The 288358-nt window shown below is 38.5% G+C and overlaps 1 protein-coding gene, 2 non-coding genes and 1 pseudogene across 4 annotated transcripts; 1 reads left to right on the forward strand and 3 right to left on the reverse strand.

The window, feature by feature from the left end:
- Positions 1-257: 257 nt before the first annotated feature.
- ABCA12 (ATP binding cassette subfamily A member 12) lies at positions 258-178861 on the reverse strand. Of its 2 annotated transcripts, XM_070422064.1 has the most exons (53): positions 178410-178859; positions 161063-161156; positions 122090-122243; positions 111983-112074; positions 109518-109615; positions 106210-106395; positions 105370-105548; positions 99210-99322; positions 93889-93964; positions 90279-90397; positions 89170-89276; positions 83230-83486; positions 82766-82878; positions 81416-81540; positions 79364-79537; positions 75179-75343; positions 74644-74854; positions 73302-73441; positions 70173-70292; positions 69240-69330; positions 66910-67089; positions 65978-66293; positions 63135-63249; positions 54804-55133; positions 53684-53753; positions 53461-53595; positions 52280-52435; positions 51223-51409; positions 48445-48663; positions 47004-47200; positions 46179-46339; positions 44393-44629; positions 43901-44051; positions 40813-41065; positions 40125-40211; positions 39252-39345; positions 29660-29787; positions 27725-27812; positions 25865-25970; positions 21771-21825; positions 21021-21198; positions 19408-19523; positions 18240-18399; positions 16650-16903; positions 14385-14589; positions 13139-13248; positions 12678-12819; positions 10912-11046; positions 8147-8250; positions 6889-6981; positions 5697-5802; positions 3206-3343; positions 258-1467 (listed from the first exon to the last, which is right to left on the reverse strand). In XM_070422064.1, the coding sequence occupies exons 1-53, from the start codon at positions 178476-178478 to the stop codon at positions 1366-1368; spliced, it is 7791 nt and encodes a 2596-aa protein (XP_070278165.1). In that variant the 5' UTR covers positions 178479-178859; the 3' UTR covers positions 258-1365. The 2 variants fall into 2 exon arrangements, with proteins under 2 accessions (XP_070278165.1, XP_070278166.1); XM_070422065.1 differs by lacking the exons at positions 258-1467; positions 3206-3343; positions 5697-5802; ... (4 more) ...; positions 13139-13248; positions 16650-16903 and having other exon boundaries at positions 14470-14589; positions 178410-178861.
- On the reverse strand, positions 125378-125484 carry LOC139015843 (U6 spliceosomal RNA). Its single transcript, XR_011472500.1, has one exon. It is a non-coding gene; the product is annotated as a U6 spliceosomal RNA (small nuclear RNA).
- A 28521-nt stretch (positions 178862-207382) lies between the features above and the next one.
- Positions 207383-207484, forward strand: LOC139015864 (U6 spliceosomal RNA). The gene has a single exon (XR_011472519.1). It is a non-coding gene; the product is annotated as a U6 spliceosomal RNA (small nuclear RNA).
- Positions 207485-268020: 60536 nt separating this feature from the next.
- On the reverse strand, positions 268021-271725 carry LOC139015449 (large ribosomal subunit protein uL16-like; annotated as a pseudogene).
- Positions 271726-288358: the final 16633 nt, after the last annotated feature.

Here is a 288358-nt window from a genome sequence, read left to right on the forward strand (position 1 = left end):
GGCACAGCATTTCAAATAGGGGGAGCAACATAGGCAAAAGCCTGGAAAAGGGAGGGAGCATGGCTTGGTACACTAGAAAAACTGAAAATCCCAGAATGGCTAAATGTTAAAGAGGAAGGGAAGGATGAAAGGGATGAGAATGGAGAAAAGGATGAGGGTGGACAGTAGGAGCACATACATGGGACCTTGTAGGCCACGTGGCTCTAGTTTTTAGGTCCCTGGCTCTCCCCTAACAAATAAAATGACTTCGTGAATAATTTTTTTTGAACCTTGAGTTTATTGATTTTTGAAACAGAAACAGTTGTGCCAAAGCTGGCAAATTTGTACACACACACATACAGCGCGCGCGCGCGCACACACACACACACACACACGCAAATGTTACACAAAGCACCTTCCCTGAGGGCCATATAATTTGGCATTATTACAAAGTCAATCAATCTTATAGCCATTGAGATGATTCTGGGTCAGCTGGGTAATTAGCTGAAAATTATCTTCATATTCATTTTTTCTCCACAGGAATCTTTCCTGCAGAGAGACCCAGAATACGAGGCTTTTTGTAAGAGCTTAAAAAACAAACTTGCCTGCCAGCAGCACATGGATTCTCTATCAGTTTTCAGGATTTGTATCTGCCCAGCTGACACACCTGTTTTTCCCTGAAGAGAAAGTAGCGTCTTGCTCTGCCCTGTGCCTGCCTATTGTCAAGGCACGTCAGGAATACATCTAAGTTCTGTTTACCACCAGGGCAAACTGCCTTCCTATGACATTCTTGTAGAAAGCCATTGTGGGGGGTAGGGTTCAGTCTGTCCCCAAGTGTTTGCAGGAATGGAAAATGGCATCGTGCCCACTGCTTACTGCCAATGCTAATCTGGCCCTTAGCACATCACAGCAGATTCATTTATTCATGATGATTTTCGTTCTGCTATTTGTTGGAAATATTTTTTTTTTGTTCTCCCAATTTTACCTACCCCAGGCTACCTTATTTTTCTTTTCCACTCTTACTTTTCAACTAATAACCATGCCTTTTAAGGTTTCTTTTTATTGAAAGTAATAAATTAAGACATTCATCTTCAGGTGGTCCATCTTTGCATAAGAACCACCAGAATATACATTAGCATGCTCACAGCATTGAGTAGATAGGAATTCATTTCAGTAGCAACAACATTCAGTAACCTTAGGAAGAAAATTCTCCATGTATAGTTACTTGCTAGTCTTACACAATTGTAACTTTCTATACAGTATAACACTTTCAAATGAAGATGTCCTAAGGAAGTGGCATCTTCAAGGGAGTGGTGCCTTCCGCAGTTCTTCCTCAAAATGAAGCCATTGGCTTTGCTGCGATCGGGCTTGCTGGAGGTCTCAAGACTACAACCGGTCATCCTGTGATTCAACACTTATGGTGGAGCCTTGGATACTGGTATCAACATTTCCATAGGATTTCTGGTCTTTGGCAAAGTTGATGAAAACCTGATTTTTTCCCAAGGGAAATAAAGCCATTAGTGCTTGATAAACCAAAGGAAGACATATGGTTCATTCACACACACATACACACTTGGAGGAGCAAATAAAAAAGATTAGATTTTATAGGGGGATGCCCACACATATATATACACTCTTATTAGGAGTCCTTCCTTTAGCTATTCAAATTTAATTAGGGTTTGAAAATAATACCTATATCTACAACTATAATTATGTTTATAATCATAATAGAAATCTAAAATATGTAGCTACTTATCTGTACCTGAAAGCTCTACATCAATATCTCTATCAAGCCCAAACCGGTTTGGCTCAGTGGATAGAGCGTCAGTCTGCAGACTGAGGGGTCCCGGGTTCGATTCCGGTCAAGGGCATGTACCTGGGTTGCGGGCACATACCCAGTGGGAGATGTGCAGGAGGCAGCTAATCGATGTTTCTCTCTCATCGATGTTTCTAACTCTCTATCTCTCTCCCTTCCTCTCTGTAAAAAAATCAATAAAATATGCTTTAAAAAAATATCTCTATCAAGTATAAACAAGGAGACCAAACCAAACCCTTATCAAATGCTTGTATGGTGATGTTGAGAGAAATGCACTAATTTCAAGAGTTAGTGCACTAAAAAATAAAATTTGTATAAAAATCTCATATTAACATTATTTTCAGTAAGCCAATTATTTAATAGGCAGACATTTATTACTTTGCTTAAAATTATTAAATCTATTAGTCAATGATTCTTCCAGAAAAAATGGGAGTCTATTTCATGCCAGATATGGTGCTGGTAGTTGGTTACAAGTCAAAGGCTAAATATCCTGTGTTAGAAAAGCCATCCTTTTCTAAAACCCCATAGAAAATTGTCCATAAAGTGCAGCACCATTTATTGACTCAGAGGCCCCCACGCCTCACATTCTGACCCATTACAGGGGTAGATGAAATAAAATGTTCTATACATCAGGTTGGCTGAGCCAAACGATTGAAAGGTGATGAAGGATGCACCATGAAGCCTTGAGTTATTGAATATAAATGTAATTAAGACATGATATGAGTAAAACAAAAGAGTTCTGCCTTTGCCACTTTGATTGCCCAGAATCTAGCAGACCTAAAAATCTGCACCAGATTCTCTCCAGATACCCCATATAGTATCAAATTCAGGAAGCCAATCAAGGGAAATGGTATTTAAGAAACCTATCAAGGAGAAAGTAAGGAAAGCGGTTTGTTTTACAGTGAAACTATTGTTTTGTTGCTTTACATATGCACATAACTTGATGGCTATAGATGTCTGTAGAAAGGAAAAAAAATCTCCTTTTCTCACCCTGACCAGTTTGGCTCAGTGGGTAGAGTGTTGGCCTGCGGACCTAAAGTCCCAGGTTCGATTCTGGTCAAGGGCATGTACCTTGCTTACAGGCTCCTTCCCTGCCCAGGACATGGTCAGGGGCATGCAGGAGGCAACCAATCAATGTGTTTCCCTCTGTCTTTCCCTCTCTCTAAAAATCACTGGAAAAATATCCTCGGGTGAGGATTTTAAAAAAATCTTTTCTCTAGTAACAATAGTTAATGCTTTTAACATTTTTTTCTAACATCCCCAAATCTGGTTAGAAATCAATTAAATTTTTCAGGTGTGAGATTAAATGTTGATTTAACTAAAGCAAATAGAATGTCACTGAAAGGAAATGAACACAATGTGTAGTAATTAATGTGATAGTGTGCACAGGGGTCATGGCCTCCATCTTACCTCCTCCAGAGTAGTCTGGCTCACTAAGAAGTTTGTGATATTTAAAGCAGTCTTGTTGGTTTCCAGCAGATCAAAAATGTTTGCTACTCCTCCTGCCGTGACTGGCACGTGATACTCCAGCATACTGAGGTGCTGATCCTGTGGGAACCAAAGGAAAAAAATGTATTTTGCAATGTCAGGTAATATTGACTTGACTAGTCATATTTGAGCAAGAGCCAAGGAAAATACTGAAATTTATTCCACTGGAAATGACACTACAGTGTAAATAATGGGTGTGTTTTTGAAACTAACAGCTTGCAAAGATGAGATGGAAAGTTTTATGAATGTCAAAGAGAAAACAAATTAAAAAGCTAATGAAAATTCCAAAGCATTTTACATTAGCGTGCACTTATAAAGTCATCATGGTCTTACCTGCAAAAAAATATTATGGGATGGTAGTTCAGATGTCAGATTATGCTCTCAGCTCACATAAGCTTTTTCAGAGATAACATTTAGAAATTTCATTTTTTAAATGTTAAAATTCATCTAAAGGGCCAAGGATTAGTTGTTCAATTTATATTGGCTAAAGAGGCTAGATTGCAACAGCATTTCCTAGGAAAACCTCATTCAAATAACACTATATTTTTTCACACCTGACCCCAAAATTCTCTTCAACTTCTTTATGTTAGTCAATACATAGGATTAGCATCTACTTAGTAATCTATTCTCATTTCCTTGGAGCATCTCTAACACCTGGCTTTTCTGCATATTAAATCAGTTATCATATCCCATTTCCTTTTCATCTAAAACAGCTTTCCAATTTCAACTTTCCTCTCTATTTGCACCATCAGTATCATTAACCTGAGGTTCATCACTCCAGTTCTGAGTTACTGCGACCACCTCTTCAGAAGCCTAGAAACTATTTACACTCACATACTGGCCCAAAAGCAGCACGGTAATCTTTTCTAAACACTAGCTTAATCAGGATGTTGTCTTGCTCCAGAATCTACCCCTGGAACTATATGGGTTAAATCAGGGCTGTGCATTTCAGTCTGGCTTTCCAGACTTCCCTTGTTGGAAACCCCTCCTCTCAGCCCTTTGCTCACTGCCCAGCCCCTCTCATTGACTTATTTTCACATCACACCTGTCACTATAATCAGGATCTTACTTCATTTTACTTCCAATTTGTTGTTCCTGCTATTTCCCTTCTAGATATTTAGAAACCACCAGATGCTTGTAAAGGATGGTCTGTTTAAAAAGAAATAAGACTTTTATCATCACTGCATTTGTCTTGTGTAGCCCCGGTCCATGAGGAACAGACCAGGGCGAATGTAATCTCATCATTCAGCAAATAAGCAGGAACTTCAATCCAGAAATTCACGGAAAGAAAAGCACTATGACCAACGTGATTTGTGCAAGAAACGGGTCCTTTAGTTTTTTAAACTTGATTTTAATTTAGATGATAGAAAATGGGCTTTGATAAGAATTGTAAAAGCTATTATTTCCTGAAGAAGTTAGCTAAAGCTTGGGAGGTTGAGGAAAAGGTATTTTGTAGAGATAAAAGAATTGTTTTTAAAAACGTATTCTATTTTGTTCTCTCCAATCACTTCACATTAATATGGTGCCTTACAGGAATGTCTTTGTAGATATTTTATCATTTATTTCTCATGCCAATCTTGTAACGGAGATGCCATTATTGCTACTTTACAAATGAGAAAAATGGGGCTCAGAGACTTTAACTGTCTTGCTGGAAATCACACAGGGAGAACTTGACTTCTGCTCAAGACTTCCAATTTCTTTTCATCACTCCACACATGGTTTCCCTTTACAACAAGTATTTGCTATAATCATTTTGTTCAAGTTCCTGTACATAAAAGCTGTTATATAATTATAACCTTTTTTTCATAAAGTGCACTTAAGTTTGAACTAGGTGAGATACATAGGTGTATATCTGTAGGGGTCCATTCTGTGGATACATATACTAGTAAGATGGAATTCATTGAATAATGTGGGTTTAAGAACTTGATTCCAAGTGGTTCTGCTCAAACCTTTGTGGGCTTATCTTTTAATTGCTTCTGGCTGTGCCATTCTGGAATTCTTTTTCTAAACAGAAATAATATCTGTCATCCCTCAGTTCCCTAATGTATATATCTGGTAAACTAGTTATGTATACAACTCGGAAAGTAATACAGTATGGTCATAAAGCCTTTGTGAGGAAGAAATAAATGAAGGTGTGTGAAAAGATGACATTACTGTTAATAGCTACAAAAATATAATTTTTGTGATTATACAAAAATGGGTTTTTGAAGATTCTATATGAAGAATAGAATAATTTGAAGTTCCTATTTATTTATGCTAAGTGGGCTTCAGAGTATCTTATATAAATTTAACTAATGAATATGTTAAGATTAACCAATAAAGCTGTGGTCAACTTGAAAAGGGCAAATGTCCACTACAATATTGGACTATCATGACCAGTCAATTTAAAAAGGCAGGAAAATCTCTTACTTACTTTTAAGTATGTTTTTGGAAAGTGCAGTTGCATGAACCTTGTGAGGGCCTCCATGCTAGCTTTGGTATTCTTCACATGAACCTTGACAGTAAATCCTCGTCCAAACCTAGAAAGCGAAAGTGCAAAACACAATATAAGTTCCATTTTGCTGAAATAGCTCCCCTGGAGTTCTAGATAATGAAACAGGACCCAAACTGACCGTTAGCGCCCCTTTTCTTATATAAAGACTGTCATTTTGTCATAAATGTTCGGGGCATGCTGCAAACTGGAAACAGTGAACTGCCACCGTTTTTTAAAATTTATTTCTACCGTTATACAAAGTCAAACTCTTTGGACAAAAGCTGCATTAGAAAAAAAAATATATAAAATCTTGGCTTTTTTGGATACCCATGAATTGACAGTTGACATTAATTTCTGGGGTGAAATACTTTCTAATTTAAAGTAAACAAGGTCTTGAGAGGTAAGTCATTGGGAATTTGGTGTCAATGGTAAAGATTAAAGTCATTGGGTTTTAAACATAGATAAAAGTAGATATACTAGCTAACTGTTAGCACCAAGAGTAGAGTTTATATACAAGTCGAGAGCAGCATATAAGGTCTCTTCCATCCTTTTTTACTTATCTTGGTTAATACTATCATATAAGAAAGACAGTTGTACAGATAAAGTTATAACATCATGAAGTTTGGAAATACATATATATATATATATATATATAAATTCATATGCACTCTGGCAAATATAAAATATTTCATTTTAATTTGTTAGTATGATATTTAACCACATTACCCCAAAATATTACTGATTAAAAGGTTTTCAATGAGATAAAAAATGTTAAATAGCTCACTGGAAGCTTGTGCAAATGAACATATTAAATAAAAGTTTTTGCCTTCCTGTACTTGTCAAAGTCTAATTTGTTATTTAGTAAACTCCTGAAACTGCCTTTTGAGGTTATATTGGTTGTGGATTAATTTTTTAAAGCTCTTAGGCCTTGTAAGTTTTGGGGTTATTAACTAAAAATACATCCAACCCTCACTAAGATAATTTAACTTTAAAATGAGGCAATGATTAAATTATCCATTCCAATTCTACTACTCGTTGCAGGGTAGGCTGCTGAGATCATCCTTGGAGGTGAGCATTGTACTGTCAGATTGATTACCCTACTCCATATGCTAAACACACATTTGCTCTTCACCTGCTCTTTATATGCTGCAAAGATCCAATGCACTGGAACCTCCCATTCACCATGATGGCCAGCCTGGTACAGAGAGCTTCACATTCTTCCATGCTGAAAGGCAGACAGCACAACCATATCAGAATTCTGGGCACAGAAAATTGGATTTCCATTCATGAACAGAAATTAACTATTTCATTATGGCACTTTAGAAACATGATTTTAGTTCCTTAATTTGGCTTTTCCCTTGAAGAACTAAAAAAAAAACTTTTTAAATATCAATTAAATGTCTTCACATAGGGTTTATTACTGCTCCTTCTTAAGCCTGAGGCCAACTCTCTCACTCGGAACACCCTATCAAGCACATTACTTCTTTCAAACTCCCTCAAGCTTTGACTTGAGACCTACATTTCCTAAAAAATGTTCCCCAAATAATACTGAGCTCTTTTCATTATGCTTCAGAGTCCATACTTAGTTGGTTTTTATGGTTTTTGTATTTATAACTGGTTAACCTGCATGTGATTACATAATTTCTAATTTCATAGACCATGATAACTTTATGTAAAAGTTCATGACAATTAAATGATTGGCTCCAGGATAGATGGTATGCTAGGGCAAGGCTAGGATAGAAACAAGTTTCTTGATTATAAACAAATGGAATACTTTTTCTACTCTATGATAAGTTCAATAAAAGGGTGAACTTCATGCAAGGTCAACCTCACAAGAAAAACACAGGGGCTTCAGGTGCTTCTTTACTTAACTGATTGGAAGGGTCTACTTTATGAAGAAGTCCTGGGAGCTGCTTCTTAAAGGACTGGTAAGGTTACATCTTGGAGAGAGGCTTTCTGAAAAGACCATTTCCAGGGCAGGATGAGAGGAAAGGTCAATGAGTGTCTGTGGAATCAGGAGTCACTCAGATAGACTAATAGGAGAGGGTGTTGTAGGGAAAAAAGGGCTAGAAATTTACATAATAAAAGGCCTTGCATAGTAAGCCAAAAGGTGCTGAACTTTATGCAATAGCAACAGGAAGTCACAGTTGAGTTGTGAGGGTCATAAATCATAAGAAATTTGTTTTTAAAAAGATTATTTAGGCCCTATCCCAGCTGGATTCTCACTATGTAACCTGCCTGACTTGTTCCTAAGACTATAAACACAAAATACTTTCATCTAATTGTAAACACTCATTATCAATATATATTACAGGGGGATTACGTTTTCCCACCCATCATCCTAGAATCGTGCCTACCTATTGACCTGAAAGTTCCTGTACTCAGTTTACCTGTGAGACGTGAGGATGACTGAACATTTATTCTGTACTTCCTCTGAAATGATCTTCCAGAGGTGCCGTTTCGACTTAGGATCCATCCCAGAGCTTGGCTCATCCTTAATAGAAAGTTACAAGAAAAAAATTTATCAAATTAATTAATTTTTGATGAGGCTCCTCACATGAATCACTACATCTCACTTGCCTAGAACAAAAATCACTTTGCAAGTCCTGCGACTAACTTGTTCATACTTAATAGACTTCTTTCTGCAGCTGTCTAAAAGCTCAGGATTAATCATTTAAAATTGACAATCTGTTTTAAGAAGTGTCTCATTGAAGTTGACATCCTGTAACTTTACACTTGTCTCTTATATTTCTTTGGAAAACATTCTGCTTCAATTACTGACAAAGCAGAGTTTTTACATTTAATAGTACATTGTCACATATATATTTGAAGCCAACAGCAACGAGATTGCTACCTTGCTCCTGATAGCAGACGCATGGCTGTGAGTAATAATATGCCACGTGAAGTGGAAAGAACACAATTTGAGTTTTCAGTTAATACATTTGAGGTATATATATATATATTTAAAAATATTTTATTAATTTTAGAGAGAAAGGGAGAGGGAAAGAGAGATAGAAACATCAAGGATAAGAGAGAATCATTGATTGGCTGCCTCCTGCACGCCCCCTACTGGGGATGGAGCCCACAACCTGAGCATGTGTCCTGACCAGGAATCAAACCATGACCTCCTGGTTCATGGGTCCACGCTCAACCACTGAGCCACACCAGCTGGCTTGAGATGTATTTTTAGTTTTATGTCATTAATTGAAATTTCATACTTTTTGGGGAAATAAGCATATGATTTTCAGAAACTTCCAAGTGGAAAGATATAAATTATATTTGAAAAGTAAATGCTGTTTCAAAAATTGTCCAGACATAAAATTAGAAATGTAGCAATGGATAACCTAAGCAAGCAATAGTAGGGCAAACAGATGATTAAACAAACAAATTACAGGTTAAGATTAGGTAAAAATTTTATATATATATATATATATATATATATATAATGGAAAGTATGTACATATGATCATCAGAGGCTATCTTTATAGTAGGGGCTTAAATTTAAATTTAGAGAAGGAAATGAGTGATAATTTGGGTAAACAGTAAAGGATATATTGTCACGGCTCCTATTTTTGAAGGTGATGCATATATTTTTATATGCATATAGTAAATGCATATAAAAGAAAATATACTATCTTTCTCTCAAAGCCAGTATTTCAGTGAAGCTCATTAATACCTAACATTTGCACAGCACTTTTAACTTTTTGAAGTACTTTACATCTATTATCTCACAGGAATGCCTAAGGATTGTTTTGTCCAATTTAAGGGACACTTACACAATAAAATTCCATTATAAGCATCGATTGGCAGGGATATAACACATTGTAAGCTCTGGTATTACAGAGAGTTGGGCTGTGCATCACTCCATCTGGGCAGTTTACATGAACTGATCCTCTGCATGACTTAATCCCTGGAATAATGTGGTGGTTTATAAGTGGATTTTTATTGCATATACTTAAGGCTCTTTTGGAGTAAGGATGTCCTTAAATGAAGGGGATTTTCCTAAATAAGGGCAAGCTTATTTCTCTGAAATAAATACTGGGGAGCAGAATGCTATGTTACCCCTGTGTGTAATTTACATTCACAGGTGGTCAGTTTAATATTCTAGCTCTGAATGAAAATATTTATATTTCTTGCCTTTGAAAAATTCAGATAAAATAAAACGGCAGATTTTCAATCACATCCCAAGCTAGGTAACTCATGGTTTTCCATAACAAGGAAATAACATTTTAGCACAATACATTGTCTTAAAATGTGTCTTTCCTCCTTTCTAGAAGTTTACAAATATGTTAGTTCACCTCATCCGTTACCAATACAACTGATTTCTCCAGTAACTGGGAATCACATTCTACCATCTTCCATTACTGACTCACTTGTATACCCTGAATTTATTCCAGCTAATTCCCATTCCCATGCCAAGTGTTTCCTCTGAAACTGACTGTGACACAGCTTCAGACAAAAACATATTTGAGGGCAACTGTCATGGCAACAAATTATTTGCTGATATACTATCAGCAATAAAGTGCTTTTGCAAAGCACTTTACCCAGTGGTCGGCAAACTGCGGCTCTCGAGCCACATGCGGCTCTTTGGACCCTTGAGTGTGGCTCTTCCTAAGCCTTAGGAGGACCCTAATTAGGTTAATAACAATGTACCTACTTATATAGTTTCAGTTTAAAAAATTTGGCTCTCAAAAGAAATTTCAATCGTTGTACTGTTGATATTTGGCTGTGTTGACTAATGAGTTTGCCGACCACTGACCTATACTATGCTTTCATGAGATAGTCTAGGTAAAGTGCTCTGCAAAATAACCAGCACACAGTGTGCACTTCACAAATGTCAATTCCAATAATGAGAATGAAATGTGACATCCAATTGGAAATGTGGTTCTAATTGTTCAGTAGCCTTTTAAAAAATATTTGTTTTTATTGATTTCAGAGAGAGAGAGAGAGAGAGAGAGAAAGAAACATCAATGATGAGAGAGAATCATCAACTGGCTGCCTCCTGCATATCCCACTGGGATTCCAGCCCACGACACGGTCATGTGGCATGTGCCCTAACTGGGAATCGGACTGTGACCTCCTGGTTCATGGGGGAAGCTCAACCACTGAGCCACACCAGCCAGGCTGCAATAGCCTTTTTCATGGCTTCTCTTACCAGCAGTAGGATGGAAGGCTTTCCGATCAAGGCCAGTGCGGTGGATAGTTTTCTTTTTGTGCCATAACTGCATAGAGACGTAGCCCTGTCTTTGTAAGGCATCAGGTGAAGTCTGCGCAGGAGTTTATGAACAGTCTACAGGTGGAAAGAGAGTTAGGTTGAACTTCTACCAAAACCCTTAAAGCACTAAACCAGTGGTTCCCAAACTTATTTGGCCTACCGCCCCCTTTCCAGAAAAAATATTACTCAGCGCCCCCTGGAAATGAATTTTTTTAAAATTTTAATAGCAATTAAACAGAAAGATATATGTATTAATGTTTCTACCTTTTTTGTAAAATATAGTAAAGAAAGGTGTAAATTAGAAACATTGACGTTTGAAATTATGAAACTATTTATTGAACTCAGAATAGAAAGGTAATACAAAAAAAGTTAAAACAAATGCACCTGTGGCCATCACCGCCCCCCTGGATAGCTGCAGCGCCCACCAGGGGGCGGTAGCGCTCACTTTGGGAATCACTGCACTAAACAAAGAAACATAAAAGCTGTTTGTGAAAAGAGCATTTTATAGTGAAGAAATATATACCTGAAAAATTCAAACATTTAAACTGAACATAGATTTTATTTTTATTTTCAAAGGTCCACTTGAAATTAATAATTACTTAAAAGATAAAAGTGATTCTGTGGAGGCTCATTTTCAAGTGGGATTCCCCTCCCCAAAGGTGTGGCATGTATGCATATGTGCATGTGCGTGTTTGTGTTTGCATTTGCAATTGCAGATTATTCTTTCTGCTACATTAACACAGGGCTTCCTTGTTAAGCTTAAAAGAGCTAAAACAGAATTCAGCCTTTCTCAAGGCAGGTTTCTCATTGATGTCTTCACGGTTTTATCTTTCTTCTTACTGAAAGGTGAATTGTCAGAAAGGCTTTAAGACTTTTTAAACTGACCTGGTATCAAAATTTTATCACATTAACTGAGGAATCATGAGTGCTTGTGGCTATTTTTGTACTTAAATAACCCTGGCAAATAGTGGATTTCTAGGAGGATTTCAACAGATCCCTGGGGTTGCAAAAATAGAGGAAACTGCCCTGAGGGTTTACCATTCCATTACAAAGGCAAATAATTGTAGTGAAGTACAAAACCACATTTGAAAATTCAAATGGGAAACGATTCTTTTTTACTTGGGCATTTTGTAGGTAATTCCATTTTGTATCTGGACATTAAAGGATGTTCAGGCATCACCAATCAATGCTCCACCCACAGCCCAGACCAGTGTGATCCTTTTTTTGATAGCTCTTAAAAAGTATCTGAAAGCCTGACCGGCATGATGACTCAATGGTTGACCATCCACCTATGAACCAGGAGGTCACAGTTCCATTCCCGGTCAGGGCACATGCCCAGGTTGTAGGGCCAATCTCCAGTAAGGGGCGTGCAGGAACTAGCCAATCAATGATTAGCTCTCACCATTGATGTTTCTCTCTCTCTCTCTCTCTCTCTCTCTCTCTCTCTCTCTCCCCCTCTCCTTTCCTCTCTGAAATCAATAAAAATATGTTAAAAAATAACTGAACAAAAACTAACAGAGGAGCTTCTAAAGCTGAGTTCACAGGTGTGTATATGATATATGCAATCAAGCTAATATGTATCCACTATCATTGTTAGGAGGAAATGTCTTCATTTTGTAGATATCAACTTGGTCTTGAGGGGATGGGGGGTGGAAAAAGAAACAATATGGTTTTCAAATGGTCTAGTTTGTCACACTTATACTCACTTCTTTAATATCCTTTTCTGGAATTCCATGTATCCTGGCATAGAAATACAAGTGCTCTTCCACAGATACTAGGTCATCTAAGGCATCTTCCTGAGGACAGTAGCCAACTAGTGAGCTGTGAGAGTCTACGTGAGCCAGAGATCTGAATTGGGAGAATCAAAAACACAGATGAGTTTCAAAACTTAGTTCCCTCTCCATCCCCAAATGTTGGGAAGGCAGTTCTCTTTTAGTCATGGTGATTAGTGGTTCTGATAAAAAGAGGAAAAAGAATCCCACTGTCAGTTACACTTAAAGTTTAAAACTTTCCACTTGCTTGAATAGCCATCCCCCCCCCCCCCCCCCTCACACACACACCTGAGGATTTAATACCATAACCATAAAAGAACATAAAGAATCTGCTTTAATTATTTTTTCATTCAATTACATAGTGCTTAGTATATTAAAGCACTTGTTTTTCATACCCAGTCTTATTTCTAATCAGAATGTGTCCACTTGAAGGAATTATGTCTCCAGTCAGCATTTTGAAGATAGTGGTTTTTCCTGCTCCATTCACCCCAAGAAGGCCAAAGCACTGGTTAGCGGGAGAAAAAAAGAAAATATTTAAACCTTAATTAAAACCAAAGAAATGTTACTATTGTGTCTCTTTCCTCATTTTCCTTGGGTAAAATAAATTACCAAGAAAAATAAATCACTGGAATTATTCACGCATATTGTAGTGCTTTATTGGCATTTGATAAAACTTTCTATTTTAAAACAACTGGCTAATAAATTGGCAGTTACATAATAGTCACTGGATGTAAAGAACAGCATAGGGAGTACAGTTAATAATATTGCAATAACTATGTATGGTGCCAGATGGGGACTAGATTTATCGTGGTGCTCAGTTAGTTATATAAATGTCTAATCACTGAGTTGTACGCTTGAAACTAATATAATACTGTATGTCCACTATAACTGAAAAATAAAAATTCTTAAAACAAATGGGTACATACGTATATTTTTCCTCTCTTCCCTTTAACTACATTTGAACATTTGTAAATATATATATGACTTGTTCTATATATATCACAGCACACCTCTGTGTGACATGAAAAAATACCTGAGTAAGATATGCTAACCTGACAAACTGATTGTATTTATAGATTTCACATTTTTCACACAACCTGTAATCACAACTTTACTGAATAAGCTGCTGAAGCAGAAATTTCTCTACACTGTCGGATATATTTGATACATTTACTTTGCAGCTCTGCTCAGAAACTAAGGAATATGCCCACCTTGTCTTTCTCCTTTCAAAGCTGCCTTAATATTGCTCTGTGAAAACAGCAAGAATAAATATGGATGCAGTCCCAGGACCTCACTTCTGACAACTGATTTCTTTATGCTCTTTATTGAAGAGGCCTGGAAACTAAACATTGAGGAGGACACCCTACACAGGCTTCTTGAGTCACAGCCCACCCCAGGGAGGAGAGTAGCTTGGGAAGGGGCTCAGAACTTGGCATGTGATGAATCCTCCCTATCAAGATGGAAGACGTATAGGTAAGTAACACATGGGTCTATAAGTAAATTTTATATATAGAATCCATCAAATGATTCAGAGGTTGACTTACATACTTTTAGAAAAAAATTAAGGAAAGATAAAGATTTGAATTTGTCACTTATCATACCAACATTAAGGAGAGTTAGAAACAAAATACTGTTTCTTACCTCCCCAGCAGGTATCCCAATGCTGATGTTGTTTACAGCTATAATCTTTTTGTGGATAAGTTGGTAGGACTTGGTGAGACGATGGAGTTGGACCAGGTCAAATTCGCTTGCACCATTCTCAACTCTTAATCTCTCAGCCCGCACATCTTCATCTTCATCTATTGTCTCAATTACAGGTGAAGAATTAAATTTTCTGAAGAAGAGTCTAAAAAATGAACCCAATAATTTGCATCAATGATTCTGAAATGGCACCATTCAATTTTGACATGTTTTAATGGGTTCTTGCTTCACTAAACGTGTGCTATCATATACTAGGTTTGTTTTAAATTTGTTATGCAATTTGCTACTCAAATAACTTAAAAATTAGTATGACTGCTCTTCACCATATTTGCTATGATATTTGGAAAACAGGTTTTGCTTTCCATGACTTGAATGCCCACAGATTCACTGTTACAATTCAGATTTCTAATTTTAGTAATGAGGAGGTCAGTTTGGGTTTGAAAGTTACTTCCTAACAGAGACCAGAATCATTAATGAGAATCAACATGTACAATTGCACAATCAGTGATCACCTTTTTAAAATCCTCTCTATTTCTTCTTTTATCATCAATAATATGAATGGCATTTCTATAATCTTTTTACTGTGAATGTTTTATTTAGGATCTATCCAGTATGTTAAGGTCAACCATGAAAGCTCAGTAAGTCTCAAATCCCAAATCCACATCAGTATCTTGCTTAACAAACACCAAACAAACCAAACGAAACGAAGTTAAAAACCCAACAAATCAGTTTAGTTTTCCTCCTGATGTCTCTGTGTCTTTTAATGATATCCTCAGAGATCACAACTGTTTTCTTTGAATCTTCTCCATTCCAAAATCCACTCATGCAGTCAGTCTGCTAGCACTGGAAATGCCTTATAATATCCAGTCATTGTCATTGATCATTTTCTGTCTATTTCTATTACCATCATGGGCTTTCACTCTTTCTCACTTAGATTTTTCCAGGAAACTCAAATTACTCCAGTATCTCTGACTCATCCATTCCAATCAGCACTATCTCAACAAAATCACACCTCCTGAGACACGATTTGATCATGCTGCTCTCGGCTCAAAAGCCTTTAATGGACTACTGTTTGTTTGTTGAACAAAGTTTAAACCACATATCTCTAACCAAGCATTCAATAAACTCCATAATCTTCCAACCACATACTCTAACTCCTACTATTTCATTGCATTTATTCTGTTTCAAACAAGTAGTTACTCATTTCTCAGATATGTCCCAAGATTTTTTTCTCCATCTTTGCTCTTGTCATTTCTTTCATTATTATTAAGTTTTATTTTCTGATAGGTGATATGTGCACATCAAGTATTAAAATGGTGCTGAGAATATATAGTGAAAAGTAAATGTTCTTCAACCATATACAGTTCATTTCAGCACAGGCACATATAATTATATAGACTATGCATGTGTTTATATAAATAACATATATTTCCTGTCTAACCCAAATGGTAATATACTTTACTTAGTGTTCTAAACCCTGCATTTTTCACTTAATACATATTAGAAGTAATCCAAAATATTACACAGGTAACTGTGTCATTCTGTCTAATGGTTGCATGGTATTTAATTTATGAATACATGTATATAATTTATTTAACTAGTCCCTAAATAAAGTTAGGTTATTTCATTCTCTTGCTATTAGGAATAGGTTGCTATGATGAATAATTTTATATATAGATTAGTCCACATATTTGTGAGCATATCTGTAGAAAAATTCCTAGAAATGGAATTGTTGGGTTAATGGTAGGTACATTTATGAATCTGTCCTCAATTTTATTTTCCTAAATCTCTAGCTAATATGACACATATTCACCATTTTTCAAAAAGTTGCCCCAAATGCATTGTTAACATGCTACATAATCAATCTTCTTTCCCCACTTCTATTTTCCCTAACTCAAACAACATAAACAGACTACATCTTTTGTTTATGTACATATTTTCTCTCCATTGCTCAATCTTAATTTCTTTATAGCTCACAATTGTGCTTAATGTTACTCTCTAGTGTACAGCAATACTTGCATAGTAACATTCTATAACTATTTACTGAATGAAATGAATGGTGAATTATGCTACAATTTTTGAAAAGGTTTTTTGAGCAAAACATTTCCATACTAATGGAAAAGCTTACACATATTGACCCGTCCCTGAATATTTTGAATTGAGTTCCATCCTGGATGTCACACACTATGTTTTCATTGTATTTACCTGAATTTTTTTATTAGCCATTCATTGATTAAGAGTCGCAAGAAAAAGAACATGGTGCCCTGAGCAACCAAAGCCACGAACATTGCACCTAGTTTATCCATCTCAAAGGTTTCACTTGGGTATTCCACACCATATGCTTTTAAGAAGTCCAGGACCGACTGTTGCTGAGAAAGTTCAATCAATCCATAGCCAAAACAGAATTGTGGGAATATCAGGAAAATGCGCTTGAGGGTTTCAGAAATAAGTTCTAAAGTCTGAAATAAGATAAATAAAAGTGAAGCTTAGTGTTAAACTTCCAAAAAGTTGACAAAAATTTAAAGTGAGATGTAGACAAATATTGGAACCTGAGAAGCTTATCTAGATTGGCAATTATTTCATATGTATGCTGAATTTGCATATAGGTATTTACTGTAACCAAATGGTGGAGATTCATACTAAAATTCAAGCAGAGCCAGGCCAGTGTGGCTCAGTGGTTGAACATTGACCTATGAACCAGGAAGTCACAGTCCAATTCCTGTTGGGGCACATGCCCAGGTTGCGGGTTCAATCCCTAGTATGGGGCATGCAAGAGGCGCCTATCAATGCTTCTCTCTCACCATTGATGTTTCTATCTCTCTCTCCCTCTCTGAAATCAATAAAAAGATATTTAAATATATGTATATTAAAATACAGGCAGAAAAGATTAGATTTTTCTTGAGATGATCTAAGATGTTGGGCCAAACCCTGGAGACAGAATCACTTCTAGTCCTGCCTTAGATTTTAGGAATCTAGGAATAGCCAAAGTGTTGGGGTCTGACTCAGGGTATCAGCAGGTGCCTGAGTGAAAGTGCACTACAGCTTCAGAATCTAAGGTAATTTCTACTTGAAGAGGGACTAAAATGGTGAAATAAGATGGAAGGAGAAAGACGACCTATATTAACGAGAAACAAATGGCTCATTTTCGCATTATTCACACTTGGGGCCAGCCATGTTCCTCATGAATTTTCTTCTTCCTCCTGGAGTGTGCTTGTTTTTTCCTCAGTTCACTTCATTTCCTCTCTATTCTTTCCCATTCAATTGCCTGGCACTGTTAGTGCTTCCCTTCTAACTAATCATAATTGTCGGCTCTAAATGCAAAGTGATGCTTACAGTGAAGTAGGCTCCAACCCATGATCAAAGGGGAATGAATTGGTATTTTTTTCCATAAATGTGGAAATGAATCTTAACATACAATCATATGACTAAGCCATTGTCCTTGTCACTACCATATCATAAAAATTTGTTAATAAGTGAAAAGTTTAACTGACCAATTGGAAGCGTGATTCTTGTAGTGCGGTACCGTAGACCTGATTTCACCTTATCACCCAACTTGAGCCCTATCATATGTCAATAGTGTTGTTGCTGGGTAAGTGCAATTATAGTTATGAACCTAGGTGGGCCTAACAAGAATTTTTAAAGGCTGTAGTTTCTCCTCTACTAAATGTAATAGAATCTAATGAAATGTCTCTTTTCTACTCAGGTAATGCAAATTACAAAAAATTTTTCCACCTTGGACTTGTTGAAGTATATGAGGTATCCAGTGAAGTTTAGCAGATTATTAAAAGACCTTACCGGATCATTAAGCTTTTCCTTGGACAGAAAGTACACCACCGACAAGGAAACAATGGAATTGATGCCAAAGAAAAGGTTGATGCAGACGTAAGTGATGAAAGCCATTCCTGTTTCATGGAAGATCCCAGCCAGCAAATACATCCAAGAAAATGTGGCATACCTATATGTTAATAATTAAGAATTAAAATTATGCCTTCATTATTCTCCCTATTAAACACATACATATATACATACATAGATGGAGTTCCAAAGTGAAAATAAACATTAGGAATGAATTTCCAAGCCACATAGCTAGATCTCTTCTTTTTACAATTCTTCTCTTTAGCAACAACAACAGAAATCCAAGGGAAGTTTTTAAAATGACAGTAAGAATCCTCTCTTTTAAGGAATCTTGAGCAGTCTTACATCATTACAATTTTAAATTGATTCCTCCTAGAAATGGTATTATACTACCTAAGCAAGATCTTTTTTTTCTTCTTGAAAATATGGATTTAATCAATATAAATCTCACAATTTAAAGTTGAGGAGAAATAATGGTATCATTATAAGCAAGCTAATCAGACCAGGGTATGCTTAAAGCTGGCTGTCTTATTTTGAGCAAATACTTGAACAACCTTTGGGGTAATGAAGTAGAACTAGAGACAAAGAGATCCTTCACCAGCTGCAATTGCTAACTGAATGGATAGTACTCATGCATTCAGGGAAGAAAGAATTGCTACTCTAAGTATTGATTGTATCAATCTGTATTACCCTAATATAGAAACAATATTATGTGTGTGGTTTAGACATCTATAAAAATATAAATCAAATAAATATACCTTAATGCTATATATACTCAACATTTGTTAATACATAAATCCATACATGCATATACATTTTTCTGATCATTCTAAAGCCTCCCCTTTTATGTAAATTAAATTACATATGTAAATTGCTAAGCATGGCACTTGGTACCTAGTAAATGCTCATTAATGGCAGGTAATTCTATTAATAACAACAACATTCACATTCAGATGTATTGTACTTTACAAACTACAAGCATAATGTGTTGTTAGTCATCACTCATGGCTAATGAAACCCCAAGGCAATTGTAAATTAACTAATGAGATTTAGGCTTTGTTTGTGCATAGGAGATTTTTATTCTGTTAATTCTTTCACTGCAGCTTACCCAAATAGCAGGAGTAGGAGAGATACAGCACCTAGGTTGTTCCCATTGTAGAAAGCAGGTAACTTGAAAATTGCAATGACACCAATTGAAAATGCTACGGGCACCAAGTAGAAGACCTATGGGAATAGGTAAAATAATGTTTAACATGTGACAAGTGTTTTTAAAGAAAAATTAATAGCCCATATAGTTTAAAACTATAACAAGTTGACCTAGAAATGTTTAAAGAAACAAATTTTTATTGATGTTCCTGCTGCTGGTAACGTTCAGCTTATTTTACATTGATTTCACTCTAAAAATTGTCTCCTGAAACATGAGGTCAAGCCAGCCTTCATCTATATAAATACACATGGAGTCCCTAGTGTTTCTGCCTCCAGGCCTTGAGACCGGATGATTTGGTGCCAGAGGCTCAGTGAGAAAGATAAGACAGCCAGGCATCCGATCCTGGCATTAGATTCAGTCCTCTAAGTATTGATTTCATTTTGAAGACTAGAACTCTCTCAGATGGTTGTGATTTCTAAGGCTTGGTTATCAGTGTGAGCCAGTCTGTGCCAAACAGCAGAGCAGCGGGGCCTACACATTCTTAGAATCACAGGTATATGAACAAAGAACACAAGGTTTTACTGACAAGTACAAATAGGAAATGTTGAGTTTACAGCAAGATGCACACAATAAAAGATTATGGTGTTTTAATTTGGGGGGAGGGGAGGTGAGAATCTCCTAAATTGAAGTGAACACCAGATTTAGAACAACAGAATCTGAATAGTTAGCAGCCCTTCACAGAAGTGTATACTTTTAAGCTTTCTTAACATTAAAGCTCCTATTAAGTCCAGAGGAGTCATTACTGTTCTTTTAGATTTACTTCTACAACAAAAGCATTTCAGACCTCACTAAATACATTCACAAAATGGATATGCAGTTAATTACTCTCCAGTCCTTTAAACCAATGATCTCTACAGCAACCCAGACAATTTCACCATAATCACCAGGCAAAGCAAGCCCATCCTGGGCTTTTGGCCAATCCAGGCACATTTGGAGTCAAGAAAAACCATCCGAACTTTGAGATCACTTTATGCAAATGAGAGGGCTAGCAATAAAATGCATCTTTTATTGTTCCTACTAATCTTCTCCAATGTGTCATTCTGCCTGGGCTGCTACTTTGAAATGTCCAGTATTTGTAGATTAAATTGTATAAGCTTGATTATTTGGTACCATTGGGCAAGGTTGTTCTGCGAAGCTTCCGTTTCTTCGCAGTAATGGCCCTCGAACTTCAGTGTGCATAGATTAATTTGAAAGATTTTGTTAACAGTGGGTATTTCTCAGGCTCCATTTCCAAGATAGGGATCTAATGGGTCTGGAGTGGGGCCCTGGACTGGGTGGTCCTCAGACCACCAAGATGAGGGCAGGTGGATTTCTCTGGGACCCCGGAATAAATGTAGCTCTAGCGCATCACCCAACCACGGGATGACTTGCAAGCCGATGCAAAGCATTTTTTCTTAATTTGCTTATTTTAGGGTAATAATATGAACAAACTAGCATCAGTAAATTTCAAATTTAAGACTGATGTCTTCTACTAAAATCAACCCTGTCTTCCTAAGAATACACAAGTTACTCACCATGTCATATATGAAGTTTGTTACCCAGTAGCATGTCACACCGATGCCTGAAATGTGCTGCAACTGCTTGGCTTTGGTCTGATGCTCCCTTACAACATAGGTGACAAAGCTGGCGGTAGTGACAGAGTAGCCCATCAGGATGGAGAGGGCCACTAAGACATCGATGAGGCTGCTCATTCTGTAGTGAGCAATAGGCAGAAGAAAGCACACATACATTTTTGAACCTCTTTTCCTTTCAGAAAGATTCATGACTAAAATCATCAACAAAACAGTATAGGAGTTGGCTGTGACACAAATAAGTCTTCCTGCAAGGCATCCAGATAATACCTTCTACATGACTCGGCTATGACCCTGGAATAAATGTAGCTCTAGCGCATCTGAATTGACTGGGGATATTTGATAGAAAACCTCAGTCACCAAGGGTTACGGGGTGTATCAAGAGATATATAGTTCTTGAAGATAGATATAGGGCTTAAATGCTATGCAGGGAAATTGAAATGATGAAGCACTTATGCACCTGACTTACAAAAGCAACAGATTCTATAAATCTACAGTCAACACGCGCTACTTGGCAACCCCACTGTACACTCTTTCAGAAACTTCCTTTTGTCCCAGGCAGTGACTTATATTACCAGCTTTTCTAGATTGACATTCATGCAGATACAACTGTGATTTCCAATTATAGTGCTCAGTGCAAAGACTTGTCTAGGCCAAGGAGGAAGTAGTCATGCCATATATATATGCACTTACGTGGCTTGTTCTTGGTCTTGCACGCCTGGATAAGGGTGACTATACATGATGATGGCTTAAAGAAGAGACAGTTCTTTTAGTAGGTATTCAGTTCATCAGAAATATCAATTTTTAGAGAATAAGGCACAATACTTTTCTCCTTATGCTATCATCTAAAGAATTTTACTTTAGGAATACTCTTTTAAAGGAAAATTATTTTCTTCCAATCTCATCAATGACATACAAGTGGACATAAAAAGAAAAAGTTTTTAGATCATGTATGGAATTTTGAGGGAAGGGGCTTACATTTCTTATATAGCATTTGCCTCCCTATTATATTTAATCAAGGGTTTTCTATTTTCTCCTCTTTGTTATACTTCAGAAATTATTGGCATATAAAGAAGCAACTCAAAGGGAGACCAATTATATGAGGATCTCCTGAAGAACAGACACTTACCACCCCCTTTCTTCTTCATCGTGCTATTGGCTGTGGTGGGGAAATATTGTACTTGAGAGGATAGATCCCTCCTTCTCTTTATTTCTAAGATGCCTGTTGTTCTGGAATTCTACCACAGTAGGGCTTGGAGCCTCAGCCACCCCTTCAGGGATTTTCATGGGGACATAAAAATCAAGGAAGACTCAGGGAAACTAGCTGGCTTCAGAAAATTAGTCACTTAATTCCAATATGATCCTACATTATTGGGTTCTCCCACAGTTGGTTTCACTTTTGGAGCTAGAAGCAAAGATTTTTCCCCCTCTTCCTTAGAAGATGTTGGCTAGCCAGAGTCAAAATGGGCTGTCAACAGATTCCTAAAGGACCACATTGTGAAGGTAAGGTCTATATTGCCTGAGTAACTTTGGAACAGAATGTTAGAAACTAGAAGGAAGATATCCCCTAAACACATGTTCCTAGAGTCATTAGCTGAGGTAGGACTTTCTCACTTACTTCTCATATAGCATGTGTTCATTATATTAGTATATTAAGGTCCCATTCACAGCACCCAAATATTATAGAATTATTCTAAAGTTATATTCTCTTAATTAGCTTAAATTCATCATTGTTATTAAGTAGAATGCGACATGCTTTGAAATTAAATTCTGAAATTGTTATATAGTAAAGAAAAAAGTATGTTGTTGAAGTAAAACAGAGATACTAACAACAATAACCAGTTTTGCCTAGAACTTTAATCACATCATTGGGGGAATAACATTTTCTTATTTATTTTGTGTGCGTGTGTGTGTATGTGTGTGTGTGTATGTGTGTGTGTAAATTAATGGGCTTTCTTTTTATTGAGATTCAATTTTCCTTGGGAACCTACATAAACCTAATTGTTAAATTATCATATAGGCAGGGGAAAACCTTTTTTTAAAAAATTTCTGCTTTGTGCTTCAGAATCAAAAAGTACTCTAGGGGAATCTTTGCAAATACATTTAGCCCACTATAAAAAATGGCGCTGAACCAATTGTTTTCATACATATCCTTAGCTGAAAGGTCAAGGAAATGTTAGGGGTTGGGTTAGGGGTCTATACCAAAATCTTCTTTGGGGTTCTACAGCATCCAGCACAATGTTTTGAGTACAGCGATTAGTCAATAAATGCTTATTAAATCTAGTCAATCTCAAAATTTCAATTTTTTCTCCCACATCCAATACACATTAAAAGTAACACATTTTAACCCTGGCTGGTGTGGTTAACTTGGTTGGGTGTTGTCCTGTGTACCGAAAGGTTACCGGTTTGATTCCTGGTCAGGTCATGCAGGAGGCAGCCGAGATGTTTCGCTCTCACATAGATGTTTCTCTCTCTCTCCTTGCCTCTCCATTCCTCTCTCTAAAAATCTATGAAAAATATTTTTCAAAGTAACATATTTTATGTTGTTTCTAGAGTTGTCAACCTAAAATGAGATATTTCCTTTTGACCATTGTTACTAATGCAATAAAAGGTAAGAATAAACACCAGGGGGTTGGGAACAACGTGTCAGTTATTTTGGAAAAAAGCCTCGTTGTATAATATTTGTTAGTAAAAACAATATTCCTTGGGAAGCAAGAACAGAATTTTCATGTGTAATTAACCATGAGAGGAAACCATATGAATATAATAGATATTGACATTATAAAGGAAAGTTAATTAAAAGATTTTAAATAGAATGTGAGAATTCAAAGAAAATCAATTTTACAGCTAAAGCAAAATCCCAGTTCATGTAGACTCCAACAAAAATGCTTGAAAACAACCTGGGTAGTGGGGTGGGGGTGGCAGGAGAATAGTTGAGTTGGTTTTTACAGACAGTATTGCCATGCCAGATCCTACACATGCATTATAAAATAACAAAGGTATTTTGGGGTGACATGGATTTTTTTCTTTAAAAAAAATCAAACTTTTTCCAGAGAGGGTGGGAGGCTACCCTCCCCCTTACATAAGTCTATGTAAGAAAAGTTAATTTCAAAATATAATTCAAGCTAAGCCTCATTTTAAAAATAAATTTACTTTTAGAGTCAATGTATGTTCCAGAATTCTTAATTCTTTATATTCTAGAACTTAAAAATACAGTGGTAGGTGGGGAGGGTACCGGAGCAGGGTGGAGGGGGTTAATGGGGGGAAACAGGGACATCTGCAATACTTTCAACAACAAAGATTTTTAAAAATAGAGTGGTAAGAGTCAGAACTAGCCTGCTAGAGTCCAGGATGACTCAGATTGCTTTGTTCGTGGTAAAGAACACTAGTAATAAATGAAAACTGAATACAGATTTCAATAGCTGACCCTTCAAAAGTGCACTGGTCTCTTGTTCGCACCTATATTCCTTTGCTACATTTCCCTTAGTCATTTCTATAGTTTTTACACCTTCATTACCTGCCACAGCAACAACCATCTTTTGCTCTGAATAATACATCCGACTGAAAGTCAAGTGTTCAATAGTATTTCAAACCAGGTTATACTCGGCTAGCTTTAGCCACCATCTCACTTAAATTACCACTTTGACTCTGCCCTTTTCTGACGCTCCACATCTCAGGACTATCCATCTCTTGCTGTTTCATTATGGTTCCTCCTGCTAAGAAAATGCCAAAGCAGTTGGGGGAAAATGGTGTTTTCTCCGAAGTGAAGATTGCAAAAGATTCTGTTTCTAGAATGAGTATTTGATCCACAGTTGACTGGTACAATCACAGAACATACACATACACAATTATGCCCAACAGCAGGGAGATGAAGGAAAAGTAGGCCTCCGCATTTCTCAAAGACATGTTGTATCTTTTCTTCCTACTTAATCGGTTATTTGTTAGCTCATTTATTGGGCTAGCCCTTGGGCTTAGCCAGCAAATATGAGACTTATTTTTTTTTTTACCTTTATCATTATTATTTTTTAGGATCAATATGGCAAAAACAATTTGAGCAATGCTTAAGACAATAAAAGAGTCTGATGGACAGTAATTGACTTAGAAAAAAATAAATCAGTCTCTTTCCAATTATAGACTCTATTTTTAAAACTATGTGGAAGCCTCTGGGGAAATCCAAATAAATAAAGCTGGCTGAGAATAGAGAAATATTTTAAAAATAAAGAGGCAAGAGTCAGACAGACATGAGTTCAAATCCCACTATGACCCCCAGATAAATAGTAGGGAACAAGGATGCTCAGCCTGAAAGGGCGCTTGAAAGATTAGCAACAGTCCCTAGAGAGCATGTGTCATGCGGTAAGTGCTCAATTAATGATAACACTTTTGGTCAAGCATAGAACTTTTAGTTTAAATGTGTTGTCCTCATGTTTAGATTTGTGCTCAGTATTTAGTGACATTATTACTTTTATTTTTTAGCCTATATACAAGCAGCTAGTTATAAAATATTTTCCTCTGAGATATAACTAGTAGGTACGAAAGCAGAAATAAGGGCAAAGTCAGCATTACTATCCTGAATTGATAAATGAGAAACTAAATTGAAGTTAAGGGGATTATCCCAAACTTTCCATCTGGTGGTAGTTGGGAAGTAGTAGCTTCAAACTCCTTTTAAAGATCTGTGATTTAGGTACCATAAGATACCTGCCGCTGGGAGGAAATGGGATCTAACATGAATTTTTATATGGAGAGTGGCAAAAGGTGCAACACAAGAAGCTCTGTGTAAGTAACTTTACCGTGTCGGGCAGCATCATATTTTGACATGTTAAGTCGCAGGAGGAAATTGTTCAGGCTGTTGAGGTAAGCTGGGAGGGAGTGATAGCCTTCTGGATCATACCACACCTGTTCAATTCCAAAAGAAGACAGGATCAGAATTGTGTTTCAATAAACCAGGCTGTCTTTACATCTGACAGCCTACGGAATTCGTATTTAAAGTAAGAGGACCAATTCCTAATAGTTTATTTCATCTTGGAAGATTATGAACCATCCCCCAGAGTGTGGACCACAGACCTCTAAGTTTCCAATTCAGTGATGGATAGCGATTGGGAAAGTAGTATTTTTCTGAATGGTAAGTTATTAGTTATTCTGATCTTCTCTGTAGCCCCAGCTTTAAATAAACTGGAAAAGGTGTTATTATCTCCATCTCTGAGGTTGATTTATAGTGAGTCTCAGACTAAAACTAAGGCATTTTTGGCTCTCAAAATATAATAAAAACACATGGCATATATGTCAAGCTGTAGAAAAAAAATTAAACACACATGCAAGCATCAGTCTTAGCAACAAGACTGATAACCTTGAAATTCTCCCACTAACTCTCTATTCCTAGTTATAACCCACAAAGAAGTGAGTTCCTTTACTTTCTATGTCAAATACAGAGGGACTTAAAATACTGGTGAACCTCTATTTAAGAAACCTAGTCAATAATTTAAAATTTAAAATCTGATTTTCAGGGAAATTATTTAATATTATAACTCCTTTGTTGACTCAAGAATATTTACTGTGTTGAGAGAGGGAGGAAAGGAACAAAAGGGGGTGGCATTCAAATATTCAGTATTATTACTTACTTCTCACTTTCACTATGACCTTGTGGAAACCAGCTAAAATAGACTCAATACCGATCTTATAGAGATGTTGTGAGGATGGAATTAGGTAGCTTGTGTAACAGGTGATGCTAGTGCTTGGTTTATAACAATATCTAAATGAATGTTAGTTCTCCACTTCCCCAAGTTTGTATATGTCTCTTACAACCTAAAGAGAAATATGGGAAGGGCAACTGGAACTCTCTAAGACTACCATTGATAGTAAGTCTGATCATAGGTGTGTGATCCTGTGATTCGTGCTTGTTTCAAAACATAGGTATGATCTAGAAGAAAAAAGAGCCAATAGGATTTTTTAAATCTCTATCAAATTCTGTTAACTCTCCATGTTCTCTAAGAAACAAGGCTAGATAAATATGACACAACACAACAAAATATAAATAAAACATTAATGTATAGTTTAACAAAAAATTATAAAGGAAGTACACACATTGATCCATCACTCAGGCTGAGAAACAAAACTCACCAGCACCTAGAATAACTTCTCCCTGACCCTCTTTTTCCTTCCAAATTATAATTCTCTCACCCCTAAACAATAGAATGGAGGGTTGCCGATTCTCGACATCTACAGTGAATGCAATTATAGTTGTGTATTCCTTTTTGTCTTTTCTTCTGCCTATTAATAATGTTTGGGGCTTTTAGCCTGTGTATTATATAACACTGAATTTTTTCATTTCCATTGCTAAAAGGTCTATTGAATAAATACACAGTAATTTATTTGTGTATTCTACTGTATATGGACACTTGGAGTTGTGTTTTGAGCTCATATGAGAAACACTAGTATATATATATATATATGTATCCTGGTACTTATGTGTACGTGTTTCCCTGTAGTAAATACACAGGACTGAAATCACTGTGCTATGGGGTATGTACTATCCCAAACTGCTTTTCAAATGGATTATACCCATGTTTTGTTTTTTACCTCATGGAAATGCTTGAACATTTCAAGTTCACATTCTCATTTCTATGACATCCCACAGAAACTTTATAATTTACCTTGGCAAGTGTTCTATTGGCAGGAACTGCTGTTACATCGAAACGAAGGTCATTAGTCAAAGGCAGCCCAAAACTCCAACCTCCATATCTGTATAAAATAATAAAATTTATATTTGTTTTAATGGAGCAAATAGTCATAAATAGATCTAAAATGTTTAAGATCTCAATCTCTCTTTCCATTAGGAACACACTTATGGTATAAAATAAATACTGCCTGATAAATATTTTATATTTTCATTGATTTGTTTTTATCATATTTTAGTCTAAAATGTATATTATAGCTAGAAATAAAAAGTCCTAAACAATAGCAAATATGTAGTAATCATTCTGAAAACCAATGACATAATCTAACCAATTCCTCCAACATAACCAGATTTGCACCATCACAGAAATCATGAGACTTTAGGGCTTAAATATCCTTTTTTTAGATAAGTTTTGTTATAAACCAAACACTACAATGATATAGCATCAGTTTTTAACTTTTTCAAGTGACTCCATTTCTTCTATTCTCCCAACTTTTTCCCTTAGCTTGTCCCCTGCTGCTGTATGTTTGTTTTTCTTCCTGGATATTTGAAGGTGAGTTATGATTATGTAACTCCCCATCAGTTCATCGTCTCTTAAAAATAAAAAGTGGCTTTTAAAAAATCCAAGTAGAAATTTAAATAATAGATTAGTTTAAATGTCCCAATAGGGGTTGAGTTAAATAAATAATAATGCAGTCATGCTGGTATAATCTTGTGGCTGTCATCCTAAATGTGGTCATAGCACTATAGTTTTGGTATGTAAAGAACACTGTAGTGTATTGTTCACTTTTTAAAAAAATAGATTTTAGAACAGTTTTTTAATAATCAACCCAATTTTGTTGACAATATTTACATGTATGTCTGACCAGAAAAGTTTTGGAAGGATTATTTTAGAGCTAATATTAGTCTTTTATGTAAATTGAGAAATAAAAGTGGGATAAAATGGAAAAGAAGAAAAAATAGTAGCTATTGCAAGCCTACCAACCCCCACATCCCTGGCTTTACTGAGGTATAGTGACAAATAAAAATTATATATATTTAAGGTGTACAACTTGAGATTTTGATAGATGTATACATTGTGAAATAATCACCGCAATCAAGCTAATCAATATATCCATCACCTCACATAGTTACCATTTTCTTTGTGTGTGTTGTGTGAATATGTACTGAGAACTCTATCCTCTTAGCAAATTTCAAGTATACAATACAGTATTGTTAACCTTGTCACACTGCTGTCCATTAGATCTCCGGAATCTATTCATCTTGACACTGTTATATCCTTGAGCAGCATCTCCTATCCCCTCCTCTCCCCAAACTCTGGCAACCGCCATTCTACTCTCTACCTCTACGAGTCTGACTATTTTAGATTTCACATGTAAGTGAAATCCCGCAGCATTTGTCTTTCTGTGTTTGGCTCATTTCACTTAGTTTAGTGTCTTCCAGGCCTCTCCATGTTTTTGCAAATGCAAGCCTACCAATCTTACATTCATAGAAAATGCTTCAGTGACTCAGGTATTTGTCCAGGGACCTTGCTACACATGTGCACATCTTATCTACATGCATATTGAAACTAAGGCCATTTGTCATGGGAAGCAATGCCTTAAAATTCTCCAAGTTGGCATAATCCAGTCAATAACTTCTCTTTTGCTTCAAGGAATAAAAGTGTATAAATTTTACAATACATGTTTGAGGCCGAAAAAAAATCAATGCTTTTTAATTTGCTCAAATGGATCCTAATTTAGAGTCATTACTTAAATATTAATACATAAAGCTGTTTAGATAAAGCAGATATTTAACTATGTAAATAATCAATAGACATGTGCATCCATTGCCTCAAGTTCAGAAGGCAATTACCATTAAAATTAAAAGGCAAGATATGCTCAATTAAATGTTATAAACAGAGTATTTTTACCTTTTTTGCATAAACTCATTAGCAGTTGATATAAGATAATTTTCCAAGCGGTGCCCAGTGAGGTCATAAATTACTTGGGAAGAATAAGTTCTTCTGTGAGGTGGAGAGTAGTTAAACTTAGGACATTCCTGAAAAATAAAGCTAAAAGTTAAGTTCTTTTCTGGCCAGTGCAGTGCAAATCAAATAGACAATGTCAAGGACCTTCAGTCTCATCACCTGTCTGTTATTGCAGCTGGTGGACTGTGACCTCTGCTCCCTGACTTTTTAAAAAAAATTTTTTAACTACCTTTTATATTTATTGCATGTAATTTTACCCGTTTCCTTTTTTTTAATTGTTTAAAGTATTACATATGCCTCCTTTTTCCCCCAATTGACCCCCCCAGCCACTCCCACCCTTGAGGGCAAGCCCCCACCACCTCAGTGTCTGTGTCCATTGGTCATGCTAATATGCGTGCATACAAGTCCTTTGGTTGATCTCTAACCCCACCCCTCCCCTGCTATTTGTCTCTGGATCTATTTTTGTTCATCAGTTTATGTTGATCATTATATCCCACATATGAGTGAGATCATGTGATATTGATCTTTCTTCGACTGGCTTATTTCGTTTAGCATAATGCTTTCCAGTTCCATCCGTGCTGTTGCAAATGGTAAAAGTTCCTTCTTTTCTGTAGCTGCACAGTATTCGATTGTGTAGATGTGCCACAGTTTTTTAATCCACTCATCTGCTGAAGGGCACTTAGGCTGTTTCCAAATCTTGGCTATTGTAAATTGTGCTGCTATGAACATAGGGATGCATATATCCTTTCTGATTGGTGTTTCTGGTTTCTTGGGATATAGTCCTAGAAGTGGCATCACTGGGTCAAAGGGGAGTTCCATTTTTAATTTTTTAAGGAAAGTCCATACTGTTTTCCACAGTGACTGCGCTAGTCTGCATTCCTGCCAGCAGTGCACAAGGGTTCTTTTTTCTTCACATCCTCACCAGCACTTGACATTTGTTGATTTGTTGATGATAGCCATTCTGACAGGTGTGAGATGGTATCTCATTGTTGTTTTGATTTGCATCTCTTGGATGATTAGTGACATATGTCTCTCAGCCTTCTATATGTCCTCTTTTGAAATGTGTCTATTTAGGTTCTTTGCCCATTTTTTGATTGGATTGTTTATCTTCCTTTTGTTAAAATGTGAGTTCTCTGTAAATTTTGGAGATTAAACCCTTATCTGAAATAGCATTGGCAAATATGTTCTCCCATGCAATGGGCTTTCTTATTGTTTTGGTGATGGTTTATTTTGCTGTGCAGAAGCTTTTTATTTTGATGTAGTCCCATTTGTTTATTTTCTCTTTAGTCTCTATTGCCCTAGGAGCTATATCGGTAAAGATATTGCTACGACATATGTCTGATATTTTGCTGCCTATGGAGTCTTCTAACATTTTTATGGTTTCCCCTCTTACATTTTTTTTTTAATTTTTCGCTTAAAGTATTACAAAGGGTATTACATAAGTGTCCTTTTCCCGCCCCCCCCCCCCGCCCTTGACAAACCCCTACCCTCCCTTACCCCCCAGTGTCTTATGTCCATTAGTTATGCTTATATGCATGCATACAAGTCCTTCGGTTGATCTCTTACTCCCCTCCCTCCTGCCCCCCAACTCTCTCTGGCCTTCCCACTGCAGTTTGACAATCAGTTTGAGGCAGCTCTGCCTCTGTATCTATTATTGTTCAAAAGTTTGTAATGGTCTTTATTATCCATGAATGAGTGAGATCATGTGGTATTTTTCCTTCATTGACTGGCTTGTTTCACTTAGCATAATGCTCTCCAGTTCCATCCATGATGTTGCAAATGGTAGGAGTTCCTTCTTTTTAACAGCAGCATAGTATTCCATCGTGTAGATGTACCACAGTTTTCTAATCCATTCATCTACTGATGGGCACTTAGGCTGTTTCCAGATCTTAGCTATGGTGATTTGTGCTGCTATGAACATCTGGTTACATATATCCTTTCTGATAGGTGTTTCTGGTTTCTTGGGATATATTCCTAGTAGTGGGATCACAGGGTCAAATGGGAGTTCCATTTCCAATTTTTTGAGGAACCTCCATACTGCCTTCCATAGTGGCTGCACCAGTCTGCATTCCCACCAGCAGTGCACAAGTGTTCCTTTTTCTCCACATCCTCTCCAGCACTTGTCGTTTGTTGATTTGTTGATGATGGCCATTCTGACAGGTGTGAGATGGTACCTCATTGTTGTTTTGATTTGCATCTCTCGGATGATTAGTGACTTTGAGCATGTTTTCATATGTCTCTTGGCTTTCTGAATGTCCTCTTTTGAAAGGTGTCTATTTAGATCCTTTGCCCATTTTTTGATTGGATTGTTTGTCTTCTTTTTGTTAAGTTGTATGAGTTCCCTATAAATTTTGGAGATTAGGCCCTTATCAGATATGACGTTGGCAAATATGTTTTCCCAAGAGGTGGGTTTTCTTGTTGTTTTGTTGATGGTTTCTTTTGCTGTGCAGAAGCTTTTTATTTTGATGTAGTCCCATTTGTTCAGTTTCTCTTTAGTTTCAACTGCCCTAGGAGCTGTATCAGTGAAGAAATTGTTTTGGCATAAGTCTGAGATTTTGTTGCCTTTGTATTCTTCTAGAATTTTTATGGTTTCCTGTCGTACATTTAAGTCCTTTATCCATTTTGAGTTTATTCTTATGTATGGTGTAAGTTGGTGGTCTAGTTTCATTTTCTTGCATATATCTGTCCAATTTTCCCAACACCATTTATTGAAGAGACTATCTTGGCTCCATTGTATGTTCATGCCTCCTTTGTCAAAAATTAATTGAGCATATTGGTTCGGGCTAATTTCTGGACTCTCTATTCTATTCCACTGGTCTATATGTCTGTTCTTGTGCCAGTACCAGGCAGTTTTGAGAACAGTGGCTTTGTAATTCAGTTTGATATCTGGCATTGAGATCCCACCTACTCTGTTCTTTCTCAGGATCGCTGCAGCTATTCGGGGTCTTTTTTTATTCCAGATGAATTTTTGGAGAGTTCGTTCTAGATCTTTGAAGAAGGCCATTGGTATTTTAATGGGAAGTGCGTTGAATGTATAGATTGCTTTGGGTAGTATGGACATTTTAATGATGTTGATTCTACCAATCCAAGAACATGGTATGTTCTTCCATCTGTTTATGTCTTCCTCTATCTCTTTTTTCAACGTCCTGTAGTTTTCTGAGTAGAGGTCTTTAACCTCTTTAGTTAAGTTTATTCCTAGGTATCTTAATTTTTTTGGTGCGATGGTAAATGGGATTGTTTTTCTAATCTCTCTTTCTGAAAGTTCACTATTGGTGTATAGAAATGCCTCAGATTTCTTGGGGTTAATTTTGTATCCTGCTACATTGCCAAATTCATGTATTAAGTCTAGTAGCTTTTTGATGGAGTCTCTAGGGTTTTGTATGTATAATATCATGTCATCTGCAAATAAGGACAGTTTTACTTCCTCTTTTCCAATTTGGATGCCTTTTATTTCTTCTTCTTGCCTAATTGCAATGGCTAATACTTCCAGTACTATGTTGAACAGGAGTGGTGAGAGTGGGCATCCCTGTCTTGTTCCTGTTCTTAGGGGAAATGGTGTTAGTTTTTGACCATTGAGTATGATGTTGGCTGTGGGCCTGTCATATATGGCTTTTATTATGTTGAGGTATGATCCTTCTATTCCCACCTTTCTGAGAGTTTTTATCAAAAATGGGTGTTGGATTTTGTCGAATGCTTTTTCTGCATCAATTGATATGACCATGTGGTTTTTTTCTTTCAATTTGTTTATGTGATGTATCACATTTATTGATTTACGGATGTTGTACCATCCTTGCATCTCTGGGATAAATCCTACTTGGTCATGGTGTATGATCCTTCTGATGTACTGCTGGATCCGATTTGCTAAGATTTTGTTGAGGATTTTGGCATCTATGTTCATGAGGGATATTGGCCTGTAATTCTCTTTCATTGTGATGTCTTTACCTGGTTTTGGTATTAGGGTGATGCTGGCTTCATAGAATGAGCTTGGAAGTGTTCCTTCCTCTTGAATTTTTTGTAGTAGTCTGAGGAGGGTAGGTTTTAGTTCTTCCTTGAATGTTTGGTAGAACTCCCCTGTGAAGCCGTCTGGCCCTGGGCTTTTGTTTGCTGGAAGCTTTCTGATGACTGCTTCAATTTCTTCCATAGTTATTGGCCTATTGAGGTTTTTAGATTCTTCCTGATTGAGTTTTGGAATGTTGTATTTTTCTAGGAATTTGTCCATTTCCTCCAGGTTGTCTAGTTTGTTGGAGTAGAGTTGCCCGTAGTATTGTTTAACAATCATTTGTATTTCTGTGGGGTCTGTTGTTATTTCGCCTCTATCATTTCTGATTTGGTTTATTTGGGACCTTTCTCTTTGCTTCTTGGTGAGCCTGGCGAGGGGTTTGTCAATCTTGTTTATCCTTTCAAAGAACCAGCTCTTGGTTTCATTGATTTTCTGTATTGTTTTTTTGGTCTCTATGTCATTGATTTCTGCTCTAATCTTTATTATCTCCTTCCTTCTGCTCACTCTGGGGTTTTCTTGTTGCTCTCTTTCTAATTCTTTGAGTTGTAGAGTTAGATGATTGACTACCATTTTTTCTTGTTTTTTGAGATAGGCCTGTAGAGCTATAAACTTTCCTCTCAGGACTGCTTTCATTGTGTCCCAGAGGTTTTGGATTGTTGTGTTTTCATTGTCATTAGTGTCCAGGATGTTTTTAATTTCTTCTTTGATGTCATCGGTAACCCAATCAATATTTAATAACATGCTATTCAGCTTCCAAGTGTTTGAGTATTTTGGGTTGTTTTTATTGTAGTTTATTTCTAACATTATGCCATCGTGGTCTGAGAAGATGCTTTTTATGATCTCAATCTTCTTGAATTTGTGGAGACTTTGCTTGTGACCCAATATGTGGTCTATTTTTGAATATGTCCCATGAGCACCTGAGAGGAATGTATATTCCGCAGCTGTGGGGTGAAGTGTTCTGAAGATGTCAATTAAGTCCATCTGATCTAGTGAGTCATTTAGGATTGCTGTTTCTTTGCTGATTGTTTGTCTAGCGGATTTATCCAGTGATGTCAGTGGTGTATTAAAGTCCCCTACAATGATTGTGTTATTGTCGATATCTCCCCTGATATCTTCCAGAAGTTTTCTTATGTATGTGGGTGCTCCTGCATTGGGTGCATATATGTTTACCAGGGTTATATCTTCCTGTTGTATTGATCCCTTTAGTATTATGAAGTGGCCTTCCTTATCTCTGGTTATGGCCTTCACTTTGAGATGTATTTTGTCAGATATAAGTATTGCTACCCCAGCTTTCTTTTCCTTTCCATTTGCGTGAAAGATATTTTTCCATCCCTTCACTTTCAGTCTGTGTGAGTCCTTTCCAATGAGGTGGGTCTCTTGTAGACAGCAGATGTATGGGTCATGTTTTTTTATCCATTCAGCCACTCGATGTCTTTTGGTTGGAGCATTTAGTCCATTTACATTTAAAGTTATTATTGAAAGGTACTTGTTTGTAGCCATTTCTTTTTTTGTGTGTGTGTGGCTGTTTTCTTTCTGAGCTTGATATTTCTTCTTTTACACCAGTCCCTTTAGCATTTCTTGCATGGCTGGCTTGGTGGTGATAAACTCCCTTAGCCCTTTTTTGTCTGTGAAGCTTCTTATTTCCCCTTCAATTTTGAATGATAGCCTTGCTGGATAGAGTATTCTTGGATTCAGTCCTTTGCTTTGCATCACTTTGTAGATTTCTGTCCATTCTTTTCTGGCCTGATGTGTTTCTGTTGAGAAATCATTTGATAATCTAACGGGAGATCCCTTGTATGTTACTTTCCGCCTCTCTCTTGCAGCCTGTAAGATTCTCTCTTTATCCTGAACATTTGCCATGGTAATTATGATGTGTCTTGGTGTGGGTCTTTTCGGGTTCACCTTGTTTGGGACTCTCTGGGCTTGTGTGACTTTTTTCTTCCCCACCTCAGGGAAGTTTTCTGATAATATTTCTTCGAATAGGTTTTCTAATCCATGTTCATCTTTCTGTTGTTCTGGCACCCCTATTATTCGTATGTTGCTTCGTTTCATGTTGTCCCAAAGTTCCCTTAGGCTCTCCTCCTGTCTTTTAATTTTTTTCTCCATTTGCAGTACAGTTTGAGTGTGTTTTGCTTCCTTGTCTTCTAATTCACTGATTCGGTCCTCCGCTTCTCCCAGTCTACTGTTGATACTTTCAATGGTGTTTTTTATTGCAGCTATGTCGCTCTTCATTTCTTCTTGGGACTTACTTAAGTTGTTGATTTTTTCATCTGTTTCTTCTAGCTTCTTGCATACGTAGTTGAGTTTTTCATCTGTTTCTTCTTGCTTCTTGAACATCCGGTGCATGTACTCTAGGAACCTTATTCTGAATTCTTTTTCCGTCACGTTGCATATCTCTGTCTCACTTAGCTGCTTTTCTGGCGAGTCCTCCTTTTCTTTCCTTTGGGGGTTTCTTTGTCTACCCATGTTTGATCTCACTGACATGACTAGTTGTTGAGTCGTTCAGTGGCTGGACCCTGGGTGGCAGTGGCTGCTCCCTGGGTGGCAGTGGCTCCTCGGGCTGTGGTTGCTCCTTGGGCGGTTGTGGTAGCAGCGGCTCCTCTGTTGATAGCAGAGCCTCTGGTGGGTGCTGTTCACAGCTGTGGTGGCTCTTCTGGCTGGTGGAGGGAGGCTTCACACACAGCAACTGTTCCCCAGGCAGAGCGTGTGGTGATCAGGAGGCCGCTGTTGCTTGAATCTTTCCGTGGAGGGGTGCAGGTCTCCCCTTGGCTCTTGCAGTCGCGCTGTTTGCGAATCGTTGCCTCCGGGTTAGTAGCCGATCTCTGGATGCCGGTAAACGCTGCCTGAGATGGCGCGGTCTCGCCGCTGCGCTGGCACCCAGAGGGAGGTTTCAGCCTCAATCTCTAACCATCCGCATTTTTTAGGAGTTTTCTGTCTTTCCTGGCTGCAGACTGTCTCTCAGCTGAACCTCCCCAGCTTGATCGGGCTGATTGTTACCCGTTTCAGCTGCTCGCCCCTATCTGGTCCGGGACAAAGCACCAACACGTCCGTCTAAGCCTCCGCCATTTTCTCCTCCCCCTCCCCTCTTACATTTAAGTCCTTTATCCATTTTGAGATTATTTTTGTGTATGGTGTAAGTTGGTGTTCTAGTTTCATTCTTTTGCATGTATCTGAGCAAATTTCCCAGCACCATTTATTGAAGAGACTGTCTTGACTCCATTGTATGCTCTTGCTTCCTTTGTCAAATATTAATTGACTGCTCCCTGACTTTAAAGAGCTTTAAAAAGGAAGGCATCTTGCCTAGGCCAAGAAATTAGAAGAAATAGTTATTATATGCAGAGAGCTTATACTTGAATTTAAGGTTCACTTGAAGTAAAAAAATAACACAACTAATGTGCGATTTTTCTTTTACTGTACTGACAAGCTTGATATATTGGGAGAACAACACTGAACACTAAGATGACTAAAAATTCCCTCAATAATTCACAGGGAAGAAAAAAATGTTTCCCCCAAATTGAAAAGATAACATTAGCAGACTTATGTTCTCAGGGTCTAATAGAAGTGGATGAAAAGTTTGAGTTATTGTCCTGGCCAGGTTGCTCAGTGGGTTGGAGCATCATCTCAAACACCAAAAGGTTGTGATTCAATTCCCATTCAGGGCATATACCTAGGCTGTGGATTCAATTTCTGGTCAGGAAGCAACCAATTGATGTTTCTCTCTCACCTCTCTCTCACTCTCTTTCTCTCTCTCCTCCTTCTCTCTCTCTAAAATCAATAAAAGCATGACCTTGGGTGAGAATTAAAAAACAAAACTTTGAGTTATATTAGTTTTAAGGTACCAAACTTAGGTGTCAGAGCTCAATTTTACATATATCTAAATCAAAATCTAAAATAATTTCCTATAAGTATAAATCTAATATTTATACATCTTATATAATAAAAGCCTAATATGCTAAGTGCCTGGTCGTCCAGTCAGCTGTTCAACCAATCAAAGCGTAATATGCTAATGATATGCTAAGGTTGCTCAACCGCTCGCTATGAAGTGCACTGACCACCAGGAGGCAGATGCTCCAACTGGTAGGTTAGTTTGCTGCTGGCCTCCAGCCAATTGAGACATGCCCTGGAGCCCTCTTATGGTCCCTCCCCGGCTGGCCAACCTCCTGCATCTCTCCCCGGCCCCGATCATGCACCAGTGGGGTCCTCCAGTCTGGCCTGTGCCCTCTCACAATCCAGGACCCCTCGTGGGATGTTGGAGAGCCAGTTTGGCCTGATCCCGCAGGCCAGGCTGAGGGACCCCACTGGTGCACGAATTCATGCACAGGGCCTCTAGTATAAATATAAAATTATTCCAAAATGAAAAGTATATATATTACAGGGTCCCTGCAGACCCTTCACCGAGTTTGCCCATTGTTAACACCTTACATTATAATCACACATTTGTTTAAGTGCTTTGGTACATGACTATTAACCAATCTCAGAGCTAAGTTTTAATCACTTATTTTTATGCTTGTAGCTTTCTGCACTTCCTATTTACTTTTCATTGAAGCTTCCCATGTTTTACTGCCTTGAACTGTAGTTTGGGAAAGCCTAGAACTTTTCCAGTTTTTCCTTCCATCCCTTCATACAATGTCCCACACCTTGAGGCTAGTACCACACATGGACTTCCACATTAGATAGATTAGAGACGGGATTAGGAAACTTATTAAGTACTGGGTAAGGCTAATATTTAAATATGCAAGGATCCCAAAAGATGCCTATTGAACCCCAGCTTTTACTGTTAGTGATTGTCTTGCATGAAAACAGGTTGCATTTACTGGAAACATTTTCATTCTAACATCTTTTACAAAGACAGTTCAGGGTACAATCCTATGACACTTTGTAGAGAATATTGCTAGATTCTTCCCCATGGGGAAGTAAGCTGATAACATAGTGACTCTCAGAGACTAATAGTGATCTCTCTTCTTCAGCCATCTTTAATTTACCAGTGAATTTTGTTTTCTTAAAAGCTTATTGAATGGATAGGCCTAAGGTGTGTATCCATAGCATAGAGATAGGGTAAGTGATAATTGGACAATTTTTTCTATTTCTTTCAGGACATGATTTTTCTTGCATTCTGGAGGTGTTGCTTAGAGGCAAAGGAGCTCTGTTTTGGACTTCCACATTACTGACTTCCCAGCTGACCACTACTGTGGCAGTCTTGCTGTGTTTTCAAATATGACAGTTATGGTGCCATTGTGTTGTATGAAATATAGAGCTTTCTGGTTAGAACTGAACTGAACCCAAAAATTCATCTTCGGTTAGTTTCCATGAAGACCATCATAGAATTACCTACCCTTGGAAATTTGTCCTGAGATGGATTTACAATGGTGACCTGAAGTTCAAAGCCAATATTTTTGAGCTGCCCAGGTCCACATCTCTGAGCTACTCGCTTCCATAAAATGAAATTATACTGACTCTTTGGTAACCTAGATATATCTTTCAAGTTTTGATATTTATTCTTTTCTTTTTCTTACTTCACTAAGAATTTCATCTTACCTGGACATTTTCCGAGCAAGAGCAAACTCCAAAGTTACTGATACGTTCTCCACTGCTGTTCCATTTTCCCAGACTGTCTTTTTCTAAACAGCTTCTGTAAGTGAAATTGATATTGAAATGAGGTATGTGTGTTCTCATATTTATGCATGAGCATAGGAGAGAGTGTTAGTTATTGAATTCAAGTCCTGTACAGCTTACTGATTTGTTATTACTTGAATGTACATTGCACTACCATTTTCAAGTAATCTGACATTTTGGGGGAGTTGATGGAGAGCACTTAGTAATTAAGCAGCATTAAAACCAAAGCTCACAGAATTGTCTTAATAAGGCAGGAAGTGGTTTTTTTTTTGACCCCTTTCTTGTCTTGGTTCTTTCCAATCTCTCCTCTGACAGGAAGGGGATACTTTAGCAAAATGATGCATTGATGTCAGGCTTACATGTGTTGTGTACTATCTTAAAAGTTTGAATAAGCAACACTACATAGTGCAAAAGCATGGGAATTGGAGTCAAGACTTGGGTCTCAGCTTTAGCTATACAACTTTCTACCTCAATTTCTTTATACAAGAATCTTAGTCCCTAGGAGCCTCAGTTTCTTCATCTTAAAAATGGGATTAATACTTCACAGGACTGTAGTGATTGTTAAATGAAAACATGTGCACAAAAGAACTTTATAAGTCATAAAGCATCTACTGTTTATTATTTTACAGCACAGCCAGGGAATGAACTAAAGGAGATAGATAATATCCATTAAACACATCTCTATCAATGTACTACCCTCCTCCAGCCAAATAATACACACCCACTTGTCCACACACCCTCATATACATGACACACACAAGGTAGAACATTGAAAAAAGAACAAGAAGCACTCACATGTCACTGGAGTTCAAACACATGTTGTCGATGCCAGGGAAGGTCCACATTGCTGAGACCAGTGCTGCTGTGCTTGGGTTAGAATTCCTGCAACATAAAAAGATAGAAACAAATTCATGACTCCTTCACTTGTCGCCCATGTTAACCTCATGCTCATGAATAATTTGAGAAAATTAAATAGTCTCTCTATGGACTGCTGTCTTAAATATCTAAAAAAGACTTCATCACAGGGGGGGAAAGTATCACAGAAAAAGATAAACACACATCTCTATTTGGCTGCCTTGTTATTCTCTTGATTGTCATATGTGTTTACTGATCACATATTGTATCTACAACACTATATTATACAGAATTCTAACATTATTTTTCAATTTGTGAGACCAATAAAGAGTTATTTGCGATATATTATAATAGATTGGGAAGCCATACCTAACCTGACTCTCTTGATTAAAGTCTAATCTTTAAAAATAAAGATCTACTAATACTTTATTTTTAGGCAAACACAAAAACTCGTTATTTGTTGGCAATATCATGTCACAATAAATCAAACTGTCCCATCCTTTGACAGAATTAGGTACTGTAGCTCCTAAGTTCGTATTCTTCAGCAATTCATCCCATTCATTCAGGCACAACTGTACTTCTAGAAGCAAGGTGGAAATATCTTTTTAGGTAAAGAAAGGAAACTTACGCATAGAAAGCTGTCTGTTCAGAGGTACCATAAAGAGATGGGGATATCTGGATCTCAGGATAACTGTTGCTGGAATTTTTCAATGTGCCGAGGCCCATGGCAGTGGTGACAAAGACGATGGGGAGGATGACCTGGGCAATGAAACCTTTCCAGTTCCTGCGGGTGTGGTGGAACCTCTTAATGAGGATAGCCATTATCTTCTTCAGTAACAGTCCAAAACCATCCAGTCTCTCTCCTGTTGTCAGGATTTTGTCTGATTAAGAAAAATAGATTTCAGTTGGTTCTGGAAAGTCCTAATACATCAAATAATAAAGTTACTCCAAAAACTATGGATAGATGATATAATGTGATGTGGTGGGAAAACCTTATATTTTAAAGATTTGGATTTTAGGTTCAGCTCTTTATTTATCACCTTTGGGTTGAACCCCTCCATCTCATAGAGCTTCATGTAAAAGTGTTTTGAAAATTACAAATCACTATACAAAATATATTGTTAGTCATGTACATTGTAGTTTTGTACATCAAAGAGACATGTAGAAGTTTATAAATGAACATTGTCCCCAATCTTCAGTCTCCGTGAGGGTTCAGTATGTATGACTAATTACTAATATCGAAGACATAGTTTCTACAAGACACTGAATTCAAATAAGATAAATGGAAACCAGAATATCAATCTAGTATAAGAACTCAATCCTACTGTGGGAAACTGGGAAACTTAGTCATTATAAGTCTCACCATCTCTCATTCTTTTCTTTTTTTGGAATAAGAATATTTATTATTTACTTATTATTTTTTGCATGGCTTATACCTACAGTATATATATTTAATATATTTTTATTGACTTCAGAGAGAAAGGAAGTGGGAGAGAGAGATAGGAACATCAATGATGAGAGAGAATCATTGATCATCTGTTTCCTGCATGACCCCTACTGGGGATCGAGCCCAAAACTCAGGCATATGCCCTTGATGGGAATTGAACCGGGACCCTTCAGTCTGCAGGCCAATGTTCTATCCACTGAGCCAAACCAGCTAGTGCTATGAGATATTTTATTTTATTGTCTTTCATTCTTAATGTGAAGTCCAATGAATTCACCTTAAACATGGGGAAAGGAAAATGCCTCCTCCAAAGTATAATTCTAGTTCAAACACTTATTCATTACATTCTCTTTAGAAATTTGGTGTACTTTTATGTACATTTAAAAACTCAATTTTTACCACTAGAGTCACAAAAAAGAGCTTATTAGGCAAAATGTCTACCCTCTTGCCCTCCAAAATGCTCTTCAGGTGTGGAGGAAAATTCCATGGCTTCTAAGAGTCAGAGCAACTGTGGAGGCCATAAAGTGTTTCCTCCTTAGTGCTCTTACAACTGATAATCTCAGCAGCACCCCCTAAAATTAGGTTCAAATATAACATTCTCTCCTAAGGCCTGCCGCCAAGCAAGCATGTGATAAGTTGACAGTATCCACTCTGTGGATATTTTAAATTCTTCATCACAAATTATGCAGCACAAAAAATCATGATCTTCATTTAGCAGATAAGGAAAAATACAAAGCTGCTTAATTTAAAATGAACTCCAATTAAACAGAGTGAACAAGTTTAAATGAAAAGTCGTATCTCTGCAAAGGGAAATTGCAGAAGGAGCTGAATATATTAAGTTAATTAGTATGCTTTTCTGTTTCTTAAGAAAATTCTGTTTCTTAAGAATGGCTTACAGGTGGATCAAACGGAGCTTTCTAAAAGATAATGTCAATGATGGGTACATTTTGACTGAAGAAGAGTTCTAAATTATGAGACAAATACAGAACATGTACTTCCTGAAGCAGATGACCACCTTCAAAGTCCTCAATTCCATGGACTTGACAGCTCTATTCCCCAAAAGATGATAAATGGGGAAGATGGCAGAGGACAAATGAGACTCCCAAGTTCCAGAATTATACAAACATTAGAGATTGCCTTTTCTGAGTTTTGGAGCTAGGCAAATGTTTAATGAAAAGTTCTGTTCCTGGAGACTTTTATAAATTTCAGCAAACTATTGAAATGACTACTCCATAATTTATATATCATTTTACTATATGCTTCCTTAAAAAAAATAGTGTTCCCAAAGGAATAAATTAACTGTCAGAAAGAGAATAACAGAATAAAAGTTATTTTCCAAAGAGCTCAATTCCTCAAAGTCATGTCAAGAAACACAATTTTTCAAATGTATATTGTGTGAAAAACATGGAGGAGGGACCTCTTATTTTAGATTCAGAGCCATTAGTTCCAACCTCATCAATTCAGAGACCCTCCTCCAAAAACATTTCTCAGGGCCTGAATTTTCTCAGCACCTGAATTGTTCAGAGAGGTGAGAAGGTTAGACATGTTTTCCAATGAGTTCCATAAGGAGTGATGACTATATTTTTAACTTTTTAAAATTACATATAAAAGCCTAAGCTACCATTTCAACCCGTCTACTGAACGACTGGTTGACCTGTCACTATATTGTGCACTGACCATCAGGGGCAGATGCTTAACACAGGAGCTGCCCCCTGGTGGTCAGTGTGCTCCCACAGTCAACCTCCCTCAGCCAGCCAACCTCTCATGGTCCCTCCCCCTGGCTGGCCGGCACCGACTGGCCCCCATCAGGACTGGGCGAGATGGGCCCCCATCAGCCCTGATCAATGGCCAGGCCTAAGGGCTCCACCCATGCACGAATTCGTGCACCAGGCCTCTAGTGTCTAACAATAGTCAGTGAACGTAACTTTGTTCATTGTGGAATAGCACCAGTTATAAGAAGGATTTTAACTTGTTGAACACAAATCTGAGATTGTAGTAAGTTACATCTTAAAAATGACTACTGGTGGGTGGAGGAATACTCATCCCTGCTCTAACAAGGAAATTCTTTCACATTCTTCAAAACATTTTTAGAGAGTTTGATTTGGTTAAATAAGCATGTTTTTGTGTTAAAAAGAGAAAGCTAATATTTCTTTCATCTTTTTTAATTTAGAAAAAAAATTTAAAGTTGTTTTTAAAATTTAAAATCTGTCATGTGATTTTCTCATTTATGTCATTTACTGACATTAAGCAAAATATATGATTAGATTTATACCATCTCTGTCTGTGAAGTTGCTGCTGCTCAGAGATAAATCATCAGGAGTTGAGATGCCATTGGTACTGGAATTTCCAATCTTCTTTTGTGTTAAGTGCTCAAGACTCATATTACTGGGTTTGTGCGACTCTTTAGTCAAGTTCAGAAAGACCTGGAAAGAAAAGACAGAACACTTTGTTAACATAAAATATGCATATCTTTTCTAGTTTCTAGGCTCAATATTGATTTTGAATTTTTATCATGTTAATTGAGACAAATAAGTGTGACTTTAATTGAACATATTTGTATGTAAAAGATAGGTATTCTCTAATTGGAGCAACATTTGTATTTTTTTAGAAGTCAGTCTTACATAAAAATTGTATTGAGATAATTTTAAGATTTTATGACATGTTAATTTAAAAATATTTATTTTCTTTTTTTTAAAAAAACAACATACATATTATTTTAAGAATACAGCAAGTTATATCAGCTTTAAGAAATGTCCGGATGTACCTCCTCCACGGTGGTATCTGAAATGCCATAGCACCCGATGTTGAGGTCACCCATGCCGTTGTCCAGCGCTCTTAGGAGTGACAGGTAGGCCCCTGAGACTTTGGTGCTAAATGGAGGAAGGACATAAACAAGCTCTCCCCCGATGTCCTCCTTCAAGTAGGCTTCTGGGAGGTGTGACCGGATCATTGCTGTCACAGCCATCGTGTCACATATTGCACTTGCATTTAGATTTGGACTCTAGAGATAAAAACAGCAGTTACATACTCCCTTGTCTTTACATGTAGTGTCCAAGGGCCCTAATCAGAGGGGGGTGCATTCTTTTTGTCCACCCCTAGGGGTCCCTGTCCCACTAGGGGTCCCTATAGTTGTATGCAAATAACTATTCTGGCTCCATTCTCCCTCCTCACCCTGTCTCTTCTCCAACCTCTTCTCCATCCTCTGCATCACTTGAAACCACAGTCTCTCTTCTGTGTGATAGTTCTTCAGGCTCAGGTGCTGCTCTTCCTCAGAGCCTTTACAATTGCTTCTTTGCCCCCAGACTGTGTGGCATGGCTCATTCTCTCCCCAGCTCCAACTCTTGGCTCAAATGTCACCTTCTCAGAGACTCCTTCTCTTACTATCTACTTAAAATGGCATCATTCAAGCATTCCTTGTTCCCTTCTCTGCTTTATTTCTACCCATAGTATTTATCACCTGCTAATAAATTAAATGATATATTTATTAATTGTCTCATCTAAATTCCCCACACTCCATTAGAATATAAACTCCATGAGGGCAGTGATTTTAATCTGCAAGATCCTCAATGCCTAGAACAGTGTCCGGAGCACATAATAAGACATAACACACACAATACAAAAAAATTTGAATGCATTATATTAGTAAACTACTTTTTATATTATGAAAGTCACATCAGGATGATTAGATAAATAAATGACAGTGGTCAAAACCTGACTGATATCATATACATCTTGCACAATTTGATAAATCATATGCTATTTTAGGCAGTACAGGGATCCTTAGCATTTTTGGTTTTCAAAGATGTATAAGAAAAGCACCATTGGTCTGCCTGAGTTGGTCTCCACATTGCCACTTGAGGAGTACTGACCAGAAATTAAATATATGATGCCATATTTTCTTAATTTGCTTTGTTGTTGTTTTTTTAATTTTTGTTTTTTTACATTATAAAAAATAAATCTATTACCATATTGTAGATACAAAATAATTAGCAATTTACATGCAATACGCATTAATATTTCAAGAAAAATGATTTTAAATATAATGTTACATGCAATAAATATTAATATTTCAAGAAAAAAAGATTTTAAATATAATAATGTTACCAAAACTGTACTAACAAAGTATAATAATTTGCTTTGGATAGAGTAGAAAAATCTACCTGTTAGCCTTACAGGATGAAGTGCTGGGGAAAATGAAAGGCTGATCCTTCATCAGTAACCTGAGGAAATAAGTCTTTCTTTACCTAGCACAATGGTTCTCACTGTGATCCCAGACAAGTAGCATCAGCATCATCCAGGACCCAGTAAGAAATGCAGTAAATCTGGAGCCTTATCTTAGACCTATGGAATCTGAAACTCCTGGGGTGCGGCTAGAAGTCTGGGTTTACCAAGACCTCCAGGTGTCCTGATGCTTCCTCAAGTTTGAAAAACATGAATCTAACATATGAATAGTGAATTTTAGCAAGGAATAAAGGTGGAGAGATTCTGCCCCTGTTTCATAAAAATTCACTCATGACCCCATAATAAGGTGTATTTTCTCTCCCACAAACCTTTTTCTTGGTGAGCGTGAGGTGGTACCCATCCCCAAACGCCTCCTTGAGGTAGAACGGTGATCCGCAGCAGCGGAGCCCCCCCATCTCCAGGAAGGCAATGCGGTCGCTCAGCACTTCGGCCTCATCCAAGTGGTGCGTCGACAGGATGATTGTTCTGGCTTGAAAACACAGAGGAGAACCAAGAATGAAAAATGAAAATACAGTTCTAAGATATATGGAGTTAGCACTGGTCCATCCTGTGATTTATGAAAAGACTCACATTTTAGGAGCTAACAGGAAAACTAACAGAAGGAGCTTCCAAAAGGAATAAAGAGAAATTCAGAAGGAGTATTCCTAAGTATTTAGGGGTCTCTCTCCCTTTCCCACCCTCCCTTCTCCCCCTTCCTTTCATCATTATGAAGCAGTAATTTTAAAGACTTTTTGAATATTCCTCTCTGATTAATCCTCTCCACTCTGATTGCTCTTTGCTTCACATCCTGTTAGCACTTATTTAGTCTGTTTTCAGTTTATCTTCATTTGTGTATGTTTGGTCTCTCTAATTAGATTCTAAGCTCCTCTAGGCAGAATTTGGAACTTCTATTGGATTTCTATGTTCTCAAAAAGGCCAGTTAAGTGCTTAACTCACAGTGGGCACTACATTAATATTAACTCACTGTCCCAGAAATTTAGCTGGGAAAAGAGAAGACTTGGGAAAAGAAAGAGCCCACGTGGGATTTTTAATGAAGATGATTATAAACAGAAAAGGCTTCAGTTTGTTTGTGAGTATCCCAGAGAGCAAACCAATGACTATTGGGTGGAGAAGTTATAAGAAGGTACTCATACCAGTTTTGTTCTTGGATATGACATCCCATATACTTCGGCGAGAACATGGGTCAACTCCAGTGGACGGTTCATCCAAAATGACCACCCTTGATCCACCAATGAGAGCTATGGATATGGATAACTTCCTCTTCATGCCTCCTGACAATGTTCCAACTCTCTTATGACGATGGCTATACAGTCCAGTATCTTTTAAAGTCCTTCAGAAAGAAAGTATGGTGGTTACTTTTGACAGATAGAGCATTAGAATACTGCAAAAATTTAATAAGTACCCTAAATGATAAATATTCACTAAACAACCATTATATGCTCAGCAAGGTGCAATAAACTATTGAAAATTCATGACATAATTTTTTATTATTTATCATCTAGTCGAAGGTATAAAATTAATACTCAGGAAACAACACAAAGGAATATGTGGTTCATTATTTTATTCATTCATTTGACAAATATTTATAGAGTTTTATTTTTTGGTGCCAGACTGTGTTTTAGGTACAAGTGGAAAAGCAGTAAGCAGATAATGTTCCTACTCATAAAGATATTATTTCTGTGTGTCTCATGATAAACATGTTTCCAAGTAAGTATGCAATATGCTAGGTGGTGATAAAGGCAATAAAATGTAGCCTCACTGGTGTGGTTCAGTGGATGAGCATTGATCTATGAACCAGGAGGTCACAGTAGAGGGTGTGCAGGAGGCAGCCAATCAATGATTCTCTCTCATCATTGATGTTTCTATTTTTTTCTCCCTCTCCCTTCCTTTCTGAAATCAATAAAAAATCTATTTTAAATAAATAATAAATGAATGAATGAATGAATGAATAAAGGTACATGAGATAATAGTGCCCGGGGCATGATGTTTTAGGCACTTACATTATATATGGAAGTCTCTTCAGAAGGTGACATTTTGCCAACAACCAGGGGAGTGGAAGAGTAAGTCAAATAGATGTTTTGGAAAAGTTGCTTTAAGTAGAGGGAACAGCAAGTGTGCAACTGGGCTAGCATGCCAAGAGCAGAGTAAATGTTGGGAGAACAGAAATAAACGAATCAGAAGTGAGACTGGAAACAGGTCAAGTAGGGCCTCAGGGATGGCATGCTCTGACCTGTAGTTTACAAAGGTCACCGCGCTGCTCTTTGAAGAATCAACTGTATAATGGAGGGTAAAAGCTGGGGGTCGAGTTAGGAGGCTTGGATCAGCATAGTAGTCATGGAGATTAAAAACAGGATTTGGGGCAATATGGGAGCCAGAGTTGAAGACATTTAAACAAAACTTGTACATGGCATTAAATGTATTTGATACCAGAGAAGTAAAAACAAAACAAAACACAAACAAACCTAAAACTCAACTGGTTTGTGAGGAAATGTTCCCTATTGGTATGATCACCACAGCTTGACTTCTCTTGGAGAAGAGTTACCCACACACATTCTCATTCCTGCCGTCACTGACCTTTTCACTTCCTCGTGCAGTTGCTTTTTGGTCCAGTGGGGAACTTTGATGGAGCCATATAAGAGGAGGTGCTCCTTGGTGGTGAGGTAACTGAACAGGACGTCATGCTGCATGCACACGCCCATGCTCTTCCGCACGTTGTGCAGGTCCTTTTTGATATCTTTCCCGTCAACAAAGATGGTACCTGCTGAGGTCCCAAACAGCCCAGTCAACATGGAGCTGGAAATAAAGAAATGATAAAGCAGGTGTAAGCCAAGCATTGAAGCTAGATTTTAGAAACAAATACATCCCAGTTGTTAGCAAAAAAAAAAGTTAATAGTCTATCTCCTTAGATAAGGTTAAACTATGAAAGAAAATGGTATTAAATGGTAACAAAACAATAAAAATTACGTTTAAGCTTTTAATAATTAAGAGTGTTACATAAATACTGCATAATGATGACGATGAAAATGGTGGGGTGGTGGTGGTGGTAATAACGACAGAAATTGTTGGACTTTTTAATTGCAGTCCCATCTCTCCTTCAGCAAACTTGTGTATGTCCTTGGCATCCGATAGTTGCTATAGGCTATTAGTCTCAAATTTAGATCTCTAGCCCAGATCTCATCACTCAGTTTCAGGCTTGCTTTATAAATCCAACAGGAGATATCTTTCAGGGTCCTCTAATTCAACTTTCTTAAACCTGGACTTACAATCTTTGGACTCAAACCCGTACCCTCAGTGATATTACCCCCTTCACCATACAATGCATGCATACCATGGCTGCACAAGCCTCAGACCCAGTTGTTTTGGCATCCTTCTCCTATCTTAGTCTCATAACTCCACCACCATCTTTCCATTTTTCCAGCCACCACCACAGTGCAAACCCCCATCACCACTTGCCTACTGCCACCGTAGGCTTCTAACTCCACTCCTCCTTGCATGTTCTCTGGCCATCTCCAGTCCCTTTCTCCACTCTGTGACCAGATTATTCTCACCTAGATCATTTCTTGTCATCTTTTAGATGGTGAGTGAGTTGGGAAATTATTTAATAATTATTTCCTTCACTAAAATGTAAGCTCCATGAGGTTAGGGAAAGGATCTGTTTTCTCACCACTCTGTGTCAGTACCTAACTAATGCTAAGAACTTCAGTGACTAATGTGGATTACATAGGGGATCAATACAATAAGCAACCCTTCCCATAAAAACATTAAAACACAGAGACATAGAAGCATGGGATAGACTGTCAACCCTCAGAAGGAAGGCAGGGAGGGAAGTGAGTGGGAAGAGATCAACCACAGAACTTGTATGCATATATACATAACTCATGGACACAGACAATAGGGTGGTGAAGGCCTGGGGTGGGGTCAATGGGTGGAACAAGGGGACATATACAAGGGGGCAATACTTTCAACAATAAAGATAAAAAACACATGCATAACATATTTCATTCTTTATATTAAAGCTTCATATTCAGAAGAGTAAGATGGTAACTTTCTTGGTTAAAATGACAACTTCTTCAAAAAGCTCTCTATCTCCTTTTTTCATTGGCTTCTACTGCCTGTTAGAAATCTTGCCTTTTATTCATTCTATTCACAGGAGAAAGTCCACTCTGAATTTAAACAGGTCATGTAACATGGCTGCATGTTCACTCGTTTCATGACCTTCCTTCGTCCCCTTTTATTTACACAATAAATTAATTTGAATATGCTTTGGCAGTCACTGAATTTACTCATGATGATACTAAATAGGATATCCAGGCACTGACACTTTTTCTCAAATAAGGGCTAAAGCGCCCACAGCATCTTAGAGCTGATGCCCAGCTAAGCAATATGGAGCATGGGAGGTGAATAGCAAACAAAACAAAACAAAAGTCAAAACAATGTCACTTTTAAAACATTTGATTCTCTTCTCCACTCAGACACAGGAAAGTGCTAGTTAAGTGAAGAGTGAGAAAGAACAGCTCATGTACCTCTTCTGTCTTTTTCAAATCTTTATCTGAGAGCTGGTGATTCTTTTGTTTATGAAGCAAGGTAAGGATTCCCTGTGAAGGAACAGCTGGGGCTGAGTGTGTTTATACCAGAGCATGTAAACTCAAGCTTATATGTGAGCCAGGAGAGAAATGCAAATAAGTGAAACAGCCTGGGCACATGACATAGTATAGGTTGATGGGGACCAGAGATAAACCAGAAAGCAGATGCCCCCTTTAAGAGAAAAGTCACTAGCCTGGCTGGCATGGCTCAGTGGTTGAGCATTGACCTATGAACCAGGAGATCACGTTTGATTCCTGGCCAGGGCACATGCCTGGGTTGTGGGCTCGATCATTGATGTTTCTATCTCTCTCTCATCTCCCCTCCTCTCTAAAATTAATAAAAATATATTTTAAAAAAGAGAGAAAAAAGTCTCTAATAAACCCCAACCAAATGTGCTGACCCAAGACTGTGGACTCAATGTTGCCAAAACTTCCTTTTATCTAAGAGATGCCAAGAATATTTGTGGGGTTTTTTTTGTTTGTTTTTTATTAGAACACTCCCCTATTTTTAAATATTGGCACTGAATTAAAAATTTTAAGAAGTGCTGGGTGGGCCAACACTAGGTGGAACAAACAAACCTGCCTGGTGGGCCTGACCTGCCCTTTGCGCTCACAGTTTAAGATCTCTGATTTACACTCCATCCTTCAGTTCACAGGTTGAGCCATCTTAATCCATCTGGGAGCTATAATGGCTTTACATTTTATGAAAGAGGTAAGAAAATATTAAATAGCATGCTCCTGTGACAATAAGTGTTAAAGAATAACCTACATGGTAGTAGTTTTCCCTGCTCCATTGGGTCCTAGCAATGAAGTGATGTGCCCTTCATAAAAGTTCAGATTGAGGTTATCAACAGCAATTTTCGAGCCATAGGTCTTTGTGACTCCATGCAGGGCAACTCCGACTGTGAGGTCTTTAGGTTCAGGCTCAATGTTGGAAGGAAACATGTATTCAGGACCTAGAGAGAAATCAAGAGAAGTTCTGTAAGCTCACTAGGAAAGAAACCACAAATTAGACTTTTCATAATTAAATTATAACCCTCTACATAAAAAATAATTCTGGAAACAAATTATCTGTTATAGTGTTTAGACTCTTCTCTTGGTTAAAGAATGAATAAGAGTGTGGGACCACATTCTCTAAGGTTTATATGGCCCTTCTCTGTCAGAAAACGCAGTCCCAGAAAACAGTGTCATTATGCTGAATTCTGCCTTATTTTCAAATATTGAAAAAAACAAGTCAAAGGTTTGTTTGGATAGATGATACCAAACTTATTAAATAAATGTCTGCAAGCTGTGATTTTACAGTGACAAGGCTATCTCATTAGCTCAGATCTGTGGTTTACAGAAACCAGTTCATTAACTACTCTTTGCATCTCTTTCAAGCATCACAAAAGGACCACTTATACAGGTCATCCTTACTTTAAAAAAATGACACTACTCATCCAATGTCAGGAAGACAGGAGTTTTATTCTGTTTGTCCAGTGTTGGCAATGGGTTGTGCTAAACTATCCATACCTGTTACTCGGTTACTCCCTGTGAGTAGTGACAGATGGCTTGAGTGAGGGGTGCAGACTGTGTCCAAGGAACAAAATTTTTCTCTGTGTGAGTCTAACTGGACCACAAATGGATCTGCAATATTGGACTAATTAGCGCCATATGCTAACCAACTGAGCTAAGGAGCCACAATTTAATCTCCATAAGAGTCCAAACACATACATGTGGATATATTCATCCAGATGAAAAGTGTAATTTAAGAAAGCATAATTGAAATCACTAGTCAAGTAAGTTTTATATCACTTCTCTCCTAATAATATATGGTGTTGACCTACTTGTCTTGCTGGCAGATGGGTTGGTGTTCTGCATCATGATATTAGTAAACATAAGGCCATTGCTTTTCTCATGCTTCACCTCTGCGCATCCAAATCGCTCCTTCCAATAGGAAGGAAGGATTGGGAAATACCACGGGGCTGCCATGCCATATGTACCTGTAATAAAAATATATTAGAAAAAATAACTATTAATTGATTGTCAACATTAAGCATCAGAAGCTAAACAACATATTACTATATATGGTTCAGGATACAGTTTCTGTTTTGATACTATATAAAACTAAAGAGTGGTCTCGGTTTTCAAAGTTAAGTAGCCGGCCTGTGTAGCTCAGTGGTTGAGCATCGACCTCTGAACCAGGAGATCGCGATTCAATTCCTAACTGGGGCACATGCCCAGGCTATGAATGCAAAAGGCAGAGATCGATGATTCTCTCTCTCATCATTGATGTTTCTATCTCTCCCTCTCCCTTCCTGTCTGAAATCAATAAAAATATTTTTTTAAAAAGTAAAGTAAAAAGATAGCTTTTCTTTTATCCTTTCCTTTTTGAACAGCTTCATTGGGATATGATTATATATATTATAAAATTTACTCATTATAAGTAGAGTCAGATGTTTAGTAAATCTATAAAGTTGTGTAACCGTCACCACAATTCACATATTAGAACATTTCTATAACTTCAAAAGCTTCTCTTATGCCCATTTGCAGATAATTCCTGCTCCCAGTCAAGTCCCAGGTAACCACTGACCTTATTTCTATCTACTTATTTGCCTTTTATACAAATTTTATATAAAGAGAATAATACTCTTTTATTCATTTACAAAAAATTGTACCAGTATAAACAAGGCTTAATGGAAAAACTCCTAAGCAAGTTAGAAATGATGACTACTCGAAAGCTAGAAGGGGAAAACCCAACTAGTCATTTTCCATTAGAATTGGGTAAATTCTCCTTAGAATTAAGAGACTTGGCTTTTGCCTTTCACTCCCATTTGGAAAGACTGGATTCCATGCTCCTTAATTCACTCCATCCTATAAAGAAACACCAGAGAAGGAACTCCTGAGTACATTCTCTCATCTTAGAAAAATTCTGGTTAATTTTGGAATTTAACTATTTATTTTTGGAGATTATACATGGTAAAGAAAATACTAGAAAATATGTAGTAGCTGATTAATATGTTCATACCTGGGAAAACATTCCTGACATACCAAGCAATAAGGAAGTAAATGAAAGAGTCAGCTAGAATTAGACAGCACAGCCAGCCAAAGGAGGTGGTGTCATCCTGAACAGGAGAACTGTACATATTTTCCCACTGAAGACCTGCAAAGTGAACACATATATGTATTCTTGGGTGAGACATATTGCAGTTGTGAAAGATAAAATCCACTTTTAAAGAAAGTGAGCCTACCAATGCCCTGCTCCTCATATCGTGCAATGTATTGACTTGCATAACTGAATGCCGTTGGCGACAGAAGGCTCTGTGAAGAGAACAAACAGCAATGATAGTTCTCACAGATTTCATGCATTTCACCAAAGGGATCTTAACGCACTTAAAACTTTGGACATATGTAGATTAAAATCCTATTTAAAAATACAGAGGTCCCTTACCAAGCCTGCCACAACTCTGAGAGAAGAGAAGAGGGAATAGCAGAAAATAAAATCAAGAAAATTGTAACTTGGAAAAGACTTGTTAGAAATCGAAAATATAGATCTAAACTCATTAAATGTTGCTCAGAATTTTTAAAAATAAGGAAGTACAAAGTAATGCAATATTAAGACTAAAGTCAAATGAAATATTAGGAGCCCAATGCTGTTTTTACTTCATAAATAGATTTCAGGTAATAGAAGTGATATGAGAAAATATACTAAAATATCAATTGATTGAATACTTCTTATTGCAACAAATTAAAATTTTAAATTTTGTTTAAACCTAAAGTAGTAAAAGTTAAATGAAAGTTATTTATCACTTTCTATTTCTTTGTGGAAACTTCTTAGTCAATAAAGAGGTTTACTTCTGCTTTCCAAATGTCATAATCTTAATACTTTCACTAAAATTCTTAAATTAATGTAGTACTTCTGATTTAAAAAGCAAAAAAAAAATCAAAATTGATTATATGCTGTTAGTGCATTCATTTTTATGCCTGTAAGTTATATTGTATGTCATGAAAACATCAAAATCATTCATATGAGAGAATAATCCCAGTAATAGAGGGCTTAAAGTAAGAAATCTTGATGATCTTTAAAATTTGACAGATTACATTTAACTGTTCTTTCTTCAGGAATAATTTCTTAACAGCATCAACTTATGGTTTTAGAAACTGTGGGAGAAGTGTTTCTTCTTCATAGTCTTGTGCTTGTAGGGTATACAATGATGTAGAAAAACACTACCAGGACAGTTAAGCTTATATTGCAATCACTAAACTTTTAAATTTAAATAACTGTATTTTCAGTTTGAAAGTCTAAAAACAAAACCCCAAAAGGATCTCTTTTTCTCATACACTGGCCATTCCATGTGACAGTTGACTCACCATGAATACTTTCACTACATAGCTCAACTCATCGTCAACTGTGACCAGAACAATGAACGGGAAAAAGGCAATGATGTATATGAGGCTTCCGATCAGAGCGGCGATGTTGGTGTTGTTAAAAAAGACACTGATGAGATAGCTCATGGCAATAACTGACAAGCTATAGTCCGAAAAATACAGGAACAGAATGAACCCATTGGTTTTAGGAAGAATATTGCCAAACTTGAGGATAACGATGAGGATGGCAATTGTAACCAGCAAAAACCCGACGCTCTCGATCAGCCAGGCAAAAAAATGACTGGAGGAGTTCACACCCATCATCTTCATGTACTGTAAAAAGGAAAAAGTGTTAGCTGCTGCTGAAGCTGATAAGTTCTCAAACAACAATTTTTCTGTACCACGCAAAAATGCCCAAGAGACACTGCACATATGTGAACTAGGTGGGCATCTTAATGATTTTCATAAGTCAAGTATGTGTCCATGCTTGTTCTGTGAAAGTAATATGACCATTTATTCTAGCCCATCTTAGTATGTTCTCAGAGAGCCCCAAAATAATGAAATAATAAATGATTTGGATGGTGAAGGTTTTATTTGTGTGTGTGTTTACAATTCGATTGTTTAACTGGTATCTAACTGATGTCTCCAGATTAAATTACTTTAGAGTAGACCATCAAAATGTATGGTATCCCCTGAAGAATTTTACAACATGAAAATAAAATATGTCATGAGTATTTTCAGCTGGTGAAAAACCATAGTTTATGTAAAATTCAATCTTTGGACTGATATAATGAAACTAAATTTTTTTTACTAAACAATCAGTATTCATGTTCCTGGGAGATATAAAACAGACCTGATTCCTAAGAACTTAAACTATGGGAAATTTTTGAAGGGAGACTTTCTGTCTTTTGCCACACCTTCCCCATCTTTAAAATCACTGGCAGCCTAGGTCAGGATTGTCATCTTTGCTTTCCAAAAAGACATTCACACACTCCAAATGAACTCAGGCATCTTAGAGAATCTATATCTCTTTCTCCATTGATATTCTTTAATAACACAGTGATACTCATAGAAGTCAAGGCATTTCACCAACATAGAAAAACAGATCAACATGATGCGCCTATGCATTAACTCAAAAGGATTGTGAAGGACCTAAATTCACCTGGACCTTGGTTGTCTTGAATTTGGTGACATGTGGTATTTGGAGAAACCTGGATATTCTGGTTTCTAGTTTTAACAATTCATAATTAACATTAAACTTCTAAATCTGATATTTCAGAAAAAAGAACCTCAAAGAAATATTCCACTAATTTTACAATCCCCACCTTCTTAACTTGTCTAGGAAAAAAAAAATGGGAAATGTGCTCAAGCAAGAGAGTGAATTTTACTTTCTGCCTTTGCAACTTATCACATTTTGATAACTCTCCTGCTCCAGTTGTTACCATGGAAACAGCTACCTGACTGCCAACAGTTTAAGCTGTGGGCCTTAAGCTAATCACCACTGAGAAAAAGCCTCTGACTTTTCCTCTTAACTTTGCCCTTTCCTCACACTCTTTTCTCCCTACTGCTCTCTCCTCCAAGGCCCTATCACCCATGGTTGTAAAGACTCAACCTATGTTTCCATAGGAAGGGAAGTGTGGGTCAAAGTTAAAAAAATCAGCATGGAGCAAAGCTTCACTGTGGAAGTTTACCCATCATTGAAAACAAAATTACATTTTGGTGTGAGAAAATCCTTACATATTTTATTTAAAAAATATTTCTCTGCACCCCAACCCCTTTGAGAAAATTACCGTGTCATGTTTCATGACTACACTTCAGAGATATTCACCTATTCAAGTATGATCATGATGTGTTAGCTCTTTATTTGCCTTTCTTGCAATTTGTAATTTGAAGATGGAAGATGTGTTTTTTTTTGTTGTTGTTGTTTTAGTGAGTGTCTGCCTATTTAAATATATTTAAACGAGGCATTATAGAACTGATGTAGCTACTCCAAAGCTAATATTCACCACCAAACTTTATGTGGTCTACAAAATATATTTACCCCCCAATGTGTGTCAGTAGGAGACAGTGTCAATATACTTCACAAAGTGGGTATAAAATATCCATGACACTATCAAGGACATGGCATAAAGCTGACTCCATTAGTATAAATACATTTTCCTTCCCTGACAGTTGATAGCTGCAGTACAACGTATTTATAAATCTAAAAAATTATCCATCCTTAGCCTCGTTAAAGATAATTTGGCAAACCTGGAGACCAGGACTAAAGGTGTTGATCACTGTAATTTTGAAATTTTTGAGACTCGAGATCAGATTCCTTTTCCCAAGATTTGGTAAAAGTTGGAGACTCACTATTGCTTTTTATCGAAACAAATCGAGTTAGGTGCTTTCAAAAATACTCACTACTTAACATTCTAGCATGAAATTTCAGTGTTAAACTTTAGGATTTTATGCCATGAGGAGAACAGCTGCTATTCATAAAGAGTCAGAGCAATGAGAGCATGTAAGTCATCCATAAATTATCCAGATTCCCTGCCAACTTTGTTATAATAAACAAGACCAAACTTGCGGATGGAAGATGGCCCAGAGAGAATGGTTGGCTATGCTTTCTTGGATGTCGTTAGTTCCTCCTCAAAGTGACAGGTGTCAGGTGCCAGCTTTGTAAGCAGTCACATGTCTCAAGCCTCCCAACCTGCCAGGGCAATGCATCAACACCTGATAACCTGCTGCTCAAGGGAAACCCTCTGGACAGTGGCCAAAGTCTGCCCCAGTTTGTGGCAGAAATTAATGAGAAGAAAGAGATTCTGTAAGATTTTGCATAAATGAAGCTTATGCACAGGGATTGGCATTAGTGCTATCAGGAAAAGAAATCATAAATATTCATATATTTTACTTGACAGTAATGTGTTGCTCATTCAGTTCAGTAGTATGCCAAGCACTAATTTGTAAAGAATAATATTTTCTGACTCAATTTTTAAAATCCTCATATCAATAGATATTTTTATTACTGTTTTAGTAAGATGTACAGGATGTTGTGATCATTGCTTGAAATGCTCCAAATTTCCCCTAGTGGGATGGATAGCGTATGACAAAAAGCATCAAAGGTTGTCTAAAGTGAAGCACCAAAGGACTAAAAATATTTGCATACTTCTTGGTAACATCTCTTCAGCTGATAGATGTTTTACTTTACCTGTCTAAACTGAGAAAGGGCAACTCCAACTGAATATAGGCACTAAAATTCCCATAAATGACTTACATTAAATAAAACAGATCAAACTAACCCATAAATGAAGAATATATATAATACAAATATATAACATATATATATATACTAGTATATGTATATAATGTGTGAAATAGGACTCTCCCATGTGTTATAAAAGCAGCTTTAATACTGCTTTAATATTTTTATTTTTAAAAGCAAGGAATGCAGAACAAAACCCAATTGAAAGACATTTTGAAATATTTTTTAAACTACAGTCTTAATCTCTTCAATAAACTCATTTGTCATTAATATTTGGGCTAATTTCTTTAGCAAGTTAAAGGACTTCACTGGAGTCATACCATAAGGAGGTCAAGGATTAATGGTTTCATTGAAATAACAACTAACTTGGTTTTCTTGCCCAGATTTGAGAACAATTACAGAAGAAAAAGATTGTGTGTGTGTGTGTGTGTGTGTGTGTGTGTGTGTGTTACCTTTTTAATTTAATTTGGAATGAGAAGGAAATAGAGAATGGGTAGCTTTAGAATTTAACTAAATATACAAAGGATGACATTCAAAAGTAATTCTGAATCTATGGTAACCTAAGAAATTATCATCACCTTCAAAAGTCCTTAAGAGTCCATGCTACTAAAATAACATTGTGAGAGGGAAGGTAGCTGTGGTGTAGAAAGGATTTGATTGGAAGTCAAGACACTTGAGTTCTAGCAAGATCTATTATTAACTAGCTCCACCATTTTCAGCAAGTCACCTCTCACTTTCTGGGTTCAGCTTTTTTATTTTTAAAAGGAAGGAGGTTAGTTTAGAACTGTGGGCAGTGGCGGGAGGCTGAGCAGGAGGCACTGGGAATATTCCACTCATTCCTCCCCTGTTTCCATTCATCTCACAAATAGACCATATTCCTTTGAATTCAGGACACCACTGATTTTAAAATGTGCCATTATTTTACATGCAACGAATAAATTGACACCCTATCAAATGCATCCCAATTTGAGAGGCTTTAAAATGTGAAGAAAAAAATCATTGGGGGAGACCAAGATGGCGGCGTAGGTAAACACCGGAGACCGCTGCCGCAAACAACCATTTCAAAAATACAACTAAAAGACTGAATGGACATCACCCAGAACCACAGGAAGGCTGGCTGAAGAGAGACTCTACAACTAGAAGGAAAGAGAACAGCAAATCGAGGCTCAGAGGCGGCGCAGTGTGGAAAATACAAAGGTACCGAGGTGCGCGCGCAAAGCGGGCTGGTGGCTGAGGGCGCAGTTGTCGTTTTCTGTCGGGAGTGAGTCTCAGACTCTGGGCTCCAGATCCGGGCGAGTCTCTAGGGACCCAGACTCAAACGGGAGAAGCGGGATTATCCGGCATCAGTTGGAACCTGAGGGCAGCTTTCTCTCCGAGGTTTGCAGCGGCTGCCGGGGTTCTGAGAAGCAGAGCCTCTGGGAACGGGACTGAGCGTGGCCATAACTGCTCCCTCCGCCCGCCCTGCTGATCCCGCCCCGCCCAAACCCTGCGCACAGCCATTTGCCGATCGCCTCAGGCAAAGGCCGGATTAGCGCCTCCCCAGAAAGCAGACGTTTTCCATTCAGCTGATTCCTATAGCCAGTCGGCCTGGTGGTCAAATCCCTCTAGTGTTAACTACAACAATTAAGGCTTGGCTAGAACAAGACTGCGCACAGAGACCACAAGGGGGTGCACCAAGAAAGCATAAAAGATGCGGAGACAAAAAAACATGACAGAAATGGAGGATATGGAGCTAAGAATCGCAATTTTGAAGGCTTGCCATAAATTTGTGCAGAGCCTCACGAAAACTAATGAGACCCTCGATGCTACGATAAAGAAATTAGAAAGTAAGCATACACGGACTGAAATAAAGAATATTATACCCAATAGCAGACCAGAGGAGCACAATAATCAAACCAAAGATTCGACAAAAAACACCCAATTGGAAAAGCAAAATGAAAAAAGAATCCGAAAGTGTGAAGATAGTGTAAGGAGCCTCTGGGACAGCTTTAAGCGGTCTAATATCAGAGTCATTGGAGTGCCAGAAGATGAGAGACAGCAAGATATTGAAAACCTATTTCAAGAAATAATGGCAGAAAACTTCCCCCATCTGGAGAAAGAAATGGACTTACAGGTCCAAGAAGCGCAGAGAACCCCAAACAAAAGGAATCCAAAGAGGACCACACCAAGACACATCATCATTAAAATGCCAAGAGCAAAAGACAAAGAGAAAATCTTAAAAGCAGCAAGAGAAAGAGGCTCAATTACCTACAAGGGAATACCCATACGACTGTCAGCTGATTTCTCAACAGAAACTTTGCAGGCCAGAAGGGAATGGCAAGAAATATTCAAAGTGCTGAATACCAAGAACCTACAACCAAGATTACTTTATCCAGCAAAGCTATCATTCAGAATTGAAGGTCAGATAAAGAGCTTCACAGATAAGGAAAAGCTAAAGGAGTTCATCACCGCCAAACCAGTATTATATGAAATGCTGAAAGGTATCCTTTAAGAAGAGGAAGAAGAAGAAAAAGGTAAAGCTACAAATTATGAACAACAAACATGCATCTATCAACAAATGAATCTAAGAATCAAGTGAATAAATAACCTGATGTACAGAATGAACTGGTGATTATAATAGAATCAGGGACATAGAAAGGGAATAGACTGACTATTCTTGGGGGGAAAAGGGGTGTGGGAGATGCGGGAAGTGACTGGACAAAAATCATGCACCTATGGATGAACACAGTGGGTGGGGAGTGAGGGTGGAGGGTGGGGTGGGAGCTGGAAGGAGGGGAGTTATGGGGGGAAAAAAGAGGAACAAATGTAATAATCTGAACAATAAAGATTTAATTTAAAAAAAAATCATTACCCTGGAAGTGATAAAATGTGGATAATTGAATGCCTCCTATTTTCCAGCAGTGAGAGAGCTCCATTATGGAAATACAGTGCTGAATGAAGTCTTGGTAATTTTCATAAAGCTTAAGAGATCAGGCCCAAGTGGATAGGAACTGGAAGATTCAAAGCCTGATCCTCTGATTCCAAGTTCATTGATCTTTAATTATATGACTGACCCCCAAGTTCAGCTGGTTAAATTTAGTAAGTGGATGACTGAAAAGTGAAGACACAGAACTACCAAACAGACACTTGTTCATTGTTAAAAATGTCTTCCATGTCTTTGAGTGAGAAAGGACTCTTTATCATGCTTTGATATTTTTTGGTGACATAGATAGATGCTTAAAAGTTATTATCTTTAAACATAAAATAATATAATGTGTGTTTCATATGTATATATTATGTATGTAGGTATATAACACACATGTTTCCTGTGTATTTCTACCACAAGTGATATTTTTAAAGTAGATATCTATTTTGAAGTAGAAAAGAACTTCGTTTTATCACAGTTTTCTACTTCAAAATTTTCCATTAATCTGTGAAGATTCACTTCTGAGTACCAGGAACCTGAAAGAAAAATATATGGTAGGAACTTGCAACCAAAATCATTGTCCAAGGAATTAAAAAACCATTGTACTCAATCCTGCATATAATGGGGCTCAACCCAATTGATGAGCTCTTCATTTATCAACTTGTAACTGAACTCTAAAAATGCAGCTATGAGGATCAACCAGAATTTAACAGAAAAGGTAAGAAGTGTAGGTTCAAACTGTAGGACAACCTTAGAAGCCTGACACTGAACTAACACAAATATGAAGCAGTGCTTTGTACCTTGTAAGGAGAAGTAATCAATTGCCTAGCAGCATTAGCAAAGTAAGTCTGAAAAGTACAAGTAGATTAACAGGTTACTCAATTATCTCGGATTGTCAGCTAGGACTTGCAATAATTATTGTGTCCCAGTTTTGAAATGTTTTTGCTTTCTCTTCACTCTTGAGTGTAAGAATGGACTCATTACAGGATGAGCAGATAAAATAATTCCTTTTCCAATACAATCCAAAAATCACACAATGCTTTTTCATAAATTCTAGAAAGAATATATTTTGAATTTGGGGATAATGATGCAGAATATGCTGAAGAAAAGATCATGCTTTACCTCCTAGCTACTGTCTTCCATTGTTATATTATTAACCTAACAGTAACATAACATGCAATTCTTAGTCTATAAATCATGAGTTAGTGGGATATAGAGGGGAAGGTAATTGAAGGAGACAAGTTATTCTGAAAAGAGAATTTGCTTCTTGAGAGCTGAAACAAGCCATATGTCTATGTCTGTGCCTGGCTGTGTCTGTGTGTTTGTGTGTGTCTTTGTCTGTGTCTGTCTGTATCTCTGTGTGTGTGTCTGTGTGTGTGTCTGTGTCTGTGTCTGTTTCTTTGTCTGGGTTTCACATCCCCAGATTCAACAAACCATGGATCAAAAACAGTATTTTTGGTCCACAGTTGGAAATCTGAGAATGAGGAGGGTTGACTGTATGCATTGATCTATGATGTTTTATATAAGAAACTTGATCATCTGAGGATTTTGGTATCTGTAGGGGTCCTGGAACCAATCCCCTATGGATACCAAGGGACAACTAAAGTTTTGGTGGAGTCAAAAGTTATATGCAGATTTTCAACTGTGCAGGGGCCATGACTCTAATCCCCATGTTATTCAAGGGTCAACTGTATATCTATACCTATATTTATATCATTATTTGGACTCATTTAATTACCGTGCCAATAATCTTCTTGCTTTAATAGCATTATTGTTATTTTTTAAACTTCTTTGTTAGATCTTAAGTCCTAAGGTGACTATTTGGGCAAAAATTACTCTTAGGATCATTAATTGTATTTAAATTTTATACAAAATTATTCATATTTTATTTTCAGAAACACTTATAAAATACCATCCATGTAGTTTTTGGGGAAAACAAAATACTATCTTATCAGCTGCCTTTATGATGCAAAGATATATTTCTTTTTTTACAATCTTTATTGTTGAAAGTATTACACAAGTCCCTCCTTTCCCCCCATTAACCTCTTGCAGCCCGCCATAAAATCTATTTCTAAAACACAAGGTATGGCTCAGGCTTTTTGAATTTGTATAGGGATGATGAAAATCATAGTAATTAATTATACAAATAGAACTTATTCAGAATAAGAAGAGATCCTCAACATACCTCATGAAGACGGAGGTCTTTCTCATAAACAAGCTTTTTTACAAATGCAGCTATAAATACAACCCAGGCAACCATGAGCACGATTGGAAGAGAATAAGAGACACTGGTTAGGAAGCTGCAAAAAAACAAAAACAAACAAACAAAAAGAAAAATCCAGTGACCAAAATGAATGCCATGCTTACAGAGAGCAATATATATAAAAAACACACTCCTTCTCACACTTAAATTATACTGCATTTTTGAAATTGAGAATAATTGCTAATGTTAATACTCCTTTATTTATGAAATGTGAAGCTGACAATAGTAGGCCCATGATTTTCTTGCTCTAAGGCTGCAAGAACAAAAAACAGCTCTAAAGGGTTAGATAAAATTGCCATGTTGTTTAAAGGGTGTTTGAGTATGTCTTGTCCAGGAAAGTAATTATTATATAGATATAATTGCAAGGCCCCAAACCCTGCTGCCTAAACCAAATTCTTATCTAAAAGGCAGACTTAACATTAGGAGATAATTGGTTTATCTAGCTAAAATCTGAATCTTCCCAAATTACTGTTTTTATCTACTCTTTGGAAGCTCATAGTGATTATTAAACTAAATTTTCCAAAACAAGATAAAATAAAACTTAAGACATTCAATTTAAAATGCAGACAAAGAACTTGAATTCAGGAGATTTTTCATGAAGAGTATAGAAAGGTCTTCTTTTGTAATGTGTGAACTAGAGAGTCACACACCGGAACACCTCACCAGGACCACCTGTGTTCCTGAGTGACCTGCCCATGATAGTTGAGGGCTCTAATGCAGTGTTTCTCAAAGTTGAACACTCATCAGAATCACCCAGGGGGCTTATTGAAACACAGATTTCTGAGCTCCACCCATAAGCTCCTGATTTATTATATCTGGGGTGGGGTAAGGAATTTGGATTTTAAACAATTTCCCAGAAGATATGATGCCACTGGTCCATACTTTGAGAACCATAGCTTCCTACTTTGGCTGTCTTTCTAGGAGCTCGGCAAGTGAGTAGTTTTCAATGAGAGAAACTCTAAATTGATCTGATTTGCATATTAGGCTCCACTGAGGCTTTTACCTGGAGAAAGGTCCCAAGGCCATTTCCTTTTTAATCTATAAGGCTAAGGAATTACCTTCAAGTTCCCCGTGAAAAACACAAGTATTAATGGAACATGACATCACCATCATTCATTCTCACTTTAGCATCAGAACTGTAACACCATCAGAGGTATGAAGTGTTTTTGTTTTTTTTTTTCGGTGGGAGAGGAGCGAGGGAGGGTTGGGGCCATATGCAATTTTTTGGTTCCTAGGAACCTGTCTGGCATGAGGTAGGCACTTAAAGGATATTTGTTGAATGAATTTTGTCTTGGTTCAGGTCCAACCCTGATGCTGCATCTGGCTCTAGTATTGGGCAAAAGCCCTTGTTCATTAATAAACAAATCCCCTGCAATGATTCTTCTAAGTGATTGTGTATTTTAGATTTGATATAGGACAAAGAAAAAAGTACTGGTCTCATAATCTAAGGACCAGTGGGGTACCAGCTCTACAACTTGGGACATGTAACACAACCTTTGTGAATTTTCATTTTTTTCATCTGGAAAGCATGGCTGATAATACCTGCTTGGGAGGAACAAATGAGCTAATATATGCAAAAGCACTTCGTATGAGACAGAGTTTATATGTACGTGTGAGGCATTATGATCATTCTCCCATAGAGAATGCAAAGGATAGTCACTTTTAGTCTTAAAAGAAACATCTAGGTACCTGGGATTTACAAGGGGAGAAAGGGGAGCAGGAAGATAGAGGAGAGTTTTCATCTAATTGAACCCACAGGTCTTTACTATTACTGCAAGCCTTTGTGTTTCACAGTGGGTCAGGCTGCAAAGTCCTTCTGGCCTTCACAATAAGCAGCTCACCTTGACAACCCACTGACACAGTCCTTGCCTGTCTGCTAGATCACAGCTGCACAAAGCGTTACATACCCTCTTGGAGTCTATAGCTTTAAAGCTATACATCCATACAGAGAAAGAAAAAAACATTCAGAGCATCTGAATTGTATATAAATTGCAATAACTGGGCTGAATAACGAGTACAATTCCTCTAAATTAATATTCAGCCTCAAGCTTTTGTGTATGAGAATGAGCTTAAAAACACTTAGTCCCTTAGTCCTCCAACCTTTTTTTTTTTTTCACTCTGGCCAGAGTGGAGGAGCCATTCAGTGTTACCCAACTGGAAGATTTCTTGAACATTCATAATCAATTGTCTAACAACATGATAATTAAGTGTTTTTTTGTTGTTGTTCATTCAGTAAAACCATTTTAAAGATGCCTAGCAAGCAGACTAAGAGTACATGACATAGTTTTAGGCAGCACATTATTTATCTAGAGAGTTGATCAATGATGTGTTCCATCAAAACGTTCTATACGATTGACCATGCATTCACATGTTTTTAATCAAATATGAGATTTGGAAGGGATTTTAAGATTGTCTTGTTTATCTCCCTCATCTGACTAGGAAAGGTAAGACTGGCAGAGAGCGGGTAACATGAAAATCATGCAGCTGTGCATGCACTGAAGGCTGGAGCCCAATACTCTGAATTCTGAAGTCAAAGTCCTTGGAAAGCTGAGTTATGATAAAGAAAACATGGATCATTTGGTAAAATCGATCCCATCCTGTTGGTAACCATGAGCAGCTACGTTAGAGCTGTGCCAGAAACAAGCATTTGACAAAAGTTTGGTGAAAATTTTCCCTTTCGCTCCTGACGTGTGAAGGAATGGACATAAATGAGTTCTCAGGAAAACGGTGGATTATTAACAAGGGCTGCAAGAGCACTGACTTACTTGTCTTTCATGTAGCAGGGGTAAGGAATTGCTTGGACCTGGACTGCTATTTCCTGGGAGTTCCTTCCAGTCTGCAATTCAATGATTGCTCTTTCAATATTATCCTGTAAGTAAACAAAAGCCCGGCCATAGATCTGGTTGTGTGATGGAGAATTATGCGGCCCCGGGGCCCAAATCTTGGCCCTTATGTTTCTTGTAGTCTGTGAGGTCTTGAGACTCATGCGGATGGTATATTTTACGACAGGAGGAAGAGAGACATCATCAGATTCATAGCCTCTGTATTGGCTTGTGTTAGAAGGAAGCTTAAATATAACACCTAAAAATAAAATGGCAACAACAGCAGAAAGGTTAGTTTATGGTTGACATCATTCATTGTTTGGAAGGTACACATAGGGGATTTCCAAACAGGCGATTTAGTAGTAATGTGACAGTAAGTTCAGGCTCCCAATTTACAGAAAAGATGGCTAATTAGGAGTTACAATCTGAGAGATTCAAAGCAAGAGTTTAAAGATATAATCACAAACAAAGTGGCCATATTAAATATATCACTCCAAGCCAGTTACTGAAATAAAACACACACACACACACACACACACACATGTGCACACACACACACACACACTTCACAATGAATAATCTTGACTAATTATAGGGATTGACTCAACTTTACCCTGTAACTATGGAATCCTTTTTTAGTCTTAATTTTAACCATATCAACAGAATTACACGTAAGTTGACGGTTCCTCTGACAATAAGGATGGTTGACTTCATGAAAGGTTCTTGTTTCTAAGCACATTGGAGTGATTGGAGTGGACAGTACCCGCCCCCCACCACCCTAACTATTTTTCTGAGTTCTGGATGAAAGAGGTGAGGGAAGAATTTGGCCAATTTTAGTATAAGAGAAACTCAAACTCTAGCTGAATAACACTTACTTCCAAAGAGTTCATTGCTTTTGTAGAGTCTTTCAGCCTCTCTCTCCATTTCATCTACACTTTCTGCTGCCTGAATGCGGTCATATAATACACAGGAGGAAATATTTACTGTCAGGGAAGATAGTGTGTTGAGATGATCAATGAGGTCGATGCTGTTCTCCAATTTCAGCCTTAGAATATCTGAAGAAGCAAAGCAAAACAGACAGAAAGCATGTTATGATGTTGTATTATAATGTTGTTTCTCCCAGTAGTACTATGAGACAAAAGAATGACTTGGTAAGTATATACTAAACTAGACAATAAATGATAGAAAGTTGCAAAATTTACTCTAAAAATATAATACTCTACATTGAGGAACATATGTCCAGTTTTACAAATATTCATTGAGGACAATGTTCAATTATAAATGCAGTAAACCCAAGCTCAAAAAACAATACAAACTAAGTTAAAAGTATATTCTGCTATAATTTAAATAACCAATGGCTAAATGTGAATTTTTTTAAAAAAAAAAAAATCTATCTACATGTAGTTAGAAAGGAAACTATAAACTGGAGATGAAAGTTTCAAATAAACAGTAATGCCTGCTTTGTTTAGCTAATGGGAATGCAATAATTCAAACAAAGAAAAGTCTATTCAGAGTGTGTATAGAACAAATAAATTATATTATTTAACATGTTGTTCTACAGAATCATTTCTTAGAAGACTGTGAGAATCTATGCCACACACAACTTTCTAATAGTGTTTGATTTAAAACCTATGTGGGTTATCTCCATTGATACCTGTATTAATAGAGATCTAGATAAAATTATCAAGATTTTATTTCAGGTAATTACTCTAGAAAAAAAGAGAATTTAATTGCTCTTCAATTTCATGATTTCTTATGAGGAAATCAACTGAGACAAAGGGCAAATATGAAATTGCAAGTCAATAAATCACTTGACCAATTAAATTTTTACTGACTTACGAATACTGAGGGGGCTGTGAATATCATAAATTCTTCCTCATAGAACCAAACAGGTCTCTTCCATTGTCCAGTATAAGACTAAAGTTCTCACAGAAGGCAACTTCTTAAATTAATTTCTCAGAATTTAAAGGGAAATATTTTGCTTGATAACTATGTTGGTGGGGGAGGGGTAAAATTGTGGTTGAACAGTGGCCTCCAGTGGTCATTAGAAATCAACACAACACCAAGGATTCTTTAAGAATTCTGGTAGATAGAGTCAAAGAAGAGCTATGAGGGTTAGTGATCCCCAAATTCACACTATACAGTGCCTTAGATACTAAGCTACATATACAACATATACAACTACAGATATCAATTGCTATATTCATTTTAGCCATTTTTAAATTCTAAAAATTATATCTCTATCTAAAGTTAGGAGTAATAAAATTTATGTAAGAACTTTATAGTACATTCATGATATTTTGGTTCCTTACCCAAATGATACTTTTAGAGAATAAATCCACTAGTACTTTCTTTAATCAAACTAGGCTGGTTATAATAAAGTGAATACAATTATATACAAAGTGCAATACACATGTAGGCATAATTCCTCCCCAATGGTTTGTAACCTAAGACACTATGTCCCTGTAGCTCCAAGGAGGACGATGGGGTATTTTCCCTTCTGCTGCCAAATTCTGATGCTTTCAATCCCTTCTTCATACCCACGGTTGCATAGCAACAGTGAATCAGACTGAATTAGATGTCTTGCATCCCTCAGGTTGAAGGTGGGAATGTGGCAGAGACAGTGCATGAGTTCAGACGGTTTCCTTTGATCTTCTTCAGCTGTTCCTTTTAGATGATCATGAGAGGAGGATCCATCCTGACTGCTGATTTAGGTTTATTTTCTTTTGAGTCTCTGCATTTCCTTTGTTTTGCTTTTGACAACTCTATAAGCTCTCCCAGTTACATTCTGGGTTAGTCAAAGTGATACTGAGGCTAGTGGAGATAAGATGTTAAATGTAGCCAGAAAGAAATCATTTCATCTTCCTTTGTCCTTAAGGACTTGCTTTTCATTAAGCTACAAAAAAATAAAAAGTGTCTTCTTACTTTTAACAACCCACCAACCTATCTGTGATTTTAGAAAAAGCTGCATTTACATGGAATATATAGCCTTATAATTAGTGAAAGTAACCACAAGTATAATTAGTACTTATAATGGTACAACTATTGGGGAAGAAGATGAATATATATCCAGGATCGTACTTTTCTTAGAAAAACTGGCTAGAAACCAAATACAAGAAAAAAAGAAAGGAATGTCTCATAAGGGCAATGGTTTTCACATTTCTGACATGACTAGTGAGTAAAGGTTTTGTGAATATGGACTCACCGAGTTCATCTATCTGTTTCAATAGTTCAACGGCATCAAGTCCCACGGAGAATTTTATAAAAACTTGTACAAAGGGATTCCTCAGTGTATTCTAACAAATAATGACAGGAAATCGGTTTTAGTATAAGAGGAAAACATAGTTAATCATCATCTCTCTAATAACACCCGCTGTGAAATGAAGCAACCACCATGTGCACTATCAATGTACCATGTTGCAAAGGCTCACGTAGACATTCTTGAGAAAGGAAGAGAAGGTATGTGGCTGGTAATGACCTGAATGGCTGGGCTTTTGCTTATCTGTAGACACAAACTGGTTAGCATGCTCTCACGGCTAGATATGACCATAATCATCAACATCATCAATATGTGATTGAAACATTTCCCCATACTATTTGCATCATCTTGAAAATATCCTGCATCTCATAAGAATAGCAAATTATGCTTTTCAACCAGGCGTCACTATATTTGAGTTGCATTGTCAAATCTTTAACCTAGAGTGTCATGTGTTTCAACCAAAGAACTTCCCAAATTTAACATTCTTCTCCAGTGTATTAGTATTTTAGGAAACCTGCTTCTGTTAAAATAGCAAAGCACTTTAAAGTAGAGAAATAAATAAATAGGCATGTTTTAATGAGAGTTCATAGCATTTTACTTTTGGGAAACAGATTTATGCCACTGGCTATACCCTCCAGATCAGTGTAAGATGGCCTATTTCTGAATTACAGTCAAGGTGCGATTTAAGAGGTGAGGATGATTATGAACACGAGTGACAGATCTTTTATCCTGTCTCAGTCCCACTCTCTGAAGGAGAAGCAATTTTAATCTGTTGAATATGGATACTAAGTCCCTATCTTACCATTCCCATAATGAAGGTGATTAAAATCTCAAAGAATTTTACACCATACGAATGTGAGTGGCAGGACCATCTCCTACCTGGAGCATTGGAATCGTCTGGTTTAACAGATGGAAGGAATTCATGAAAAGTGGTGACTGATTCATCCACTCCTGAGATTTTTCTCTTAATTCTGCCAGCTGCCTCAGAGTTACATTAGACTGAAAGACAGAAAATAAAAACAGATCTGGTTTATTAGTATTTGTCCTAGATTTCATAAAGGTCTCTTAAGGTTTTGTTACATAACTTCAAGGAACACTTTTAAAAGGTAAATATTATCAGAATTTCCCACATGGTCAAAGTTTTTATTTTTTTAATATATTTTTTAAAATTGATTTTAGAGAGGAAGGGAGAGGGAGAGATAGAAACATCAACTATGAGAGAAATCATTAATTGGCTGCCTCCTGCATGGCCCCCACTGGGGATCGAGTCCACAACCCAGGCATGTGCCATATGCCCTCACCAGGAATTGAACCATGACCTCCTAGTTCATAGATCGACGCTCAACCACTGAGCCACACCAGCTGGGTTGGTCAAAACTTTTTGAATGGCAGCTTTTATAGGGTCAAGATTACTAATAAAAATTCTGGCAAATTTAAGGTTTGCTTCATTTCCAGAATGGAATTTTAGCCAAATGAAAGCATGTTTTCTGCAAATTCTCACAAGTTATTAACTTTACAAATGATACACTTAAGTTTACTGTTAAAGAAATAGTAAAGTTCAAGGATCAAGGAAGAGGATGCAGGGGTGGGCAAACTTTTTGACTCGAGGGCCACAATGGGTTCTTAAACTGGACCGGAGGGCAGGAACAAAAGCATGGATGGAGTATTTGTGTGAACTAATATAAATTCAAAGTAAACATCATTACATAAAAGGGTACGGTCTTTTTTTTTTTTAGTTTTATTCATTTCAAACGGGCCATAGTTTGCCCACGGCTGGGATAGAGTCTTATATTGCTGGTGGAAACAGATGTTACAGGCTTTTCTGGAAAGCAATCTGACATTAGTTATTAAAATAAAATATAACACCCTTTAATCTTTCAATCTTGAACATTCATCTCACTGAAATAAAAAATACCATTGTGTAAAATCATATGCACAAGAGTATTTGTTGCCATATTGTTTACATTAGTAAAAATCAAAAGTAAATTCTTGAAATAAAATGAATGCCTAAATAAATGAATGCCTAAATACATAAGTGAATAAATAAATAAATAAAATGAATTCTCAACAATTGAGGATTGGCTGAGTAAACTCTATGGTATGAAAATTTTTCAATCTTCAAAAAGAATGAATTAGTCTATACCTATTGAGTTGGAAGAATTTCCACAAGGTATTGTTGTATGAGCAAAGTATTATAATGCTACCTAATTTTAATAATGCAAACAATGACCAAAGAACTCTGCATATGAATATATGTAGTTTAATAATTTATAGATGAGAGAAATGTGCATAAATTATAGAAAGGTACTTCCTTGAATGCTAACATTCATTAGTTTACATGGAAGAAAGAGTGGAATAAGGAGGGACAAAAAGAAAAGGTGAGAACTAAGCAAAAAGGAAAGAACAAAAGAGACTGCACTAGAAAATATGCTTGTAATAACTTCATTATTGCAAAATTATGTACAAATGTGTAGTCAATACAGTGAGTAAGGTATTAAAATGTAATGCAATAAAAAATAAAGAACACTCTAGAAATCAGTGATGTCCTCATGTCCATTTCTATAGACCTAAAATAATGTTATATTCACATAAACTATATATATATGGCTAAGTGACCAGTCGACCAGCCGGTAGGTGCTCACTGACCACCAGGGGGCAGACGCTTAATGCTGCAGCTGCTGAGCCACAGCAACTTGGCAGAGTACTCTCTCGCACTCTGGGACCCCTTGGGGGATGTCGGACTGCTGGTTTCGGCCAAATCCCCACAGGCCAGGCTGAAGGACCCCACCTGCTGGAGGGACTCTGCTCGCTCCACAGATACTCTTTGAGCCATGGTGCTGACCTGGGGAGGGACCGCGGGAGGTTGGCTCTAGGGCGTGTCCAGCCTGTGTTGTCCAGTCCTGCCCCACTGGCCACCTTCTAATTAATTTCCTTTCAATGTGCACGAATCCATGCACTGGGCCTCTAGTAGTTTAATGACCAAGTAATGGTAAAACAGAGATTTTTTAAACTTTTATTCTATCATTTTAAAAGTATTAAGTTTTGCCTGGCCAGTGTTCTCAGTTGTTAGAGCAGCGACCAGTGGAAAAAAGGGTCACAGATTCAATTCCCAGTCAAGGGCATGTACCTCGATTACAGGTTTGTACCTCGGCCTGGCCCCAGCCAGGGGGCACAAGCAGGAGGCAACCAATCGATGTGTCTCTCATGTCAATGTTTCTCTCTCTTCCCCCTTTCTCCCTCCCTTCCACTCTGTCTAAAAAGCAGTGGGAAAAATATCCTCACGTGAAGATTAAAATAAAAAAGTATTAAGTTTGTAATTCAAATCATTAAAGCCAATTTTAAAAATGAGAGGGAAATGCTATTATGGTTAAATTAGATAAATATAACTACTATTAATAATGTTGTCTTTCTCAACATCTACCTTTTACATAAGATGTTAAATTGTACAACCAAATATGAAGCCAAGAGTCTATAATTTATGGATTCTTTTTGTTTAAATTGGTTATATAATGGCTCAATATTATTTTTTCTAGTGCCATTCTTTTTACATACTTTGAAAGTTAGACAGAGTTGTAGAAAAATAATTCTACTTTGGGAGATAAATTGAAAAATCTGAGGCCTTGCTTTAACTAGCCTCATTCTCAAGCATCAACATGGTACATTCTCTTCAAAGAACTACTATACAATCTACATTGTTTGCACATATACAGAGCAGAAGTAGAGAACTGTTAATAGCTTCAGAAAGCCAAAGGTAGTAATAGTAGGTAAGAGTCTCATTCTCAAGCATCAACATGGTACATTCTCTTCAAAGAACTACTATACAATCTACATTGTTTGCACATATACAGAGCAGAAGTAGAGAACTGTTAATAGCTTCAGAAAGCCAAAGGTAGTAATAGTAGGTAAGACATAAAGAAATCTGAGTCAGCTAGAGTAAATTTGGAAGTTGGCTACTTTAAAAATCATTTTAATATGTATGATAGAAACTTTGATTTATAATGATCAAACCTTTTCCATTATTGCCTTTGTGACTGGAGTATATGGTGCATACAAAATCTTTCCCAGCAACATAGGTTTCAAGAAAGCCCAAATCACAGGTCCAGCAGGCATGTTAATGATGTCTTTATAAAGAGAGAAGCAAAAGGGTGCTGGAAAGAAGAATAAAACATTTTAGTATTTGTATTTCAAATCTATTTCCTGATGGTAAATTAAGACTTCTATCACACCAAAAAATACATGCCTAAGCACTATTAACAGATGTGAGGCATCTGATATCAAAGTTAGAAAGCATAGTAACAAAACTTTTTGGGGTGTAAAAGTCTACCCCAATAAACAAGCCCACAAGAAGTGATGGCATTTTGCCAAGAGGAGTTAGCAAGGTTGAAATTCACATTTCAAAATTGCTTCCAACAGATCCACCTCAACAGCACTTAATTTAAATATACCTATCATAATAAAAGCATAATATGCTAATTAGACTGGATGTCCTTCCGGATTCCTTCCTTCCAGACAAAGCTGCAGTGGCAGGCGGGGGCCGAGGCAGAGAGGGCAGAGGCAGCAGAGGCCCACAGTCCCCAGGGCGGCGGGGGCAAAGGCCCTTGCAGGAATTTTGTGCATCAGGCCTCTAGTGTGTGTGTGTGTGTGTGTGTGTGTGTGTGTGTATTTATCTCAGAATGTACCAGATACATAAGAGCTGTTTAATAAATGATTTTGTTGAATGAATAAAAAGGTGAATAAATGAGTCAATACAATTGCTATACTAAACATCTATATATTATTTGGAAGAGCTCAGCTGGTCGTGTTTTGCATCTCCAAGTTTATAGATCAAGTAAATGACTTTGTTGTGCCACCAAATGTTCATACATCTGCTGCATTCATGGAACTCTTCCTTTACGCTGATGCAAGTTTCTAGTTCAAGACTGTGAAGAAAAAATATGGACTGAGAAGATTTAAGGTGTGTGTTTTTTATGATATCTATTGTCAAGGAAGATATAAGTATGACTGACAAATTCTTAGTGTTGTGGTTTAGTGACTAGCCTTTGCAGCAGACTGCCTGGGCTCAAATCACAACTCTGATATTTCCCAGTTGGGTGACTGCGACCAGATTCCTTCATCTTTTTGTGCCTCCCATCCTCTTATTAAGATGGAGATACAATCATGCACATCTCATAGGATGGTTGTGAAGAATGAATGAGTTAATATACATAACATGCTTGACATGTGGTAAGTGCTGTACAAATGTTTTCTATTTTTATACTTGGAGGAAATTAACCATTTATTACAAAAGGCTAAGATATAGTAGACAATGTTGTTAGGAGACATTGCCATGCTGATTTTGAAGTATACTCACTGGCATGTATGGGAATTCCATATTTTTCAGCAATTTCCTCTTTACTTAATTTATAAGTCAAAAAGTCTTTGGTGTGGTTGCCTTTTTGCCTCTGGGAGGAGGGCAGCAAGGCGGTTAAGTATTCAGTGGTAATTCCTTGGGAACACAGCGCTTGGGAGATGGTACTAAATGACCCTGGAGTTGCACTCATCCGGTTGCTTCTGTACATTGCCTGTGAGATCAAAAGCCATGATTTATGAATATGATATAAGCTATAAATGTTACTGAAAACAATAAAAAAAGAAAACCTGGCCAAACTTAGAGTACTCTTATAGTTTCCATAATTGCTTTCAAACGTGCATCCCAAATGTAAGTGCAGAATATTAAACTTCATCAATTTAAGTGACAAAAATTTTGGTTGGAGTAGAAGAGCTTTCCTGTAGGGGATTTTTTGCAGTGTACTTTATTTATAACAATGTAATTTAACCAATTTCTAATAAACATTAATGTGGCAAACGAATTTTCTGACGAGAACATTCCTGGGTGGCTTTTCTACCTGCGTTAAGGGGACGCTTCTGGGCAGATGCATTTGCTTCAGGGACCTCATTTTGCTGAGCAGCGGACGGGTGCCAGAAGCCAGCTGGTTGAGAATGCCTTTTAGCTTCATGAAGAGTTCTATCAACTTTTCAACTGGCTTTTGATCTTCCCTAGGGAAAATCACCTAACAGAAACAGAATAAAAAAAAATTATTTATGTGGAGAAACCGGAACCTACACACACTGTTGGTGAGAATATTAAAAGGGACAGGAACTTCGGAAAACATTTTGAAGTTTATTAAATGGTTAAACATAAATATACCACACAACCTAGCAATTCCATTCCTAGGTATTTACCTGAGAGAAATGAAAACATATGTCCACACAAAGCTTTGTATGTTCATAGCAGCATTACTCACAATAGCCAACAAGTGGAAACAATCCAAATGAATGGATAAAATGTACATCCTTAAACTGGAATACTATTTGACAATTTAAAGGGAAATACTGACATATGCTACAACATGTATGGAACTAAAAAATATTACACTAAGTGAAAAGAGCCAGACACAAAGACCACGTATCGTATGATTCAATTTATATTAAAAGATCTAAAAGAAAAAGAGGAAAATCTTGGGCTAAAGGTCAAAATGAGAAGTGACTGAAAATGGACACAGGTTTTTTTTGGAATTTATGTATATGTTCTATAATTAGATTGTGGTAATAATTGCACAATTTTTCATATTTACTAAAAAAATTTAAATTGTATGCTCAAGTGAATTTTATGCTATCTAAATAATTCCACAATAAAGTTTCCCAAAATAAATTATTTAAAAAGTCAGGAAGGGCCGAAACCGGTTTGGCTCAGTGGATAGAGCATCGGCCTGCGGACTGAAAGGTCTCAGGTTCGATTCCGGTCAAGGGCATGTACCTGGGTTGTGGGCACATCCCCAGTGGGAGATGTGCAGGAGGCAGCTGATTAATGTTTCTCTCTCATCGATGTTTCTAACTCTCTATCTCTCTCCCTTCCTCTCTGTAAAAAATCAATAAAATATATTTTTAAAAAAGTCAGGAAGGTAAATATCAATTACATAATCCTTCATGTATACTATTACTCAAAATCATATAATGTGCTCCTCAAATGCAGGAAAACTCTGTCCAAAAGCTCATGTGCTTTATCAGGCTTAATCAGAATCACACAACACATTTCTGCTGCAGAAAAACAACAACACTGAAAATATTTCAAAAATTTAAAGTCATTTTATCGTATCATTCATTTATTTATTAAACAAACATTAACTAAATGCCTACTACATTCCCAGCACTGGGCAAGGCGGTGGGTGTATAGTGATGCAGAAATTGGCATCCTCTTTCCAATAAGAGAGCTTTGGTCTAAGGAGGAACAGATATCAAATAAGTCAACAAACAAAAGGCTGTGGAATATGAGGAGCTAGAATTTAACTAAGAAATAAAAGGGGCTCTTTCCAAGATAGAATCCCAAAGAAGAGAAAGAACAAATGATAAAATAATGAGAAGAAGGTTATAGACTGAGGGGGTAGGGCGGGGGATGGGGTGGGGACATGTGAGGTCCATTAGGAAGGAAAACTCTTGGCAGGTCCACGGGAGAAATAAACCACCATTATGAGGACAAGATTTATTTGGAAAGGTATCATGAAGATATAGCTGCCTCCAGTTAGAGCTACTAACTGCCATCAGATTTTTCTAAAGTAGAATCAAAAGTCTAGTCATTCCTAGTTTAAAATAACTTGACTAGGCCAAGAGACATATGAAAACATGCTCAAAGTCACTAATCATCTGAGAGATGCAAATCAAAATGACAATGCGGTACCATCTCACGCCTGTCAAAATGGCTATCATCAACAAGTGACAAGTGCTGGAGAGGATGTGAAGAAAAAAGGAACCCTCGTGCACTACTGGTGGGAATGCAGACTGGTGCAGCCACTGTGGAGAACAGTATGGACTTTCCTCAAAAAACTAAAAATGGAACTCCCATTTGACCCAGTGATGCCACTTCTAGAAATATATCCCAAGAAACTAGAAACACCAATCAGAAAGGATAGATGCACCCCTATTTCATAGCAGCAAAATTTACAATAGCTAAGATTTGGAAACAGCCTAAGTGCCCATCAGCAGATGAGTGGATTAAAAAACAGTGGTACATCTACACAATGGAATACTACACTGTGGTAAAAAAGGAGTTCTTACCATTTGCAACAGCATGGATGGAACTGGAGAGCATTATGCTAAGCGAAATAAGCCAGTCAGAGAAAGATAAATATCACATGATCTCAGTCATTTATGGAGTATAATGAACAACATAAACTGACGAACAAAAACAGATCCAGAGACAGAGAAGCATCGATCAGACCGTCAAACCTCAGAGGGAAGGTAGGGGAGGGTGGGGGTAAGGGGGAGAGATCAACCAAAGGACTTGTATGCATGCATATAAGCCTAACCAATGGACACAGACACCAGGGGGGTGAAGGCATGAATGGAGGGGGGGGGGGGGGCTAATGAGGGGCTAAGGACATATATGTAATACCTTAATCAATAAAGAAAATAAAATAAAATAAAATAACTTGACTAATGATGAGACTTTTTTATTACTTTTGTTCTTATTTTGTTTGCAAAAGAATTAGGTATGGTCTTCAGCTTGTCAAATGCACATGTTTAACTGCTGGACTCAACAAGAAACATTTGGTTTAATATCTTCTCTGCAGAGGCATTATAAAATAAGGATTAAAATTTTAGATGAACAAAAATTAATTATATCACTTTATATGCCTGTGAGGTTATAGTTTATGTAAAAACAACCATTTGTTTAGTTAGCGGGTATTTTCTGAATTTTTTCCTATGGGCCAGGCACTGTTCTTGGCATTTGAGATGTTTCAGTGAACAAAGAAGACCTACAGAGCTTATATCCTAGTAGGGGTAGACAAAAAATAAATAATAAAAATAAATATTAAATAAAAGATATAGTATTATTCTGGAAGGGCAATAGAAAACAAATAGAGCAAGAAAAGGAGATCCGAGAGCACTGTAGGTGAGGCTGGTTGCATCTTAAATAGGGAGGTCAGTGCAGGCCTTACTGAGGTCAGTGTTGAGTAAGACAAACAGCCCTGCAAATCATGTGAAGGGGGCCTCGCTCAGCGGTGCCACACAGCAGCCCAGTGTCAGGGAATAGCCAAGTAGGAAACAGAACTTCAGAGATGGAGAGGGGTTGTACAGATTATGCGGCCATTGTAGGTCTTGGGGGGTTCCTTGAATAAAATGGGGAGCCGCTGGAAGATTGAACACAGGTGTGACATAATTTAATTCAGTTTTAAAAGGATCACTCTGGCTGCTTAGGGATGGTGGGGGCAGGGAGGAGTGTGGTAAGTGTGGCGGCAGGGAGGTCAGAAAAGAGGTCATTGCAGAATATAGGTGTGGGATAGTGATCATTCAGAAAAGGATTATTTATAAGTAGACTTTGCTATCTTTCAACAGCATAAGTCAGCTCTGTTGCTTTGGGCTTTTCTTAAGAGTGGGACCTTTTTTTCCCAGTGTTTTCAATAACATATAAATATTTTTTATTTACTCTAGATTTGGGTGAACAGAGGACTTAAGTTTCTTAAGTTTATATTTTCTTTCAGTTTTTTTTTTATTAAATAAGTACTTATAAAGCATCCACTTATTGCAAGATGGAGTCATTGCTGCCTTTACTAAGCTCTAATAATGGCCAATTATTTTGTTCTACTGAATGACTAATGGTAGTGTCTTCCTAAACTGATGAGGGAAACACTAATTTTTTAAAAAACATACCAAAAATCCCTTATTCTTTTACTTGAAAGAAATAACTGTTCTAGTTTTTATTTTTATCTTACCAAATTCATGCTTATTCACTGTAAAAAAAATTATAGCATTTGTACTTCACACATTAATATAGTATATATTAAACTTAATTCCTGGTCTTGGATACACAAACTGAGAGTTAATGAGGTAATAATATTCATTTCCTCATCTATAAATGTGCAAATTTGCCATATTTAATCTCAAAGGTCCCATTTCACTCTAACATAAAGCTATAATTTCACAAGCTATATGAATGAATTTCATTCCTTACAGTATCAAAGAGCATACATGTGTAATCAAATATTTTTATACTAAAGTATGAATATAAAAATATTTCATCAACAGCAACTTGCCTTGTATGTGAAGTTGTAGATGTCTAAGTAGTGCAGCAGAGTGATTCCGATGAGGTAAGACTGGCGGGATCTCTCGGGAAGAGGCAGGCTGCAGAATTCCTTCATCGCATCTTCCAGTTTGGGATTGGTCCTATTAGCATCACAAGAATGCAACCAGAACACACGAGAAATAATCTGCAAGTTGGAGGAAGAAAAAGATTTTAGCTGTGAATGCTTTGAGAGCCATCTGTCCATTTTGAGAGGTTTTTCTTATACTCTTAGTCTTCATTAAAAAATATGATGGCCTAGCCAGAGTAGCGCAGTGGTTAAGCATCGACCTATGAATCAGATGATCACGGTTCGATTTCCGGTTGCAGGCTCCGTCCCCAGTACCGGGCATGCAGGAGGCAGCCCATCAATGATTCTCTCTCTTCATTGATGTTTCTATCTTTCTCTCCGCGCCTGCCCCCCCTCACTTCCTCACTGAAATCAATAAAAATATAAAAAGTAAAAAAAAAGAAAAGAAAAGAAAAGGGTTGCAAAGTAGGGATCATATTTTTTTAAAAATATCACATTATCCTCAAAAGCAAATAATTATTTAAAACACTAATTACTATCAATAAAACTACAGCAAGCCCACAGTTCACTGGAAACTTAAGGAATAAGATGTGAAAAGAGACAGAGATGGGTCTACGATGATTTATTGCTTGAACACCTGGGAGAATGATGGCACCAAGAAAAATAATTGATTTGGAGTAAGTTTGGGGAAAATACTAGTTTAAGACCCATGCTGCCTTTAAATTTTAACCTTACTTTATTCAAATTGCATTTTATTTTTATAATCATTGAAACTTATAATCTTGTACAATGAACTCTTGGGTTCAGAGATGAAAGCAAAGAAAGAAGCCCAGAATTTCACAATAAGGTGAGTCATCATGGACAGCAATGCTGGTGTGAAAAGTGAGGTGTTAATATGAGAAATAAGGAGTCATCTCTATTGCCACCAAAATGAAATAAAGAGAAAAGTTTATAAAGTTCCAGATTAGGGAAACTTGTCTCTCCTTCCTTTTGAAAGCAATAACATGCATGCTCACCACTTACATGCTTTAGTGTATTAAAATGAAGCTGCTCTTCAGAAGCCCAAAACACGATTGCTGAAATCAGGTCTTAGGATCAGATGAGCAAGAGGTGAGATCAAAGGAAAAAGGTGAATGAAAATTATTTGCTCAAACAAGAGGAAAGGGTGCAGGCAAAGCAGTTTCAACGTTTGTATTGGGTAACCAATTAACATGACACAAGTAAACATAAATACTATGCAAAGGCAGCGTTTATAGGCTTTTTAAAAAGACATTATCCAATATTAGAGGATGGCTGGGCTGTGCTTAGAAATGACACACTCTGTTTGGAATGGATGAGGCCGTAAGCTCTGTAGCTCTTTTGGAAAATTTCTATGACGCTTCCAGACAATGGACTTGAAAAGGGGGTGAAAGATAAGAGATTTCAAGTGGAAAACCCTATTACCAGCCTGTGAGTAAATGACATTATTCATTTTCACACCAAAAAATATGTTTATCACACTCACAAACTTCCTTTGCCCATATCTATGTTATATACTATATCTTATCTTGGGACTTTTTAGTACAAATGAGTATTTACTTTTATTTTAATTTTTACAAATTAGTCTCTCTGTTTTTGACCCCTAACTGGGTTACTGAAACTTTACTTTGATATCATCATAATAGAAAATTACAATGCAAAGTTACCTTTGATAATGTGTGATAGTGAATATTAAAGAACGGATGGCACCATTATTTAAGACAAAGGTGAAGAACAAGGAGGTAAGAGGAAGGAAAAGAAGACCAGAGGGAAAGGAACAGGAAGTGATAATATTCTTGCTTCTGGATTTTTCTTCTATCTTCACTTAAGACAGGCCTCTAATTTTATCACTTGCATGGAAAATTCACCAGGTTTACATTCAACTACTCAGTATTTTACTGACAAATATTCAACAAATATTAAATACTATTGAGACTTTTAGAAACTAGATGTCAGTACAGATACATCCCACCCCACCTCAGCTCTGTTATCCGGAATAGGAATGGCCAGCAAATTGTCGATACTCCTATTGGACATTCCTGTCATTCTCCTTAGTTCTTCTTTCAGCTCTTCAACATTTCTAAACATTTCGATTAATTGACCTGCAAGGAGGAAAAAAAGGAAAGGAAAAAACTCACATGCTGATTGCAATGTAATTTTGTCAGTCATACCAACACAGAGAAACCTTCTTGACTAAAACATATATTCCACATATATGCCTTGTGTCAGAAACAGATTTCTCCCAGTTTGGGCAAAATTTCCATCTTTAGGATGTATTTCTATCTGCTTTAGACTTATTCCTATTATGATATCATTAACCTAAGGAAACAGATTGCTCTGTGTTTCTGTAGAGCCTACAAGTCAAGGTTCATTCAAAGAAAATATGGTTTCCTCACTGTTTCTGATCACATCATGCACTAAATGTACATCCCTCTATTTCATTTAAAGCATCACACAAATTCAAAATACTTTTGAACCTCGAATCATATAATATTGACAACTTAGGGCAAGGTTTGTTAAATCCACAACACAAGACCCCAGGGCACAGGGCATTTTCCCTTAAGTTTGCCCAGCACTCTGCAGTTTATAAAAAGTTTTCACAATCATTACCTCACTTTTAAATAGAGTGTGTTTCACGTCAAACCTTTTTAGGAGAGCTATTATAATTATTTCATATCTGAGTTATTTAATGGGTAGTATTTTGACTTCACTTTGGCAGCTGGTGATCTCCATTCTGCGAATGCCTTTCGACTTCTTTATGAAGTATCCCTCATGCAAATACACTGTCTTTATTTTTGGACTTAGTGCCCTTCCAATTTTGCTGCCTGTTGTCCAAAATTTTGAATGCCTTTCTTTTCAGTATTGAGGTATTATGCAAAGGAGAAGCGTATTGCATGATGCATCGTGCTCAGAATACTAACAGGAGGTTCTGAATTGAGATTTCTGTAGAGAGCAGTGCATCTATTTTATTTTTTAAATCATATTATTCTTACGGAAGTAAATAAATTTCATCCTAGCTTTCTCAATGGACTATCTAATGCACTTTGATATATCAGAGAAACAAAAGATAAATAAATGGTCTAACTAGTTAAATGTTTGGAGACCTTTTCACTGTGAAATCAGATTTCCCTGTTTCATTCTCTGCTAGCTTTTTCTGTGTTTTTACTTTAGTTGAGTAACCATATTTGAAAGCTTCAGGTTTCTGATATGAAAGAGCAGCTACAAAGCAGGTTTTGTAGGGAACTTCAAAAAAGGCTTTCTTAAACTGCAGCATGAGGAAAACATGCATTCTAATAAGACAGCATTTAAATGTGGATGAGGACACACCTGGCTTTTCAGAAGTGTCTGCACTGTTATTGACATGCAGTGTGGCTTCTATGGCCGGTATTAATCGTGTAATGTTTTCCAAGTAATTCATTTGCAACACTTGTTCTAGAAACCTGGAACAGAACAGAAGAGAAGAAAAAATTGGACTAGGCATTTCAATAAATTGAGAGGGACCCTGGCCGGTTCTGCCCAGCGGTTAGAGTCTCAGCCCTTGAAAGGAAGGGTTATGGTTTCGATTCTCAGTCAAGGGCATGTGCCTCAGTTGCAGGTTTGATCCCCAGCCCCAGGGGGCATGTGTGGAAGGCAACCAATGGATGTGCCTCTCACATCAATGTTTCTCTCCCCCTCTTCCCTCCCTTCCATTCTAAAAAATTAATGGGGAAAAAAATACTCTCAAGTGAGGATTAATACTAATAATAATTTGAGAAGGATTTCACCAAGGAACAGACAATGGAAAAACTTACTGATCCATATTTAAGTTAATTTTGACTGAATCCCCAGTAAGCAGGTCCTTCAGATTTTTAGATATGATGTTGTCCTGGTATAATAAGCTGGTGGCTATTTCGGTGCCGAGCTCTGCTGCTTCGAGGAGCTGCACATGGAACGCACTCTCTTCACACAGGCTTCTGAAGTTCATGCCGGAGAGCTGGCACATTTTCTCCACTGAACTGAAAGTTTCAGGCTCACAAAGAAGTTTGGTCAAGTGTCGAAGCTGAGACAGCTTTCCAGAAAGGGAAAGAGTGACAAATAGATCAGTCACATTATCCTAAACACTTTGCAGTTGATAACAAGCAACTTAAAAAAATGTTACATGTGGTTAGTTAGTTGGCATTTAGCAACAGTTTTTCCATGAAGCACTATTTTCTGTCATGTAAATTTATTGTTCTCTAAAGAATTGTGTAAAACTATTGAACCAGAAGACCTGTTTCCCAACTGCATTAATATCTTATAGAGTCACAGTTTAAAAAGATGTTGTTTAGCTTTATCCATTTAAGCCACCAATACTTAAACTAATTTTATATTTTAGTTTGTATGTTAAATCACAGGCAAGGGAAGATAGCAAAGCAGGTTTGGTTTGGAACTTTAAAAAAGTCTTTCTTCCTCACACCCATTAAGATGGCTACTATTTTTTTTAAATCCCCCAAAACAAAACAAAACTAAAACAGAAACAGAAAATAACAAGTGTTGACAAGGATATGGAGAAATTCGAGTACTTGTGCACTGCTTGTGGGAAGGTTAAAATAATGTAGTCAGTATGGGAAACAATATGGTGGTGCCTCAAAAAATTAAAAACACAATTATCATATAATCTACTTCTACCCAAAGTATTGAAAGTTGGATTTTGGACAGCTATTTGTTCATGGCGGCATTATTCACAATAGCTAAGAGCTGGAGGTAACCCAAGCGTCCACCGACAGATGAATGGATAAACACAATGTGGTATATACATACAATGGATTATTTTCCAGTCTTAACAAGGAAAGAAATTCTGAAACATGCTACAACATGGATGAGACTTGAGGAGATTATGCCACGTGAAGTAAACCAGTCACAGGAAGATAATTACAGATGATTCTACTTATATAAGTTACCTAGAGTAGTACAAATCCTAGTGACAGAAAGTAGAATTGTGGTTTTTCAGGGACTAGGGGGAGCGAGGGATGTGGAGTTGTTGTTTAATGGGTACAGTTTCAGTTTTGCAAGATGATAAGAATTCTGGGGATGATTTCACAATGATGTGGAGGCATTTAACAGGACTGAACTGTACAGTTAAAACTGGTTAAGGTGGTAAACTTTGTGTTATGTGTATCTTACCACTATTAAAACAAAACACACAATAATGGACATGAGAGGGACTTTTTAACTGCAGCCTGAGAATCACATGCATTTTAATAAGACTGCATTTAAAATATGGACTGAAATACACCTTGTTTTTGAGAAGTGTCTGCATCGGTATCGACATTATCTTTTTCCCTTTTATCTATTGAGGAAAACTAGGTCCCTTTGTTCTATGGGACAAAAGTGTTTTAAAGAGGCTTAAACTCCCACACTAAGAAAAGGAGAAAAGTGGAGATCAACTAATTTCCTGTCTTGTCACCTTATATTCAATGAAGTTCACTACACTCAGTGTGTTTTTTGAGGATATACCCCCAAATCATACTTCCTGGAGGAAAAAATTATGCCTCCAGGCAAACCAGTTCTATTGTGCTTGGAAGCTACCCTAGAGCTATTCCTTTTAAAAAGTCAAATAATTGGGAGCATCACCTGAAAGAGCAAATATGTGTCATTCACTGCAGCTCAGTGGTTTTTTTGTTTTGTTTTTGTTAATCTTCACCTGAGGATATTTTCCCACTGATTTTCAGAGAGTAGAACAGAGGGGGAGAGACAGAGAGAGAGTGAAAAACATCAATGTGAGAGAGACACAGCAATTGGTTGCCTCCTGCACGCACCCCGACCAGGGCCAGGGATCAAGCCTGCAACCCAGGTACATGCCCTTGACTGGAATCGAACCCGGGACTCCTCAGTTTCCCTGGCCAACGCTCTATCCACTAAGCCAAACCAGCTAGGGCTGCAGCTCAGTTTTTAATAAGAAGCTGTATTTTGACAGAAATGAATTGTTTTATGATACAGGCAAATGTTTGGAACATTTCCTTCCATATATCAAATGGAAAAAGCACAAGGATGTGTCTGATGAGAGGTTTATAGTAACAACATGCCGGCAGCTGCAATTAAGCACCAATCATCTTAGCACATACTCTTGGCCTGTTTTCAACTGTATTTAATATTCTAATCGACTTCTGGGTTTGAACTATCGGAAATGGCCACATATGTATTAAAATTCTACTTACTCGTCTTATTGCTATGAGAATTTTTCCATTTTGTAATAGATCCAATCATTACCCGCTGTAACTACATGTTTGCTACTCTGTTTCTTCCTTTGATTTTCCAGATAATAGATATGATTGAACTTCTAATGAATCGAGGCCAATCCTTCCTGCCACATCCTCCACCTACTTTTATTTTAGTGATTTCTTAAATAAAAGAATAAATACTGGTAGCTCAATATATTTATTTTAATTGAGAATTTGAGGGTATAGTCAATTTAAATGACTTATTCCCCTTCCCAGAGTCCAGAATATATTTTTTAAATGGAAACTTCAGTATACATGTATGAGAACCCAGTAAAAGTCCATATAGTACAGTTTTGACTTGATAAGATAAAAGTAATAGAAGTGAAATGGAAATCTAGCCATGCTATTGAAGTGGCTTTGGTTCTCTTAAATAAGGGTTTAACTCAAGGTTAATACCATGGAATGCACGGTGAGGCACATCTACCAGGGAATAGCAGACTGGTTATTTAGTATTTGTCATTATTTACAAGCATCTTCTAAAATTTGTTCATGCACACATTAAAACTTTGAAGCTACATGGGTCATTAGTAATCAACATAAATTCAGAGAATTAAAATTCTCTCTTCAAAAGTATGTGTCAAGTCCAGATTGCAGGTCTGTCAGAGCCTCATGTAGAGGCCCTCCCTCCTTTATCACCCCGCTAGCAAGGGTGTAGGTCTATACTTGAACAATGACCCATAACTAACTCCATGTTCCTCTGCAACTGAATGCGCCAGTGCCTATGGTTCCCAAAATCATCTCAATCAGGATTGTAAGTGACATGATGGTATACAGCTCAAAATATTGTAAGCATAAAAATGATAAAACAGCAAGACTCCTGGCCTCTTTGCAGGGGAAAGGGGACTACTTAAAAATGTAAAAGTGTTACAATACAAATATTGTGTTATCTATATTTCTGCTCAATATGGAGGATGTCTACAACATTTATAGTTCCCCAGTCATGAATTTATCCTTCCCACCAAAGAGCCTGGAAAGAAAAAGGCATAAAATAAACAATGAAGGGATGAGAAAACATAAAGTTCTAGAGTAGAAAGTTAGGGCTAGAACCGAGGGATGGGAACGGAGGAAAAGTCACCAACAAATGACAGGCAAATCAGGGAAGTAAAGGCACCTCTTATTGTAAAGCTCTAGGAGATTGTCTTCATTCTTTCAATGACATGCACTGAATATTTTCCATGAGTCAGACTCTACACCAGGTGCAGAGGATATAACACTAAATGGACAAACTTAGCAACATTCCTTGTGGAGCTTATAGTCTTGGACTGAATGGTTCTGTCAATGGCAAACAGCACTCATGCTTTTATAAATGACAATACATTTTCTACCCAAGGGATAAAATTGTAGTTTATTTCCATGCTTCTAGAATTTTTTCTTAATATAACCCTCTACTAGAACAGTACATTAAAAATGTGGATGCTGTTTAAAATTATTCTTAGCTCTATTCCCATTCCATTACTCGAATGCTTCGTTTCCATTTCCCTAGTGTATATTGTATACTGCCCGGTTACTTTCCCAAGTTGAGAACTACAGTGAGTAATTGCCCAGGTAACACAATTACATCACCAGGGCTCTACTTTAACACCCTCATTTATTCATAACATTCAAAAGTCATGCCTTAAGCTCCTTCTATGTGCTAGGGGCTTTAGAGATGCAGTGGTATAATAGAGATGCACTCTACTGAGGGAAATAGATTCTATCTATACAACAAATTATAGTGCTAAGTAATAAGTTCCAAAACCCAGAAATGTCATTGTCATCAGAAACTCTTCCTTATGCCTCACCCCTCACTGGCTGCCATCTCCTGTCAACTCAAACTCCTACAACACTCTTGAAACTGTCTCTTTCTTCTCATTCTCTGCCACTGACAGTGCAGGGTCTCAAATTTTGCTTAGGTTACTTCAAATATCACCTATTTTGTTTTCCTCCGCTCTATCCCCCACAATTCTCCCAGAGAGATCTCTTTCTAAAATGCAAATATCACCTTCTTAAAATTCACAACTTTCAGGATCAGATCCAAACCCTCTGACTAAACACAAAGAGGCCTTTGTAATCTGGGCCCAGTTTCTCCCACAGGCACCTTGTGCTCAAGCTTGACACCATGACTCCAGGTAACCTGTGTCTTCTTACAAATGTAGGTCTCTATGTCTGGAATGTAGAATTGTAGCCTCCTTCTACACAGTCCTGCAAGACTCATAGTAAACATGATCTCCTCCATGAAATTGTCTCTCCACCTCCATCTCCTGCAATCTGACTTAGCTATCCCACCTCCATACACAGAATCCTGTCCTTCCACATACCACAGCACTGACCTCACTAGGTTATAATTATTGGGCTCCAATTGATTATAAGAATTTGACAAATGGAGATTATGTATTTTAAAGAGATAGATTAGTATTATGTGAATGCAGATGATGGATGGAATGGAAGAATGGATAAATATTATGTGCACACAGAGTCATTATGCTGGCTGAGGAATAGGGAGAAAGGCGATACTCTAATATTACTGGAATGACATTTAAACTTGTCCTTGAAGGAGAGTAGAAATTTTCCAGATGAATGCACAACTTCTTTCTCATTTGACCAAACAAATCAAGATAGTGCTAAATTAAGTACATTAGAAATGTTGATTTGTGGAAGACTAGGACTTCAATGTAGGTAATTTAACCAGCATATATATTTGCAATATTCATGGACATATGATGTGGATGTCTGCTTAATCACACCATGTTGACTCTACAGCAAGTCATCTTGCTTGCCCTGAATAAACTAGCTCTAATTTTACTTTATCCCTGACTACATAAATCATATTAAATTGCTGTTCTTACTAGGAAATTTGCTTTCAGAATTTAATAGAGTTATTTTAAGAAATGAAGTGAATTTCATGATAGCCTGCATACTATATGCATGAGCTAAGCAAATAATAATTGACAAATAAACATGAACCAATTCAGACAAACTTCTGAGTTTTAAAGTTTTGTTGTTGCTTTCTCCCCTTTTTTCGATATCATATGTTCTAATATGTTGTTCGTTTCTTCTTATGATGATAACAATAAAAATAAGGTGAGGCAACTCCTGAGGTTTTCTGTACACTGTGAAGTCTAAAACATCAGCTTTTGAAATCAAATTTTATAGTTTTAAAAACGAAGGACAACTCAAATTAGAAATAATATTATGAATGTTTTAAATCATGAAGCTTTATGAGATAACCATATTATTAGTCATTCTTTTATGTGTATGTACACTGTAACTCAGCTCTTATGGGTCATTTCATGCAAAGACATCCATTGATTAAAAACAAAATATTGTTATAAACACCAGCACAAAATATTGTTATATAACACCAGCACACTCTGTCACACTTTTCTAGCATGAATCTAGAGTCCAAATAGGACCCGCATTTATGAAGATACAGATTTAAAACTTAAACTAAAAGCCACCTTGATAAAGGACAACAGGAAAAGTTGAGGTTTATTTTTTGCTTTCAGGGCTTACTTTTGATTTTAGGACTTCAGGAAGTGAAGGGAAGTGATCCTCATAAGAACCATTTTGAAGAAAATATTTTTTAAATCGAATTGTGGACTGCAGGAGCCTTAAATTTTCTGTAAAGGAGGGAAGAGAAGTTACATTATGTGAATTGCAAAATCATTTAGGAAACGAATTTGAAAGATACCTTTATCCTAATTTATTGCTTTTCTAAAATAATAGTCTAGTTCTATCTAAACAGAAGACGAGTGAAAATGTAAACTTTTTTTTTTTTTAAACAATGGAGACTACAGAGTTCACTATTTTAGAAATATTCAGGTATTCTGCTTAGAGACAAAATATTTCTAGGGAAGTTGCTAAGCAGTTTTGGCTCTCTGTGAACTGACTGTTTTTGTTTATGACTTTTAGATCTGCTATTAAGTTGGAGTGTTTGGGGAGAATAGGCTGTGTAATCACTGTGACACAAACATGCCCCAGCAACCTCGATTAATTCATGCCTGCTACACAGAGACCACGTGTAATTATTTGTTATGCTATTTGCTTGCCATTAAATCTCAAAAATGTCTTTGGTGTAGGAAAAGGGAAAACCTATTTCCTATCAAATGTGAGAACATAGATATTTTCTCTTTAAAGGAAAAGAAAAGAAACCACATTTGATTAAGTGCAATTTTTATGGTTGCACGTGTAGGCAGAAAACTGAAAATAAAGTGTGCAAATGTAGGAAGTAAAAAATAGTCTGCCACAACAATTCCTTTGTTTATGTAATTTACATCCGCTTTTGGAAGTCACTATTCCCCTCCTCCTCCTCCTCCTCCTCCTCCTCCTCCTTCTTTTTACAATTGAGATTATCAAGGGCACAAAAAATGTTATGAAGGGTTGAGTGAATCCTTAAGGACTATGGGCCTTTGGAAAGTTTGTACTAGCAGCAGCAAGAGAACAATATAATAATCTGATTACATATTCCCTTCATATATCAAACCACCAAAGTAAACTGATGCATAAGGAAACAAGATGTGTAAATTCTCTTTCCTTTTTAAGCAAACATCTTGAAAGACTTACTACTTCAGAACAGAATTAGAAAACTTGAGCAGTGCTTTGACTGTTAAGAGAAATATTACCTTGTGATCCCCTGGCCAAGTTGTCAGTGACATTTCTCACACATGCCAAGTAAGGAATATAAGGACTATCTGCTGATATATTTAAGAGGGCATCTTCAAAGTTTTCTAGCAGTAGGAGCCTATAGAATTGGAAAAGAATATGTAAATTAAGCATATAGAAATAAAGCGAAGCCATTCTGTTGAGATCATTTGAGTCCCTGGTGTTGGCATGTGAAGCAGCAGGACTCTGGGTTCTCTGAGCACTTACCTTTCCCATGAGCATAATCAGCATATTTAATTATTTTAACATTCAATCATAAGTGATGTAAGATAATTTTAGGCACATTCATGGGGAAAAAAACTCACTGGGCTAGGGGTGCCTGATAAAATACATAACTCCTAGTTAAACTTGAATTTTGTATAAACAATAAATAGTTTTCTTTTTAAAAAAAATATTTTTTCTTTGATTTCAGAGAGGAAGGGAGAGGGAGAGAGAGATATATAAACATCAATGATGAGAGAGAATCACTGATCAGCTGCCTCCTGCACAAACCCCACATAATCGAGCCTGCAACCCAGGCATGTGCCCTGACCAGGAATTGAACCATGAACTCCTGGTTCACAGGTTGACGCTCTACCACTGACAATCATGGGCTGGACATAATTTTTCAACAAAAGTATGTCCTGTGAGTCTTGTGTGTGTTTTTTATATTTTTTTTTATCTTTTCCCTCTAAGCCTTGCAACCCCACACCATGCCTCAGTTTCTTCTCTTGTCCAATGAGAGGTAAGGGGTTAGATAACCTACTATATCCTTTACACCTATATCATTCCCAAAATAAATTCATTTCATTGTAACTAAAGAGAAAGAGAGGCATCCAATTAAACAGTATATGTTCCTTTTTTAAAAATATCCAATTCAACATGACAACAGTGTGGTGATTGTTGGGGGGAGGTGGAAAGAGAGATGGAGGAAGATAAAGAAAGGATAAATGGTGATGGAAGGAGACTTGATTTGAGGTGATGAACATATAATACAGTGCACAGATGATGTGTTGTGGAATTGTGTACCTGAAACCTGTATAATTTTATTAACCAGTGTCATTCCAATAAACTCAATAAAAAAGAAAAAAAGATAAGGAAAAATGTAAAGAAACAACCAATTTAGTGTTCCAAAATTAACCACTCTAAGGCTTCTTTTTGACTGGCATATGAGAACATAGTCTTATATTTGGAGGGTATATGTATGTAAATGAATAAATGTGTGAGTTATGCATGCTCTTCACTTCAACTATGAGGCTGTTTATTTATTTTATAACTTCTTCCCTTAATGTCTACTGTTGAATTTTGTTATGGTAGAGATAGAATAAATGTCAATGAATGCTTTGGGGCCATCTACTGTGAATCAAACTATACGATACACAAATTAACTACTTTTGTCGGATGTGTTTAACTTTGATTTTCAAATACTAAGGGAAGAGACTTATCCTGGCACAGCTAGGAAACATGTAAGGAAATGTATATGTTAACATTAAAGAAGTTTCAGAGTGCTTAGATGCCGGTTAACAACACTGGGTCCTTGAGGGACTTTAAAAAAAAAATCTATGTCAAGAAAAGTCTCTAATGTGGCAGTCAGAGCACAGCTAATTGATCAGATGGCTGATCCTCATTTCACTATAATCCATAGCCTTCATATTAAAAACAACAGCAACCATCCCAAAAACCTCTTGCTTTTGTTTAGGCATATTTTTGAACAGAGGCTCTCTCTTAGATATTGCCTTTCTTTCTTTTGTGTTTGTCTTCTTTTCTGTCACAGTTATTATAGCATAAAGCCATTCCCATCCCGATGCAGCACTCAATAGCAAAATATTGGCCTAACCTTCTAAATGGAGTGGCATAGAAGATTCTCATGATAAAATTTCAAGCTTAAAATAAAAAAAAAAAATGCTGCACGAGAAGTGACCTTGAAATATTATCTAAGCCATTCTCTTAGTTTCCTAAAGAACATTTGATGGACAAGATTGTTGAGGTTGGATTTAATATACTCCCCAAATTAAGATTCCATATCTATGTGCCACTGTCCTGGCATAAACATCCAATTATTTTTTCAAACAATTTAATATATGGGTCCTTTCTATATAATTCTATCTACTTCCCAAGCATACTTATAAGAAGACAAGCTTGCGGATGTGTGCATGAATGAGTGCGTAACACACACACACACACACACAACAACAACAACAACAACAACAACAACAACAATAATCTTAGAACAAAAATAATGAGGAGGAAGAAGAGCTAAGAAAAAAATATTTTTGAGCAGCTTTCTTTAGAAAATTCTGGACCAAGAAAGTCCAAAAATAAAAAATCCCTTCATTTTATCAATCTCAACAAGAACCATCTTATAAGTATTGAATTCTTCCTAATAAACTGTCAGGTAGCTGTCAGCAGCTAACTATGTTTACTGTAGCATTTGCAGGTCTTAAGTGCTAGCATTCTCAATGCTATGGATGCCTCGAGGCTCTGATAAAGATACCTGGCCTCAGCAATAACCATTCCATTGTCTCAATTCAAGGCTTTAAAAAAAATTATTTTGATGGCTATAAAACCATCTGGAACATGGCATCCTAACAAGGGGGAATGTCCCAGGGCTGCTTGATTGCTCTGGGAAAAGCATCTGATTCAGCTACTTTAGAGGTGAAGAGAGGTGGAAACAGAAATAGGAGATGGTTTATGGAAGAATTTTGCCTAGAATTACCCAGAGTTGGAGAACTTCTTGTTCAATAATAGAAATATTATAAACAACTAAATGCATTTCATTTTAGAAAAACATTAATGGTTACAAATAAGTCCTACTATCTGTTTTTATTTGTACAAATTTCCATTAGCATAGAAATATATCCTTTGGGACTAAAGTAAAAAAATTCAATAATATAATTTATCAAGCCTAAACAACCTTTACATAGCAGGCCATCTAGTCTCTAAATTTGCCCTGAGCTAGGAATTTACTTCAATCAGCTTCAACAGGCAACTGCTTGTATTTCCTACAATAATTGTTTCAGTCATTACAGGGAGCTACTTATATTAATGGCCCTTAGCAGCCAAGGTTGCTGCTATCATTTCCCCTGCCTATATCTGGGACGATATATTTGCATGCCCCAATAAGAGTCCAACATTAAATTACCTACAAACAGGTTTGCTACCGGAATACTACTGAAGTAAATACATTTTTCCATTACTTTGGGCATAAGAAATACTTTTGTTTTAAAAACTGAAATAAATAGTAATGTAAAAAAATTGGAATGTTATACATTTTTCATGGTGAAAAACCTCAAAAAGGGTTGGAAATTGAACCTTCATCTAGATTTCCTCATAGAAATAAGACAACAAATCCAGATAGGACACATTGGATCTAGTTATGTAATCTTAGAATTGAAATGAGATCCCAATAAGTTTCAACATTAGTACACTTCAACTATACCCTTTTCTTTAATTGATCAAGAATTGACTTTTCTATTCCATAGTCTTACATGCATGATTGAATTGTGCCTACGAATTGTTTTGATTGATTCAGCCATCTTTCCTACCAATTTAGAAAAAAACAAACCAACAAACCAACAGAAAAAGACTTACTGTGCAGCCAGGCTGCTTGGAGAAAGTGACTGGGCATCTTCTTCGTTCCATGTATGCGTTGTATTATCAGAGGTGCCTACAGTAATAACATTTATATAGGTCAATATTTAACATGTTTCCTTACAGTAGTTATATTTCTTAACAAATATCTTCTCAGGTCAAATTAAAGGGGGAAAAATGCAGAAAATCTGCAGAATTTTTCTCCAAAGGATTTTACAAGTAATGTCTATGCTCTTTTTGTTAAAAGAAAAAAAAAAACATTTAGGATATTTATAGGAAATAGATGACTACTAATCAAAATAATCCTAATGGTCAAGTACATGCATTTATAACAAATTATTTCTTTGTGCATCAAACCATTTATATTATTTTATCCTAAGACCTGAATGCATAGATGATTCTTGAATAGTATAATGCAGATTGACTACCATGTGCCTTGTTAATCAAATGAAGCCAATTACAGTCATGGATCACTGGGTTTTCTTTGCCTAAGTTGTCTAGAACTTAGGAACATCTGTCATCACTAATCGACATTTTTCATCTTTCAAAAAGCAGCCTCTGACTTCAATTGAATGCAGCTGTGAATGCAAATTGGCCAATTTAAACAGAATTCTGAGTGGTTTCAAATAATATGAAGGTTTGGAGTGCGGAAGGTAATCACTAAGTTGGGTCTGTTGGAAGCCATATGTGAAGATCTAATTTCACGTTGAGAATTGCCCCCAGAAGTCAAATAGGTTGCTGATTCAGCTTGCCGCATAACGTTGTATCATTAAACAGTAAGTGTGCAATAGCATTCACATTGAAAATTGAAAGTGAAAATATTTGAAATGGTTACTGCATAAATAAAAACATCATAAATCCAGCACTTTCATTCAGCCCCTTTAGGAAAACACTATCACTTATTTTAGTCTTCTTTTCTGTCACTACTTATTCCTTATAAATAATTCATTATGTTTCAGTGCTGTCATTTTAACACTGGCCTAATCGTTTTCAATGGAAAATTTTATTACCAGCACTAATAGTTCTACCATTGTCTCTAGTTGGAGTGTCCCATGGCCTTCTGAAAAGCTCCTAGTGCACAACAATGCACTCATCCATGCTTTCCCAGTGCTGATCATGTGGTCTATTTAAGTTAGAACGTGTGTAAAAGAGTATCACAGAATTAAAGACCTCCTTGTCTATCTCTGCATCAGTCATGTTTGAGTAATGTTTGCACCATCCCTAGTCACTGGCAGAGTGGCTTTTTCAGTTTTCCTGTTCAGCAGAGCGGAGTTTCCTTACGTTCAGCTCAAGGTGCAGCTGAATGTTATTGCTCTAATGATAGCAACGCTTCAGTGGGCTAAAGGACCATGAATAAAGATATGCAGAATAAATAAACCTAATTAATAATGGTAAAACTGATTATTTATTGGCATCTATATAGAGAAGAGTCAAAGATAGGACTCTGTTGAGATGTATACTTTTGTAATGTAAAAGTATATAAAGCCGTTTTTCTAAGACAAAATAGTTCTCACTTCAAACTCTAAGGTGATACTGATCATGTTCAGTGGCATTTGTATAATATGTTGCATGGAGTTTCTCTTCCTCGTCAGGCTACTAAAATGAGTACCTAATAGAATTAACTTTGTACGTCAATGATAAACTTGGCCCTGACATTAGTAGGCACTTTTCCCTCTGGCCACTTTTGCTTCTGGACTATAAAGTATCTTGATAAGAATACTACAATAAATAGGCTTTAACAAAGTGGGAAATGTTACAGACCTTTAAAAAGTGAGATTTTACTGTTTTTAATTTATAGAATTAGACATATTTTAAAAATGGTGCCCATAGACATACAAAGTAATCTAGTGCACAGGTAAGCTCTTTTACCAGTAAAAATGACTATTTAAAGATATAATCCTATCTAATAAAGAGGGAATATGCAAATTGACTGTCACTCCATCACAAAGATGGCAGTGTCCATAGCCACAAGATGGTGGCGCCCAATCCCCTCAGCCCCACTGGAGTCCCCCAGTCCTTTCAGCCCAGCTGGGGGGTGCGGCAGGCACATGGTGCAGCCGGACCTGCCCTCAGCCCTCCAGCCACCCAGGGCTGGCCTGAGGCACAGGCAAGCCTTGGATATCGGCTGCCCAGTCTACCCCCGAGGAGCAGGCAAGCCTAGGATGGTGGCTGCCAGCTGTCCAGAGCCGCCTGAGGCTCAGGTAACCAGGGCCAGCTGAGGCTTGTGCTGCTGGCCGTGGCAGCAGCAGAGGTATGATGGGGCATTGCCTTCCCCTGATCACCAGGTTGCCTTTCACCTCTGAGGGCTTCTGGACTGTGAGAGGGGGCAGGCCAGGCTGAGGCAGCCCCCTCCAGTGCATGAATTTTCATGTACCGGGGCCTCTAGTTTCATATAATTTACTACTTTGCAAAAAAGCAAACTTCAGCAAGTCACAAAGGTAATCTTTGCTCTCAAAACTCATTATTTATAAATGGAAATGCCAAATACTAAACTCCGAAGCAGGGAGCCTTGCCTCGCAGAGCTGAGGACTAGATTCCTTAACACAGGAAGTTAGGAGACAAACTTTTCCCCAAGTGTCTATTAGCATCTCCATATTTTCATGATTGCTGAGTAGGCTCCTGAAGAAACCTTGAAGTATGTTTATAATCAAGGTTGAATCAGAAATAGACATGGGGAGGGGAGAAGATTGTAGAAACCAGTGTGAGGAGAAGAATGAGGGGACGGCTGTGGGGAAATGTATCATGTGGGAGGAATCTGGAACAATGAGTCAAACTCCATCAGTGACTGAAAGTGGAGCCATTCGGAGGTTTGGTGGTGGCAGGTACTTGCATGAGATATCCTGGAATCAAGTGTGTATATGTCCCAGTGAGTAAACAGGAGTGAGGCCATCTAGCAAAGAGCTGAAGGGACCCGGCTTTGGACATAGATCCAGGATTTAGTTTTACTTGCTGAATGTATCACATAGGCGAAGTGCCCCACCTCCCTTTGCCTCAGTCTCTTTGTCTGTAAAAATGGGTTAATAACTGAATTTCATGGAGTTGTCTTGATGATAAAAGGGACTTAAGATAACAAAGCACTTATCATTGATACAAAAAGTACTACCTTTTTATTGTCCTTCTTTGAATGAGTGATGTGAGATTTCCAAAACTCTATTAGTCCTGTCATACGTTAGAGAGGACCCAACAACTCTGCTATGAGATACCACCCCACTCCAGCTTAAGTGAAGGCAAAGCCAAGGGAGAAAATGTGTTCCCTTCACAAATACGGCTCAATGCCATGAATAATGAGCCCGGGGTGGCCTGGCAATGTGGCAGGAGGCTGTACTGGGTGTTAGAGACCCCTGAGCTGTTGGTCGCTGGTTGAGCCCTCAGAGACAAGTTCAGGTTTCCTGAAAGATTTCCTCAAATACCTAGAAGGATTTTTCAAAGTCCAGAAAGTTTCTACATAAGCAGGTAGGGACTTGGGCTTAATAACCTTTAGGAATTGACATTAAAACCACCGCGTTGATGTTCTCAGACTGATGAAGTCACAAGGAGGAAATTAAAACAAATTTAATGAATCATATCAAGTTTTCAAATAAAACATTTCTTTGATGTATTTCCTTGTCATCTTGACCATCCAATGACATGTTTCAATACATGCAAAACTTATTACTATATGCATAGACATGAGACATGGCTAATGCAAAATATTGGAATACTGAATTATATTGTTCACGAGGATAAATGTTTTGCTGCCTCAGTTAATAAGAAGTGCTGCTTACTCCTCTGGCTTCTAAAGCACTGATGAGCTTTTGTCATTTGTAAAACATTTTTTTAATGTTATCTCTTTATATAATTACAAGGTGTGAGTCTGCAGGTGAAAAGGAAAAGAATGATAAGGAGACACTTGAAGTTCTCGAGTCTTTAAAATGCAAATACAACAAAGAAATACATAGGAAAGCATTGGTGTTTGTTAGTACATTGTCTGGTTTTCTGGCCTGGACTTTTTAAAAAGGGTAAGCCTTTTCCCAGCACCTTCATGTTCGTTAAGACCTTGAATTTAACAAAAATCTTATGAGTGAGTCATTAATTCTGTAATTGTAGATGTGCAAAAGGCTCTAGACCAGCAGTTCTCAACCTGTGGGTCGCGACCCCTTTGGCGGTCGAACGACCCTTTCACAGGGGTCGCCTAAGACCATCGGAAAACACATATATAATTACATATTGTTTTTGTGATTAATCACTATGCTTTAATTATGTTCAATTTGTAACAATGAAAATACATTCTGCATATCAGATATTTACATTACGATTCATAACAGTAGCAAAATTACAGTCATGAAGTAGCAACGAAAATAATTTTATGCTTGGGGGTCACCACAACATGAGGAACTGTATTAAAGGGTCTCGGCATTAGGAAGGTTGAGAACCACTGCTCTAGACTAACAGAAGTTGGTATCCAAGAATATGTTAGACCCTCCAGTGAGAATTCTTCAAGGCCTTTCCACGCCTGCTTTTCATATGAAAACTAATGGTTTGAGACCTTACAATGAGTAATCAGCTTGTGACCTGATGTTCTCAGGGTACTTATTTGTCGATCCAAAGATAAAGACCACATATTTAAAAGCTGACAAACTCAGTTGAGAAGATGTAATTCTAAACTCATTCAGGAAAGCTAAATGCAAACAGAACATTTTACTTGGGAATTAGGGACTTATTACAGCCCTAAATATCTGTGTGTGTGCGTGTGTGTGTTTGTGTGTGTGTGTGTGTGTGTGTGTGTGTGTGTTTTCATGTGTGGTATATAATGCTATTCTACATATGCAAAGGTGATTTTTGGACTCACTAGCACCATGCTATAGCCTTGCACTGGGATTGACAGTAGATTTATACTGATCTACTGATGCTCCAATGTCCACCATGCATTTTCAAAATGGTGGTGGAGGGGTATATTTTTACCAATAAAAGACTCATCCTGATTAAAAAGCCAGCATTTGGAAATGAGGGCAAAAATTCTGCCATTCAGTGTTCCAAAAAGTACTAGGTAAAATCTGTTGAGTCTTACTCCTGATATTTATTTTCCTTACCAAGTATAAACATAGTTTTACAAGCTGAGAGATTATTTTCACCTAAATAAAAGCTCTAGAAAGCCACAGTGTCTTTTCTGGCCATTTCTCCCTGTCTCCACTCTGATTAGCCAGATGTCCAGATTTAGTCTAGCATATGCCCCCACCTAAGAATCATATCATCCATAAATGATTACTTCCATTGCACTCTGTTTTATACTCTAACAGGCTTTGAGACACAGAAGAGGATAGAGTAAGATGGAAATACAATACCTTGAGCTGGGGAGTTCAGAGTGTACAGCAGATGTTTAACAGATTTATGGAGAGTTCTGAAACCTTCGTTAGTTGTGAGACGTGGAAAAACCTTCTGCACGACCAGCAGCGCACTAACAAGTAGAAAAAAAATTAAGCCAAATCGCATTTCGGGGTTTGCAGGCAGAAACAAAAGGTTATTCAAGGAGAAAATGTCTGCAGTAGAGAAAATGTTCTTATAACAGAAAAAAAGAGACAAGATGGCGCTTTTGTTGTTAAATTACATGTTTGTCTTTTCATGCATAAAATCCCAACAAAATTTTCATAAATTAGAGCATGTTTCCAGGATTTTAAAGCCTGAGCCTGAAAGTAAGGGAGCAAAGTTCACATCGGTTGTTTCAATTAAGATTTAAAGATAAGTGATTAAGAATGGTTACTTCCAATGAAAGGATATCACTTTTTTTAAGTAAAGGAAAATTTTAAATATTGAAGATTATTTTCATGAAAAATCACACCCTGATAAAGGAATAATTATTATTTAAGCACTTGAGAAATATTTACCTCTTGCTAACTAAATGGTAATGTTTATGGAAAAAAATGGAGCTTGCCCTAATTAAAGACTTCATTCTGCCCTCTAAGTAGCCCACAGGCACTCCTCCAGGGGTAGCTCAAAATTAATACCCAGACTAAATGGCACTGTCTCTCCAGGAGACATAATAATGTTACCAATAAGATGGGCAGTCTGCATTGGAAATAGACAATCAGAAAATTCACTTCTGCTTGACTTCATTCCATATTTCTTAAAAGCAATTAATTACTTAAGAAACGCAATCCCCTTTTTGTCATTAGATATTTTTAAAAATACTGGCATTATACATGTATGTCTGAATTTCATAAATGCTATGATTTATATACCAATGATCAAAGCTAAGGCAAAGCTTTAATTTACATGAGTAGTAACTAGAACACAAGGCTCTGTTAACAATTTTCTATTGTAAAGTCAAATGTAGTACAAATTAGCTAATAGTTCTCCCCGTGCCTCTCAGCCAACTAAAGGCTTTTTCTAGCAATAGATACCATATGTGCATATATGTTCATGGTTTTTACAATATTTTTGGAATTTTTATTATTTAAGATTATTTTAATTTTAGCTCCCACGCTATGGATTAAAGCTATATTTAGAGTGCTAAGTTTTGTATTTCCTCTAGTTTGTAGTATAATATTAGGATATACATATAGATAATGATGTATGTGTGTGTGCGTGTGTGTGTGTATGTGTGTGTATATTCATTTAGTTCTGTACTAATTCCATAAAGTCAATTTTATTTGGCTTTTTGAAGATGGGACAACAAAAGTTGAAAAAGTTATATGACTTATACGGTTTTATCCAGTTACTAATAACTAGAGCTAGTACTGTCTAATTTAAAGTTTATGTTCTTTCCACTCTACGTCTCACATCTGGAATAGAAACTTTGCCCCAACATGGGAAGGAGGAGGGCAGAGCATTTCTTAACAGAGTCCACAGGCATCGTTACCTTGTTATGCCAGCGGTGCGGTTGGCCATAGAGACGTGGCTCTATTCTTTGCATCTCTACTCTGTACACCTCAGGCATTTTTAGATTTACCCCAAGAATTTCCTGGTTCTCAGACTTTAGTTGTTTCTGAACCCTGGTGACCATATAACCAGTTAAACAGTCTCAGATCCTAGATCTGCCAGCCTTCTCCCAACGAGACCTGCTGCCAGGCATATCTGACCTGTTGTCCAAAGGAACACCTTCAAAGACTGAATACTTGGCATTAGTATGTTTTTATACTCATTAAAACTGTCAGCATTATTGTTATTAATACCATGAATAAAATATCAGTAGACTTAGTTTATCTTTATTTTACAAAATTGTAAAATAATGACACCTGGCCCCCATCTTCTCTAAAATTGTTTGAACCACTGATCAAAATATTTTTATTTTAACTTATATATATTTTTTTCTGCTGTTCATCATATAAAAATGAAAGTTACCCAGAACAAGTTGCCTCATAAATAAAGATATTTTTAGTTTTTGTTATTCATATCTCACATAGCTTCTTCATAAGTGGTGAAAGTAATGGATATTTTTATATACCCTCTTGATTCTTTTATGATTGCTCATTGTTGCTAATTTCTGTCATAACCTTAACATTATATCATCTGATTTTGGTGATTTGGTTATATGCCAACTTGAAAATTAAAAAAAAAAGTTGTTGGAGAAAATGATGAAAATTGTTATAGGGTTCATAGAATAAAATAAACCAATGACACTGTAATTTGATGATAAAATATAGTCATCTGTGAAGAAATTGTGGCTCTTAATGAGATTCAGTTTAATAACAATAGTAAAGAAGAATTAACTTTAAAAAATGGTCATGAGGGCTTTTAAATAAATGTAATATAAGCCACATATTCAATTTTAAATTTTCTAGTACTCACATTAAAAAAGAAATTAATTTCAGTAACGTATTTTATTTAACCCAGTACTTCTAAAATATATTATTTCAACTTTTAATCAATATAAAATTATTAATAAAACATTTTAAGTATTTTACTATACTAAGTCTTCAAAATTCACCTTGTATTTTATACTTAAGGAGCATCTCAATTCAGTTGGTAAATTTTCATTTCAGAATACTTAATCTGTATTTTATTTATTTATTTATTTATTTATTTATTTATTTATTATAGAGTATGTAGATTTCATTACATTTACAGGTGAAAAAGTAGGTTCACATACCCACATTGTTCCAAACATACTAAAAGGTTTACCAGTTACTGTATCAAGTGTCAGTGTTTAAAATTTAAGTTAATTGAAGTTAAATGAGGTTAAAAATTAATTTTCTAAGTCAAAAAACACATTTAGCTAGGGCATATAATATTAAAAAGAATGAATATTATTCTTTAGCAATAATAAATAAATAAATATTGATCAGTTTAAAAAAGAAAGCGTTGTTCTGATTAGTTAGAAGTCTAATGTCATCTGCTTTAAAAATAACTTGAAGCTATTTCTTTTAGCTACTTCTTTTTTCTTCTTTGTTACTACATAGATTGATTTACAACATTTTTAATCATCACCTAACAAACTCTATTGCATAATGCAATAATATACAATTTTATTTTGAATTTTGAGAATAAAAATGGCCATAGTGCAACGTCCTTCCTCTGTATTATACTCCACCAAAGTAACAAAGTATTTTAGTTAATTAATTAATTTGGAACTTCTACCTTCTACTGAATATTATTCTGTGAGATTTCTTATTTTTATTTGTTGTTTTTTAAGCAAATTTCATTGATGTATAATCGACACACAATATGATGTACCTAGGTTACAGTTCAGTAAGTTTTGCCAAATTTATATACTTACTAGAGGCCCAGTACATGAAATTTGTGCATTTGGCGGGGGGAGGTGGTCCCTCAGCCCAGCCTGCACCTTCTCACAGTCTGGGAGCCCTCGGGGGATGTCTGACTGACATCTTAGGCCCGCTCTCTGGGAGGAGTGGGCCTAAACCGGCAGTAAGACATCCTTAGTGCTGCCATGGAGGTGGGAGAGGTTCCTGCCACTGCTGTTGCACTTGCCAGCCATGAGCCTGGCTTCTGGCTGAGCGGCACTCCCCCTGTGGGGTCGGGCCAAAACTGGCTCTCTGACATCCCCCGAGGGGACCCGAATTGCGAGAGGCCACAGGCCAGGCCAAGGGATCCCACTGGTGCACAATCGGGGCCTGGGAAAGATATGGGAGGTTGGCCAGCCGGGACAGGACCACGGAAGGGCTCCAGGGCATGTCCAGCCCATCTCGCTCAGCTGGCCCATCTGGCTCACCCAACCAGACCCCAGCAGCAAGCTAATCTACCGATCAGAGCATCTGCCCCCTGGTGGTCATGCATGTAATAGCAATGGGTTGACCAGTCGACTGTCTGCCCCCTGTTGGTCAGTGCATATCATAGCAAATGGTTGAGCGGCCTTAGCATATTATTAGCATATTACGCTTTGATTTGAACGGCCGGACGGTCGACCAGACACTTAGTATATTAGGCTTTTATTATATAGGATGTAACCACCATCTAATAAAGATACAGGCATTTTGATAAAACCTACCCCACCAAAAAATTTTTTCCTCATTCTCCCAGAAGTTGCTCTAAAGTACACTGATCTGATTTCTAATACTTTAATTTTATCAATTTGGGAACTTCATTCAAATAAAATCATGCAATACCTACACATTCTGTATGTTGTTGTTTTTTTGGCCTAGGTTGTTTTATGAGCATGATATTCATAAGATTTATTCATCTTGTGTGGTTCAGTGATCTGTTTATTTTTATTATTGAGTAGAATTCCAATGTATAAATAAACTATACTGTTGTCATTCTGTTAGCAAATATTTGTTTTTATCATCTAATTTTTAGCTATCATGAATAAACCTGCTATAATCATTAGCATAGAAGTCTTCATGTGGGCATACATTTTCATTTTCTTGGTAAACACCCAAGAATAGAACACTACATTATATGGATCTACTGTTAACCTCATTAGAAGCTGTCACACTGTTTTCCAAAATGGTTTTATCATTTTACACTTTAACTAGCAAGCTATAAGAGTGCCATTTGCTCTACATTCGTGCCAATAATTTGGGTTGTCCATCTTTAAAAATTTTACCCATTCTAGTGAGTGTGTAGCAATATCTTACTGTAGTCTGAATATTGTTTTGACTTTTTCATTGCTACACTATACATTCATACAATTTCTCTTCTCCTTTGATTGATTTTCCTGTTTGCTTTCTAAGATAGAATATAAATAGGAGTAAGAGGATCTAGTATAAATATTCTGGGTGAGTAAAAATTTCCCTACATGCTAAAATGAAGACCAACCTAGAAAACCAAATTCCTAATATGTTGTTCCTTCTACAAATTAGTTATGACATGGTATTGTGGAAAGAGCACGGGAATTAGATTCCTTGAGTTCAGGTTCTGTTTTTGCTACTTACTAATTGTAGAACCTTGGTAAGTCATATGACCTCCATGAGGTTTTATTTCCTCTTCTATAAAACGGGGATATCTGTTTTCTCTATCTCAAAGCACTGTTGTGAGGATTTAATGTTGTGAGATTAATGTGCCAGCATAAGGGTTTATTATAAGGTCTTTGAATAAACATAAGCTCTTGGAAGCTTTCCAAAGAAGATGAGAACACTGTTTTCTGGTGCTTCAGACATTAGAGATGGAATTACAGTGTACTGTTAATGACATATTAGAGAGAAGGCCTGCGTTCTGGAGTTGGAAATCTCAGGTTTAAACCCTCCTAGCTGCATGATCATCAGATATTTAATTTTTATGACCATCTGTTACCTCATTTATAAAATAAATAATAGTTTACTTGCAGAACTTAATGTGATATTATAAAGGGCCCAGTGAACTGTCTGGTATGTAATGGGACTCAGTGATTGATAGTTGATGTAGTTATTGTTGATTTTTTTTAATGCTCATTTTTAACTTAACTAGACGGGACAATCAAAGCCTAAGTACCATTCCATTAAACTTAAAATGCTGGCCATACTCTGGTCTCTTTTATAAGGAAAGCAACCTTTAAAGGGGTTTCTTCTGCAAAAATTTCCCAATCTTTGTGTTCTATGTGTCAAATAAAGCCAACCCAATATGCAGGGTCAGAAAGATCATGTATAGCCTTACAGCACAGGAGGGAGACCAATCCCTTTGAGGTGACTCAGTTCAAAACTCTAATAAACAGGATTGTTTCATATTGGATGGTGTCAACCAAAACCCAATGAAATATTTATTCTTAGGTAATTTACATGCTACATACATGGAGCTCTTGTCCCTAACTGAACCTGAGTCAATGTTCCAGTCTACCATTGGTCCTGCTATGCACCTCTTTCTCAGAAACTCAGGGATACCAACTGACAATCTAGTTGTAACATTAGTGCTCTTCCTCACTTTCTCATGTACATTTTGATAACCCTAATGACCTTAATGTGTGTTTCCTCTTTGCTTAACACCTTTACCTTCATTACGAAAATCTGCAATAAGGTGCTGAAGGGCTATTTGCTCCAATTTTACCTACCTACCAACGATCCTCACAAGTAATATTTTTAAAAACAGACTTTTTTTAATATAAATAGTAACATCTCAATTCTTACATTTTCTTACCTGTTTGCATTTCGAAGAACATCAAATACATGGCTTAGTGTCGTGTCATTCTGAAACACATCTGCAAAACTAGAGAGAAGCTGCCACACAGCTGTCTGCTCTTGCACTTTTGAGAAGAGGGATAGAATTTTGACCATATCCTGAAATACTGTCTTCTGGTTATTGGGGTCCCTTGATATCTTTAAAAAGTAAAACCACAAACAGGACAAAATGAAACTTCAACATTTGTAATCATATGGCTTATTGCAATAAACATCTAGATTCTCACATAAGCCATTCTCTCAAATTGTTAGTGACCCAGTGGTTTGCAAACTGCAGCTCGCAAGCCACATGCGGCTCTTTGGCCCCTTGAGTGTGACTCTTCCTAAGCCTTAGGAGTACCCTAATTAAGTTAATAACAATGTACCTACCTATATAGTTTAAGTTTAAAAAATTTGGCTCTCAAAAGAAATTTCAATCGTTGTACTGTTGATATTTGGCTCTGTTGACTAATGAGTTTGCTGACCACTGTAGTCAGTTTGAAGTCATCCTTGACTTGAAAAGACAATAACTATTTCTTTTGTTCTTATACATAATTGCATTTTCCCTATACCTACAGAAATTGGCATATTTAAAGTTTGGATAACAGAGCTATATTTGGAATTACATTTTTGGAGATTAATTTCTTAAAATAAAATTAGCTTCTGAGTAATATTTTTATTTTTCTCTAGGACCTGGTTTGGGAGGTACAGTCATATCTTCTCTCTATCCATTAATAGATCTTATATTATTTATTTTGGTGGAGAACCCTTAAAACTTCATATATGAAAATGTTTACTATTATAAAGTATTTACACTCACCTGAGAGAATTGATTTGTTAATTCTTGGAGAGAAGACTCTAAAAGGGTCATATTGGACAGGCAAAATTTGTTTACAACATTTTTCCCTAGAGTGGTCCAAGAGAAGGTGTAATCAGCAGTGTATCCTGGGTAGCTCTCACACAGCTCTCTTCGTATGTCTTCTGAAGTTGAATTTTGATTTAATAGCTAAAAATGTGTGTGGGAAGAGTGGAATGATTTTGTTAGTAAATACAGATATTAAAGTGTTCCAGTCTTTAATGAAATATATTTTCACAATAGTCATTTTAAGTTTCTGCATTATAGCAAAATAACACTAAAAGACACTGGGCTTACCCATGAAGAGTCATCAAATGTGTGAATGCAGTAATTTTTGTCATTGTTACAATTTAAATGACTTTCATATAATTTGTTTAACTGAACTCATTTCTTCTCTCTGACCAGAGAACCTAAAGGCATCAGATCTTTTCTGACAAAAATCTTCAGGCTTAAAGGGCTTAGTGTTTCCTTGGTACTTAGCAGCAGAGACTCAGGTTTTCTAACTCTTTGTGACCCCTAATGGCAAACTGGCCATGATCTTTGAAAGACTTCCAAAAAGTAGCATCATAAGGGTTTATTTTCAAGCCCAACAGTATTTATTCAGAGAAATGGGAAAATATGGGTTATGTTTCATTTGTAAAGCAAATATTTTATTTAAGAATTATGCATAAAGCCCAGCTGGCGTGGCTCAGTGTTTAAGCATCAACCTATGAACCAGAAGGTCATGGTTCGATTCCCAGTCAGGGCATATGCCCAGATTGTGGGCTTAATCCCCAGTGGGGGGCATAAAGGAGGCAGCTGATCAATGATTCTCTCTCATCATTGATGTTTCTATCTCTTTCTCCCCCTCCATTCTTCCCTGAAATCAATAAAAAAAACTTTAAAGAAAAAAATAATTATGTACTAGTATATGAAGGAAAAAAGAAAACAAGTATATGAAAATACATAAAAATATATAATTACCGAAAGAAATAATTGGAAAGCATTTTCATTATGGAATCATAAGTCCCCCATATATTTCACAATACTGATCAGTCACAGATGCAGCAATATTTTCAGCTACAATATTGATCACATTCCCTATTATTGAACTTGCTTAGATATTTATAGAGCCAATTGTATTTAGTTATAATATTTAATGGGTCCTTCTTAATAATTAATTCTTATAACTCTGTGAAGTAATGATCAACTAACTTCAATCTCCTCTTAAGTTACATCACAGAATCTATATTCTGCCCTCTAGTGACACAACTTCTAAATGTAATGGAACAAAACAGGATCCGCTTATTCTAGGATATAAGTGCCAGGTCTTCTAATCACTCATCTATATCCCTTCCCTAACATTGCACATAAACTCACCCCAGAATGATTTCTCTACTCATTCTTGCAAGAGTTGCAGAAAGCAGTAAAGAAAAAGAGGGAGGAATCAGAGATTGCTGACATAGGCATCAATATGACACCCTAATTTTTACATCCCTTCCCTGCTCCAACTAGTCTAAAAATATGTATCTATCTATACATAGAATTTTCATTTTTTACTTATTCTCACTGGATATATGATTCTGTGCTGCCTTACAAAATTCTGAAATTTTATTCCATGTGAGAAAGAGAACTTGGGAGTTTCAACACGATGAAGTGGTATTTCGGAGGATAGCATTGCTCTTCTAGATGTTAAAGAATTTAACTGATCCAATGCAAGAATGATTGCTTCTAGGAACCAACATGGAAGAAATAGAATGGAATAAAATAACTTTCCCTGGTTTATACACTAGCCTGATTTGAGGGGAAAGCTTTAAATTAAAATTACTGGGCACAGCAGAGGCTCCCTATGCCACTCGGGGTGATTTGGGTATCTATTATTTATTATTGAAACTAGATATTTAGCATCTAGACTGTACTACAGGGGAAAGTCTTACATTTCAACCAGCACTGGCTGAATTGCTTTGATAGGTACGGTACCTTTTCCTGGCATTCATTTTTGTGTTATCCTTTGGTTTATAACCAGTTTATTGAGATGCTTTAATTATACAGAATGCAAACTCAGGGGTAACTAACAGAGGCATATTAAGCAGCAGTGGTTATAGTCACTGAAATATAATAAAAGTTAGAGATATGTTCATATAAAAAATATGAAAATGAGTATATTATTTAAACTGCTTGTATCTTGGAGGAGGGAGGAAGGGAGGGAAGGAGGGAGGGAGGGAGGGAGGAAGGGAGGGAGGGAGGAAGGACCCATTAAATATTATAACTAAATACAATTGGCTCTATAAATATCTAAGCAAGTTCAATAATAGGGAATGTGATCAATATTGTAGCTGAAAATATTGCTGTATCTGTGACTGATCAGTATTGTGAAATATATGGGGGACTTATGATTCCATAATGAAAATGCTTTCCAATTATTTCTTTCTTCAGAGAGAGAGAGAGAGAGAGAGAGAGAGATCATTGCAAAATATTGAAAATGACCTCCTCCGAATTTCTGAAGAACACATAAAGCAAGACTCAAATGCTTACAGGGGCCAACCAAATAACCTAACTGTATGAATCTGGCTGGATAAAAGACAACAAGAAAAAGTAGAGTTAACAGAAGAGTACCTTGTCTGCCTAAATGCATTTAAGTTTTATTTCTTAACATCTCTGTACACACACACACACACACACACACACACACACGCACACACGCACACATACACACACCCAGGATGCCAGTTTACACCTTTGATAGAAATGATGTGTATTATCTTGCAATCTAGAATCTTCAGGTAAATGACTAGTAAATAGAGGGAGAACCATAGCTAAGCTTCCTAAACTCTGCTAAGGAAAAGGATGTTATTACTTTAGAGAAATATTTTCCATTGCTCGAATTTTTACAAAGGTATGAATGAGGCAGCAAGCTTAATGAGTGTTATAGATTTGTTTGCTTTCATATAGTTTTTTTTTTCGTTTCCTGCTTCAGAAAATGAAAAGATCACATATAATACTACAGTTTTTCTTATTAAAGGAAAATCTTAAGGGACTTAACGGGGAAGTAAATAAATATTCAAGACCTTAAAGAATTCAGAATGTCTCAAAATTAAGCTTTTTTTTTTTTTTTTTTTTTTTTTTTTTTTTTTACTGAAGAGCTCCTTAGAAAAGAATCTTCCTGAGATATTACTCCAAATGGGAAAGATGGCCCAAACCTCTTCCTATCTGGGAGATCCCTCTCCTAATGAAAGAGGTATTTGTTCAACTGTTCTTTGTTATCAGTTCATTACACAACTGAGTGAAATTACCTTTTCCAAATCAAGGATCCTGGCAAGGACTTGGCTACCATTGAAGGTATCTGTTCCAGCACTTTCCAAATGAGAACGTGGACTGGGAAATACAGTGGCTGTAGTAGAAGAAAGAACGGATTAGATACTATAAACACATACACAATAGGCAGGCTCACATAAGAATCCACAAATATCACTGTGCCCTCGTATACCCCACAGTAAGAATGTGCTCAAATAGGCACCTTCCATGAAAGTTTTACTCTGGCAAAATGGCAAATTTAATCTGCTTTTCTTTTCACATAAAATTGTGATGGTTTTGTTCTGCTCTTGGTTGTTTTCCAGTAGTTTTAGACGTGATTTGCTTTCATGCCAGTTTATGTCATTAAACTTCATCACCAGTATTATTGCCTAATAAACGGAATCATTTCTGTGCAGGCCTAGAGGATGTGAGGTGCCTCCATCAGCTCCACAGATCCATCATATCCAACATCTGTTCAAAGGATCTGCCAATGTACATCTGGTGATAATGGTTTTCTTTTTAATTATTCAATTGGGAGGCTGAAATCTGCTTAAGATCATAAATTCTCTCCTCCCCAAAGTGGCTTCTGAATGATATTTCAGATCAAATAAATGGGACAAAGCAATTAGTCTAGACTACAGTATACTCCACTTAAGTAATTCCCAAAATAACCTCGGCTAGTACTATATGGAATGTAGCAGAGAGCTCTGGATTAGGAGTAGTTAGAAGAGTATGCTCATAACTATAGCATGGGTATTCATTAAGCCAATCTGCTAACTTCTATAATTTTTGGACAGAAATACTTTGTTATTCTCACAGCAAAGAATTTTAATGTTAAAGATAGATACAGTAAACTATCATCATTAGGTCCTAGGCCAGTGGTTCTCAACCTTCCTAATGCCACGACCCTTTAATACAGTTCCTCATGTTGTGGTGACCCCAACCATAAAATTATTTTTGTTGCTACTTCATAACTGTAATTTTGCTACTGTTATGAATCCTAATGTAAATATCTGATATGCAGGATGTATTTTCATTGTTACAAATTGAACATAATTAAAGCATGATGATTAATCACAACAACAATATGTAATTATATATGTGTTTTCTGATGGTCTTAGGCAACCCCTGTGAAAGGGTCATTCGACCCCCAAAGGGGTCACAACCCACAGGTTGAGAACCACTGTCCTAGGCTTTATTATAGTCCTCATGGGGCTGAAGAATTTACCAACTGTGGTGAGCATGCAATGCAATATACAGATGTGTTATAGAATTGCACAATTGAAACTTATATAGTATTATTAACCAATGTCACCCCAATAAGTTTATTAAATTACCAACTAATTTCTCTAAACCCAGGCACTGCATCTGTAAGATGACTAGCCAGGGTAAGAAACATAATCGCTGGCTATAGAGCAAAGCAAAGCTTACTGGACCACAGCACTACGCTTTTATTCTACTGTGCTTTCACCTATTCAGCGAATGGGTCATTCAGAACAGAACCTTAACTCCTCTAGGCCACTCATCACCATATAGCTACCACATTAACACAGGACGTTTCTCATTTGGTCCATCAACTTGTATTGGAGTGTTATTTAGTGTCACAAAATCTTAAATGTCCCATGGAATTCTTTTATTCCCCTGAATAGAATCATATTCTAACATACAGGAATTTTCTGTTTTGCTCACTAATATGTCCTCAGAACTTAGGACAGTGGAGATTGATAGCTGCCACCCAATAAATATTGTCAAATGTATGTCAAAAAGTTCTGCTGTTTCAAGAGTTTTCTCAATTTGTGCCTTCAAGAATGGGTATTTCTCAGGACCAGCTGCATCAGAATCTCTTGGCTAAGGCTCAGGAAGCTTAGCCTCAGTTCTCCTGCTCATTAAAGTTTGGGACCACGGGCCCCCTATGAATGAAGGAAGTACACAGCCACACTGATAACTGATTCTGAATTGGAAGAATAAGGGTCAAGCTGAAAGAGTCCATCAGGTCTGCTGGGTGACTATGGTTTCCACACTTAACATTGTTGGGGCCATATTCCTTATCTGTAAGATGGGAAATTTAGATGAATCTCTGATTCTACTCAATAATTTTTATTTCTGAGTTGTTTTCTGTACCATCCCAGCATCATCTCACAGACAACTACAGAGTCCCTACTCAATTCCGGCAAAGTCTGTCATTTTCAATATATGAGTACCAACTAGGCTTTTGCTCCCAGAGAGTGTTTCACTAAGGACTTAATTTCCAATTATTCTCAAGAACTTTGCGCAATTGCACTGCCACACTTAAGACAACCATGACAAACATTTAAATCTCTTAGGGATATTCTAGGCATTCCATATTGCTGAAAAGTTAAAAGTATAAACCCTTTTAAAGATTAGGCCTTTACCGGGTGTTCCAAAAGACCTTACTGGATGTTCCAAAAGACCTGCTCTAAACTCAGGGAAGAGAATAGCCTACCTGGTGATGCATGTCTCCTTTCTGGAACTTCAGTGCTCTGGAGTGATAAATTGCTGCCCTTCAGCAGGTTGGACGACTTTCTCAGAATCACACTAGAGAAGAAAAAGCAAGAACTCTATAACTCCGCCCACATTAATTTCAGTTAGTTACGGCAATGTATTCTGTGGCAGATTCCAGGGCTCTCGGAGGACTTTCACATTTTTAATCTGCTTTCTAGGATTTTAGTGGAAGAGCTCACCTAACCATACAACAATGAATATGTCATATATCCTACAAAGTAAATCCTTTTTAGAAAATAAAATGGCCTAGATTAGGTTTAAAGGAGTTATTTTTACTTTAATCTTATAGAAAGGAAATTATTTTTAAAAGAGGTTGGAGCTAAATATTGAATATATATAATATATTTTTCTTTTAAGAAGATAATGGATTCTAAATAGATGAGTCTATGAGTGTTAAAGAGATAAAAACAAAAGTCTGTTCATTTGTCAAATTTTAAAAAACCCACACACTTCCATATTAAATTACAGATGGTATTTTGAAGATTATCAAAGATGAATGCTTGCAAGACAGAGTTAAAGAAGAAGGAAAAGAACACACATTTATTGAGTATCTAGTCTGTTTCAGGCACTATGGGCTGTGTCATTACAGGTGGCACCAGGTGTTAAAGGAATAATGATATCAGCCAATTTTTAATTGTACTGAATCTATCAGCCAGGCAATAACAGCACTATGGTGCCAGGAATCCCCACACAACGTGATCATACTACCTTTGGAATAAAACAGTATTAGCCATCCCCATAATATAGGAACCCTCTTTTTAAAAAACTCATCGTCTGTTTAGTTGATTATTAAAATGGAGATAATCATGTTTCCTTAAAAACTGGATATACTTAAAGAATTTAAATTTAAAAATAAATAAATAAGGAAGTGCCTAAAATAAATGTATATATACTTCAAGAGTGAAATCAGTCCAGATACAAGGATATGAATATTTTTCAGAATTTCTGAAAGTTGGTGGACTTTGTGTCATTATCCTAATATATAAAAAACCAGCGTCTGTAACAACCGACCAAAGGCTCCACCTAACACTGGAAGTCAGTCCTGCATTCAGTGCTGGGTTGTCATGATGACCCAGCACTGACTGATGGCAGTGTGGGTGCAGTGACCCAGCACTTACTGCCAAGGGGGCTGTGGGTCAGGCCCAGAGAGAGGCCCAGAGAGAGAGACAGGGTCTGATCCGCAGCCTCCATGGCAGCTGTTGATTAGCCATTGCCTCTCTCTTTCTCTCCAGCTTCACCAGCACCTGCACTTCTGTTTCTCTATGGGCCTCCCTGCTGATCAGCCCCACCTCTCTGATCATGCCTGGAGATAGGCCCATGGATGCTGACTGGCATAGAAACTGACCAATCAGAACCAAATCTAGGTGAACTGTGAGGAGCCAATGGCTGCCTAGGAGGCAGAGCTTTGATGCTGACTGGCATAAAAACCGACCAATCAGAACCAAATTGGCCAGCAGGGAAGGTGATCAGGCAGGCAGAGGCAGTTAGGGGCGATCAGACTGGCAGGGGAGAGCAGTTGGGGTCAAGATCAGGCTGGCAAGGGAGGACAGTTAGGGGCAATCAGGCAGGCAGGCAGAGGGGTTAGGGGCAATCAGGCAGGCAGTCAGAGGCAGTTAGGGGCACTGAGGCAGGCAGGCAGGTGAGTGGTTAGGAGCCAGCAGGATCCCTGTGAGATCGGGCCTAAACCGGCAGTCTGACATCCCTCAAGGGGTCCCCGATTGGAGAAGGTGCAGGCTGGGCTGAGGGAATCCCCCCTTCCATGCACGAATTTCATGCTCCAGAGCACTAGTTTATAAATAAAAGCTTAGTTAAGGTACATGAGGATGGATATAAGGAGATAACAGTGGAAGAGCAAGAAGTTCTGCTAACTACTGTGGTTCCATTTGACTTTCTTTATAGAAACAAGGTCTGAATCCTGGTACCAGGGTGCTTTGTGATTAGTAATTGGGGGGGTTGGGGGGGGAATCTGTGTTTTTTTCTTTCAGTGTGTTCTTTTAGTACCCATGATAAGAAGAGGTGATATTTGTTTTCATTCCCTAGCATTGCTGTCTTTCAATATTCTCTATAAAATGTACCTTTTGCTTCAAAAGTTTTGCATTCTTAATGTATATTTGAATTATTCATGACCATGACTATATTCCCCTAAATATTTTTACATTCCTTATGCTGCCTATTTGGATGGGAAGCTATTCAGATAAAAATAAGAACTGACCTGAACCTTTCCCTTCCCTCATGCAGAAGTTTGAGAAAGTCAGGTTCACTTTTCTTTTCATCAACATTTTTTTAGTTGACTTTGAAATACTATAAGGAAGACTATTAAGTATCAACACATTTCAAAAATACAAGGAAAAACTGCCTACATAAAAATTTTAAGGATTGGGGACAACAACAAAAACCAAAGGGAGAATGACGAAAATCAAAGTGAATAAAGAAAGAACAAGAGCAAAAGGAGACTGAATAATAAATGGGAGGGGAGGGAGAAGAGGCAATAGGAGACTAAGAAAGTGTGAGCTTGGAGAATGAAAAGCTGCATATACTCTACAGAGGATACCTTGCCCACCTTCCCACACTCAGATAAGAGTCCTAAACACCAAAGAAAAACAAACTCATCCCTTCCCAGCAAGCTGCTGGCTCAGCAGTTCTGAATTTGCTCAATAGTAAAATGGCTGTTTCCAGACAAGGGGGCCTCTTTCTAATGGGACCTGTCCTTGGTCAGGGTGTGTCCATGATTCCGTGTTCTCCCAGGAATGAATTCCATGTAACATGAGTGAGGAAGTGGTCCATCTCTTTTGATGTCATCTTAGCTGGTCTTTTTGTTGGGGAGAGAGTTCAGGATATCATGTGTGCTTTAACATTAGTCTGCCTGCAGATATTCTTGTTTTACTTTGCATTTACAGTGTGTGGTATGATGGCATGTTTTCACTATCACTGCACAGAAAAAACTCTATTGTTTTTAGATGTTTAAAATGAAAAACCACAAAATAAATGTAAAACAGAGAGTGTTGTGGGTAAAAAGATAAATTAAGGTTATAAGTTGAAACACAGCTACTTCCCCCAGGCAAAGGTAATTAATTCTATTAACTCTCCATTAAATTACTAAAGGAGGGCAGCAAGCTAACCAGTCTTACTGAATTAATCATGGTAATCTCTGAACTTTGTAATTAGCATGATCGTATAGACAGAGCACTATCTGCTTCTTAAAATGGTAGGTGAGAGACAGCACCCTTTCTTCTATTTGATAGAATTTCAGCACTTTCACATACTTATTTTATACCAATTTTAAGTGCTTTATGTTTGTGTGCCTATTCTTACCACTTCTCCATTTTAGGCTGTGACATTTTTGGAAGTAGGCACCATGTCTCATTCATTTTTTTATTCCAAGCACCTAGCACAGTACTGGACCACAGCTCAGATGATTGATTAAATGAAAAGCGGCTATATTGCTTGGGTGTAGCAAAATATCTTTGGAATCCCAGCTCTGCCTCTTCCTAAAAGGCCTCAATCATTGCTTCCTTCATCTGAAAATTAGGAATAATATAGTTACTTTGCAAGGTTGTTGTGAATTCTTGCTGCCTGGGCCCTATCATCATAGGCACACACCAATATTAAACACCAAAGTCCCCACAAAAGAAGATGGTGCAGAGACACAGCCTTACCCCTTACTATGGAGCTGAAGTCCCATGCTTATACATCTATGCTCCACATATAGCCCCTCTAGAACACTAGAACCTTCAACATCTCTGGACAGCAACTGAATGCACCCCTATTATTCATAGATCTGAAACCTGTAAGCATTGACTAGTGAGTAGGGACAAGGCAAAGGACCTCACACAGGGTTTTGTAACACCTTCTTCATTTTATTATTTAATTTATCAGTTTACTTATAACAGGAATTTTCCATTTGTAGTAATGATCACTTTTCCCCTTCATAGACTTTAAAATTCTTGAGAAAACTCTACAATGTGTTGTGTTGGCAGATGGTAGGGTATTTAGCACAGGATAAGCATTGAATTCTGGATAAGAAAGACTACCACTTGGAAGAATGGATAGCTAAGGAAGCATCTTTTCTTACATAGCCTGGTCTTCCCTCCACTATTGCATACCTGGTTCTGCAAAGGTCCTTGAAAGAGGAAAAATCCCAGGGGTGACATCACAGACCCTAATGTATAATGTGACACTGTACCCATCATATTCATTCATTAACTCACCAAATGTATTAAATTCACACCACATATAGTGGGCAAATCAAATAAGAAAACCAGGAATTGTGCATTAATTGTACTAGCTAAGTAGGAACATGCATGGGGAATAATGGGAACACACTAAAGGGGCTGCTAAATGAGAGTTATTTGTGTTTCTTGTAGAGCAAGATTCTAGGACCTTAATTCTTTAAAATGTGCTACCTTAAAAAGTTACCTTTACCCTTTCACTAGGCCAGTGGATATCAACTGTGGACAATTCCCTCCCCAACCCCAGGGGGACATTTGGCAATGTTTGAAGACATATTTGATTGTCACAACTGGAAGTGGGTGGTACTACTGGCATCTAGTGGATAGAGGCCAGGGATGCTACTAAACATCCTACAATGTACAGGACACACAAAAATTATCTGTCCATGCCCTAGCCGGTTTGGCTCAGTAGATAGAGTGTCGGCCTGCGGCCTGAAGGGTCTCAGGTTCGATTCCGGTCAAGGACACATGCCTGGGTTGCAGGCTCAATCCCCAGTAGGGGGCATGCAGAAGGCAGCCAATCAATGATTCTCTCTTATCATTTATGTTTCTATCTCTCTCTCCCTCTTCCTTCCTCTCTGAAATCAATAAAGAAATATATTTTTTAAAAATTATCTGTCCACAAGGAGCAATGATGCTGAGGTCAAGAAACCCTCCAGTAGGCTATGGCAGATATGGATTTACTCCATGATGACTCATCCCCACATCCACTTCCTAAAACCAACTCAGGAGACTTGCAAGTCCTATTCTGGAACTCTGGATAGTTCTAAGGAAATCTTAGAGAATGCATTTCATACTGGATACCTCTTAGAGGTATTTTAGAACATTATGCAAAACTTAGATGTCCCTGAGCCCAGCACATGAGCTTCCTGAGTCCAGAAAATTAACCTTCTAGGTGAGGCATGAAAGCCTGACTCAGGTCTCCAGGTGACCCATGGCACCATTTAACTACCTTTTGCTGGACCCAACCTCATGTACAGTAGCATAGAGATGGCTAAGGGCCTCTCTTTTAAGCTGCTACAGAAGTAGATTCTGCCTCAGTGGTACCTAAAGGGCTCTATTTTGGAATGGAATTCAATAAAAGAAACACCTTGGACTCAAAATGTTAAATTTAAGGTACTGGGAGAAAAACCAGGCCCAGAGTAGATTTTACTTCTTCTCAGACATGTCTAACAACAGTTACATTTGGGAAATGTCACATTTCTATAAATTCTAGATCATCTTATGCACTTCTACCGGGTGTCTTTGTGTTTCCTGTGACTGAAAAGACTACCTGTGTAGGTGGTATTCATGTGTGCCATGGTACATTCTGTCTATAAAAGGACTTCCTACCAGAACAGACACATATGGCAAATCCTGAAAAGAAAATTCAGAAATTCTTTTTTTCTCTCTCAGGACTAGTTAACTTTTTCTATTTTTCTCTTTTCCCCCATAATTATAGTTACATGGGTATCTAGTTACTATTGGAAAAAAGATGCAAGAAGTGCTCGAAACCTGTTTGATCCCATGAATGTCCAGATGACATCCATTATTGACCTAAAACTACAAATAAGAATTTGCAATGGCATCAAGGGCCTCTTGGTGATTTGGTGCAGTTGTCCTTCCTGTCTACTCCCAAGTAGAAGTCATTCATTTAAAAAATTAAACTTTTTTTTTCATTTTTTTTTTGTATTTAATCCTGACTTTATTCCTTCAGGGTCATTCATGCTTCAGATATAATCCTGCCTGTCCACGTTCAAAATATTTCTCTTTTCTAAGTGGCCCACCTACCAATCACCAATCTATATCAGTTAAGATGTTAAGATATTGATTTAGCAATACCCTAGTATGTTGCTTTGTCTTAGGATATTTGATATTAAGAGAGACTTTGAATATATATATATGCATTGTAGTTAAGACATACCTCAAATTTGTTTTCTAATAAAAAATGAACCTTTATTTTTACATGAATACTCACTAAAATTATTGCCAAATAGCTATAAATTACACTGAAATTAATTCAGTGCAATGTTTGACATATACAGCCTATTTCATCTTTATAGGCAAATGAAGACACATGCTGCTCTACTTCCTCTCACCTTACATTCCCTATAATCTCTTCAGGTCAGTTTCTAAGCACATATTTTTAAATACTACACAGGAGCCTTGGCACTTTAAAATTATCCCAAATAACAATCTGATGAGCTCTGTTTTAGGTTCTATAGAAGGAGCCATTTAATAGGAACAGAGATATGAATTTGGAAATAATGGGTCATGGATGAGTGTCGACATGACAGAGATAGGGAGCAAAGCCATAGAGGCATTTCCCCTCCAGGATCTGCAGGAATGCTGCATCACTCCTCCAAATAATGACCCTGTGAGCTCGGGAGGATGATCTTTGCCATTTGCCAGCTGTGTGAGCAATAGCACAGCCAAGTCTCCCACTGTTCTGATATATTCTTGGAGGCAGTGCAAGCAGGAAGGACCACAAGGGTAAGTCCTGTGATGTTGGCTCATCCATTGTGCAAAGTAGAACAAAAAAACACATAAATGTAGTCTTTTCTTTTTTCAGACAGCTGGTTAGAGTGGACGCTGAGTATAGCATTAGATTTTATTTTTAAAGCACCTCATCCTTAAGCTAATGCCCAGAGAAGTATGAATTTAATGACAGGAGGCCAGTGCCAATGCAAAAATACATGAAAGCACACTTGGTAACTGGCCAGCAAATAGTGACTGCGGTGTGATCATCATGTCTTTCAGAGAGCATTCTATTACAATAAACATGGTGGGCCTCTTTTGATGAGGCCAAAGATGGCACTTTTCCCCTCACTTATAAAAGAGAAAAAGAAGACTATTTTGTCTCTTAATGAGGCTGTGCTGGCAAATATTTCTTCACCAAAGGGAAGCAATTTAGTGGAACAGCTTACCCAGTAACTATGCTCAGTTTCATTGCATGACTATATAAAGCATAAAAGTTAATAGCATGGTGGGAAATACCATTAATGCAATTTTATTATTGTATATAATTTTCTAAATTAAGCTCCAATTACTTGGTAGTTTAGAAAAAAATACTGAATATACAGCTTGAGCTAGACAATCTGTTTGAGGTTAGAATAAAATTTTAAAAAACAGATATTGTCAGCTGTCTAGAGAATAATCAACAGAAGATAAAATAAACCTGGACTTTAATCATAGTTGCAAAACTAACGCAATGGCTCATCTCGGGCAACTCTCATAAGTTTGATTCTCTATTATATTACATAGAAAACTACTTCTTTGAGGGGGGAGGTATATTTATATACTTCTTAGATATTGTTAACTACTTTCCTCAATGTTATTGTGTTCTTCATTTAAAAACAAAAAAAAGTAAAGAAGAAAGCCCCAGAGGGGAGGTATAATTTAATTTACAAATAATAGCTATTAATTATTCCCATATCTTCTCTAATGCTTAGTCATGTCATGTCCAGCTCAAGTCAAAACCCTTCATGAAGCTTGGTTGGTGTGGCTCAGTGGTTGAGCACAGGCCTATGAATCAGGAGGTCACAGTTTGATTCCTGGTCAGGACACATGCTCAGGTTAGGGGCTCAATCCCCAGTAGGGGGCGTAGAGGAGGTAGTCCATCAATGATTCTCTCTCATCATTGATGTGTTTCTCTCTCTCTCTCTCTCTCTCTCTCTCTCCCCCCTTCCTCTCTGAAATCAATTAAATATATATATTTTAAAAACCTTCATGAAGAGTCACCTGAATCCCCCAGCTGAAAGTTTGAAAACGGAGGGTGCTAGCTTCAGCATCCTCCTGGCGCTCTCCATTGCACTCTCTCCTATTAATTATTACTGATATAGTATTTTACCTCCCCTGCTAGAACAGAGGCATAGATCACACCTAACTCACCACTCGCATAGGGACACATAGATCACCTTACCTCTACACGGACTACACGAGGTCATAGGCTCTCATTAGCTTTTGGTCTCCTTTCAGAGCAATGAAACTTGTACTAGTGGGGATTATGCTTGTATATGCCTAGAACAGGTTAGTCTCATAAACAATATGTCATGATATTTCTTTGCTTAAGACTTTCCAATGGCTTCTGTGTATACTAAAAATAAAATGCAGATCCATTCCTTTCCCTACGTATTAGATTCTGCATGCTATCTCCTGTCTTCCTTATCAGCACATCTCCTATCAGTTTCATCATTTCTCACAGTGTTCTAGCTGATTTTCTGTTAAAAGGCCATGTTTGTCCCTACCTCAGGATCATTGGCTATTTATGTGCCTGGAACATTCTGTTCCAAATGTTCACATGCTGGTGCTGGTTTCTCCTTGTCATTGTTGGTCTTTACCCCCATGCCACCTTCTCTCACCACTCAACTTCCTACCTTTCAACTTCTAATCTCTTAACCTGCATCATTTTCTTGCTATCACACTTATTGTCAGTAATTATGCTGCTTATTTATTTGATTTTTTTTTTGTTTTGCTTGTTCTTCCATTAGACTGCCAGTGACAAGTGGGTAAGAGAATTTGTCTGATTCACCTCTGTGTCGCAGTGCCTAGAATGGCACCTGGCACATAGAAACATCTTAATCATTACCTCTTAAATAAATGAATAAGTAAATAAATGAACATGAGCATGTTTTAAGCATCAAGCCTAAATAACTTATGGCAACAACAAAACCAATGTGAATTAGCAACCCAACAATTACATGTCCCAAATCACTTCCCATGACAATTCCTGACACATTTATATTATATTCTAAACAGCTCATAGTTGCTCTCTCTTAAAGTATCACCTATATTATTTGATGACCAAAATCATGGTGATGATATTAAAGGAGAGCTGATGCTACACACCAAGGAATTAAAATTAAAATTCTGGAAACAAGTATTTCTGATGATAGATAAATATAAACTTTTGCTGAGACACTTAAAAATACATCTCTACCCAACTTATCTCATGGTCAATTAAAATTATAATACTCTTTTACTCTATAGACAGGTGGGCTCCTAGGGTATCTCAGTTTAGAATCCCATGATGGAAAATTAAGATGGGCCCCAGCTGGTTTGGCTCAGTGAATAGAGCATCGGACTGTGGAACGAAGGGTCCCAGGTTTGATTCTGGTCAGGGCCACATGCCTGGGTTGCGGGCTCGATCCCCAGTTGGGGGCGTGCAGGAGGCAGCCAGTCAATGATTCTTTCTCATCATTGATGTTTCTATCTCCCTCTCTCTTCCTCTCCCTTCCTCTCTGAAACCAATAAAAATATAAAAAGAAAATTAAGATGGTAAATGGTCTAGAGTCTCTCTTTTTATTCTTCAGCTGCTGCTCACACCATAAAATAGGACATACATTAACCTCATTTTTAAAGGTTGTTGTTCAATTAAGAATAATCTCAACTTTATTACTTTGGTTTCTAGACCTTTAATTTCCTTTTTTTGCATTTCTTAGTTTCTCTTATATCTGGAAGTATCACATAGAGTAATATTAATGTTATTCTTCCAGGAGATCATGCCCTTGACATTGCCCTCCATCTTATACTCGTGATCAAGTCATAGGGCAATGTGTCCCTGACAATTTTGGGAGGGATAGGGATTCTTTTAGGGAATAAAGGAGGATTGCTTGTCCACCCCGTTTAAAAAGCAAAGTTTGGGTAATTCATCAAAAGTAGATTATGCTTAAAATACACGTGGTAATTTCAGCTTGTATCCACCTTTCCATTCAGATTTAAAGCATCCCACTTGTAGATATATAAAATAAAGTTATATATCTAGCCTAGGATGGTTTCCTGGGTATCTCATAAGCTCTGTCCTCTCCAAACAACTGAACACACCTGGGAAGTGCCCCTACCTGTCTTTCAATAACGCGTCATCAACCCCTTTCCTGCGAAGCAGGTCCTGTGGGCCATAGGGTGTGTCTTTGCATTTAGAATCTGTGTCACACAGAAGGGTTTGCAGGAACGGGAAGAAGCCAGTACTAGGAAGGTTTCGAGGTGCAAGGTAACCTGAAATTTAAAACAAACAATAGTTACATCACTATGACATGTACCTGGGAAGGAAAAGAGATGTAGTAACCCTGTTTTGGAAATTACCTTCTGGATTATGACTGTTTGGGTCCCCTATGTACCAAAAGAGTCAAAATGCCATAAAACCTTCTTGGATTTATTCTGAGGAAATGGCTGCGAGAATGTTTTCTAGAGTGTTTTAAAAACAAATCACAGTGTATCCATATAATAAAAGACAATGCAGCCAATAAAAATGTCAAATAACACAGAAAATGTTTATAATATATTGTTAATTAAAAAGAGCAAGCCAGAAGGCAGTATGACCAGAACAGTCCTCATCTTTTAAAAAATATATAACAACATATGCATATATAAAAATCTGTAGGGATTTTTTTCCCCTCTGGGTGGTATATTTCACATGAAATTTACTTTTGTTTGAGTATATATGAACAATTCTTTCCCAAATGGACATGTCTTCTTTTCTAATTCAGGTTGTTATAAATTCAGCCAATCCTCCAGCTACCAAAAATATTTTTGGTCTCCTCAAAATTTAATATAATAGCAAATTAATTATCCTATGCACTCAATACTTTTTCCTGTTTAAAAACCAATACTAATGGTGTGAGTGAACATGCAGATTTTCCTTGTTGTTTTTTGTTACAGAAAACAGAACTATAACAGTAGAGGGTTTTATAACCTTTAACATCTGCTTTATAAACTATGAAGATGGCATACACATGAATCGAGACAATAGGCAAGCTGAAAAGTACAAATCTTTCCACAATTACTTTTGATATTGAAACTCTAGATTCCTCCCTTTCGGGAACATGGGGACCCTGCACTTTCCAAAAAGGCAGATTTAGAAACTATAAGGGTAATTCCAAACTGAACACTAAAAAGCAAAACCTTAACTTCCTCAAAATTCTGTTAAAAATATTGTGTTTTCATTGTGAAAGAGATCTGTTTTCATTATAAAAAGAAAGAGGAAAAAGTTTTTAAAAAAAACACAGCATGAGCAACATGGCTAAGCATGCATTCATATATTAGCAGAGAGAATAATAAATCAAGTTTTGATTCAGGCAACTTACATACAGATCGAGACAAGGAAAGAAAATTGGAAATAAAAGGGAAGGGGCAATAAGAAAGTTTGTCAGATGTCAAAGAGAGAGAGAGAGAGAGAGAGAGAGGGAGGAAGAGAGATTGGAAGATGTTATACTGTTGACTTTGAAGTTGGAGAAAGGAGACAAAAACTGAGGAAAGTGGGCTTTTTCTAGAAGCTGCAAAAGGCAGGGAAACAGATTATCTTGGAACTTCCAGAGGGAATGTAGCCCTGCCAACACCATAATATTTAAATGCGAAGACTAAATTTCAGACTCTGACCTCCTCAACTGTAAAATAAGTTGGTGTTATTTGTAAGACACTAAGTTTGTGGTGATTTGTTATAGCAGTCATAGAAATACCTAATACATAAAATCATACCAGTATGAATTAAAGGTTTGAAAATTCAGAAGAAATTAGAAAGACAAATCCACCCAACTACTTAGTACTACCTTCTAAGCAGCTTCTCTTTTTGACACCAGAAAGACCAGGTCTCTCCTAATATTACACCCAAGTGAATATTGCAACGAACCTGCAATATTTTCATTGTAGGACAATCCCTTGAATAAGCTAGAGGATAGCTGTCAAATTGGCTGTTAACGTTATGCGTCATCCCTCTATAACAAAATTCTGCCCCAGTGAACTTCATACAGCATGACCTTTACAATTCCGCAGTGCAATTTCATTATTAATGGTATTCCACCAGTTACATAGATTGCAACTGTGGCTTCTTACTAGGGTGCTGGTCTGCAATTGGGTTTAATTCTATTCCATGTCAAACATGTGCAGTGGGTTGTTTAAATGGAAGGCAGGTGGAAGGGCAACAAAAACAGTGACCCCCTCTGTTCTATGCGTCTTATCAAGGTGATAGTATGACTGAGCCAGGCAGTACTGAAAACAGCGGAAGCTCAAGTGAAGCTATATTGTAACAGGAAAAGAAGGGAAAAGAAGTCATGGAAAGAAGACCTGGGAAGAGGTGGCACATTACATCCAATTTTACTTTTTCTGGCATTGATTAAAGTTTGCAAATTATTAGAGGAAAATTTGAAAGAATTTAAACCCATAATATTCTTTGAAGATTAACTATATATATATATATATATATATATATATATATATATATATATACTCAACAGAAAAATTTATCACAGGACTTTTTTAATATGTTTTTATTGATTTCAGAGAGGAAGGGAGAGAGGGAGAGAGATAGAAACATCTATGATGAGAGAGAATCACTGATCAGCTGCCTCCTGCATGCCCCCTACTGTGGATTAAGCCCACAACCCAGGCATGTGCCCTGACCAGAAATTGAATTGGGACCTCCTGGTTCATAGGTTGAGGCTCAACCACTGAGCATCCCAGCCAGCCATCAAGGCATTATTTCTTTTTTCATTTTTAAGTATTTTTATTGTTGGTAGTACTATCAGGCATTTTTTATACTAAGAAAAAGTAAAGCCATTTTCATAACAAGGTGGGTAAAAAATGAATCATCATAGCTCCCTTGGGCCAGAGGGACTGGGAAATCACAGGATTTTTTAAAAAACATGTCTGGATGAAAATTTACTTTTCATTAAAAACAACAACAACAACAAAAACCAAGTATACATTTTGCATAGTTCTATAGATAATTGATATTTAACCAGTCACAATGGGTTTATGCAAATGAAGAATTGGTTTAGGTGTGCAAAGCTTTAGTTAGCACAGTGCCACACAGAACATGAACTGCTTGCACTACTTATTTTACCATCATTTTTTAATTGTCTTAAGTTTTACATATGTCTTCTTTTTCCCCAATTGACCCCCCAAAACAATTCCCACCCTGGGCAAGCCCCCACCATCCCCGTGTCTGTGTCCATTGGTTATGCTAATATGCATGCATACACGTCCTTTAGTTGTTCTCTAACCCCCCCACCTCCCCTGCCATTTGTCTCTGTATCTATTTTTGTTCATCAAATGATGTTGATCATTATATCCCACATATGAGTGAGATCATGTGATATTTATCTTTCTCCGACTGGTTTATTTTGCTTAGCATAAAAAATATGGAACGCTTCACAAATTTGCATGTCATCCTTGCACAGGGGCCATGCTAATCTTCTCTGTATCATTCCAATTTTAGTATCTGTGCTGCCAAAGCAAGCACTTACCATCATTTCTTAACCAAGAAACATACACTCATTAAGATAAAGAGGCCTGTTGCAGCAACATTAGCACTGATTTATTAAGTATCTACTGTATTCCACATGCTATGCGAGGCATATAACATATATTTATATCATATATTCTTCTTTGATATCCATAATGTACTTTTTCATGCACATCAACTTTTCACAAAATCTATAAATGCTCTAGAACTAACAAGTCAAAATTAATTAAAATTAAACTCTACTGTAGCTTTCTTGTAAAAAAATGATTTTTTATCTTTTGTCCATCTCAATTATGTGTGCAAGGGACTAACCACTCAGAACAATAGTGGAATGAAACCATCAAACATTTTTTTAAAATATATTTGTATTGCCATAACCGGTTTGACTCAGTGGATAGAGCATCGGCCTGCGGACTGAAAGGTCCCAGGTTTGATTCCGGTCAAGAGCATGTACCATGGTTGCTGGCACATCCCCAGTGGGAGATGTGCAGGAGGCAGCTGATTAATGTTTCTCTCTCATTGATGTTTCTAACACTCTATCTCTCTCCCTTCCTCTCTGTAAAAAATCAATAATATATATATATATATATATATATATATACACACATATATATTTTATTGATTTCAGAGAGAAAGGGAGAGAGATAGAAGCATCAATGATGAGAGAGAATTATTGATTGGATGCCTCCTGCACACTCCACACTAGGGACTGAGCACGCAACCTGGGCATGTAGCCTGACCAGCAATTGAACCATGACTTCCTGGTTCATAGGTCGATAGTCAACCACAGAGCCATGCCAGCTGGGCCCTTCACACATTTTAAAGAGCTGCTAATTCTAAGTTGAACTCCTATTCTGAAGGTGTCTCTGGAACTTTCAAGTTCCCCAATTATGTTTCTCTCTATATTTTTAATGCTAGGATGCAGAGAAAAGAGAAACATTTCTCTATCCTTTACAAAACTTCCATATATCAAGTGTGAATCATGCAAAGTGAAGGCTAATAAGTGGTTGCCCACATTCGTAGCCAGAGCCCGGATTTAAGGATACAAATAGAGAAAGATCACAACTGTGCAAACCATGGCTCTACTTGCAGGGGAAATTTTTGTTCAGGGTCTTGAGATGGAGTGTTTAGGCTGGATTAAGTCTTTGAATCATGATTTCCAAAGGTCTCACACCTAGGACAACATTCATGCCCATCTCTAGGAGAAAAGCTATTGAAGAATTTGCAATTTCATGGGAAATTAGAGTCAGAAGACTCCAGCATAATTTAAGAGAGGTGGGGTAGGTGGGAAGCAAAATTCCATCATCTTATGGCTTAGTTTCTTAGGGGCTCCAGGTAGAGGCAGTGAGGTTGTCTATGGAGCCCCCTATCCATGAGGAGAGGTTCCCCACATAAACTGGATGCAGTTGACATTAGTGACACAGACAAGCAATGGCATTAACAGAATCCAATGCTACTTCAGGGAGAGGAATCAAACCAGACTACAAAACAGTTTTAGAAACAGACCTTCAATCACCTAAGGTTTTACCTAAACCAAATTTACTTTTCATTAAGAATGAAACCAACTTGACAAAAAGATCCATTTCTAAAGATTTTTTTTAAAATAGATATTTTGTAAACAACTGTGATATCAAGCAATGTATCTATGTTTACCTAATAGAGAGAACACCTTTGATATTCCTTTCCCTTTCTGCACAGAAGCCCCTATTTAGAGCAATCTTAGTGCGATATGATGTGAAGATTAGAGCAGTGGTTCTCAAAGTGTGGTCCCTGGACAACAGCATCAGCATCACCTGGGAACTTATTAGACAAGAAAATTTGAGATCCAATTCCAGATATGTTTAACTCTGGGGGGGGGGGGGGGTACAGCAATCTTTAATAAGCCCTCCAGGCAATTCTGTTGCATGCTAAAGTTTGAGAACAACTGGGTTTACTGCAAACTTTTTCATAAGAGCCAGAAAGTAAATATTTTAAGTTTGGGATCATATACAATCAACTGTCTCCATCACAATTAGTCAACTCTGGCATTGTACCAGGAAAACAGTCATAGACCACATGTACATCAAGGGGCCTGGTCGTATTCCAATAAAACTTTATTTACAAAGAAGTGAGTAGGTTGGGTTTGGCTCACTGGCTGTAGTTTGTTGATTCTTGGAAGGATGACCTTTCTTACACTCATCCTTCCCCCTCTTCTGCCTTGTTCACTTCTTGTTTTCACTTATTTTCTTCTTCCCTCCTCTCCTCTCTTCTCATCTCATCTACTTAATATCCCTTTTCATCTATTTCTCTATCTTTTTTCTTTCCTTTCCCCTTACCACCTCCTTTATTTACTATTTCCTGTCCATTTTCTCTCCTGCTACTCCTCTCTCTCTCACTTACTCTCTATCCTTAGTCACTGACAGTCAAGAATACACATTCTCCCAACATCTTCCTTTACCCCTTTCACTTTTTCACCAGCACAGAAGGATTTTTAGCCACATCCATAATAAATTCAGGAGCACATTGCTCACTGGCACTATCTACAGAAGTGCTAGTTCCTATTATATTATTAAAGAAAGAAATGTCACAGTCTTTTCTGTAATGAATCAACTTCCATTTGACATCACTAGGCTCAGGAAGCATGTTTTGTAGGCTTCCAGGGTGATATTTCTGGACATTATAGTTATGGTAGAATTGGAAGACTTCCATGTGTTTTTTTATTTTTTTAAAAGCAAGTCAGAACACAGCCTAGGTTTTGTTTTTTGGATTTCTAGGTGAAAAGTAATTTTGTCTTTATCCCGTTAAAGACATAAATGATAAATCTTAAGAGGAAACACCTGGCTTTTCAAAATATGAAGGGATTTATTTGGGGATTATATATATTTAACTTTTTGGATATAGAGTCACGTTGGCAGAATAAGTAGCAGGCCTTCTGATCAGGCAAATGATAAGACTCCTTGTGAAACACCACACACAAAAATTATCACCATAACAAGAGCACAAAATGAGACAAGCATGTCCAGAAACATTGTCTACAAATAATTAAATAACCAGATATAAATAAAAAAAATATGAAAAAAGAAATTAATTTCAGAAGTATATTTGTAATATTTTATTAAAGTAAGTCATTTTATCCTCCTTGTAGTTTTTAGCATATTTTGTTCTTTATTACACTTTAAAGAGATAAGTAAAATTATAAATGATATAACTAGCCTTTCAAGTTATTTCACAACGTTCTATCAGGAACCCATAGGACTGTCCCTGTCCTTCCCATGCACTTTCCACTTGTAGGATTGGGTTGTTCTCTGAGGACAGGTGTCTTGTTCCCTGCCCATCACCAGGTAAGATCAAATACACTTCTGACTCCTTTTCCTATAAATAGGGATTTTATTTTTTTCTAATCTTTGTGGCCCAGAGAGACCATAGGCTAGAGTTAAATACTAATCTGACTGAATCTGTAGATGGATACTAACTCAATAAAATTCCACATTTTGAGAGACTGGGTAAAAAAAATCAGCTATTGGGGGGGGAGGGAGCCTTACATGGTTCTTAGCAAAATGCTTGACTCATTGCAAGATTGCAAGTAATTATTAATTATATTAATAAATGAATCCATGAATGAATAAACCCCTGAGGGTGACATGAATACTGCATGATTTGGGACTTTAACATAATCTACATCTTTATCTTTATTATTTGTAGGACAATGTTTCAAATTTTGTCCTATTTTATAGTATGATCAAAAGATAACAATGGGTATAGTAAGTTCAGTGAATAGTAATGCATTATATTCCTGTGCCTTATAGAAATGGATAGATTGATATTGATTCGCATAACTAGTAGCACTTATTGTTATAGGCACTTTATCTTGGTTTCCTCAAATATCTAGCTATTCCACATTGACAGCTGTAATTTCAACAACTAAATTTATTATCCACAAAGTGAATCCATTCATTATCTATTCAATAAATATGAACAGATATTGTGTGTCTGGCACTGAGTGAATTGCTAAGTAAGGTTCATTCTTCCATTTAAATTTTTTTAATGTAAAGACTAAAAATATAGTGTGTGTGTGTGTGTGTGTGTGTGTGCAAGAGAGAAGAGGGCAGAGAGAGAGTGGTTCCAAAGCTCATCACTCTTTAATTTTTAAAAATGCAGGTAGAAGTCATTTTTTCCTCAATTGTCAGAAATATTATGTATAAAAACAACATATATTGGAAAAAGTGAAACATTGGTTTAAAAAACTTCATGTTTTTTAGAGGAATTAAACAATCATCATTTCACATGAGCCCAAAGGCAAGGCAAGTGTTATACCCATTTTGCAGGTAACCTCAGTGGGAACAAGCAATTTGCTCAAGCTCACATGAAAAATAAAATGCCAGAGATAGAACTAGAACTGCATGATACATGACACTAATGAAAACAACATTTTGTTTAGCTAAGTTTCAGCATATTTTGGAGGGAACAGTCTGAGAATTTGAGAAGCAGGTGCCACTTCTGGTTTTGCTGTTGAGTCACTGAATCACCAGAGGTAAATTAACCTCTCTCTGTCTCTGTTTCCACATCTACCAAATTGAGGATAATGGGCCTTGCCGCCTCACAGGGCACAAGGAAGATTAATTAGATAAAGCTTGTGTAAGGCACTCTGATCATGGAAGAGGAAAGGCCCCAGAGAATCATGAGTTACCATTGCTCATCAGACTGCTGTCGCAACATTTATCTTATTTTCCACGCAGTGGCTGGGGCTTTGCTGCTCTACCTGGTCTCCCATCTCTGTGTCTTGAGCCAATGAATGGTTAGGAGTATTGCATGATGTGTTTCTCTCCCTAGTAATTCATAATATGTACCTGTATCAACTGGCGTAGTGCTTCAATTACTGCTTGCTTAGTGGGTGTGGTGCCATGACACATTCTTCCTAATTCTCCCCAGGCAAGTCTTGCTTCATAGTGCAGGTGCTTTTCCAAGTTCAAATCCATTGGCAAAAAAGGTAGGCTGCTTCTGGTAGCAAGGGCTGAAGCAAGATGCCTAATCCTGAAAGCATTACGTAAGCATATCCTATACTCCAGAGGTTGGCACCTGTATAGATTTAATGAATAGAACCACAGAGAACAAGAACAAACCTTGGGTCATTGGAGATGGTGTCCTACCTTCTAGGATCTTTTCTACATCCCCCATATCCCTCAGAGTTTCTTTCAAGTACCATAGCCAACAGGTTTCGAAAGGTGCAAAACATGTCCCTGTGGAGATAATTTAGGGACTTTGGCTACGACATTGCAGGTGCAAAGGAAGGAGAGAAAGATTCCTGCCTCCTTTACGTCTTTGGCTTATTACTATTATTACTTTTTAAGATAAGAAGATAAGCTCATTTGGACTTGGGGCCTTGCTATCCCTTTGGAAGTTATCTCTTTGATCTTAAAGTGCCCACGTGAACTGATGGTCCCAAAGGGCCCCATAATCCACCTTGCTGAGATTCCATAATAGAATGTACCCCCTCCTTTCTGAATGCTAAGGAGACCCTGTTGGGGGATGGATTTCAAAGTCCATGGCCTGCTCTATTTAAATTGTAAACAAATTGGTTTGATTCAAGCTTTGGAGACATAACAGTAGCACATACATGCCAGATAATAAACTCCCACATGGACTGAATCTGGAGAAGTTGAAAAATGAGAATCTCATTAATACAATTCAAAATATCCCCACTTGGCAAGGAAAGTTGAGTCCCATGGCTCATTTTGGGTGAGTGGGGTCTGTTTGTATTGTTAGATGAGGCCTAACAGTAACAAACATTTTGTTTGTCTGAAATTTTGTCTTTTAGTAACAAAGATTCACAATTACATTTTAAAAAACCTCCCTGCCAGGGACATTTGCAAACATAAACCTGGCAACTTTTATTTCCTCCTAAATCTAAATTCAAGTTAAAAGAAACCTTAGATCCTTATTTCATTGTAGAGCATTTTTCCTATAAAACTTAGCCTCCTAATTCTCCTTAGATGTGGCTAACCAGGAAAGTGCCCTGTGACCTCTGAGGCAGGGCTGATATGAAGCTGGGTACACATTGGTAAGACTGGGCTGGTTGGGCTGGTGTCAGTGGGTTGAGAGCCTAGGTCAGTGGTTCTCAACCTTCTGGCCCTTTAAATACAGTTCCTCATGTTGTGGCCCAACCATAAAATTATTTTCATTGCTACTTCATAACTGTAATGTTGCTACTGTTATGAATCGTAATGTAAATATCTGATATGCAGGATGGTCTTAGGCGACCCCTGTGAAAGGGTCGTTCAACCGCCAAAGGGGTCGCGACCCACAGGTTGAGAACTGCTGGCCTAGGTGCTGAGCCCTATTAGTTGCAGCCCCTCCCCTAAGACCTTGCCCTCTTCCACAGACCCATCAACATCAGTTAATATCTGGCAAAGGGAGGAATGGTGCATCCTCAGTGCCTCCACATCGGTTCTGATTTTGAGGGATGTGTTGCTCTGTTAACCCCATTGCATGTCGCCCACCCATCTAGGTAGTTCAACCACAATGCTTGGACTAAGGAAAGGAAATGAAGGGTTAATTCCTCTCCCATCATGATGGTTTCCAATGGGATGTTGGAGACTGGGGGAGTGGGAAGCAGGGGAGCATCAGGATTTGCATAAACCAGACTCTGGGGCCAAATGAGTTCAGGAAACTAAACTCTATCTCCTGTTCTGGGGAAGTCAGAATACATTTGCATATTAAAGTCTCCGAGAAATTTTTCAGTAAAAATCATGAATAACTTTGGTTAATTCATATTTCCGCATATGTGAGCCCAGAATATGGTTTTCTTTCTCTCTTTTTTTTTTCCTTTTTCTTCCTGTATTTTAAGTTAGCACTGGATTATATCCTGGAAACCAATATTCCACAGGGTACGCTTTGGGAAGCAGTGGCTTAACCCGTGATCTCACATATCCCCAACAGAAAGGAGGCCTGGGAGGAAACGTTTTGCTTAAGGAAATATCTTGACTTTGAGTCTTAACACACTAACACTACTTATAAACTTCCACCTCACCAACTGGCTCAGCTCTAGTAATTCAGCAAGCACCTTAGCACCCCTGTTGTGCATCACCATGTGAGTCCTTCAGCAAAAGTTGTATAAGACATTGCTTGGAGAAGGGGATTTCATCCCAGAAGCATTTGGAGAGGCTTATAAAAGTACACATGCCATAATGGGAAAAATTAGGTAATGAGGAGATCAGAATGAGGACAAACAAGGGTCAGAAAACATACAGACAGCACGAGAATAGGTGCCAAGGGTCTGTGTGTTATTAGACATTGGCTGCAAATTAGAATCTGAATTAAAATGATCACTTACTCAGTTCACAATGTCCATACAATACAACAAAAATAAATAAATGTACTAAGAGAGGTACAGCAGCTTTTTCTAGACAGAAAGAAGTCATACCTCTTAAGCAACAAGAACATCAAGTGTAGGGGAGGATATGCCGCAGTGGGCACTGTCATCCTATGGTGGGGAAAGGGAACTTAGTAATGCCACTGAGGAAAGCATTTGGCCACATTCAAAGTTTAAAATGTGCATAGCTCCAGGTAAATACACTAGAGACACATGCACACGTGCCCAAATAGACATAAAAGAATAGTCATCTTGATACTATTGGGGGGAAAATTGAAAAAAAGTACTAAGCACTTAAGATGCTCATAAAAAAAAACCAATGAATAGAAAGTGATACATCTATGAATGGTGTATGTGGTAAAAACGAATACAATGAAGCTGCATAAGTCAATGGAGATAAATATAGAAAATGTAATGCTGGCCTTAGCCAGTTTGGCTCAGTGAATAGAGCATTAGCCTGCGGACTGAAGGTCTGCAAGTTCGATTCCAGTCAAGGGTACATACCTCAGTTGCAGGTTTGATCCCTGGCCCCAGTCAGGGTGTGTATGGGAGGCAAACAATCAATGGATATGTCTCTCACATTGATGTTTCTCTCTCTGTATCTATTCTTCTCCCTTCCAATCTATCTAAAAAAAAAAATCAATGGAAAAAATATCCTCAGGTGAGGATTAACAACAATAACAAAAAATGTAATGCTTAGCAAAACATTATGTTCAGCCTAAAAAATAGGATGCAAAAAGATGCTAGAATGGGTTACCATTTATATAATGTTTAAAAACCTGTGGGGGAAAAAAACACACACACACACACAAAACAAAACCTGTGGACAAACAGTACAAACTTTCAGTTATTATATCAATAAGTCCTGGGGATCTAATGTATAGCATAGAGTTTATAGTTAGCAATACTGTATTGCATATTTGAAAGTTGCTAAGTTGAGTAGACTTTAAAATTTCTCATCACAAGAAAAAAAATTGTAACCATGTGAGTTGATGGATATAACTAAATGTATTGTGGTGATCATTTCACAATGTACACATATGTGAATCATTATGTTGTAATACCTTAAACTAATATAATGTTATGTGCCAATTATCTATAATAATAAAAGCATAATATGCTAATTAGACTGGACAGCCAAACAACCTGACCTTTCGGATATCATTCTGGACATCCTTCCAGATATCCTTCCAGACGAAGCTGCAGCAGCAGAGGCTGAGGCAGAGGTGGTTAGGGGTGATCAGGCAGGCAGGCGAACATTTAGGGGTGATCACGCAGGCAGGCGAGTGGGTAGGGGCTATCAGGCAGACAGGTAGAGTGGTTGGGATGATCAGGCAGGCAGGCAGATGGTTAGGGGTGATCAGGCAGGCAGGTGAGTGGTTAGGAGTGATCAGGCAGGAAGGTAGGCAAGCAGTTAGGAGCCAGCAACCCCAGATTGCAAGAGGGATGTCCAACTGTCGGACATCCCCCAAGGGGTCCTGGATTGGGAGAGGATGCAGGCCAGGCTGAGGGACCCCCTCCCCATGCATGAATTTTTTGCACTGGGCCTCAAGTATCTCAATAAAACTGAAAAAAAAACCCACTTATACTATACTAGGGGACATAGAAAATAAAGATTCAGGGCAGCACTGTTTATAGTAAGAGAAGAATAAAATAAACTACTTGCCATACTAAATAGCAAGGAAATTTTCAAAGATACTCTTCTGCAAAGAATCATCGATTATCCCTGATTCCTGTCAGCACCAATTTTGGAACAAAACCCTGCTTCCTGGGACCCCTCTCAATCATCCCCCAAAATCTAAATCCTGCAGCAGGTGTTTCTAATACCCTCTTACTGAGACACCACAGTTCCTCATGGTTTGCACGCTCCCCAGCTGCAAGGAGTAAATTGGTTCAACAACAACAATGAAATTAAGAAAATTCAGAAATTACAGAACTTCTCAAAATCCTGCAAGATAATAGTATATAAGTATCAAGTATATAAATATGTAGTACAAATATTCTATATAATAAAGAGGTAATATGCAAATTGACCATCACACCTTCACACAAGATGGCCGCCCCCATGGGTCACAAGATGGCTGCACCCATGTGGTCACAAGATGGCTGCCCCATGTCATCACAAGATGGCCACCACAAAATGGCCAGCAGGGGAGGGCAGTTGGGAGTGATTGGGCCGGCAGGGGAGGGCAGTTGGGACAACCGGGCCTGCAAAGGAGGGCAGTTGGGGGTGACCGGGCCTGAAGGGGAGGGCAGTTAGGAATGACCAGGCTGGCAGGGGAGGGCAGTTGGGGGGGATTGGGCCTGCAGGGGAGGGCAGTTGGGGGCGATCGGGCCAGCAGGGAAGCAGTTAGGCATCGATCAGGCTGGCAGGGGAGTGGTTAGGGGATGATCAGGCTGGCAGGTAGAAGCAGCTAGGGACAATCAGGCAGGCAGGCAGGAGAGCGGTTGGGAGCCAGCAGTCCCGGATTTTGAGAGGGATGTCCGACTGCCGGTACTCGGACATCCCCTGAGGGGTCCCAGATTGGAGAGGGTGCAGGCTGGGCTGACGGACAACCCCCTCTCCATCCCCCTGCCTGAATTTCGTGCACCAGGCCTCTAGTATAATGTAAGCATGGGAATGCTACACACTGAATTTATGATATTGTTTTTCTTCAAGAAAGAAGAAAGAAATAGAAATTGATCTGGGAGGTTTACACAAGGACCTCAATGGTACCTTAATGTTTGACTTCTTTTAAAAAAAACAAATTCTGAAAGAAATATGGCATAAAAATGTTTAGGTTTGATAAAGTTAGGTAGTGGATACATGAGTGTTTGTGTCATTTGTATGCTTGCCAATGTGTTTGAAATACTCCACACTTTTATTTTTAATGATAATATACTGGAATTGCATTCAACCTTAACAAGGAGGTTCAGTTACTGAAGTACCAGAGAAAACTCATTAGAATCTTACCTATAAGCCAGTTCAAAAACAGCTTCATATCCATGCTCTCTGGTTTGATAAATTCCATCCACTGTTTGCAAATGTGGTGAGTAACTCCTTGACCTAGGATGTTTGCCAAGGTCCTCCCGGCCCTGTTTATGACACTAGCTGGGAATCTCTCTTCATGAGAGGCAAGGCTAATCAGAACTCATTAAATGCAAGACTTCAAATTGTTCATTGTATATTACCTTCATCTTTCTCTCTACTGAGCATCATCTGCTGCTGTGTTTACCCCATTACCAAGCTTAATTGAGTCCTTTAAGGGTTTCTTATAATCCTACAAACTTCTTGTTGGTGTTGGCGAATATGTGCCATCTATTTGCATTGCTTCTGAATTATTAAAAAATATGTTTTTAGATCGTTTCTAGGTCTCTAAAAGTCATCTCACTGTTCAAACTGATTGCCATGCTCTTTATTTACATATTTGCTTATTCAACTGATTTTTGGGATTGTCCTGGGATCTGATCTTTTATCTACTATACCTCAACTTATCTAAAAGACCCCTGACTCTGAGCCTTGTGGGAATATCATATCAAACTTCCAACTACTAGTTTTTCCAACTGCAAAGATTCAGTTAATACTTTCAAGGAAATTCAGCAGGTTTGAAAGACATAGCTTAATTTATTAAAACTGTACCAAGTGAGCTGCCTGGGTAGTCACTTTTTTTTCCTGCCTAAAGAAATGTGAATTCTGCTTATACCTAATGTGAATTCCCAGGATCTCTCTCCTCATATTGAAAAAATAGGTTAGCCATTAGCCAGCTGGCAGCACTTTGAAGATATTCTCATAATTAAAGGTAAATGATACAGCTTTATTAGTGGGTCAGTTTCATACTGCAGTCCCTTCAGATGTTTAAAGATGACAACCAAGGAAAGTGATGCCATTTCATTCCCCCAGACTCCTGCGGCTTTCATTGTCAAATTTGGGGTGTTCTCCACCACTGAGCAGACAAGAGTAACGCGAGATCAGTGAGCATCGCAGTTAGCTTTTGCCATCCTCCTTGACCACTTGAGAGAGTACTGATCTAGTAGACTCCTCTGACTTTGCCACATGGCTGCTTTCATAGAAATGTTACTCTTTTAAATTGTAGGCAATGCTGCCTTCAAATCCCTTCCTAATCTAAAAAATCCTAGTTCTTATGTGTCCCTGCTGTTGTTTACCTTCTGTTGTCCCTTCTTGGGTAGATATTGTTTCAGTATGTGTGTCTACATCAGCGAACGTGGCACCGTTATTCATTCAAACAATCCACCGATGGCCCCTGAACACCTTTTAGGTACCTAACCTGGAAATGCTCTTGTTGGACAAGAGAACTACCCTGGCCTCTATGCTTAAGAAGACTGAGAGAAAGGAGAACACACAGGGTTCACCATCTTAGCAAAACAAACCCTGGCCACCCTATCTTTATTTGGGGCCATTGATATCTGAGAATTATATGTAATTGACACGTTAACCTCCAGGCAATTAACCGTCTTTTCCCATTTTGAAACTGCCCTTCCAGGATTAGACATTTCTGAGTGAACTATGAAATTAAATCCTTCCTGTAAGGCCAGTCATTAAACTGGACTGTGACTCAGTGCATGAACTAGGTGAGTAGCATCGTGTATTTTGTTTCTTCCTGCTTGTTCCTTTTTATGCATGTCTAGTGGACTTTATAGCAGCCCCTTTTGTGTCTGATGCAAGCAGGTGCTTTTATTCTTTCAGCCTAATGATTTGAAGAAAAACAGAAGGATGTTAAAAGTCTTCAAATGCTTTGTCTTCAGATATAATAGATACTAAAATTGCACGCCTCACGCCATTCTCTCTTCCCACTTCAATCTCTGGAAAAGGTGAAAGAAGCATAAAGCTCTGCTGTAACACAAAAGAAAATCCTTCTGTAGACAGAGGTGGGTTTCTATTTTTTTAAAAAAAGGTGGCCAACTACAGAAGATTTAGAATTTGAAATCACAGCACTTTGTTTCTGGCTCTGAGACAATAAGTGTAAATGAAGAGGGCCTTACTAAATATTCGGTATCAAATCCTCAGTCCAGCCTGAGAGAATATCAACAAATAATGAAAATGAAACACAGGAGATATCTGAAAGCTCAAACTGAGCTCCAATTTTCAAATATCAAAATTGATGCAACTTCACTGTCTCCTTACTTTGCTTATAGGAACAGTTAAGTCATGGTAAATCCCCTTAATTCCTTCCAATTCCATTTTATCTTTTCCTGATCATTTTCCCTCTTGTTTTATATCGTTCACATCAGCAAAATAAGTTGCCAGCTTTTGCTTTATTGCTGCTAAACATGCCCAGGTTTCCCCATAAGCACCAGACTTTTGTGAATGATTCCATTGGGTAACATTGCACAGCTCTTAATTTTGTGTTACTTAATAATATGCTTAGAAAAAAATTAACAGAAACTTTAAGTTCCAGGCAAGAAACTTTCACCATTTAAAAAGGCTGATAAGTCAGGTGCAGTATAGAAAATTGGTAAGAAATTAAAGTTAGCCAAAACCGGTTTGGCTCAGTGGATAGAGCGTCGGCCTGCGGACTGAAAGGTCCCAGGTTCGATTCCGGTCAAGGGCATGTACCTGGGTTGCGGGCACATCCCCAGTAGGAGATGTGCAGGAGGCAGCTGATCGATGTTTCTCTCTCATCGATGTTTCTAACTCTCTATCTCCCTCCCTTCCTCTCTGTAAAAAATCAATAAAATATATTAAAAAAAAAAAGAAAGAAATTAAAGTTAGATATACCAATAAGATTAATGCCAGAATATTGGTTGGAACTGGATGCCCCAATAGATAAGTGGATAAGTGAATAAATAAATAAATAAATGGATGGCCACAATTTGTTGTATTCTTAATATGTATTTCTTCATGTGACATATGTTTCTCAATTCTTATAATAATTCTTCTAGGTGAAGATTTTCTTTCTTGTTCCATATAGTGATTTGGAGAATCCTACCTGGATTTGAAAGGCCTGTTTTACATCTTTAGTCCCACATCATTTATTTTTGCTTGTTTACAGAATGTGGTCAATAATTAATACCTTTAGTGTAATTTAAAGAAATGTCTTTAACAAATAAAGTGGATAGCTCCCCTAAAGATGTAATTACAAGGATTTATCACAGATCTAAGATACACATTCCTAATTAAGTTCCAGAATGCTTTAAAAATGTATATTTATAAATCTAAGCAAAAACTGCCCTGGGCTGCTTACAAGAGAAAAAATTACTTATTTATATCTTATAGATTAGAAAAGAAAGACACTGCAGGAGTAAACGACACACCAGAAGCAGCCCAGTCCATGGCCATAAGTAACATCTATTCCTTCCTGTGTCCAGAGGGATGCTCCACTGGGAAGTCAAGATGGGATCATAAGTGCCATCGTCCACCTAATGGTCCATTTTCCTGCTTGCTGCAGTAACTGGGTTTCATACAGACAGCACTGGAAATACCAGGCAGCCCTTCAAAGCAGTTCAAGTCAAGCCCCTATTTCCTTTGCCCCTTAGAATTCTTTTTCATCCTTTCTGGATCAGTGCTCAGATATTTGTTGATCAAGAATTAAGAACTGAGAATTCGTGGATTGACCCTGAAAAGCTTATTTTTATTATTTCCTAGAGGCCCAGCGCACGAATCGCAAGAGACCCAGGCCCACCCTGTGTGAGCCATGGGACCTGCCTCCATCGTGCCAGCCCCGCCAGCCCCACGCAAGCCCCGCCAGCCCCGTGCAAGCCACGAGTCCCGGCCCGTGAGAGGTGCTCCATGCACCTTCTGGTGACCAATGGTTTGGTCGTTCCACCGTTACGGTGTCACGACCACAGACCTTTTATGATATAGATTTTTGCTTTCTACAGTAAGCCTGGTTTTATGATGCCAATTCCTGCCCAGGAAGAGAGAGACCAATTACCCTACCTGAGTTTTGTATTGTGCATATTTGTATTCACAAGCTCCAGTTAAAATTTATCTTGACTCCCTTATCTACCTACCTTCATCTTGACAAAACAAACAAACAGAAATGAGGAAGAGGATTGAGATTTAGTTTTCCCCCTAAATAAAGGTGACCAAATTATTATACTCCTACTTGAATTACTTTTTGACATAGAAATACTCTGACAACATTACTTTATAACCCATTACAGAGCTAATATTTAAAGTTATACATTTAAGTGTGTGGGTATATCATATATTTTATTACATATTATGTAATGTTTTTATATACGTGTGTGTGTGTGTGTGTGTGTGTGTGTGTGTGTGTGTGTGTGTCTTAGAGCGGCCCAAAAGAATGCAAGAGAAGACACTGAGACAGGGAACAGAAAGGGTATTCAGGAAGAAGAGATTCAGATGGAGTTTTGTTCCTCTACCAAATAAGTAGAGGATCTTGAAGTCTCTAACACAAAACCAAAATTCAAAAGGGACTGGACAATTTTTTGTTACTGGGACTAGTGGAATTGTCCTTCTTAAGAGAGTTACACACTTGTGTAGACCTCAGATGAAAGTGTGAGTCCCTCTTCTCAAGTCCATATGCAGTTACATATTATATAGGCACTACACTGATTGTTCAATTTTTCCTGGCATAAAAATGCCCTCTTTTCTGAGCAGCATTCTTACATTCAGGATAAGATCCAAGCTTTAGCATCTACCAGCCATCACCCTCTACTAACTTCCAACAACAGAATGACTCTCACACCCACTCAAATGAAACATTTTTAAATATTTTGCAATAAGACTTTTATAATTGTGCCACTGAGCTCAGGAAAACAGGCCAGCACAGACAGTATTCCTTGTTCAAGCACTTGACTTCTTCCTCCTTACTGTTCCAGTCTGATGGACTTCAGGCTGAGATGAGGAGAAAAAAAGATCAATGACCTATAAAGAATCAATGAATGCCCTAACCGGTTTGGCTCACTGGAGAGAGCATCGGCCTGTGGACTCAAGAGTCCCAGGTTCGATTCCGGTCAAGGGCATGTACCTTGGTTGCGGGCACATCCCCAGTGAGGGGTGTGCAGGAGGCAGCTGGTCTATGTTTCTCTCTCATCGATGTTTCTAACTCTCTGTCCCTCTCCCTTCCTCTCTGTAAAGAATCAATAAAACATATTTTTTTTAAAAAAAGAATCAATGAAGAGGCTGATGCATAAAAGTTTGTGACCCCCTCTTCCATACTCAAGCCCCTTGCTAGCTGCTAGTCCTCCTGTAGTTTTTGAAATATATATAACCTATTATATGTCTTTGAAGAGTTGCCTTGAGGGGGTCTCTTCTTCAATTACTATAACAATAACATATGTGGCCAAGTGTAACTATAACATGTTTTAATGCTCTTAGGTTCAAAAGTACTTTCACAAATAACATCTTTTTGAGCTGTATCCACATAACCATGAAAGATAAGCATCATTTCCCCTTTTATGGATTAGGTAATAGAAGCTCAGTGACATTTGTAAATAAAGTTGGAACTTTCAACAAGGAGTTGTGATTTCAAATCCTATATTCTTTCTACTACATGATTCTGTTTATACTGTGTGATCTGAAAGCTGATGGGGGTATGGATGTTCCCTTCTGCCTCTGATTAAATCCTCTTCCCTAACTTGGCAATATGATAGGCATTTCCACATAGTAATGGTTCTCTAGAGATGTGCACGTGTAAATTACATTAATAGATTACGTTTCCTGAGATGTGTAAAACATTGGATACCTGACAGATTCACTGGTGTTACTGCCTATTGGTCATAAATTGTAGAGTTGCCGAGCAGGGAATAGGAGTCTGTGGAAATGGTTGGTGAATGTGAAAGTTTGATAGAGAAAGGAGGCTGGAAAATGTCTGAGCATGAGCTGCCCCCTGAGTAGTACATCAGAGGGAGAGATCTAGACATAGTGTTCAGGACAAAGGCTTACAGAGGGTCAGGATGCAGCATGGGAACCAGGGAGAAAGGTGAGGAGGATCCCATGGTCCAAAAATACTAATTTCCTTGGGACATTAGAAGAGGTTATATGTCAACGTCTCTTTATACTGAACCACCAGCAAAACATTTGCAAGAACAGAAGAAGAAAAAAAAATCAATCCCACTCACTTGTCTTCTGGATTAGTGTAATACTGCTTTTCACTGTGTCTCTGGCGTATGCTAACTAGAAGTCACTTTACCATTGTGGTGCTCTCTTGGGGACAATGAGATTGAAACCCATAGTTCAGATGGGTGTACTGAGGCAGAGCAGCTCACATGACATGTCAGGAGGCTTATCTTGGGTATTCAATCTAATGAGAAAGGTATGTGGTATGCCATGCTGAGTAGCTTAGCTTTAATTGCTACATATATTTTGCCCTTAAACTATCATTTCAAAATGGAAACATTTTTGGTATGGTTTGATCTCTATGATTTTCATACTTATCATTATGGAGTTTCTTTTTCTATCTTTTACCATTCTTATAAGGAATATTTTCAATCTGCCCAAGATGTCAATATATAACTTACATGTGAATTATACCTTATGCTTATAGCCAGACACCAAAAAAGTGCAATGACTTTTCATTTATCAAATATCAATCTGAGTCTCAACTGTTGATTGTCTTATTACTCAAATTAAACAAAATGGTTGTACTTCTCTTCTTGTAATTCTTTAAAACCAAAGATAAAAAATTAGAGAAGGAATTACAGATGCTAAGGTCAAATACAGTCTTCTACTAACCTGAAATGGCTGTAAGATTAAAGCTTTTTATCTAGCAAAGTTGAATTAAAGTCCTTAAATATCCAAAGACAGAGCCTGGACAAAGTTTCTTATAACTATTATCCCAAATGTGCAAGGATCAATATGTTTATTGATCTCAGGAACCTGTTGACAGCTACCACTCTTCACGAAGGCCAATTTGCCTTCCTGGCAAAATTGCATATGTATATCATTCCATATATAGGTCTGTCATAGCATGGTTGGAGTAGGAGCTCAAAAAATTATTATTGAATAGACAAATTAACAAATGAGTGGATGACACAGTGTTTGGTGCCAATATAAGAAGCTCATGCTATAACATCCAAATTACAATGAGCTCCCTGTACATTAGATGTACTAAACTTTCACTGCAGCAACTATTAATTGAAAATAAGTGAATCAGATTAAGATTTCTCGCATTTTTGGCAGTGGGTGTGATAAAGGTTTGCATAATGTTAGCTCAGGTCTGGACTCAAAGCTGGCTGCAGCTTTACCCACTGGATGACATTAGCCAACTGATTTCACTTCCTCTTCCTCAGAGGCAAAAAGGAGTCAATAGCATCTATCTCCGAGTGATACTGTCAAGGTCAAATGAAATGGTGTATGTAAAAGATTTATCATAGTCCTGAGCACAATAAAGATTAATTCCTCACCCCTAAGTATTTTTTACAATGGGATTTACTTCAACAAGATGGGGTCTAAAATAATTCTGTCTCATTTCCTTTAGTATTATGTACTCAAGGATAAGATTCTCCCTTTTATAACATGGAATGTCATGCATTCATTCTATAAACATTGTATCACTTTATGTTCGTAAGTAACTGCTGGGCACTGGAGTTTCTGTGTTAGGGAGGAGGAAAGGCAGAAATGTTGGGAAAATAGTCAAACTTCTTCCACAAAGAAACTAAACATACAGGGACTTGGAGAATCAAGTAATACTATATAATTGATAGACCCCACAAATAAGTGGAAAGACCATTATATAGTTTTCATATAAAGCAAAAGAGGTAATAATGGTGGTAGAAGAAGTCTGGACCCTTGCATTGAAGACAAGACAATAAGAGAACAATTACAACCAATGGTGAACACGGGAAGGGAGTAATGAATGGAAAATATTTTAAACTATGTCAGGAGAGTGTTCAGGTAAACAAACCTTCTGACCAGAATCTGTTGCTGTCAGCAGCACTAACATACACTATTTATAGGAGGGGACTGGCAACTATGCTTGTTGACTGGCCAAAGAATCCAAGAGTTCACTGATGTTATATAGTTTATACTTTAAGATGCATCAGGATACTGTGGGTCAAGTGTCTTGGCTAATTTTAATCTAGCAACTATCTGCTAATTTTTGAAGTTAACTCTAATCTAAAATGCAGAGGCTGTTAGTTAACTTTTAAAGTTCCCAAATCAGGAATACACAGTCCAGCAGTAGTTAAACCTAAATGAGGAACTCTCCGAGGCCCTGAGCCAGCATGGCATTCTGCAAGGCAATGTTTCCCTTGCCTTCACTGCAGTCATCCCCAGAATGTGTTCGGCAGTCTACGGAGTGTAAAAAGTAAGTTTTCATCAGGGGAATAAATGGTGTCCAAATTAATGTGGCTTGGCCAGAAATACTGTAAGAGCACTTCCTCCTTTACATGAATGGGGTGTGAGAATCTGCAAACACAGGATCCTATACCTTCTGGAGAGCCCGTGTTGTCTAGGAGCTCCATTCAGCCCTGTGCTTCAGCACTGACCTGGTAATTCTGAGTCTAATGCCCTCTAATGCTAAATGTATTGCTACATGTGAGTGCCTGAAAGGACCAAGAGCTGGGACTTGATTGAGCTTCACAAACAGGTTCATGTGATCTCTTTTGTACATGCTAGCTAATAAATGTTTTTGTGGACAGCAAACTGTGAGATTTGTTTTTATTACAGATATACCAAATTTGGAGGGCGAAACTCCCTTATCTCAAATTATCAGATAATTATTAATATTGTCTACCAAGAACCCAAATGAGCATGAATGGCCAAATTGGCTTAGGATACTTGTAACAGATTGGAAAGCACAAAGTAGCAAATATTTATTCAAATGCTTTACTGTAAATACATATTTTTAGCTCCCATTTATATCATTATTTATTATTTGTGTTTGCCACTAGACTGTGTATCAAGAGCAAATATAGATATAAAAAATAGAATTTGTAAATGACCTTACAGTGTGTGTGTGTGTGTGTACATATATATACACATGGGTGTGTGTTGTGTGATGAAAGGTTCAGGGAGGTAAAAGAAGAGAGATAGCATGTGTCTGAACAATTACAATCAGCCCAATACATACTAGGATGATGGGGTCATGTACTGGATATGCTATTAAAATATGAAATTTGGACTCCTGATACAATTTGGTGGCAGAAGGTAATGTGGGCAGGTGAATGTTAGAGAAGATAGTACCTGCCATGAGTTTTGAAGGACAAGTTAGAGCTAGCCAAGAGAATGACAGCGACAAAAGAAAATAATATATGCGAAGGCATAAAGGTCCTTGAGAAGCCTGAAGTACAATAAGACCCTATGATAATGCAATAACTTGAATTCAGACATAAAGCAATTGGCTCAGCAGGTCATTTCATTATCCTTGCAAAACAAGCTCCTGCATTTTACATGATTGGATGTCCTGGACCCCACATATAATGGCAACGTTTCCTCTAGTTTGTTGAAAGTGGCTGAGTGTGAAGTATGTGGCTGTGAGTGGCAGGGAGGAAATCAATCATGGCCAGAGACGGTGTTAAAGAGTTAAGTCAGAACATGATCATAAAAGGCCGTAGGTGCCATGCAATAGAGTCTGGGTTTTATTCTGAAAGGAATGTTGAATCAGAAGGATATTAAACATGGGAATAAGATTAATAGATTTGTGTTTAGAAAAAAAAACCGGCATCGGTATAAATGATAGACAGAAAGGAACTGGGTTAGGAGTATAGAAACTTAAAAAAAACAAAAACTACTATAGTTATAGCAGGAATCAGGATAAAGATCTAAACTAAGGCAGAGGCAGTGGAAATAGAAGAGTTTAAAAGACATTAGGAAGGAAGAATTGACAGAATTTGGTGATTGAAGACTGTGTGAGTGAAGAGAAAGGAAGGTTACCATTTTACTGCTTAGGGTGACTCGGAGAACGGAGGATCCTTTCCCCACACTATAAAATGGCCAGTTTGAGAGAAAGGGACGATAAAGGGCTTAGGAATATATCTATTGAACACTTATAACAAACCCACATTTTCTTAATCATTTTTCTTTAGGCATTGAAATTGGGCTAGTCTAACATAATGAAAAACCATTAGATTTCAGTGGCTAGACTGAGCTCGATTGGATTCATTTATCATGAGTTGATGGGGAGATGTGAAAATCAAGCGGTCAGGAGCTTAGTTTGGGGTTATTTATCAGCAGCCCCACCTAGGATTTTAACAAATGGAAGGAGGACATTTTTATTTTATTAAAAAAAGAGAAAATGAGAATGGAGACACCTATTCTTTCAAAAAAGCTTGTTAATTCCTAGGTAAGCTCATGCATTTGTCATCAGTGATGCTGAATGATGCTGGTGATGTGACACAGTGTCTCCTCAAATGAGTTTTTGTAGCAAACAGGAAAATTTCAATAACCCATTAATTTAGTCATTCCATAATGCATCCATCCATCCCCTAAACATGTACTGTACATCTGCTAAGACCTATGCACATTGAAGGAGCTGGGGAAGTCTGGAAAAACTTTAAAAGAAAAGGATCAAGTCTTGGTCAAAACATCCAGTGAAGGTTTTGGTACTTCAGACCTTCTCTATATGAATGAGGAAATCTGAGAATAATAACTAACGTGATTAACACTTACTCAGGTTTGATTGAATTCTTTTTAAGTTTCTTTTAGGTTTGTTTTTTCAAACATTACTTATGCTTTATGATATTCATGTCCCTTCTCCAAAAATGGGAAAAGAGCATGTCAAAATGGAGTGACTGTTACTCCTCAAAACCGATTAGAAACCCCGAGCTTCAAGAAAATCAAGACAAATACTAGCAAGGATAGGACAGAAAAACAAGGGCTACCTTTTACAAATCAGTGAGCAGGCCAGAAAGTTCTGACTGTTTCCGCTCTCAGAAAACATTTTTTCATCAGTTCACCTCTCCTAAGTGATTGTGTCTGGGGTCTACTGTAAAGAGTAGAATTCTTTCAAACGTTGGTTCTATTGAAATATACTTCATTTCATGACTATATGCAGCTGATGTTATACCTTTATTGCCTTCAGTTTAGAAAATGCAGCCTCAAGAAGAGAAACAAGCCCAGTTGGCATGGTTCAGTGGCTGAGCATTGACCTATGAACCAGGAGGTCACAGTTCGATTCAGTCAGAGCACATGCCTGGGAGGTGGGCTCAATCCTGAATGTGGGGCATGCAGGTGGCAGCCAATCAATGATTCTCTCTTATCAGTGATGTTTCTATCTCTCTCTCCATTTCCCTTCCTCTCTGAAATCAATAATAAACAAAATATTTTTAAAGAAAATTTTAAGTAAGAGAAACAAGTTCCATAAACTTGTTTCTATTAAAGATTATAAAACTAACTTAGAATTAAGAGAATTTTTATCCAGTGCATTTCTCTTGGCACAGTTTCACACAGATGATCCAGTGGACAAATATAGAAGCCAAAGAAGAATTTACGTCCTTTCCCAAATCTCAGGATAATTAAGATTGGCAAAACTAAGCTAAAAACCAGTGATTTTTCTCCATGCAAACACTGGATCAGTGATTCTTAAAGCATGGATTGCAATAAACAAGTAGTGTCTGTTGGGTAATAAACAACTAATATATTCACAGCTCTATCCCTGTGCCTTTATTCTCTGAAGTAGCAAATGATATGTATAAAAATACATCAAAAGACCTTAGTTTAAATCAGAAGCTCTTCCCCTTACTAGAAGTTTAATCTTGGGCAAGTCATCTATAATAATAAAAGTGTAATATGCTAATTAGACTGGACATTCTTCCAGACGACCTTCCGGACGAAGCCAGGGCTGCAAGGGAAGCCTGGGTCCTGGGTGTCAGAGGGAAGCCGGTGCCGGCAGCCAGGGGAAAAATAAGGCCTACTCTAGCATGAATTTTATGCATCGGGTCTCTAGTCTTATCATAATAATCTTATACTGAGCTCTTAATATATGCATCTATAGGCTATGGGCATCCTTTTTTGTGATATCACAAATTATCATATGTCATGCTTTACCTTATTCAACTATACTCCCTCCCCCAAATGCTATGAGGTAGTTACTTTAATTATCCCCATTTTACAGACGAAGAAACAGGCTCCAAGAAGTGAAGTGACTTCTCAAGGTCAAATTGGGGCTCAAGTTGAACACCCTGACCAAAGGCCCATGGGTGATCATTAGGTTCTATCCCCTCTCTAAGCATTTTGATTTTCTCCTCTATAAAATAGAAATCACAATAATGAAACTCTCAAGATTTTTACAAAGATTAAAAGACAATATTACATGAAATTACATGAAAGTGATCCCTGTTGTTATAGTTCTTGCTGTTCTACAATCTCAGACTCCAGATTAAAGTCCAGGGTAGTGCTTACATTTCCAATCATGCCTTTGTCCCCCAAATTCACACCTCATCTTATCCTACTGACTCTCTCCTCCCAATATATTTAAGACATTCATTCCTCCACATTTCTGTTTCTCTAGTTGTGTAAGAGTGCCAATCAATTATTATAATTTCAATAACTGCATAATTCTTTCTCTTGCTTCAGCCTTTTCTCACGCTTGTCAATCTATCTTTCTCACACTATCTGATTAATGTATACAAAGTTCTGTGTTCCTGTTTCCATGTGTTATTCTTTATCGCTTATCAGATAAAGATATCTCAATATAATCACCCTGGTATTTCAGGCTCTGGGTCTTTTTGTCCTATTATTACCCACTCAAACTCATTTCTCAAGAGAATCTAAGGTTGGAAGGGGACATTTATTTATCTATTGAGTGTCTCTTACCTGCTTGGTGCTGCTGTTATTTGGTGGAAAAGATAGGTTTAATGCAAATCAATCAAAAGTACAATGAGATACTACCTCACACCTGTAGAATAGTTATTATTAACAAGATAAATGATAACAAGTGTTGGAGGGGTTGAAGAGAGGAAAAAAAACACTCATTCACTGATGGTGGGAATGTAAACTGGTACAGCCAGTATTGGGGTTACTCAAAAAATTAAGAATAGAGTTACCATATAACTTAGCAACCCCTATTCTGGTGGTTATCAGAGGGAAGGGGGGCAGAGGGGTAAGGAAGGGTAAAGGGGGCCAAATATATGGTGAGGGAAGATGATTTAACTTTGGGTGGTGAGCACACAATGTAATATACAAATCATGTATCACAGAAATGTACACTTGAAAGTTATAAAATCTTATTAAACAATGTCACCCCAATAAATTTAATTTTTAAAAAGATAGGCTTATGCACAGGCCTCATAAAGAAGAGATCAAATAAATACAGACATAGTAAATTACAATTATACAGGGGGGGTAGTATGGGGGTGAAAATTAACCTAGTATAGAGGTTCAGGGAAGGCTCCCTGAGGTAAGATAAGACCATTCACCTTACATCCCACTACCATGAACATGATTAATTCTTTCCTCCTTTGAAAAACTCCCCATTCATCTCATGCAAATCCAGCTAACCAATACATCTTCCTCAGGATGCAGTTCAAGTCCTACTTACAAAATGTTAAGTTTTGCTAACGTCTCTAGACCCCAATGGTCGTAATATTTTTTTTAAAAAATCTTAATGTGTTTGTGGTTTTTTGTTCCTGCTATCAAAGTTGATCATGTAATAGGTTATGGTTTTAGGAACAAGTACAGAATATCTTGCCCCCACAATTTGATTGTTGATATTTTTTGTCTAAAAAGCTTGTGTTCTCCTTTAAATTCCACATAGTGCTATAATAAATGTTTGCTTAAAGAATAGCTGAGTGCCCAGGGGATGTGCACAGCTAGATGTTTAGAAATCTATGTAAGAAAAGTAGGCATCATAATCATGGCTCTAATACCTTAGGCAATATTTCAAATGTTTGAGATTAACCTAATCCCACTCTTGTTCGTTTGCTTTAGTTTTTACTTGAGCTTAAATTTGAAAGTTTACATTAACATTGCAGAAAAACTCATTATTCTAGAGGTTTGCCTATATTATCTAATGTTAACACAGAATTCATAATATCCCCCAAACTGAACCTGCCTATGAAAATCGCTGATCACTATAATTTACCTTCCAGATTATATACTTAATGCCAAATTTCCACATGAAACTAAAGATACATCAACAAGTAAAGACCTTACATTTCAGCTCTTGGCAGAAAAAAAATGTAATCCATGTAAAAAGTTGTGGGTCCCCTCCCTCCTCCTCCTGATTTTCAGAGCTCTTCTTAGCATGCAATCTTATAAACAGCTAATTAAAGCTACAGACATCAATGGAGGTGAGTGGAATATTCAAAGCAGATCAACTTCTATTTTGCTACAATTTTTTTTCCAGAGTAAATAGTGTTAGAACTGCATAGAAAGGTGTATGAGAGTTTGGGTATGCCATGGTGTCCTCAAATTCATTTGTTGCTGTTTCCTGTGGGTTAAATGTTATAACTTAATGCTATTAATACGAGAGGAATTCTGGCTAAACCCCACTTATTCACCCCCCCTACTCTACTCTCACTCTTGAAAAGACTATATTCAAAATAACGATGCAATGATATAAAGTTGCTTTTCCATAGAATCCTTGTGTGTGGTCTTAAGCTTTTCAAACCACAGGAGCATTACATCTATATTTTTAGTATCTAACATCCACCCTTTAAACAAAATGTCTTTTCAATGAAAATGACAAACTAATAACCTGCACAAGAGGCAAACTTCCTGGCCCCAAGTATGCCCCTGTTTTCCATTGTCTTGCAAGTCAATTCGAACAGGTTCTTCCTAATTCTAGCCTGCATGTATTGCACCAAATTTGTTCATTTATTCAACAAATACTTATGGAGTGACTACTAAGTGTCAGGCAATATTCCAGAGAGTAGTTCTGTGAGCTCTGCCTACAGCAAGGTAAGTTTTTCTAATAGAGATGAGTGTTTCTGTTTGGCAGATAGCCTGGTGAATAGGAAGAGGATTTTGGTGGTAAGAGCAAATTAAATCTTGACTTCAATACTTACCTAATGAGATCTGTCACTAAAACCCCTGAAAATAAATATCTTTATCTATACAACAATAACGTTGAAAAAATGCTTACTGATACCTCCAGGTGCAGATATTGGACTAGATTCTAGGAATGCAGTACGGCCCCAAGCACATAAGTTCTCTGGCATGATGGACCCGAATAATTTACACATGTTTAGTACACAGTACTATGGTCCAATGACTCTAGTTAATCTGTATAGTGGTTTTAAAATGTGTCCTCAGAATCATCGGCACTTTTTCCTTCAAAAGGTGGAGCCTAAGTCCCCTGCCCTTGACTATGGGCCAGGCTTAGTGACTTGTTTCTAATGAACAGATGTGGTGGAAGCGATGCTCTGAGGCCAGGTCATAAGAAGGATAGCATCCGCCTGACTGTCCCTTGGGTTGCTCGCTCTGGGAGAAGCCAGATGCCACGTCATGAGAACACTGAAACAGCCGGCAGGGAGAAACTGAGAACTCTCACCAATAGTCAGCACCAACTCCCTCGCCATATGAGCAACCCGCCTTGGAAACAAACCATCTAGCCCTAGTCAAGCCATCATCTGAGGGCAGCCCTGCACCAAATCTACAGTCTCAAGAGAGACGCCAAGCCAAATTTGCACAGCTAAGCCATTCCACAATTTCTGACCCACAGAACTGGAGGCAAATAAATGTTAATTATTATTGCCACTCAATTTTTGGAGGCTATTTGTTATAGAGCAATAGATAACTAATATAGCCCATGATAGAAACATCTGGATAGAGCTAAACAGTTATGATAGAAAACCTTTAAAACTTCTTTTAGTTTATCTCTCATGTTAGAAAAAAAATTAAATAACTTCTCATAGACTTTCAATGTTTCTATGACTACAAAAAGTACCCAAACTTCTAGGCTTAGTATTGAAAACCCTATATGATTGACCCTACCGCACTTGATCGCCTCTACTCTCCAGGACAAACTTTGTTTAGGTCAGACAACTCTACTATCCTCAGCCAGTTAGTGACCCCCGAGGGCTCCTGCCTCCAAGGTTTTGATCATGACCTTGCTCTCTCTTGAAGGGCACCTCTCTTCTTATTGCATATCCAGCACATTTCATTTTTTTTCCCTTTCCAAGCTTAAGTCCTGGAGTAATTCTTGATGATACTAATTGATAGCAATCTCTTCCTTTTTAAAACTTATAATTGTTTTTACTACCAATGCTGCTTATTTAATACTTATTTTCTTAAGTATTTGCACTGTTGCACATCACTTCTAATTAATGAATAAATATCTGAGTTTCTATTATGTACAAAATCCTATGCCAAGAGCTATATTTAACACTTTTACTTTAGTTGTATTTAACTTTTTTATTTTTAAAATCTATTATGGCATATAATTATCATGTGTGCTTCTTCAACCACCATTAGATTCCAAGCAACATGAGGACAGAAAGCAGAGCTAGTCTGTATAGCTGTAGGTACATCCTTGTATAATATAAAGCATCTTTTTACCATCTCACATAGAGCAGCAATTTCAAAATAATGAAATGATTTTTTTGTATTTTCTCATTCTCCTGATATTTATGAAACTAGAAGCATAGTGCTACAATGTTAGAATATGAAGTAGTATTTGTTTAAGTGGAACTGGGCTCCCCTGGGCAGGTAACTTAACCATGAAATCATCTTGGAAAAACACGTGCATAAAAATTCAGGAAGTTATGAACACTTCCTTCCTTAGTAACCAACCTGGCAATACATTCTGAGCGGAGGCATTCTCCTCCTCTCAACTATCCTGAAAATGGTGTCAACATAAGACATGAAAAATGGTGTGAGACTGCTGACATCCTAAGGATTGCCCTGAAAGAGACAGGGTTAAGTGCTGCAGTGTAGTTCAGGCAAAAGCAAATTCTTCCCTGAACTTACTCAAATAATTAAATCCATTTGCTGATTCACTTTAACTGCAGCGAGCTAGTAAAAACTGCAACTGCTTTAAGTAAGAAAAGCTAGTTGAAAAGAAAGGAAGAGGTCACTCTCAAACTTTAACTTGCTTAAGAATTTCCTGCCCTAGCTGATGTGGCTCAGTGGATAGAGCATTGGCCTGCAGACTTAAGGATTGCAGGTTCGATTCTAGTCAAGAACATAGGCCTGGGTTGCGGGCTCGATCCTCAGTAGGGGCCATGCAGGAGGCAGCCAATCAATGATTCTCTCCCATCATTGATGTTTCTATCTCTCTCTCTCTCCCTCTCCCTTCCTCTCTGCAATCAATAAAAAACATATTTTTTTAAAAATGAATTTCCTAGGTTGCTTTTTAAGCTGTCTAGTCCTCAATATAATTCCACTCACTATCATCAGCCCATCACCATAACCTCATCTTCACCAGCTCCTCCACCAAATGCCCATTCAAAAAGCCTAGGGTAGCCTGGCCAGCATGCCTTGGTGGTTGAGCATTGACCTGTGAACCAAGAGGTCATGGTTCTATTCTAGTCAGGACATATGCCCATGCCCAGGTTGAGGGTTTTATCCTCAGTGAGGGATGTGCAAGAGGCAGCTGATCCATGATTCTCTCATCACTGATGTTTCTATTTCTCTCCCTCTCCCTTCCTCTCTGAAATCAATAAAAATATATGTTTTTTTTAAAAAGCCTAGGGTAAGAACCTGGAATCCACATCTTTCAACAGGCTTATTTCAATGAGTTTAAGTAACATAGAGTGGGTATATCTGTTTGTAAATTTCAAAGATAGAGAAAGGGCAAAGGGGAAAAATACTGGTATGTGGTATGATTCCTGTATTATTTTCTCTAGTTAGCTGCATTTCCACTCCCCAAATTTGTCCTAAATTGTGTTGCTCTCATCTGGACAGTATGAAATTAGGAGGCTATGGTTAGCTGTGCATTGAAAACCCCATATCATAAAAAGTAACTCTATTCTTTAAATAAATTTGGATTGAAAAATCTGGAAAGAAAGTCAGGGAGTGAAGGAGGAGGTTTAAAAAATTCTGAGAAATAGCTAACTGTGATGGAGAAGTCTACAGACGTTTTAACCCCATAGCATGCCTTGTTTCTGGGCTCTCTGGCTCTTAGCTTCAAGAGCATATTGGAAATATCAGCTGATATTGGCAACTTCAGCAAGTAACATCGCTATCCTTGTGAGGGTTTTAGAAATAATCAATTATTTATCTTTCCATATAGACTTGGGAGTAAGATGTGGAAGGAGAGGAGTCAGGACAAGTTGGAAGCTACCAGGATATTTGAATAAGGAGGAGAAGATGGAAGTAGAATAGGCAGACCTTTCTTGCACCTCCTCCCAGGACCAGACTGGAAATAAAACTAAATTAGGAAATATTCACCCAGAGGAAGAAACTTATAACAAGGAAGGGTAGAAACCACCTGGACACTGCACCTGCACAACAGCTCACACAATGTGGTCAGGGATGAGCCTCACAGTCAGTCAGCCTAAGAGGATATCCCACCCATGACTGGAACACCAACAATCAAGACCCAGTTACAAAAGGAAAGCCCAAATAACAAGGGACATTCTAGAACACCGAGCTCAGGAGATCAAAAAAACTGTTCCACTGGGTCCCACAAAATACTTACTACATAAAGGCCACCCCACAAAGACTGGGAAGCATCACAATTTGATCTAATATGTAGAAACAAATACAGAGGGACAGCAATAAATGGGGAGACAAAGTAACAACCCCCAAATAAAAGGAGGAAACTCCAAAAAAGAGCTAAACAAAATGGCGGCAAGCACTTTATCATATAGATTTAGATATTAGAGGATCCTATCTGAGAGTAACAAGAGCCCCTCTGCTCTTTTAAAGGAAGGGAAGAGAAAAGGAATAAGAAAGAGAAGCTGTGGCTCCCAGAGCCAATATCAGTGAGGCAGTCACCTCTGCTAATGACTGCCTCACTGATATTGATGTAGAGATGATGTAGGACAGAAAAATAAATCCGCCACCATACAATCAACAGCTATTCTTTCCTCTTTAGTTTTCCCCTTGTTGAAATAAGTTTACTGTAGTTCAAGGAAGTTCCGGTTCTGTGATGCAGCTCTGTGTACTAAGCCTGCTGTTAGGCATTTAGTTGGGAAATCCTTTTGTCATACTTTCTGGCATTAGGGTGTGTCCATCTGCATTGCATGAGAGAATGATAGAATTTCAAGTCGGGATTGGGGGGAGATGGGCAACTACCCACAGAAGCTATAGCCATTCCTGTATAAGCGTGTGATGGACCCAATGCTCCCTTCCTCCTGCTGTTTCCTGCAGCTCTGTGCAGAATTCTAGAGGAAGCAAAGTCACAATCTAATCCCAATCTCCATTTCTATAAGTTTCAAAGAATTTATCCCCATGTTACCACCTAAGGGTCACCAGTGTTTCCATAAAAGTTGTTAACTACTGACTTGCTGATGGAAGAAGTAAGTGATGGGGCTTTCATTGTGAAATTCAAAAGCTGTTCTAACATTTTCTGGAACTTAAGCAAGAAGCAGACTGTAAAATCTCTCCCACACAAAAATCTTATGTATGTAGTATTTGTAAGAGCTCTTAGGTGTTCATGATGGAAATTCCCAGGTGGACTTACCTGGGGAGGAGTGAGGGAGCCTTATGTTCATCCCCACCCCCTCAACATTATCATTATGGACATTTTTGATAGCACAGTGAGATTTACCTAGATCTGAGAAGTAAAGATCTAGCCAAAACTAACCTAACTTCTTGTCCTTTACTCATCTCATACACTGAGGGGTTTTTGTTTGTTTGTTTTTACTATTCATCTTTTGGTGAATTTTTTAATTCAATCACCCATATTCATCTGTATCCAATTCTGACCAATTTATTAAACTCCTATTTTGTTCCCTGTGTTAGGAATCATGCTGTATCTAATATGAGTGTGGTGTTATGATGTGAGTTCTGCTATTAATGTTCTGTCTCTCCAAGGAGTGAGTCAAGATTGAAGCATAAAACACTCAAAGATCACTATAATACAATACATCAACAAGAGAGATAGAAAGGAGAACTAATTGGAGTTTGAATGATGAGGGAAAGCCAAAGGGTAAGCCGTGGATGTGAGCTTGTCTTTTAATAGACATTGAGGATAATTCACGAGCATGCAGATCCAAGCAGGAATGAGTGTAAGATTGTGGGACACACTCAGACACTGCCTCCTTAGGCACAGGCATCATACTGCGGAACAGAGAGAACAGAAAGGTAGATGCATTCTGATTATAAAGGTCTTGAAAGTTAAACAAAAAGAAGCTGAAACTTGTTAGGCCCCGAATGTATTTTAGGAGACTATCTGAGGAGAGTATTTGAAAAAGCCATAGAAGAAATCTAGGAGTGAAATAATGAAATTTTGGAGCGACGGGTGGCAGGAAGAATGAAAAGAAGGGATTAATTCCAGGACGCATTTCACAAGATAGATTCTGACTTTAAGGCTACTAGAAAGGGAGGAGTCAAAGATGACTCAGATATTTCTAACCTGGGAGGCGGCCTAGTGTTGCTGGCATGTGTGAGAATAGAGAAATTGGATGGGGCAATCCCCAGCAGAAGAAGAATGGTGATGAGTTCTGAGCTTCCCAGAATAAAATCCAAATTCATTTTGAGCCAATCAAATAGAAATGAATGTTATTTACTATGGGCCCCTCAACTATTACAATTTATTACTATTACTATTACATCATGAGTGAGCCTGCTACATCCAGAATCCTGTCCTCATGCACCTGCCTTCATTTCCATAGAAACACCACCATGCAAAAGTCAGCAGCAAGAGCTGGGCCAGAAGAAACCTCACTCCTCTAACTTTCACAACTGTCACCAGTGAGATGCCTCATAGATCTTTCAACTTAAATCTACACAATAGGCCCTAGCTGGTTTGGCTCAGTGTACAGAGCATCAGCCTGCGGACTGAGGGGTCCCAGGTTCGATTCCAGTCAGGGGCACATGCGTGGGTTGTGAGCTCGATCCCCATTGGAGGGCATGAAGGAGGTGGCTGATGGGTGGTTCTCTCGCATCATTGATGTTTCTGTCTCTCTTTCCCTCTCCCTTCCTCTCTGAAATCAATAAAAGTATATTTTAAAAACAAAACAAAACTACACAATAGTTTTAACAATTCAGGTAATGTAGGTATAACAACACGCATGGATCCCCAAAACCACCAATTAATCAATAATTTCAATCTTCCTTCTCAATTTTTTTCCTAGAGCTGCTGACAAGTAGAAAAACCAATTGAGTTCACTTTTACAGCCACATTCAATCTATGATAGTGCTAATAGGTAGTATGAGGAAGAAAAAGGAGATGCTAAAAATTCTAATGAGCCAGACCTTAGTATTGCCATTGTTGGCACTCATTACCTGGATAAGACCACTCTACTCCAGGTAAAAACCCTGTGGTTCAATTCCAGACTCGGGCACAGAGTAACTACGTGATTGTTGCTAAATTACTTAACATTTCTGCACCTTAGTTTTGTCATCTTTAAAATGGGGACAATCAAATTACATAGTTCAAAGAGATGATGTGTCTATAACTAAGGAAATATATGCAAAGTAGTTAGCATAGTCTGACACATGGTAAAGCATTCAATAAATGTTCACCCCTATGATTATTGATATTTGTCCCTGAAGACAAAAGGTATGCCTAGAGGTCAAAAGACATACTAAGAATGTCAATCTTGCATTGACCAAAGCCACTGAGTCACATCTGGATGGGTGGTATTCAATATAACCTTATGATAACACAAATTTGAATATAATTCAATTACTAGTTGGCTTCTGCTTTTACCAGCCCCTATTTTCAGATGTGGGGTGGGCAAATTTTCTTATATTCCGAAGGGGGAGGGGTACTAGAAAGTAACAGCCTCAAGATAGTTGGGGTTTAATTCAGTGTGCAGCTATACTTGTACAGAATAACTTCCACTGTGCTTTTAGTGGTATTTTCTACCACTTGTAAAATATTGTTTTTCATTAACTTCGTAAAAACGCGACTCCCTGTTTGGCAGAACTGCATTTTTGGAGTCCACTTATCTTATTATGGCAGGGTTTTACTGTTCTTAAAAGTAGTCAGCTCCACAGTAATTAGGAACTTCTCGCCTGCATTTTCAGAGGTACAAATGTATTAAAAGGAGACAAAATTAACTCACTGAACATTACCGCTTGGCTTAGTCTAAATGCATTTTGGAGAGTTTTGTTTTGTTTTGTTTGCCTTTGCTCCTGAGCGTGGTATTTTGGCTTTAAGTCTGCCTCTTGACAAGCCACTGCATGTAGAGATTGTAAGAGGTTGGAATTCATTCAAACTTGCGGCCTCAGCCCATTTTCCCCCGTGTGAATGAGAAGCAGCGGGCCCTGCCTGGCAGGCTTTGGAAGCTTTCTTTACCTGGAACTCATCTGCCGAGGCCAGTTACCTAAGCTGTTGGTGGCAACACAAAAGGGAGTAAGTGAAAGCAGATGATGCCAAAAGGAAACATTTTGCTCTGGACTGGTGCTTACCATGGCCAAGGCTGCAGCAGCTTCCTTTGATTTGTCAGTCCTACAAACCCGCCTGGCCATTCTGAGAGTAGAATGTGCCCACAAAATGACAACTCCCGTTCTCACCACAGCTGAGTTTCAGCTGGGGTGTAGTCTGAAGTTTCATCTTCATTTCTCTGTTGCCCAACTAGCACTGAAGAAGTCACTGTAGCCCAGAAAGGAGTTTAACTCTGTCAAGGGGACCTGATTTCTATGGTACTACAACTACAGTGGCTCATGCAGAATTCACCAGACAGAGGCAGCATTATACATTGAATACTAATATTTAGGATAACTCTGATATACACACATTGGAATGTACCTCTTCCTTATATCTTTTGATTTCATGATACAGAGAAGTGTGTATATTCCTAATTTCTATTTTTTAGTCTACTCTTTCAAACCTACGTAATGCAACATGAGAAATTAGTACTGACTACTAGATGTAAAAAATATGAGTCCATGGGCTGAAAACCAGGCTCTGGAGCCTAGGTTCAAATCCTGACATCACCACTTCTTACCTGTGCAATCTTGATCCAGTCACTTAATCTCTGTGCATTGGTGTTCTCAACTGTGAAATGACTAACATTGCCATTACCTGTGCTAAGTGCCTGGCACATAGTCTGAGATCAAGAAATGCTTATTATTAGTAGCTAATTTTAATCTTTTGATATAATGGACATGAGAAATAAAGAAAAATCACAATTACAAAAAATAAAAATACCTAAATTCGAATCGCCATATTTTTTTGAATCGTCATTTTGAAGTTATTCTCTATTACAAGAAGAAAAGGTAATTGTCTATACTAGTTTTAGGTTCTCTAAATTACTCTACAAAATAGCACCTCCAAATATAAAATTACATTTTATATTCTATTGATTGTGTACAATGGGTTGAAATCTTGGACATAATTTGTGTGTGGCTCTTTGTATAAGAGGGTAAGCTACTTTATAAATCTGATGGACAAAGAATAAATAAAGGTAGTTTTCAAAACCTTTCTCTCCTATCCCACATGATTGAATTTTGGCCAATTACAATCTTCCTGGGTCCCAGTGTTCTCATCTGTAAAGTGAGAGTCCCTTCCAAATCTAATAACAAATCAATAAATTATAGGTTAGACTGAGTCTTATAAGATCTGAGAGACTAGCAAAAATATATTCAATGTTTGAACTTTCCTATAACTTTGTTCTCTCCTATCCACAAACATACATATAATCACCTCATAGCTAATTATTACTAGAGTATGACAATGGTATAAATTGGTATTCATCTTCTTTTGGGTATCGTGTTTTTCCAGACCCTTGCAGATTAGGCCTATAAGGCATTGGTCACATAGTGGTTCTATTCTTCTTTTCTTTGTATGTTAGTAGAATTGTAAGGGGTTTGCATCATTTTCGCCATGACTATCTAACTTCTATCAGCTAGCGCCAATTAGAATAAGACTACTCCCTCACACATCTTATATTTCTCTCTTGGAAGTTTATAAAAGGAACTTGATATAACTGAATATCCTAAAAAGCAATAAATTGGTGAAAATAAGTTGAGGAAGGAGCTATAAATTCCACTATCATTAACAAATTGATAATTAACATCTTAAACCAGAATAGTTCAAACAGTGTCTGTACTTATGTAATGAATGTATTACTTCTGAAGTCTATGCTACTTAAGATATGCAAGAATATTAATTCTAATGTGTACAATGGAATTAATCTTCTATAAAGAACTAATATACACACAATATAATGAGAACAAAATTATGCTGTTTTTATAACCAAGTAAAATCTCATCAACAACTCTACATAATCACCTGTGCAAAAGTCCTTCAGAAATGATGAAATACTATTAAAATAAAAGGAATTATTTATTCTAGCACCAAGAGTTTAAATGTTTTACACTAATTGACTTTATATTTTCTTTTGAATTATCCTATTGTGCATGATTTAAGTAGATTCCACCATGGTTCTCATCTTATTTCTTAGGACTAAATGGTTGAAAAGCAATACACTTTTTTAGTGTCAATACCTCATTATTCTGTTTACAAATAATTCAGCATAGTATTCTTTTATATAGCATATGGTCATACTTTATCTGAAATACAATCTGATTTACAGAAATTTGATCAATGAGGATCTTTAGAAGATAACTTCTGTGAAACATAAAACATCTCACCTGACTTCTACTTAAGTAAAAGGATTTACTTAAGTAAAATACTTTATAAGTATTCTTATAAAAATACTTAAGTATCAATACTGAGAAAATTAGCTCCAAAGTTTAAGAACAAAAGCAAAAACAACATTGGTCAAATCATTGAGGTTAAAAAGCTCATCTCCCTCAGTTCTAAGGACTTGTCTGAATTTTTTCTGCATTTTCATTCTGGGGTAGTAAGCCCAATTTATCACTTGGCAATGACTAAATGTAACTAAAATAACACTAATTGGAAACCAATCCTCTCAAACTGTGTTGACACATTTGCACCATTCCAGTATCTGCCCTGAGGAGAGATAATAGATTTTTTTGTGGAACTCTGGATTTCATTCATTCAGTTGAACAAATAATAGTCTATAGTTTCTGCTACAGCACAAAAGTAAACAATGATCTAGCTGAGACTGCTGCTTGTTTGTGTTGTGCAGACCACGGTGAGATCTATGAGACGAATAATGAATGAGTCCATATTTTACAGATAAAGCACAGCTTCTGCATGCTTTGTATTTTTCTAAATAAATATCACAGGCCCATCTTTCTTACAAATTCAAAAGTATGAAAAAAAACATACTAAGTATTTATATAAATGCTTTCAAGAGGAAACACTATTTTAAAAAATTAGAATGAAACACTAAAGTAGTATCAACGTATTTTTAACTACAATTCAAAAATTAGGGGGATTCTCATTTACTTACAAGTTTGTTTTGCTCTTGGAGGAAATTTGGTCCGGGTAATAGCCAAAATTATAAAAATAATGACTGGCCATAAAATCAAGACAAGTGTCCAAAGCTGCAAAATAATGATAAGAAAAAATATTAATTATATTGCTGAATTGCTGAACCAAAAAAACTGACAAGAAATACATCATACTATAACATTCCGACACAAAACAAGTATTTGCCTGTAAATATTCTTAATAAAAAAAGAAAAGAGTGATTTTTTTAAATGAAAGAGATCTATAAATGAACACAAGATTTTTTTTTCCAGGCTTGAAACCTTAAAATGATCTTCTGAAGACCCCTTTCCAGTCACCTATCATGACTACCCCAAGAGTGATGATATTAAAATTCAAATCTGATCAGTAAGTTCTTTACTTAAAATCTGATGTTTTCCCAGTTGCTTGTTGGTAAGGCTCAGCATTCTAAACAGGGCATACAAAACCCAACACGACTGTAACGTAGACACCTCTTAGACCTCTTTTACCATTTCCAAAGTCAACATTTTATGCTCAGCCAACAAGATTAGTGGGTGACATCGAGTAATGATTCAATAGACATCATTGAACAAATAAATAAATGAATAATTGTGTCAATGAGTACCAGTAAATGAGTAAACAGGAACTTCAAGTTTTATGCAACATCCCCCAGCATACCTCTATAAATAGCATCTTGTGTCTGCTTCTATCATAAAACCTAACATACTCTTATCATCAATATTTTTCTGCCTGACTCACAAAATAAGTTGGCAACTCTTTTATGGCAGGAACAGTGTCTTATAGATCCCTGAATTTTCACTGGTACAAAATAAATACTAAAAAATGTATACTGATACTGCATTAAATTTCTATCAGAGAACTTCACTGTAAGACACTTCAAGAGTGGCTTTCCTCCCCATGTAGACATGATTTGTTGCATAAGACATCAACTGCTTAATATTTTACATACCTATAAAATTTTTCAAACATGTATTCACAAAAAAACCATTAACTGTGGTATGCAAACAGTTATAGCACACAAACCAAGCTGTACAGAACCTTGCCTAGACTTAATAAAGTAAAACTTGGAACTCTGTTTCTGCCTGGTTATGCAATCAGACTTGCTATCATTCCTCCCCCACTTTTCAGAGACAGCTTGCTTCTGCCAAATCTCAAGTTACTGCCTGGGGCTCTTTAATTCTCCAAAACAATCTAGACCCATTCAAGTATTGATCCTTAGGAAACTCCTGATCTCAATTTTCTCTGGATATCTCCATTGTGTGTCTAATAGCACTGCTCTCCTTGCTAGCGGGCCTGTCACCATCTTCTTAGACTTTGGGTTTTAAAAAAAGAAGAAGTTGCCTCTTGATGTAAGGAATCCTGAGGTGCTGGGTTTGGTCATAGCTGAAAAGCTTCCAGACTGACCAAACAGCCTAACCTATACAGCACTTCTCAAGTACTAATGTGCATTCCACGTCAGTGCATACCGCGTCACCTAGGATCATGTATGCAAGTAGAATGGGATTCAGTAGACCAGAGGTGGAGTCAGAAACCCTGCTTTTCTATTAAGCTCCAGATGGGTGCTGCTGGTGCTGCGCCCAAGAACCACACTGGGAGTAGAGCAGTTTTAAATGTACGCCACCCACCTAACTGGCAGGATTGTTTATAAAGTCCTGGAATATTTTTGTTGGAAAACTCCCTTGAGATCAATTAATGAATAGAATTCAGGGCATTCGTAAACCTGGATAGGGAAAAAAAGATCACATTTTTATTTTCTCCAGCTTGTGATTGAAATTTAGCATTTCTATTGATGATGGATGTAGTCAACAAACCAAAGTGTGATTAGAAGTACCTTTGACTTGGTCACCAATAGAAACCAGGGATATTTTCAAAGAACATTAGTGTTGTTGTAGAGACCTCCAAGTGCTGTTTACAATTGTGAAATTAAAATTACAGTGGTTATAGGTTCATAATATTTATTTAGTTAGTTAATGCTATAATAAAGAAACCCATTACCATATCCTAAATTTGCTTTTAAATACCTTAATAACTGAATCTTACCTAAAAATAGACAAACATGTAAATTGACTGTCCCTCCACTATGCTCACCAGCCAATCAGGAGAGTATGCAAATTAACCCAACAAAGATGGCGGTTAGTTTTCATACATGGGCGCAAAGTGGTGGGACAAAGACTGAAGGCTCTGGCTGGAGCAGCGAAGACTGAAGGCCTGGGTCCCAGGTGCCGGAGGAAAATCGGTGCCGGCAGCCAGGGGAAGGGAAGGCCTATTGCATGAATCTCTTCATGTAACAGGCCTCTAGTTTCAATATAATTTGTTTTATTTGTAATACTACTTATTTTATTAATTTAAAAACATTATTCTTAGAGGAGCCATACATTTCACCAGGCTGCCAAAGAGATCCATTGCATATTGGAGGTTAAGAAGCCTTGATCTCATCCAACTCCCTTTTTTCTTCTCTGGGATACAGAAGGTTAGCATAATTATCCAAAGTCACATACCCAGTTAGAAAGCAGAGCAGGGAACAAGGATCTGAATATCAAAATACTTGGGCTAGGTCTTTTTTTAAATTACCATACTGCTCTGAGAAACAAGTAAGAAAGAATTACAGAAAGTGTATTGCAAAAATATAAGTGCTATAAAAAATATAAAATGTGCCCAGGCTGGCATGGCTCTGTGGTTGAGCACTGACCTATGAACCAGGAGATCACTGTTTGATTCCCAGTCACAGCCTGTGCCTGGATTTCAGGCTCAATCCCCAGTGTGGGGAGTGTAGGAAGCAGTCATTCAATGATTCTCTCTCATCATTGATGTTTCCCTTTCTCTCCTTCTCCCTTCCTCTCTGAAATCAATAAAAATATTTTTTAAATATATATATCATATATATGTATATATACATATATATATGATGTTATTATTCTAGCCTAGTGTGATATATTTGAAAATTAAAGTCTGTTTTAAGGATCCTAGATATGATACAAGATATCATCTTTATTCAATGTGACTCATTTGAAATGCAGACTATAAAGAATTGAGGTTACAAAAATGTAATGTCTGTAGATTTATTGGTCTTATATTTGAAGCCATAGTTATTTTTTTTTTTTTAAAGGATTCATCTGAGTAGTTTTAATGCCCCATAGCTACTTTCAGGAGCATCTATTCATTTTTCTATAGTAACTTCATGAGAATTCAGTGAGCAACTGAGATTAATTATATCAACACAAATGTACATTCACATTTATATAAGAATATGTCGTGGGATATCTTTAAGTGGTCTTTTGATTTATCTAATTTGATGGAATATTTAAGTTTTATTTTTTTGTTTAAAATATTACATATTGTAGTACATATGTCTCCTTTTTCCCCCATTTATCAACCCCCCCCCCCCCCCGGGCCAACCACCGGCCAACCCCCGTCCCCTGGCACATTCCCTTACCCCCCTAGTGTCTATGTCCATTGGTTAGGCTTATACGCATGCATACAAATCCTTTGGTTGATCTCTTACCCCTTCTCTCAACCCCTCCCCTGCCTTCCCACTGAAGCTTGACAGTCAGTTTGATGCTTCTTTGTCTCTGTATCTATTTTTGTTCATCAGTTTATAATGTTCATTATATTCTACAAATGAATGAGATCATGTGATATTTATCTTTCTCTGACTGGGTTATTTCGCTTAGCATAATGCTCTCCAGTTCCATCCATGCTGTTGTGAATGCTAAGAGTTCTTTCTTTTTTACAGCAGTGTAGTATTCCATTGCTTAGATGTACCAGAGCTTTTTAATCCATTCATCTGCTGATGAACACTTACATTGTTTCCAAATCTTAGCTATTGTAAATTATGCTGCTATGAACAAATGGGAGTTCCATTTTTAATTTTTTGAGGAAACTCCATACTGTTTTCCACAGTGGCTGCACCAGTCTGCATTCCCACCAGCAGTACATGAGGGTTCCTTTTTCTCTACATCCTCACCAGCACTTGTCCTTTGTTGATTTGTTGATGATAGCCATTCTGACAGGTGTGAGATGGTACCTCATTGTCATTTTGATTTGCATCTCTTGGATGATTGGCGACTTAGAGCATGTTTTCATGTCTCTCAGCCTCCTGTATGTCAACTTTCGAAAATTTAAGTCCTTTGCCCATTTTTTATTGGATTGTTTATCTTCTTTTTCTTAAGATGTATGGGTTTCCTATAAATTTGGAGATTAGGCCCTAATTTGATGGCTTCATGAAGAGGTTTTGGTAAATTTTGAAGTTAATTTTTGACACGATTTAAGTTCAGCCCAAACTGTAATCTATATCAGTGTAGTTTAAGGCATTTTTGACTCTGTTGCAGATAAAAACCACAGCTAGCCTATAAGCAATTTATTATCACAAGATTTCCCCTGGGATTGTAGGTCAGAGAGGTTTGAAGAACATTTCTGAATACTGCATTTTAGAAGGATAACAAATACAGAGCCATTCACACTGTGATCGCAGTAATGTTAAGGCTGACAAGTTAATCACAAAAGCCAGAAACAAACAAAATTTAAATTTTCATAGCAGCAGGATTGCTTTCAACACCATTCTAAATATTATCATAAATAACCTGGAAGAAAATGTGTGCCAAGGATCCAAATGCTAAACTGATGAGTCATGGCTTTTCTTGCTGTTGCTTTAGAGAAAGGGCTAATATATTGATCTTCGTTACAGATTTGGGACTACTGGAAACTTTGGGAAAAGCAGTTTTTAACAGTTTCATATTTTTGCTGATATTTTAACTTACCTCACACTTGCCTCTATACCTCATTTGCCTTCCATCCCCTCTGCATTCTTTTTTTCTAATTTTTTTATTGATTTTAGAGAGGAAAGGAGAGGGAGAGAGCGATAGAAACATCAATGATGAGAGAGAATCATTGATTGTCTGCTTCCCACACACCCCACACTTGGGATCAAGCCCGCAACTTGGGCATGTAACCCAGACTGGGAACCGAAACACGACCTCCTGGTTCACAGGTCAACACTCAACCATTGAACCACATCGGTCAGGCCTCCTTGCATTATTGACATTGAAGGGCATAGGCACACTGGGCAGTTGGCTTCTTTAGTGGGCCATGGCATTTGTCTCCTTTTATTTCTCCAGGGATTATTTTCTATTGAGATGTCCCATTCTTTTTCTTTTTCTTTTTCTTCCCTTTCAGCTTCTGAAAATTTCAGTGTCTGAAAGTCCTTAGGTGGTGCCCAGTAAGTCCACGCTATAACTGGGTGCCCTACAGTGAGGGAGGTGGGTCCCTAGTAAGGTAAAGAGGACACCCACAGTGCAGCAGCCAGACATGGGGTGTCTGTTGGGTAAGGAAGGTGTCTGTGCAAAGCAAAGAGCAGGCAATTGGTTTTATATAGGGAGGCTGACCAAAAAGTCAATATGCCCCTTTAGAGAAGCGAGGTTCCTCACTACCCATCAGGGGAATTATGATCACGGAAAGGGAGAAAACTAGAATGAACTCTTTAATATTGGGTTTGAGTTAAGGATATATGTGTGAACTCCTGGGTTTCAAAATGTATAAAGATACACAAACTACAGTGATAAATGTGTATATAACAATTATTTCCTTCTTTCTGGTTCCACAAGTTTTTCTGCCTCACTGTGTACTTTCTCTGTCCTAGTCTTGAAAATACCAATTTTCCAGGAAATGCTAGCTTATTTTAGTGCACAGATGAGACCTAAGTGTGCTGGTTGCTATTGGGATGTCACTGTTCCCAAGGGTAGACAGAACCACAGAATATATGTAGAATATATGTAGACACAGAGATGAATGATAGAAAGATAGATAGGTAGATAGATGATGATGATGATGATGATGATGATGATGATGATAGATGATAGATAGATAGATAGATAGATAGATAGATAGATAGATCCCATTAAAATTGAGTGGTCTGAAGTTGGTTGTGTCCAAAATGAATGACAGTGGTTATCATTACAATTTTCAAATTGCAATGGGGATTTTTCTAACTCTGAAAATAAATAAAAGTAAAACGTTTAATATGAAGATTCTTCTTTCCCTTCAGGGAATCATAGTCTTGGAGAGTTCTTAAGAAAACTTAGGGTTTAACATATACTACAGTAATCATTTATTATTATTATTATTATATAAAATTATTGAGCCTACTGTATACTGTATACTAGGCACAGAGAATAGAGCAATTAAAAGTTTCAGTCTTTTGAGGAAAGGAAATATTGAAAATAATTTTAACCAAATGCAGTAGATATCAGAAATAAGACATAGGAAGTAAAGAGTGTGGAAGGAAAATAAAGCAAGAGGAGCTGATTAAAAACTAAAAGATGGAAAAGGTCAGGAAGAAGAAAAGATAGGTATGTTGGATAAAGTGTGAAAAAGAAGTAGGAGTCTTTTCAGCATAGAAAACATATGGGTGAAGACCCACAGATGGAAAAGAGGGTGAAATGTTCCAGGAAGAAAAATAACTCCAGAATGACTAGTGCATGAAGAGTCAGGGAAAACATCTCTGCCATATGGTTATCCAACCTCTACCTGAATGCTTCTAGTGACTAAAAGTTAACTATTTCACAAGACTTCTGTGTTATTGGACAATTCATACTGTCTGATTTTTTTTTTATTTTTTTATTTTTTTATTTTTTTTTTTTTTTTGCTTATATCAAGGGGATATCTTCCTGTTTTGACTAACACTTGTTTGTCTTAGTTTGGCCTCCTCTTTCACATGAGAATTCAACAAGTATTTGAAGAGAAATGAAGTCCCCTCTCCTCTTAGGTACCAGTGCCAGTTCCTTCAGCAATTCCCTGTTAAATATGGTTTTGAAATATCTTTCCCACTATAAATTCTTGTTGTCAAGTGTTCTCCTTACAATTATATCAGAATTCAATATAATGCCCCAAGTGATAACAGCTAATAGTTATTGATTGCTTAGAAAGTACAAGATGCTATGTAAAACACTTAATATGCATTATCTTATTTAATATAATCGTCTCATTTTCTCCTGCAGATGGGAAAATTGGAATCTTAAAGACACTAAATAAGCCTTCATTCCTTAAGCCATAAATCATAGAGCTGATCTTTGAACCCAGGCAGCCTGGCTTCAGCACCTGTACCATAAAGCTATATCCAAACCCCTACAAAACAGATTACTAGCTCTCTTTGACCTTAATACTATCCTTTATTAGTTCAGCCTATATGAGCATTAAAAGTCATTTGAAAGTCATCCTGTAACCTCAAATCATAACTTTTTATTACAAACTGGAAATAACACTTGCCTAACCTTCCATAAGTAAAGTACACTGCCTCTTCCTTCCTCTTCTATTCCTTCCTTTATGGACTGTCCCATAAGTCAAGGATGACTGTTACTTGATGGCAGCAAGAGGATTCCCAAGTTCACGTTCTGAAGTAAGAGCCTGGTACTTTAGATCTGGAATAAACTTTAATTCAACCCCCAAAACAAGAAACTAAAGTGGCAAGAGTTCTGTTAATTGGGCTTTCTGCCTATTACCACTGTCATCCATATAAAAGACCCATGTGGAAACTGAGATCAAAGACTTTTTCTGAAATCTGTGCTTATAGGTTATAATACATTATGGAGTTTGGTAAACTTCCTATGATGTACATAAAAACAACACACTTTTATTGGACTTTAAGCTTATTTACTTGTCTATTTCTAAAACATTTTCATCTCTCCCAGATGGCATGGCTCAGTGGTTGAGCGTTGACCTATGAATCAGGAGGTCACGTTCAATTCCCAGTCAGGGCACATGCCCAGGTTGCGGGCTCAATCCCCAGTGTAGGTTGTGCAGGAGGTAGTCGATCAATGATTCTCTCTCTCATCATTGATGTTTCTATCTCTTCTTCTCCTCTCTGAAATCAGTAGAAATATATTTTAAAAAATAAATAAAATAGCCCTAGCCGGTTTGGTTCAGTGGATAGAGCCACGGCTTAAGGACTGAAGGGCCCCAGGTTCGATTCCGGTCAAGGGCACATGCCCGGGTTGCGGGGGCAGCCAATCAATGATTCTCTCTCATCATTGATGTTTCTATCTCTCTCACCCTCTCCCTTCCTCTCTGAATGCAATAAAAATATATTTTTAAAAAGTAAAAATAAATAAATAAAACATTTTCATTTCATTTACGTTTTATTGATTGTCCAAACTAATAAAATGTTCATGCCTGCTATGTGACAAGCACCATAATCAACAGGTAGATCTAATTTCTTTTAACAATTAAATGGTATTAAGGGAGTAAGTGGTATCGACCCAGAGGAGATGAAAAGGCCTGGAACATTTGAAGACATAGTTGACTGAATTGTATAAGGTCTAGTTCATTTTAACATGATTTAGAATTTTAAATTTGGGAATTAGAGTTTAATTATAAATTGTTTTATTCCAAAAAGTTATTTTAATAAATAGAGTGTACTGCTCCAAAATTTTGAAGTTCAGTCTTCCTCTTTCTCTAGTCACTCTGAGGGGAAGTTACATGGGCAATATGGGGGTTGGGGAGGAAGTGTAAAACTTGATCCAAAGTGTTAGAAAAGTATCAAGTTGTAGGAATGTCTGTGATAGAAAAAAACAGTTCTATCATCAACTGAGCTAAAGTGCAAATCCACTAGATAAAGTTACAACAGAAAATACTGTAAACAGCTGAAGTTAATTTTCTTTCTTCAGGTCATAAGTCTGGAATTAGATTTCACTTCAATAGACATCAGGAATCATTCTTTGATATGCTCTTCAGAACCCATCTTCTTCATGAAAGATAAACTCTTATCTTAACTATCCAGTCTTTCTGTCTCTTTGCTGCACCAGGACTCTTTCCTGTCATTAACTAGCATCCCTGTTGCTAACCATTTCCAGTGGAATGTATCTTCATTTTCCCATTATTTTAAGAGTTACATTACAAACCCAGCAGGGTAGCAACTGCATTTAATTGATTTTCTCTATTACCTAACATTTCTGTTCGTGATTAATGTGATTTTTTTTAGTATTCGTTTTTTGCAATTGAGAAAAATGACACAAATGGAGCCATTTCAAAATGGAGTTGGAACCACCAGACCAGAGAAATGGCCTTGTACATCTTGCTCTTTGAAACCTGGAAATGTTTGCCTTTGGCAGAATAACTTTTGGTGGGGCCAAAGCAGCATTGTCTTCCGTACAGCTGTGCATACAGCTAACAGGAAATGGAACAACCTGACTACGAGGACTCAAAATTACAAACAGCTTTTGGAATCAGTAAATAGCCATGTAGAGTTCAAGAAGAACTTAGCCTATTAGCACCAATAGAAGTTCCTTCCTTCTATTCATGGAATTGTTTCCCCTCCCTTTCTCATAAAAACCCATTACCTACCCCCCCCCCCCCATAATCAGAACAAAATTTGGGTTTCTGCCTAAATCAGTGCTTCTTGATGAACTATTCTTTGATCTTAAATAAATGCTTGTTGCTGCTCACAGGAGGCTTTTGATTTTTTGGTTAACAAATATGGGGACCTGCAGTAACCTTATCTTCATGGACTAGAGTCCCCTGAAACCTGATAAGATCCCCACATGAGCCTCTTTTGTGTTCACTTTCCATGGACCACCCAGCAGTAAATTCTACCAGGCTCCTGACTTCCCTCCTTAGTGGTTGAGGTCAGTGACTTTCTTTGAGATCAGGAGGGGAATTCCCTCAGGGAGGCACTGCTCTGGGATGCCCATGTGGCTGCTGCCACAGGAACGCGCTACCACATGAGAAATATTCCTCAGGAAGGGCTTCTTTCATGCTTGTCAGAAGTTCCCTGGGTGTTGAGTAGCTTAGAGCTACTGGTAGGTGAGTACAAATTTTTGTTGTGCATTCTTACACATTTCTTTTCTTTATCCCTGTCTATTGTGTTGTCATAAGAAAGAGATTCAAAAGGGACCAACACAGGCATAAATTCTATAAACCTGTTGTCTGGGCTGGCCCCTGCAAACTGACAATTTCTGCAGATCTCACCAGATGAGCATCTATTTAAATAAACTTTATTGTGGGCTAAGTGTACATGAGGTAAAAGTATTGCTAAGGGAGCCTTGGAAGACAAAGCTGCAAAATTAGTGAACACGGGTAGAGCATTTAAGAGCCAGAAGAGCACTGGACACCTCAGATGAGTTGGTCATGAAACGGGTTAAAAGCCAATAAGACCTCCTTGGAAAAATTGGCATAGTACCTTGCTTATAGGGTTCTCAGCTTAACCAAGTGAGTAAGGAAAGTCACTTCCTGGCAGGCACAAGAACCTCAGGGTATTTTGGGGACCTCAAGACAAGAGGAATTAACCCAAATCTAAAAGTACTACAGGTGAAGTCTAATGGCAAGCATTTGGCTTGGCCTCTTAGCCCCGAGAGGCTGTTAAAAGTTTAATCTGAAGATTTCTTATTGAAAGTTCAAGCAAAGCAGATTTAAAAGAGTCTATATAATCAATTGTCATATTTGATGCATTTATATAGATAATCAGGCCAAGTTTATCAAAACTAGACTTAATTTTGGTAAAACCAATTTGCTTGCAAAATATCTTTGATAAAAATGTAGGTAATTGTAGAGAGAGAAAAAATTATATTTCAATAGAAGCTATAATACACACTTATGGATACTAATTCTATTCATTGCCTTTGAGGTTTTATTTTCCACCTGTAAACTGGATTGAATGCTAAATTTTTTTAGTTTACTCAAATACTTGGCTACAACTCTTCAAACCAATGTTTCCAATTTCTCTCCCACTTTTGACTTGAAATCATTTCAAACTAAAGCTGCCATTTTCTGGAAGCCCTGCAAATGGTCTGTAAACAATTTGATATAAACTTCAAATAAGTCACTACAAATGCTCATGCTTAAACAATCTTCATGCCTGATGCTCTGTAAGCCACTTGGAAAGTATACGTGAGCAATGGATGGCATCATCAGAGACATTTCAAATGGCTAAAGATTGCTTCAACACTGATATCTAAAATTGTTCTTGACTGACTGCCCCCTCGGCTCAGAAACTGGTTACTTACCATTAACCTTTGTTTTTCATTTGTTCCCATAGAAATGTCTCTTATTGCTGACACTCCATGGTCCTTGACCTTTTCATCTGGCTATGCTCAGACATTGCCCCTACTCAGGTCTAATCTCCAAATTCAAGTTAGCATTTTGTTTGTCATTCTAGAAATTCTTGTTATAAAATTTTGTCTGCTTTACGTAGCTCAATGTTGTAAAGACACCACTTGGATAATGATTGCTCAGAGATTTGAGATAATCACTAAGTCCTATGAGAGTTGATGTGAAAAATCTCAAGGAATTAACTGCAGTTGTTTGCCCTTAAAGAAACATGACAGTAAGATCTTCCTCTGTTCTAGTGCTCTTGTTGCTTAAATGTGGCCTAAGATTCCTACGAAAACCACTTTCCCTCCTACATGGGACATGATATACTGGAAATACGCCTTCTCAGTGACAGATAAATGAAGCTTTCAACAACTGATCAGTGTTGCTTGCCAATTGTTAATCAGAGATGCTTTCAAGGAAAGATCTCAATCAAAAGGGAGAAATATGAAAAATGAAATAAATGGAGCCATTTCTAAATGAAGCCAGAGCCACCTCCCCAGAGAAAAGGTTCTTCACACCTTGCTCCTTGAATCTTTGGGCTGTTTGACTTGGACAAAATAACCTTTGGACAGGGCCAGACAGTCTTGTCTTCTAAACAACTGTTTGTGGAACCAACAGGAAAGCAAACATCCTGATTACAGAGATTAAAGATTACGGGCCTTTTTTAGAATCAGTAAACATCCATGTAGAGTTCTGGGTGCCTATAAGCACCAATAGAAATTCATTTCTTCTTTATGTAATTATTTCCCTTCCCTTTCTCATACAACCCTTTGCCTTCATCCCATAATCAGAACACAATTTGGATTTCTGCCTAATTTAGTGCATCCTGAATACCTAGCTATTCTTTGAACTCAAAAAAATGCAGTTGCTTCTCAATTTGGCTTTTTATTTTTAGGTTAACAATGTAATTGAGAATTGATGTTGCCATTAATATTTTTAAAAAACAGCAGTATCTTAAGGCCTCCTTAACACATATGATGTCTTTGTTGGTGACCTGAACTCTGAGCAGAAATCAGAGAATGTTGGGAAAGGAAACTCAACTCAGGGGCAACAGAGAAGCAGTAGAAGGTAATAGAAAGAATAGATCTATTTTGGGGGAAATCTGACTTTGGGACTTTAAATTCATTATGTGGACCATGGAAAAGTCTATTGAATACTCCGAAACCTATAAAATAAAAGCATTTAGAGAATCCCAAATATTCCAAAATCCTGGTATTTGATTTTATAAAGAGAGAGGGAGAGGGAGGCAGGGAGAGAGAGAGAGAGAGAGAAACATTTACTCTAAGAACAATCTTGAGGATGATCACCTCAAAAATTAAAGATCCAATCTTCCCTCTTTTGCAGCCAAACTCAACATTTAACTTATCCCATTGTCATTCTATTCATTTATTTTTTAATTGAATTATGGGTGACATTGGTTAATAAAATTATACAGATTTCAGGTGTCCAATTCTACAGTACATCATCTGTATATTGTATTGTGTGTTTACCACTCCAAGTCAAGTCTCCTTCCATCACCATTTATCCTTCCTTTACTTTCTTCTACCTCTCCCCTTTCCCTCTGACAATCACCATACTGTTGTCTGTGTCCATGAGTCTTTATATTATTTACTAGAGGCCCAGTGCACAAAAATTTGTGCACTCGGGGGGAAGGGGGGGGTCCCTCAGCCCAGCCTGTGCCCTCTCACAGTCTGGGACCCCTCGGGAGATAACGACCTGCTGGCTTAGGCCTGCTCCTGGGTGGCAGAGGGCAGGCCCAATCCCTAGGTGCAGCCCCTGGTCGGGCTCAGAGCAGGGCTGATTGGGGAGTTGGGGCGCTGCCCCCTGTCATGCACAGAGCAGGGCGGATTGGGAGGTTGTGATGCCACCCTCAGTCACGCTCAGGATAGGGCTGATTGGGGGGTTGAGGCACCGCCCCCTATCACACTCAAGGCAGGGTCAATGGGGAGGTTGCGGCACCACCCCCTGTGATGCACAGAGCAGGGCCAATCAGGGGGTTGGGGCACTGCCCCCTGTCACTCACAGAGCAGGGCCAATCGGGGGGTTGGGGAGCTCCTCTGTCACGCACAGAGCAGGGCCGATAGGGGAGTTAGGGCACCGCCCCTTGTCACACACAGAGCAGGGTGGATCAGGGGGTTGGGGCGCCACCACTGTCACACTCAGGGCAGGGCCGATGGGGAGGTTATGGCTCTACCCTGTCACACACAGAGCAGGGCCCGTGGTGGGGGGGGTTGGGGTGCCGCCCTCTATCACCCACAGAGCAGGGCCAATCAGAGGGTTGGGACGCCGCACCCTGTCACACACAGAGCCGCAGGGCGATCAGGGGGTTTGGACGCTGCACCCTGTCATGCTGATCCGGTGCCAGGAGGCTCCGCTGATCCCGGTGCTGGGAGGCATATTACCCTTTTACTATATAGGATAGAGGCCTGGGGGCCAGCTAGTTTGCCCTGAAGGGTGTCCTGGATCAGGGTGGGGGTCCCCACTGGGGTGCCTGGCCAGCCTGGATGAGGGGATGATGGCTGTTTGCAGCTGGTCACACACCCTTCAGGGTGGGGGTCCCCATTGGGGTGCCTGGCCAGTCTGGGTGAGGGTCTGAGGGCTGCCTTAAGGCTTGCGATTGATTGAAGCCCCCAACCGCTCCTTTTTTTCTTTCTTTTTTTTCTTCTGGGCCAGCTTTAGCTCTGGCTCTAGCTCTGAGGCTTCCGCTGCTGGTTTGTTTCGGTTCTATAATCGAAACAATGTATAACTTCAGCTCTGAGATCCCAGCCTTCTATATTTGTTAGAATGTTTCAAACTGCCAGCTCAGAGGCCGGCAAGTCAGGCGGGGAACGTTGCAGTCTGCAGTCACGGGAGCAAGCAAGCCTCATGTTCGCTTCCAGCTGCCTGGCTGCCAGCCGCCATCTTGGCTGACAGTTAATTTGCATAAGGATATGCTGATTAGCCAATGGGAAGGGTAGCGGTTGTACGCCAATTACCATTTTTCTCTTTTATTAGTGTAGATTCTTTGCTTAATCCCTTTACCAATCTCATTCAGCCCCCAACCCCCACCCCTCTGACAACTGTCCATTTTCTGTACCTATGAGTCTGTTTCTGTTTTGTTAGTTTATTTTGTTCATTAGATTCCACATTCTATTTCTTACACTACATACCTGTTTGAAATTCTTGTCTCATTTTCTATTGTAGTGTATAATCTATACTATGTTTCCTCAGTAATCCCCACTCTACTTTAATATTTTTACTATATCTTTATTTGTTTTTCTTTTAATTCTTTCTTATATATCATCTATTTCTCCATTAATAGGTTTCTAGCTTTTCTGTTTATAGACTATCTTTCCCACTACCTTGCTTTGTGATAGAATCGCATATTTGGGTCAATTACAAAGATTGAAATTAAAATGTTTGGATTTAAAATAATTGCTTGATGGATGACAAAGGTCAGTTCCTACCAGAAGACTATGTCCTCTCCTTGAATGTAATACACTTGCTTACCATGTGCTCTGTCTTCTAATTTGTCTGTATTTCTTATTTTCACAATGTTCTTTCATTTCATCTTCTTTTAAATCTTTGATCCTCATTTTCTAGCCCCTTAATTTTCTTATCCTTCCCTCTTAAATAACAGTGGCACACATATGCCCTTTCTACCAGTGTCCTCAAATCTTCTTTCCAATACCAAGACTTAGGACTAGTCTAGACAAAAGTATGAAGAAAGAAAAACACCTTTTATTGCCCTTTCACCCTCCACTTAGGATTGTCTTTCCTTCTCCTTTTGGCACCACTATTTTCTAAAGGTCTCTTGTGTTCCTCTAGTTCAGTGGTTCTCAAACTTCTGGCCCTTTAAATACAGTTCCTCATGTTGTGACCCAACCATAAAATTATTTTCGTTGTTACTTCATAACTGTAATGTTGCTACTGTTATGAATCATAATGTAAATATCTGATATGCAGGATGGTCTTAGGTGACCCCTGTGAAAGGATTGTTTCACCACCAAAGGGGTCGCGACCCACAGGTTGAGAACTGCTGCGCTAGTTGGTCATAATGGGTTCAAGTGACCCCTCTATGTTACCCCAAATTCTGGACTTTTTCTAATCTTTCTTCTTGCAACAAAGACTTTTCTGCCCTGGTCCCATTCTCTTAGGGTGCACCTAACTTCCGTATCACCTGATGTCCCAAAATGAACTAATAGCTTATGTACGCTCTTTCCCCAGGCAAAAGTATAATTAACAGGATCTTTTTAGAGATTTTGGCTAAAGAGGAATAATATAAGGCATTATACTGAAAATATTTTAGAACCCCTAACTTCTACCCCCTCTAAATATGCCATGTCCAGCAGAAATTGACTAAAATAGAGAAAAACTCCAAAGTGGAAAATTGATATACCAGCTATGTTGTAGATGAGGGAGAAACTTATTAAAGTTTCTAAGGATAAAATTTCTCAATGATATATTTTATTCACCTGAGGGTTTTGTGGGTTTCTTTTAGTCCTCACTTGAGGATGTTTTTTATAGATTCCTTTTTTAGAGAGAGGAAGGGGGAGAGAGAGAGAGAGAGAGAGAGAGAGAGAGAGAGAGAGATTGACTGCCTCCAGTATGCTCCCAACAGGGAATCAAACCCACAACTTTTTGGTATATGGGATGATGCTCCAAACAACTGAACCACATGACCAGGGCCTCAGGCCTTTTTAAAAAATTTTAGATAAAATGGAGTTTTAAGGAAAATATATAACTTCAGCATTTTGTTTATCAGCAGTAATTGGTATTTCTCTTCCTCTATGCTTTTATTTTTAACTATTGAGTTTTCATCACTTAAGAACTTTACTGTATATAAATTTCTTTTTTTCTCTCATAATACCTTTTCCTGGATTTCCTTTCATCATTATGTCAAATAAAATATATTTGTCCCAATTGCCCCAATTTTTCTATAACCTATTTGCCAAGTGTTTGTCACCATTTATAAAGCAATTTGAAATACATTAGTACATTTGGTTCTCACCCTATGAGATAGATACGGTAGAGCTCATGCCCATTTGGGGAAATGGGAAAGCCAGTGCTCAAATTGTGATATTCTACTCAAGTCTTGTAGCTGGTAAGGAGCAAAACCAAGAACCCAACTCTTTTGACCATAATCACCTACCCAGACTCTAAGCTGCTGAATTCCACACAGAACCTACCATGGGGTATTATGGGAAATTTTACTTTGTATTTTCTTTTTTTAGTAAAAATAAAAATGAAATAAAAATAGTAATGATTTAAAATGTATGTCCAAACCCACACCCATGCAATCACATAATGCCTTAGGATTTAAAATCCCACCCACCAAATTCACAAAGGTGAGTGAACATTTACTTCTCCCTCTTAATCTACACATCAGAACACTTAAGTAAGGGGTCAGGCACTATAAGCAAACCTAGAATGAGATAAGTTGCATAGATAAAATGTTGGTTTCTATGACGCATACAATTTGCATAATATTTATATTATTCATTTAAGGCTGGGAATCACCACTCTAAAATGAAGTATATATAGTGCCTTGTTGAATTTATCTGGTTTTCAAACATCCTTCTAAATACATGGTAACTCATAGAAGCCAATTCCTTTTTCAATCTACCAAGACCCTATCTGGTGAGGATCTAATAGTTGGCTTTGTAATTTGAAAAGCAAACATGAATATAAGAGCACAAAAAAAGATGTTGCAATGAGCAACATAATGCTCTGGAAACATGGCACATACATTGCATCTTGGTTAGCATTTCTAGTAAATAATTTTTAGATTACTAAAATATCTTGGAAGTTTTTCTATACCAACAGCCTTCAAACTATTTCCTTTTTATATCTTACTTTTCAACCAAGATTTCTATGCTTTTGGTTTTCAAATACATTTCTCTCCCATTTATTGTACCTTTCATCTCATACATTTCGCCATCTCATTTATAACTAAATTTATGTTTAAAAATTTTAAAGCATCTTGGCCAGAAACTTAGAATTCAACACTAGTTCCAATTCAGCCAGTAACAAGCCGCATCCTTTTCTTTGCCCAAGGCATATCGTGGTTTACTCTTTTAATTTACTGAAAGGCAAGTTTAGACTCATGCCTTTAGCTAGAAGACAGATGCAGGAATGATTTCTAAATATCTTATTTCCTGCTTTAAAAACTAAATTAAAACTCTTTTCTTTTTCCTTCATTAGCATCATCATATTTCAGGATTGCCTGCAGCGTCGCCCCAGAGCTCCCCTGCCTTATTTGTACTCACCGGCTGCCTTTTGACACCTAGCCAGTTCTTCCAGACCAGGATCCGAAGCTGGTGAAACTGGGAGGCCATCCTTCAAACACCCCAAACAATATTTTTTTTTCTTTTTTTCCTCCACCCCTCAAAAAAAAAAAAAAAAAAAGAATTGGTCCAACTTGTGTGTCAATGGGCCAGAAGTCTTTTCACGGCATAGCTTCCGTGTCGACTGGGGTAAGAAACCCACAGATGTTCTCTGCCACGGATGTTATTTTCCTGTGCAACGATTGGCTTAATTCTTGACCCAGGAGCACTTCTCAACCAACTCTTCCTCTCCAATAAGGACCCAGACCAGTATCTTTCAGTGGTTTCTGCTTATATTAAAATAACCTCCAGTTGCTGCTTGTTGCGTGAAGTCCAGACTCAAGAGAGAGAATGAATACCATTCAGATAATGCCCCACTGTGAAGAAGAAGAAGAAAAAAAGAGCTGAACCTCCTACTCTCCATGAAATTAACTGCCTATCCACACCTCATAGGAGGTGTCACCTGCACTGAACACGTCATGAGGAATTAGGTGGGACCCTTGCCAGGCCAGTAAGACTTGTCCTACATTCTCTCGCCTTCTTTACTACATAGTGCCTACTCCAGCAGAGCCAGGCAGGGCGTGAGGAGCATTTTACAGACTCTAGCCCAGTGACTCTTATTCTAGTAATATTTACAGTGTCGTTAAGCTGTTTTAAGTCAGTAAGACCAGAGCTCAGCTAAAAAGCTCTGAACCTTAGCTCATCACTAGATATATAGAGAAAGTTTTATGTTCATTCTAAACTTGAGTTGAATGTTTTGATTTGAGGGGAAGTGACTATGTTGGCTAAGTCCTACCTTCCATCACAATTTACTAGGTTAGGCAAATGCAGAGAATAAAAGGTAGCAATAGGGGACATAAATAATATGCAATGGATTCCTTACTTTGGAGGTGTGGATTCATAAATACATTATAGGAAAGCTTTCCTATTCAGGCTTTCATAGTTAAAGGAAACATAGACAAGCAAGTAATTTTGATTGTGATTTAAGGGTATATATAATGAAGAAGTTACCTTGCTTACACACCTTAATGACAACATTCCCTCAGGTACTCAATGCTTCCACCATCTGGCTCTAGCCAGTTTTCCAATCTCATCTTCCAATAGTCATTCCAAATGCTTGACCACTTGTCAAACTGGTATATATTACAATATGCAAACATAACCTGTGCTTTCTGGTCCCTGACCTGTTTATTCTACCTTCTCTACCTGAGATGCACTTTTCCCTCTCTAAGCTCCTACCTACCAAAATTATTCCCAGGTTGACATCTTCCATGAAGCTTTTTTTAGATATACTGCATAAGTTGTCTTCTCTCCTGCCTTTGAATCCAGCATAATTCTTTGTTTCTATCTATCTCAAGGGACTTACATTTTTGCTTTATTGCTATTTTTGTCTATCTTATTTTTCCCACTAAATTGCAAATTCTTTGAGAGCCTAGACTATTTTATAAAACAGTACTTCATACATGATCAGTGATCAATAATCACTCTGAATTTAATTGAATAGACTATTTAAGCCCAGGCTGGTGAAGCTCTCTTTCAATATTCACACTTTTCCATTCCTCTGTTTGTGAAATCAGTTAAAACAGTGTCTGAGCTCTCCCTTCACACCTGGAGCAAGTGCTCCTCTTCCTGGTCCCCCATGTCCAGCTTCCTGGTCCCCATGCCAACTCTGTGATGATGATGACAGCCAGCCTGGGGTTAAGTGGAGCCATGCTGGCATATGCCCATTGCATCACTTTGGCTTTGCCCCTACTGTGAAGAATCCAATCTTCATGAGGCAGTCAGTCCTAAATATCAAGATTTGACCCTTTAATTATTTCTGGACATGGTTAAAGACAAGGGGTTCTTCAGACAGCCAATAGTCTCAGAGATACTACTTTCCTTCACCACTCCTGAAATGTTGTGTCAAGATTCAGGTGACTTTCTCAAGCTCTGCTGAAGACTTGAACTCCTGCTTCCTTATATTCTCTCTCTGCCATCTGTCACAATCTAGAATTCACTAGGAGTCTGGTTCACAAATAAACATTGTTCAGTTGTGAAGACAGGTGGGATTTGAAATGTGATTCTATGTGTCTAGGTCCATTATCTGAAAAGAGTCACTTTATTCAGTCAGGTTACTTCAGGTTAAAAAGTATTGACTCACCACATGACTGATGCAGGTGAGAGGTCAATTCAAAAACTTCCAAATAGTTTCTCCCAGCAGTTGCGCATCACCTCTCCTGTATAATCATGGAGTTGTTTTGTTGGTTTTGTTTCATTTTGGTGAGAGATGTTTCTCTCCAGCTGTCCTCTTCCCGGATATCTTCATCTATGATCTCAAATTTTCTGGTGAAGATAATATATTTTATTACATCTCATGACTTCCCAGATATATTTCTTCAAAATAATTTCACAATTATACATTAGGTGGTTAATGTATCGAGGCAGGCATACAATGTCATGCACACTTCCTTGGGGACTGGAGTAATCTTTCACAAAATATAATTCAAAGTAGTTTAAGTTGGGGTACATAGGAAATCATACATCCAAATTTTGCCCTATTCTGAATAACTATATTTTTAAATTAAATGTATTGGGGTAACTGGTTAATAACATTACATAAGTTTCAGGTGTTCAATTCTATAATACATCATCTATACAATACATTGTGTGCTCACTACTCAAAGTCTAGTCTCCTTCCATAAATCTGACCTTGTTTACCCACTTCATTGTCCCACCAGCCCCCTTCCCTTCTGGTAACCACCATACTGTTGTCTGTGTCAATGAGGTTGTTTTGTTTGTTGCTTTCTGTTTTGCCCCATATATGAGTGATATCATATGGTTCTTGTACTTTTCTATATCTTGGCATCTATATTGACCATATCTGCTTATAATATCTTTTTTAAGGTTTTCAAATTTCTTTTAAATTTTTATTTTAAAAACATCTTTTAAGATTTCATTGTAGAAAAGGTGTTAGTTAACAATAATCTTGGGAACTGTAGCTTACATAAATCAGGAATTATAATCATTGATCATAAGAGAACTTGAAGTAATTATTAGATCAACCAAAATAAAATGGGAGAGAGAATGTGGAGGGAAATTAAAGACAGTAAAACATTTTTTTCACAGAGTAAGATATAATTTTGTGCCCACTCTTGATTGTAGATTGAGGTGCTGTTGGCAGGTATCATAAAATTTCCTCTTGAGGAAAGAGAGAACAATTTTGTAACCAGAAATAAGCTGTTCCAAGGACACACAGCTGCTGAACAATGTCTTTTAAAAAGTAAAAAGCTAAACTGAGCAGAAAATGAACAAAGGCAAATTATAATAATATAACCCATGAAAGAATAGATTTACCAAGAAACTGCTTACAGACTTTATTATTATAGGTGTACCAAGAAGTTAAATTATCCTGTTTAGCAGGACTATGGTTATCTACCACACTCCTCAGTCATTCCAGCCTTTCTGCCAGAGGCCAGCTGCCAGGGTGTTTCTTGGCATCTAGAAGGGTTCAGGAATCTGGAGAAGGGCTGTGAGTAAATTAATAAAGAGACTAGACATGAAATATAAATCTGGAAGGCATTTTGGGGAGCCAGAGGAGACCTAGCTTCAGTAACCAAGTTCTCTGAATCTCTGGATTCCTAGCTTTTTATTAACACAAATTGCCCTAAAGCAAAGCAGATATACATATCAAAGGTACGGGTTTGGTATACAGTAGGTATTGTCAGGTTGGGGAAACTGCCTTCTGCTGTCAGGCAGCAGGCAATAATATATGCAAATCTTTAGGTTTGGGGAAACACTTTCAGCTATTCCAGCAGGCAATAATGTGTGTCTTCAGCCCTGCCGAAGCCTCAAGGTCCACCAACCTTTTGATGAACTTCTTGCATTTATGACCTGCTGGAATCAGCCCCCAGCAGCCAGCAGACCCACATTGTCTTTAGGATGACTTCCAAGTCTTAGTCCATAGTATCTGCTGGCACTCCCTTTCTCTGCTGCTGGTGACTCTACTTCTTGGTGATCAATAGGTTCATTCCTTTATTTAGCAAGAACATCTATCAGAACTTAGGCACTGTTTGCTTTTATGCACTCTCTTGACCAACATTTAAAACAAAAATATAGCTTTTTCATGGAATAGCTTGAACAAAAAATTAGCTAATCCCAGGATTCCAGCCTTCTGCATTCTGAAACTTTAGTAATCACAAGTTTTGGAGAAAAATAGTTCAACCAGCCTAAATCTGACAGAGCCATGCATGCCAAGAATTAGTTTCGGTCTTATCTAAAGTTACCTCCATGGTAACTTCACCTACTGAAACTGCACAGAATGATGGCTCAGCCAAGGCTGTACAACTGTGTAATTGGTGGGCTCCATGAGCATTAGATGGGGCAGTTTTTGTCTGTCAACTACTATATAGTATACTCCAGAACCAGGGCAAGAGGGAATCGGTCCAAACATGAACAGGATATTGATGTAGCTAAGACATGTTGATTTATTTTAATAGTATTTATTAGAGACCTATATTAATAATAGTAATAATAATAAATACTAGACTACAATGCTCCTGTCCTGTCTAACTCATCACTGTATAGTAGGAATCTAGCACAGGTATTACCCTTAGTAGGTGGCTAATTAGTGCTTATTGAATAATTGAGTAGCATACATTTGTTAAGCATTTATTGAATCATCACAGGAGGCATATTGTGTAGAAACTGGTCTAATCACCTTTTTCAAAGGAAAAATGTGACATTCAGAGAAGTAATGTAACTTGCCTAAGTTCACCCAGTTAGAAGTGAGGACAATGAGAACAGCAGAGTTGGAACTCAAACCCTAAATCTGTTATTCTCATCTCTGTGCTATGCTACCTCCGATCCTATCTACTGTTTGTTGTGGGAAGAGCTGAGAAGAAAAGTAAATGACTTCAGGGGTCTTCTGGTTCTCCTGGAGTCTATAAATCACTTATAGACATTTATTTAAAATGAAAATTTATTACCAAAAGAAGTGCACAAAGAATAAATGTACCAGGAATTCAGGAAAAGGAAGGCTGCTGTTTTTAGGTTTCTTGGTAGGTAACCAAAAAGCATCCCAGCCTGGCCCTTGCCATCTTCATCAGGTGTGTCTCTCACTCTCAGCCATCTCTCCCACCATCTGCTGTAGTGCTTAGGATGAGGATATTTACTTTCAGGCTTTCGTCATGCTGTTCTCTCTGCCCAAAATGAAATCGTGCTCATCCTTAAATGAATGACTCCAATGTTACTTCCTCTCTGAAGCCTTTCCCAGCATTTCCACCCACCACACCTCCACCCCTGGCTGACTTAATCACCCTTTCACCTGTTTTATTCTGGATCTCTGTTCACAGTCAACTTCTTACTTGTTACTATGATATTCAGTTTGTCTTGCTGTCTACACTCTGAGCTATTGAAGACAAGGACCAGGCCTTATGAAACAGTAAGAGTTGGGGATTAATTCTATATCCCTACAGAATGGTGAGAAATTTGGCCTGACTAGATCTAAGTGTTGATTTGGTAGTATAAGATAAAGTTGGAAGAGTTAGAGACCGTAATGATAAAGACCAGAGGATGCCATACTGAGTATTTGGATGGGAAGTTCTGGCAACTCATCTAAAGAGATAGATAGAGCAATATAGAAATGGTGCTGTGAGATGAAACTACTAGTAAGATGAGAGGTTCAGATTTACACCTGAAATCTCTATTTTGAATGAAAAGTAATGTGGAATTAAGTTAATGGTGAAATGAAATAGTTTAAGATATTTAACGGTAACCAGAGCCACAAATTTACTTTTCACCTCCAAACTGGTTTTTATCCATAGCATCAGTGAAACCTACTCCCCAACCCCCCATGATTAATTGATTTTTACATTAAGGTCCTATTGGATGCTCATCACACACAGGATCTAATCTATATGATAAACCTGTGAGGTCAATATTATTATCTATGCTCTACAGATAAGGGAGCATAGGTAGAGTAGCTTCCCCAGTTCACGGAGCTAATGAGTATCAGAACAGTGATTTGAACCCTGATCTCTATGTCTGCAAAGCGTGTTCTTCAATAGGACCTCATATAACAACCATGGATAACAAAACATGGCAAGTGTATGCATTGAACCCAGATGGAAATGTGCAATAAGTTGGGAAACTGAAGCTAACTCATAGTAAAAATAACAGCATCCTACTTTTATGAGAAGGGTGGGGCTCCACCAGGGTTTAAAATAATGAGGCACCGATTGCTAATACCTCATTACCTGAAATCCACCTTTGATGGAAGGTGGTGATAGCCAATGCTATGAAGCAGGTAGGTGTGAGGGAGGTATCAGATTCAGGATTTTCAGGTGCTTTATCAGCACTGAGACACTCCAATAATGATGGAGACAAAAGAACTATGTCAAGAAACAACTGGTAAAGATTCACAAAACCAAGTAAGACATATTTAAGGGGGTTTCAATAAGACTCACTCCAAGCTCAACTATAAGGCAGCTTTTCTCTTCCAGATGATACACTGACACAGATAGAATGACAAAATGCTTCATCACAAACAACATGGTCTTGTCAGATGAACTAGTTTGATAAACTATCTGATTATCTTACTATTGAGCTGTGTGAATCTGGGAATTTCAGGGTGATTTAGAATCTTACAAAGAATTACTCATCCACTCACCCAGGATGAGTAATAATTTCCTTGGTTAAACTAATAAAGTATGTTTAATTAATTAATTTTACTACATATGTTGCTATAATTAGAAATAAGAAATAAGAAATAATTGGTATTTTTTTGGCCAATCCATTAAGACTGAAAAAAAATTAAGTTTTAATTCTCCGTTTAGAGAAAAATATAAAAATGAAAATACTGTTGTTTTATCTCAATTTATATCTTTTCTGCCATAAAAACTAAAGTAGCTTAAAAGTCAAGTCTGTTTTTATCTAACATCATTTTTTCTTTATTGAAAAAATACAATAATCCATTTCTACGTGTGTGTTAGTCTTTGGTGACCAGCCTGCTCCTAGAGAAATTTACAAAAAGAATATCACAAATATTAAAGTTTTCTATATTTTATGTGGCAGCATGCATTCCCTTGAATGTAACAGAAAAGAAACTGTTAGAAAAATAGATTTCTGGGGAGGAAACCAAGATGGAGGCATAGGTAAACACCAGAGTTTGCTGCCTCGAACAACCACTTCAAAAATACAACCAAACGGACATCACCCAGAACCACAGGAAGGCTGGCTGAGGAGAGATTCTTCAACGAGAAGGAAAGAGAACAGCATACTGAGGCTCAGAGGAGGCGCAGTGTGGAAAATACAAAGGTATGGAGGTGTGCGTGGAGCGGGCTGATGGCTGAGGGCGCGGTTGTCGTTTTCAATCAGGAGGGAGTCTCAGACTCTGAGCTCCAGATCCGGGCGAGTCTCCAGGGACTCAGACTCAAACGAGAGAAGCGGGATTGTCTGGCATTAGTCGGAATGTGAGGGCAGCTTTCTCTCCGAGGTTTGCAGCGGTTGCTGGGATTCTGAGAAGCAGAGCCTCTGGGAACAGGACTGAGAGCAGCCATAACTGCTCCCTCCGCCCACCTGTTGATCCTGTGCGACCCGCCCCGCCCAAGCCCTGCGCAGAGCCATTTGCCAGATCGCCTCAGGCAAAGGCTAGATTAGCACCTCTCCAGAGGACAGAAGTTTTCCCGAGGCAGACACAGCTGATTCTCACAGCCAGTCGGCCTGGAGGTCAAATCCCTCTAGTAGTAACTACAACAATTAAGGCTTAACTACAAGACTGCGCACAAAGACCACTAGGGGGTGCATCAAGAAAGCGTAAAAAATGCGGAGACAAAGAAACAGGACAAAACTATCAAGGGAGGATATTGAGTTCAGAACCACACTTTTAAGGTCTCTCAAGAACTGTCTAGAAGCCACCGATAAACTTATTGAGATCTATAAGAAATCTAATAAGACCCTCGATGCTGTGATAAAGAACCAACTAGAAATTAAGCATACAAAGACTGAAATAAAAAATATTATACAGACTCCCAACAGCAGACCAGAGGAGCACAAGAATCAAGTCAAAGATTTGAAATGCGAAGAAGTAAAAAACACCCAACCAGAAAAGCAAAATGAAAAAAGAACCCGAAAATACGAAGATAGTGTAAGGAGCCTCTGGGACAGCTTCAAGCGTACAAATATTAGAATTATAGGGGTGCCAGAAGATGAGAGACAGCAAGATATTGAAAACCTATTTGAAGAAATAATGACAGAAAACTTCCCCACCTGATGAAAGAAATGGACTTACAGGTCCAGGAAGCGCAGAGAACCCCAAACAAAAGAAATCCAAAGAGGACCACACCAAGACACATCATCATTAAAATGCCAAGAGCAAAAGACAAAGAGAGAATCTTAAAAGCAGCAAGAGAAAGAAACTCAGTTACCTATAAGGGAGTACCCATACGACTGTCAGCTGATTTCTCAACAGAAACTTTGCAGGCCAGAAGGGAGTGGCAAGAAATATTCAAAGTGATGAATGCCAAGAACCTACAACCAAGATCACTTTATCCAGCAAAGCTATCATTCAGAATTGAAGGTCAGATAAAGAGCCTCACAGATAAGGAAAAGCTAAAGGAGTTCATCACCACCAAACCAGTATTATATGAAATGCTGAAAAGTATCCTTTAAGAAGAGGAAGAAGAAGAAAAAGGTAAAGCTACAAATTATGAACAACAAATATGCATCTATCAACAAATGAATCTAAGAATCAAGTGAATAAATAATCTGAGGAACAGAATGAACTGTTGATTATAATAGAATCAGGGACATAGAAAGGGAATGGACTGACTATTCTTGGGGGGAGAAGGGGTGTGGGAGATGTGGGAAGAGACTGGACAAAAATCGTGCACCTATGGATGAGGACAGTGGGTGGGGAGTGAGGGCGGAGGGTGGGGTAGGAGCTGGAAGGAGGGGAGTTATGGGGGGAAAAAGGAGGAAGAAAGGTAATAATCTGAACAATAAAGATTTAATTTAAAAAAAAAAAGAAAAATAGATTTCTCTTGAATAAGCTAGAAAATGATCATTCCTAGCATTTTGAAATTCCAAACCTTCAGTATAGTAAAAATAAGACTCAGTTATCTGTCCCTTCAATGTTGAGCAAAACACAATTTTTCTACATGCTTTCTATGTTTACTAATGTTAAATGACTTTAAAAAGCATAAGACTGGGGAAAGGAACTGGTTAATGATTCCAATTCAAATCAATAATAAAATATTTTAGCTGAAAAGTCTGATGATTAAAGCATTGATTGGCCAGGGAATTAAGATCTTTATTTCTGTGGCTCTCCATATGGCCTTCCTTTAATGGCACTTCCCTTTCATCACCCTCCCCCATTAGCAGTATTTGGAAACAAAGGAGAAGCAAAGATATCAAGTAGAAATGGAAGGGGGTACCTAATTGCCATGTATATTGGTATCTGACAGATGATTTAGAACAAGATAATATATTTTCATATAGGGTAAAATAAATTCACAAGTTTGTACTCAAAAAGATTCATTTTTGTATGTGTTAATATAGACATAGGTATATGCCCATATATGCTTCTTTACAAACATGTAACTAGAGATACAAAACATATGCATAAGTATATAAAGAAACATTTACACAATGTTAGCTATTATATAAGCATACATGGATTGTGAATGTGAAGAAAATGGTGTATAATAAAAATGAAACATCTGGCCCTCCAGGCATGCATTTTAATGGGTGCTTTAATGATAGCATGTGACGAATGGAACATATGGCCATATCAGTAAAGTCTTGCTACAGAGAACTGGACAGATCTTTCGAACCAAATTTTTTTGTAACATATAGCTATACCCACAGTATTTTTCTAAACGTACAAATTCAAACCATTCTAAATTAAAGAACTGCATATTCAGTAATTTTTTATTATGTTTTCACATTAACTGTCTTCTTAAGGTTAAGCACTCACATGTATTACAAAACGAATAGATCTCAATCTAAAAATAACAATCTCAATGACTGCAATGGAGTTAATTATGCCCATTCTGCTACTATTCTAGCTTTCTCTCTGGATTATGGAATTGTTTTTGAAAACTGGTTGTAAATCTATATAGAGAGTATAATAAAGAATAATAAAGACGAACCTTGCTCAAAACTCTCCAAGAGGCTTACACAAACTTTCCTACCATAAGTCTCTTTATGGAACCATAATCCCATTCTCACCTACACCCCGACTCTCAAATCTTCAACCTTCAATAATGAAAGTTCATTGCTCAGAGCAAACAACAAGCATTTTGTGTAGCACAAAGAGCCCATGAAATGGAGTTGTGTTGACACTGTGATTCTGCAGCCTCAGGAGATCACTGGCAAGATGCCATTTTGATAGAGCAACTTCACTCCTCAAACTAGGGGCCATGTGAGAAATGTCAAATCACTGATAGAGAAGACACCAACTGACTCTAAGTGGAGAGAACAATACAAGAGCTGATTTAGAGGAGACTTGTTTTGACTAGCAAAGAAGCACAGCGTTTTGAGGAAAAGAACAGAATTAGTCTAGTGAGGAGATGGATATAGAGGCCATTCAGCTGCTTCCCAGCTAAGCCGGTTCTGAGTGGAGACTCAAATGCTCTGTCTAAAAAGTGGTTATGCTTAGTCCACAGATTTGTAGGGGAAATAAAGGATCAAACAAATGTAAACAACCTGGATGTTAGCTAAGGCTTCTCTGTCCCTTAGTTCTCAAGTCTATTCATGTGGCTTGAGTTAATATCCTACACAACCCAGATAAAAACTCAACCCATGGGGTGTGTACAGGAAAACAAAAACAAAAAGGTACACAACGTTTTTAGTGAGTGTCCTACCCTTACTGCAGTTTAGTGGGTCACAAATTGGAAGTGTGTGATCTCTCAATCTCTCCAGCTCAACCTCTTCCTATTCCCTTCCCATCTCCTTCTTCTCTTTACTCCATTCTTCCTCCTCTCATTCTGGGACAATTAAATCCCTCTCCTTTTCTCTTGCTGAGTAGTTTTGCCTCCTTCTCTAAAGCTTCTATACCCCTGAGCGCCAGACCCTAAGGGTGCATTTATACCCAAGCTCGTATGTAACTAGAATAAGGGCTTTTCTCTCTCCATAAGAAACTCTGGCAGCAGCTCCTAAAGGAGTAAAAATTTCACCAACTCCTTATAGTTAATTACTATTATTACTGGCTAAAATAATGCTTGATCACTTGGAACCTCCAGAACAATGACAATCAAGGAAGATAATGAGATTAACTCCATAGCAATTATTTCAAACTCGAAGCAATATTCAATTACCTATCAGGACATATGAAATATTACCAATTTCTATTTTTTTCTATACCCAAGACAGTTTGAATAGAAGTATAGACCCCTTTGAGATCTATGACATATTCTCAGGGGCCTGTGAATTCTTTTTGAAGATTTAACATTTTGGGGCTTTCATGTTTATAATACTCTTTGAAAATTAAAGCGAGCTTATTCTGCTTCATTTGAATGACCGCCTTATGAACAATTAAGTGTCAAGTAATCATCTGTGGTACAATTGTTCAATTAACAGTGAATTGATAAACTTGTCTAGGTCTTCTTGTTCTAATATGAAAATGACAACATTACTACATATCTGCTATTGTAACTCAAACTCAAAAGAATTGTTAAATTCTTCTACAAGTTATAAAAGTAATACTTCTCTGTAGCAAAGATATTTCATAACTAAATTTTTCTTCTGTTTTTAATATATCTTAAGGCTTTGATTTTACATTATTAATATGATACTAGAGGCCCAGCACATGATTAAATTGTGCTCATGTAGGGTCCCCTAGGCCTGGCCTGCCATCAGGGCCATGTGTGCTGTCCCACAATGCCTCGCACACTCCACGGATGCTACCGGCACCCCGTGACACTCTGCAGATGCTGCTGGCACCCCGCAATGCTCCACCGACACTGTCAGTGCCCAGGGAAGGTGGGGGGTGAGGGGAGGGCCTGAGAGGTGCTCCATGCACCTCGTGGTGATCGGTCATTTGGTCATTACGGTGTTATGGGTCACTGGCCTTTTATAATATAGATGGAGAAGCAAAGCAAATTCTATTTTAATTATAGAAAGTGAAAAAAGAAGGTGGATTTAATACAGAAATGATACTTTCACAGTAGTATTGAAAAATGGACACAAATATATTAAATAGTATAGTTTTAGTACAGAAGGAAAAAAATAGCAATAAATGACTTGTTCATAATATTCTAAAAACGAGGTATAAATTGAAATTTCTTAGTTTTACTTTAAATTCAGAGAAAGTTGTTCTTCAGAAGGTTCTAGTTAAATATAAAGTCTGAATTAACAAACAAAAGTTTAAAGAAATTAATATCATGCCCTAGCTGGTTTGGCTCAATGGATAGAGTATCAGCCTGTGGACTGAAGGATCCCAGGTTTGATTCTGGTCAAGGGCATATGCTGGGGTTATGGACTCGATCCCCAGTGGGGGGCATGCAAGAGGCAGCCAATCAATGATTCTCTTTCATCATTGATGTTTCTATCTCTCTCTCCCTCTCCCTCCCTCTCTGAAATCAATAAATTTTTTTTTAAAATATTAATATCATTACGTATGATTTGTATGAACATGCATTTCCTACATTTAAGTCCCCAGTTATTCATTTAAAGGCTAAGCTCCATGGACATAGACAATAGGGTGGTGAAGGCCTGGGGCAGGGGGGCGGGAGCAAGTAGGAGGGGGTTAATGAGGAAAAAAGGGGACATATGTAACTTTCGAAAATAAAGATTTTTTTTTTTAAAAAAAGGCTAAGCTAAGTATTTCTGTAAAGATATTTTGTAGGTGTGATTAAAGTTCATAATCAGTTTAAGAGATTATTTTAGACTAGAGGCCTGATGCATGAAGATTCGTGCAAGAATAAGCCTTCCTTGCCCTGGCTGCTGGCACCGCCTTAGCTCTGGCCCAGAGCCACCTTCCGCCTTCACACACTGCCCAGAGGCCCAGAGAAGCCAGGGCAGGGCAGAACACCATCTTTGTCATGTCAATTTGCATATTCCCTCCTTAATGGCTGTGGGAGCTGCCATCTTTGTTGCAAAGTGACAGTCAATTTGCATAATCTGTATTTATTAGATAGGATAATCTGGGTGGGCCTGATTCAATGGATGAAACTCTTTGAGAGGGGACTGAGGCCTCCATGATAAGAGTTCCAGCCTCGGGGTAGCAGCATTAGCCCCAGACTCACAGCCTGCCCTTCCTGATGTTTTGGGCTACAGATTTCAGCTTGGCCAGCCCCCACAATTGCATAAGCCAATTTCTTGCATTAAATGTCTTAATATACATCTCTTGTTAGGCCTGCTTCCTGGGGGAGCCCTGACTGACACAAGGCCCCAATAACCTGATGATATGCAAATGTTCATCAATCATAAGAAATTGATATCAAATAAAAATTTTAATCCAGCAGAACTTTGTAGGTATTTGGAAACTAACCTTGCATTTGTTTTTCAACCTCTTGATTTTTAAAAAGTTTCTGAAACAGTTACACCTACATACAAATACTTGAAGGGGAAAAGGCATTTGCTTTTAATACTTTTTTAAAATGGCAACTACTTCTTATGAAATAATATTGTTGACTGCAAAACTGCAAAAGCTTCAAGCAATTACTGCAAATTTCATTGGATGAATAACCAAGAGGCTGCAGTGTAGGAAAACTTCAATATTAGACAAATATGGTTGACAAATGGCCATGAGTGGTGATACTGGCTTGATGCTCCACATCATCACAGAGCACTGTCTCAGGGGATCTAGGCCAGAGAACAGACAAGATCTGCCACTATCACTCTAAAAGAGACCAATGAGCTTCCAGAATGAATGTGGACCTGTGGACTTCGCATTTCCTAAACCTCATAATTACCTTGTCCCCTGATACCTCTAGATCATAAACCCAGCCCTCAATAAATTCCATCATCTTGGAGAGGATCACAGAGAGTAGGAAGAAATATAAAAAACTGAGGGTTTATCCCAAACACACTGAGCCATCACAAAAAGGTTATGTAGATCCTGGTCTGGCAGCTCAGTTGGTTCAAGTGTTGTCCTGATACCTCATGTTTGAGTTCAATCTCCCGTCAGGGCACTTACAGGAATCAACCAATGAATGCATAAATAAGTAAAAAATTGATGGTTTTCTCTCTCTCAAATAAATAAATAAAAACATAAAAAATGAAGAGGTTATATAAACTGGAAAAGACTATATATTGCCAAGTTTATAGAATTGTCTTTTCCTCCATGTTACCCAGTGGACTAGAATATTGTAAAGAAGATCAGATCTATGAAGCAACATAAAGAATCAGCGTTTTATTTGCTCATTTTATGGCGGCATGAGTAAATTTTCACCTCATCACAGCATATGTGTTCTGGATTCTTTTGCTGAAAGAACTGGAATTGCAATATTAATATTGTCAAGTGATTCCCCAAAACCTGCTTCATGTCCAGGAATATCCCTAAAGGGTTTTTGTTTTATAACTGAAGGAAGAGGGAGGAATTTTATTTGAGGTTGAGTTAGAATAGAAAGATAAAGAAGAGAGTGCCTGGCATCTGCTCCTTTTCAGATAATCTGGACTCAATTTGAATCAGTGAAGTTATAGGGATGAGAGTCAAAACCTGATGGAAATGTTCACAAGAGATGTAGTGAAACTGAGTACAAGTAGAATTTCTTTGTTGCCCAGGTGATAAGACATGTATGAAACTAAAAGAACGAGACTGGTCTTCCTACCAAACAAAGGTTAAAAGGCATTTACAGTCAGGGATCAAGTACCTGAATTCCCTTCAGACATCAAACCTCTGGCATAGAGGAAATGAGGAAACCTCTTAAGGCAAAGAGAATCCCAACTGATCCAGACTGACCCCCAAGACAGCTGTAGTCCCATAAGAATTAGCACTAGTTCCTTAGTGAGGAAAAAATGGACCTTCATATCAAAATTTACCAAGGCCTTTTATAGTATAACTGTCCCGAAGTTTGGCTTTGGCCTCGTTATTTGACCGAAATCTGCCGTACAGCCTTAGCCACTGATGATAAAGAATCAAATATTTGCCCTAGCCGGTTTTGCTCAGTGGATAGAGCATTGCCCTGTTGACTGAAGGGTCCTCTGTTCAATTCCGGTCAAGGGCACATACCAGGGTTGTGAGCTTGATCCCTGGTAGTGGCGGGGGGGGGGGGGGGGGGGGGCGGGTGTGCAGGAGGTAGTAAATGTAGGGGGGGTGCAGGAGGTAGTCAATCAATGATTCTCTCTCATCATTGATGTTTCTCTCTCTCTCCCCCCTTCTCTCTGAAATCTATAAAAATATATTTAATAAAAAAAAGAATCGAATACTTCAGCAAATGCCATTTCAGACATCTCTGAATCTGTGTGTGATTAATGGTTATATCATCATGTATGTTACGATCATACCTAACCAGAATTTTATACACAGTACTACAAATAAGACATGTCATTCAGATTTATTATTATTATCTTAATTGCTCCTTTCAAAAATTGGTAAAATTTCAAGACATAATTTGGAATGAAAATTTCTTTCTGTGCTTGTCATTGAAATTCTATGTCAATTGACATCTAAGTATATATTCATTCAAGTGAGCATAAAATGTTGCTATAATGATGTACTTTGAAAGCTGTTAATTTAATGTACAAAAACAATTATTAAGAACCTTGAGATTGTTAAGTAAATAAGAAAATAGATTGACAGTTAAGATGAATGTTAAGAGAGAATGCATAAGCTTGCTACTTTTACAAAGACTATTGTGGTAACAAGTCTCCAAGATGGTGCTCAGTGACCCTCACCTCCTGGTATTTCGGCCCTTGAGGAGTACCTTCCCATCTTTCTCTCTCTCTCTCTCTCTCTCTCTACATATATATATATATACACTAATAAAAGAGAAACATGGTAATTGGCGTACGACCGCTACCCTTCCCATTGGCTAATCAGCGTATCCTTATGCAAATTAACTGTCAGCCAAGATGGCGGCCGGCAGCCAGGCAGCTGGAAGCGAACATGAGGCTTGCTTGCTCCAGTGACTGCAGACTCCAACGTTCCCTGCCTGACCTGCCGGCCTCTGAGTTGCAACTCTAATCAACTATGTACTATGTTGCAAATAAGAAGCTAAACAAAACTCCAGAAACCAGGTTTCAGCCTGCTGGGATCTCAGAGCTGAAGTTATACATTGTTTCGATTATAGAACAGCAAGCAAACCAGATACTAAGCCTCAGAGCTAGAGCCAGAGCTAAAGCTGGCCCAGAATAAAATAAAAAAAGAGAAAAAAAAGGAGCTGTTGGGAGCTTCAGTCAACAACTGCCAGCCTGAAAGCAGCCCTCAGCCCCTCACCCAGACTGGCCAGGCACCCCAGTGGGGACCCCCACCCTGCAGGGTGTGTGACCAGCTGCAAACAGCCATCATCCCCTCATCCAGGCTGGCCAGGCACCCCAGTGGGGACCCCCACCCTGATCCAGGACACCCTTCAGGGCAAACCAGCCGGCCCCCAGGCCTCTATCCTATATAGTAAAAGGGTAATATAGCTCCCAGCACCGGGATCAGTGTGACAGGGGGCAGCGCCCAAATCCCTTGATCGCCCTGCAGCTCTGTGTGTGACAGGGGGCGGGGCCACAACCTCCCTATCCGCCCTGCTCTGTTTGTGACAGGGGAAGGCGCCCCAACCCTCTAATGGGCCCTGCTCTGTGTGTGACAGGGTGTGGCGCCCCAACCCCCCCCCCATACACATGGGCCCTGCTCTGTGTGTGACGGGGTAGAGCCAAACTTCCCCATTGGCTCTGCCCTGAGTGTGACAGTGGCGGCGCCCCAACCCCCTGATCAGCCCTGCTCTGTGTGTGACGGGGGGTGGGGGTGCCCTAACTCCCCTATCGGCCCTACTCTGTGCGTGACAGGGGGGAGCTCCCCAACCCCCTGACGGGCCCTGCTCTGTGCGTGACAGGGGAGAGTTCCTCAACCCCCTGATCGGCCCTGCTCTGTGCATGACAGGGGGGAGCTCCCCAACCCCCTGATTGGCCCTGCTCTGTGCATGACAGGGGGTGGCGTCACAACCTCCCCATCGACCCTGCCTTGAGTGTGACAGGAGGCGGTGCCCCAACCCCCCAATCGGCCCCACCCTGAGCGTGACTGAGGGTGGCATCACAACCTCCCAATCCGCCTTGCTCTGTGCATGACTGGGGGTGGCGTCCCAACTCCCCAATCAGCCCTGCTCTGAGCCCGACCAGGGGCTGCACCTAGGGATTGGGCCTGCCCTCTGCCACCCAGGAGCAGGCCTAAGCCAGCAGGTCGTTATCTCCTGAGGGGTCCCAGACTGCAAGAGGGCACAGGCCGGGCTGAGGGACCCCCCTCCCCCCACCAAGTGCACAAATTTTTGTGCACCGGGCCTCTAGTATATATATAATATGCTAAGTGTCTGACCATTTAACTGTTCGACCGGTAGCTATGACACGCACTGACCACCAGGGTGCAGACGCTCAATGTATAGGCATGGAAACATGGAACAGACTGATGAGTCTCAGAAAGAAGAGGAGAAGGGGGAGGACAGGAAGAGATTAACCAAAGATCTTATATGCATACTAGAGGCCTGGTGCACGGATTCATTCACCAGTGGGGTCCTTCGACCTGGCCTGTGGGGATTAGGCCAAATCGTGCACCAGGTCTTCAACATCCCCCAAGGGGTCCCAAATTGCGAGAGGGTGCAGGCCAGGCCGAGGAACCTCACCAGTGTACGAATCCATGCACTGAGCCTCTAGTATTGAATAAAACTGATCTCCATAAACAGTAATCACATAGTATGGCTTCTAGGACTGTGTGAAAATAGACACCAAGATTTCCACCTTGTTCTCTCTGGAATCACCAGTTCTTGGGGAACCCAGACATTCAAGCAGCCCGTGAAGAAGCACAAGTAGGGAAGAAATGAGGCTTCCAGCCAACACCCACCACCAGTTTGTCAGTCATTTGTGTAAGCCAGCGGTTCTCAACCTGTGGGTCGTGAACAATGAAATTACATCCTGCATATCAGATATTTACATTACGATTTATAACAGTAGCAAAATTGCAGTTATGAAGTGCAACGAAAATAATTTTATGGTTGGGGGTCACCACAACATGAGGAACTGTATTAAAGGGTCGCAGCATTAGGAAGGGAAGCAGGTCCACCAGCCCCAGTCAAGTTTCAGATGACTGCATCCTGGACCAACATGTGAACTGCAATCTCAAGAGAGACCTGAGCAAGGACTGGCACAATAAGGCACTTTAAGTTTCTAACTTACTAAAAGTGAGGATAATAAGTGTTTATTGTTTTAAACCCCTAAGTTTGGGGGGGGACTTTTAATGCAGCAAAACTTAATTAACTATAAAGGTTTGCCTTATTGGAAATGATAGCACAGAGATGATGAACCCTTCTCAGAGCATTATATCTAAGGGCACATGATGTCAATAAATCTTATTATTGGTGACATTAACCTTGAATCCTTGGTCAAGGGGATATCTGCCAGGTTTCTGTACTGTACAGTCACTTATTTTGGAAGAGATACTTTGATATTCTGTCTCTCCTTAAGCTTTTACACACTGATTTCAGCATCCACTGGAGGATCTCACCTGCAGCAATTATTACTGGGGTGTTGTAATGGTGATCTTCTCTTTTATACCTTTCTTTACTACTTATTACATGGAATTTCTCTGTAAAGAAATGTTGTACCTTGTCTGCCACTTGCATATTTATTCAATTATTATTTATATCAGTACAGACTCGTGAATGTGTACTTTATTTGGGGGGCTTAACTTCAATTATGTTTAACTGATTTTGTTGGTGGTGGTGTTGGTGGTTTTATAAAACCATGAGTTAAAGATACTTGGACCAGGAAGATCCACTGTGAATATGTAAATCAAAATACTGGAACCTACTATAGGCCCTATCATGTAACAGAGTTTTTTACAGAATTCAGTCTTAATTTGTTTGCCTCTGCAGGTGTTTCCTATACTAGACTTGCATGTAGATGTTCAATAACTGTCAAGTAGCATTCTTGAAAAATATTTAAAATGGCAGCAGTGTAAGTAGATGCTGCACAGACATGCTCCCAGGAACAAACTTGTATTACAACTAAAATACAGAAAAACTTCCTCAGTTATCAACGGAAACCTCGAAGGAGAGAACCCTGACACCCGAGGACTGAAAGTGGAGACTGCATAGAGACTGGTAGGAGGGGCGGAGGCACGAAAGGGCTGGCCAGGTGCCCACCAGCAACAACTCGAGTAGCAATACTCATATCCAACAAAATAGACTTTAAAATGAAGACCATCAAAAGAGACAACAAAGGTCACTCCATAATACTAAAGGGATCAATGCAACAAGAGGATATAACCCTGGTAAACATATATGCACCCAACATAGGAGCACCTACATATATAAAAAAAATTAGAGGACTTTCACAGAGAAATCGACAACAATATAGCCACAGTATGGGACTTTAACACCCCCTCTGACTTCACTGGGTATATATTCCAGACAAAAACTTAACAAGGAAACAGAGACTCTAAAGGACACACTGGATCAGATGTATTTAACTGACATTTATAGAACATTTCACCCCAATGTAGCAGAATATACTTTCTTCTCAAGTGCACATGGATCATTCACAAGATAGACCACATGTTAGGACAGAAAACAAGTCTTTACAAGTTCAAGAAGATTAAAATTATATCAAGCATCTTCTCAGATCACAGTGGAATGAAATTAAAAATCAATTACAGTAAAAACACCCAAAAACATTCAACACAGAGAGGGTAAATAGCATGTTATTAAACAATGAATGAGTTACCAATGAGATCAAGAAAGATATCAAAAACTTTCTGGAAACAAATGAAAATGAACACACAACAACCCAAAATCTCTGGGACACAGCAAAAGCAGTCCTAAGAGGGAAGTTCATAGCACTACAGGCATACCTCAAAAAAAAAAAACAAATAAACCAACAAACAAAAAACACAAGAAAAATCAGCAATAAACTATTTAACCCTATGACTTAAACAACTAGAAAGAGAACAACAAGAAAAGCTCAGAGTAAGTAGAAGGAAGGAAATAATAAAGATTATTGCAGAAATAAATAACATAGAGACTAAAAAAATAATAAAAATACAAAAAAAATCAATGAAACCAAGAGTTGGTTCTTTGAAAGGATAAACAAAATTGATACACCATTAGCCAGACTCATCAAGAAACAAAGAGAAAGGACCCAAATAAATAAAATCAGAAACGAAAGTGGAGGAGTAATCACTGACACCACAGAAATACAAAGGATTGTAAGAAAATACTATGAACAACTATATGCCAACAAGCTAGACAATGTGGAGGAAACAAATTCCTAGAAAAATACAATCTCCCAAAACTGAATCAGGAAGAATCAAAAAAACCTGAAGAGGCCAATAACAACTGATGAAATAGAAGCAGTAATCAAAAAACTCCTACCAAACAAAAGCTCAGGTCTGGATGGCTTCACAAGGGAGTTTTACCAAACATTCAAAGAAGAACTAACACCTATACTCCTCAATCTATTTCAGAAAATCCAAGAGGAAGGAACACTTCCAAACTTTTTTTATAAGGCTAGCATTATTCCAATTCCAAAATCAGATAAAAGAAAGAGAATTACAGGCCAATATCCCTGATGACATAGATGCTAAAATCTTCAACAAAATATTAGCAAATCGCATCCAGCAATATATTAAAAAGATCATACAGCATGATCAAGTGGGATTTACTTTCAGGAATGCAAGACTGGTATAATATTTGCAAATCAATAAATGTGATATATCACATAAAGAAATTGAAAGAAAAAATCACATGATCATAACAATAGATGCAGAAAAAGCATTTAACAAAATCCAACAACCATTTTTGATAAAAACTCTCAGCAAAGTTGGAATAGACAGAGCATATCTCAACATGATATGACAAACCTACAGCCAACATCATAATCAATGGGCAAAAATTAAATCCATTTCCCCTAAGAACAGGAACAAGACAGGGATGCCCACTTTCACCACTCCTGTTCGACACAGCACTGGAAGTGCTAGTCATAGTGATGGGACAAGAAGAAAAAATAAAAGGCATCCAAATTGGAAAAGAAGGAGTAAAACTGTCATTATTCACAGATGAAATGATATTGTACATAGAAAACCCCAAAGACTCTATCAAAAAACTATTAGACTTAATAAATAAATTTTGCAATATAACAAGATACAACATTAACACCCAGAAATCTCTGGCATTTTTATACATCAATAATGAACTCACAGAAAGAGAAACTTAAAAAAAATCCCATTTGCCATTGCAAAAACAATTAAGATATATAGGAATATACTAAGGAGGTAAAAGACCTGTACTCGGAAAACTACAGGATGTTGAAAAAAGAAATAGAGGAAGACATAAACAAATGGAAGGATATACCGTGTGCATAGATTGGTAGAATTAACATCATTAAAATGTGCATACTACACAAAGCAATCTATAGATTCAATGCAATCTCCATTAAGATAGCAACAGAATATTTCACAGACCTAGAACAAACTCTCCAAAAATTCATCTGGAATAAAATAAAATAAAAGACCACGAATAGCTGCAGCAATCCTGAGAAAGAAGAACAAAGTAGGTGGGGTCTCGATACCAGGTATCAAGCTGTATTACAAAGCCACTGTTCTCAAAACTGCCTGGTACTGGCACAAGAACAGACATATAGATCAATGGAATAGAATAGAGAACCCAGAAATCGACCAAAACCATTATGCTCAATTAATATTTGACAAAGGAGACGAGAACATACAAGACAATCTCTTCAATGAATGGTGTTGGGAAAATTGGACAAATACATGCAAAAAAAATGAAACTAGACCACCAACTTACACTAACAAAAAAATAAACTCAAAATGGATAAAGGACTTAAATATAAGACAGGAAACCATAAAAATACTAGAGGAATCCAAAGGCAGCAAAATCTCAGCCATATGCCAAAACAGTTTCTTCACTGATACCGCTCCTAGGGCAATGGAACTAAAGAGAAAATTAACAAATGAGACTATATCAAAATAAAAAGCTTCTGCATAGCAAAAGAAACCATCAACAAAACAATAAGAAAGCCCACTGAATGGGAGAACATATTTGTCAACGTTATCACCGATAAGGGTTTAATCTCCAACATTTACAGGGAACTCATACAACTTAACAAAAGGAAGATAAACAATCCAATCAAAAAAATGACCTAAATAGACACTTTTTGAAAGAGGACATACAGAAGGCCAAGAGACATATAAAAACATGTTCAAAGCCACAAATCACCTGAGAGATGCAAATCCAAATAACAATGAGGTACCATCTCACACCTGTCAGAATGGCTATCATCAACAAATCAACAGACCACAAGTGCTGGAGAGCATGCGGAGAAAATGGAACCCTCTTGCACTGCTGGTGGGAATGCAGACTGGTTGAACACTGTGGAAAACAGTATGGAGTTTCCTCAAAAAATTAAAAATGGAGCTCCCATTTGACCCATTAATCCCACTCCCACTCCTAGGTATATATCCCACGAAATCAGAAATACCAATCAGAAAGGATATATGCACCCCTATGTTCATAGCAGCACAATTTACCATAGCTAAGATTTGGAAACAGCCTAAGGGCCCATCAGCAGATGTGTGGATTAGAAAATTGTGGTACATGGAATACTATGTGACAATGGAATACTATACTTGTAAAAAAGAAGGAACTCTTACCATTTGCAACAGCATGGATGGACCTGGAGAGCATTATGCTACCAGTGGTCGGCAAACTCATTAGTCAACAGAGCCAAATATCAACAGTACAATGATTGAAATTTCTTTTGAGAGCCAAATTTTTTAAACTTAAACTAAATAGGTAGGTACATTGTTATTAACTTGATTGGGGTACTCCTAAGGCTTAGGAAGAGCCACACTCAAGGGGCCAAAGAGCCGCATGTGACTCTCGAGCCGCAGTTTGCCAACCACGGTGCTAAGTGAAATAAGCCAGTTGGAGAAAGAGAAAGATAAATATCACATGATCTTACTCATTTGTGGAATATAATGAACAATATAAACTGAAGAACAAAAATAAAGCCAGAGAAAAAAATATATTTTAGAATATACCAGAAGTAATCCTATTATTTGCAGATATTCAATACTAGAGGCCCAGTACACAAAAATTTGTGCACTCGGGGGGGCGGGGGGAGGGGGGTCCCCCAGCCCGGCCTGTGCCCTCTCGCAGTCTGGGACTCCTCGGGAGATAACGACCTGCTAGCTTAGGCCTGCTCCCGGGTGGCACAGGGCAGGCCGAATCCCTAAGTGCAGCCCCTGGTCAGGCTCAGAGCAGGGCCAATTGGGGAGTTGGGGCATCGCCCCGTCATGCACAGAGCAGGGTGGATCGGGAGGTTGCGAAGCCACCCTCAGTCACGCTCAGGGTAGGGCCGATTGGGGGGTTGGGGCACCGCCCCCTGTCACACTCAAGGCAGGGTTGATGGGGAGGTTGCGGCGTCACCCCCTGTCACGCACAGAGCAGGGCCAATAAGGGGGGTTGGGGCTCCATACCCTGTCACTCACAGAGTAGGGCCAATAGGGGAGTTGGGGCACCGCCCCCTGTCACACACAGAGCAGGGCGGATCAGGGGGTTGGGGCGCTGCACCCTGTCACACTCAGGGCAGGGCCAATGGGGAGGTTATGGCTCTACCCTGTCACACACAGAGCAAGGCCCGTGGAGGGGTGGCGGGGAGAGGTTGGGGCGCCGCACCCTGTCACACAAAGAGCAGGGCCGATCAGGGGGTTGGTGTGCTGCACCCTGTCAAACACAGAGCCGCAGGGCAATCAGGGGATTGGGGAGCTCCCCCCATCAGGTGCAGAGCAGGGCTGATCAGGGAGTTGGGGTGCCTTCCCCTGTCACGAACAGAGCAGGGCAGATAGGGAGGTTGTGGCCCTGCCCCCTGTCACACACAGAGCTGCAGGGCGATCAGGGGGTTTGGGCGCTGCCCCCTGTCACGCTGATCCCGGTGCCGGGAGCCTCGCTGCTCCTCAGATCCCGGTGCTGGGAGTCATATTACCCTTTTACTATATAGAATAGAGGCCTGGTGCACCAGTGGGGGCTGGCTGGTTTGCCATGAAGGGTGTCCTGGATCAGGGTGGAGGTCCCCACTGGGGTGCCTGGCCAGTCTGGGTGAGGGGCTGAGGGCTGTTTTCCAGCTGGCGAGTGACTAAAGCTTCCAACCGCTCCTTATTTTCTTTTCTTTTTTTTTTTTATTCTGGGCCAGCTTTAGCTCTGAGGCCTCGCTGCTGAAAACATCGATACAAAGTTTCGGTCCACCTGGCTTTCAGTCTGGCTGGTTTCTGGAGTTTTGTTTAGCTTCTTATTTGCAACATATTACATAGTTGCTTAGAGTTGCAGCTGAGAGGTCGGCAAGTGAGGCAGGGAACGTTGGAGTCCGCAGCAAGCAAGCCTCATGCTCGCTTCAGTGCCTGGCTACCGGCCGCCATCTTGGCTGACAGTTAATTTGCATATACTCACTGATTAGCCAATGGGAAGGGTAGCGGTCGTACGCTAATTACCATGTTTCTCTTTTATTAGTGTAGATTGCCTACAACTTTTGTGATATTATACTATGTTAGTACAGTTTTGGTAATATTATATTTAACATTGTTTTTCTTGAAATATTAATGTTTATTGTATGTAACATTATTATATTTAAAATCATTTTTCTTGAAATAAAAAAAAATAACTCAATTAAATTAGTAATTGCTTAGAATCAAACACTTGTTAAGCCCTCAAAGTATAATAGATAACTATGTTGAATAAAGATGATGGGCCTGACTTATAAACATTCTGAGGCTTACATTTTAGCAGGCTCTTATTTCACCATAGTACACCTGGTCAAAGAGCAAGAAGTTTCTCTCTGGAAGACAGTTTTAATGCCATCATTGTATCATGCATCAAGAAGTGAATCTTGAGCCCTGAGTTAAGGTGGAGTCTGCTTTTGAGACTATATCAATATCTTGCTCCTCCTTAAACTTTTACCTACTAATTTTACTCACTAAATTTATTGTTCCATACTTCCGTTTAATCAATTATAGGATCCAGTGAATTTAAAATCCTTTGACTAAATAATTAGAAATCTCTTCAGGTAAATGTACTAGCCTGACATCGTATAAAAATTTAGGTAAAAATGTGCACAATTTTGATAAAGCCCAAGGCATTTTTCTCTTACTCAGGTGTTTTAGTTAAAAACAAATAAATGGTTTTTGCCTAAATCAAGCATGTCAAACTCGAGGCCCATGGGCCATATGTGGCCCACAATGAATACTTTTGCAGTCTAGCCAATATAAGGGCATGTAAGCAACATTTTAATAAAAATTTATAATTTAATTTTTACAATATCCTGTTATACATAATTATTAATAACAAACTACAACATTCACTAATGACTGATTACTATAATCGTGTTGCATTAATTTCCCTTACACACCTTATGTGCAGGCGCACCATTTCTCTCCACTAATACTAGCAGCAAACATTTTAGCAGCTGATCACCACATCATTAGTCTTGGACTGACTTGTTTGGTGTGCGCAACAGAAATTTTGCTTTCGGAGAACAAGAAAAATAGGTTTATTTGCGTTACGCTTATTAATTTGTGCAGTTATTCAGTGTCTGGTAAGTTAATGTTCAAGAAAAAAATATTAATTTTTATTAATATGTTCTATTTCTTATGTTACGATTACTCATATTTCAGCCCTTTGTATTCAGCATGTCTCTATCAAAATAAACCTATGTTTCTATGAAAATTGAAGCTTTTGCTTTTTGACGGCCCACATAAACTTAAACCTTGTTTATTTGACCCGAGTTAGCCTTTGAGTTTGACATGCTTGGCCTAAATTATTCAGGTAATTAGAGTTGAATGACCCAGATGTAGCATTATATGTTTGGCCAGTATTTCAAAGATAAATTTTAGTATCAATTATAATATCTTTTTATGATCCAAAAATAATTTCTTCTGTGATAATGTGCTACTATAGTGAATAATCAAACTGGTTAAACTACTTTCTCTGATACAATTTAAAAAGAGCTATTGAAAAATCTTTAGTTCAAAAAATAAAAAGAAAGAAAAATCTTTAGTTCCAATTCTAGGCCAGAAGAATGTCTGTCTGGGGAGAAGAAAGATCATTAAAACTTATTCCCACTGACATTCTCCAGAAATTGTTTTAGAACATCATATACATTTAAAACTTCTTAGAAACTCTTGAGCCCTAGCTGATTTGTCTCAGTGGATAGAGTGTTGGCCTGTGGACTGAATGGCCCTAGATTAAATTCCAGTTAAGGACACATACCTTGGTTGGAAGTTTAACCCCAAGCATGTGCAGGAGGCAACCAATCGATGTGTCTCTTTCACATTGATGTTTCTCTCTGTGTCTCTTCCCCTCCTTTCTATTTTCTCTAAAAATCAATAGAAAAATGTCCTTGGGTGAGGATTAGCAACAACAACAAAAAAGAAAACTCTATAAAATGGGGAGTCAATATTATAAGTTAGATTAAATAAGAGAGGTTAATTAAAATCAACCGTTAGGAAAGAATATTACTGGTGTAATTTGATTCAATTTTTAAAACATTTGTAGACTTCATGTTTTATCACCTAAGGAAAAAATGAAATGGAGAAAGTTTACATAGAAGGCCAAAGGTTATGTACAAAATTTTCCATGAGATTAACATGCATCAATCCTTTGAAAACCTCACCATTTGCACTACATTGGACACACAGCTTTGGTTGAGTCAGTATAGGATAAGACTGAAAACTTAGCAAAATCCTTACAAGTTCATAAAACTATTGTCTATAAACCTACTACTAACCGTTAATAAGTAGCATAGAGGGATTGGTGAAATTAAGTGGAAAATGCACATAATCCTATATAAAAATAATATGCAAATTGACCCTAAAGATGGAATGACCTGGAACAACAGGTCGCTATAATGTGCACTGACCACCAGGGGGCAGATGCTCAACGCAGAAGCTGCCCCCTGGTGGTCAGTGCGCTCCCATAGAGGGGTCTCCGCCCAGCCACAAACGGGGCTAACAGCTGTGAGCGCAGTGGCGGTGGCGGGAGCCTCTCCCACCTCCTCGGCAGCACTAAGGATGCCCAACTGCAGCTTAGGCCCACTCCCCTGGCTGTTGGACATCCCCTGAGGGCTCCCAGGCTGCCAGAGGGATGTCTGACTGCCAGCTTAGGCACCATCCCCCAGGGAGCGGGCCTAAGCTGGCAGGTGGACATCCCCCGAGGGGTACTGGACTGCAAGTGGGTGCAGGCTGGGCTTAGGGACCCTTCTGATGCATGAATTTTCATGCACTGGGCCTCTAGTGTGTACATAAAAAGCAAAAACCTAGGTGAAAGGCATAGCCTCGTGTTTGGAATAGCATTAGGGGGACATCCAAGGAGTTTAAAACATTACACTTGACTGCGTCCAACGCTAAGTGCTCTGGGATATTTCTGTTAAATGCAAGGTCATCTGGACAACTCAGGGAACTGGAAGATTGGGAAGAAAGTCACTGCTACTAAATTTTTTTCATGACCTAGGACAGTGATGGCGAACCTATGACACGCGTGTCAGAGGTGACATGTGAACTCATTTTTTTGGTTGATTTTTCTTTGTTAAATGGCATTTAAATATATAAAATAAATATCAAAAATATAAATCTTTGTTTTTCTATGGTTGCAAATATCAAAAAATTTCTATATGTGACACAGCACCAGAGTTAAGCTAGGGTTTCCAAAATGCTGACACGCCGAGTTCAAACGGTTCGCCATCACTGACCTAGGATATGTCACTACTCTCTGCACCTAAGTTCTTAAACTCCCCGTGTATAAAATCAAGCTTGTGATGCCAACTTGCTTCTCAATGTTGTTGTGAAGGTTATTCAATAAGAGGCACAGCATTTTAAAACAACGAAATGGGATCCTTTGTAATAAAGTCAAATGTCAGTATCTGTTCCCAAGAGATATGGTAGATTTCCTCTTTTGGAGACTTTATGAAGTCATTTGTTCTGAAAGTTTGTAACATCCCCAGGTCTGAAAGGAGAATATCAGATTAAATTTTTTGACATCCTTTACAGCTTTATTCTCTTATAGATGAAATGCTGCTTTCATGTTACAATTTTCAGTGAGGTTTGATGAGTGCTACGTGCTCTACCACCCACCCTTGCCTTTCCAAAGCATTCTCCAGATTGCAGCCACAGTGATCTTAACAAAGCACAGATGTAGGAATGTCAGAGACACACGCCTTTTAAAGCCCTTGAATGCCTTTCCTTTATGTTTAGGAAAAGAACAGAACATCTTCACGGTCCACAAAATGTACTATGGTCAAAACCTATTATGATCTGACACCTACCTTCATTCCCTCGTCCTCCCAAATTCTCTCCACTTGTCTTCTCTCAGTATCTCCTCACCATGCTCCCTCCCACCCCAGGCCCTGAGTCTGCACACACTTTCTATCCTCTCTAAGTTCATAGCTACTCATTTTTTTTGTTGTTGTCACTTCCTAAAAAGGCCTAATCGAAGTGCTTTTCACTTAGATTCCACTTATTATTGTTGCAATTTACATTTTTGTGTGTAGTTATTTCATTGCTGTCTATATCCCTCATGAGATTGTGAACATCTCAGGAATCTTGACACATTGGAATCATGTTGTGTCCCAGGGCCTACACAGTGCCTGACCCAAAGAAGGCTGTTAATACATTTTTGTTGAATGAATAGCATTTACTTATATCATTGCTATTTTCCGTTTCACTGGAGGCAGTTATAAGGAAGATGCTCCTTTTTTGCATCACCTCTGTACACGCCACAAATGAACAAAGCAATGTGCTGGTTTTGTCAGCACATACAGTAAAATTGGATCAATACCGAGATTAGCATGGCCCCAGCACAAGGATGACATGCAGATAAGCAAAGCAAAATATTGATAATGATGCTGATAGCTTTGCAAGACCTTTTTTCAATAAGAAATCTTTTTAAAAAACCAACTTCCTGAAAAAAAAACACCAACTTCCTGCCCTGCCAGCATGGCTCAGTGGTTGAGTGTCAATCTATGAACCAGAAGGTTTCGGTTTGATTCAGGACTGGGCACATGCCCAAGTTGCAGGCTCGATCGCCAGTAGGGGTGCATGTGGGAGGCAGCCTAGATGTTTATCTCTCATTATTGATGTTTCTATCTCTCTCTCCCTCTCTCTTCCTCTCTGAAATCAATAAAAATATTTTTAAATAAAGAAATAAAAATAAGTAAATAAAAAACCAACTTCTTTCGAGCCTGGCCTCTTTATTGAGAACACAAGTTGGCCTTGATCTTAGCAAGGAATAGAAATGCAGTGGTGACTGGCAGCCATTGTGGAAACGCATTAGTAGGTCTCAGGGTTGCCCCTCAAAGGACAGCAGCCCAGCCTGCTAAAAGGTCTAACCTAGTTTTCCATCATTTTATATTATGTGCTGATGTTTTCCTCTACCCACTTTAATCCTCTTGTGGGATAACGCTAATCATTTTAGCTTCCTATTGCTCAAGCCCTGGGGGTAGCATGTTTCTTTAAGGGCAACAGAAAACAGCTAAAATTGTTATCAAAAGTATCCTGGGTGGAATATGATTCCTATTTCTATGAAAATAAAGCCTGCTCTTAACTGATGGCACATCTTTCAAAAATAAATCTATTAAGAAGGAAACAAACTTCTGAGTGAGCCCACCTCTTAGGGGAAATATTTGGACTACATGAATTAAAAGTCTTCAGAGCAGCTCTCTGAAGTAGAATAAAGACAAAAGCAAAAGTGTATTGGTTCAAGCCCCAAATGCCTGGGAGGAAGAAATCATGGATTCTCTTTGAGGTCAGAAAGGATTCATTCTACCCTTAAGCAAGGTGAATTCTTTGGGTCTCTGTTATTCTCTTTAACAGTATAGATATTTATTCTTTCATCCTCTATTTCAGCCTGTGGTCCTTCTTCCTCATATTTATTTCTATTTTTCCCAGCTTTATTGAGATAGCATTAACATATCACATATGTATGTTTAAGGGGTACAATGTGATGATTTGATATACATATATATTGCAAAATGATTACCATAATATGGCTAGTTAATACCTTCATTCCTTCACATAATCATCATTGTGTGTGGGGGGGGGGGGGGGGGGAGTCAGAACATTTAAGATCTACTTTCTTAATAACTTTCAAGTATATATACAGTATTATTAACTATAGTCACCGTGCTGTACATTAAATCCTAGAACTTATTCATCTTATAGCTGAAAGGTTGTGCCTTTTGATAAACATCTCCCCATTTCTCCCATTTTTCAGCACCTAGCAACCACCATTCTACTCTACTTTTTTGAGTTCAGCTTTTTTTTATTCCACATGTATGTGAGAGCATGCAGTTGTTTTTCTCTGCCTGAATTATGCCACTTAGCATAATGCCCATGATATTGCATATAATAGGACTTCCTGCTTTTTATGGCTGAATAATATTCCATTGTATAAATATGTACCACACTTTCTTTATCCATTCATTTGTTGATAGGCCCTTATGCTGTTCCCATGACATGGCTATTGTGAATAATGCTGCAATGAACTGGGGATTCAGATATCTTTTTGAAATAGTCATTAAATTTCTTTTGGGTATACACCCAGAAGTTAATGCTATCTCAATAAAGCTCTCAATAAAGCTGTTAAATGTTAGTACATCTTTAAAAAAGTAAGTCTATTAAAAAGGAAACAAATAGTTCTATTTTTAATTTTTTGAGGAACCTTCATACTACTTCCACCAAGGTATGAGTTCTCTTTTCTCCACATTCTCACCTACTCATGTTATCTCATCTTTTTATAATAACCACTAGTGGCCCAGTGCATAAAATTCGTGCACTGGGGAGGGGGGTGTCCCTCAGCTTAGCTTGCACCCTCTCATATCTGGGACCCCTCGGGGATGTCAAACCGGCAGTCAGACATCCCTCTCACAATCTGGGACCGCTGGCTCCTAACCACTCACCTGCCTGCCTGCCTGATCGCCCCTAACCACTCTGCCTGACAGCCTGTTTGCCCCCAACTGCCTCCCCTGCTGGCCTTCTTACCCTCAACTGCCCCCCCTGCCAGCCTGCTCACCTCCAACAGCCCCCCCCCCCCGCTGGTCTGATCGCCCCCAACTGCCCTCCCCTCCTGGCCTGATCACCCCTAACCACCTCTGCCTCAGCCCACCACCATGGCTTTGTCCAGAGGATGTTCGTAAGGTCTCCCAGAAGGGGTCCCAGTCTAATTAGCATGTTACCCTTTTATTAGCATAGATAGAGGCCTGGTGCATGGGTGGGAGCCAGCTGGTCTGCCCTGAAGGGGGTCCTGGATCAGGGTAGGGGTCCCCTTTGGGGAGGGGCCAGCCTGGGCGATAGGCCTGGGGCGGTTGCGGGCCGGCCACACCCTCATCAGGGTGGGGTTCCCTACTGGGGGGTATAGCCAGCTTGTGCGAGGGGTTGAGGGCTGTTTGGGGGTGGTTTGCAGGCCAGCCAAGCCCCCAGCTTTGCCCAAAGGACATCCAGAAGGTCTTCAGAAGGTCTCCCGGTCTAATTAGCATATTACTCTTTTATTAGTATAGATTCTAAAAGTTGTGAGGTGATGTCTCTGTGGTTTTAATTTTTCATTTCCATGATGATTAGTAACACTAAGCATCTTTTCATGCATCTGTTGGCTATTTGCTTGTCTTCTTTGGAAAACTGGCTATTCAGTTCTTTTGCCCATTTTTTAGATTGGATTGGTTTTTTTGTTTGTTGTGTGTGTTTATGTGTGTGTGTGTTGTTTTTGCTGTTTAGTTGTTTTGGACATTAACCCCTTATCAGATAGATGGTTGCAAATATTTGCTCCCATTCCTTAGGTTGCCTTTTTATTTTGCCTTATTCTTTTGCTGTGCTAAAGCTTTTTAGTTTGATGCAGTCCTACTGTTTATTTTTGGTTTTGTTGCTTACACTTTTGGTGTCATATCCAAAAAAATACATAAATCTTGCTAAGGCCAATGTTAAAGAGCTTCTTCCCTATATTTTCTTTTAGGAATTTTAGAGTTCCAAATCTTCCATTGTAGTCTTTGATACATTTTGACTTAAATTTGTGAATGGGGTAAAATATGGTCCAATTTTATTTTTCTGCATGTACTTATCCCGTTTTCTGAGCACCATTTTTTGAAAAGACTATCCTTTCCTCATTAAGTCTTCTTGGCTCCCTTGTCAAATATTAGTTAACCCAATATTTTGTGCTTATTTCTGGAGCCTCGTTTCCGTTCCATTGGTCTATGTGTTCCATTGGTCCCTGTGGCAAGGTCCACAAATTGGTAAATTATGTCCAGAAACAACTCCCATTAATATTTATTTAAAAATTGTCAGCCAGAAACCACCAATTACCCAAGAGAATCTTTAACATGAAATACAGAAACTGAATAAACAGAAAACACAGAGAAAAGAGAGATAAGGGAGGAAACAAAAGAAAACTCTAAAACATTTACATCAATTTTGTTAAAAAGAGAAGAGAAGATGCTGCAACAATCTGAAAAGAAATACAGCACCCAGGAAACAGCCAAAAAATGTTTTGCTAAAAAAGAAGAAAATTAAAAGTCCGATACTAAAATAAACCTTTCAACATGTAAGAAAGGCAAAACTTTTTCTCTACCCACTTAGGATCTCCTGCTAGGCATGAAAATTAATTTGACATAAATAGACTAACAGGAGAAAAGCATACAAACTTATTTTTACATGTACATTGAAGACTTCACAGAAAAATAAACACTCAAAAAGTGGTTAGGCCAAGTGCTAATAATATACTAGGTTGCATAAATAATGGTAATTGTGAAAAGGTTACTGAAATGTATAAGGAGGCTAAAGGAGATAATAGTTATTAACAAGGTTTATTTGTAAAGGTTGTTTTCAAAGATTGTTTATTTGTAAAGGTGTGTGTATGTATTAGCACCAAGGATATAGATTGGTTAGTATTTGTAAGATAGCAAAACTCTTCTTCTTCCATAGTATGAAATAGAAAGTGCCTAAAAGTTTAAAAACCAAGTAATCAATTCAAGAAGCATGACATTTTGAAATATGGAGGTGAATACCAGAAGAAATAGCCTGAAGAGTTAAAAGTGGTTGCCTCTGAGTAGCAGGAATGGGGATTTTTTTATTATAGGCCAAGTAATAGCTTTATTTTTAAATTATATCTAGTTATTACTTTAATAATAATTCTACTTAAATGTCAATGAGTACGCAGACGTACAATAGTCTGCAAAGAAGTTTACCAGTTCTGTCCAGGTCTTCCTGAGTAACATTCCGATCATGCTAAATATATAAACTTGAACTTTTAGTCCTCAGCTTTGCAGAACTAAATCCTTAATTTCACCTGCACATAGCAGGTTCATCTCTAGGAGAAGCAGTGAAATTCACTGAGTCACTGTCCTGAGATGAGGTATAATAATTTAGGATAAGACCGCAATACACTGGTAGCCAGCATGCTTATGCCTGTAAAAATGGCACATTCCTTTCCTTTGGTAAAGCAACGTAGTTAAGTGAAAATCACTGATTTACAGTAAGAAAATGATTTAGAAAGTCCAGAAGTCCATGTAATCATCTGAAAATCTCCCTCTAGAGCAGTGATGGCAAACTTTTTGAGCTCGGCGTGTCAGCATTTTGAAAACCCTAACTTAACTCTGGTGCTGTGTCACATATAGAAATGTTTTGATACTTGCAACCATAGTAAAACAAAGATTTATATTTTTGATATTTATTTTATATATTTAAATGCCATTTCACAAAGAAAAATCAACCAAAAAAATGAGTTTGCGTGTCACCTCTGACACGCATGTCATAGGTTCGCCATCACTGCTCTAGAGACTGATCTAGGAAACCACAAAGTTAAAAGATTGTTTGGAACCAAAAAAAAAAAAATTCAATGAATTGAATATTTAATGGCTTCATCCTAAACTATTAGATTGGTTCTGCAAGGCAGTGTTATTAGCCACTGCCTTGGATCTTCAGAATATTCTCTTATTCTAAGAATAAGAAACTGATACTCAGATAATTAAATAGTTTCCCTCAGGTCCTACAGCTAGCTGGGATTTGAAAATGTGTGTCTGATTCATAATATGTCTATTGTGCCACATTATCCTCCCAAAATAACCAATGGCATGGGTGATCCAAAGACCCACTCTTCTTACCTTAGCACTTACTTTCCTTTTTTGCCATAAATAGTCCTTTAGCAAAGGACTATTTAAATATGGAGAGTTAAAGCTAGAAGAAAACAAGGGTGATAAATATTTAATGGAGGCCCACTATGTAAGACTCTGTACTCGCAATTTTTCTATTCTTATCTATTTTTAAGTTTGTTTATTAAGTGCATTTACTTGTCTTTATCTACTTTACATATTATTGTTTATTACACATCTACAGTGGTTAGCAAACAGCGTGTAATAAAGGTTACAGGTTATTTTGTATTATTAAACCAGAAATGGAAATTTCCATTGCCATATTTCAGAAATTTGTTGGCATTTGTACTTCTGTAAAGTTAATTGCATAAAAACACGTCCAAAAAGTCTAATGCATCTCCAGTGAGTAATGCCACAGTCGTTTCAGAAAATGAAAATGGAAGTAATAATGCATTATATTCTGTTACCACCGTGGCTCTAAAGCCAGATTTTAATGAGCCCAACTCTATCATCTGCCTGAGCATTTATCGACCTCAAGAGGGGAACTCAATGGCTTCAGGCTAGAAGCACAGCAGAATGTCTCTCATTCCTGCAAGAATAGGGCTGGGTATGGCTGCTCTGCGGGTAAGCTCATCAATTGTGCCACTTGCAGGGGGCACTGCCCAGGGCAGGAGTAGGGCTGGCCAAGTTTGCCACTAGACATTAAGAGGTGTATAAAATGCATCCACTTTTCCCCATTTCATTGTGAAGAAATGGAAAAGAAAACAGTAGCCAACTACCTACTACACTGTCAGTATAGATAAGCAACCTTACAAACATTTATAATATTTTTCTTGTGGAAATCCATCTGTATACCTGGGAGTATGGGCAAAAGGAAGCAAGAAGATGAAAAAAATAAAAATTAAGATGGTTCCAGAAATTCCACCTGCTTTCTCTCTCAATATGTTGAATGGGTGCCCAGGATGAGTAAAAGTAAGAGACATAAATCTGTTCTCTCAGTTTATCTCAGTTCCTCTGAGCTTCTCATAGTGTGAGAATCAGATGCACTAAAATAAAATTCTGGTACTCAGACATAGAAGACAGTTTTCTTACAACATGGCCTCTAAATAGAAGCCAACTCCTTCGTCTGGTGTTCAACTGAAGAACAAGTAACTTGTTCCAAAGCTGGAAGAAAAACTAGCTGAGCTGAATTCAGCTGCGAGACAGTGTGGTGGTGTCAAACTTGGCATCATCCTAAAGGAGTTTTGGTAGTAACTTTGACTATAGGTAGTTTTTTTTTTTCTTACTGGCTTGAGACTCCAACCCCTGTTTATGGCAAGATCAAATGCAGTTATACCAGGTTCTAAGCCAGGGGTGGGGAACCTTTTTTCTGCCAAGAGCCATTTGGATATTTATAACATCATTCACAGGCCATAAAAAATTATTAACTTAAAAATTAGGCTGCTATATTTGGTCAAACATTTCATTAACTCACCCCTAATGCCAAATGATTTCCCGGGCCCTGTATGGCCTGCCGGCCAGATGTTCCCCATCCTAGGGCAAGCCATAATTGCCAGGCTAGTCAAGTAACTGATGAATCAGTAAGATTTTAAGATGCTATAGGACAAAAGTCAGGTGAATATCAGCTATTCTAGAGTGTGCCTACAACACCATAGCTCTGAGGCTCACTCACTCCAAAGACCTGGAGTTCTATGCAGTCAATAGAGAACAGAAGATAATTCCAAGAAAGGATTCAGATATAATTCTTATTAAAAATAGGACTAAAAGTGTCACGTATCTGATATTAAACTTGGCAGTACTATATTTTAACTTGTGCTATAAAGTCAATGTCTCTTTCTTAGTATCTTAAATATTCCCTAACTTAAAATAGTTGTGTAGTAGCATGATCTGAAGAGTCTTTGGTTATTTCTGAGCCCTTGGTACTGGTTTAAAGGGGCAAGAGAGCTAGTCTATAACTATATATTTGCTATCTTATCTATAGCTCAAGATGTGTAATTCAGCACTGTGGGAACCTGCTTTTGTTCTGGGATACATTTGTAGTATATACATCCTCTTGGCCAAGCAGATGTAAGTCAAATGATTGCTCGGGATCTTTGGGATTGCTCCCGATAGTGGTGATTTAATACAAGTGCAAGTACATTAAACTGGAATAATAAGTATTTTGTTTCATAATGTAAAAGACATTCTTGTGGTAAAAAAAAAAAAAAAAAAACACCAAAAAAAGCAAAGAAAGATATATCTTACTATATACCTAGTAGAATGGCAAAAAAAGAAAAACAAATAAAAAACCCAAGTTATATCAGGTATTATCAGAGGAGTTTCTGCAACTCTCATAGATCACTAGTAAGAATGTAAAATGTAGGATGGCCACTCTGTAAAGCAGTTTGGTAGTTTCTAGTAACATTGAACATATACTTACCATATAACCCAGCAATTCCATTCATGGGTATTTGGCCAAAAGAAATGAAAACTTACGTTCACACAAAACTTGTACATGAGTTTTATAGCAGCGTTATTCATAATTACCCAAGAATGGAAATAACCCCATGTCCTTTTTCAGCCAGTGAACAGATACTAGTAGAGTGTGTACCTACATGTGGTGGAATACTACTCAGCAATGAGAAGGAATGAACTATGCACCAGCAGGAATAAATCTCAAATGCATTATGTAAATTGCAAGAAATAGACTCAAAATTTAATACTATATAGTTCCAATTGTATGACATTCTGGAAAATGCAAAACTTTTGGGTCAGAAAACAAATCAGTAATTGACAAGGGTTAGCCCTGGGGGCAGGGTTTGACTACAAAGGGGCAGCTCAGGGAAATTTTTCGTATAAGGGCACTTCTCTGGATCTGACTGTGGTGCTGGCTATATGCCTATGCATTTATTAGAACTTATATAAGTGTACAGAAAAAAAGTGAATTAAACATTTGCAAACATGTACAGTTCCACAGAAAGGTTTGTTTAAAATCAAGTGCCTGGCAGATTCCCCTAGCTGGTCAGCAGTCTAAATTTAGGTTAAAAGGTTGAAGTCGTTATGAGATAAGGATGAGGAGACAAGAAATGTGGTAACTGGGCCCAAGGAAAGTCTTGTTGGAAGGGAATTCTCTGTGACACAATCTAGGCATGACTGCAGTCATGAAAAATGGAAGCATTTCAGTACTCGAATATCAGCTGCAATTTATTTTAAAAAATCTTTTCAGAACTGTGCATTGATTTTCATCTCTGGAATGCATGCATGGAAAGAATCTTCTATTTAACAAATGTGCAGAGATAGTTAGCAAAACAAAATGTGCTCAAAATTGATTTTAATTGAACTTTGCATATTCCCCAGCATTCCATACAGCTGTTTCATATAAAAAGAATTTCTAATAAAAATATTTTATAAATATAATATATTCACAGAAATAGGCCAAATATTTAATTCTAAAAAAGATGTTCTCCTCCTCTCTCACCATATGGGTAGTCCTGTAAGTCACTGGGGGACAACTTGCATATCTAATAAGAGGTGACTATTAGGAAGTGGATTTCAGATGGGGACAGAATCTGGGAGACCAGCACAGCTAGACTAATGTTGACTAATTAGGTGGGTGCCTGACCCTCATGGCTCAGTGGTTGAGCATCAACCTATGAACCAGGAGGTCACGGTTTGATTCCCAGTCAGGGCACATGCCCAGATTGCAGGCTTGATCCCCAGTGTGGGGCATGCAGGAGGCAGCCAGTCAATGATTTTCTCTCATCATTGATGTTTCTATCTCTCTCTCCCTCTCCCTTCCTCTCTGAAATCAATAAAAGTATATTTAAAAGAAGTAATTATTCAAGGTGGGCGAAGAACCAGAAGCATGAAAGGCAGCTTAGAGATCATCTAAGGATCCCTCTCATTTTACAGATGAGAAAAACTGGGACCCAGAGATATGAAGTGACTTGCCAAAAGTCACAGAATTAAGAAATTGCTTAATCTAGATTTCTGCCTCAAAGAACAGTGTTTGTTTTGTTGGTGTGTTTTTCCCCCTAAAATGTATGATTTGCTGTTCTTTCTTAAGCTGGGGATATAAATCTAAATGTACAATTTAAACACTCTATGATACAGTGGGGGAAAATATGTATATTTGGAAATTAAATTGGCAAGATGCAATCCTTTCTAAATAGTATGTTGTTACTGATAACTATAATTTTGTAATTTTCAGAACTCAGCCAAACTTTTTTTGAGTTCATTATTAGTGCTCAGACAAGCTGATTCTGTCTCTCCCACCTCCTATGTCTGGAAAGTTATATCAGCACTGAAACCAGACTGAAGGCATGGGCTCTATGTCACATTCGCTTACAGAAACATATAGCAGGCTCTTCTGTTGAGTCACTTTTGGTTTGCTCCTAAGAAGGTTTGCCCTCTGACCTCAACCTGTTCAATTAATTGTATAACCAAATCTCAATTCTTGATATACGTTTATTATATATCACACACACAAAAAAAAATGTGTATTGTTCCTGGAAAGAGGACAAAGTCCCAACAAATGGGATAAAGGGTTAAGGCCAGAGATAGCTTTGTCATGTGGATGCTGACCTTCTGCCTTCAACCTGTGGTTCTTGAGCAACTGTTGAGTGATTATTGAAGATGAGAGAGACAGACAGAGACCCAGTTCAACTAAAAAGTAATAATGGATTTTTTTTTCCAGTTAGTTGAATACTGAAAACTGCAACTATTAGTTACAGGACATTGTATAGAAAGGTTTGCAATATATCATTTTGGTTCATTGACCAAATGAATGAATCTTTGACCATACAATTTTGTTGCTGTTATTCATGGGCATATATATATGAGTGGCCAGATTATTATGACCACCTGACATTTTTAGGCAAATTATCTATAATTTCACGCTGAAGTTGCTAGAGGGCCAGACCATTATAAATAGGGAAGCAGGTTGTTTACCACAACAGTAGAAGTGATTTTTTTTCTGAAGATATGGGTAAACAACACAATTTAACAGCCTTTGAACGTGGGATATATTTGAACGTGAGTGGCCAGATTATTATGACCACCCCATCAGTACTTCGTTGGGCCACCTTTTGCCTTCAATACTGTGGCGATTCTTCTTGGCATTGACTCCACGAGATGTTGAAAGGTGATGCGAGGAATCTGACACCATGCCTGATGAATAGCACTGTCCAGTTCTGTGAGATTTGATGGTTGTGGAACCTGCTGCCTGATGGCTCTTTTAACTTCGTCCCACAAATGCTCAATTGGATTGAGATCTGGTGATTGTGGGGGCCACCTAAGCAAGGTAAAGTCTCCCTCATGTTCTTGAAACCACTCCTGCACAATATGAGCACTGTGGCATGATGCATTGTCTTGTTGGAAGAAGCCATCTCCATTGGGATACGTCATCAACATGATAGGATGAACTTGATCAGCAATTATACTTAGGTATGTTGTGCTATTCAGACGTTGTTCCACACGAATTAAAGGGCCCAAATCATGCCAGGAAAATATGCCCCAAACCATAACACTGCCCCCACCAGCTTGAAGGGTTGTACTCATGCATGTAGGGTGCATGCTTTCATGCTGTTTCCGCCAAATTCTCACTCTGCCATCTGTATGATGCAACTGGAAACGTGATTCATTGGACCACATAACTTTTTCCAATGCTCAACTGTCTCATCCTTGGAGACATTTTATCTTGGTAACTGTAGACAGCAAAGGTGTTCGAACAGGCCTTTGCCTTCCATATCCCATACAATGTAGTGTACAGCTAATTTGCCTACAAACGTCAGGTGGTCATAATAATCTGGCCATTCTGTGTGTGTGTGGTGTGTGTGTGTGTGTGTGTGTGTGTGTGTGTGTTTGTGTGTGTGTGTATATATATATATATATATATATATATACATACATACTAGGGGGCCGGTGCACAAAATTCATGCACTGGGGGGGGGGGGTCCCTCAGCCCAGTCTGCCCCCTATCACATACTGGGAGCCCTCAGGGGATGTCCTAGTGATGGCTTAGGCCCACTCCCTGCTCCCCTTGGGGATAGGGCCTAAGCCACAGTCTGGCCTCCCTTTGTGGGAGGTGACTGGGCTGATCAGGGGAAGGCACTAGCCCCATCACCCCGCTGCTGTAGCCACTGCCAGTCACCACAGCCAGCAAGGTTTTTTCATCAACACGGACTCCAGTCCTTTCACCATGAAAAAATGACAACTTTCTTTAGGCATTTTCAAGATGTGTCTTTCATATAATAATAATTTCTTTATTTTTTTTTTATCCTCACCTTAGGATATTTTTCCATTGATTTTTAGAGAATGTGGAAGAGAAAGGGAAAGACAGAGAGAAACATCAAAGTGAGAGAAACACTTTGATTGGTTGCCTCCTGCATGAGCCTTGACCTGGGCCCCGGCCAGGGAGGAGTCTGCAACCTAGGTACATGCCCTTGGTCAGAATTGAACTCAGACCCTGCCATCAGCAGGCCAAGGCATTATCCACTGAGCCAAACCAGCTAGGGCAGGATATGACATTTCTTAGCCCTCCAGCAGCGGACCTTCGTTTTTTTTGCCAGGAGTGTGTTGAAAAACCCTAGATCACCTTTTTGGATTCTTATTACCCAAGTTACTAAGAATATTACCAGTGGCATACAGGGAGCTTAACCAATGAGCAGTCAGAAAAGGTGTTTCCTCTGTAGTTCACACCAATCACCGGCTTGCCCCCCCCAACCCCCCACCCCAGGCCTGACGCCTCTGGCCCAGGCTTCAGGCCTGGGCAGGGGACCCCCATCTCCCCCCCCGATCACCGGCTCTGCCCTCGCCCAGGCCTGACGCCTCGGCCAGAGGCATGACCCCCATCACCCTCCGATCACCAGATCGGCCCCTTGCCCAGGCCTGACGCTTCTGCTAGAGGTGTCAGGCCTGGGCAGGGGACCCCCATCTCCCCCAATCACCAGCTTCTGGGGCTTCTGGGGCCGGCCTGCGGCCCGGGATGGCGGCTCCCACTGGCAGCTATGCTGTCCCGCCCTGCCTGCAGTATGCAATTTAACCGCCATCTTTGTTGGAGGTTAATTTGCATATCATGCTGATTAGCCAATGGGAGGTGTAGTGAAGGTATGGTCAATTACCATGTTTGTCTATTATTAGATAGGATATATATGTATATATTTCAGAGAGAGAGAGAGAGAGAGAGAGAGAGACATCAATGATGAGAGAAAATCATTGATCAGCTGCCTCCTGCACACCACCCACTGGGGATCAAGCCCACAACCCAGGAATGTGCCCTGACCAGGAATCAAACCACTATCTCATGGTTCATTAGTCGATGTTCAACCACTGAGTCATGCTGGCCTGGGCTGTTCTTGAAGATTTGCAGGGACCAAGGAGCATGTTTGGGCCTTTATACATGCTCTTTGGTCCCTGTAAATCTGCAAGAACAGAGTATCATTCAAGGACCAGTCACGTGATAGCAAATTAGCAGCATCATATCTTTCCAGAATTATCCATTAACCATCCCTTGAGCAAGCACAGGAAAGTCCAATCTGTTAGGTACTTAAATAAAATCAACATCAGAAAAAATGTCACTTTTTTTTGTTCCTTCTTTGCTCCTAACTCCACACAAACATGTTACAAAATTACTGCTGAAACTTCAACATATAAGCAATAATTAAACATGATGAATGATGTTGTTTTATGAAATTAATCATCAATGGTAGATTTAGTAGTAGAAGGGGGGAAGCAAAGCTCAGGTTCTGAGATGTTCTTATACTTTGTGTAATTTATATTGTCTGTCTCCTCACAGTAGAATTTAACATCACAAAAACAGCTTCCTTTTCTTGTTCACTACCGTATCTCTGGGGTCTAACAATAATTGACCTTTGTTTATATAGAAGGAATGAACTGATCAATTAATAGAACAGAAATCTTGGATCAAGAGAGACTTCAGGTGTTTATTAAATCTCCATAAAAAAGATAATAAATATAAAATATTTTTTGAAAAGTTTAACGAATATACAAATGAAAAATATTTTAAATATTGTCATTTCAGATTGAGCATATTCACTTTGGGACACATTGTCTGCACTCCATTTGCTTTAAGACACCAGTGATACTCATCTGGGCCAATAATTTTAATGCTCATTACATCACTTCAAGTATTAGTAATTCTAAATATGAAATCTCATGACAGCTTGACAGAAGGCCACATATAAATGTGTCTGAATTATACATGCAAACAAACCTGAATGAATACAAAGGCAAAGATCTTTTCTCAGAGGGCAAGAAGAAAATTCATACCAGTTTATCATTTAATACTTTGGCAAAAGCTTTTGCTCAAAGATTTTTAATGTTCCTTTCAGTATTCAATCAAACAACTGTCTGAAGAGGATGTTGTGATTTGGGTAATAATTTTCTCGAACACATTTACATCCCTAATTTCTTTTTGAACCAAATCAATCAACATGCCATTTGGGATGCACCTGGAGGCAACTTGTTTGAGTTGGTGATGGTTTTATTTATTTATTTATTTATTTATTTATTTATTTATTTATTTATTTATTTATTCTGAAAAGTGAGAACTACTCAGCATCCATCTGCACTTGAACTGCCTGTAAATATCTCCCAAAACCCTAAGAGGGAGAACAAAGGAAACAGCCATTTTCATTCAGTACTTTGTGAATTTCTGTATTTCACAGGCTGAGGAAGAGAATAGAGAATGCACTCAACACTTTTCAGGGTCACTCTCTGACATAAAGAGGAGAGTTTTTCAGGCTGTTTTTCACATTCTAAGTGCTTTTCCTTTCTGTCGGCCAATGTCACCTGACAGCCATGTTTGCACACGGGGCCATCTTATAGGAGTTTCTCCTGATTTTTCATTCAACTGGCAAGTGAAAAGTGAGGTAAATATCTCTCTCTTTAGTAACTTATTAAATGTTTAGCTCTCAAATCCTCCCTTTCAATGCATTATCTTCCTCACACCCAGTATTCCTAGAACTTCCACCTGGCATTCATAGCAAGAGCCTTGTCAGAGAGGAAAAAAATTTCCTCCTCATTTCTAAGTTCTTCTGGCTCGTCTAATAATTAAATTGACATAGATTAGCAGGAAAAAAACAACCAAATTTAATTATATATATATATATATATATATATATATATATATGGTGGATCTATAAGAATATGGAGCACAAGGGCAAGGTGGGCAGGTAAAGCTTATGTGCCATCTGAGCTAAGAAGTTAATAGTGGTTTGGAACTTCAGAGGGGTCAAGGAAGGTAATGTACATGGAAATGGAGAAGCAAATGTTTGGTAAACAAGTATTTGCTTGGTCATGCAGATTCTATAGGACAGAGAGTGGACTCTGACCTCTAGACACTGCTGAGTCTTCCCTGCCACATCTAGTACATATTATACTATCATTATCCATGTTGATAGTTCCCTTCCTGAAACAGGCCCTCTATCTAAATTTCTTTTAGGCAGTAAGGGAGATTGTCATAGGTTCTTCCTTATTCTTTTTTGTTTCTTAAAAATAAAATAATCCTTATGCGAGAGAGACACATTAGGGGTTGACAAATTTTGCTGCTCAACAGCCTGTATTCAAAGATTTTAATTGAAAGTCAGTCTGGACATACAATGAGTCATTAGTTCTTTTTTTTTTTTTAATATATTTTATTGATTTTTTACAGAGAGGAAGGGAGAGAGATAGAGAGTAGAAACATCAATGAGAGAGAAACATCGATCAGCCTCCTCCTGCACATCTCCTACTGGGGATGTGCCCGCAACCCAGGTACATGCCCTTGACCGGAATCGAACCCAGGACCTTTCAGTCCGCAGGCCGACGCTCTATCCACTGAGCCAAACCGGTTTCGGCGAGTCATTAGTTCTTTAAGGAGGAGAAGAGGAGGTTAAGGGGTGGGAGTAGGTGAAAATGAAAATAAAAACAATGCCTATGCTGCTGTGTTCATACAATCAACTCATCACCAATTATTTCATTCAAAAGTTTCTGCAATCATGCCCACCTTTCCATCTCCATCTCCCACAGCTCACACACATGAATTTTAAAGTCCAGCCAACCAAGAACAATTTTGCTTCCATGACTCTACTCTGCACTTAATCTCACCCCTGGGCTCTTCTTCACACTTGTCCCTCCTGCTGGAACAAACTCAGTCTATCTCAGCCTCCTCTAATCCTACTCATTCTTCAAGAGCCTTTTCAAATCTACCATTAACCCTTTATTTATGACTCCTCATCTAGATAGAAAAAAGATTGAAATTGAATTATTTTTATAGCTGTGTGAGAAAATACTTCATTAAATTATTTTAGATGAAAGATGATACCCTGGAGGCATAATCCCAAGAAGGAAAAATGAAGGTTATCCTATATTTTTAAAGAAAGGTAAGGTCTCTAGCCATTGGTGGGATAGAAATTCTGTAAGGAAGTAGTCAGTGGAGATATCTGGTGACCAAATAGTCAAAAGACATTTTAAAAATGGAGAAACCAACTTCAGATTAAAGTTGCTTACATGGTGTGAGGGTTGGTTTTAGTGTCAACTTGACTAAGCTATAGTTATCCTAGTTACTTAAGCAAACACTAATCTAGGTCTTATTGTGAAAGTATTTTGTAACTGTGGATAGCATCTACAATAAGTTGACTTTATTTTTTTTAATCTTCACCGGAGGATATTTCTTCCATTGATTTTTAAAGAGAGTGGAAGGGAGAGGGAGAGATAGGAAGAAACACCAATGTGAGAGAAACACATCAATTTGCTGCCTCCCACATGCCCCCAACCAGGGCTGGGAGCCTGCAACCGAGGTATGTGCCCTTGGCCGAAATCGAACCTGGGACCTTTCAATCCACAGGCTGACTCTATATCCACTGAGCCAAGTTAGGTAGGGCTACACAATCAGTTGACTTTAAATAAAGGAGATTACCTTCAATAATATGAGTGGGCTTCCTCTAATTGATTGAAGGCCTTAAAAGCAAAAACTGAGATTTCTTACAGAAGAAATTCTGCAAGATTGCAGCATTCACTCCTGCCTGAGTTCCCAGCCTGTACTATGTGTTTATATTATGAATGAAAAAGGGGCTCTTCAATAAATCTGACAAGTCCAATGACCGAGAGTAAATTTACAGGGTGACCTGGTCATAAATTCCTAACTGAGCAGGTCATAGCGGGTAGTCATGCCCCAGGCCTATAACTTCTATAGTCAAACCTGTCCATTATTCAAAGGTTCACACCATTGAAATGCCAGGTAATCCTGTTTTTCAAACCCCTCAAAGGGTAACCACCCTCAAGGGAACAAATAATCTTGTTAACAATCCTTTAATCCAATCATAGAAATTTCCCTACCTGGATTTCTCCCACCTTGTAATCTTCCTTATGCTCCCTTCTTAATTCCAAATGTATAAAAGGAACTGCAAAACTGTCATTCTCTGGAGCATTTGGGATCTTGCTTCACAGCGTGTCCTTAATTTGCCTCAAATAAATTCAAATAAACTCATATAAATTCTCTACAGAGTTGAACATCCTTATTTTGACAATATAGATGTATATGTAGGTAATCTATATATATAAAAGCCTAAGCGACTGTCTGACAGTTCGACCATTTGCCTGGTAGCTATGATGCACACTGACCACCAAGGGGGTAGACTTTCCGACCAATAGAGAAGGGAGCCCGATTCCGGGGTGTGTCACCCAAGAACCACCCTCTCAGAATCTGGGACCCCTCAGGAGATGTCAGAAAGCCAGTTTTGGCCCTATCCCTGCAGGCCAGGCTGAAGGACATTCGTGCACTATAACTCATGCCTAAACAAGCTTATCTAACACATATATGTTCTCTAAGGCATATCACAACCTCTTGCTAGAAACATTATGCAGCTTTTAGCACTATGCTGGGTGGGGTTGTCATTTTAAAACAGTAAAAAAGCATAAAAATACAAAAAATGTGACACTAAATAAGCCACAAAAAGGACATGTGTTTACAGTATGAGAGCTGAAACAATAGGGTAAATATACATAAGTAGTATATGTATATTTATACATGTATGTGTTGCATATATACTACATATAAACATACACATATACAATTGATCCTCATTATTTGTGGATTCTATATTTGCAATTTGTGTACTTGCTAAAATTTATTGGTAATTTCAAAACCAATACTCATGGTGCTTTTTCAGTCACTTATGGAAATGCACAGGGTAGGAAAAAAGTTGAATCTGAATCCCCCAATGTGCATGTTCCCATCTGAGGTCAAACAAGCAAATCTCAACCTTCTTGTTTCAGTGTAAGAAGTTGTGATATGCATTAGAGAACATGTATGTGTTAGATAAGCTTGTTTAGGCATGAGTTATAGTCTTGTTGGGCATGAGTTCAATGTTAATAAATCAAATACACACACATACACACACACACACAGTGTCTTTAAATAGAAACGCACATAAAACAAGTTTATATATTGATCAAATAATGAAAACATTATGACTAGTGTGACCACAGGAACCCAACTCTGTATTTCCCTTAGGAGAAATGGTTCAGTATTTTCTAAGTTAAATGTTTGCAGGAATTTAATTACAGGAACTTAATAGAACATAACTACTGTGAATACAAGAATTGACTATATATATATACATAGATACATATATCTATATCTGTGTGCTATTGGTTTGGTTCTGTTTCTCTGAAGAACCCTGATTGATATACATGACTATCATCTTATAAATTACCTCCGTCCTTTCAGGAAATTGGTAGGAAATGGAGGAAGCAAGAAAGAGAATGGGGAGCCAGGCACAGAAGCAAGTTCAGATAATATCCCATCTCTCTGTCATTGGCTATTGTCTCCTGGGACGAACATAAATGCCCAGGCATTTTCAGTTCTGACTTGGTCCTGGCAATGAATTCTAGTGGCCCAAGCCCACTACAGTGAAGTAGCCTCAAGCTGGGAGGATAGAAGAGTAAGTCACTAATAGATACCAAGATGGCATCAAAAAGAAGAAAAATCCCCCTTTATCTTTGTAAACTAGCACCTAGCCAAGTGCCTTGTATATAGCAATGCTATATAAATGTTGAACAAATAAATGATCCAATCCACTTCATTTTATTAAGATTCACATGTGCAAACAAAGCAGAGAATCAACCATTCTCAGGAGTGCTTTTTATGCTTCCCTAGAGCACAGCTCTTGAAAAATATTGTAAAAGGGAAAAGTTTTGAAAATGTGTTCATGATAGATAATTTCTTTTATAGAACTATATATTAAAATTAAATTAGTCTTTTTCCAGAAAATTTTCAGAGCTCACTCTAACTTGAGTAAGAGAAGAAGCCATATATGATCAAAATAATTTTTGAAAAATACAAATGTACACAGTACACCAGGAAACTCTTTCAGTTGTCCTCTCTCTTTCTCTCTCCCCTCTTTTTGCTCACACACAGTGGTTTCTTGCTTACATGAACAAATACACACACAAACAACAGTTTACTCTCCATAAAACAATTCTATACTCACCATAAAATTAAAATATAAGTCATTAAATAAAAATCAGAATATCATAAAAATCTGATATTAAGTATAGTTTTCTACAAGGTGGCCACAAAGTAAGGAAGGAAATACATTTGTATGTAAATGTGAGAAAAGATATTTGCAAGGACAGTGGTTAGAATTCTATCTGCCTTTTAGAAGAATCATACCAACATTATGTAAGTCCTAGAGCATAGAAGTCTTACTGATTTCTTAAAATTCTATGAATACATTTTTTGGCAAGTGATAAGGACTGGATTATTCCATAAGGCAATTGAGGAATTGCTCAATTGTCTGGGGTAGGTCCCTAGAGAATCAGGGCCCAATTCCTTAGCATAGCATAGCATAAGATCTTTCACCACCTGTTCCCAACCTGTCTCTCCAGCCATGTTTCCTGCTTCTTCCCCCTCAACAGAATTTACAATGGGTCCACCCAAATTATTCATGCTTCCTCCAATGGAATGGGCCATGCTCTGGCATGCCTGGGTATCTTTTGACTTCCTGTTTCTTCAGCTAGGCAGATCTTATTCTCTATGGCAAACTCTTACTCATCCTTAAGGAACCAACTCAAACTGTGAAGCAACCCCTGATCCTCTTGCTCCAAGGCAGGTAAATCAAGCCTGCTCTGCTCTCAGAGTTACTTGTTCCATTTCTCTTCTGGTGAAACCTTTATCATATTTTATTGTAATTGGGTGGTGTGTGGGTTCCTTAAGGACAAGTACTGCATTTTATTTATCTTTGTGCCCCACGTGTTCTATCATATAGCAAGTTTTCAATAAATTAATCATGGATAACCTATTTCAGAAACAGTGATGTAGACAGTAGGCATATTACTCATTATTTGAAGAATAAAAAAGAGCATTATAGAGCAAACAACAAGTCAAAAATCATCTCTCCCAAAAGAAAGTAATTATTAATGGATAAAATCCCCCAAAAGTGGATAATAACATGTTAAAATGTTATTTAGGTCCTTAAATATGTTAAAGGATTTGTCAAAGTGGGAATTTGGAATGAAAGCTTAACCCCAGACTTGAATAAGACATTACTTCCTAGAATTGAACAGATGCTAGAGAGTAGAGCCCTTGCTCAAGAATGGAAAGAACTATAACCTGATCTAAGACCTATCTGGAGGGGAGTCTAGTCAGATGGTCAATGGCTAGGAGGTTCAAACTGAGATAAAGGGTGTGTGTTCCACTAAACAGGCGGAGCCTGGAGATGGGTAGTCTGACCAGGTAATACTCAGAGGTCTAGCCAAGTAGATAGCTGATAAGCATCAGGAAGCTCTGGAAACAAGAAGTGGGGTTCCAGACATAAGGCTAGAGTTAAAAAGTTGGGCTCCAGACCCTTACAAAGGCTGATAATGCAGTCTTAATGAGACTGGAGTGCCACGCAGGCTATCAAAGCAGAAGTTCAGGCAAAAAGTGAGAAAAAAGGTATACAGCCCTAGCCAGTTTGGATCTGTGGATAGAGCATCAGCCTGCGGACCAAAGGATCCTGGGTTCAACTCTAGTCAAGGGCACGTACCTTGTTTGCAGGCTCCTCCCCACCTTGGGCCCTGAACAGGGCTCGTGCAATAGGCAACCAATCGATGTGTTTCTCTCAGATTGATATTTCTCTCTGTCTTTCCCTCTCTCTTCCACTCCCTCTAAAAATCTATGGAAAAAATATCCTCGGGTGAGGATTACAAAGCAAACACACAAAATGAAAAAATATATACAGAGTCTGGAATTGGGATACATGAAAGAAGATCTATTAAAGCGTGGGTCTAAAGATGATTACCAAATCATAGGAATAGTGCCATGGAAATGGCAGCAGGATTAAGATGCTTAATCATTGGAACTCTTCACCAAAAGTTTCTGGAGTTCACTCAACCAAGAACAGGATTGTCCCCAGCCAGAGATGGGCTAAACATGCCTTGTTCAGGGGAGAGATTGGAGGCAGGGAGCCAGATGGTCAGGATAAGTCTCTTTAAAATGTGGTAAGGAGACTGGCAGAGAAAATTGGTTCCTCTCTCCAACATGCTAATGAATATTTGAAATATGCAAATGTCAGCAAAGATGATATGTGACTCATTATGGTGACAGAAAGAAGGAAGAGGAGAGTCCAACCTACCTGATGAAGTCAAGGGCTTGAAAAGCAAGAAGGCTTTGAGTTGTCGGGAAGTAGAATGGGAAAAAAAAGTGCTTCAAAAAAAAGATTAGCTGATTCATAGTTAAGCAGCCTTGAAATAATACATTAAAGACTCTAGAAGATAGTAAAGAGAAGAGGAGAAAAAAAAATGTCAAGGACAGAACTAGTAGAAAAGAACCCAGGATATGATAGCACAATATATATATCCTATATAATAAAAGCCTAATATGCTAAGTGTCCAGTCATCTGGTCATCCATTCAACCAATCAAAGCGAAATATGCTAATGATATGCTAAGGCCGCTCAACTGCTTGCTATGATGTGCACTGACCACCAGGGGGTAGACAGTCAACCGGTTGACCAGTCGCTATAACATGCACTGACCACCAAGGGGCAGACGCTCCGACCAGTAGGTTAGCTTGCTGCTGGGGTCCAGCCAATTGGGACTGAGCGAGACAGGCCGGACATGCCCTGGAGCCCTCCCACGGTCCATCCTCGGTGGGCCAACCTCCTGCGTCCCTCCCCGGCCCCAATTGTGCACTGATGGGGTCCCTCAGCCTGGCCTGTGCCCTCTCGCAGTCTGGGAGCTCTCAGGGGTTGTCCCACTGATGGCTTAGCAGTGGGACATCCTTAGCACTGCTGCGGAAGCAGGAGAGCCTCCCGCCACTACCACTGTGCTCGCCAGCCAAGAGCCTGGCTGAGTAGCACTCCCACTGTGGGAGCACACTGACCACCAAGGGGCAGCTCCTGTGTTGAGCGTCTGCCCCCTGGTGGTCAGTGCACATCATGGTGACTGGTTGTTCCACTGTTCAATCAATTTGCATATTAGCCTTTTATTATATAGAATGTAAATATTACCTACTGTCCCAGTAGATAATTTGATCCTGTATAAAGTATTTTAAGCAAAATTATACAAACACTAGAGGCCCGGTGCACAAAAATTTGTGCACTCGGGGGGGGAGAGGGGTTCCTCAGCCCGGCCTGTGCCCTCTCACAGTCTGGGACCCCTCAGGGGATGACCACCTGCTGGCTTAGGCCCGCTCCTCAGGGAATTGGGCCTAAGATGGCAATCAGACATCCCTCTGGCAGCTCGGCAGCCCGGCAGCCCTCAGGGGATGTCCACTTGCCAGCGGGGAGCAGGCCTAAACTGCAGTAGGACATCCTTAGCGCTGCTGAGGAGGCAGGAGAGGCTCCCACCACCACCGCTGTACTGGCAGCCATCAGCCTGCCTTGTGGCTGAGCAGAGCTCCTCCCATGTGAGTGCACCCTGACCACCAGAGGGCAGCTCCTGAATTGAGCATCTGCCCCCTGGTGGTCAGTGTGTGTCATAGTGACCAATCATTCCCAGTCCTTCTGCTGTTAGGGTCAGTTTGCATATTACCATTTTACTATATAGGATAGAGGCCTGGTGCACGGGTGGGGGCCGGCTGGTTTGCCCTGAAGGGTGTCCTGGATCAGGGTGGGGGTCCCGCTTGGGTGCCTGGTCAGCCTGGATGAGGGGATGATGGCTGTCTGCAGCTGGTCACACCCCCTTCAGGGTGGAGGTCCCCACTGGGGTGCCTGGCCAGCCTGGGTGAGGGGCTGAGGGCCGTTTTCAGGCTGGCGGGTGACTGAAGCTCCCAACCTCTCCTTTTTTTCTTTTTTTTATTATTCTGGGATTTATTTACCTTTTATGGCTGTCACTGGAACTGAGAGCCGGCTCCAGCTCTGAGGCTGTGCCTGGCTGAAAGCAGGTATCTGGGTTTGTTTAGCTTCTATAATTGAAACTCTGTTGCCATCACTGGCGCTCTAAGCTCTGAGCCCGCTGGCGGCTGAAAGCAGGTTTCTGGGTTTGTTTAGCTTCTATAATTGCAACATTGTTGCATCCGGAGCTCAGAGCTGGGCTGTGGCAGGCAGGGAACCTTGGCTTCCTCCGTCACTGGAGCAAGCAAGCCTCATGTTCGCTTCAGCTGCGTGGCTGCTGGCCACCATCTTTGTTGGCAGTTAATTTGCATATCTCACTGATTAGCCAATGGGAAGGGTAGTGAAGTTACGGTTAATTACCATGTTTCTCTATTATTAGATAGGATGATCAATTTTCATCAAGAAAGTATTTTCTGGAATTTATTCCATTGAGGCAATTTGATTCTTAGAACAATTTTCTATACAGTGCAGTTCATTTATTTTTATTTTTAATGTAACTGAAATTACTTTTTATTGAGATCAGTCCCTTTTTTAAAAAGACTCCTCACCCAAGGATATTTTTTCCCTTGATTTTTAGAGAGAGTGGAAAGGAGAGGGAGAGACAGAGAAAAATACCGATGTGGGAGAAACACACAGACTGATTGCCTCCTGCATGCCCTGACCAGGGCCAGGAGCCTGAAACCCGTGTACGTGCCCTTGACCAGAATTGAACCCAGGGCTCTTCAGTCCACAGGCTGACATTCTACCCACTGAGCAAAACCAGCTAGGGTGAGATTGATTCTTTCCAACTTAAATATTACTCTGAAGCTATGATTATTCTATGAAAGTTCGGGGGAACATTGTATTTTCCCAGTGATAGCTTCGACTATTGGGTTATTTTCTCCAGTAGCTCTTTTAGCAAACTCAATTTTCCCAGGTCAAATTTTATATATATATATATATATATATATATATATATATATATATATAAATTTTGTAAAAAATACGATTGATTCCAGTATCCGATTTTAGGAATTCATAAATCTTATGTGAAGTTTTAGCTTTTTAAATTTTATTTTATGAGGAATAACTAGTCTTGTCTAATCTTTCCCAATATGCTTCTTCCATCAATTTTTTATCTTCAACAAATTCTATAATATGAAGTTTTCATCATTGTAAGTTTATTTTGAGATTTTTAGTAAAAATATTTATTATAATATTTACAGAATGGAGTATTATGGAGACACTGACAAAAAGAATAGACAAAATCCCTATGAACTGCTATTATTGTTAAAAAACAAAAGTATGTTTATACTGTGCTATCTTTTACATAAGAATAAAGGAAATCCTCAACAAAATCTTAGCAAATCGGATCCAGCAGTACATCAGAAGGATCATACACCATGACCAAGTAGGATTTATCCCAGAGATGCAAGGATGGTACAACATCCGTAAATCAATAAATGTGATACATCACATAAACAAATTGAAAGAAAAAAACCACATGGTCATATCAATTGATGCAGAAAAAGCATTCGACAAAATCCAACACCCATTTTTGATAAAAACTCTCAGAAAGGTGGGAATAGAAGGATCATACCTCAACATAATAAAAGCCATATATGACAGGCCCACAGCCAACATCATACTCAATGGTCAAAAACTAACACCATTTCCCCTAAGAACAGGAACAAGACAGGGATGCCCACTCTCACCACTCCTGTTCAACATAGTACTGGAAGTATTAGCCATTGCAATTAGGCAAGAAGAAGAAATAAAAGGCATCCAAATTGGAAAAGAGGAAGTAAAACTGTCCTTATTTGCAGATGACATGATATTATACATACAAAACCCTAGAGACTCCATCAAAAAGCTACTAGACTTAATACATGAATTTGGCAATGTAGCAGGATACAAAATTAACCCCAAGAAATCTGAGGCATTTCTATACACCAATAGTGAACTTTCAGAAAGAGAGATTAGAAAAACAATCCCATTTACCATCGCACCAAAAAAATTAAGATACCTAGGAATAAACTTAACTAAAGAGGTTAAAGACCTCTACTCAGAAAACTACAGGACGTTGAAAAAAGAGATAGAGGAAGACATAAACAGATGGAAGAACATACCATGTTCTTGGATTGGTAGAATCAACATCATTAAAATGTCCATACTACCCAAAGCAATCTATACATTCAACGCACTTCCCATTAAAATACCAATGGCCTTCTTCAAAGATCTAGAACGAACTCTCCAAAAATTCATCTGGAATAAAAAAAGACCCCGAATAGCTGCAGCGATCCTAAGAAAGAACAAAGTAGGTGGGATCTCAATGCCAGATATCAAACTGTATTACAAAGCCACTGTTCTCAAAACTGCCTGGTACTGGCACAAGAACAGACATATAGACCAGTGGAATAGAATAGAGAGTCCAGAAATTAGCCCGAACCAATATGCTCAATTAATTTTTGACAAAGGAGGCATGAACATACAATGGAGCCAAGATAGTCTCTTCAATAAATGGTGTTGGGAAAATTGGACAGATATATGCAAGAAAATGAAACTAGACCACCAACTTACACCATACACAAGAATAAACTCAAAATGGATAAAGGACTTAAATGTACGACAGGAAACCATAAAAATTCTAGAAGAATACAAAGGCAACAAAATCTCAGACTTATGCCAAAACAATTTCTTCACTGATACAGCTCCTAGGGCAGTTGAAACTAAAGAGAAACTGAACAAATGGGACTACATCAAAATAAAAAGCTTCTGCACAGCAAAAGAAACCATCAACAAAACAACAAGAAAACCCACCTCTTGGGAAAACATATTTGCCAACGTCATATCTGATAAGGGCTTAATCTCCAAAATTTATAGGGAACTCATACAACTTAACAAAAAGAAGATAAACAATCCAATCAAAAAATGGGCAAAGGATCTAAATAGACACTTTTCAAAAGAGGACATTCAGAAAGCCAAGAGGCATATGAAAACATGCTCAAAGTCACTAATCATCCGAGAGATGCAAATCAAAACAACAATGAGGTACCATCTCACACCTGTCAGAATGGCCATCATCAACAAATCAACAAACGACAAGTGCTGGAGAGGATGTGGAGAAAAAGGAACACTTGTGCACTGCTGGTGGGAATGCAGACTGGTGCAGCCACTATGGAAGGCAGTATGGAGGTTCCTCAAAAAATTGGAAATGGAACTCCCATTTGACCCTGTGATCCCACTACTAGGAATATATCCCAAGAAACCAGAAACACCAATTAGAAAGGATATATGTAACCAGATGTTCATAGCAGCACAATTCACCATAGCTAAGATCTGGAAACAGCCTAAGTGCCCATCAGTAGATGAATGGATTAGAAAACTGTGGTACATCTACACGATGGAATACTATGCTGCTGTTAAAAAGAAGGAACTCCTACCATTTGCAACATCATGGATGGAACTGGAGAGCATTATGCTAAGTGAAACAAGCCAGTCAATGAAGGAAAAATACCACATGATCTCACTCATTCATGGATAATAAAGACCATTACAAACTTTTGAACAATAATAGATACAGAGGCAGAGCTGCCTCAAACTGATTGTCAAACTGCAGTGGGAAGGCCAGAGAGAGTTGGGGGGCAGGAGGGAGGGGAGTAAGAGATCAACCGAAGGACTTGTATGCATGCATATAAGCATAACTAATGGACATAAGACACTGGGGGGTAAGGGAGGGTAGGGGTTTGTCAAGGGCGGGGGGGAAAAAGGACACTTATGTAATACCCTTTGTAATACTTTAAGCGAAAAATAAAAAAAAAATAAAAAATAAAAAAAAAAGAATAAAGGAAAATAATGTGTATAATATAAATAAACTTACATATATATATTTGCTAATTTTTGTAAAAAGAAACACAGGAAAAATAAACCAGAACTAATTATAGAGGTTATCTATATATGTGGATATAAATGAGTAAATGGGAGTGAGATACCTCTAAGTATACATTTTTAAATACTTTTCTGTTTTGGACTATATACATGTGTTGCCTATTCAAAAACTAAAGTGAAAAGAGAATGAAAAACTAACCTCCCCAAATGAATCCAAACAGAAACAAATAAATCTAACAAATAATCACTCAGAAAATACTCACTAGTTTGTGTTTAACTCTAAGCTTATTTCTTAGAAATCTGGGAGTAATGATGGATAGACAGTTCAGCTCAGTGAATTTGTAAAAAGAAAAACAAATCTATGTTCTCAAAATGAGGAGAAAAACTCTTCAAAATTTCCCTCAAACAAAATGGCAGAGTGGCTGGGTCCATGGAATATTTTCCTGGTACCCCAAAAAAAGAATCACAGAAGGTCAAAGGATATATCAACTTTGATCTTAGAGCCAGCAAAATCTACAGCAACAAAAAGGAGCAATGTTATGAAACTTCATAATAAAGGCAAAAATTAAAATTATGTTTATTCCTAAAAAAAGAACGACAACACAACTAACCTCAGTAACAAAGGCCTCCTGAGATTTCAGGGGAAGTGGTGTCACAATGGCTGGAAGGAACTTTCTGAGACTTTGTATCTAGTCCAGGGTGTATAATCTTCATACGTATTTTTTAAAAAGTCAACTTGCCCTAGCTGGTTTAGCTCAGTGGATAGAGCGTCAGCCTGTGGACTGAAGGGTCCCGGGTTTGGTTCCAGTCAAGGGCACATGCCCAGGTTGCAGGCTTGATCCCCAGTAGGGGGCATGCAGGAGGCAGCCCATCAATGATTCTCACTCATCATTGATGTCTTTATCTCTCTCCCCTCTCTCCCTTCCTCTCTGAAATCGATAAAAATATGTTTAAATAAAACAGTAAAAAAAATGAACTTGATGTAATAAATTGGGGAGGGAAATCACAATGAAGGACAAAGCAGGACTGTTCATCTCTGGACGGTCTGTCTCTAAGAAAGAAATCCCCCACTGTCACCAGGTGGTATCTGTGAAAGATTAACCCTGATGAACTACTACTGGTCTTTGGGTTAAATGGGTTATAAGGTGAGAGTTCAGTAATAGGAAAAGCAGATTTTTTTTTCAAGATCTCAAAATTTTGTTTATTAGGTTTTAAGAATTCTCTATACAGACCCATTTTTATACATTAGCCTTTGTCTTAGCCTCATCTCTAAATGTGAAGTTTAGTGTAAACTTTCGTGTTCTAGGCATTTATTGTAGGACTTTTTACCACTACCAACATTTTCATGCAATGATCCTCTCTTGAACTTCACATGTATTGATTTTAAATTTATTCCATAATAAAGCTCCTAAATGTAAAGGCTCAACTACAATGTTATTTCAACTTTAATAGGACAATTGTGTGGATAGTACCTAACTAGCACTGAAACATTGCTGCTTTCTTCTAGTTTTAAACCACAAAATATCTCCATGCTCTTGACCCTTTCTAATGGTCTCAATCCATCGTGGTCATTTCTTCCAACAGCCTGTTTCATTCACAATACTGGTGATTGGCTGCCTAGCAGGCAAAATTATGTTCATGCTCTAAAAGCTAATTTGGAATCTCAGATAAGGCCTGTATATACCAAACTGCCAGAGTGAAAAGATTACTAGATAGTCTAAAATGTTTCAGTATCTTCAATTGGTCTGCAGAGCATATTTCAATGTACAGTATTATATATATATATATATATATATATATATATATACTCAATTTTGTTAATGTAGAATTTTTATGTGGGTCTGTATTTTAAGTAAGATTGAATAAAACAGTGAACAAGGAGTAAGGCTTATGACTTTTAAATACCATTGATACCACTGTAATTAGCTAGTTATTAATAATAGGGAAGAAGCAAAGGGGGAAGCCATACATTATAAGCATGTCATTTGGTTAGCTTCATCAGGAAGCTGTAATTTCACTTTCTCCAAGGAACACCAGCAAAACTCTGAGGGAAGTGATCCAACTAAGGGAAGATAGATGCATGCCCAGTAAAGTCGGGGTGACATAGGGAAGGTATTTGTCTGTCAGTCACACCTGGGACAAAAATCATTGGCCAGAATGGACATGGCCACTGCAAGTGCACAAAAATTTAAGAACACGTAATCTCCTAAACAAAGGAGTCCTTTTTCTTGCTGCGCTTGTGCTCTTGGCTTATTCTTGGTTCCTTGGATTCGTCCATGTTTCTGGCATGGCTATGGGGACTTGCAGACCCCACATGCAATGGACTGATGGACTGCTGTGGGGAAACACAAATTAAATTAACCTGATGCTATATTGGACTGTGCAGACATGAAAAGGAAATTCTGGACGCTGGCTCTGATTTTAGCCGTGCAAAAGGCAAAATGGGGCTTCTTCCTTGGCAGGACTGAGAGAAATGAAACCTTGGAGACTCAGGGGTTCGATTCCACAGAAATAAAAACCACTCATTCTCCCGTGTGAGTCTCAGAAAATTTTTTTCTTGGGATATCGCAAGAATTCCACTCCCACTAGAAACCAGGGAAGATGAAGACCTCTCCCCTGCTTAATACCATTATCCTGTATTCCAGGAAATATTCAAAAGTGGTCTACTTAAATTTTCTCACTTAATCCTCTCAGTTAACCTCCTATGAGGAAGGAATTATTCACTTCCTTTTACAGATGAAGACACTGAGCAGAAAGAGTAACTTGCCAGAGTCATATAAGTAGCAAGGAGTGGAGGTGAGATTCAAACTAACATCTAACTCCAGGACCCACATTCTTAACTTATTTTGAAACTGCTTCTGAGAAGTTTTCTCATGGACTGAGAAACTGTGGCACAGTACAGGATGTCTGTGAACATCCGAAACCACACATGTTCACAATGGACTCTTTCCTCAGCCCCACCATCCTGACCCTTATCTTCCCTTCACTTCTTTCCTCCTCCCTATTTCTTTTACATGGTTCCCAAAGTGGAAACGTTGGTTATCTCTTGATCATGCCTAATATTTCACTTGTTGCAAAGCTCTATAACTTCTTTCTATACTGTGCCTTGAATCTAGCTCTGATTTTTCCTACATAATTTCCACGACTTCAGTACAGAGATCATTGCTTCTAATCTAAGAACCTGTAGTCATTTTCTGACTACTATTCCCAACTCCTTTATTGGCGCTGTCATCAATACATCCTATCATTATTTCAAAATTCATCCTAAAGCTAAGCTGGGAGGATTCTTGTATTTTGATTTTATAAGAAATTTTTTCATCCCTTTTGCTTATAGAATTAACATCCAAATTGTATACCTGAGGTTGTGGAGAGATTATTTGAGACCTTCTTTCCCAGCTGCTATCAGAAAGGACTTGGTGATTTCCCTAACCATTCTCAGGTAAGGTTGTGGCTCTCAAACTCAAACAATCACAGGAAGTAGTCACATGCTTCTTATCATAATAAGTCCTGGGTTGTTATTGCACAAGCAGGACAATCAAGGTCACAATATAAAGAGAAATTTCCTCATAGGAGACTATACTGGTACTGTGTTGTTCTTAGAAGAAAATTAATGTTTACTCTAGTAGGATGAGTTTGCCTTTGGGTAATTTGGGAGGAACCTAGCTATAGCTTTTGATGGTTCAGCTACTTCCCCCACCTTGAGGGAGTAGAACCCACTAACCCTTCTTCAGAGCCCGAAAATCCTCAGCAAAAGGAAGTCTGCATTTGTGTTTGGTTGAAGATCAAGCTTCAAAAGAAGGAAAGTAGTTTTCTTTCTTACTGGGAGGGTGTGAGGCTTTGAGATAGAAGAGATTGGGATTCCATATGTGGAGAATTGAGATTGAAAAGGAATTATGAGATGATTGTCAAAGGGCTTTAAAAGACAAACCATTGTTTGCTCTGGCCAGTGTGGCTCAGTTGGTTAAGCATTGTCCCATGCATCAAGAGGTTGCCAGTTCAATGCCCAGGTCTCAAGCTGAATCCCTGGTAGGGGGCATGCAGGAGGCAGCCAATCAATGTTTCTCTCCTTCTCCCTTTCTCCTAAAATCAATAAAAACATACCAAAAAGATAAACCATTGTTGAGAATAAGAAGGGCAACCTCTCTCTATTACTCTCCATAAGTATAAACTCTTAATCTGATTTTTTCATTTGTTTCCTTTCCTTTTCTCCCCTTTCTTTTCCTCCTCTTCCTTTTCTTTTAAGCATTCATGACCCCATGATTTATATATCAGTTTGTCTGTTGGTGTCTATATCACTCTACTAAAATATAACCCCCCCATGGGATCAAAGAACTGCATATTATTCACTGCTCTCTTCCTAAATTCTAGAACAGAGACTGGCATAAGTTAGGTGCTCAATAAATAAGTGTTGAGTGAATGAAGGAATGACAAAAAGAAGGAAGTCATGAAAGAACTTCAAAAGGCACAAACTATTTGTTCCATCTCAAAACAACTGGGAAGTGTTTTTGCCATCACTAATCACCTATTTTAAAGCAAGCAGAATACTTAATTCTAGGAGTACACTTAATTCATCTCATATATTAATTGCCACATATATGTTAAGAATGCTCTTAACATATAGAGGTTTAAAAAGATGAATGAGCCCAGCCAGTGTGGCTAAGTGGTTGAGCATTGACCTATAAACCAGGAAGTCATGGTTGATGCCCAGTAAGGGCACACACCCAGGTTGTGGACTCAATTTCCAAGAGGGGGCATGTGGTAAGCAGTTGGTCAATGATTCTCTCTTAACATTGATGTTCCTATCTCTCTCTCCCTCACCTTTTCTCTCTGAAATCAATAAAAAATATATTTAAGAAAATGAATGATATTTGATTATCAAAGGGTTTCTGTACGGGCAAGTAAAAAGACAGACATGCTCATAGGTAATTCTAATACCAAGATGACTGTGTCTTCTATGTCCACACAGATGAGAGTTCACTTGAAAGAATCCTATTGGTTTCTGCACAACAATGTTTGTAACTGTTTGGTCTGTACACTAACAAAACAATGCTTTCTGCCTACTTATACCAGGCTGAGACATCTTAAAAATGAACATTCATTTAGATTTTTAGGGATTGGAACTATTAAAGTATCTATTTTCTCTTTAGACTTGATTGTGCTCATCTGCAGCACTAATGTTATCAAGTATTCCACCATCCACCCCACTAACATTAGAAAAGAAATAAAAATAATGAAATTATAACTACCTTGACTTAATAGTAACTTTCCGGAAAAGGCCTGAAGATGTTTTATAGCATCATTAGATGGTTATACTTTGAAATAGCTGAGGGAAATGTGGAGGATAAAAACAGGAGAGTAGAAAAGATCAGAAGAGATTAAAGACTCGACTGGGAATTAGAAAACAGAGCTGTGTTTCTATTTCAGACACATTTACTGTGTGATGTTGGATCCTTTGGGCCTCAGCACCTCTATTGTAAAAGGAAGAAGGATGGTAGCTCTTCAGCTTCTGAAATTCTGATTCTAGAGCTCTTTTTTAAAAAAATATATTTTTATTTTTTTCAGAGGGGAAGGGAGAGGGAGAAAGAGATTTAAAGAAAACACACAAAAAAACAAACCTCAATGATGAGAGAATCATTGACTGGCTGCCTCCCGCACATCACCTACTGGAGATCGAGCCTGTAACCCAGACATGTGCCCTGACTAGGAATGGAACTGTGACTTCTTAGTTCATAGGTCGATGCTCACCGACACTGGCAGGGCTGATTCTAGAGCTCTTAGTATTAGAGGAACAAGGCTTCTCCCCCACCTCCAAGGCTCTCTTCAGTTACCATGAGAAAAGTCGTGCTCCCAAGTGGATGACGGAAAGTGACAAACCCTGTGCCAAGACCAACTGACTTGATGATTTTCTTAAAGTGCTCTCAAGTGGGGAAAATAGCTTCTGGATATTGGTAGCTAGATATTATTAACAAATTACTGCTTAAATGTATCTCTCAGAATCAAAAATAAATGATGCATCTGAGTAGTCTCAGGATGAAAGTCTCCCTCATAATCCTGTATTCAAAAGCCTACACATCTGGAAGTGCAATCTGGAATTGAAAGCCTCTTGTGATAGTTGTATGTGTCGCCTATACTAGGCTATAGTCGACTACGTACTCCACCAAACACTAATCTAGGTGCTGCTGTGAAGGTGTGTGCAGATGTGATTGACATCCATAATCAGGTGACTGTAAGGAAAGGAGATTCTTCTTGATAATATGGGTGGGCCTCTTCAAACCAGTCGAAAGGCCTTTAGGGCCAAATTGAGTTTCCCATGAGGAAGAAGAAATCCCACCTGTGGACTGCAGTTAGCTGCTGCAGAGAGTTCCAGCAGCTGCTGTCCTGCCCTTGGATATTGGGCTTGTCTAGCCAGACCCCACAATTCAATTGCATAAGCCAACTCCTTGAAACCAATGAATCTCTTCCTCTCTCTCTCTCTCTCTCTCTCTCTCTCTCTCTCTCTCCACACACACACACAGTACCTGTTACATACATATTGTGTGTATTGTGTGTGTGTGTGTGTGTGTGTGTGTGTGTTTCCTATTGGTTCTATTTCTCTGGTAGAATTCTGATTCATATACCATACACCTCTGCTATTCTATTTATATATATGTATGTGTATGAATATATATATTAGATATACATATATATCAGATATATATACATATATATCTGATATATATATCAGATATATATATATGTACATTTGAACATGTCTGGAAATCTATTACTCATGAAAATATTTTATCAACCTTGATCCTGTGAGCTAAAACTCTCAATTTAGAACAAAAGTTTAACATATATATGTGCACTTAATATGTGTCGGGCTTATTTTATACAAATTGATTTATTTAACGCTCACTTCAATTCTATGAGAACGGTAAACCTATCATCCTGTTTCATAATTAGGGGACCTGCAGCAGAGAGAAGTTAGATGACTTGCTCAGGGCTATGTGACTGGTAAGGTATAGAATCCTAATTCAAACTCAGGGAGATGGCAATAGAGGCAGAATTCTTAACCACTTTGCTATGCTGCCTCTTGGAACCAGCCCTGAACATCTCCCAAAGATTGTAAAATGGCACGAAAGCATTAAAAAATCTAGAATAGCCAACTTCACATTTTGGTGTGGTTGTTAGAACCTGACTCCAGTTAGAATCTGATCTCTATAATTGACTCCAAATTCAAACTCATCAAACAGAGATCCACAATCTCTGATAGGGACAGGGCAAAGTAGGCAGAAGACTCCTCAACCACTATGAGCAGGTTTACTTCAACAGCCACTGCTGATAAAAGTACTTCTCTGTTCATCTACTCACAGTTTTCCTTAATATTAGCTGCCAAGCCAGAAGCAGTCGTCGTATTCAGAGATACCAAAGCGCTAACTGACCTTTGGAAAAGCAATGAAATCACTAATATGTTTGAAGATGTTGCCATTACTGAGTAGAAATTTATTTTCCACAACTTTCCCCGTGGAAGTTGAAAGAAAGAAATCTTACCACTCACAACTGAATATCATTTTACAAAAAGTGCAGCCAAGCTATCAGCTGTGGTTGTAGTCACCTTGTCACTTTGATTGAGCCACTGTTTACCTCTCATGTCCTCCCCCAAGACTTCCCAGTCGGTTTTTATTCTTGTGACTCCAGTTTCCACCAGGTCAGATTACTGTGTGAACTGTCACACTGTTCTGCCCATGCTATTTGTTTTCCTTCAACGCATCAACTCAAATATTTCAATTTTCTTCCATAATTTTTATACAGTTTAGTGGGCATCTACTTGTCTTTTCTGCCAAGAAAAAGTCTCCATGAGTTGGAAATGAGCAAAAGGGATTACTGGGATTACTGTGTGTCCTTTCAGAGAGGGCCTGGGCATGTCCAGTGGACCCTGTGGGGGTTATCTGATTTTATACAGGCGTGGTTTGCTGATTATCTTTCTATTAACCAGGCTGTTTTATAACTCTCTCAGGGTTGTCAAAAAACTGGTCATAACTCAAATTATTCTCGTCCAAAGCAAAGGAAATAAAGTTTACCCAGTGAAGATACAATTCAATTCTGCCTTATATAAAAGATTGATCCCAAATATAAAATGTTACTGCTCTATAAGAAATGAACCAGCTTTACATCTATTAGCAAATTCATTTAAGCACTCTCAGCTTCATGTCTATTCTCATCTGAACTAGCTTTAATATCAAACTTTCCTGCATTAATTAATGCGTTGAACAACATCTTTCATTTTATATCCGCGTGAGTGTCGTATTATTAACTTTAGAAAATTACATTGTAACATTCTGACCATTTGGGAAATGGAGGATATTTACATGGAAGAAACACAAAAGATTTTAAATTGAATATTAAGCATCCTCCTTAAAAACCCTTTCAGCTATTTTTATCAACTCAGGCTCCAACCGCTAACCATGTTGTCAGACTCAGATGCTTTTGTTTTTTCTGCTCTCCCCCATGCCAATGCCAGGCATTTCCTATGTGTACACTGTTACTCATTAGCAAAGAGACTTACAGAATTATCTTCCAAAACAAATACTGATGTTTCCAAAGAAGAATCCTAGTGTAACTTTATTTGGAAAATATCTTCATCAGGAAGACTGAAGGAGATTGGAAAAGGAAAATAGACCCGCATACCAAATGGCTTTTCAGAGATGAAAAATCTGAGGTCCAGAATTAATTTGCTCACATATGTCCAACTATTTAGTTAATTCATTATTAGAGAAGTATGCTTTTTTCACCACTATGTAATACTATTTTAGACTGAACTAGACAATTCAAATTAAGCCCAGCAGGCATGGCTAAGTGGTTGAGCTTCAACCTATGAATCAGGAGGTCACTGTTTGATTCCCGGTCAGGGTAAATGCATAGGTTACAGGCTCCATCCCCAGTAAGGGGCATGCAGGAAGCAGCCAATCAATGATTCTCTCTCATCATTGGTGTTTCCATCTCTCTCTCCCTCCTTTTTCCTCTCTGAAATCAATAAAAATATATTTTTTAAAAATTCAATTAAGTACTAAAATGGAGTGATTTCAGTCTCATTAAAACATTTGTAATAAGATGGAGGGATTAATCAAGTAAATCATAAATTAAATTTGATCCAATTATAATTGGTTCTTCAGAACTGGAAATCTTCCTAGGAAAAAAATATCATAAATGTTCACATTAATAAGATGTATAATTTAAACACTGTGACTTTACTATAAACAATTGCATAAAACACTATTGTTGTGATATTATTTGGGGAAATAAATATCTACACTGGAAGAAACTTCCAAAATTTGTCTTGAATGTAGTTCCTTTAGAAAAAAAATAGGCTTATTTTCAGGTTGATGGAGAAAATAGAAACAGTTATACTGATTTTGAAAGAAGCTTCTAGTAATTCTCAAAGGCCTTACAAAATAAAGTAAATATTTATAACATATCTTATAACATAATTAGAATAAAACACAAATATAAAAACTAATTTATTCATTCAATTTCACAAATAGTTGTATGGCTTGCTTGCTTTCTTCATAAATAAAACACAAAATAAAATAGTTGAACATATGGTATATGCAATAATGATAAATGCTAATAGGAAGAATAAAGCCAGAAAAGGGTAAGAAGTGCTAGAGGCAAATTTTGATAGTGTTGGTCAAAGATGGATTCACTACAACAAAACTTACACAAGCATGCAAAGTACTTAGTGACAAATAGTTGTAAAGACTCCCTTTAAGATCAGGAATGAAACAAGATGCCTGCTATCATCACTTCTAATCAAATTGTTCTTGAGTTCTCCAGGATATTACAACAAAGAAGTAGGAAAAATAAATACAGAAAATTAGAAAGGAAGAAAAACAATGTCATTATTTATAAAAGATATGGCAATCTCTTTATAAAACTCAAGTGATTTATAGATAGAATCTTAGACTGTAAAGAGAAGTTGTATATATAAAATAAATATTTTTAAAAGTCATGTTTTACACAACAAATGTATAGTACCAAAAACATAGGACATGCTCATAAATAAATTCAACAGATGGAAACTCTCTATAAAGAATATTATAAAACATATTAAGAAACATTAAAGTAAACCTAAATAAAATGGGGATTAAACCATTTTCCCGGGTAGGAAAACTTTCTATCCTAAGGAAGGTACTTCTTCCTAAATTGATCTAGAGATTCAATGCAATTCTGATCAATATCTCCAAAGGTTATTTTGGGGCAATTGTCTACTTCATTCTAAAAATGTGTACAGAAGAGCTTAGGACCAAGATCAAAACATAACTGAAGAAGAAAAGCAAGTTGAAGAAACTTGCCCTACCAGATATGAGGCCTTATTATAAAGCTATAATTAAGATAGTGTGGTATTAGAACCAAGACTCCAGAAATTGACCCACACAGATAATATAATAAAGTTGGCACTGCAGAAGTGGAGAAAAGGTTCTGCAGGGAATAATTCTGAAATAATTTTGTATATCCATATGGAAGAAATGAAATTTGGCTCCTAGTTCATACCATATAAAAATTCAATTTCAGATTAATTAAAGATTTATAAGGCAAAATACATAACTTTTGAAAGATTATATTAAAAAATATCTTCATGACCTCAGGGTAAAAAAAGTGATTTCTTAAGCAAGACCTAAAAATCAATAACCTTAAAAAAATTTAAAAATTTAAGAACTTTTGTTCATCAACTAGCACCATTAAAAGAGTGAAGAAAATAAGTTACAAATTGAACAAGATATATGGAATATCTTTAACTGATAATGGATTGGCATCCAGAATATATACAGTATGAATCAATAAGAAAAAGACAAACAGACCAACTGAAAAATAGTCAAAGGAATGAAAAATAAATGAAGAAAGAAGCACAAAAGGTCATTGGACATTAGCTAATAAGTTTGGACATGTGCATATACAGTGACATAATACTTCCACTATATATATTCTAAAGCAGTATATTACAAACTGTGGATTGTGACCCCCTCATTTAAAAATAAAATAGAATTGAATAGAAAAGTCAGAATGTACTGCAATTAGTAAGGGTAAGCATTGTTTTGTGAAATTTTTTTCATACATTACTTACGTGTGTGTTAACTGAATTGTAAAGAAAAATATATTTTTACTGTGTATCTTGGTCAAAAATGAATAGCACTGTCTACAGAAAATCTTACATATGTGCACCAGGAGACAAGTAGAAAAATGTTTATTATAGCATTATTATGTTAGGTTATGATAGTAAAAACCTCGGCGCAATACAAATATTCATTTCCAGTAAAATTCATTTCCGGGCAAATAAAATGTGATATAGTTATGTAACTCAACACAGTACATTAGTGAAAATGCATAATCTACTACAAATATCAGCATGCATAAATCTTAAAAGTAGAATGATTTAAAAAAGCAAGCCCCAGAAGCATACATACTGTATGGTACCACCTATATATGATTCAAAAACAAGAAAAAGTAAATGTAGTGTTTAGGATTACCCAGTGTGCTTCTGTAGCAAAACTAGGTGATGAAACTATTAAGAAAACCATGGGAATTATTCAGACAAAAGCCATATGGTGGTAACTTAGGGTAAGGGGGGGACGGAGGAGATACAATCGAGGCGGAGCCTGGAGGTCTTCTAAGGTGCTTATCAAGTTTCATTTCCTAACTAGAGTGGTGAGTACATAAGTATTCATTTTATTATGATTCTTAACTTTGTATATATATGATTTATACAACTATACATACCAACGATGCATACCATATCCTATATAATAAGAGGATAATATGCAAATCGATCAAACAGTGGAATAACCAGTCACTATGATGGGCACTGACCACCAGGGGGCAGACGCTCAATGCAGGAGCTGCCCCGTGGTGGTCAGTGTACTCCCACAGGGGGAGCACCGCTCAGCCCCAAGTCAGGTTGATAGCTGGCAAGCGCAGTGGCCTGCCTCTGTGGCAGCACTAAGGATGTCCCACTGTGGCTCAAGGGGAGTGGGCCTAAGCCATCAGTCGGACATCCCAGCTGTGAAAGGGCACAGGCCAGGCTGAGGGACAACCTCCCCCCAGGTGCACAAATGTTGTGCACTGGGCCTCTAGTACATATATAATGTGATAATTAAATTGTGAAATTTTAATTATCACAATCAAAATTTGAAAATTTAGAATAAATGTTAGCTACTGTTACTTAATTTTATACCTTGCCCAATTAAAGTTTAATATTAGAAGAAAACCTAACACCATGACCAATGCATATAATGTTTCAATGACTATATAATTTATTTTAAAAATATTTTAACACTTAACAAAAAGTGGGAAATAATCAGTACTGCTGAAACTATTAAGCTTCTGTCAGGTCAGCCAATGTCTCTAAGAACTCAGTAGTAGGATCATGCCAGGTTTATTTCAGTATTTAATAAGGCCAACCCATTGGTATCCAGGCCCACCTTCACTCTAAAATATGCTTTCTAGAGAGATACTTGGGAACTTAAAAAATAATAATTAAATGAATAATTTTAAGAATTGGAAAATAGCCGAAGCCGGTTTGGCTCAGTGGATAAAGCGTCGGCCTGCAGACTGAGAGGTCCCAGGTTCGATTCCGGTCAAGGGCATGTACCTGGGTTGCGGGCACATCCCCAGTGGGAGATGTGCAGGAGGCAGCTGATCGATGTTTCTCTCTCATCGAAGTTTCTAACTATCTCTCTCCCTTCCTCTCTGTAAAAAATCAATAAAATATATTGAAAAAAAAAAAAAAGAATTGGAAAATAATGGAGGGGGGATCAACCTGAATCCTGGGATTCAGTATTTAAATAATTATACCCAGAATATGGCATACTCTGAAATCACCAAAAAGAACCAGGAGCCGAAACCGGTTTGGCTTAGTGGGTAGAGCGTCAGCCTACGGACTGGGGGGTCCCGGGTTCGATTCCGGTCAAGGGCATGTGCCTTGGTTGCGGGCACATCTCCAGTGGGAAGTGTGCAGGAGGCAGCTAATCGATGTTTCTCTCTCATTGATGTTCCTAACTCTCTATCTCTCTCCCTTCCTCTCTGTGAAAAATCAATAAAATATTAAAAAAAAAAAAGAACCAGGAAATGTGGGCTGACATGAGAAGATGCTCCTGAAATTATGTTGAAGCAAGAGAAGTTACAGAGCAGTTTATATGTTATAATACCACTTGTATATGTGTGTGTATATGTATGTATGTATGTATGTATAGTGTAATGCCAACTGTTAAATAATGACAAGAATATGAAGCAACCCATTTTCTAGTATGAAATAAAAGAAAATCAAATGGTGGCAGAGACTTCAGTTTAGTAATAATCATGATCAACTAGCAAAGTACTTTCTGATCATTAAAGGGCTGGTTCTAGTCTGTGAAGAAATAGTTGTTTGTTGGGCCAGGCTTGTAAATGCTGACCCACATATTTTTCAGAAATAGCCATAGGGACTCTACTGACCATCTTGGAATTCTTTATTAGTAGATAATGAATTGTCCCTCCCTCTCGCCCTCACACAGAGAGGATGCTCTTCTTACATTATTATGTTGACACTTGAATGAACTCTGATTTGATCTGTTTGCCCTAAAGTACCCTGGGTGAGTTTATAGTCCTGAAGATATCAATAAAAAATAAGGGTTAGCTGCACCCTATTCCATTTGTACTTTCAATTTAGCTCACATATCTATATATATAAAAGCCTAAGTGACCGTCCAACTGTCTGACCATCCAACCAGTAGCTATGATGCACAATGACCACCAGGGAGCAGATGCTCAACGCAGGAGCTGCCGAGCTGCAGTGACTTGGCAGCTGCAGTTCTTGGGTGACGCACCCGGAACTAGAGAGGAGGCAGCCCAATTCTGGGGTGCATCACCCTAGAACTACCCTCTTGCAATCTGGGACCTCTCAGGGGATGTCAGAGAGCCAGTTTCGGTTTCAGCCTGATCCCCACAGGCCAGGCCTCGGGACCCAACCAGTGTACAGTCCTCTAGTGTTAAAATAATTTACTTGCAAATAAATCGTAGTAAAGTAAAATTATTAAGACTTTTCTCTCCTTCCCTTATACATTCAGCTTTAGGCATTAAAGATAACATTTCAGATAGAGTCAATTCCATGATTTTGCCATAAAGTTGCAGCATTGAAAAAAATTTTTTTTAAATCAAATTCTTGTAAGTGAAATATTTGATGACTAGTCCCAATAAACCATACATAAAGCAAGATTAGATTTTTGATTAAAAGGTTGTCTGTCCCAAACTGTTCACCAAATTTATAGGTCTATACTTTTTATATTGAGACTAGTGGACTGGTGCACGAATTCATGCACATTGAAAGGGAATTAATTAGAAGAAATAATTTAATATCACTATTCGTCCTTTCTCTATAATAGAAGTGTCAGAGATTAAAGAAAATTAGAAAAATGTATATGAACGTAATGTATAAATTTATTAATAAATGAAAAATAACAACCTGTTTGGGTCCTGGGTGCGGGTAAATGGGATTCCGGGCTGTCAGGCCACTGACAGCAAGCTGACCAATGGCCAATTCCGGGAGGGATGGGGTACCGCCGCCCTGCTGTGTAGTCCTGTGTGCCAGTATCAGGCTCCCTCCTCCCTTCTGTCAGAGTGTTGGGTGCGCTGTGGGAGCCAGAGTCAAGACCCCGCACACCTGTGCACGCCTCAAAATCACTTGAAACCCAGACTCAGCAAGCCCCACCCTCACTGGGCAAGACCCAGGGGGACACACGCAGGCAGTGTCACGTCCCTGGCCAGGGATGCAGGCAGCTCCACCTCAGCACTGGACATGGACGCACACAGGCCACGCCACGCAGGCAGGCAGCTGGTGGCCACTTCCTCTGGGGGCCGCTCCGCCTCAGCACAGGGCGGGGACACGAGGGGCCTACTCGCGACCCCCAGCCAGCCGGCCTCCAGGCTGGGTGTCACCTGGGCCCACGTGTGCCTCCGCTGGTGGCCACTCCTGCTGGGGGCCACTCCAAGGCCAGGAGGCCTGGTGTGCTTACTTGAAACCCCCAGTGGGAGGCACCGCGGTCCCCTGCGCTGGTGGCCACTCCAGCAGGGGGCGGCTCCTAGGCCATGCCTGACTGGTCGTGACTAATTAGCATACCCAGGCTAATTAGCATATTCCCTGTTTATACATATTGATTATCACCACCCTTCCTTCCATCCCCTTGCAACTGAGGACAGAAAGTTATACATTAACTATAAAGTCTGGTGGCTGGCTTCTAAATGTAAAAAGGTCTGTTCTAACTCAAGGCAGACATGGGGATGAACTGCAATTGTCATAAATAGCACCACTGAGCCCTCTCCTCCTGTTTTTTCTTGCTTCACTCTCTAATTTCTAATAGTATTTCTTCTCACCTACTTCTTCTCTAAGGTGGGTCAATAGGCGAAGCTCCGAAAATACCTATGTAATGAATCTAATCTATTCAAATCTTTTTTTCTGTTTTTCCTGCACTTTTATTGGTCTTTCCATCACAGCTTTGAGTGAAAGCCTTACCAGCCCTCCACCAGTGTCTTTGAAACTCAAATGTCCCTGCATTCTATTCACACCTTGCAATCCACATGAGCTAATTTTCTAGATTAGACATATCATTAAGGAAGGTACTAATTTAGTGCACATAATATCCGTGGTGCAATGAGCTCACACCCTGTGTGTGTTGGTGGTGGTGAGGGGGAGCCCCTGGGAAATGATCCCAGTGGATATGAACTGAGGCAGAGTAGACTATTGATGACTTATCAAGATTGTAAGGTAAGATAACAACATGGAGGCATCACCCTTTCATAGTCCGTTTTCCTCTGCCAAGAGTTGTAGCATAGGCAATACCCAGATCTTGGTAACAATAGCTGGAAACAATAGCTGGAAACATGCATTAAAGATGAAGTGTATTAGATCAGTAAACAAGTCTCTTACTCAATCCCATAGGCTGGACTAGACGAGTGGTGCAAAGTCAAAATGCCTTGAGAATATTAAGTAAAATCTGTTTCTGTCTACAAATCCAATAATAAGATACATTTCTAATTCTAATGGCATCACGATAGAACCACATTTCACTGATTTGGGACAAGGATATAGTACAGAGATCTCAAATTATTCCAGTTTTATATTCCTGTTTATTTTGTCTATTGCATTCATCTTGATCGACATTTTTTATAATAAAGAGAGCAGGGAGCTGGTTTGATTGACAGCCAAACTTGGTGCAGGATTTCCTCTGTCTGTTAAACATGCACCTCACTCTTTACAATGCATCTCCAGGACAAGGCAGTCAGAAAGCAAGAAGACAACTTTCATCGTTAGTGAACTTGCTGGAAGCTTTAGCAGATGTCACAGAGTGAAGGAGCCATTGATACTGAACCTAAGTTTTTAACTGGGAAAGTTTGAAATGTAATGTACTTTTCTATACAGGTTGCAAAAGGTAATTGGCAGAAAGCAGGTTAAAAATGCAATGCAAAATAGATACACAGCCAATGTCTGCAAGTTTGTCTAAACCATGTGCAAATGCATTGCTTTCAAACATGGTATTAATAGAAACAGGGCACAAAGAAGCCACTACTTTTGTTTTTCAGCAAAGTTGCTTGACTAACATGCAACTGCTTTCTTTTTTACTAAATGGTGAGTTCATCGAATACTCCAAAAGATGTTTTACTGTTGCATTGAGTGGAAAGCATGATTTTAAATATGCTCACTGGAAACATGTACCAATGTCCAAAATGTTTTTTAGTAATCATACAAAAAGTGATATTGTGCATCGTATTGAACAGGTATTATATTTACTTCTCTAGTTAAAATTAGGGATATCTGGAGAGATTATAAGGCAAAAGCATCTATATATCTACACTAATAAAAGAGAAACATGGTAATTAGCATTCGACCACTGCCCTTCCCATTGGCTAATCAGCATATCCTTATGCAAATTAACTGTCAGCCAAGATGGCGGCCGGCAGCCATGCACTGAAGCGAACAGGGAGGCTTGCTTGCTCCAGTGATGGTGAACTCCAACGTTCCCCGCCTGTCGCTGCCGGCCTCTCAGCTGCAACTCTAAGCAACTATGTTGCCAATATAGAAGCTAAAGAAAACCCCAGAAACCAGCTTTCAGTCAGCTGGCCTTCAGCCAGCCTGACCACAACATTGTATCAAATACAGAAGGAAAAACAGAGGCCAGAAACTGGCTTTCAGCAGCCAAGGCCTCAGAGCTAAAGCTGGCCCAGAATAGAAAAAAAAAAAAAGAAAAAAAGGAGCAGTTGGGAGCTTCAGTCACCCGCCAGCCGGAAAACGGCCCTCAGCCCCTCAGCCAGACTGGTCAGGCACCCCAGTGGGGACCCCCACCCTGATCTAGGACACCCTTCAGGGAAAACCAGTCGGCCTCCACCCGTGCACCAGGCCTCTATTCTATATAGTAAAAGGGTAATATGCCTCCCGGCACCGGGATCAGCGTGACAGGGGGCAGCGCCCAAACCCCCTGATCGGCCCTGCTCTGTGTGTGACAGGGGGTGGGGCCACAACCTCCCTATCCACCCTGCTCTGTTCATGACAGGGGAAGGCGCCCCAACCCCCTCATCAGCCCTGCTCTGTGCCTGATAGGGGGAGCTCCCCAATCCCCTGATCGCCCTGCGGCTCTGTGTCTGACAGCGTACGGCGCCCCAACCCCCCCACCTCCCATAGGCCCTGCTCTGTGTGTGACAGGGTAGAGCTATAACCTCCCCATTGGCCCTGCCCTGAGTGTGACAGGGTGCAGCGCCCCAACCCCCTGATCTGCCCTGCTCTGTGTGTGACAGGGGGTGGTGCCCCAACTCCCTTATCGGCCCTACTCTGTGAGTGACAGGGCGGAGCTACTCAACCCCCTGATTGGCCCTGCTCTGTGAGTGACAGGGGGCAGTGCCCCAACCCCCTGATCGGCCCTGCTCTGTGAGTGACAGGGGGTAGTGCCCCAAACCCCTGATCGGCCCTGCTCTGTGTGTGACAGGGTAGAGCCATAACCTCCCCATCGACCGTGCCTTGAGTGTGACAGGGAGCGGTGCTCCAACCTCCCAATCAGCCCTACCCTGAGCGTGACTGAGGGTGGCTTCGCAACCTCCCGATCCACCCTGCTCTGTGCATGACAGAGGGCGGCGCCCCAACTCCCCAATCGGCCCTTCTCTGAGCCTGACCAGGGGCTGCACCTAGGGATTGGGCGTGCCCTCTGCCACCCGGGAGCAGGCCTAAGCCAGCAGGTCGTTATCTCCCGAGGGATCCCAGACTGCGAGAGGGCACAGGCTGGGCTGGGGGACCCCCCCCCCCCGGAGTGCACAAATTTTTGTGCACCAGGCCTCTAGTATATATATAAAAAGCCAGCAACTGGAACACTGGAACGACTGGAACGACCTGCCGGTTGCTATGATGCCCACTGCAGCCAGCAAAAGGGCCCAATCGTGGGTGGGGCTGGCAGCCAACCTCCTGAAGCCCCTCCCACTGTTCAGTCCCACCCCCACTGGGCCCCCACCACTGCAATCAGCCCATAGCCCTCCCCCTGGCTGGCCTCACCCCTGATTGCCCCCCTTACTCCAATAGGGGGTGGGGCCGGCCAGCCAACATTTTGCAGACCCTCCCCCCTCCTGGTCCCACCCAAGATCGGCCCTCCCCACCCTAATTAGAGGCGAGGCTTGCTGGCCAACTGCCCGTGGCCACTCCCCCTGGTTGGCCCCACCCCTGATCAGCCCCCCACACTAATTATGGGTGGGGCCAGCCAGCCAACCATCCACGGCCTCTCCCCCAAGCTGCTGGCCCCTGATTGGCCCTCCCCACCCCTTTCGGGGGCAGGGCCCACCAGCCACTCACCTGCAGTCCCTCCCCCCAGCTGACTAAGCCCTGATTGGGTTTCGATTGGGGCAGGCTGGCCAGCCAACCTCCCGCCATCTCCTTTTCTGACAGGCCTGGCCCCGATCCGCCCCAATCGGGGCCCGGCCAGCTGGCCCCCACCCATGCACAAATTCATGCACTGGGCCTCTAGTTTATATATATAAAAGGCTAAGTGACCCACCATATGTCTGTCCAATCCTCCAACTGACCGACTAGCCAGTACATATGACACGCATTGGCAATCCTATATAATGAAAGGCTAATATGCAAATAGACCTAATGGCTGAACAACCAGAACAACTGAACAACCGAACAACCGAACAACCAGTCACTATGATGTGCACTGACCACCAGGGGGCATGTGTGGAACATGGTGGGCGTTGGCTGCAGCGGAAAGGTGGAGCAGGTGAGCAGGGGCACCAGACCAAGGTGGGGCACCGGTCACTGTCATTGGGGTGAGCCTCCAGTGGTTACTGAAAATTCTTTGCTCCTGCGCGCTGCAGTACCACCCAGCGCTCACACTTGCTACCAGTGCCAGCCCCACTGCCAGAGCTGAAGCCACCGCTCACACCCACTGCTGGTGCCCGGCGCCAGTCCTGATCACTCAGCACCATCAGCAGGTGCAAGCAGCGGCTGCTGGCCCTGATTGCTCCTGAGGGCTTTTCCACCTACCCCTGCTCCTGAGGGGCGATTAGGGCAGCAGCCATTGCTCACACCCACTGACAGTGCCAGCCCTGCTCACACTCACTGCTGGCACCAGCCCCAATCACTCCACACTGTCAGCAGGTACAAGTGAGGCCAGTGTTGTCAGCATGTGGGAGCGGCGGCAGTGGGAGTGAGGCTGCCAGCAGACAGGGAACTGGGGGCGGGGGCAGGAGGGGCCGGGTGGGGGCTCAGAGGATGGGCCGAGACCTCCCCCTGTGCCTACCACAGCCTCGCGGTCCACAGTTCCTTTCAAGGTGCATGAATTCATGCACTGGGCCTCTAGTTTAAAAATAAACGTTGACTCACACATGTGTGATACATATAAAGCTCTCTCTGGCACCAATTGTACTCATGTGTTTCGACCTGTCATTGTCAATCGTGAATTTGGTTGTTTTTGTTGACATTCTGAAGCTGAAAGAAAGTGGTGTCGTCTACAGAATATGTCTGAAGACCATTAATAAATCACAAGGATAAACTCTAGACAGAGTAGGAATATTCCGACCTGAACCCATTTTCAGACATGGTCAGTTATATGTTGCTCTCTCTTGAGTTCGAAGAGCGTGTAACATTAAAGTTAAAATTGTAAATACTTCATCACAAGGGAAATTAGTCAAGCACTCTGAAAGTGTTTTTACTCTTAATGTGGTATACAGGGAGACATTAGAATAAGTTAATCAATTTATCAGTCATTGTTTTTATCAATGTTTTTTATATCATATTTTTGTTGTTTTATATCATGTCTTTGTTGTTATATCATGTTGTTATTGTTTATTTATAAATCAGTTTATATATTATTTTCATATATATTTTACTAATTTTCTTTCATCTCTGACACTTGTATTATAGAGAAAGGATGAAAGTCAATATTAAAATATTTCTTCTAATTAATTTCCTTCAAATCCGTGCACTGGGCCACTAGTTATTCATAAAGTAACTCAGTATTTAAATCAATTGTAAGCATTATTTTTTTAATTTTATTTTATTGTTTAAAGTATTACAAATAGTAGTACATATGTCTCCTTTTTTTTCCCATTGACCGCCCCCTGGCCTCCCCTACCCCCAGCACATGCCCTCCCCCGCTCCCCCCAGTGTCTTGCGTCCATTGGTTATGCTTATATGCATGCATACAAGTCCTTCAGTTGATCTCTTACCACCACCTCCAACCCTTGTAAGCATTATTTTTTAAAAATTTAGAAGTATAATATATATACATATATACATGTATACATTTGTACACACATGTATACATTTTTTTCTTGTTAACTAAGCAACTTTTTTCTTTTTTAGAGAGTGGGAGAGAAGACAGGGGATGGAGGAGACAGAGAGAGAAACATGGATGTGAGAGAGACACATCTAACGGTTGCTTCCTGCACACAGCTCTGGTTGGGTTCAGTTCTTGAGCCAATACTCTAACCACTGAACAACTGGCCAGGGCAGTAACTTTCTTAATAAGCAACTTAAGTAACCCTTAAATAAGCAAATTTCTTAAATTAGCAAACCTTGAAGACACTATTTAATTACTTAATTTAATATTTATTGTATTTACTTCAATTATGCATCTGTAGCTCACTAAATGCCAATGATGTGCTACAGAAAACAATGAAGGCCTTTTACCGGTATGTGGATTACCCACATGTGAATGTCCCAAAGTTTATTAAAGTCTAACCATGCCTGGCCAGCATGGCTCAGTGGTTGAGCGTTGCCCTATGAAAGGAGGTCACAGTTCAATTTCCATTCAGGGAACATGCCCGAGTTGCAGGCTTGATATCCAGTGTGGGGTGTGCAGCAGGAAGCCGATCAATGATTCTCTTTCATCACTGGTGTTTATAGCTCTCCCTCTCCCTTCCTCTCTGAAATAAATAAAAATATTTTTTAAAAAGACTAGCCACTTAAAGACTCAGGTAAGTCATATTTCCTCTCAAAATTAAAAAGCTGCTTTGGCTTTTTTAGAACTCCCACTCGCATCATTCATTAAGCTGTTATTACTGCCTTTTTTTCTCTCAATAAAATGAAATTCATTTTACTTTTTAAAGAACTTTCATTTACTTTGATATTCTCCTTCATAGTTTTTTTAAAAATATATTTTATTGATATTTTACAGAGGAAGGGAAAGGGATAGAGAGTTAGAAACATCCATCAGCTGCCTCCTGCACACCCCCCATTGGGAATGTGCCCGCAACCAAGGTACATGCCCTTGACTGGAATCGAACCTGGGACCCTTCAGTCCACAGGCCGACGCTCTATCCACTGAGCCAAACAGGTCAGGGCGTACTTCATAGTTTTTTATATTAATATATGTCCTTTCTTTATAAAATGATAATGAAAGTGGAGAGTGGTTGGTTGTTTTCTCATATCTTTCTTGTATGTAAATTTCCCCGATATTTTTTCTTGGTGTAGACCTTTTACTACTCTGGCCAATGGGAAACATTGCTCTGCAGCCTTCCTTGACCTTTTTAGTTCATTTATTGTATTTTCACAAATTTCTTTGACAGAGTGATCTTGCCTGAGCCTCCACACTGAACCGCATGCTTCTTGAGAGCCCTGAAGGTCACGTTCACCTCCACGTTCCACCTAGAATCCAGCATCACACTTAGAGCGGTCTCTGTGGGTGTTACTTGACTCAAATCCTCATGTAGGACCATTGTGATGATATTTGACACAAAAGATAGTCTTGCAATTTTAGTAGAAATGTCTTGTAAAGCAAAGGTCACTGAAAGTATCTTTTCTGGTCCCTGTGCTAACCACTGAAATTAGGTTTCAAATTATATTGATGGCCACAGATGAATGCTGTTACTAATACTTACAGTATCCAAAACTGTTTTGTCTAATCTGTATGTGATCCATTTAGTGGATAATAAATATTAGCAGGTGGTGTAGAGCTTTGAATTTTTTATTTTTTTATTGTAAAAAAAAAATCAAATTTACAGAAAAATTGCACAAGTAGCACAATGAACAAATAGCAAGAAGAGACAACAACTGCTAACATTCTGTCATATTTTCTTTGTCTGTGTTTCTGTGTGTATACTATGTTATTTTTCTGAATATTACTTTTTCTGAATCATTCAAAAGCAATTTGGAGCTTTGTAACTCCTAAATACTTTAGCATCTATCTCCTAAGAATGGGGTGTCCTCATATAACCACTGGAGAAAAATTGAATTCAGGAAATTTTACACTATTACAAGACTGGTATACAGCACAAATTCAAATTCCACCAGTTGTCCCAACAATGTCTTCTATACCAATTTTTATTTCTGTTTGGATTCAGGATCTAATTCAATACGACATATTGCATTTACTTGTCTTTTTAGCCTCCTTTAACCTGATCAGTACCTCAGTCTTCCTTTTTCTTTTGTGACATATCTTTTAAAAAGTATAGGCCAATTCAATTTGTGTTTGTCTATTTACTCACGTCTGGATTCAGATTCTACATCATGGGCCAGCAGAGATGCTAAGTACGTCATTTGGATCCTTCTCAGATGATCACATTAGGAGGCATGAGACATCAGTTTATCCTAATATTGATGATGCTGACTTGTATCACTTGGTTAACATGGTGTCTGACAGTTCCTGGTACTGTTTTATCTCTTTTTCATATTTTGGAACCTGTAAGGAGGACTTCCAAATGAGCCTCCTCCACTCCTAAATAGAAATTAGGAGTTTGATCCAATCTGCTATTTTCCAGAATATACTCTTCAATTCAGTTCAGTCTATCCTGTGTCCCCATCACTCCCCAAACCACTCTGTCAATCTCAACAGTGATTGTCCTATTGTTCTTTTTTCCATCTTTCTTCACCAGTTCTCAACAGCTTTGAACACTGTTGAGTGTTCCTTTTTTCTAGAAATATGTTCTCCTTTGATAGCCTCCTGCTTTTCTGCTACACATTTTCATTATCTGTCTTCTCCACAGACTCTGCCTCCTGTACTTGATCATTAAACATTGACATTCTTGAGAATTCATCATAAAGTCTGTATTATCACTCTATAATCTCTATACAAACTCATTTATGCACATGGCTTTCATTTCCATTTGAACATAGTTAACTCACAGATTTATATCTCTAATCCCAAACCCCTTCTCTGCCTACTTCATAGCTCTACTTACAATCATGAAGGTATCTCAAACTCAAAATATCTAAAGCCAAATTATAATCTCCTCCCCCAACTTCCCATTTCCCCTACTGTCCCTTGTATCAACTAAGGACATCCTATATAATAAAAAGCCTAATATGCAAGTCAATCAAATGGCAGAATGACTGGTGAAACAACCAGTCTCTATGATGCACACTGACCACCAGAGGCAGACACTCAATGCAGGAGCTTCCCCCAGCCCACAGGCCCCAGGTCAGCCAAGGCAGGTACCAGCGGGGGCCTCCCAATTGCCCCGCCGGTTGCCCCGCAGAGGGAGGCGACTGGAAGCAGCAGCAGCAGTGTGATCGGGGGGTGGGGCCAGATGGCAAGTGGGCTAGTGCGACTCTCCAATAGCCCCGCTGGTCACCTCACATATCGGCCCTGATTGCCAGCCAGGCCTAAAGATCCTGCTCATGCACGAATTTCATGCATCGGGCCTTTAGTCTATATATATATAAGCCTAAGCCACCGAATGACCACACGACCGAAAGACCAATAGCTATGACACACACTGACCACCAGGGGATAGACACTCAATGCAGGAGCTGCCCCCTGGTGGTCAGTGCACTCCCACAGTGGGAGCACCGCTCAACTGACTAATGGGCGCCAGATGCAGGGCTCACAGCTGGCGAGCGCTGCTGTGGTAGCACGAGTCTCTCCTGATGGGGACTGACTGGGCATGAACCCACGGCCGATGCAGTGGGGCCAGGATGAGCAGGTATGGCAGGCAGGAGAGGCAGGCAGTGTTGGACTTCTGGTTTCAGCCCAATCCCCGCAGGCCACGCCGAGGGATCCCACCACACCAGGCCTCTAGTATTAAATAAAAACCCTTGAGCCATTTTAATACTGCTTTCTTTATTATCCCCCTATTCCAATTCAGTAAAAACTTGCATTGACATAATTATGCAAATCTATTTCTCCCTAAAGCCATGGCCACCACTTTAATTCCATAAGTTCAAGACAGCATGATTTCTTTCCTGGGCGAGTGTATTAGATGCTTGACTATCTCCCTGCATCTACTCTTGCCACTTTATCCCATTCCCTATTTTCCAAACAGGGCCCAGAATTCTCTTTCCAAATAGTCTCTCCACACACACACACACACACACACACACACACACACATTCAGACATATACACACTCACACAGAAACACTCAGTCTTTACTTAAAACCACTGATGTCCTTCACTCACTTCAGGATGAAGATCTACATCACTATTTTAGCATGGTTTAAAAGAGTTGCTAAAATAACACCTACCTACCTACCTACCTTCTTTAGTTCACCAAAAACCCCTTTTGGCCACATTCTTTTTATACTACAGGCTTGGTGCACAAAATTCATGCACGGGAGGAGGGAGTGTCTCTCCCAACCCAGGACTGCTGGCTCTTAACTGTTCACTTGCCTGCCTGCCTGCCTGATCGCTCCTAACTGCTCATCTGCCTGCCTGATCACCCCTAACCACTCTGCCTGCCTGCCTAATCACCCCTAACCACCTCTGCCTCAGCCCCTGTCACCACGGCTTCATCTGGAAGGACGTCCGGAATGACGTCCAGAAGTTCATTCAGCTGTCTGGTCTAATTAGCATATTACACTTTTATTATTATAGATATCAGTCAAATTAACCTGCTTCCATTTTAAGAAAGGTACCATTTTTATTCTTTATCCATAGAATTGACACATGCTCTCTCCTTGACCTAGTCAATTTCCATGACACAGAACTTAGCTTAAATCTTACTTCGTCTCTGAAGCCTCCTTGACTCATGAGACTATCATATGTTTTCACTGTACCAAGCATTTTTTATTCTCCATTTTATATCTTTATTTATGAGATTATTTGAGTGTCTAACTTTTATTGTATTTATTGATTTGACAGAAAGAGAGAGATTTCTATTTCCACTTACTTACACATTCATTGGTTGATTCTTGTATGTGCCCTGACTGGGGATTGAACCTGCAAACTTGGTGTATCGGGATGATGCTCTAACCAACTGAGTTATTTGGCCAGAGTGAGTGTCTAACTTTTAAACACTGAGTTCACTGAAGACAAGGATCTACTCTTTTTTGGCTCATTATTTATCCCTAACACTTTGCTCAGTGTCTACCATATGGTAGATATTCAATAATAAATAAATGTATACAATTTATCAAAGTTATTTTTTTATCCAACTCTTATATAGTGTTTACTAATAAGCCAGGCACCATTCTAAGTACTTTTAGAAGGTTACATTATATAACCCATGTGTCCTACTAGCCTCCTTTTCAAGCACTTTCAGCTGTGTATTTTGGTCTGCATTTTAATCAATATTACATCAAATTTGTGATATAAAGTATACATTTTAAATGATCATGGTTTGTTTCTGAACCCTTATAAAGGTGAATTTTCAGGGGACTTTCTTGTGAACTCTATATACCACCCTAAAATGTGTCACCTAATATCCAAATAGTAATGTAGAGAGAGAGATGATATAACTCTGCAAAGTTAATGGCAATGTCTTCACCTTGATGTGGACCCATTTGTGAAATGTCCCTTTTAAAATAAATATCTGATAATGCTTTCCAATCTAACTCTTTACTTAGCTGATAGCTATATAAATATTCTAAGAATATTAACTATATTCTTTTTCCCCCTTTTATGGTCTTGAGCATTACTTAATTTTTTTTAAAGAGATGGGGAGTATCTCTTTTTTTAAATACATTTTTATCAATTTCAAAGAAGAAGGGAGAGGGAGAGAGAGAGAGAGAGAGAAACATCAATAATGATGAGAGAGATTCATTGATCGGCTGCCTCCTGCATGCCCCCTACTGGGGATCAAGGCCGAAACCCACAACCCGGGCATGTGCTCTTAACCAGAATCAAACCTGGAACCCTTCAATCTGCAGGCCAATGCTCTATCCACTGAGCAAAACCAGCTAGGACAAGAATAGGAGTTTATTTGGTTTTGTTTTGTAAGCAGGTTAGGGGAAATGCTCATTTTGAATATGCTCTGCACACATTAGCAGGTCTGACAAGAATCTTAAATTATGAAGGGAATTTGTTAATGAATTCACAGCAGCCTAAATTATTTTTGCAAGGTCTTGAAGAACTAAAAAGTTGTTAGGGGACACAAGAAAACAAATGTAATTGGATATTTTAAAGAGTTGATTGAAGCAATCCACATAAAATAAGTCACAAAAATAGCTTATAACATAGCAGAAAACAGTGAAAGAAATGGATAATAGGTAACATGTCTCTACCAAAGAAAGTTCATGAGTCATAAAATGGATTAGATTTTTAAGGGAAAATCTAATTTTTTATAAAGTCACCATATCTATAAAGATGTGATATATTCTAAGCCCCTATCTGGTAGAGATTTACCTAAGATACTTATAGCATATTTATATGCTTCCTGTATAAATATCTTTTTTAAGTGTGTCTTTTAAGTTGTCTGGAGAGTACCAGTTATACCCTGGGTGGGGGTAATAAAGCAAAAATCAATCTTTAAACCCAAGGGTAAATAATCCAGATCTCAACACACGCTGCTGGTAAAACAGCCTACAAATCTATCAATAGCCTGACTGAAGATTAATCAAGTATCAGATCAACTCATTTCATGGCCTCTGAGGACTTGTTTTGAATAGCAGACATGAAAACTCACAAAAACATTTCTACTGTTGCCCACTAACCTTTCATGGCAAAGCATTTTTTTAAAATTCACTTGTTTTTAGAAATTAAAGAAGAGCATCTTTCAACTACTACTTAAAAGACAAAAGACTTTTGATGGGAGCCCCATTGCCATCTAGAGAAGATCACTAAAATATCCTTTCCAACTTAAAAACATTGCCAATTTATAGTAACTCTTTCTTACTCTACATTTTTCCAACTAGATTTCTTAAATTTATTGGCAAGTTTGTGCTTCCTGAATCGTTTCTGTAATTGACATCATTGACCAGTGAATGGAGACAGCAGAGAAGAAATCATGAGATAAGAAATTAGAGACAGGAAGTGAGTACAGCACTTGGATAATTTTACTCATCCCATCACAACAGAAGCTCCCGCCCTAGATCTGAAGCATCTCTTTCACTGACAAGGATGAAGGACCTCCACTGGCAGATGACTGGCTGTGACTTACACCTGCATTTGGGTGTGGTTTGAAACTCCTGAATAATTACTGAGCAATGCCTCGCTGGAAGTCTTGAAACTCTTTGCTCTTCAACCTCAACTGACAAAGCAATGACTTTAAATCGATGGACAGTCAGTTCTCATAAAAGAAGAGAGGATTGATTGGAATCAAAAGGAAGATTTTGCTGAGATACCAAAAAGAAAAAAGACAATTTCCCTTGTCAGTTTACTAATCAAACATGAAGGAACGCTCTCCGACCTGGAATTTTGCATCTTTTAGCATAGGCTTCTCTCTTCTAGTTTGAAAAGACAGTGTTCATTTGTTTTTTTTTGTGTGTGTTTTTTTTTTGGTGCCCTTGACCAGAATCGAACCTGGGACCTTTCAGTCTGCAGGCCGATGCTCTATCCACTGAGCCAAACTGGTTAGGGCTGTTCATTTGATTTTAAAGCATAATCACTATTTACATTAATTCTAAGAAGGAAATTGGCCGCCTAATTATAATATTGATGTTTTCTTTGTCTAATTGGGTAGGTCAAGGCACTAATTTGATTCACAGCTGTGGCATGTTTTTATAGACTTTGGTGAACTTTAATTGCTTATAAATATGGGATTATAAGACCACAAGCCTTCAGTAGAATCCTGTTTAGCCCCATATGCTTTCAAACTTGACAATATGCTGTCCATTTCCTGAGAATCCTTCATTCCAAATGGCCCTGAGGGTGAGAAAGAAAGAAATAACACATATGGCTCACATAGCTAAAGTCCATTAAGATTTTTTGCTGTTGACAGCACCTAATGAATTATTGTCAGGAAAAAATATTGTCAATAAGCCCATTCTTCCATAATAATAAAATTGAAATACAAAGACACCACAGCACAATGCCCTGTAGTCTTATTGTGAAAGTTAGATTATTTTTAAATGATGCTCCTGATCCCATAGCCAGCCTTACAATAAGTGTAAATGGGAGCTTTAGACAGGGCGGCAGCTTGGAGTGGAGCAGCTAGCTGATCGAGTTTCCTGAGGGATATGATAAAAGACCAAATTGGCCTCCTGCAGAAGCTGGTAACAGCCTGTGACTAACTAACCCCTCCCAGAGTCTGTCCTACTCTCCCAATGCAAGTGGGGACTGTCACTCTGCTCTTCACTCCTCCAGTGCCATCCTCGGGTTGCAAGGACTCGGGGTGTCAGCCCTTCATGGTCTAGTTGAAACCATGAAGGGTAATCAGAGCTGGGAAGAGAATCAAATAACACTTTTACTGCTGGATTACAGCTTGGGTTTCTGGAAGCCACTCATCACGACCACCTCTACACAAGCATTCAGATTCCCCCAGCGCAGCCAGGGTTGTCCTGAAAGTATAACTGTCCTCATCTCAGTTCCTGCAGTTCATCCCCCCAAAACTACCCAGAACCTATAATGACCAGCACTAGGTCAGGTCAATGATTCCGATTCCTTCCTATTGCCCAGGTCAGAACTCTAGCACAAAGTCCTGTTTGATAGTCAAGCATTGATTCTTTCTTTGATCACAAAGTCATGGACTCAAACCCTACCTCTTCCACTTGAGATTGGTGGTTACGTACCAAATTAAATTTTATCACAACCAATGGACACATAGCCATTTAAAATTTTTCTTTTAATATGAGGTATTTTGATACATGTTTGTAGCTAAATGCTGACATGTGAACAGCTTGATAGGAAAAGATTTTTGTCTGTTCTTATGTTCAAGTAATTCTTTTTTAAAAAAATATATGTTATTGATTTTTTACAGAGAGAAAGGGAGAGCGATAGAGAGTTAGAAACATCGATCAGGTGCCTCCTGCACACCCCCTACTGGGGATGTGCCTGAAACCAAGGTACATGCCCTTGACCGGAATCGAACCTGGGACTCTTCAGTCCGCAGGTTGTCGCTCTATCCCAGCCGTGGGCAAACTACGGCCCGCGGGCCGGATCCGGCCCATTTGAAATGAATAAAAGTAAAAAAAAAAAAAGACCGTACCCTTTAATGTAATGATGTTTACTTTGAATTTATATTAGTTCACACAAACACTCCATCCACGCTTTTGTTCCGGCCCTCCGGTCCAGTTTAAGAACCCATTGTGGCCCTCGAGTCAAAAAGTTTGCCCACCCCTGCACCACTGAGCCAAACCAATTAGGGCCAACTAATTCTTCTTTTTAGGTGCTTGGCACATGTAAACATTACATTTTAATTTTTCAATGGCTCTGGTTGCTGTATGGAAGGAGCAGCCAGTTATAAGGCTTCTCCAGGAAAGAGATGGCAGTGCCTTGGGTGAGTCTGGTAGATGGAGGTAAATACAATAGTGTTATCAATGATTTTGAATCTATTTTCAAGGTGGAGTCAGCAAGATTTGCTGATGGAATGGAAGTGAAAATGACAAAAAAATTACCTACACAGCCCTCTTGTGGAAGGAATAGAGCCGAGGCCCACCCAGCAGCCCACCAGCAGCCTTGGCAGCCATGGGGGCTGTTAAGAACAGAGCAACTCTGAAAAAGCAGGCAGCAGAATAGCCCTACCAGGAGAATGCAAGCACTTGGAGCTTCCCAGAAAGCTTTGGCGGAGGGGTAGAGAGGTGGGAACGTGGGGCCTGATGTTTTTATAGTGAATGGGATGGGGGCTCTACTCATTTTCATTGGACTCTGTGGTGTTCAGAAGCTGGCTTGCACACGTGATTATTAAATATTGAAGAATTTTGTGAGTCCCATCAACAGCATGAAATTGCCCAACATTGGCAATACTTACACCACAGAAGCTAGCAAATACTACATATCAGGACTCTTTCCCCACCCTTTTGCCCTTTTCCCAGCCAATGCTGGCCGTTAAACACTGACCAGCACACCACTGACTGCACCCCACAAGCTGGAAGTCCTCAGAACACTGGCAGATATTTCACTGACACAATAAACTCACGTTGTTCTCTCTTCCAGGGAAGCAAAGAATGTGACTAATTCTCCAAAATTTACAAGCTTTTGGAAAATACTTTGAAATGCAATGTCTACTTGTCCTACCAACCAAAATTCCTAATTCCTAATGATGTTTTCCAGAAGATAATATTAAAGTGATCTTTTTTGATGGCACATATTGTATAGGAAATATTTTGGATCACAAGAAAAGCTGACCCAATATTTAACCCTTTGAGTGCCAACCAATAAGAACTATGCTAAAATTTCCAAGGCATTTTTGCTGATTTTACAGCAGTTTAGGAAAAAAATTATGAATCGCAAGTAAATGAAGTTACATATCCAAAAACTTAAGGAAACCTTTACTACATTTGTTTTTATCTTTGACATATATTGTTTGCTGATTGTATTATAAAATACTAGAAAAAAAATTTGAACAAAACATATAATGTTAAAATAGAGGGACACCCTTCTCCAATATCTTCCACAAAATCGTCATCTTCACAGCAAGAATTGACATATTTAGCAATATCATCATCACTAATAAAAGCAGACTTAGAACTGGACGCCATTTCAAAGCTTTAGGGCTACAAAATCTGAGTAAATTTTATAAAATCATAGTCCCTGTAAAAAATTAGGCAGATAAATGCCAGTGGTCAATTTTAGAACTACAAACATTCGGCATCATAAGTAATCTGTACTTAGGTGCCATCTGTCAATAAAGAGTGAACTACTGCCGAACTGGTTTGGCTCAGTGGATAGAGAGTCTGCCTGCGGACTCAGGAGTCCCAGGTTCGATTCCGGTCAAGGGCATGTACCTTGGTTCCGGGCACATCCCCACTGGGGGGCGTGCAGGAGGCAGCTGATTGATCTCTCTCATCGATGTTTCTGGCTCTCTATCCCTCTCCCTTCTTCTCTGTAAAAAATCAATAAAATATTTAAAAAAAAAAAAAAAAAAGAGTGAACTACTAGCATCTAAATAGTGACACTGCAGGAGGAGCACCATAGGGCTCCCGGCACTTTTGGCAAAAGACAGGAGGAACGCGATCACGCTCCCCTGCACTCTAGGGGTTAAAACACCACCCAAAGCTAGACTATAAAAGAAGGTGCTCAGTAACCAAGTAATCAAAAGAACTACCTTTATTTTAAGTTATTCTTCGGATAAATATTTTATAATATTTATGTGACCCAATCCTATTCTAATTGGATTACTAAAATAGCAATATATCAGTGATAATATAAAAATGGAATATAATTGAATGCTTTAATTATAAAAATTGCCCCTGTGAAAGGCATCCTTCTTGCTCCAGGGTGGAGGGTGCCTAAGACAGACACTCTTATTGCTAGAGTTAAAGAATCCAGGACCAAAGAGTTTATATAAACAAACCATGCTACCCTTTTTCTAATTAACTTATACCCAAGCCCAAACTTTGTTTAGATTCCTCACTAATGAGCAACCTGAACCTAAATGCCTCTGTCCTGTCATTTCTTCACAGATTCATTGTTTCTCTAAAAAATATAAAAAGCTGTGTCGTTCATCATTTCAAAGAGCGTCATCTATGATTTCCAATGTGTGCATATTAAATTGATTTTTCTTCTGTTAATCTGGCCTTGGGTCAATTCTATTATTAGTCCAGCCATAAGAACTCAAGAAGGGGCGGAAGAAATTTCCCCTTCCCCCCCAAAAAAAGCCAAAAGAAGAAAATTAAATCTAGAATTATAGTTCCTAGAGATAATCACTGTTTACAAGTATAGATCAGGGTCAGCAAACTACAGTCCCGGAACTAAATTCAGCTGTGCCCACTCATTAAATGTTGTAGACGGCTGTTTTTGCACTATAGCAACTGAGCTGTGTAGTCACAACAGAAATCAAATGGTCCCCAAAACCTAAAATATTAAGTATCTGGCTCTTTACAGAAAAAGGTTGCTGACCTCCAGTTTTTTCTCAATATAGAGTTACAATCTGAAATCAAAAGAGGGTGATAGCTTACATTTTCCTAATAACCTGCTTTCTTCTCCCACTTCCATTATATAGCGGATGCCCTTCCATGTCACTGAAATGATATATTGCATTATTTTTGACAGTTGTATGGCATCCATTGTCATGATATAACAAAATTTGTTTAGGTTGTTTCCTATTATATTTTAGGTAATAAATATCCTTCAATCTAACTCTCTCCTCGTACCTCTAATTGTTTCCTTATAGTAATTTTATTTTATTTTACTTATTGATTTCAGGGAGAGGGAGGGGGAGCTAGAAACAATGAGAGAGAAACATTGATCAGCTGCCCACCACATGCCCCCATTGGGGATCAAGCCCGCAACCCAGGCAAGTGCCCATGACCTCCTGGTTCATATATCGATGCTCAACCACTAAGCCACACCAGCAGGGTCCTTAGAGTAATTTTATAATTGTAGAATTGTTGGATCAAAGCTAAACATTCTAAAGTTTTAAGATTTGATAAGTTTTTCAAATTTGCCCTATGAAGAGGTTTTCTCTATGTATCTCACAACCTTGCTCTGAATTTTAAATGTTAGAGGGCTGCATATTTCCCAGGTAAAAATTCTCCAAAGGTTCTTCCATAATATTAGGGATAAATACGCTTTAATATATGTCTTTATAAAGTACCCTTGTGAGAGAAAAGCAGATGAGATTGATATTCTTCTCTTAGACATCAAATTTTAGTCATAGATGTACATTTTTAAAGTATATGAGAGAAAGCTGTAATACTGGCTATGTCAGAAAGCAGCTACAGTGAGTAATTTTTCTAATCCTCAACTTTTGCACTTATTATATAGGATAATAAAATAGATTACCTGATATTATTATAATATTGAAATAATCAAATAACATGCATAAGAAGGAGGTATAAAATGCATAGTTATTTTTTCAGAAGTAAGACCTGGTTGTTTAAATTGTTTCAACAAGTTTTTTATTACATTTTATTTTTAGGTAGCAAAATTTAATTGATACTAAGATTTAAAAAAAAAATAAAGCAAATGTGTAACTGAATGGAATAAATTTCCCTACCTCTGTTTTCCTTCAGAGGAAAATGTCCATGTGCAAGGCTGAAAGGCCACTTGATAATTCTCTGTGGAAAAATGTATGAGAATTACAGGGCCTAGAGATGGAATTCAATGGGTAGCCACAGCCTCTTCTACCCACTACCTACCCCTTCTTTCTTCATGAGGACACTAGGCTTGCTTGATTGCTTGGTCACCTCACCACTCAGTCCTTTTCTGTCTCCTTTTTTAAAAAAAACACACATTGATTTCAGAGAGGAAAGGAGACAGGGAGAGAAAGAGGGAAACATCAATGATGAGAGAGAATCATTGATCAGCTGCCTTCTGCACGCTCCCCACTGGGGATCAAGCCCACAACCCAGGCATGTGCACTGACCAGGAATCAACCCTGCGACCTCCTGGCTTCATAGGTTGATGCTCAACCACTGATCCAGGCATGCTGGGTGGATGAGCTGCTTTTCAACCATCATGTCTTCTAGCTCATCGGCATTAATTTTAGCAAAGCCCCACAGATGTGGGTCTTCTGGTGGCCAGGGAACTTGAACTTGACTTTGTGTGGGGCCTCCAACACATGCTCCTTGGTCTGCAATTTGGTGCGGATGGACACGACGATTGGCCAAGGTGGACCCTGGCCACTGTGCCCTGGGGCTTTCCAAAGGCACCCCGCATGCCTGTCTGGAGCCTGTCAGCCCCAGGACAGGCCAACATCTTGTTAATGCGGATGACGAGGAAGAGGTGGAGCGCACTGGATGTGAGAGCCATCTTCGCCACAGTTTTTCACCACGCGCTGGTTGGCACAAATCCGGGCAGCCTCCAGAGCTTTGGGACAGAGCTGCTCATATTCATTGGACACCGTGTGGCCTCAGAGTGGGAACTCATCCACTTTTGCCTTCCTCCGCTCCCGGTCAAGATGCGCATCTTGGCATCAGGGACACTTCGGCGGAAGTGAGACTTTGGGTACAGCCAGGTCTCACAATACCCGTAACACCGGGTAGAGTGGCGGCCGATGGTGACACCAGGATCTTCAGTGGCACGCCCAAGGGAATTTGTTTTGTAGCTATTCTGTCTGCCTCTTGTCAGACATTATGGGACCAGCTCCCTCACCCCCTTCTCAGGAAGGCCCACCTACTTAAAATTGCAACCCCCACTCCTGACTATTTCTTCATCTTCTGTTTGTCATTTTCTATAGCACCTAGCATCTTCTAACAAATGATACAAGTTACTTATGTTCATTGTTTATTATGTGCTCCACCCCCACCCTACAGAATATACACTGACTGGCCAGATTATTATGACCACCCCATCAGTACAATGAAGTGAATTAGTTATGCAAATAATAATAATAATAAAACCTTGAGAGTATTTGCTTAGGAAGTTTTCAATATTCAGTATTTTTAGAAGTGTCAATGAAGTACCGATGGGGTGGTCATAATAATCTGGCCACTCAATGTAAGTTCCATTTGGAGAGGGATCTTTGTTTTGTTCAGTAGATTAAATGAATTAATAAATAGCTACCTCCTCAGTAGATACCTATGAGATATATCAAAATAATTAAAACAAAATTAAAGATTTAGGGAGAAAATGTAGAGTAAAATAAAGACAATTAATTAAATGACATTTTTTAAAGACTCCATGCTATAGATTACTTAAATCTCAAAAAGCAACTTATTATAAACAAGTAAGAAAAGGGATGGATAAATAAGTAAAACAGACTCCTAGCTGACTAGAAATCAGAAAACCTTGGAATACAGTATTCCCAAAGAGTGAATGTATACAAGGGTTGCATAAATTATGACAAAGCAGTTTTAGTAAAGACTTGGTGAAGAGGCAATTTTTGTGTATGTGTGTAAACTTCTAAATCATGTTATTTATTTTTTATTAATAAAGATATCAATTAATTGACCAGCAATTGGTGTCTTAAAAGTTCAGCAATGACTAGATAAGTAGCCAGAATCTAGCTGTAGTATACTTCATTTATTTAAGGCCTCCCCTTCGGCCTGCTTCGTGTTTTTTTATGAGACTGGTAACATTGAAATAATTTGAACATGAAAGTGTTAGGACATATTAGAAGCTCGATGTAGAAATCTGTAAACACAGATAAATAAATATGTGAAGATCTTGGAAGCAACTCCTCTAGCATTTGTATTCCTTTACTCCAAGACACAATCTCTGTTTTTAGTTGTGTTAGTGCCCTCTAGTGGTCAGAATGGTATATGCGTTTTATTAAGTCATTCCTGCCTTCAAAAAATACATCACTAGACATTCCCAAAAGAAAAAAAAAGAATAAGCCTAGCAATAGAATCATCAATTTTTTAATCATACATCACTATTAACTAAAATGCTTTGAACATTAATGGAATTTCAAAATTTTGAAGAAAGAAGACTTTTCAGGTCAAAGATGGAATTGAGAATGTTGTAAAAGCTCTGGGCCCACTTCTCAAAAAAATACATGTGCAGGTATAATTCAGGAGTTTATGTAACACCTGAAACTTGCACCCCAATGTAAAGGCTTGGGGTTTATCTAGCTCTATACATGTTCCAAGTTCCTCAAGACAAAATTCTTATCTTAAATGCTGGGTTTAAGTTTCAGTTTGGAGAAAGATATGTACAGTATGACAAAATGAAAAATGAGGCTATATAGTAATTATGTATACATAGTAAAAATATACAAACTATGGGAATGATGAACATTGATTTCATGGTAGTGGTTACTTCTCAGAGCAAGGGGAGATAATTGGATGAGGGGAAAATAGTAAAGATGGCCATAGTTATATCTGTAGGATAACATTTCTTCAGAAATTATTCAAGTGTATAAATGGCATAATATTATTTTAATAAATCTAGGTTAGTAAATATTTAGATAATGGATTTCCATAATTTTATTTTCCTATTCTTTTCTATATATTTGATGTACTTCCCAATTTTAAAAAGTTAAATTTAAAAAGTAAAATTATTATATCTTAGTAATAAATTATCTAATTTCACTGTCATGTAAAAAAGATTAATTTTTTTAATAAACATGCCAATGGCCCTAGCTGATTTGGCTCAGTGGATAGAGAGTCAGCCTGCAAGACTGAAAGGTCCCAGGTTCAATTCTGGTCAAGGCACATGCCTGGGTTTCGGGCTCAATCCCCATTAGGAGGCATGCAGGAGGCAGTCAATCAATGATTCTCTCTCATCATTGATGTTTCTACCTCTCTGTCCCTCTCCCTTCCTCTCTGAAACCAAGAAAAATATATTTTAAAAAAAAACAACATGCCAATGTAAGTTCAAATTCTGAGAAACATTTAATCCTACATTGAATAAAATCACCTGAGTATATTTTAAAATATAAGCTAAATATTAATATTATAAAGGAAAACATTATTCTTTACACAGAGCCCTTTAAGTAGAAAGCCTTTGTTTTTATGGTTATAATTTTATTTCTTGATAGAGAAAGAGAAAAAAGGGGAAATTCTTTTGAAACTAATGTTATATTGGAACAAAACTTATTATCGATCCATATTCATTCTACTATAAAATATAATGAGAGTTTAGATAAGGTATGATTCTCTTTGGGGATTTCATATACTAGTATAACAAAGTCAGCATGAAGCCGACAATGCCATCGCCTGAGAGTCTGAACCTAATAGCCGATTAATTGATTCATGCCTGCAGCTGCACTGCCACATAGCATCCCAGCGCTCTCAGATGCTGCGATCAGATACATCTCATCACAATGCAAACCAGCAAGCCTTATGCCTCCCTTGATTTAAATGGAACGCTGGAGGAATGAGGCGGCACGGGCGACATGGAAGGCTGGTAGAGAGCATCTGCGCTGGTGCATCTCTCAATGGATAGAGCTGACAGGCCCTAGACATGCCCGGGCGGTCAATCATGACCATGGCATGAACCACCGGGTGGACAATATACATCGTTGGCCTCTGGGGTCAGATCTAGGCTCCCTGCCCTGCATTCTGAAGGAAAAGCAATGTTAATTGAAGAGGATCTTTGTTGGGCCATGGTGCTGAGGGGGTGGGGGAGAACTTCTAGTGATAAAGTAAGAAATGGACATAAGAAAAGAAGGAGTTCTTACCATTTGCAACAGCATGGATGGAACTGGAGAACATTATGCTAAGTGAAATAAGCCAGTCAGAGAAAGGTAAACACCACATGATCTCACTCATTTGTGGAATATAGCGAACAACATAGGCTGATGAAAAGGGATAGATCCAGAGACAGAGAAGCAGCAATAAGACTGTCAAAACTCAGAGGGAAAGTAGGGGAGGGTGGGGGTAAGGGGGAGAGATCAACCAAAGGATTTGTATGCATGCATATAAGCCCAACCAATGGACACAGACAACAGGGGGGGGTGAGGGCATGAGTGGGGGGAGGAGCGGTTATGGGGGGAATTAGGTCACATATGTAATACCTTAATCAATAAAGAAATTAAAGATTGGGAAAAAAAAGAGAAATGGACATAAGATCTTATGCTTCTTTGGCAATGCTCTCCAGCTAGATTTTTTTTCTTAGAGGTCCTGTCCTTTCTGACTTATCTCATTAAAATGACCTTCCCACCATCTGTTGCTCTAGTCTAGAGCAGTGGTCCTCAACCTTGGCTGCACATTAGAATCACCTGGGAATCTTTTTAAAATCCTGATTTCTGGGCCTCATCCTCCGGGAATTCTGTTTCTTAGTTACTAATGTTGTGGCCCCACCCCATAACAAAGAAACAGAATTTCCGAAGGATGAGGCCCAGAAATCAGGATTTTAAAAAGATTCTTAGGTGATTCTAGTGTGCAGCCAAGGTTGAGAACCACTGCTTTAGAGCTAGGCCCTGCTTCCCACCTTCTAATTAACTCCTTCAACCTCTTCTCACTTCCCACCCAAACTCCACTTCCTATCTTGGGAAAGAAGACCTGATTTAGGGTAGAGCATTAGACCACTTCCTTTAGGTCTTAGGGAGAACAATTATCCCACTCGTCCCTCTTTTTTCTTTGGGTTTATCTTATTTATTTGTTTGTTTGTTTGTTGCCACTAGAGTAAGAAGATCTGAGGGAACTTTTGGCAGTTAGGCCTTTGACAAAAGAGACATAGGAATGTTTTCAGCCCTTTGTAGTCCAGCACAATGGAACCAAACCCAAATACTAATCGCCAGTATTCATGGGCTTGGCCTCGTCCTCAGTGCATGTATCCCCTGTGGGGAATACAATAGAGGTGGCGGTGATCACAATGGGTGGCTACTTAGAGATTTGGTGATCTTGAGTATGGCCTAATATCAACTCAGAAATGGCTGACATCCACTCTTGGAACAGTTTGGAATGGAGTGAGGGGAAAGTAGAATCAAGGCAAAATGAAGATGGAGAAATCCTGTGTGCTACCACCACCTTAAGGTGTGGACCCAGCAATGTGGCTTCCCCAAATCAATGATATTTCTGAAGCATTTACATTACCCTGAATATTTGGATATTTTGAGCTTTTTATTTTTTTTTTTTAACCTCGTTTACGTTTAAGCTACCTCCCAAAGCAAATGCCATCCATCCGAAATAATTTGTTTTTAAATCAGTCTTGCCTTTAAAATATTTCTACAGACAATCGGGTGGTGAATATCAATATAATAGGTAAATATTCAGCTTAAGACCAGAAGAATCAGCATATTTCCCCATCAAATTAAGAGAAAAAAAGCAAATAATCTTTTCTCAGTCATGTTGAATGTGATTCACTGTAGAATTTCCTTCTCATGAGGCAAAGCTTGACATTCAACAATTCATACATTTCAGAGGTAAATGAACATGCTGCAGTTAAATTGGGGGGCATGATCCATGTTGCCATAGATCATTAATGTGGTCAAGGTCCTGATGCCACATTGATCCTGTACCCTTATGTGGCTACTACAGATCTACTTGATAGGTGTAGCACATTAGGCCTGGACTTCCAGCGTTGTCCTTTGATAAATTTATAAGTTTTCAGTGTGTAACATTTTATTTGGGGTGGATAAAGGTGGTTAGTGAGAAGAGTTAGGTCTCCGAATGCAGGCAAACCTGCATTTGAATCCTAGCTTTCCTAGTCCCTGATTATGTCATCTTGCTCCGGGCCTAGCACATAGCAGATAGTCAACAAATCGTTTTTGTTTCCTCTGAAACAAGTCTGTATTGGTTTCCTACTGTGGCTGTAACAAATTACCACAAGCCTGGTGGCTTAAAAACACGAAAAAAATGTGTTATCATTCTAGAGGTCAGAAGTTCTGAAATCAAGGTGTTAGTGTTAGCAAGCTTGTTTTTCTCCTGAGTCTCTAGAGGTAAATCTGTTTCCTTGCCAGCTCATAACCCGACGACTACCGCATATTAGACACCGAGTAATAAAAAGAAAAATCTCCTAAGGTTCTCATGGCCAAAGTGTCTTGGCATTTTATTGTAAACACAAATAACCACACTATTCTTCTGTTGTGTCCATTTTCAAAGTTTTTGGTTTCAGAACCTTTTTATACTCTTAATAAATATTGAAGACTAGGAACAACTGTAGTTTATGGAGGAGATACCTATTGGTAGTTGTCACATTCAAAATTAAGACTGGGATTAAAAAAAATACATGGGAATATATAAGCACATGCTCCATTAGCTGTCAGAACAATGATATCATCACACTCTACGGAGGCACTGGAAACTTTGCTCTTGAAAGAATCAAAGTCATAAAAGAAAATAAGCCCTGGCCGGTAGCTCAGTTAGAGCGTCGTCCCAATATGCCAAGATTTCAGGTTTGATTCCCAGTCAAGGCACACACAAGAATCGACCAGTGAATGCACAATTAAGTGGAACAACAAATCAATGTTTCTCTCTCTCTCAAAGTAATTAATTAATTAATTAGTTAATTAATTAATTAATAAGTCAGTTAAATAAGCAAATAATAGCTTAGTATTATTATGAAAAGAATTTTGCCCTTATAAGCCCCTTAAAAGAGTCTTAGGGGATCCCTGCTGTTCTAGAAGATATCACTTGATGAATGCCAATATCAAAGTTCTGACAGAGCAAAATATAGATTTCAGGAGCCATAAGCATATATAGTCAAAAGTTTTTCCCTGTCACAGATGAAGAAGTGCAGCATATTATATTAAAAAGCAGTGAACCAAAATAGCTAACTGCAGACATTTCCAGATTGAGTTCAAAACACTAAAGTAAATAAATACTCAAAAAATGAATACAAATTCTCTCTCATCATTGATGTTTCTATCTCTCTCTCCTCTCCCTTCCTCTCTGAAATCAATAAAACTATATTTTTAAAAAATGAATACAACTTTTACATAATCATAGTTTTCTGTCATCTGGGGCATCTTCAGGCCACTGAATGATGGGAGAGAAGCAGCAACAGCTGCAGAAATGCCGGCTCCCCACCTTTTGAACAATTGCCATGCTTATTATGCCAAGAATAGCATGGCAGCTAATGTTGCCTTCTTCTGGTTGAAAAGACCAAACAAGTGCCCCTCCCCTCCCCCATCCCCTGCAGGCTGTGGGCTGCCTCCATTCCCTGGAGTGTTAGAATCAACCAGTGGGGAAGCAAGAAGCAGCTTTGAAATGATGAATAAATTTTAAGTCATGAGATGACCTTAAGAATCACTGTGTTGACCTGGGAGAAAATGAATTATATTTAGTTGGCTAGACAGCCATAGCAAAGTACTGGGTGTCAGCAATTACATTGGGTTCTAACAAGTTTTTTAAACTTAGTTGTTGCTGGCGAGCCACATGCGGCTCTTTGGCCCCCTTGAGTGTGGCTCTTCTACAAAATACCACGTGCGAACGCGCGTAGAGTGCGATTGAAATTTCGTGGCCCATGTGCAGAAGTCAGTTTTCAGCCTGGGCGAGTCTATTTTGAAGAAGTACTGTTGATATTTGGCTCTGTTGGCTAATGAGTTTGCCAACCACTGTCAAGAACTATTAACTGTTTCATCCATATACGTATAAAACACTCGGGCCCTGATCGGTTTGGCTCAGTGGATAGAGCGTCGACCTGCGGACTGAGGAGTCCCAGGTTCGATTCTGGTCAAAGGCATGTACCTTGGTTGCGGGCGCATCCCCAGTAGGGGGTGTGCAAGAGGCAGCTAATCAATGTTTCTCTCTCATCGATGTTTCTGGCTCTCTGTCCCTCTCCCTTCCTCTCTGTAAAAAATCAATAAAATATATATATTTTTTTTTAAACACTCGGGAATATTTTCCCCTGGTTGAGCGGGGTATGCTGTTCCTGGGATCCCCTGACATCTGTTAAAGTGATCACATGAAACTACAGCCAGCTGAACCTTGGGAACACATGCCTCAGTGTTTATAAATACAGGAATAACATCAGGACACCTCGGGTGACAGATCTCAGTGACACACTGATAAAATTATGGTCAGCAGCCCTTCTCAAGGGGAGCTGGAGGTGAGGATAAAGAAGTCAGCCTCTCTCCACTCCCTAATCAGATTCCCAGCCCAAGCCAAACACCAGTGTGGGGCTCGGAGATGAGCAGAGGAACCCACAGTAGCAATAAAGAGTGGTCTGTACGCCCTGCAGTCCTGGGAATTGTTCATTATTGGTTCATGGCAAGATAAGTACAGAAATTGAGAGTAAGGATTTAAAACTTTTAGAAAATTAGACAATTGTATGTTGGTTGTAACTATGAAAAATCAGTGGCTTTATTTTGTGCCTTTATTTTCCCTTTTCCATTATTCTAGTACTTCAATTTTATTGAATGTTATGAAAGTATTGGTCTGGCCCTGGCTAGTTTGGCTCAGTGGATAGAGCGTCAGCCTGTGGACTAAAGGTTCCTGGGTTTGATTCCAGTCAAGGGTACATGCCCAGATTGTGGGCTCAATCCCCATTGTGGGGGGTGTGCAGGAGGCAGCAAATCAATGAATCTCTCTCATCATTGATGTTCCTATCTCTCTCTCCCTTTCTCTTCCTCTCTGAAATCAATAAAAAATATATTTTTTTTAAAAAAAGCATTGGTCTGCAATAAATCAGTGGTAGAATGGGGTAGGGGTCTGGTCTATCATCAAAAATAATTTGCAAAATGTTGATCTAGAAGTTAAGGTCTGTTGATTGAAATATAATTAATTTTTTATGCAAAAGTACTGACTCCAGATAGATATAGTCATTTTAAATTTTTTCTCCAATTTGATTAATCTCAGTAAAGCACTTAAGTTCAAATTTAATGTCATGATTTAGATTTGACAACTTCAGGGATATATAGTAAACTAATTAGAAGTCATTGTGCTCATTGGATACATCTATTTAATATCATTTCTTCTGCCTGGCTCAATGGTTTCTAGGCTTCCATGAAGCAACACTATTTAATTAAATACCAACAACATACCTGTTTCATGTGATGCTACATTCCATAAGCAATAATAAAAATGCTATTAAAAGTCAAGAGAAATGACTCATCTAGATGAATGAAACAATTTAATTGAGAATATGGGTCAGAAGACTTAATTTTTTAAAAAGCACTTTTTTTCCTTTGGGTTTGTGCTATCTTTATGGTTCTATGCAAGTTTTTAACATCTAATACACGTCTCAGAGTGCTATTATTGAAGCTCACAGTTGAAAATGCTTGTTTACAAGTGTTTATCTTGCCAAACAGATAAACATCGAGGTGCTCTGTAATGGGCTTTTGTTTTGAGTTTATCCATTGATTTGTAAAATTCAGAGGGAGCAGATCCCCTGTGTAGGTTTTTAAATTTGCAAGCACCAGAGTTCAATCAATTCCAATTGTTGGAGTGGGACCAACAGCCTTAGATGAAAGAAAACATTACTTGATAACTCCTTTTATCTTTTTTAAGCTGAGAAAAGCAGCCATCTCATTCAAATGCCAACTTCCCAACGAGAAGCACACACTTTCTGCTTTATCTCCAACATGAGGCAGAAAGAAGATGAGAATAGAGCAAGCAGGAGAATATTACATTGTGTCTGAACATCTGATAGCCACACACATCAGAAACAGATCTCAAATTGAAGGCTTTGCACCTTTTAACGGACTTATTCCTTTCATCATAGAAACCAAGTCTTTATATTGCTTCTCCCATATTGAGAGTATTAAATATTTTATTACCCTTTTCCTGATTATAAAAGAAATACATGTTCACTATAGGAAATAAGAAAGCAAAAATCATCTATAGGCTTACCACATATAGAGATAAATGTTATTAACACTTACTTGTACTTCTTTCCTTTTTTTCCCTATGGACATTCATACATTTTTTCCTCTATAGCTGAGATCATTATATGTATACTAGAGGCCCGGTGCACAAAATTCTTGTATGAGTAGGATTCCTAGGCCTGGCCGGTGATCAGGGCCAATCTGCGGGGTGACCAGTGGGGCGATTGGAGGGCCCCACTGACACCTGCCTTGGCTGGCCTGGCACAGCCCGCTCGCCGGCCCCGCCCCCTGCTGCTGCTGCCACCGGTAGGAGCCTGTGGGCTGGGGGCAGCTCCTGCATTGAGCGTCTGCCTCCTGGTGGTCAGTGCACATCATAGTGACTGGTCGTTCTGCTATTCAGCCAATTTGCATATTAGGGTTTTATTATATAGGATCATATCATCTATTTAATATCATACATCTATTTAATATCATTACTTTTGCCTGGCATATCATATCAGTGTGTATCTTATTCTTTCATTTACTATTGAAACATAAATATTTTCCAAAGTCAATACAAATTATTTGGGTACATAATTTCCAGTGGTTGCATAATATTATATTGTATTAAATTTATAATGCATATGAGCATTCTTCTGTTTTTGAACATTTAAGTTTTCACAGAGGTTAAGAAGATGGTTTCAAGCTTGCTTCAATTCCTGGCTGGCTTTGCCACTTATTAGCTACATGACCTTAATTAAGTTACTTAATCTCTCTCAACAGTAATTTTCTCATCTATACAAATTAGGACAATAATACAAGCTACTTTATAGGGTTGCAATAGTAAACAAGATGATGCATATAAAAGAGCTAACCATAATGCCTCAGGAATTGTTAATTATTTTAATACTAATTGTTAATTATTTTAACAATTATTAATTATTTTAATAATTGTTAATTATTTTAATACCCGGTGCACAAAATTTGTGCATAGGGGGTTCCCCTCAGCTCAGTCTGCACCCTCTCCAATCCAGGACCCCTAAGGGAATGTCTGACTGCTGGTTTAGGCATCATCCTGGGGATTGGGCCTAAACTGGCTGTCAGACATCCCTCTCACAATCCTGGACCGCTGGCTCCTAATTGCTCACCTGCCTGCCGGCCTGGTCACCCCTAACTGTAAACCCCCCCCCCCTCCCCGGCCTGGTTGCCCCTAACTGCCCCCCCTGCTGGCCTAGTTGCTCCTGGTGGCCCCCCCGCCGGCCTGGTCACCCCATGCAGCCTGCTTGTTCAGTCGTTTGGTTGTCCCTCACTAACCCCCCTGCCAGCCTGGTCGTAGGCAGCCATCTTGTGAGGGCCTGAGGGTTAATTTGCATATTACCTCTTTATTATATAGGATTGTGATGAACATTTTAGGTCATACAGCTTTGATCTTACATGTTTTAGTTAATTTAGACATATGCCAAGTACACTAAGCATAGATTATGAGTATATTTTAAAGAGTATTTTTCAGTTTTGAATACAACCAAGAGAAACAAGTGAACAGTGACTACACTTTATCATAACATGTTAGATAACTGTAAACAACCTGGTAAGACAATGTGGTTAAGTTAATGGATTTAAATGCTGCAAGAATGAAAATGCCTACTTCACTTGTAATTATTCCTCATGTTCCTCAGATGAATAATAGAAAGATGACCAAGAGTTAAAAATGGAAAAGTAACTATTTAGTTCACTCAGTAAAAGAATTTTATGTCCATTAAAAAGGGGATTATGGATTTAAAAGGATTACAAAATACTCCTTTAAGAAATTGTTCAGTATTATAAGCCTCATGGCTGAAAGTATGATGCAATATTCTTTTTATTATTTCTCTTACTTTTAAATTTTACAAGTAAACCAAATGCTGTACTTGTCATTTAAGGCTTTATATTTGCTGTACCATAAATAATCATTTTTTTTTTAATTTACTGTTATTTGTGACCAATTATCTCAGCCTGTTAGTCACTATGCTAAGGAGACCAAGGCCTCAGATTTGATCCCCAAATGATGAAACTGGTCTTACAAACTCATGCTGTGTCATTCATCACAAGAGAGATCTAATGGTTACTAAGAATCTGGGTGAAGCAGCACAAATCCATCAGCCTCAAAATAACTCCAGTTATAGCCCCCAAATTTCATAGGTTGATAGCATTCTCTATCATGTCCTGGGGGCTATAGAAACATGTCAAACCCAGAGCTAACAATAGCCAAAGACTTTTTTTGTAGCTAATGAAAGATAAAAAGAAGGTTGATCATAAATTTCACAGAATGCTTTAGTTTTAATAAGCCATTCACCAAAATATGAATAACTAGAGTTTCTCTTGTACAGAAAAATTATGTTTGCTCTATCAATAGTTATAAATTGGAGTCTATCTGATGCTGAGCAACCCTTGGCTTATATTTAATTCACTCTGACTTATTTGGCTTATCCAGGGACTGTCAATTTCCTGTCATTAAAACAGTTCTAAGAGTGTTAAAGCCCTTCTTTGCCATAGGCTTTCAATGTCTTTAAAAGATCAGACTCCCTTTTTTAATTTTTTGAGGTAACTCCATACTGCTTTCCAGACCTAGTGTTTCCACTTCTCGGAATTTATCCCAAGAAACCCAAAATACTAATGTGCAAGAGTAGCCCGGCCAGCATGGCTCAGTAGTTGAGCTTTGACCCATGAACCAGGAGGTCACAATTTGATTCCCGGTTAGGGGACATGTTCAGATTGAGGGCTCAATTCCCAGTGGGGGTCATGCAGGGGGTAGCCAATCAATGATTCTCTCTCATCATTGATGTTTCTATCTCTCTCTCCCTCTCCCTTCCTCTCTGAAATAAATTCTTAAAAAAGAAAGAAAGAATACATGTACCCTTATATTCATTGCAGTGTTATTTACAACAGTCAAGATTTAGAAGCAGCCCAAATGTCCATCAGAAAATGAGTGGATAAAAATCAGCAGTACATTTACACAACAGAATACTACTCTGCCATAAAAAGGAAGAAAATTTTACCCTTTGCAACATCATGGATGGACCTGGGAATGTTCACTTATCATTACACTGAGTGAAATAAGCCAGTCAGAGAAAGTTAAGTACCATATGATTTCACCCATATGTGGAATCAAGCAAACTGAACTACCAAGCAAAACAGAGACAGACTCATAGATAGCAGGCAGACAGCTCTGGTGGGGGAAAGGGTATATGGTGGGTGGGATGGAGGAATTGGGCAAAAAGGAAAAAAAAAAGAGGGAACTCATGGACAACAGTGTGGTGATTGAAGGGGGGAGGGGTTGTTGGAGGTGAAAGAGAGCATAGAGGGAATAAGTGGTGCTAGAAAAAAAAATTTGAACACACAAAAACATATCCCCTCTCAGTATTTAAGAAGTCAGACTTCCTGTTTTATCTGATAAAGGCAGAGAAAGGAGAGAGAATTATTTGTTGAATGTCATCAAATATTCTTACCCCCTTACCTCCTATCAAGTATTTTTATTAATTGATTTCCTGTACAAAATTCAACAGGATTCTGTATCAAAAGCAGCAGGTTCACCGAAACCGGTTTGGCTCAGTGGATAGAGCGTCAGCCTGCGGACTGAAGGGTCCCAGGTTCGATTCCGGTCAAGGGCATGTACCTGGGTTGCGGGCATATCCCCAGTAGGAGATGTGCAGGAGGCAGCTGGTCGATGTTTCTCTCTCATCGATGTTTCTAACTCTCTATCTCTCTCCCTTCCTCTCTGTAAAAAATCAATAAAATATATTTAAAAAAAAAAAAAAAAAAGCAGCAGGTTCTCTAAAGTCTATTTGGTACTTAGTTTTTGCCAAAATCTATTCTCTCTTAAAGAGATTTTTTTCTTTAAACCAACATTTTGCATGCATTCAAATGAGAAAGACTTCTCTCAGAGGCTTCAAGGCTACTTACTCCATTATTTCATTATGGGAGATAAAATAAGCTAATAAAATCATCTCATTATAAATAAAATTTACAGTACATTAGATGGTAATAAGGCTATATATAGAGGAAATTGTGCAAAAAAGGGACAGAAGAGGATGTGAAGGGGATTTGTAAACATCTGAGTAGCTAACTCCTTCTTCTCCCTCAAGTCTTTCCTTACATATCATCCTCTTAGCCCTTGTCGGTTTTGCTCAGTGGATAGAGCATTGGCCTGTGGACCAAAGGGTACCAGGTTTGGTTCAGTCAAGGGCACATACCTTGGCTGTAGGCTCCTCCCGGGCCTGGGCCGGGCCCTGGTTGGGGCTTGTGCAGGAAGCAACCAATCAATGTGTTTCTTTCACATCGATGTTTCTCTCTGCCTTTCCCTCTCTCTTCCACTCTCTCTAAAAATCAATGGAAAAATATCCTCAGGTGATGATTAAAAAAAAAATATATATATATATATATATATATATATATATATATATATATATATATCATCCTCTCAGTGAGGCCTGCCCTGATCACTGAAGTGCATCATTTTGACCCTCTATCATGTGTTCTACTTTTTTCATAAGATTTAGGGTCAAATTTATGTCTTTATTATATGTATCCCTTATTATCTGCTCCCCTTACTTCATGAGGGCAGGAATTTTTTCCTGTTTAATTCACTATTACACCCCAAGATTCTAGAGTAGTGTGTGGCACAGAGTGAGTGCTCAGTAAACATTTACTGAGAATGAAAAGTGAGTCAGGGATGGCCTCTATGAAAAGTTGACAATGAGGAAAGATGAGGTTGGTAAGGGAGGAGGGCTTGCAGGTGGATGCATGCCTGGGATGTTGAAGAAGCATCCAAGAGCCCACCAGGGTTGCAATGAAATAAACAAGAGGGGGAACAGTAGAAGAGAACAGGGGAGAAGGGGCAGATGACATAGGGTCTGTAGGTCATTACAGATACTTTGACTTTTACTCAGAGTAAGAGAAAATGCCACTGGAAGTTTTAGAGCAGAGTTGAATCATGATTGTATATGTTTTATTTTATTTTGTTATATTTTATTGATTTTTTTACAGAGAGGAAGGGAGAGGGATAGAGTCAGAAACATCAATGAGAAAGAAACATCCATCAGCTGCCTCCTGCACACCCCCTACTGAAGATGTGCCCGCAACCAAGGACATGCCCTTGACTGGAATCGAACCTGGGACCCTTCAGTCTGCAGGCCGATGCTCTACCCACTGAGCCAAACCGGTCAGGGCAATTGTATATATTTTAAAGGACTTTTCTGTCTGGCCACTCTGTTGAGAATAGACTGCAGGGACAAGAGCACAAATGGAAAAAAAAAGTCAGAAGGCTGTTGTAATAACCCAGGAGGCAGGTGACAATTACTTGGCCAGATTGATGGTCATAATAAGTGGTTAGATTCTTTTTTTAAAAAAATATATTTTATTGATTTTTTTACAGAGAGGAAGGGAGAGGGATAGAGAGTTAGAAACATCAATGAGAGAGAAACATTGATCAGCTGCCTCTTGTACACCCCCTACTGGGGATGTACCCGCAACCAAGGTACATGCCCTTGACCGGAATCGAACATGGGCCCTTTTAGTCCACAGGCCGATGCTCTATCCACTGAGCCAAACCGGTTAGGGCTGGTTAGATTCTTTGAGGGGAGCAGAGGGGGGATGTTGAGTTCCACTATGATTTTGATGGTCAAAACAGTTCAAATTTTCACCTTCATTTATTTCCCAAATTCCCAGCAGCTTAGGCTGCAGACTTAAGTTGAGGCTTTGTGAATCTCCTAACAGCTACACTCTCAATATAACTACCCCAGAACCTTTCTGATAAAAGGGTTCAATCTATATACATTATAATATATAGATATTATATGTTACACACACACATATATATATATTTTTAGGTAAAGTTTGTTTGTCTCGGAGAGCTGCGTATATTGGAGCAGATCTCAAATCCAAGAGTGACTTACCCACAGCCCTCGGGAACCATGACAGGAAGAGTGAACGCCTGTAGATCTAGTTATCCACTCAGCCATTAGTAGTCAGCTTCAAATCCCATTCCTTGTCATCAAAAGCTGTTAAAAAAATGATTTTTCAAAGACAATTTAGGTGACATACAAACTTTAACACGTCCTGAAGCGGGCAGTCTCCTTTTGGGGAACTGCACATGGGGCAGGAGGCAGGGAGCTTCTATAGGCTAGAGCAGCCGTGGGCAAACTACGCCCGCGGGCCGGATCCGGCCCATTTGAAATGAATAAAACTAAAAAAAAAAAAAAGACCGTACCCTTTTATGTAATGATGTTTCCTTTGAATTTATATTAGTTCACACAAACACTCCATCCATGCTTTTGTTCCGGCCCTCCGGTCCAGTTTAAGAACCCGTTGTGGCCCTCGAGTCAAAAAGTTTGTCCACCCCTGCTAAAGCCATGGTCGGTAAACTGCGGCTCACGAGCCACATGCAGCTCTTTGGCCCCTTGAGTGTGGCTCTTCCTAAGCCTTAGGAGTACCCTAATTAAGTTAATAACAATGTACCTACCTATATAGTTTAAGTTTTAAAAATTTGGCTCTCAAAAGAAATTTCAATCGTTGTACTGTTGATATTTGGCTCTGTTGACTAATGAGTTTGCCTACCACTGGGCTAGAGAATAAAGAACAAGGAAAAGACAAATAGGAACTATGCGATTGGCCGAGGCCTCAGAGTCAACCTTGTTTGAGGCAGAGAAAGAATGAGAAGGCCCCGGTTAACGTGGTCCATAGGTTCTTGAAAACAACAATGTAAGGAAACCAATTATACCAATTGATATAAATTGATGTAAACAAGAGTTATGGTCCCACAACACATTTCTGGTCACAAAAACATCAGCCAACTTCTAAATAAAGGCTCTAAACACTTCTAATATTAAACATTGAAGTAAATGTGAGTTATGCATATATTTAAGAAAGATTAATTAAAACAAGTCAGATAAATCTCTTCCAGTACACTTATTCCAGTTCAGAGTTTTCGGGACACCCCACCCCCCTCACATGATGTCCTCTACACATACTTCCCTCTCTCTCTCTCTCTCTCTCTCTCTCAGACAGGGACTATGCAGACAGCCATTCACCTCACAGGCACTTCTTTGGGACATGGAGGAATCCTCCCAAGGCCCCGGAGAAAACCGACACTGATGTGAGGAGAACGTGCAGACTCCACAGATAGTGACCCGCCAGAAAGCAATTTGTTTTTCTCATCAATGTTATGAAAAATTGTTACAGACAGACAGACATGAGCAGAGCAAGGATAATGGACCAGGTACAGAAACTCACCAAGGCAGAAAGTCCCGATGCCTAGCAAGGGGCAACCTGGGAAAACAAGAACCTCGCCTCCAAGGACCAGCTGCATTGACTAATGACCTGCCCAACACCAACCAATCAGTGGAGACCAGACCCTGAAAGAGCACACCTGGAAAGCTGCCGAGTATCCTATTGAGACCCTCTCCTGAGACCTCCCCTAAGATTTCCACCTGCCAGAGAGAGAGATAAATATTCACAGGATGAAGGACCCAGTGCAGACTCTCTGCCAGGAAAGCACGCGAGGCCATTCCCTTCCCCCTTCTTCCCTCTAAGAGACACCACAAGACTTACAACCAGGATAGCAATGGGCAGTGGCAGTTCATCAGGGGCCTGGACCGGTCTCCAAGGCAACCTGTTCTCTGACTTCCCAGTGAGCTGGGGCAACCCAGCCTGGGCTCTCCTGTGGCTTCTTCTATGCCCTTCCTGGTTTCACTGCCCTAAGTATATCTTTGTTGTGGTCAATAAATTCATACTTACTTTGCTACACTTTGTCTATTGATTGAAATCTTTCCTCAAGAAGATAAGAACCTAGGTTTCATCAACTCCCTGATAACAAAATGACAAGTGGGGGGATCGGCTGACTGGCTATGTTGTGTTTCTGGTCAAGCAGGGCTTTTACGGGGACAGGGGACACGAACATTATCTGAGTTTCAATGTTCTGACGTGGCACTCTGGGCAGGACAGCTCCATCTTGGGCCTAGGAAGGTACTGCCACACAGAATAGCACCTTATACCCAGAAATAGCAGCTTAAAACCATAAACACGTATTACCTCACAGTTTTGAGCAGCAGGGTACCTGGGTGCCGGCTGAGGGCCTCTGGGAAGATATAGTCAGACTGTCTGTCAGCTGAGGCTGTGGACCACTGAAGGCAGGACTGTGGCTGGAGAGGGAGACACCACTTCAGTGCCTGGCCACTCAGCCTCGCCATAGGGCTGCTCCCAACATGGCTGCTGGCTTCCTGATCTAGTGACCAAGAGGCAGGAAAAGCAAGGGTCCGAGGTGGAAGCGGTCCTGTCACCTCTGCAGTGTGTTTAGGTCACAGAGACCAGCCCTGCTACAGTGTGAGATGGGACCATGCCAAGGTGGGAAGATTGGAAGGTAGGCATCATTGGGGACTATTTTGGAGGCTGAGTACCACAAACCTTTTCATCAATTTCCATGATTTTCTGCACAGTAACTTCCTGTGTACCACCAAGAGGATTGATAATGAACTATTTGTTAAACAGTATTTCACTCTTAGTTCCTTACATAAGGAAGCTGGGAGGAAGGATTTTCTGCCAAGTTACTGACACGTTTTGCATTTAATGTTGGCACTATCTTGTTTTACCAGGTGTCATTGAAAAGTTTTGGGGTTTTTGTTTGTTTGTTTGTTTGTTGTTGTTTTTTGTCTGAAAACTATTTGCTTATCTTAATGTTCCCAATGCCAACCCAGTGCACGTTACATAGTGGGTATTCCATAAATGCTTGTTGAATGAGTAAATCTTTCAAATGATCTAATCGAGTTCCTTCATTTTGATATTAGCCCATGGTTTCTCAGCCCTACAAAAGCACTAGTCCAAAGTGATCATATTTCTTATGTGTGGCAACTTTGCAGGTGGAAATACATTAAGACAAGAAAGAGGTGGTCCTTCTTAAGGATGCAGCATAAGGGTGGAGAGTCTATCACCTCCACAGTGTTATTGAGCGATGTTGCAAATTCCTGCTCCAGCAAAATATCTTCTCTTTTAACACTAATCACCACTATTACCTGATCTGAAATGGGGTATTGTTTTTTGTTGTTGTTGTTATTGTTTTTTAAAGAAAAAAATAATGCTTTAGAAAAGGGAAGGAAACCATAGGGTCCTTCCTTAACTTTGCTAGTGAATCAGGGATCATCTGGTAAACATCACTTTAAGATTTCAAATGAGAACTGGCCCTAAGGCAGTAAGGTATAAGATAAATGCACTTTAGTATGAAATACGAAGAGGGAGAATTAGAAAGACAAGACCAAGAATAAAAAGAGTACAGACCACTGTACCGCTTTCTTTAAAAGATTATCAACACATACATAAATATGAACACAGACTCACATATAAACTTGGATTATTTGTATACAATATTTCCTGAAGTTTATAATACACTTTCTTTTTCATTTTATAAAATTGGAATCCAACTTAAAATTAATATGGAGTGTTATCCCTCTCCTACTCAACAATAAAAAACTTGATTCCAGTCAAGGGCATGTACCTTGGTTGCAGGTTGCACCTCTCCAGCCTGGGTCCTGGTTGGAGCTCGTGCAGGAGGCAACCAATCAATGTGTTTCTCTCATACCAATGGGTGTTTCTCTCTGTCTTTCCCTCTCTCTTCTACTCTACTAAAAATGAATGGAAAAATATCCTCGGATGAGGAAATAAATAAATAAATAAATAAATAAAACCAATGGTTTACCTTAGAATTGAAAAATTCAGAGATTGCTCCTTTTAGGCTGCAATTTATGCTCCCAGAAGAGTGTCTTTTATACTTAGCTCTCTCAATATGTATTAGACTGAGCACAGACTTTGGAGTGGGGAAACACAATTCCAACTCTACCACGTCCTAGCACTGTGACCTTGAGCTTCTACAGGTCTTCACATTCTGCATCTGAAAAATGGGGGTAAGAATAGAATTTCCCTCATTGCATTATAATGAAAATAAATGAGAAGAGCAACTCATTAAGTGGAAAGCATAACTAGTTGGTTATCTACAAACGTAGTTGGTTATCTTTGAGATTCTGCGTTGATGCTGATGACCCAAGGGACAACCTCTGCTGCTCCCTAGTGGTGGCATCTTCTCCTGGGAGCACTGTCTAGAAATAAATCGTCTTTGCTTTCCTCACTCTTTGAGGAGATGCTTTTCCTTTGATATACTTAATGTTTTGTGTGGAACAACTGCAGGAACTCATTGAATAAAGAATATTTATAGAGAATAATCTAAACAGAAAATGGTTTAAGTATTCTTCTGCAATTGCACTTCCTTGAACTTCTCTGCCCTTATTAAGCTTAAATGTCCTGAGTGCCCTTTTTTTATTCCTTCCTGTCCCCTTGCCCTTCCCACCTTCGCAAGTATGAATTTGGGGAGGGGATGGGGAGAAGCAAGCCTATACATGAGTTTATGCCATGAGCACTTTGTTCACTCACATTTATATTGTTACACATAAATCCTCTGAGCCCTTTCTAGTTTGCATTTTCCTTAAAAATGAAAACTAATAGTTTTATTTAAAGATAGCTTTAAGACAGAGAAACAGCGATCAGACTATTAATTCCCAGAGGGAAAGTAGGGGAAGGTGGGGGTAAGGGGAAGAGATCAAAGGACTGTATGCATGCAGATAAGCCAAACCAATGGACAT

Source organism: Myotis yumanensis, unplaced genomic scaffold (assembly GCF_028538775.1).
Source record: "Myotis yumanensis isolate MYYU_CA2020_CCGP unplaced genomic scaffold, mMyoYum1.0.hap1 SCAF_8, whole genome shotgun sequence".
In the NCBI taxonomy this organism is placed as follows: domain Eukaryota; kingdom Metazoa; phylum Chordata; class Mammalia; order Chiroptera; family Vespertilionidae; genus Myotis; species Myotis yumanensis.

Bases quoted from the DNA above. Each gene is read 5' to 3' on its own strand.
- ABCA12 (XM_070422064.1), bottom strand. From the start codon at position 178,478: ATGGCCTCCCAGTTTCACCAGCTTCGGATCCTGGTCTGGAAGAACTGG. The intron at 122,244-161,062 runs GTAAGTAAATGA...TTTAAATTTCAG, and splicing joins TCCAAGAGCAAAACAAACTT to GTTACCTTGCACCTCGAAAC. The intron at 63,250-65,977 runs GTAAGTCAGTGC...GTTTTTTTGCAG, and splicing joins CCCTGCTACATGAAAGACAA to CTTCCTAACCAGTGTCTCTT.